This window comes from Alligator mississippiensis, chromosome 3, assembly GCF_030867095.1.
Source record: "Alligator mississippiensis isolate rAllMis1 chromosome 3, rAllMis1, whole genome shotgun sequence".
NCBI lineage: Eukaryota > Metazoa > Chordata > Crocodylia > Alligatoridae > Alligator > Alligator mississippiensis.
Genome location: NC_081826.1, coordinates 113,585,638 through 113,873,995, shown reverse-complemented (window position 1 = coordinate 113,873,995; position 288,358 = coordinate 113,585,638). Strand labels below are relative to the sequence as shown.

The window sequence follows — 288,358 nt, the reverse complement described above, 5'->3', positions numbered from 1 at the left end:
CTCTCTTTCCACATCTTGATGTAACTGTAGAAAAGTGGGGGAGGTGAATCTCATGCAAAGAATGGTGGGCTATCTTCAACCTAGACAGGTGATTTCCTGGGGCTCCTCCATCCCTACACCCAGTTCCTTTTCTCCTGAAGCATTGAGGGGCAATCTTGTTACATTGTCTAGCACTATCAGCGTACTTCCTCATTTTGATATTCAATTAATTACTAATATCAATATCTTGTCCCTTGTAGGGACTCGCAATTCTCCCTTTATCAATTATTTTTAGTCTATGTGGTAGCCTATGCACAGTGGAGAACCCACTACCTCACCCCACTGCTTGAGGGTTCAAGGCCAATGAGCATGATCCATTAACTGTCGGCTGATTATCACCCCTCAAAAGGTGTCATTCAGTCATCTATTACTCCCAGGCTAGGAACTAGGGTTTCCAGGGGCTCAGCAGCTCAGTCCAGGCAGAGCAATCAGTTATTAGCTGCTGTCTCTTAAGCTGCAAATATCCACCAGGGGAACAAAGTCCAATATAAATTAAATAACCAAAGTCCATTAGCTCATAAACTTTGGGGGAGGGGGAATAAAGTCCACTCCCAGTACATGTAGGAAAGCAGCCTCTTCTTACTTACAGCACCGTGTTCCCCTCATCCTTCCCCTCATTTCTTTCCCCAGAGCATCATGCCCCGCACTTTTTCTTTTTCCCGAGAAACTTCCTGGACCAATGAAGTTGCAACCCGAGAGAACATGACTCTGGGGACCCGGTGTTACAGATCTCCCCTAAGTGTTTCTCTTTATCCAACCCTAACCTGCCACAGCCTAGAATCTAGCCTGGGAAGCAACCCACAGGGGTAACCTCCCTGATAGCAAAGCAGGTGAGCCCTGATGCATCCAGCTACAGTCAGCAAGGTATGATACATGGGGAGAGGTGGCATAATTAGTTCAAGCTGGTTTAGGGTAACCCTAAATGGTAAAGATATGCCAAGAGTCAAGAGAGAAAAGGGATTTGGTCTCAATTCAGCAGACTACTTAAGCATGTGATAATTTCCTATTGTTTTCAATTGGCCTACTCACATGGTAATGTTAACCACATAATTAAATGTTCTCATGAGACTATTTACACTCTAGACCTAAAGCATGTGCTTAAATACTTCACTGAATCCAGGCTTTCATTTTCCAAACTTATTTTTATTATTCTGACAATACAGTTGCAACCATACCCACAATGTTTAATGAAAGACAGCCAAGTCATTCCATAAGAGTGGAAAAGTCTGCTGGCACTCACATTAATGTTCATTCAGTTTCAGAAAGAGCTATGCTTGTGGTGCATGACACCAGAAAGGAAGCTGAATAGTTCAAAACTTCTAAGCATGGTGTAAAAAATATTTGATCTCTCAGGATCTTTAATAATTTCCTACAAAATACAGTACACGACACCATGAACCACATTTCCATCATATTTCTAACAGAATGAGGTTCAACAACCAAAATAATTATACCGTTGGTTTCATTTTTCTATTTTTCTTTGTCTTATGCATTACCATTTTAATTTTCCATTATTCTTAAGTCAGCAATATTTCTGTACCACAACACTGTAGTACATTTTAGAAATAAACTTTAGGATGCTATTGCCATTTTAGAGACTGGAGCTAATTCTTACCTTATACCAGGTTGCACTACAGTTTAAATCCATTAATTTTAGTGCAGTTACTCCATTCATTTGTTAAAGAATTAATGAGGAAAGAACCTGATCCTATCTTAACAAAAGTTCAACCACCTATTTTCTCTAAAATGAAGAGTCCTCTAAAGACCAGCAGAACACCAACATTTCAATTACCTAAACTACATAATAGTTTATTGTTGGTGAAATTTTATGCCCATCAAATCCCTTGCAGTCAGTGATTTATTCAATGAACAGCAAAAGATAATTTGTTCTGTTGTATTCACAATTTTATTTTGGTTTATGCTGTATATAGATCTATGAAAAAACTATGCCTCTCCATTTGGGTTAAAAACACTTTTTAATTAAAGAATTGTGCAACAAGTTTCTTTATATGACCTTAAAATTACATAGTGATACTACAAGACCATTTTGTAAAAACCTTAGCAAAAACTAAGAAATATATGAAAGAAAAAAACTGTTCTTTACAAGTGTGAACAGTTCAATATCCCTATAGGCACATCTTTTGTGTTTGAAGGCTCTACTAGGCTATTTATAGACCCTATCCCATTATGTCAAATTGCATGGAAAAGTCTTCAGTATAAAAGAATATGAAAAGAATGGGATATTTTTATCATAAAGTTCCAGCTTTATGATTACCCAGTTTCTACTGTAAAATTTCTTTTCTTCGAAGACCTTGATCTGGCAAATGAATATACTATGTCAGCTTTCTCTTAAAATAATTTTCTCATTGATTTTTTTCTGGGGAAAACATGTTATGGCTTTTAAAATATCAGCACGTAAAACTGAGGAAGGAAGGAGATTGCTATTAAAGGGCTAGATCCAAATCTCTCTGAATGCTTTCCATGATTGTTAGTGAGCTTTGGATCTCTCAAAAAGAATATAGAGATTCAGTATCAAGGGGAATTTAACTGTGGACTTCAATGAGGCCAGGAATGCACTCTCTTTTGCTTTGTTTCAATAAATAGTTCTGGTACTGACAACTGAAGGTTTTGAGATGAACAAAACTTACAGACTTTGAAATCTTACAGACTTTGACAGGACTGGGACTTTGTGTTGGCCAGGTGCTACGTAAAAATAAAACCTAAAAGCCAGACAGGTTTTTTTCTCGTTTTTTGTGCGCTTCATCTGGGCCCCATGTGGAGTTTCCCTCCAGCTGGATATATGCTGGCCCTGCCATGTGTCAGAAACTTAGAAAGACTTTGGGTGGTTTGTTGAAATCCAAGTTCCTAGTTTGTTTGTTTTTGAACTGTTTCATGAGCCTGGAACCAGGCTCTAATGATGACATTGCTCCCAGTGGTGAAACAGAGGCCAAACTAGGTGGAATAATGCTTTGGCTCGTGTCCCAAACCCTGAGGCTGTCCCTGCTCCTTACCACTGTCAAGGCAGGCATGAGGAGTAGCCAATCCAAGAATGTGCGCTCTCGGGACTACAGCCCAAGATTGCAAGAGGCACAAAGAGAAGAGGGACCTAACCTTGACTTGAACTTTTCCGTAGGCTGCCCTGACCCATTTCCTGCCCTTCTACCCTTTTCCTTTACCCATTGTCATTTCCACCACACTGCCAAACACTTCCAGTTTCCCTTGCCTACAAGAGTCCTAACCCATCTCTCCACCACCTGGAGCTCTATCACAGCCCCCATGTGCACCCAGCTTCTCCCACAGACAGGAGCCTGGGCTCAGCCTCTGGCTGCAAGGAGTAGAAAGCAGGACTGCCTCACCACACACTGGCTTTCATTGCCTATCTCCCCTCCACAACTCTGCAGTGAGCCCTACCCTCTCAGATGCACCTGTGCTACCTGCCTGTTGCCCCCTGGGGCAGCACGTGAAGGAAGGGGGAAGATAAAGCAATGCTGTAGTTGCAGCACTGCTCGCTTTCCTGCTGGGCTGTGGGAACACTGAGACCTACCAGAGGAGAATTATAGGGGCCCACAGGCCTTGCCAGTGCCCAAAGGGGAGGGCACCTAAGAGAGATTGGCTTTTATCCCTAAGCAGCCTGTGAAAGGAGAAAAGGAGGAAATGCTGAAACCCAACAGCTGGTGACAAGGCTGCAAGTAAACTGAGAGGCACTGAGTGAATTTGGAGCCTGGATAGAGGCAGAGAATGGGAATTTGTTTCATAGTTTCATAGTTGGTAGGGTCGGAAGGGACCTGAGCAGATCAAGTCCGACCCCCTGCCGTGGGTAGGAAAGCATGCTGGGGTCAAACGGCCCCAACTAGGTGATTATCTAGCCTCCTTTTGCAGACTCCCAGGGTAGGAGCGAGCACCACTTCCCTTGGAGGATATAGTATCACTCCCCTGGATAAGACAGGGGATGAGATGAGGAAGAAACAGAGAATAAATCAGCTGTGGGAGGCAGGTCATCCATTCATTGGGCTTGGGAACTGCAGTGTGTACAGGGTTGCCAACTTAACGATTTTGTTGATTGTCTTTTGGGGATTCTAGTGACTTTGGGCCCAAGTGATTCTGTGTTGGTCTATTATGCTCCATACTTGGTGAACTGTCACTTGCAACAATGTTAGAAGATTTGCCTAGTGACTGACTTATTTTGTTTTATGTGATTTGATTTGATTTGTTTGTCTGGCAAATTTCTACCATCAGGGATTGGCAGCATTGGGCAAGGGAGGCCTCAAGTCAAACAGCAAGGAGGATTTTCATAGATTTCATAGACATTAGGGCTGGAAGGGACCTCGGAAGATCATCGAGTCCAGCCCCCCGCCCAAAGGGCAGGAAGTCAGCTGGGGTCATAGGATCCCAGCAAGATAAGCATCCAGTTTCATCTTGAAGGTGAATTTGAAGTATCATAATACAAAATACACTGTCACATTATCTCCTTTTATTCTTTTACAGTGATTAGATTCTTTCCCCCAAACTCTGTCCATAGCAATCCTATATTTATATTATATTATAAGACAATATGAGACTTAGGCCAAAGACTTATCATTACAGCATGTATGTACCAATAACTTATTTACCTATTACCCATTCTATACATTTCCTGTAAAGTGCATTGTAACTGATTGCAATTCCAGTTAGAAACCCTTGAGAGAGAGAAATCTTATAATGGGGAAGCTTAAAAAATGGTTAAGGAAGCTACTGGTTAGATTAAACAATATTGGGGGAGGTAGGAAGAGTGGACCAAGGAAAACAGAGTATCTGCTTATTATCGTAGCAATCCAGGTGAGCCAGATTTCAAATGGGACTCCATCATTGGTATGCAGATCCTTTGTAAGCAGGACAGAGTGGGCTAAGTAGCAGGAGGCTTGGGACCATGTTATAGAGCTCAGAAAAACAAGAGGTAAAAAATTGTTCTTTGCTTTTCATGAAAGTTCAAGGAATACTCTCTTAACACTTAGATCTTGAAAGGTGAACATAGGTGAACAAATGAGCCAAAACCGATATCATAGCAGGCAGATATCTTTGTTCTTCTTATTAGGGAGAGGACACACCCCCCGCCCCACAGAGAATTCCTTTTATTCTTACCAAAATGATGAAAAGCCCGAAGGCACTTCAGGTAGTCAGTTCCAGCTGCAGTTGTTTTGGCAAGTTCACCCCTGTGGAGTGATATAGATACAGATGGCGGCAGTGTGCCCATTTATCTGCATGATGTGATTTAGCCATTTGGCATCATTCAAGCACAAGAACACTTCTACATGAAAAACAGGTTCCCTTGTATGCTGGAATTTGTGACTAAAGTCATATTTGAATGACCTGGAAATAGCTTTAGATCATCATAACTACAAACGCTTTGGTTCATACTACAAAAGCTTTAGTTCATACATAGTCTGATGCTTTAACTATAGTAAATATGTTGAACATGTACCAGTAGAGTCTTTGATAACTCATCGCATTGTATCTCTGTAAGTGACTGAAAATATTTTTTTCATATCATTACATGGAGATTTTGACATTTTTTCCCATTTAATAATTCCTCAGGAAGCTGAGATTAGGAACCTTTGGTTTTCTTGGTTTTGATGTGCATCTTTGTTGAAGTCAGACTCACACATCTTACACAAATCAGATTTAAAATTTGCATTTCCCTGGGCGCATCTACACGTTCACATTTACTAAGTATTAAACAAAATTACTGTGCATTACGGGCACGTGTTTACATGTACGCACCAATACTGCACAGCACATATGGAGACTTATGCAGACTTGAGCATAAATTTGATATCTGCATCAAATTTATCAAATTTATGTCCGATTAGTCACTGCGCTGTAACACACGTGTAGACAGTTTACTGTGCAGTAACACTGTGTATATGGACTGATTTGGGACTAACTTTAATCCCAAATCAGTCCACACACAGCGTTAATGTGGTTTAATGACTGCACATGTAGATGCTGGTCTATTCCTGCTAATTGCACAGTAAATTTAAGCCAGTGTAAATGCACATGTAGACACACTCCCTTTTGTATTAATTCTGGACTATTTGTTTTATTAATCCCAGTCATGCTGTATAGCTCTCCCCACCTATAATTGTAGCACACTGTCCCAAAATATGTCTGCTTATGTGTTTTCTATAATTTACAAACTGATAGATATGAAAATCACTGCCTGATCCCCCTTCCCCCACCATTCAAATCTGCCAACTTGCCTTCCTTATTTGGAGATCACACTTAGGGCTCCTGCCATGCTTTGCACTCATATCAATTCTTCTCATTTTCAGTCTTTAATATTGTTTTTCTGGATGACTTGTTCTGACAACTGTGTTTAGGGGACTCTCCATCTGACAGCTTCACTTGACTGCGTGAAACTGATACTATTGAAAGCTATACATATATAGGGCTTTTAACTCAAATTCATCCCTGGTGTAACTCCATTGACTTCATTGTGAATGATGTTATAAAGTCACAGTCTTTTCTCGTCAGGCATATTATACCTTAACAAGCCCTTTTTCATTCCAAGCCATCACCATGGTAATCTGTCATGAGAGATGCATAATTTAATGCATGAGCCCCACTATTGCAAATTGCTCCCATGCTATCTTGTCCCTTGATCTACACAACATTTTCCAGGATAATGAACCCCACTACTCTCTACTCATCCTCTTTTCAGGTTTGGACATATTTTGACAGCCCCTCATCACTTTCTAAACATTGTATTTCACTACAGTTTCTTAGAGGCATAACATCTCCATTTGGCCAGCACTTTTTTTTCTCAATTTTTTAACAAAAGAATTCTACCTCTTTGTTCTCAGAATATTGCTTTAAATGATGTGGGCAAAGCTGATTTGTGTCTGGTGAAAAAATGTTTTTCTTCCTTTTGGTGGCTGAAGACAATTCATTGAATAGAAGCCCAAAAAAGATCTAGGAACATAAGAAACTCACACAATATTTTGATTAGAATGCTTTTTTTGTTTGTGTGGCAAGAAAATATTGTCAGTATTAATGAAAACAATTGCAACTACTGCAGGCAACAAGAATATCATAGAATCATCTGCCACATTATAATAGCAACCCATCATGAGAAACACCTTAATTACAGCTATTATCTCTTAAAATGGCTGGGTTACTGTTACATTAATCTGATTTGGAACAGAAAGTTGCCGCTATGAGCTGTAACGTTAAATGGGGCTTTGCCATGTAATTACACAGGGTAAAGTAACTTTGAAAGCTATTTTGTATGATGGTTACACCAATAGATAATGAAATGCTATCATTTTCAGGCTGTTAGTTGCACCTGTATTTTCAATAATTCTATGGAGAATTTTATCTCTCTCTAAGGAATATTAGCAGTTGGGATCACAAAAAAGGAACACCAGTTATGACTCCTGGGAAAGAAAAGAAGAGAGACAATTTTAGTGAAGCAGCAGAACTTTCTTTACACGAAGGGATGTTTTACACTGTGCTTGTACTGTATCCCTGGGTTACAAGTAATTGTCCTAATTGTTTTAAAAATACCATTAAGAATTTATTTTTAATTTTTTTTACCTAGCTGACAAGGGCATCACCAACTTCCGTTCTGAGGTCCCAATCCAGCAACTGGCTCTTCAAGTACATTGCGTTAATGTGAAGCCCCTCTCATCTCAGAAAGCCCTGCATGCCCTGTTCAGATTGGGCCCTCATCGGTTTCAAAACTGAATAGACAGTAATTTTAGGTACAACCCTCCCTCTGAATTCCTTGTAGTTTTATAATCCCATTTAATTTTTTAAAGGTTTTTATTAGTCCTGTTGCCGTGTGTAACAGGGGCTCAGGAGCCCTGTTACTAAGGCAAGGTCAGGCAGGATTGATCTGAGCGTGCACCCTGCCAGATGGAGGGAATTACACACCTGGGGCAGGATCGGGTGATTAGCCCACCAAGACTTGTATAAATCCAGCAGCAGGGCATATACTTGTTGCGTTCAGACACAAAGAGAGAGGCGAGGAGCATTCGGAGCCCTGGACGGCAAAGAATATTAGGAACCCGCCTGGTAATCAGGAAGAGGCACCAAGACTGCAGGACGCTAGATTGGGAGTGCATTCGGGCAAGCTACATACCTTGAGGTTCTGACGGCTCCGGTGAGTGTCGTGGGAGCTGAGGCTGGACAGAGCTACGCGGCAAGGAATCCCAGAATGAAAGGGGCGTCCCCCAGGTGAAGGACGATGGGTGGGCAAGAGGACTCCACACCAGCAGGGCTCCTGAACTCAAAGGGACAACATGGCCGGGAGTGGTGATGTGGGAAACAAGGAAGCCTCCAGGACTGTTCCGGTATGAGACTTACATTGTGAGACACGGGGAATGCACCTCATTAACAAGATAATTACTGCTCAGAACACTGAGTGCTACATTGTATGCAGAAAGTAGCTGGTGCTGAGAAAGCTGCTCAGGGTTACCTGAGGGCTTTGCCAATGAAGTAATTGGCAAGGCTACAGTTACTGTAATCTTTTACTTTGGAAAATAAACTAACACCCTGAGCAAGTTACAACTAGGTGGCGCTTGTCAATCCCTAGCACTAAAAAGACGACTGATCTCCTTCATTTTCTTTCTAATCCAAGTTGTATCAGGCGAGTATAGAGGGGAGACGAAGCTAGCATCGTCCAACCCACTCACACTGTGTTTAAAAAAAAAAGCAGCAGCAAAAACCACATAGACCATAGAAAAAACTGACTAACTATGTAGCAGAGATGCTACAAAGACTTAACACAACAGTCTGTCCCTTTAAGGAGGAACAATCGGTCCTGTTGAGAGAGCCCAGCTGTAGGGCATTTGGAGAATGGGGAGTGTCCCACTGGGCACTATAAAGGCCCTGGAAGACAAAGCAAGGGGGAGAGGAAGCAAGTTGTGAAGGGAACAACTTGTTGCAAGGAGAAATTAAGCTGTTGTATCTACAGTATCAACATATATGAAGACAGACCCCTCTTGAAGCACTTACAGTCTAAGCTTCTAATCTTGCAAATCCTTATGGATATGTGTAACCCCATCCACATGCCTTTGCCTACTAGAGTCTATAGGCTTAGTCATATGTTTCAATGTAGGTAACTCTACCATCTACTTGGACGGTATTTAGCAAGGTAGTGAAACTAAGCACAGTACTACAGGGCATGTGCACCTGCTTGCATGTTTATACATGTGCACACAAGGGCACACTAACACTACAACAGTGATTCCCAAAAAGAGTGGACTGTGGCATATTAGTCTGTCACTAGAGTGATGGAAGTGTGCCATGAGATTGGCTGTGTGAGGGGGTAAATGCTTTCCTTCTCCATCTGGCACCCAGTGACTGTCCCAACTACTCTAGCAGTACCTGCAGATGCACCTGTAGGACCTGCTGTTGCCTCCATTGCTGCTCGTGAACACTGAGATGCTGGGATGGATGGAGCATCCCATGGGAGTACTTCTGATCCACTTACAGGTTCACCACCAAACACGCTGGACCATCGCAGCATTCACGATCCGTGCCTGGTACCTTGAGGTATGTAGAAAAAACATTTAAAGCTGTGTCTATGGCCAAATAGCTGATTCTCTGAATCAGCACAGAATCTTCAGATTTGGAATTGGCCAAATTGAATTGGGACAGTGATTCGAATCAATAAATCAAATCACTGTCCCCAATTCAAGCTGAATCTGAACTGAATACAGCCTGTTTCGCACACCCCTAATAAAAAGCATTGTTTGAACTGAGCTTTCTCTGTGCCTTGGGGTCAGCTTACTGAGCTGTGTCTTCCAGCACCTCAGCAGCATCAGAACAGCTATTACTTCCTACTTGCTAGTCTGTTCCTAGCAAGTGGGATCCAATACCTCTTGCTTTCCCAATATCCTTTATTATTATATTCATTCCTTTCAATTTATTCCTCCCTGAAATCCTCTTTTTGTTTTTGTTAGTCTATTTTGATTCTTTTCCCCCAGAAAAGAAATCTGTGCTTTCTATCACAGTGTGCATTCCATTCACTGTGCAAGGAAGCACAGTATATCTTGCATATTATAATATACAATTTATACAGGAACACATGCATACGTTTATATATTTTATTTATTACATAAATACATAAATATAATTATCTACATATATTATATAAATACATATTACACTACAGAAGAACACATAGATTTTCCAGCACACCAAACACACTATGAAGTGTGCTGGAAAGGCAGCTGGCAAGCTTTCAGAGAGGGGCAGAACAGGGGGTAAAGGGAGAGCTGTAAGCGCCTCCCCCCCCCCCCCCCGCCCACCCAACTGAGATGCAGCCTCTTTCCTACAGCTAGCAGGCATGAGGCTTATGGTTCTACTGGCAGCAAGGAGAGGAGAGCAGTGCCACTACCTGAGTTTACATCCCCTCTAATAGCACCAGCCGTAACACCCCACCACCACCACCATGACAACAACCAGCACCAATAACCCACCACCACCCATTTCACTTCCCAGCCTGAGCCTTCCAGTGCCAGAGGAAGAGCTGGTGGAAGAGCTGGAGCTAGATCTGAGTGCCATAGCAAAGGAAATTCTGGGGAAGGAGGGGAAATCATCTGAGTTTGTGCTCCACAACCCTCAAGTTTCCCCTAGAGCCAGGTCTCCTCCCCCAGAAGGCACTTCAGAGGAAGCTGAGGTAGAGGTTGTGGAGGCAAGTGACTCAGTTGAGTCCGCTCCTCCTGTTGCTGTGCCTCTGCCTGCTAAGGAGGGGGAAAAGGCACCATCTGCACATACACCCGCATCCCAGATGCGAGTGGGTAGTGGGATCTGGGATCATTTTGAGCTGGCAGATGATCCTACATATACTATCTGCCTGCACTGCTGAGCCAAAACCAGCTGGGGGAAGGGAACGAAACACATGAGCACCACGGGGATGCTGATGCATCTCCATGGGCACCACCTCCTTGCCCTTGCTCCTCCTCAGCCTGGCACCAGTGGGAGCATGCTCAAAAAGAAGTTCCCCTATTGCTCAAAAGCCCCTGTCCTCCAAAAGCAGAGGCAGGCCACTCTGGAACAGTGTGGGAAAGATGGGCACACAGGGAGCGCATTCGCAAGGTGAGCGAGGTCACCCAGAGCATTGAGATGCTTGTTCTGGATGGCCAGCCCTTCTTCTTTGCTGAGCAGCCAGGGTTCAGGCAGCTCATGGCACTCGAGCCCCCATCATACAAATTGCCTTCATGCACGACCTTCAGCAGGATGGTGGTGCCCTCCCTGTATGAGGCATGCAGGGAGTACTTGAGGGAGGAGCTGCACAAGACAGGTCTGCAGGTGGCCTTGCACTTCATCTTGGACATCTGGAGCAGCCGGGATGGAAATCATGCCTACCTTTCCCTCACAGAGCATTGGTGTGACCAGTCAGGCCATCGGTGGGCTCTCCTTCAAGCTGAGGTGATGGATGAGTCCCTCACAGCAACCAACATCAGGGGGGCCATGAACTGCTTGGTGCAGGGGTGGCTCATTAGGCAGGGTGAGCTCACCCGCGGGTTCATGGTCACCAGCAATGGGACCGATATGGTCGAGGCAGTCCGTGATGCCAACTTCGTTGGAATCTGTTGTGTGGCACACAAGTTCTGCCTCATTGTCAGGGATGCCTTGGAGTGGGACAGGGATGCCAGTGATGGTGCCAACACCACAAGCGAGTGCATTTCCAAATGCAGGAAGGTGGCAGGCTACTTCTACTGGAGCATCAAGGGGAGGAAGATGCTGCGGGACAAACAGGCAGAGCTGAACATCCCACAGCACAAAATCATGAAAGATGTGGAGACTCGGTGGAAATCCACATACCTGATTCTCAAGAAGCTGGTGGAGCAACAAAAGTCCATCCATGAGATGGCCTTGCTCAGGGAGATTGGGATCAGTGACCCCCTTAACAGAGCTGAGGGGGATACCATCTCCCAGATCTTGGTGGTTCTCTAGCCCTTCCTTGAGGCCACTGAGACCCTCAGTGCTGGTGATGCACTCCTTAGCCATGTGATCCCTGTAGTGAGGGAACTTTAGAGCCAAATGGAAAATTTCCAGGGGATCAATGTTCCTGCCTGGGGCAAGCTGCTGTCACCAGACGTGCAGGCACTGGTGAGGTGGCTGAAGAAGGGCATCAGGAAATGGGTGAACATAATCAGGGAGGCAGAAGGGCACAGGTAGGGTACGTGAAAGAGGGGGATCCACTGCTGCATGCCAGTACACCATCCACCAGCCAGTCTCCTCCTCCACCACAGGCCCTGCCAATGTGGGCCAAGGGCATGGCTTCCACGGTAGGGTCCAGAGGCACAAGACCCCACCATAAGGCAGGTACTGCTCAGGCCTTGGTGGCTGCCTATCTCACAGAGGATGTGGAGCCACTGCTGTGCAACCCCTTGGCCTACTTGTCAAGCTGCAGCCAGATGTGGCAGGATCTGGCCACAGTTGCCCAGGAACACCTGTCCTGTCCACTGACCAGTGTTCCAAGCAAGGGGGTGTTCAGCATTGCGGGTGATGTAATGACACCCCACCGCACCTCCTAGGATCCTGGTTTGGTGGAGCAACTGGTGTTCCTGAAGGTGAACCTCCCGCTCCTGGGGTTCTCTAAGCTCCATGTGCAGATGGAGTAAGTGCCACCCTCCTCACTCAGTCTGCACTTCTTTCTTTGTTTTTCAACCCTTGGGTTTCACAACCATTTAGTGCCTCTCTCTCAGAGCTGGAGGGGACACTCACTGTATCACCAGTCAGCAGGGGAAGAACATGTCCTGCTGAGCTCCTGTGCCAGGACAGCAGGTATGAACAATTTGGATTACTTGAAGGTATGGGCAGTGGCTAAGGGGAAAGAGAAGGCCCCAGATCCTGGTCATGATCACTAAAACTGCACCCTGCCAGCATTGGGAGACCTGGTGGGACTGCTAGCGGCATGGCAGCCCCCAAGAAATGCCAGAAGTGAGGACCTCACTCCAGCCACCACATGCATGCACAGTCCTAGGTGGGGAAAGCCCAGACCTGTCACATCTTTAACAGGCCTGAGGCTTGCTGGTTGCAGTAGAGTAGTGAGGCTCCAGATAAGCTCAGCTTAGGTGCCTGGGATGCCAACTTTTGGGTTGAAAAAACCTTCATCAGGCTGAGGAAGCACCTGCAGTTGATTTGTGTGCTGTTCCTGGGTGGAAGGAATAGTAAAGAAGCCTTGATGAAGCTATGTATTGTATTGTAAAGATATCTCCATACTAGAGATATTGTTGGCAGGTTTTGCGTGTCTTCTCATGGCAGGGCTTGGATTCATTCAGTGTGTTTTGAGCTATAGGAAGTTTGTTTCTGGTGATGAGGTTAGCAAGGTTTAGTGCTTGTTTGAATTTACAAACCACTTTTCACAGACGAGCCTATGAACTTCACTGCATCAACCTCCTAGGTACAAAGACTCATGGATTCAATATAGACATTGGAATTATAACACTACAACCTGCCAGACATCTGACTCCCCAGGTACCTCTCCACTTTTACCTGCTACATCCCCCTTCCTCCCCTACCCCAGCCTTTCTCTCACCCCCTGACACCTTCATTTCTATTTTCACTGACTGGCTTTCTTGCCTGAATTGCATGCCAACCTCTGGCTTCTTTACAATTCCTTCCATCCAGGAACAGCACACACACCAACTGTAGGTGCTTCCTCAACCTGGCAAAGGGTTTTTAACCCAGAGCTTGCTAAGATAAGGGAGGAGGAAACCTCATTGCTGTTCAGTTGGTCTACTAAAAGATATCAGATTGACCCAAAGAACCAACATGACTACAACCTACACCCCTACCACCTGTCCCCAGTCAGCTGACCGGAAGAAGGCAGGGCCCTGGGCCCATCTAAGCCCCAGGACTGGGGCTGGCAGGGAGAGTTATGTGGCAGCTGCTGGAGAAGAAGCTTCCACAGGGAAGGAAAGAAAGGCTCAGTGACAGTTTGGCTGCCTGAGATGCTAGTTCTACTGTACTGCTTACCTGTTGTTATTTAAAGTGGTGAACTGGACTGGGGCTGTAGGGGAGGAGGAGACCTCATTGGGGCATACTACTATGTCATGTAGAGGCCCCAGAACCAGTGAGGGCACAGTGACAAGGGCATAGAGAGCCCAGTGACAATAGAAGGTAGAGTGAGGCCAAGACCTCATTACAGGGATGATATTGGTATACTATCTGCAAGGCATTGGGCATGGAAAGGGGTGGTTAGAGCCACACATCTAGCCCATAAGGCTTAGTGTGTCCCCTTGAGGCACCTACTTAGAGCATGACCCAGCAAGAGGTCCAAGAACCTACAGGGTTTAGTGGGGTCCATTAGGACTGTGACTGAGCTGAAGCTTGAGGGAAGTCTCGCTATCTATTATCTTTTCCAACAAGATGTGGCAGCAGGCAAGAAGAGAAGGTGCCCACAGGGTGGAGCTGGCATGGCCACAGAGCCCTAGGGGTATCACGGCCATCTCTAGGGACCCTACTCTGTGACAAAATTCAGTTTCCCAGAAACCCCTGCACCTATCTCCTTGAAATATGGCAGGCTTCAAGGCCTCAGGAAGGGCTACCACACCTGCTGTTTTCACCCAACTCCATCTTAACACACATACGTGACATGAGTTTTGCTTGTCAGTACCTTGAGGTGCAGTTTACCAGAAACCCCTGCACCTATCTCCTTGAAACATGGCAGACTCCATGGCCTCGGCTGGGGCCACCATGCCTGCTGTTTTTACCCCCCTGCACCTTCACACTTACAAGTGACACAAGTTTTGCTCTGAACTGTTTGAGGTGCAGTTTCCCAGAAACCACTGCACCTATCTCTTTGAAACTTGACAGACTTTGTGGCCTCAGCAGGGGCTATCATCTCTGATGTTTTCATTTGAATCAGAAAAGAAACAACAAATTTATAGGCATTTTCATGATTCCCCATTATAGCCTATGGGCAAAACGTTGAAACAGGTCGAAACAGTGAAACAGTTTTGTCAAAACAAAATGGAACGTGCTTCGAAACAGTGAAACAAAACACTGTCCCTTTGAAATGGTGAAACAGAAGTCGAAACGAAATGGTGCTGTTTCGCACAGCCCCATGTGTTACATGCTTGATAGCTGTGCTCTGGAGCTCAAAATGATTCAAACCAGTTTCAGATTTACAGTGAAAGGATTTTGGCTGGAGATTAAAGTGGGGAAATAATCACATATTGAAGATCATCAGTATGATCCTCAATATGTCTTTTATTGAACCATTGACCATTATTCAATATGTTTCTAATGGTATTTTAGGCTTCAAGTGTGGGTGCTCTTTGCAAATGGATATATACAGGAAGCTTTAGTTTGGTGTTTTATGACTGGCAATATCGATTGTGGGAGCTAGCCAATGTGGAGCTTGTTAAAGCAGCATAGAACTGAAAAGGCTGCAACTTAACACTCATCTGTTTGCATTTCTCTGCATTCACTGGACACCACAGCAACTTAATAATCTCTGGAAAGATCTGCAGCCTATTATGGATGGTTAGCAATAAATTAAGCATGTCCTCTGGGGACAACATTATCTCACCCTTAATCCAAATATAACCTATATCACTGTAAACTTATACTTGTGTTATTTCTCTATTATTCAGCTTTGTAATACAAATGCCATTACTGGATCAAGCAAGAGAAATAGGTCATAGCTAAGAGATTGCAAAGAAAACATCCTCTTTGTCTATTTACATTGGGAAGGAGAGTGGTTTTAATTCAGCCCTTGAGATAGGGATTGGGGAAGCCTGTCAAAACATGCAGAGACCTATCTTCAACTGACGTAAACTGGATAAGCTCCATTGATTCAATGGAGTGATGCCAACTTAATCCAGTTCAGGATCTGACCCAGAGGGCATGTCTACACGTTGTCCTATGGCAACATAGCAACATGCTACCTCACTGTGCGGCGTGCTTCGGCAATGTAATGATCACGTGCATCTCCCCAAGTATAGTGCATCACTATGGCGAAATAGCCGCAAAATTTAACCATGTACTGCATGCACAGCTCAGTAACTGCCTATACTGTGCCGTACTTTAATACTTCCAAAAGAAAGTATTAAAGCATGGCACAGTAGCAATGTTGCCGTACGGCAACAGGTAGAAATGTTCAGAGTGTCTTAAAATATTTCATATCGAATGTGCAATCCAGAGACTCGGTTAAAAGGTACCTTTTACTCCTCTCACCACAGCTTCACTTTGCTTCACCTGCTTTGCTTTCAGATTCATTCGACAATTTTTCAGGCAAGTACTGCTGGCATCCAACTCTGGCATCCCCAGGATTCACTCAGAGTGGTACATTTAGCATTGCCAGTAGCCATTTTTAAATTTGAGTAGGGCCCAACTCCAGTGGTGTAATGATGAGTGGGCAAACAGGGCACAAATTCCAGACATTGCTGGGAGAGAAGAAATGGGAGATGGAATGGAGCTCGGGGGTCACCTCACTCTCCCATTCCTCACCCCCCTGTATTCTTCTTCTCCTCTCTTCCTGACACCCTGTAGTCCATGGCTGGAGTTTCACTGCTGCTAAGGGAGATGTTGCCTCTTCTTTTTGCTGCCAAAAAGCATTGTATTACTGGCTACTCAACATACCTGACAGTGGCAAAAAGAAACAGATGACATCTCTTCTCCCCCCACCCATAACAGCAAGCCTCTAGCTGCTACTCCCCAAATATTAGGGAGGTTACAATCTGCATCTAGTCCATTATGAGGCCCATATCTGTTTTAAACATAAAGGACTGCAACCATATTGGCAGGGTGCTTCCCCCATCCCAAACTGAAGTTGTGGACAAGAAGCTCCTGTATTTTCAGTTCTCTGCAAAGTCTTATATATGGCTTTATTATCCTAGCATCCTCATAGAAAGCTGGATTAGAATTTGCTGTTCAAGATGCTGTTTGAACAGACTGCTGTCATACGGCAGTTTGGCTAGGATGCGTCTACTTTTGGATGGAACAGATAAGTAGTTTTTATGTTTGCTGTCCTTTAATCTTTGGGAACGTGGCTAATTCTCAGGAGGATGTGAACTAGAAGTCATCTGATTTCCAGAGTCACTATGACATCTGGAGAGAGCTTATTTTATTACAGGGGGAAAGGAGGGGCTAGGCTGTACAAGGTCAGTGGAGGGAGTGTTGTGTGAAGAACACAGGGTGAAAGGTAGTAAGAAGTAACCACTAAAAGCTTAGTTGGTGGGTTTTATTACCCCATCTTTCAGCACTGTACTTGTCCTCAAGAAAGTTGTTTGCTGAGAGCCTTAAGGAGTGTATCACCTATGCTGTGGTAATGAATGTATACAGAAATCAACTTTCAGTTCCTCTTTTTTGTTTCTTTGTTTTTTGACAATACAGTCTGTCTGTGTAAACTTGTTCCCGTACTTGTTCTCAAGAATGCCCAGAAATCAGTTACAGAAGCAGGAAGGTATGGATTTGCCTGTTGCTTTCCCCTTTCCCTGTCAGTAGGAAGCATATTTTTCAATCTTCACATGTGCAAATATGGGATGCTTGCTCAGATGATGTTGACCCGCACTGAGATGGAACTAATGCAGGAGCAGGCAAAATATGGCCCATGGGCCGGATTCAGCTCACCAGGCCATTCTATCCAGCCTGCGGAGCCCCTAAAAAATTTAGTAAATTAATATTTATTTGCCCCGGCTCCCTGCCAAAGCTGGCTGGAGCCAGGAGCAGTAGGACCCAGAGGGAGCCCTCAGCAGGCTTGCAGGCTTGAGCAGCCCAGCCCGGCCCACCCCCCAGCCAGTTCCCTGCTTTTCTGCCCCTGCCCTGCTCCAGCACCATGTGGCTGTGGCTCCTGGCGGCATCCCCAGACCTCGGAGCATGGGATTGCACTGGTAGGGGTGTATATGTGTGTGCACATGCATGTCAGCAGGCACAGGGGCAGTCTGTGTGTGTGTGTGTGTGTGTGTGTGTGTGTGTGTGTGTGTGTACACGTGTGTAGCGATGGGGCAGTGTGTGTGTGTGTGTGTGTGTATGTGCAGGCACAGGGACAGAGTGTGTGTGTGTGTGTGTGTGTGTGTGTGTGTGTGTGTGTTCATAGGGCGAGTCCCACACACACCCCTCCATACACATGCACCTACACCACCCCTCATGCTGCCATACACAAACCCCAGCCACCCACCCCCCATACCTACCCACAACCCACATACCCACAGCCCTAATAAACCTATACCCACCTCCCACAATATACAAGAATAAGACTTTATTTTAAGCTATTGTGCAGTCACCTCTGTGTACATTACACAAACACGTGTAAATCAGCACAAAAATATTTTTTTAAATCAAATTAATGAATGTTGTAGATCAGGGGTCGGCAACCCCCGGCACGTGTGCCAAGCATGGCACACAAGGCCATTTTGCTTGGCATGCCATGGCCAGCCCTGGCTCTGGGTAGCTGCTGGAGCCCAAACTGCTCCCAGCAGGACTTGCAGTGTCCCAGCTGCCTGCTGGGAGCAGCCCAGACTCTGTGGCTGGCAGCAGCTACCCAGAGCTGGGGCCGGCTGTAGCCAGGAGGCTCCAAACAACTGTGCTGGGCTCCAGAGCTCTGGCATCAGCCCCGTACCAGCGCGTGCACCCACACGTCAGAGCAGGTGGAGTGGGGAGGGGCCTGAGGCAGTGCAACCCCAGTCTCTCCCCCACTCCCAGCACAGAGTTGGTGACTGGGCTCCGGAGTCCAGCACAGCTGTTTGTAGCCAGCTTGGGCTCTGGGCAGCTGCAGCAAGCAGCGGTCAGGCTGCAACAGGCTTCACAGCTCCAGCATCAGCTCCATGCTGGTGGTGACTGTATGCCTGCCCCTGAACTAATGAGCTTCAGAGATAAAAGCATGAGCCTCATGTTAAAGAGTCAGGCACTCATGCAGCCAGCTGGCACACAGCCTTGCCCTTTGCAGAACTCCTGTTCTTCCTGGTGCAGGAGTATTTAAGGAAGTTAGTCTCTGATCCATTTATCCCTCCCTCTAACTTTATGTCCCCATTGCACAATGCAGCATGCAGCTGTGTGAGCTAGGTACCAGAAGAAGTTTAATCACATTAGTGCAGGGCCCCACCTGAGCTAATTTGCCCTGCTTCTTATTGTAGAGCTGCACACCAACACAGTTAGACTGCTTCTGGTACCTAGCCCAGCCTGAGTTTGTCTACACTGGACCAGCATGGTTCAATGTACAGTATACATACCCAGGGTTAGAAATATGAGGAGGGTCGGGGGGCTGAACCCCACCATAAGAGATAAGAGCCCCCCATAAAAATGAGAGCCCCCAGCCTGCCCCCAAGAGTCAGAGTGTAATTTGAACTCTGGATATACCCTTATTTTTGCCTTTCCCTCTTGCATTTTTCATGACAATAGAGGCTATGAAATGTGCTATGCTACTACAAACACACTACCTGTGTATAACCAATATGCACAGAATCATCATGTGCAGAACAAACACATCGCTCTCCTGCTCTCTTCCTAGAGTATACTATAGGTGTTTAGTTTTTGAGTGTTTTGTGATGCTCATACAAAAAGGCCTGGAGTGGATGCTCGTGTAGACCTGCTGGACAAATGTGTGGATGCCATGCATGCTTGAAACTGCATTTTCTTGAGACCAGGCTTGATGACAGTTTTATGTTCCTATAAAGAGGGCCAGGTCCCAAGATTCCTTGCAATGGGCATACACAGGAAAGCAAAACCACCCAGTGAGAATCTCCAGTAAGTACTGAGATTTAAAATTTCCAAAAAGGGCTGATATTTAGGCTCTCATCATTCTCTCTCTCTCTCCCTCAGTTTGTTTCTCATCAAATTACCAGGAACAACTTGAACAGTGCACAACATTTATATTCTGTTTAGCACGTTGCCATTTCAGTGAGACTTGCAAAATAAACACTTAATATTTCTACTAAAACACAACTAGGAGGCAACAGCAAACACACACAATTGTAAATCATTTTAGCAATCACTAGAAAGCAGCTGTCTTTGAGATAAGTGACAGCCTTTCATCAGCACACGGCAACACTGCTCTAGCTCTAAACCATTTGCAGAGAGAACTTTAGGGCAGAATACCTTGAAATTCAGAGAAGTACCGATGCTGCAAGCTGCTTCGGAAACAAAGAAATATTCAGCACATCTGATCTGAAACACAGCAAATTCTTGCCAAGCACAACATATTCAAGCAAGGAACATTTCCAGATGTTGCAGAAATATGTCAAGTTCATCTACGGCCAACATTATAAATACACTGACTAATCTACCGAAACTTACATTCATGCTTTCAGATTTCACACTTAGCACTAGCAAGCAATTTCACAGGTCAGATGGTGTCCCCATTTCAACCCACAGAAGCCTACTGAAGTAAATTGAGTGAGGAATTTGGCCCCAAATCCTTAAATGGCCCCATAAATATAGTACCTTGGACTAGAAGAAACTCCCTTGTAGAGTTTTTCAAAGCTGGCTGTGGAATATAACCACAGTGCATGGCTTCAAGAAGCACAGAGATTTTTCTTAGGTGGCAAAGCTGATGGAGGTTGATACAGAGAGGTGCTAAGCAACCTCAGTTCATTAATATTAACCAGATCATTCTTAGCTTCTCTGCTCAAGGAGGAATGGATTGGCGAGACATTATGGAAAAACCTGTAAAACCATGAAACTCTCTAGTAAAGTGGGAATTGAATGAGAGTGAAGGATTTGCCAGTGACTAACTCTTTCACACTCTACTGGAAGATTAATGAAAACAGATGGGCTGTGTCTGTAGTGCTGGGTGGGTCAACTTCCTGTGAGTAATTACCCATTAAAATGTAAACCCCTTATAAAGACCTTTTGATAAGGAAGACTAAATGCTATACTTAAAGTTTTGCTTTATTTTTATTCTAAATCTTACTTTAAATCTAACTTAGACACTACCACAGTTACTGCACAATGGTGTCATATCACACTGAGTCTTTCCCTTCCATATCTTCTTGGAGGGACCTGCATTTTGCCATACAATCTCTCACAACTTGGGCAAGTTCAGATCCAATTTTTTTTCACTCATTTTGAACAACGGAGTTGGATAAGCTCCTAATCCAGTACCACCAGAGGCAACAGCAGAGTCTTTCCCCTGAGCTAAATGGATGTTTCTTAGGCCTCTGCATCTCTCTCATTCTATAGGTAACACCCACACACACTCTGTGTGTGTGTGTGTGTGTGTGTGTGTGTGTGTGTGTGTGTTATGTGGGCAAGATGGCCCCTGTTGTTCTGGCCATGTGCTCAGCACATGGCAAGCTGGAGCCTGTATCTGGACAAAATATGTAAAACCCTCTGGCCTCATTGGCCAGAGGAAGCAGGGGATTCTTCAGGCAGATTGGTTGGGAGAAAGACTGAAATGTAGCCCTCCCTGATTGGAGAAGGCTTGAGTGATGTCACACCAGGTATATAAGAACAACTCAACTAAGTTTTTAGCTCTTTGTCCTGGGGAGCTGCACAGCTGGATTGGGAGCCAGGAAACCTGCTCCCCATGGGAGATTGGGGGGGGGGGGGGCTCCATCCTCCCACTGGAGAGGCAAAAGCTATGGGATGGGAAAGCCTCAGGTACAAGGAGAGAGAGTCTGTCTTGGCGTTTGAGACTCCTATTTCCCCCCTCTTTCCCCCTTTTTTTTCTTAAAGAGGTTACTGCCATGGGGTATTAATCCCTGGAGCAAACTGCCCAGGAATAGGTCCTGGCAGTTACTGGCCCATTTGTTTGGGGATGGTAGTGTCTCAGCACAGTGGTGTAGCTGAGACTGGATGTCCAGGCAATAGCCACAGACCTAGGCCCTTTTTGCCATTTCACAGCTATTGCATTTCAGCCTAGCTGTGGGGCTGAACCCCAGCCATATGTTTGGCTGGCAGATTTGGGCCAGGGTGAAGCCTGGCATGGTTTGAGTCAGGTGAGACCTGGTACTTCTTGTTGTTGATCTAGGCCTCAGTGTGATATAGGCCTGGCCAGCTTTTGCCACCCAGTCCAGACCCAGTGAGATAGGCCTGGGCCTCCTTTTCCTAGTTTATGCCTCAACCAAGCAGTGTGGTTGGGCGCTACTTGTAGTTCAGGCCCAAGCCAAGATAGGCCCGACTTTTCCTTTGAGGTCTTTTGCAGTTTTCTGCCCAGCAGAGCTGGGATCAGGACCAGGAATTTGGGGGTATGGTATGCTGACAAAAACCACAGTTAACCCCTCAAAGCCACGATCTGGAAGTGGAGGTTGGCGCTTTACCACATGTCCAGGAGCAACAGAGCCCCTTGCAATGCAGAAGGACCCATGCCCTTGAGCAGCACCCTGAGGCACAGTGAACCCAAGGAGCAGCTCATAGGACTCTCCGGTGTGGGCCCCCCTCTCCAGCCCATTGCTGAATGGTAGGTATAGGGGTATGGGCCCCCAGAACTACCCTTTGGGGACCCTCAAGTCCCAGACTGTCTGGGCGTGAGTGAAGCCTCCCCAGGAGAGGGCCGCCTGTAGATTTTGCTTTGTAATTAGTGTTTTAAAATTATATTTAATGTTTTCCTTTGTTTTGTTTTGTTTTCTGTAATAAATTTAAGTGTTTGTGTTTACACTGCTTGCAAGGAGAGGATTTTTGTTTATGTGGGACACTCCAGCAAATTTACTGTTCCCAGATTTCTGGCTGGGGGCATGAGACACTGGTACCCCAAAATGAGAGCCTGGCATTTTTGGCTGCCGACTGGTGCCAGCCAGAAGGCTTACATATATACATAAACACCAGCTGCTAACACCTTATCTGCTAACCATTTACCTATAGGCAGATACAGCAAATTCTTGTAAGAGGCGTGAACTGATTAAAATGAACTATTAATTAATCATATTTTATCTGGCAAACCAGGGTGTCAAACATATGGCCAACAGGCCGGATCTGAACCATAGATTCATAGATTCATAGATGATAGGGTCGGAAGGGACCTCAATAGATCATCGAGTCTGACCCCCTGCATAGGCAGGAAAGAGTGCTGGGTTTAGATGACCCCAGCTAGATGCTTATTTAACCTCCTCTTGAAGACCCCCAGGGTAGGGGAGAGCACCACCTCCCTTGGGAGCCCGTTCCAGACCTTGGCCACTCGAACTGTGAAGAAGTTCTTCCTAATGTCTAGTCTAAATCTGCTCTCTGCTAGCTTGTGGCCATTATTTCTTGTAACCCCTGGGGGCGCCTTGGTGAATAAAACCTCACCAATTCCCTTCTGTGCCCCCATCATGAACTTATAGGCAGCCACAAGGTTGCCTCTCAACCTTCTCTTGCGGAGGCTGAAGAGGTCCAGGTGCCCCAGTCTCTCCTCATAGGGCTTGGCCTGCAAGCCCTTAACCATACGAGTGGCCCTTCTCTGGACCCTCTCCAGGTTATCCACATCCCTCTTGAATTGTGGCGCCCAGAATTGCACGCAGTACTCCAACTGCGGTCTGACCAGCGCCCGATAGAGGGGAAGTATCACCTCCTTGGACCTGTTTGTCATACATCTGCTGATGCACAATAAAGTGCCATTAGCTTTTCTGATGGCTTTGTCACACTGCCGACTCATGTTCATCTTGGAGTCCGCTAGGACTCCAAGATCCCTTTCCGCTTCGGTTCCACCAAGCAGGTCATTCCCTAGGCTGTAGGTGTGCTGGACATTTTTCCTCCCTAGGTGCAGCACTTTGCATTTTTCCTTGTTGAATTGCATTCTGTTGTTTTCTGCCCATTTGTCCAACCTGTCCAGGTATGCTTGCAGCTGTTCCCTGCCCTCAAGTGTGTCCACTTCTCCCCACAGTTTTGTGTCATCCGCAAATTTGGACAGAGTACACTTCACTCCCTTGTCCAAGTCGCTGATGAAGATATTGAAGAGTATCAGTCCAAGGACCGAGCCCTGCAGGACCCCACTGCCCACACCCTTCCAGGTCAATACCGACCCATCCACTATGACTCTCTGGGTGCGACCCTCTAGCCAATTCGCCACCCACCGGACTGTGTAGTCATCCAATTCACAGCCTCTTAACTTGTTTACCAGTATGGTGTGGGATACCGTATCGAAGGCCTTCCTGAAGTCTAAGTATACGACATCAACCGCTACTCCTGCATCCAGGCGTTTTGTAACCTGGTCATAAAAACAGACTAGATTAGTCAGGCATGATCTACCTGCTACGAACCCATGCTGGTTTCCCCTCATCATAATTTGTCCTGCCGGGCTCTCGCAAATGTGAGCCTTGATAATTTTTTCAAAGACTTTGCCTAGGATGGAGGTGAGACTGACTGGCCTGTAGTTGCCTGGGTCCTCCTTCCTCCCCTTCTTGAAAATGGGGACCACATTGGCCCTTTTCCAGTCCTCCGGGACCTGGCCCGTGCGCCACGAGTGTTCAAATATTCCCGCCAGTGGCTGTGCAATGAAGTCAGCCAGTGCCTTCAGCACCCTCGGATGGAGCTCATTCGGGCCTGCCGACTTAAAGGCATCCAGTTCTTCCAAGTGACTCTGCACCATCTCAGGGTCTACGCATGGCAGTCTAGTGCCTTGCTGCTGCCTCTCTACAATCCCAGTGAGAGCCTTGTCGTGCCCCTCACTTAGGAACACTGAGGCAAAGAACTCATTGAGGAGTTCAGCCTTGTCCCCCCTGTCCATCACCAATTGCTTCTGCCCATTTAGTAGGGGTCCTATTCCTCCCTGGGCCTTCCTTTTACTTCCTATATATCTAAAAAACAATTTTTTGTTGTCCTTTACTTGGGATGCCATCCTCAGCTCCATGGTAGCTTTGGCCCGTCTAACTGCCTCCCTACAAGCACGAGCAGAGGAGGTATACTCCTCTTCGGTAATCTCTCCCGTTTTAGTCGGCAGGCTGCCCTGGATTTCTCTGGTCAGCCAAGGAAGCCTCCTGGCCCCTTTCCCTCTTTTTCCTCGTATCGGGATCATCTCCCTTTGTGCCCGAAGGATCATTTCCTTAAGGTACAGCCACCCTTCCTGGGCTCCCATCTCTTCAAAACTCCTACTCTGCAGTGCGTCCTTGACTAATCGGCTGAGTTCACTGAAATCAGTTTTCCTAAAGTGTAGCACTTTCACCCTACTAGTTACCTTACCCACTCGATGTCTTATGATGAATTCTATTATTTGGTGATCACTGTCCCCCAGGTGACTACCAATCTGTAGGTCCCCTACCATATCATCCCCTGTTGCCAATACCAGGTCCAGTAAGGCATTTCCCCTAGTGGGACCGTGTACCTCCTGCATCAGGTGGAGGTCCTGTACGCAGGATAGGAACATGCGTGAGCGGTGGGACTTTGCTGTCTGTGTCTCCCAGCAGATGTCTGGGTAGTTTAGGTCCCGCATGACTACCGTGGAGTTGGGTCATCCAGGCCTCATGGCTTCCTGTGAGCTGGAACACCCACCTCCACAGGCTCGATTCAATCCATGGGCTTTGTAGCTATGGCTCCTAGAACCTGGCCGCAGCAGTGTTAATCTCTGCTGTTTCGGCGCAACTTCAGAACCCAGGTAGTTAATGCCATTTCCCCCCCGCCCCCCCAACCCTATCCTTGCAATCTGCTGCCAAAACTGGGGTTATTAGTTGCCTCTAGCAACTAAAATCAGCAACAGGGGAAAATGTGGGGTGAGCAGCAGTGGCATTAATTCCCTGGGTTCCAGAGCTATGCCAAAAACAGTGCCTCCAGCATCTATGGGAATTACCATCACTGCCATTGCTACCACTTACAGATTGTCTGGCCCATGGGAAGTCCTGAAGTCTGGATCTGGTCTGCAGGGCCCAATGAGTGATCAACAATAGGGTAACCCACATTAAATAACTCCATGTTTTCCCCCCAGGTTTTGTTTTGCATTACTCCTGTTTTACCTTAAAGGCCACCACTGCAGTCCTTTAATCTGCATTCGTGAAAGCTTCTTGTTAAGATTTTTATTTTGTCAATGCCCTTTAGACATCATATTCTGGATCTGTGGGTACGCATCTGTTTTTCAAGTACAGTTCCACCTCTGCACCCCTCCCTGCAGATATAGTTGCTTGTGTAAACAAGCAATTGAGTACAGTGCAGAAAATTAGATGCAATTGCTTAATTTGCTCAAGTCAGTGTTAGCTCTATGCACAAATGTGTTTTGGGGGGGGGGGGTTGCAAAAGCAAACATATGCTGGAACAATTAAAGAAACCTGTAGAAAACATCATCCATGGAATGTATGCTGTCTGCTTGACAGGAGATTTGGCCAGTTAAGGCACATGTGGAACATTTGCTTCTGACTAGAATGAATTTCCATACATGTTACATGCAGTTGCTTCTGTGTGATCTGCAATAAATATTCAGGGCAGTGTATTCAAAATTGCTATTGGCCACATTCTGGGAATACGAACAAGATCCTTGGACTTTCACAATACGAACAAGATCCTTGGGCTCTCACATTTAGTTATCAGTGCTTGAGAAGCTTTTTGCTGGTTTCCCATAAGGAAATTATCTGGATTTCTATTTGAGTGTATAAAACTGACTCCACCATATTGCATTCAGTTGGCAACAACCTCTACCATTATAAATTGTTATAGCTGCTTCATTTTCAGGGGAGTGTTGTCAGGTGAGGATCTGGCGAATTACTATTTTAACACTTTGAGATACAGTTTGTGTCGGATTTATTTGAATATTTATTCAGTAGGAGATTTCCTATCAACTGTAGGAGAATGGGAGAACTGACATTCTCTAGTCTCTGTCTAGCAGAGTCTGCCTCTTGGCATTCAAAAAGCCAGAGGTAGAATCAATCTAAGTTACGTGGTTTTCTGTAAGCGGCATAGTTTAAATCAGTAGCAAAAAGAACACACATTTGCCTTTTGGTGAGGACAGGGGATGCAGGCTGCCTATTTTAGACCATGATCTCCCTTTTTTAAACTAGTCTGTGTGCCGAACGTCTGGTCTGTTATGGGTTCAGACAGCTTTCCAATCACTTCTGCAGGTAAAAGTGTTGTCTGTACCTGGTCTTAGATACTAAGGCTAGGTACAGGAATTCAAAAAGCCTGAGGCAGAATTGATCTAAGTTTTTTGTAAGTGGTGTAGTTTAGATCAGTAACAAACAGAGCACACATTCACCCTTGGTTGTGGGGGCAAATCTTAGACCAGGTTCTGCCATGTTTAAACCAGTCTGTGTGCTGAACTTCTGTTCTTTTATGGGTCTGGACTGGTTTTGTGCCAAACTTCTGTTCTATATGGGTATAGATCAGTTTCCAGTCACTTTTAATGGTAAAAGTGAAAAGTCTATACTTGACCTAATCCTCTAGCAAGCTGCAGAGCAACTCCTACATGTACATAGAAGATGAGCTCAAGCTGAGCTGATTGCAGAATCAGGCTTTTATTGAGCCAAATTCTTCTCTAGTGTAGGACCAATGAAATCACCAGGGATGAAAGTAGCCCACTGTGTCTTTTAAGTGTAGTTTGCCAGCTGGCACTGAACTCTTCTTGGGTTATTTTCCTTTTCACTCCATATTTCTCCTTTTTAACATAAGTAACTTGGTTCTTTTGTTTCCTATTTTTAAATGGTGCTGAAGCACATAAAACAAGTCTTACATTTATGCTAGCTATAAACATGCTGAGCAGTAATAATGATAGGCACATTATCATTTTTCATCACTGCAAATGGAGTAGAACAAAAACTAGGGGACTGGTCTGGGTGGTTATAATGGATAGTGATAATGAATTTTCTGTCTTAATTGCAGTGTTTTCTTTTCTTTTTTTTTGCTCACCTTGTCTGAATGCTGTGAATTGGTGTTAATTTAAGCTTTAATTGGCAGAAGAGCTGTGCAGAATCTGCCAGGCCTATAGGAGTGATCCGCATGCTCTCCCCACACTACAAGCTCATCTCTATCATCACTGGGTTCCCTACCCGTGGCGGTGAAGTGAATGTAAGTTCTATAGGAGCTACTGCAGCTTCAATGCCACATCAGCAGCTGTGAAGCAGCTCAGCAACTGTTCTGTGACCTGGAAAACACCAGGGCACAGCTCTGCTGCATATGCGGTGCTCCTGGACTTGGGCCTACGTGCTTTCTTTATGCTGCCAAGCTACCCTGATATCTTCTGACTTTTTAGATTTGATCATACTTGTTCCAGATATTTTAGGGAAGAAAACACTTGGGAATATTCATATCAGGACTCATGAGTCAAAATAAGACCCTAAGTGCAAACAATCTAGGAAAGAAATTTTTAAAAATGAAGGAGAAAAAGAGAAGAGGGGGCAGGACTATTCTTTCTTAGAGTTATTCTTTCTCTGTTTTCCAAAAAAAAAAAAAGTGTATGTTTCAGATTTTTCTCCTGCTTTGTTATCTATCATTATAGGGTAAAATAAGGAAATACTTCTGTACCTGCACAGAATACTAATATGTATACAAGTATATATAGTATTATGTATATATATGCATATGGGTATATATGTATATGTCTAGATGTCTATAGGTATTATACATAATATATATAAGATATTATAATACATATTCTATGTGTGTGTGTACTATCTATCTATCTAAATAAAATGAGAGAGAGAGAGAACTAATAGAAAACTAATGTATACAATATATGTGCTTGCATATATTTATAAACTTGACTCATTTTGTTTTTTGCAGATGGAATTTGGAGTGACAGACTGCCCCAATTTTTCCCCAAGTCTTTAAACCAGGGAGTTTGGTTTATGCAGGTACAATTTTGTCAGGTGCCAATTATAACCAGAGACAATTAAACAAAATCATGGATGTAATTTGCCTCTGCTACATAGACAAACATCCATGGTCTTATATGGTAGGTGTGTGTGTGTGTGTGTATATCTATACACACACACACACACACACACACACACACACATAAAACTACATATGCCCGCTGTGCATGTATTTTGTATGTGCAGTGTTTAGTTTAAACCATGTATATTCTGTTGATTACATATACATTTTAATTAAATAGAACGTAAGGGATACACATATCTCTTATAATGTAGATCAGTTCTTTAAATCCACAAAAAGCAATGGATATAGGAAAATTACTTCCCTAAGTAAGTCAAGGTTTTGGTAGGCTTGTTTTACACTATAATCTACTAATTTCTGGTGCAAGTTAGTCCCAGTGATTTAATTCCAGTGGTTTGGAATGAGGGAACCTTTCCAGAATGACTGCATTTTGGCTGCCATAGAGTCTAGTCCACCCTGATTCAGCAGTCAGCAGTTTAGCACTTGTTAAACAACCCCCTCCCCAGCTGATATAGGACAAGGCATCATGCTCCCACTGCCTATACATTCAAGAAAAGCATGAATAGAATTGCTCAAGTGACTTTCTTAAGAATAAAGGGGTGAAAAGAATGATAGGAATAGTGGACAATACTGTTGTGACTAAGTTATTTTTTTCAGGTAAGCCCACATCATCAGTATTAATATTATGGGAATGCCCAGAATCCTTATTAAGGCTCAAGGCTCTGTAGTACAAGACACTATGAATACAGTTATATAGAAGAGCTGATTGTGGAAAATACTCTTGGATCAAGTGACCATGAGCTGATTAAGTTTAGTCTAAACTGCGGAATAGGCAAAAATAGGTCTCTAGCCTGGGTTTTCAACTTCAGAAGGCCAAATTTTGGGGACTAAAAAAATGAGTTGAGGAGGTGGAGGAGATTTGACTGTTTAGTTCAGGAGAGGCATGTAATTGCTTTAAATCCAAAGCAAAAATACTGTATCCCAAGCAAAAGGAAAAAAAAAATTGGGAATGATTACGGTCTTGCTTAGGTAAACAAGCACTTTAAAACAGAGCATTCAGAGAAAGCAGAGAATCTACAAAAAATGGGAAAAGAGATTCATCAGTAAGGAGACATCTTTCAGAAGTCATAAATGCTGAAGTAAAGGGAGAATGTCCAAAGGCTTAGCTGAAAACTGAAGTTCTTTGCAAGGTACAAAGTACATAAAAAGTTCTTTAATCATATAAATAAGAAGAGAACCAGAAAGGAAAAGGTAGAGCTGCTATACACTGAAGGAGAACTGAAAAATCAAGGAAAAATTTAGGTATGATACGAGAAAGTGTCACTGTTTTACCTGGCAACTGTGGCAAAAGAACAGGTTAGGGACTATTTAGAAAAGCTGGACATATACAAGTCCATGGGGCCAGATGGGATGCATCTGAGGGTGCTGAGGGAGTCAGCTGATGTGATTGCAGAGCCACTGACCATCATCTGTAAAAACTCTTGGCAATCAGGAGAGGGCCCAGGTCCTTAGAAAAAGGCAAACATAGTGCCCATATTTAAGAAAGGGAAAAAACTGGATCCAGAGAACTAGAGACCAATCAGCCTTACCTAAATCGTATGAAGCAGGTCCTCATGGAATCCATTTCTAAGGACTTGGAGGAGAAGAAGGTGATTAGGAACAGTCAGGATTCACAAAAGGCAAGTCATGCCTGACCAACCTGATTGCCTTCTATGATGAGATGACTGGTTCTGTAGATGCAGGGAGACCAGTGGATATAATATACCTTGACTTTAATAAGGCTTTTGATATGGTCTCCCACAACATTCTCACAGGCAATCTAAGGAAGTATGGGCTGGATGAATAGACTGTAAGGCGGATAAAAAACTGGCTGAATCATTAGGTTCAGAGGGTAGTAGTCAATGGCTTGATATCTAGTTGGCAGTCAGTATCAAGTGGAGTGTTCTAGGTGTTGGTCCTGGGGCCAGTTTTGTTCAATATTTTTATCAACGACCTGGAAGATGGCATAGAGTGCACCCTCAGCAAGTTTGCAGATGACACCAAGCTTGGGGGAGTGGTAGATATGTTTGAGGGTAGGGTTAGGATTCAGAGTGACCTAGACAAATTGGAGGATTGGGCCAAAAGAAATCTCATGAGGTTCAGCTAGTGCAAAGTCCTGCACTTAGGATGGAACAATCCTATTCACTGGCACAGGCTGGGTGCTGGCTGGCTGGGCAGCAGCTCTGCAGAAAAGTACCTGGACGTTACAGTGGACAATAAGCTGAATATGAGCCAACAGTGTACCCTTGTTGCCAAGGATGTTGTAATGGCATATTGGGCTTCATTGGTAGGAGTGTTGCCAGCAGAGCAAGGTTAGTGATTATTCCCCTCTATTCAGCACTGGTAAGACCACATCTGGAGTACTGTGTCCAGTTTTGGGCCCCCCACTACAGAAAGGATGTGGACAAATTGGAGAGAGTCCAGTGGAAGGCAGCAAAAGTGGTGAAGGAGCTGGGGCACATGACTTCTGAGGAGAGGCTGAGGAAACTGGGCTTATTTAGTCTAGAGAAGAGAAGCCTGAGAAGGGAATTAATAGCAGCCTTGAACCACCTGAAGGGTGGTTCAAAAGAGGATAGAGCTAGATTGTTCTCAGTGGTAGCAGATGATAGAACAAGGAGTAATGGTCTCAAATTGCAGCAAGGCAAGTTTAGGTTAGATACTAGGAAGAACTTTCTCACTTGGAGGCTAGTAAAGGACTGAAACAGGTTATCCAGAGAGGTTGTAGAATCTCCATCCTTGGAGGTTTTTAAGACCTGGCTAGACAAAGCCTTGGCTGGGATGATCTAGTTTGGGATGGTCCTGCTCTGAGCAGGTAGTTGGACTAGATCAGGGGTGGGCAAAATGCAGCCCAGGAACCAGATGTGGCCCACCAGGCCATTCTATCCAGCCCACGGGGCCCCTAAAAAATTTAGAAAATTAATATTTATCTGCCCTGGGCTGTCTGTCATGTGGCCCTCGATGGCTTGCCAAAACTCAGTAAGTGGCCCTCTGCCCGAAATAATTGCCTGCCCCTGGACTAGATGTTCTCCTGAGGTCCCTTCTAACCCTAATTTTCTGATTCTATGAATGTAATGAATACTTTGGGTGTAGACTCACAACCCAGTTATTACTGAGTAATTTAACTCAGACTTTACTCCATTATATATTTATCTCATAGTAATGAACTGATGTACAACCATCTCTCCCAAACTCTCTCTTCATAGTAGGCTCTATTACAGTACCTGGCCACTAGGTGGCAGAGCACTGGTTTGCACTGAGCATACAGCTAACCTGGGTTGGAAATGACATGGGGAGCAGACACACAAGGGGTACACTAGTGTAGTTTATGCAGGTTATAGTTACTCCTCGGTTTCAAAGGGATAACTTTACCCCACAGAGGAGTAACTTACACCAGTTTAAGGCTGTGTGCCTGGTGTCTGCCCCATATTTACTACGCAGCAAAGACCAGTTATTGGGCATGTTTACACAAGACATTTAATGTAGAGTAGACTAATTCTACTGTTCATTAGCACATCATGGCAAAAACCATGCTAATGCACAGTAGACTTAGTCTACTATGCATTAAGCATCACAAAAAGACTGTGTGCCATTGCTACTGTGCATTAGTGTCAACTACTGCACATTTATATAGTATCTCATGTTAGAAATACTAAGCTTAATGTGCAGTAGCAGTGGCGTATTAATGCACATGTAGATGTGCCCACACTGTAGTAAATGCGTTGGGTGTCTGCACCCTTTGGCTCTGTCTTCAATAAGAATGAAGACATAAGTGAGAATAACAGTATGGTATCATATGGGAACAAAGGCACAGTAATGCAAATTACCATATCTAATGCAAAAGTAAAATTAAAATTGCCTACTGTAATAAAACTGGGGAACTCAGATAACCTTCATCCCAGAGTACTGTATGAACGAGCAGACAAAATAGCAACCTCTGGAGCAGGAGTTTTCAATTAATCTGTCAGTTCATGGGTAGTCCTTTTTGACTGTGATAAGACAAGCAGCTTCTTAGGCAACGGCAATGTAGTAGTCCTAATCTATCTGCATTTAAGTAAGCATTTGACACTCTGCTACATAGAGAATTATTATCTAAATTGGAAAAAATGAGGATTAATGCTGTAACTGTGAAGTGAATAAAACGTTGGCTAAAAAGGGAGACTACAGGAGTCATCAGATTGGAGAAAAGTCACTATTGGTGTTCCTCAAGGATCAATCTTAGGACCTACCCTGTTTAATGTTTTTATTAGTGACCTTGGTGGAAGGAGGAGGTGAGTGCTTGACTGACAGAAGACTTGGAAATATTGTCAATGCAGAGAAAGACTAACTTATCATGCAGGAAGAATTAGATACCCTTATACAATGGAGCAGTCAAAATGATACAAAGTTTAATTCTGTGAAGTGCAATGTCCTCTACTTAGGGACTCAGGTGAAGACCTTCTGTTCTAAGATTGGGACTCAGAACCTGGAGGCCAACAGGGGACTTCTATGTGCTGCTCAATAATAGGTTGGCTCCAGGGTGCCAGTGTGATGTGACTTAAAAAAACCCAACTAATACAATTCTACCATGTATTAGCCAAAGTAGTTTTAGTATCATTAGACAAGTACTGTACAAAATATTAGTAAGACCTCCATTGTGTACAGTTCTGGTCAGCTTTCTTCAAAAAAGATAAATTTAAACTGGACCATGGCTACTAGGATGAATAGGGGAATGGAAATTGTATTTTATGAGAGGAGATTAAAAGAGCTTGTCTTGTTTAAGAGGTTATATGATTGCTTTCTATAAATGCATTTTGAGGGTTAATGTCAGGGAAAAAGAAGAGCCATTTAAGTTAAAGAACAATATCAGCACGAAGTTAAAATGGCTACAAACTGGTCACAGCCACAGTTAGATTGGATATTGCAAGTAAGTTTCAAATAATCAGAAGAGTGAAATTCTAATCTAGAATCATCTTCTGAAAAAAGATACCAAAGAAAAGGAACCTAAATTGTGTCCAGATGGAGACTGACAAGTTTACGGAAGGGATAGAATCGTAGGAGAGGGGATTCATGGAACAGAACGCAGCACACAATATGTGGATTCATGGGTCTGGTGCCCCTATGAGGGGATGTAAAACAAACTTGATTTTCATGTGGGAGATATCTAGTCCCCCCATATCCTTTTCCCTCCCAAATCAGGGCCTCCTGCCCTTCAAAATCTCTCATTTTATTCAGAGACACGGAAAAAGGAATTCCACTACTCTGTGTGTTTCATGGCTACTGATAATCCTTCAGACTGAGAGCATACTGTGCTCATGTATTCCCAGCAAGTCTGCTGAACTCCCAGCTGCATGAGGCCCTACTACAAGTCCTCCTGATCCAGTGCTTCATTCACCTTCTTTCTCCTGTTAATGAAGCTTCTTCTTTTCATCATGGTCCCCCATTCTTCAGGGCTTCCGCAGCTGTCTTGCTCAACTGCCACCATTTTGAGTACCTGGCACTCAGCCACCTGGCACTGCCCAACTCCCCTACCCACTCTGGCCACCTGCTGGATGACTGGTGTGGCAACGTGGGGCTCCCCAACTATCCACAGTGCAGGTTTCCCCACTTACCTTTGGGCATGCCACCCACCTGACTTGCCTGCCATGTCTTGTACTTAATTAATTACGATGTTAATTAAGGCAGAAGACTGCCCATTCTTGCCCCAATGCCAGGGGGCACTATCTGCAGCTCTGATCCTTCCCTACACTGCAGCCCATGCCTTGCAGATGGCATCCACAGATGTTACACTCACCGACCCCCAGAATCCTCCAATCAGGATCCCTCCAAGAGCCCTCCATTCAGGCAGCTTATCCCACCTTCATTCGGGCTGCCAAGCTCCCTGAAACTATTTCCTTTCTCAGGCGTGGTCCCCCTGGGACCTTTGGCCACACAGGCCCTGGCCTCACCTCCCAGGCCAGTCGGAACCCCAGGCCCTCAGCTCTGGGCGTCCCTCATGGTGGGCCCCCAGCCCTTTTGACTGTTCTGGTCCTGGTCCCAACATTGACTAGTCAAAGGTACTCTACATCAGGCCTCTGAGCCTCTAGCCACACTCTCTCTCCTGGGTCCACCTTCTGGCCCCTACTAAGAGGTAACCCACCCAGTTGTGGGAGCTGGGGTAACTCACACCACAACTAGTGTTCCAGGGTCTCATGGGGACTCTCACTCCCCCACTGGAGCAGCATGTCATTGTGCTCTCTCTATCTCTCTCTATATATATACATATTGGGTTCTCAGCCCTCTGGTTTTCCCCCCATTTACTGAGGTTCCTCATCTCCACCCCCTCACTGGGGCTCCACACAGCCCCCTCACTTGGGGCTACTCATCTCTTGCCCCCCTCACTTGGGGCCACGGGGCTTCCCTCCCTGGTGGGCTCAGGTGGCCACAGCCATGCCTGGCCCCCACTCTCCAATGTTACCAGACCCACCCGAAGGTAAGGGCTAGGGTTAAGGTGCCCCTACCTGCCTTTCACCATAGTGATAACAGGCCTGGCATTTCCTGGGGGCTCCTGCAACACTGAGAGCCCCACCAGGCCACCCACTCCCAGCAGGGTGCAGTTTTAGGTCATGTCCAGGTCCAGGGGCCTCCTGGAAGGGTGTGGGCAGTGGGGTCCCGCAGGGCTCGGTCCTTGGACCGATCCTCTTCAATGTCTTCATCAGCGACTTGGACGAGGGAGTGAAGTGTACTCTGTCCAAGTTTGCGAATGACACAAAACTGTGGGGAGAAGTGGACACGCTGGAGGGCAGGGAACAAGTACAAGCAGACCTGGACAGGTTGGACAAATGGGCAGAAAACAACAGAATGCAGTTCAACAAGGAAAAATGCAAACTGCTGCACCTAGGGAGGAAAAATGTCCAGCATACCTACTGCCTAGGAAATTACCTTGCTTGGTGGCACGGAAGCGGAAAGGGATCTTGGAGTCCTAGTGGACTCCAAGATGAACATGAGTCAGCAGCGTGACGAAGCCATCAGAAAAGCTAATGGCACTTTATCGTGCATCAGCAGATGCATGACGAATAGATCCAAGGAGGTGATACTTCCCCTCTATCGGGCGCTGGTCAGACCGCAGTTGGAGTATTGCGTGCAATTCTGGGCACCGCACTTCAAGAGGGATGTGGATAATCTGGAGAGGGTCCAGAGAAGGGCCACTAGTATGGTTAGGGGCTTGCAGGCCAAGCCCTACAAGGAGAGACTAGAGAACCTGGACCTTTTCAGCCTCCACAAGAGAAGGTTGAGAGGCGACCTTGTGGCTGCCTTTAAGTTCATGACGGGGGCACAGAAGGGAATTGGTGAGGTTTTATTCACCAAGGCACCCCCCAGGGGTTGCAAGAAATAATGGCCACAAGCTAGCAGAGAGCAGATTTAGATTGGACATTAGGAAGAACTTCTTCACAGTTCGAGTGGCCAAGGTCTGGAACGGGCTCCCAAGGGAGGTGGTGCTCTCCCCTACCCTGGGGGTCTTCAAGAGGAGGTTAGATAAGCATCTAGCCGGGGTCATCTAAACCCAACACTCTTTCCTGCCTATGCAGGGGGTCGGACTCGATGATCTATTGAGGTCCCTTCTGACCCTAACATCTATGAATCTATGAAGCCATCCCCTGCAGCTTCTTCCCTTACCTCCAGGATGTTCTGGAGCCTTGCAGCCAGGCAATGTTACTGCCTTTCTGTCAGCAGGGAACTGATCTGTTTATATAGGCAGCCAGGGATCTAAAATGGCTGCCGTCATCAAGCATCTGCTGGCTGCTTGGCTCAGGTCTTAAAGTGGCAGACAACAACAGTGCCCTGCCACACACCTTCCCCCATAAAATGGTACCTGGGGGAGGTTTCCCCTGCTGCTCCTCCAAAGCAGGCTCCCCTCAGAGACTGTGTGAGCCCTCAAGTGGTGAGCACCCCCTCAAAGGCGCTCCACCATAACTGTTACATGACCTCTGGGGCCCCTGCTACTGCACAGCTGCTACTGCCAGCCCTAGCAACCATGGGCTCCAGGACACCTCTAATGGTACTGCCATCATCCTCCTGTCCCACCAATTCCACTACCTCTAGGCTCACCACACCAGCCAGGACTGGTGGCAGCCCATCCTGCTGCAGGAATGGAACAACGGCCAGTGGGTTGACATCACGGATAACCTGGGCCATGTTTGAAGACCTGTTGCACCAGCTCTGGTCCACCTGGACACAGAGGTGCACCCAGCCATCCCCTCCCAACAACTGCCTGCCCTGCTGCTCACACCCCCTCTGCCCTCTGTCCACTCCCCAGCACCACTCCAGGACACGCACATGTTTATAATGAAAAACTTTATTCCCCTCACAAGCCCCATCCCATCCCTCCCACCTCCCCCCTCAACCAACAGAACCCCCTTCTTCCCCAACACACAGCCCCTCCACCACTCTCCCCACGCACCAACAGTAAAAAACCCACTTCCCAAGCTACAAATTATATATATATATCAGTGTCAGTCTGTCTCTGAGTCCCAGAGTGGAGGGCTGTGCAGTGGGCGCACACAGGGTGCAGAGCCTGGTGGCAGGTGACCAGCACCCTGTCTGTGAACAGTTCCCCTGTGGGTCCAGGGTCCACAGTAAATGGCAGGGGTTCCTGCAGGCAGGAGCTGGCAGCCCTGATGTGGCACTCCCACAGGGCCCTGCAGCCTCTCCCCCATGTCCAGATGTTGGCCCTGCAGAGGCAAGAAACAGAAGCCTTTTGTGTGAGTTTGCAACATTGTGGAGATAGGATGCGCTGCATCAGGGGCCCTGTGCTGCCCAGCCTCAGATTCAAGGTTGCTTGTGCTCAGATGCCAAAGGACCATGTCAGCCAAGCAGACCTGGGCCCAGACAGCTACTGCCCAAGTCCCCCGGCTCTGTATGTACCCCTGGGTCCAACAGGCCTCTGGGTGCTGGCTTCAGGCAGACTGCCTCCCTGGTCCCTTCCCAGGCAAAGCCAGAACAGGCTGCTGGCAGCACCTGCTGCTGCAGCTTAAGACCCTGCTACCCCACCTTCCCTGAAGGCCAGTTACTCTGCTATGGTGGTACCCAGCCCACAGTGCCTGGGCTTAGGGCACCCAGGGCTCCTAGACAATGGGGGTGAGGGATTGGTTGTACCTCTGCCCTCCCTATAAGGGGCCTCTCCAGGGAGGTGCCTCAGGGCCAGCCCCCTTCCATACACAAGCCAGTGCTGTGCCCCAAACATGCCCCTGCTATGTGTGACCTGGGCACTATGTAATGAGCTGTTTGTGCAGGTGGAGGGCTGCGCAAGCCACTATGTCCTGCTGATGATGATCCTGCTGGTGCCCAAGGGACACCTGCATTCCTGGCTCAGGACCCTGAGCTACAATAGCATGGGGGGCAAGCCCGGGCTGCCCTGCAACTTCCACCACCACCTGCTAGGGACTGGCAGGGCCCTCCCCCAGCACAGGACTTATCACATGTCCAGGGCTGGTAAGGCTGGTGGCTTGGCACAGGGCTCCTTGTCGGTGATGGCATCTGGCTGTGCCTGGTTTCCCTGGCCTGCAGGGTGCAGCAGGCCAGTAACCAGCCAGGTGTACCCCCTGGGGAGGAGCTGGCACTGCTGGCAGCCAGCAGTTGGGTGGCTGGCCTCTCCTCATGGTGCACCTTCTCGCGTGTCCAGTTGGGGGCCCAGCCACTTGGGATGGATGTGGACATGTGGGCAGAGCTGGAGCTGGACAGGGAGAACATGCTAGACATGCTCCCTGTGCCAGCTCTCTGGGCCCCTGTACAGATGTCCTTGCGATGCTGGCCCTGGACAGCTGCCAGCAGCACCCAGGACAGGGGTATGGGCAGGGACTGTGAGCCATGCGGTAGAGGCACTTCAGCACAGTGCCTGCAAAAAGACAGAGCTGAGGGTGAGGAACAGCAGGGAGAAGGTGCTGGCTCTGCTGCTGTAGAGTGCAGGGCCAGCAGTCCTAGGGGGAATCTCAGGGCAGCACTCACCTGTGACCAAGGAGCAGCTCCAGCTAAGGGACAGAGACTGCCTGGGTCCTATCCAGGGGGGCACACAGGGCCCGGCGGGGTCCTGCAGGCAGCTCTGGCTCCTTCAGACTCCCTGGTGTATGCCCCAAGGCACAAACTGGCTGGAGGCTTTTATAGCCTGCAGCTAGGGACTGCCAGAGAGCAGCCCAGCCCTAGAGGAGGAGAGGCAGCAAACCAGGAGCCATCGGGACTGGGCTAGTGGCTAGACAGACCCAGAACTAAAGTCCCTGTGTTAATATACATTAACACAACTACATATGCGTTAATGTACTTTAACTAATCCCGCCTAAATTTGATATTTGCTTTATTTGAAATTTGATATTTGCTTTATGCAGGTATCAAATTTAGGCGAGAGCCTAAATTCACCATTTTAAAGATACATTAATGGTGCGCCTGAAATTAGGCTAAAGCACTTTAAATGCCCACGTGTAGATGTGCCCAGTAAGAGGTAACCTTTGCCCCAATGAGCTTAAAGTCTGTTTCTCATGTACAGGCATTACTAGTTTTATTCCATTTCACTAGTTTGTTGGGGATAGGGTCTTGTGGTTGGTAGTACCTAGCCAACCACAGAAAAGATGGATTTCACCTCTGAGAATGATTGCCATGCTGTCATGCACTGCAGGTCTCTACAGCAATTGGTTTGTTACCTTGAAAACAAATTCAGCTTAAGCCTGACCAAGCTAACACGAGGAAACTGAAGAAAACATGCTTCAAGGACATAAATACAAGGTATATCTAAAGTAGATACAGTGCCATACTAGAAACCTGTCTGCTTAAATAAAAAGACAGGTACCAGAGTGAACTGATTAAGCTGTGACAGTGCCATGTAACGATGTCAACCACAACATAATAGAAGAAACACTGGATAAAAAGATTCCGACTGGAAATAAACCTAAAAAGCACTTATATAACTATATTTCTGAAAACAAAATGCCAGATGGTAGAACAGCCTGTGTCAAATGGCATGTAGTGAAAGATTTTTTTTTTAATCACACAATTTAAAATGTATTTTAGGAATGGTTATCTTTTTATAATATTTTATTTTTACTAACTGACATTCTTGTTTTTCTTTAGAAAATTCCTTATATCTATTTGTACCAATTTAATTAAGCTGATCCTTATAAAAAATGAAAAGAAAATTTAAATGAACAACACCTCCCTCACCGGGAACCCCATAGGCCCAGGGGAGGTGCACCCAGGCCTAGGGTCAGTGAGGATCTAGTCAGGGAACTTCTGGAGGGACTGGACATATTTAAATCAGCTCGTCCCGATGATCTCTACCCCAGAGTGCTGAGGGAATTAGCAGAGGTCATTGCGGGACCCCTGGCATGGCTTTACGAGCACTCATGGTGCTCTGGTGTGGTGCCAGAGGACTGGAAAAGGGCCAATGTGGTTCCCATTTTCAGAAAAAGGAGGAAGGAGGACCCAGGAAACTATAGGCCAGTCAGTCTTACCTCAATCCTGGGTAAGCTTTTTGAGAGAATTATCCTGGCGCATGTCTGCGATGGGCCAGCAGGGAGGTTATGCTTAGGGGCAACCAACACAGGTTCATTAGAGGCAGGTCCTGTCAGACCAACCTGGTGGCCTTCTATGACCAGGTTACAAAATCCTTGGATGCAGGTGTAGCAGTGGACATAGTCTTTCTGGACTTCACTAAGGCCTTTGACACTGTCTCTCACCCCATTCTCATTAAAAAATTAGGGGACTGTGGCGTCAATGTCTACACAGTCAGATGGGTCACTAACTGGCTGGAGGGCCGCACCCAGAGAGTGGTGGTGGATGGTTTATTTTCGACCTGGAGGGATGTGGACAGTGGGGTCCCCAGGGCTCGGTCCTCAGGCCTGCACCGTTCAACATTTTCATCAGCGACTTGGATGAGGGGGTAAAAAGCACCCTGTTCAAATTCACAGACGACACTAAGCTGTGGGGAGAAGTGGGCACGCTGGAAGGGAGGAATAGGCTGCAATCGGACCTAGACAGGTTACAGGGGTGGGCGGACGAGAACAGGATGGGTTTCAACACTGACAAGTGCAAGGTACTGCACCTGGGGTGGAAGAACCAGCAGCATACCTACAGGCTGGGGAACTCCCTTCTCGTCAGTGCAGAGGCAGAAAAGGATCTTGGAGTCATTATTGATGCCAAAATGAACATGGGCCAACAGTGTGGGGACACGATCAGGAAGGCCAACCACACCTTGTCATGCATCCACAGATGCATCTCAAGCACGTCTAAGGTGATCCTCCCCCTCTATGCAATACTGGTCAGGCCACAGTTGGAGTAGTGCGTCCAGTTCCGGGCACCGCACTGCAGGAGGGATGTGGACAACATGGAGAGGGTTCAAAGGAGGGCCACTCTCATGATCAGGGGGCAGCAGGGCAGACCCTACGAGGAGAGGCTAAGGGACCTGAACCTGTTCAGCCTCCACAAGAGAAGGCTTGAGGGGGGATCTAGTGGCTGTTTACAAACTAGTCAGAGGGGACCAGCAGGCATTGGGGGAGTCCCTGTTCCCCCGAGCACTACCAGGAGTGACTAGAAATAATAGCCGTAAGTTGACTGAGAGTAGATTCAGACTAGACATCAGGAGGCACTACTTCACAGTCAGGGTGGCTAGGATCTGGAACCAACTTCCAAGGGAAGTGGTGCTGGCTCCTACCCTGGGGGTCTTTAAGAGGAGGCTGGATGAACACCTTGCTGGGGTCATTTGACCCCAGTGCTCTTTCCTGCCATGGCAGGGGGTCGGACTTGATGATCTGCTCAGGTCCCTTCCAACCCTACCTACTATGAAACAAAAACACTCTCTGCTTCATTAACCATGGGGCATTTTTCTCCACATGACCAATAGGTTTTATTTACTTTGTTTATTTGCTACTCATATTTACTCCCAGAAACACATTAATAAAAGGCAGCAAGCAGCTTTCCCACTATTTTACACAGGTGCTGTCCATTCTGAGAGGATAATAAAAGACAGAAAAGAATCAGTCAAACAACATTTCTGCAGCATCTGCCAGAATGTCTTGTGACCTTGATGTGGGTCATGGAAATGTACATCTGCTACCTGTACAATGATTTTCTTTGAACCAAGGGCACGTCCAGTGAACTGGTATGAAAGATAGGCAGATGCACTCTTGTGAGAGACCTCCACTACTATACCTGAGACATCTTCATGACATGAATGGTTCGGCAAGGCCAGCAGGACCTGCACCTGTTTTCAGTACAGTTTGGCTATTATTAATATTTATAAAGTAATGACAAGGATAATTTGCTAATCACACACGGCAGTGAAATGCTGTAAAAGCATCATCTTTACTGCTTTACAGTGAAAACCCCTGCAGAAGGCAGAAGTATGATTGGAGCAGCATCCAGGATGTCCTCCCTCCTGGACAGGTGCTTTCCCAACCTAATTACTAAATCCCATAGAAACCGCAGGAGAGGAAAGATCATCTAAAAGAATTTGTCAGTCAAGAATATTCCACCAGAATGGGATGGTTCTTAACAACAACACTGATCTCGCCACCCAAAATAACTTGCTCCATCAGCCAAAGTCTAGTTATCAGAAAGGCCTTTAAAAACAGCACAGGACAGAACTCTCAGAGGCAGAATCACATCAGGAGTTAATAGAAATGTCTTCAGGTAGTTTTCATTGTACACCTTTCTTCCCAGTTCTGTCCCACATTCTTACAAGGAAATTGCGCAGCACTTTGTATCACAGGGGTTTTTTTCTCTAATCTCAGGCCTTGTTACTCTGCAAAATAATGGTTTCAGCATTATTTTAAAAGGTCTGTTTATGTAATATTTAAATTAGGATCAAGTTGTTTGGCAATAACAGGGATGCAATAAAGTTTTTTTTTACTGTTATTCAGTATTAAATGATGTTATCCAAATCCAATATTCATTGATAGTGTTATCCAAATATATCAGTTAATCTCTTATGTTGTTTCTTGTCTAGCCATCTCTCCAGACATAAAGTGAAATCCTGGTCCCACAGAATTCAATTGCAAAAGTCTCATTGACTTCACTGAGCCCAGAATGTCACCTATAGTGTGTATCTTAATTAGACAGTTTTAATATGGCCTTATCTATGCTGTTCATGGCATTAAGCTATTGTGTCTTATACAAATACCTTGTTATGAGTTAAGGTGTGAGGCTAATAGAAGCTGTCTCTGCTGTTCAGACAAAGAATTCCCTTTACATTACTAGACTCCATGTACATCATGTGACAAGTGTCACTTGAACTGCAACACCACAGGCATAATAAGCTGGTCCAGCTAGCTGAGTCTTCTCCAGATGGCAGGAGTTTGACATTTAATGAAACAATCTGCCTTCCAGGCCATTCAGTTGCTCCTTTGTTGGGCAGTCATCAAGTGCATTAAATATATGATTGAACTCTGTTAGCAGAATATACCACAAATGAGGCAGATGTGTGCAAGGACTTTATTTACATATGGCTCTGTTTGCTCTTTTACCTGAGCAGGAACAAATGGGATCTTCATGAGTTTGCTATGCAACCTAGTTACTCTGGCCAACCTCGTTGTCTAGTTTCTGGACAGCTTCTATCTCTTGGCCCAATATCTTATCTCTTTATTGTGGTTTAACTCACCCTGGCTAAAAGGATCATGCCATGCAGGTGCAGAAACAACTATTTGCTTGCAGAATTTTTCTTTTAATTAAGCATAAGTTAAATAATAGGCAGGTGTTAATGTAACATCAATGTGAATGTTTGATAGAGTTATATAAATATAACTGACCAGTGATAATGCCTGGGCCAAGGCATTATTACTGGCATCTCTTATAGTATAGTGGTTAGCAAACTTTTTCTAATTGTGGGTCATCTCTTGCATCTCAGATGGCACTGAGCCACTTCCTGCATCTCAGATGGCACTGTAGGCTGCATCACTTTTACTTCTCTATGCGGAGGGACTGATCTCCTCCCACCTCCCCCAATACAACCTCCTCTAAAAAATACAGCAAGGGACAATTTAGAATCCGGTGAGCAAAGGTTGCAATGCTGAGGAAGTGAAAGTCCCCTGCACTTCATGGAGCCAGGTTGCATGAAGCTCACAAAGCATCCATAGGAACCATCAGCAGGGGATTAGCTAGCCCTTAGTGAAGTGCGGAATGCAGAATCAGGTGGCTCCAATGGCTAAAGGGTAACAGGGGGTCAGCAGACTGGATCATGGGTTCGATCCAGTCTCTTGGGGGACAGTTCTGGCCCATGAGCAATAGGTTGCCAACCCCTGCTCTAGTAGATTGAGACCTTAAGCAGGCTATCATTGCTACTGACAATAATAACTAACCTATCCATAAGTGATAGAGAGTTAGTTTTTAAACTGCAAGGGTCCCAAGTTCTTCTCCCACCCTGCATATCCCATTTTTTGTTCCCATTCTAAATACAGTAGACATTTGGTTTAGATATTTCATTATACCTTACATTTACAGGATTATTTTCACCATCCTCTACTCTACTCTGTGTTGGAAGGCAGAACTGACTGAGGGTATAGCTATATCTGTATTCTTGGTCGACAGGGAGAGCGCTGAAGCCACATACTGTATATAATTAGTAGCTTTTTGATTGCCTGCCATTATTCTAGATGTTCAAGAGTGCTACCTGTATTTTTCAAGTCAAAGACCTATTCCAGGCCAGGCTTTTTATTACAGAGGTCAACCTTTTCTTTTAAAATTACCATTTAAAGTTTCCTACAGTTAGCACAGACAATAGGTGTTGTACTGGACATCATTGTGCAGTAAATGATGGTAAAAACTTACTTTTTAATGATCAATTGCCTTATTCTGAATATATGTGTATCTGCCTTGTACCTATGTTTATTTGTTAGAGTTCTCATAGACATGATCATGATAGTGTAAGAGTGATATAAGATAGCTGTTATAGTCCAGAAATTATGCAAGGGGCAAGGATTTCTTCGGGTGATATCTTTTATTGGGCCATCTGTGTAGTTGGGATACAGTTAGATCAGCTTTTGAATGCAAGACATTCTTTGTCAGGTCTGATCACAAGGAGCCAGGAACAACATAGTGAAAAAGAAGAGAGAGGAGGGTGTGAGAGAAATTCCTAGGAGAAGCAGACACATAATTAGTGGAAGAAAAAGAGATGATTACTGGGAGATCAAGGCCTAGAAAAAGGGAGGAGGGTCATTCTCACCTTTCAGGAGTTGGGTAAAATATAATGTGTCTGCTACCCCAGACAGGGTTCTTTGGGTAAATGTGATATCTTTTATTAGACTAGGGTTACCATATGTCTGGGTTTTCCTAGGCATGTCCTGTTTTTGAGTCCTCCCATCTCCATCTGGGCGGTTTGTTAAAATATCAGCAAATGTCAGGGATTTTGCTCTGCCTCTGCTTTCCAAGTACTTCCCAGTTTGCCTTAGCAAGTAGCTGCTTGGGGATTGGAGGAGGAGGGCAGGACCATCACGTCTGCATGGGCCCAGCAGCGGCAGGCAGGTAAGTGTGTGTGTGTGTGTGTGTATGTGTGTGTGTGTGTGTGTGTGTGCACGTGCACATGCCAGCACTGGGGCTGCAGCAGGGCAGGGAGGCAGGGGAAGGGGGTGGGGGTGTTCTTCAGAGGCAGCTGTATGTGGGCAGCAAGGCTGGGGTGGCTAGGGGGCTGCTGGTCAGGGGTGAGGGGGGACCAGCATGGTCTAGGGAGCAGTTACTATGTGTCGGGAGTGAAAGCTGGGGGGAGGGGGGGGGGCTGTGGCTTGGGAGTGAGGAGGAGGGACAGGGCACAGGCATATCACTGCCCACCCCCCCATCACATACACCCTCTCCCCCCACATGTCTCCTCTTTTTTGAAACTGGAAATATGGTTACCCTATATTAGACCAACCCCATATTTTCCAACTAAATAGTTGGAAAAATTGTTCTTTACCAGCTTTCTGGCACAAACATCCTTCTTCAAGCATAGAGTCTGTTAGTGTGTTTGTGTGCTCTCCTAGGTGGAATAGATGCTTAGGTCAATATGCAAAATGCAGGTCTGTGAAAATGGAAGTGTGTAGCAGGGAGGATCAGAGAGGAAGGGAATTAATAGGCGTGAGACAGGTAGGTGTGGGGTGGAGGTGGGGGGAGAGAGGAATATTGATGTAATAAAATGTAGCTGGTAAAATATACAGAGGTTACTTGGGGTTATTGGATGGCAGGCAGGTTATAATGTGCCATAAATCCAATGTCTATTTTTAGTCCATGATTGTTTGTATCCAGTAGATTTATGAAGTAAAGTTTGTAGTCTCATCTACAAAAGGTGTTTTGTAAATTCCCTTTAAGGATTAGAAATGAGAGATTGGAGAGAGAGTGGTTGTCTTGTGAGGAATGTGCACCCACTGGTAATTGGGTATTTTTGTCTTTTGTCTGCAATAGAGAAATCCCTAGCTGCTTAGAGGTCACTAAGGGACTTTATTTTAGATTTTCTTGCAGTCTAATTTACAAAAAAGGAATTCCTTACCAAGTGTCCAACTCTGAAGTTATGTCTTTATTCTAAGCCCAAACTCTTTGAGCTCAACCTGTGGGTATCACCAAAGCACAGGGGCTTCCCAGGCCCTAACCCTGATATGGACTCAAAAGTCATGCAATGGACTGGTTAGCAGGACACTCCTGCAAGCTTTGTGCTATTTGACTCTGGTATTAGTAGAATGCACACACAGTGTGCAATATATTGCTATATCATATTGCTATCTGTCCACAAAATACAATATATTGCCATACCTTGGTATCTATCCGCACCATATTGCTGTCTATCTACTAAATACAATCCACCTAAATAAGAAAAATGTACTAACAGCATTCATATATTTCCTACTAGGAATCAACTATACAACATGCAGAGAATTCCAGTATTTGACTGGAGGCTTTAAGTTTGCTGTGAACCTATATGAAACCGAGTGGTTTTAATTTACAAAGATTTGTACGAGCCTTTCCTTCAGTCAGCTCACTCAAATTTAAATCCCCTGAGTTTCACTTTAAATGACCTTATGATTTGAAACCATGTAGTTTTTACCATATGGTAAATCAGCCTAGATTTCACTAAAAATATTATAGACCTCGAATGAGTTTTGAAACTTTTTGAAGCCAGGAATCTATCATGTGCTTTGGGGTTTTGTAATCAAAGCTTTGAACTCCTCTCCGATTTTCTAAGAGCAGCTAGTACACAACCAGTAAATGTGGCTGATAAAGGGCCTGCTTAGATACTACAGTGCTGAGCTCTGTAGTATCTAAGAGCATTTCTTAGAGTAAGAAGAAGAGTTAATTCAGGGGTGGGCAAAGAGTTATTAAATAATAAAAAGAAGAGTTAATTCAGCAGTGGGCAAAATATGGCCCACAGGCTGAATCTGGCTAACGAGGCACTTTCATCCAGCCCATGGTGCCCACCAACTAATTGTACCCTACTCCGCCCTTCCACCCATGAGGGTGGGAGCAAGGGGCCCATATATGTACACACATCCCAACATACCCTATTGCATCTCATTCCCACCCTCATGGGCAGAAGAGCCCAGCCCAGTCAGCAGGCAGCTTCCGGGCAGGGCTGCTGCTGCCACTGCTGCAGCCACCAGTGGACCCACTCAGTTTCCCTGGTGTCCCGATCATTCTGGGCAGCAGGTAAGGAAGTGGCAGAGGCAGGAGTGGGAGCAGAGCTGCAGCTGGGTGGAAGCATGGAGCGTGAGTCTGGGGCTGGCGGCAACAAGAAGCCCATGCCCAGGGGGTGGGGTGGCAGCAGTGAGGAGCTCGGGTGGACAGGGTGTGAAGGTGGGACCCTCCCCATAATCCCCCATGGCACCTAGCCCCCGCTGGCTGCAGCACTCAGGGGGCACTCTGGGCACTTGCGCTGCTGCCCAGTGATGTGCAGCTTTGGTCAATGCTGCACAATGCAGTGAGGAATGCAGCCTGGCCTGGCTGCATCTATCTCCGGGACTCCCCGCAGCACACATGCAGCTCCTGCATTTGCACACCACCAGAGGGAAGCTCCATGTGCTGGAACCAGCTGCCTTCATTGCTCCCTGCCTCACAGGTCCCAGGACTCCACCAGAAGTGGAGGGGAGCCCTAGCCCCTGCTTCCCCATGGAGTCCTAGGACCTATGTGACAGGAAGCAGCAAAGGCAGCTGGCTCGAGAGCATGGAGCTTCCCTCCAGCGGCATGCAAGTGCAGAAGCTGCATGTGTGAGGCAGGGAGCCCTAGCAAAAGAGGTGTCCTGGCTGAGCTGCCCTCCTCGCCATGATGTGCAGTGCTGGCCGGAGCTGCATGCCACCAGGTGGCAGCACCAGCACTGGGCACAAATACCCTGAGAGCCCCTGCCTGTGGCTGCTGCCACCTGTGGGGGCTACGCGCCACAGAGGGAGTGTGGGGGCTACGCGCCACAGAGGGAGTGTGGGGGAGGTCCCCACACCCCCCCACCCTCTCTCACACCTCACAAGTGCCACACACCCCCACCCTGCCCCCACAACCCTCACATATACACACACCACCAAAATACCCTATTGCCCCCCACCCACACAACCCCCCCCTCCACACACATACCCATACACACACACCCAAACACACACCCCCACACAACATACATGAGTAAGACTTTATGAGTTATTATGCAGTCACCTCTATATACTATACACAAACACAAATCATAACAAAACTATTTTTTGTAATAAAATTAAATTATGTTATAGTAGGTGTTTGACTTTTAGCGTATGACTTGATTTTCTTCTGGTTGTAAGATGGCAACCCCCCTCCCCAAAGCAGTATTCCTGGGGGACAAACGGAGGGACCTCGGGTGGCAAAGGTCACAGGCTAGGTCTGGGGCTTCCAGTCCTAAAATGAGGACCAGGGGGTGGGGCAACTGTCAAAGGGTGGGCCTAACTATGCAGCCCTCCAAAGCTCACCAAACCTAAGTGACCCTCCAGCCAAAATAATTGCCCAACCCTAAGTTAATTCCTTAAATGAAGAGCTTGCTGCCCCAAGTTCTGGTGGTGGAGAGGACAGTCAGAATAGGGTGGGTCAGAGCAGGTTAATTGGAAAGGTTCCCAGGGAGCAAGGAGGAGATTAGCATGTGGAACAGGTGTAGATGTAATAGATGGCTAATTATCTGAAAGTAGCTGAAGGCCACCAGGTGTTCTGAATTGCATCAAAGGAGAGACTTGGAAAGAAGCAGTGGGTGTTTCTTTGTTCAAAAGGTTGGTTACAACTAAAGTGGCTGTGATTAAATGGTAAAACCATGCGAGAATGCCCTCTCTGGTGGTTTTGCTTCTATTTTTGACTGAACCTAGCAGAATAATCTATCAAAAGGAGAGAACCAAGTTTTCTGATTTGTTTGTGAAAGTCCCTTCTTTGGTGGGGGGAGGCTGGGTTTTGGGGTTTTTTTGTTTGTTTGTTTGTTTGTTTGTTTGATTGTTCTTCAGTGGATTTTCCCCAAGATGAATAAAGCAGACTGATTAGCACTTTTGGAAGTCATTTTGGTTTTCTGCCTCTCAATGGTTAACCTGACCTGTAACAATGGGTAAATCAGTCTTTCAGGAGTTACTCTTTTGTTCTTCATGGTGCTGTCTCTGTGTTAAACTCACTTATTAAAGGGGCTGACAGAATGACCTTTTGTTGGAGATAACCTCTTATTTTCCTCCTCATGTTCTACTCTCAGCTCTTATCCATTGTCTGGCAAGGGGACTAGTCCAGAGTCTATTATGATTACTCAGTACACAAGTATTTGCAGGAAGGAAGATAGGAAAGAAAGATTTTCTTCAATATGAGTACTCTTCTACTGTATCCTCCTTTCTACTTCTTGGAAAGACCCACTACAATAGAGGAAGACCAAAGCCATGGTGGAGGGTAAAAGTGTAGAACTAATTAAGGGAAGGCAGCAAGTGATTGTTTATACCGATAGATATAGTGGTTCTTGTCACTGAGAAAAAAATATAAGTGATCCATGTGTTCCCTTTCCATGGACCACGACCTTGTAGTGGTGGTGTGTGTGTTGCCCAATAATGATCAGTGTCACACTCCAGGCAGGGTCACCTATAGCAAACAGGCCTGAAGGGAGGTTCCAGACAAACCATGGTCCAACCCCAAGTCATCAATGGCCGATCAGGCAGAAGATGTCACAATCTCAGCAGCCATAAAGACAGGAGAAGGCTGCAGCAAGGTGGAGGTCTCCTGTTGTCTACAGTTCTCCCTTGCCACTGGGCTCAGATCTCCAACTTATCAAGATGATGTACACGATGTTTCCACACACCAGCTTCCTCATTTTAAATGAAGTCAAGCACAGGCTTTTACCATGGGAAACAAACACTCTCCTGTACCAACTCCAAAAGCCCTGCGGTGATGGACCAATGGTGACAGAGACAGGACTAGTGAATTCATCAATCTCCAGCCACAAATCTGCATGCTGGCAATGGTAGCCTGATGGTTGTCTTGCATGTAGGTCGAGACAGGGGTGGCTACTGTGACTGAGCAGTCCTATTCAGGATCCCCTCTGCTCACCCCACATGGGGAAGGGACTAGAAAAGGTGCCCTAAACCTAGGCTGTCTTATCTGCTTGTGGCTGGATAACTGCATATCTGACCTGATATTCCCCCTAACCAGTAGGGCAGAAGTGCTAGACTTCAGAAACGCTAACTTCAATATGCTCAGGAGATTAGTTAGCTAGGCACTGATGATCAGGGGCATTGGTGAGATGGGAGTCCTGGAAGGGTGGTCCTTTGTAAAGGGAGCGATCCTTCAGGCACAGAAAGAGACAATCCCATTGCACATAAAAGGGGGCAAAGGGGCCAAGAAGCCCTCTTGGCTGAACAGGGAAGTCCAGGAAAACCTAAGGGCAAAAAAAGAGGCATACAGGCTGTGGAAGCAGAGGGTAGCTACCAAGGAGAAGTATACCTACTTGGTTTACACTTTCAGGGAGTCAGATAGAAAGGCCAAAGCTGCAATGAAATTTAGGCTGGCAACGAAAATTAAAGACAACAAAAAATCCTTCTACAGGTATATAGAGAGCAAAAAGAAGGTGTAGGGTAACATAGGATCCCTGCAGGGCACACTAGGACAATTGGTGACAGATAGAAGGGACAAAGCTGAGCTCTTCAACAAGTTTTTTTGCTTCCGTATTCCTGAACACGGATCAGGACAAATCTCCCAGTTGGATTATAGATGAGCACAGGAGGGAAACCAGCCCACCAACTGTTAGCGCAGACTTAGTGAAGGGACACTTGGAGGGGCTAGATGTGTTTAAGGCAGCAGGCCCAGACAATCTTTATCCAAGGGTACTGAAAGAATCGGCCAGTGTCATAGCAGAACCACTGGTGCAGTTGTTAGAGCACTCTTGGTGCTCAGCTCAGGTCCCGGAGGACTGGAAAAGGGCCAATGTGGTGCCTATTTTCAAGAAGGGAGGAAGGAGGATCCAGGTAACTATAGGCCAGTTAGCCTCACCTCTATCCTTAGGAAAACCTTTGAAAAAATTATTAAGTATTACATTTGTGGGAGTCCATCAGGAAAAATAATGCCAAAGGGTAACCAGCATGGGTTCATAGCAGGTAGATCCTGCCTGACTAACCTTGTTTCTTTTTAAGACCAGGTCACAAAATGGTTAGATGCAGGGGACAAGGTAGATGTCATCTACCTGGATTTTAAGAAAGCCTTCAATATGGTATCTCATCCTCTTCTCATAAATAAACTGAGCAGCTGTGACATAGATAATTACAGAGTCAGGTGGGTGGTAAATTGGCTAATGGGATGCACCCAGAGAGTGATAGTGGATGGGTCGGCATTGACCTGGAAAGATGTGGGCAGTGGAGTTCCCCAAGGTTCAGTCCTTGGACCAGTGCTGTTCAATGTCTTCATCAGTGACTTGGATGAGGGCATGGAAAGCACTCTCCAAATTCATGGATGACACAAAATGATGGGGTAAAGTAAACACACTAGTGGGCAAGGAATGAATCCAGGCAGATCTGGATAGGTTAGAGAAGTGGGCAGAACAGAATAGGTTGTAATTCAGCAAGGACAAATGCAAAGTGCTGCACCTGAGGAGAAGGAATCACCAGCACACTTACAAGCTGGGGGAAGACCCTCTCAGCAGCACTGTAGCAGAAAGGGATCTCAGAGTCATAGTTGACTCCAAGATGAACATGAGTTGTCTATGTGACTAAGTGATCAGTAAAGCTAATTGGACTTTATCATGCATTACCAAGTGCATCACAAACAGGTTCAGAGAGGTGATACTTCCCCTCTATGCAGCACTGGTGAGGCCTCAGCTGGAGTGCTGCATTCAGTTTTGGGTGCCATACTTCAAGAGTGATGTGGATAACCTTGAGAGGGTCCAGAGGAGGGCCACTTGTATGGTTAGGGGCCTGCAGGTAAGGCCCTATGAGGAGAGATTGAGGGACCAGAATCTCTTCAGCCTCTGCAAAAGAAGGCTGAGAGGTGATCTTGTGGCTGCCTACAAATTCATTGGAGGGGGACAGCAAGGGATAGGAGATGCTCTGTTTACCAGGGCACCCCTTGGACTAACTAGAAATAACAGCCACAAACTGACAGAGAGCAGATTCAGATTAGACATCAAGAAGAACTTCTTTACAGTGAGGGTTGCCAGAATTTGGAATGGGCTTCCAAGGGAGGTGGTGCTCATCTTGACTTTGGGGGTCTTCAAGAGGAGACTGGGCAAGCACCTGACTGGGCCCATCTAACCCCAGTGCTCATTCCTGCCCGGGGCAGGGAGTCAGACTCAATGATCTACTCAGGTCCTTTCCAACCCTAATATCTATGAATCTATGAACTTCTGTAGCTCAAGAATTGGGACTCTTAAGTCACCTCAAGTTCCATCAGTGAGCCATCCTTGAACTGAGGGATTGCTGCCAATGCTATGTATTCACCAGTTATACCAGAAGGAGGCTTTGACTGTTTCTTGAGAAACTCTCAGCAGTAGAAATGTCCCTGTGAGGGCCAGTTCTTGTTCTTTACAGGTTTCTCTAGCATATCTGAGCTATAAAGCCCGCATATAGGCAGGGATGTATCTATACGTGGTGCAGTGGCTTGGATGCACCCTCTTTTCAATAGATGCCATGGGTGTAGCAGCTGAAGACTTATTTTTTTAAGTCTCTGAAGCAAGTAAGAATCCTCCTCCACTCCTTTCCCTTCTGTGGCACATCCTGTCTGCTCCCATTCCCTCCTTGCCCACCACTGCCACTGTCCCTACTGTCCACAGCTGACCCAAGAGCAGGCAGGCTCCAGAGCTGCTCCTGCCTGCTCCAGCTGGACTCCAAAGTGAGCTGGGCTCAACCAGAAACAGCAGCAATGGCAGGGTTCCTCCTCCTTGCCCATTCCCTCCAGGTATTCCCTGCCAGCCCACGAACAGGTACAGGGGAAGGAAACCCACCCACTGTCACTGCTGTCCCCACCAAATCCCAGCTCCACGTGCCATCTGGTTGAAGCAGGGCAGGAGCAGCTTTGGAGCCTCCCCACTTCCTGCTTCCCAGGGGAGTTAGGGACCGTAGCAATTGCAGGATGGGAAGGGAAGAGAATGGAGGGGTGGGGACATGTTGCTGAGCACAGAGGGGATTGGAGGGGGACTGACACAGAGGAGGGAAGTTTCTTACCTGATTGGGGGACTTCAAAAGGTCTCCTTTTCCTGCTCTTGCAGCGGGGTATGCCCACCCAGTGGTGGTGGGGAAGTTGAGAGTGGGGAAGCAGCCACCCCTGCAGCACCAGTCATTGCTCAAGCACCAGTCATTGCTCACCGTGCACAAAATCCTGATCCATCTATGGGCGTAGGTTATTTACCTAGGCATAGGTAAACTTAGATCAGAGTTAAAGACCTAGCAGGATCTATGCCTATATCCTTCAAGTCAGATGAACAGGGGATGTGTCCATAAACAGAGAGGATTGTTTTTGTCTTGTTTTATGAAAAGAGAGTGTTTCCCTCATTTTAGCAATATTCCTTGTCAGCCTGGGTTTTTTAATCTCAATTAGTGTACCAAGGGACTGCTCAGCTCAGCACTGTCTGACTTGTGCTGTGTTACACCAGCATAGGTACATGACCTTCAGCATTTCTTCAGTTAATCACATGCTCAGATGTTTCCGTAGCGGGATGGTAAGAGAACCTTTTCTGCATTAAGCTGGTGCTCAGCTTGCCTGCCTCCTTTCCTAAAAGCCAAGAAAAACAGTCCTACAGTCTGTCTCAAATCCTGCAAACATTTATACACATGCTTAATTTTGCTCACATGAGCAATCCCATTGACATAGTGGTCATGTGAGGGAAAGGTAAGCGTGTCCAACTGTTTACAGGACTAAGCTTGGGGCCTCAGTTCTGTAATCAAACCTCCTAACAGAGAGCACTGCAGCTGTGAGACTCCCATTGAAGTCATTGGTTTACTTAGGTTTTAAACCGCATACCTCATGCTATGAGAAAGCAAAAGGTTTCTCTGGCAAGAGACATTCTGAGTCAGGAAGATTTAATTTTCTCAGCAAAGAGTCAATAGAAGAGTAAGTTGCAGGAAACCTGCTCTTTCCCCAACATATAGTTAAGAAGACTTTCTGGACATTTTCTCCATGAACCAGGCAGATTTAAAGGCAGAGACAAATGCTTCAGTCAGAGATTTATAGGACTAGGTCAACACCTTTAGATCCAGATGGACAAAAATCAAGCTTAGTGCTTGAAATACAACAGAGCATCAAAGGCCATTGAAAAGAGTCTGTTGTATAAAGTCAATTCACTGCAGAAATAGAGTTAGGAAGCTTCTTGCCTCTCTGCCAGCACCTGAGTGACCTGACATAAGTGGAACTGATAAAAAATGGTAAGAGATCCCAGAATAGTGCCCTGCATTTCTAAAAGCTGATTGTCATGCAATTTCGTTTACTGTGGATAACCAAAAATGCCGACATGTTGTCAGGATGAAATATTTAAAAACAGGCCTGGAACTCAGTCTTCTGTCCTTGGGGACAACCAGCCTCTTTTAGCCTCTTGAGAATTTGTTTTCTTGTTTGTGTGGTGTACTTCACTGAGTTGTGTGCTACTCTTTTGTTCATGCAAAGCCCTGTGGACCTTACCCCTCCCACTCAGACCCAATGGGTTTGTTTCTCCACTGTGTTGCTACAAGAACAAAGGACTGGAAGGGGCCTTTGGGCATTCATTACCCCCCAAAAATCCCCCAGATTTCCCCTTCCAGCCCTCACCCACAACTAGAAAGAACAAAGAACACCCAAAAAATCTCCTATCCAAAGTAAGCATGTAGAAACACTACCAGCCAGAATGGGAAACAGGGGTAAAGGACTGCACAAAGAGCACAGGAGTAGTGATCTGGGCTTGGTGATGTCTTTTGCATTACACTATTATAAGAGCCAGACTGTGCAGCAGGAAATTAAATCCTGCTCCCAGCAAATTGTGTCCTTCTAGGGTGATTTAAAATGAGGCAGAAATTGTTATCCTGTGTCAGAAGAACATAAAATCTTACAAGCTAAATATTGCAAGATGAGAAGAGGCTTCATTTCATATCACTGAATCATGGGAAGTAATATCCTAAATTTGTCAACTTGCTGAGGGTGTGTTCTCCATTCCTCTGGGTTACTGGAGCATATAGAAGTCTCTTCTGAGGTTTTAGGATCTTTTTTTCATCATCTCAAAAAGAGGGATCAGTGATTTCATTCCTTCTCTCTTGGTTTGGATCATTAGTAGTTAAGGACCCAATTATGCAAGAACCGATTCTCTTCCAATGTGCCGAGCACCTTCCTCTATTACAGGCAAGATGGGTTTTTTTGTTGTGTTTTTTTTTGGAGCAACTGGCACAAACTGCCCATTCTCAAGTCTGACCTGACTTTTCTCTCAACTATACAGTTAGTCCAATAAAAGATCTCTCTCTCTCTCTCTCTCTCTCTCTCACACACACACACACACACACACACACACACACACACACACACACACACACACAGAAAAACCCAAATCTTTGTTTCTTTTACATTTCCTGGATCACAATACTCCAGTCTTAATCTATCATTAATTTGAACTGGAATGAAAACAGCACTGTGCAGAATTGTGCCTGAAATGAGCAGCAGCAGCAAGGTAGGCAGTGAAGGTGTTTAAGCATAGTATGTCCCCAAAGTGGTATAACCTAGTCAGTTATATGTACCTATTTTTGGTATTTTAAAGAACTATAGACACTCTCAAGAGGTTTAGGGCTGAAAATGATCTGCCTTGGAATGGCTGCAATATTCGGTACAGAAAATACCCTATGAATTCAACTTTATTTTAAAACATCTGTCTGCTGTTCTTTCATCAGGACACAAAAATATTACTTTCTGTGAAACCAACAATGGACTGTGTTGAGATAACACACATTACTTACGCCCAACTGTCAGCAATGTGAAGATACCATCAGTGCACAAGAAGGCTAATTTTAAATTTAAAAAATAAGAAATTGATTTTCCCGTTAGCAGGGATACATTTTTTCCAAGCTTCTAAGAAAGTATTGCAAATTGATAAAAATAACCTCATCAGGTCTGATTTTCAAGGCTGTCAGTCCCTGTATTGCCATTTAGTTGTATATAAAATGCTACTAGACCAGAATGGCAATATTTTACTTTCTTTCTGTATGAGTGGAAATGACAGGGTAATGGAGAATCAGAAGCAACAGTTCTAGCTATGCTTTTTTCCACAGGTCTTCTGTATCTTTTCTTATTATGATTTTATTTTATTTTTTTTATTTTATTTTATTTAGGCAACTATAGAAACAAACTTCCAATACAGGAGGAATACACAGAAATTGCATGAGACTGAAGTGATTGCATCTTTAAAAAAGGAAATGCTATACAACAATTCTTATAATGTATCATCTCTACTATCAATATATTGATCCTATAATTAATATTATTGAATGTTATATTTCACATTCAAAGGATAGAGAGACTGTTTAACTGACTGGTGAATTTTTGTCCTCTGCAAAGGTAGAAATTGAATCTCTATTTCTAAATATCCATCCCTCTTTTGTATCTTTCCTCAATCTAACCTCATGGGGATAGTTTCTCCATTACCAGCATCTCTGATAACTCTGCTGTGTCATTATATGGATTTACCACTTTTCCCATTTAGTTTTTGAGTACTTCTAAGTGTAAAACTATTGCATTTCATTCCAAATACCCAGGTATCTGAAAGATCCCTGCATCTTACAGAGATGTTGCACTGTAGCATCAGGTGCTGGCTAATGTTTAAAATAAGGAGGAAGGCAAACTGCATTAACTTCAATATGATCATCTCCAGGGTAAAGAACATGTAATCATAGGTAGAGGGCAAAATGTCATCCTGGTCCTGACAAAGCTCCAGGTCAGCAGCAGCAAAGCCAAACAGCCCATCTCTCATCACTCCGGGTGCAGTGTGTTCTGTATGTACCCCAGTGCATCCTAGCAGTTAACACTGCCCAGCCTCTGAAGCTAATGACAGCAACCTGTTATTTATCTGCAGGGTGATTTTGTGAGCCATCTCAAAAGATGATTACTGCCAGACTCCTGCTCAATTTAATCCTTAAATCCCTTTCCCAGCTGTCTGTCCAAAATATAACAAAGGCACCTTTTATTTTCACTGATGTTTGTCAAAGACAAGCATCTCAATTACAAACAGCCTACACCAGAGACAGAGAGAGAGAGACCCCTTTAGCAAGAAATCATTAATTTTTACCTTAACCACATTGGCCATAATGTAATAACCACTTTCATTTATCTGGTTTTTGGTTTTCTCCCTGCTTCCTTATTCCTCTCCCAAATTAAGACATGTTTTTTCTAGCAGACATGTTAAAAAAATCCTTTTCTGAATATTGTGTGTGCATGTGTGTGTGCGCGCATGTGTGTGTGTGTATGCCTTTAACATCTTCCCATTGTTAATTCATAACTTCATTTTTATACCATATATAACTGTATTAGATAATGCTCTAACTAGTATTGATATATAAGCTAGTTTCAGGCACTCACACATACTGAATAGGCCTTTGCTCCCCAAATAATCCCATTAAACTACTGCTGGAGAAAGGTGCTAGTCACCCTGAAGGAGGGTGGCAGAAATCTTGCCCTGTTCCTTTTACCTCACCTATATGCTGTCAGTCATATCTTTATCATATCTTTATCTTTATCATCATATCTTAGAACTTAAAAAAGAGATACAGACATCATCAAGTGATTTAGCTCTTAGGAAGAGTTTTGTGTTACTTCTTTATGCATAACAATTTATTAAAGAGATTAGACTGGGCTTGAGTCAGCTCAAAATGAAAACTTTCTCAAATTTCAGGAATGCAGGCATTCTGGTTACTGTTTAGAGGGTGATGGGGAAAAAGGAATGATGCAAGCTAGACAGGGGTCTCACTCACAGGTCACAATGATCCCTTCTGGCCTTATAATATATGGATCAAAGAAATCTTATGTGCTATTTGTCTTGTGATAGCACTTAGAGCCCCATTTCGTCCCCAGGCCCTTTTGTGCCTAAACTTCATTTCTCTCAGGCCTAGTAGGTGCCTTTTTCAGGCATAAAGCAGGAAAGTGCTAGCAATGTAAACATAAAACAGGATAATTCTTAAACATTTTCAGTTGAAGGAGCCTAGCACCTTGCAGAACTGGGATCAAGGTTTCAGATCTAAATTCAGACTTCCCAAAGTTCAGCTCTTGGTTTCCAATTCAGGCCTCAGCTATCATGTTTAGACTGTCCCAAAGCTGGGGCAGGAGAGACAGATTGTATCCAAAGTTCAGGTTCAAGTGTGTCTGTAATTATTATTGTACATGAAAATAGAATATAGATGTTTTTAAAAAAGAAACCTGACATAGTAGGGAAATACATGTTAAAAATAAAAGTTAAATCACTGGAACAAAACCCTTCAAAATGAATTGACCCTACCTTTCTGCTTTTTTTAGAGGACCACCTGTAAACACACATGACAGTTGCTGCCACCTTGTGCAGGTGGTTCAACAACCTAGCTGTTTGTGGCTATGATCATTTGTAATTACCATGTCAATCCTTTCAGTTTGACTTGAGGCTTGCTTGAAAGTCCATGCAAACTAAAATACCAACCTTAGACCAGCAGCCAGAAGTCTTTCTGTCCCTATTGAAATAAGAGGTACTGTATCCTAATTCTTCAAAATATTTATGAACATTCTACTTCTGCAACTGGGTTCCACTTGTGGAGGATTCAGTTATTAGTTGCTGAAAACAATTTTAAATGATGTCTGGAAACAACTATCTTTCTCTTTACATACAACTTTTGTTCTGTTCTTCACTGTATTTCATGTAAATGCGTTGTTATTATTATTGGCTTAGACAAGTGTAGTTAGCAGAAAATGAGAACTTCATCATAGTAGCTGGAATATAACTGCTGGACAATGAAGGGAACATCGGAGTTGTTCATTGATCCACCTGGTCCGGTCTCTTGTCTGTGACTGAAGCCACTATCATATACTCCTGCAGAAGGTATAAAACATTTGTAAAATGGCCATGTTAACTTCTGTTTCTTCCCATTTCTTATGAATTCTAACTTTTTGGTTTTTTGACTGCCACTGAAACAAACTTTTCTTCGGCTTTTCACAATGATAAATAGACTTCAGCAATATGCATGAGATGTTTAATAGTTTCATAGTAGCTAGGGTCAGGAGGGACCTGAACAGATCATCTAGCCTGACCCCCTGCCACAGGCAGGAATGAATGCTGGGTTCACAAGACCCCAGACAGGTGATCATCCAACCTCCTTTTGAATATGCCCAAGGTAGGGGTGAAGACCACTTCCCTGGGAAGTTGGTTCCAGATTTTGGCCACCCTAACTGTAAAATATTGCCTTCCGATCTCTAACCTAAACTTATTCTCCATCAGCTTATTACCTTTGTTCCTTGTCACCCCAGGTGGTGCTGGGGAGAAAAGGGCTCTACCTATTTGCTGTCGATCTCCCCTGATGAGTTTGTAGGCAGCCACCAGTTCCCCCTCAGCCTCCTCTTGCTAAGACTGAACAGGTTCAGGTCCCTCAGTCTCTCCTTGTAGGGCCTGTCCTGCTGCCCTCTCACCGAGCGGGTGGCCCTCCTCTGAACCCTCTCCAGGCTGGCCACATCCCTTTTGAAGTGCAGCGCCCAGTACTGGACGCAGTACTCCAACTGTGGCCTGACCAAAGTTGCATAGAGGGGGAGTATCACTTCTCTGGACTGACTTGAGAAGCATCTTTGGATGCATGGCAAGGTATGGCTGGCCTTGCTGGCTGCGGTCTGGCATTGGCAGCTCATGTTCATCTTGGAGTCAATAATGACTCCAAGATCCCGTTCCACCTCTGTGCTTTCAAGAAGGGAACTCCCCAGCCTGTATGTATGCTGGGGATTCCTTCTCCCAAGGTGCAGCACCCTGCATTTATCTATGTTGAATCCCATCCTATTCTCATCTGCCCACTTTTGTAGTCTGTCTAAATCTAGTTGCAGCCTCTCTCTCCCTTCAAGTGTGTCCACCTCGCCCCACATCTTAGTGTCATCAGCAAACTTGGACAGCGTGCTTTCCACCCCCTCGTCCAAGTCGCTGATGAAGATGTTAAACAGTGCGGGCCCGAGGACCGAGCCCTGGGGTACCCCACTGCTCACATCTTGCCAGGTTGAGTACAACCCGTCCACCACTACTCTCTGGGTGCTCCCCATCAGCCAATTTTTTAACTATCCAACTGTGTAGGCATCAATGCCACAGTTGCTTCATTTATTGATGAGGATGGGGTGAGAGACAGTGTCAAAGGCCTTCTTAAAGTCTAGAAAGACTACATCCACGGTGACACCATCATCCAAGGATTTAGTTACTTGGTCATAAAAGGCAATCAGGTTGGTCTGGCAGGACCTGCCTTTGATGAACCCATGTTGATTGCCCCTGAGCATGATCTCCCCTGCAGGCCCCCCACAGATGTGCTCCTTGATGATTTTCTCCAAGATCTTCCTGAGCACCGAGGTGAGGCTTACAGGCCTATAGTTACTTGGGTCCTCCTTCCTCCCTTTCTTGAAAATTGGGACCACATTAGCCAGTTTTCAATCTCCCGGCACCTGGCCAGATGACCACAAATGCTCATACAGCTGGACCAAGGGCTCTGCAATGACCCCTGCCAGCTCCCTCAACACCCTTGGGTGGAGGGCATCTGGACCTGCAGATTTAAAAATGTCTAGCCCTTCCAGAAGATCCCTAACTACATCTGCACTGACTGAAGGCCTGATAGAGCTATCCCCGAGATTGTCCCTACCTGTGGTAGGTGGGATGTCCCGGTCCCTGTTCAAGAAAACAGAGGCAAAGAAACTGTTAAAAATACCAGTTTCCTTGTCTGGCGTAGCCACAAGATTACCGTTTGCATCTTGCAGGGGCCTTACATTGCCTGGTGCCCTCTTCTTGCTTTCAGTGTACTTGAAAAAGGATTTTTGGTTGTCCTTAATCCTGGACGCTAGCCTGGGTTCCATCTCTACCTTGGCCTTTCTAATAGCCCTCCTACACTCCCGGGCCGAGGAGGAGTACTCCTCCTTGGTGATAGCCCCTCCCTTCCACTGGTTGTACGCCCCCCTTTTAGTCCTCAGGCATTGCTGAATGCCCTTGCTGAGCCAAGGGGGTTTCTGAGCACTTTTACCCCCCTTGTTTCAATGTTCAAATTACTTCTTCCAGTGTACATTCGCCTCACCTTTATCAACAATCAGTTTTTCCTACCCTCATAGCGCCCATTTTCCCAGCTCTGTTTGGCCTCTCCAAAATTCTTCACAGCCTCTTGCACTCAGGGTCTATCATTGTTCCCACTTTACTGTACCTCTCTTTCCCAGATCATGAATACATACGTTAAATACCACCAGCTTTGTGATACCCGACTACTAATATTTTTGCTTCTTGCATTTAATCTTACAGTGGCTCACAGTAGGTACTCCTTTAGCTGCTGCTTTGGACCAAATCCAAAGGGTCCTACCACCTCTTCTGGTAACTTCCTAATCTGCAACTGAGTTTTTTTCCTCCCCTTAATCTTTCATTCTGTGAACCACCGCTGGCCAAGGGTTCATAGTTTGAAAAGAACTTATTCCATTTGGCATCCATGAACTGCTAGAGTTCACCCCAAGTATAAGGTTGGAACCTTACCACCACAGCCCTGAACATATACCCATAACCTCTACAAAGGCAATATTTGTTCATTTTTGTTCTTATATTACATTTTTCTTTAGTTTTGTAAAACTGAATATGATACATCCCACAGAAATGATTAAGGGGAACATCCAGATAAGAGGAGTAATCAAAGGCTAATAAAATTAGGAAATCTATTACAGAAAAGTACAGAAATTATCTTGCCATTTTAACCATTGATTATCATGTAGAAATTATTCCTTTGGTAGGTTTCTTTTTCACCAAACAAGTTCAATTGTGCAGTTAAAAGGTTACAAATAATTTATAGAACCTAGAGCCTTTCCCTGATCCTGGGACCCAGCAGACAGCTGAAAACTGTATGTGTAGCTGGACTGCACATACAGTTTTTAAATCCATTTCATGAGGGCCCCAGGTTTAGGAAGAGATTCTTTGATCCCAGGGTCCCTATACATGGGGGATATCTAAAATCTGTGTGTGTTAGACACATTAATGGCACCTTAAATGTAATGCGTGCCAGGGGCCATACACAAATACAAAGATACACACATATAAATAAACTCCACACTTTCTTCAGGCATGTTTTGACATATATTCTCTCAATAAAAATAGAGCCCATGAAGCACTGTATGTATTAAGGGTTACATCACAGCCCAGCAGGAGTCAATGGCCATTTTACCTTTGATTTCAGCACAGCTAGGATTTCACTCTGATTTTCTACATATTCAACAAAGCAGGTCAAATTAATGGGGATATTAACATAGACCTTATAATAATGTTTTGGATAAAATTCAGATATTGAATAATTTGATCATGATGCTAGACTTCTCCAAAACTTCTCATGAATAGAGGTGTGCATTTATTATTTATCATCTTTACAGTTTAGACAAATATTTGGACTAAAATATTCTTACCATAGCTTTTAGTTTTGTATATTCTGACATTTAAATAAGTAAAACATAGTGACATACATTAGTGGCATATCGTGTTAATGGGCCTCTTATGTTTTATGCAACTTATTTTTAAATGGGATTCTTTAGCTCAATCTCTGGGAACAGCTCAACAAACAAATATTTCCAGCTAGGAAGTAACACACAAATTCTAAAAAATGCCTGTAATTCCCAAATAGTTTGAGCTAGAACATCCTTTTTCCTCTGAAGGTTTAATTTTCTGGCCTTTTTTAAGCTGGAAAAAAGCTTTTTTTATTTCATTAGAAATTTTTAAAATACATATCTTGGGGGTTTTTTCTTTTCTTTTTGTTTAGTTTTGTTTTTTTAAATGGTCTTGTATTAAGGCCAAAGGGAACCTTTGGATGTTTTTACCTTCTTCGTTGTTTTCTCAGAGGCGTCAAAGTTGTTTCATCCTGTGGAATGCAGGGGTACATCTGTTCCACATCAAAGCTGACTACATGTTTCTCTCCCTTCTGTCATCCAATATTTTCAATATATTGTCTCTTCCTTTGCTTTGATTTTTCTTCTTTTTTTCACTGTTGGCAAGCTCTAAGGGTTTGTTGAAAAATTTGCTATTTGCATACAGCAGTAAAACAACAGCTAGCAAGTCTTGTTGTTATTCAAGGATCATCAGAACAATTTCTGATGAACTCTAAGCAACCTTACATATGGCATGGCTTTCTAGAGCTGTTGCTGATATTATTTCCAATATAAATTCTCCTCATTGCTGTTTATTTTAATAGCTTTTGTGAGCTTTGCCACGGATATCCAGATGAATTGCAGTTTAGATTCCTCAGGCACCTTTAACCTTACAACAGCAAACTTTGGACTGTATGATGCCCTTCTTTAGTTCAAAGCTCTGAAGTTCCACAACTCACAAGGTGTTTCACAAACCTAGAGAAAGGTTTACTCTGCAGCATACCACTGGGCTTACAAAAAAAATTAAATACTGCTAAGTTCTGCCTAGAGCCTTGGTAACTCACAGCTCCTTACTACAGTAATAGTGATTGTTTTGAGAGATTTCTGTTAAGGGTACAGTCAACAGAAAAAAATCAGAGTCAGCAGAACTGGTAAAACTAAAAGATACAGTAGAAGTACCAAAGTCAAATTAAAAGCTGTCAGAAAGGCTTTGCAGCAATATACTTCTTACTAGTTCCACCAACTATTCTCAACACCACCCTCTTTGTAAGTGCAGCAAAATTTGTAGAGCTCCTGAGAACCATGGAGTCCATTTCCCTGTCATGTGAATTATGAAGGCTATGAAGAAACAGGACTGTTGCTGAAGGTCACAAGGGTGACAGTAGCCCTAGTGGTTCCACAGGGTCACCCTAGGTCAGTGGTTCGCAACCTTGTTAGACTCAAGACCACTGGAAAATGCCAGTTCTTACCTTTCACTTGGTTCTTGACTATGAAAAAATAATAAAGCAATTCTTCAAAGAACTCAAAGACCACAATGGGTCAAAATGTTTGTGACACCCTGGAGTCCTATGTAACATACCTGGGTTTATCTTGCGAATCACACGTAGGAGTTTGCATGCACAACATTGTGCAACACCCATAAAAGGATCCCATGGCATCCCAGTGTATATGATCCCCTGGTTGAGAATCACTGCCCTAGGTTAGGAAGGAGCAGAGGTGTTGGGTTTGGGTTTTGAAGGGTAGGCAGTGAACAGTGTCTAACTCAGGGTTGCTCAACCTCTGGCTCGTGGGCTAAATGCAGCCTATGGAGCCATTACATCTGGTCCTCAGGGCTCCCAACTGGTCCAGCGGTCCAGCAATTTGGCAGTAGTGGAGTGGTAGCAGTTAAGATGGCCAGTCATCCAGTCCCCCCTGTCACCCGTTCCCCCCCCCCCCCCCCCGCCAAATCCCCATACCCTAATCCATGTGTGACTGGTCAGAGCCAAGCTACACCCCTTCCCCTGCAGGGCTGGGCCATACTTCTGGGCCTCCCCACCCCATACTTCTGGGTTGAACTGGGCCACACTCCCTTCCCTCCCAACAGGGCTGGATCAAGCTCCTTTCACCTGCGGGGCTGTGTTGGGACTAGCCTGCCCCCCACCCTCCTTCATGTGGTCAAATGGGGTCTGTTGTGCCCACCCAGGCACTGGATCAGGAACATTGGCTGAACCCAGCCCAAGGGTGTACCAGGCACTGCCAGTCCTGCTCACTAGGCAAAAAGTTTGGGCACCACTGGTCTAACTCAGTACCTAGGCTGGTGAACCAGTCTACAACTGCATATATATATATATATATATATGTAAATTAGTTTTATATATATAAAAATTAGGTTATCTGCCATTAGATTATCAAATGTTGAGGGGTACAGTGTGCTGGCTTGCTCTGTTCAGAATGTGTTACTCAGCAGCACAATGCAATGCTGAGAGTGCTATGCCAAGTAGGTGACCTGGTCCACTTGTAAAGTACCTTTAGGGTACAAGATCCTTTTCCATTCTTGTTCTGACACAACCAGCTCACTCACCCCAGACAGTTACACAAACTGGATTTCTGTCCTCATCTGAAATGGTTTCTGGTTACCCATTCTGTGCAGACAAATTAGAAACACCTGGGTTTCTTCCAGTTAATAGCCATATCTTACAGAGAGCAATATCCTGTGACAACAGCAGAATACATTTATAAGGAATTTACCCTCTGACATTCAGAAATTTGAATGACTTCAGTAAACAAATGTTGTAGGAAAAGCTGGATAAAACTTTGGGAGTGGAAGATTGCAAACCCGTTTTGGTTTAGTAAAACCCAAGATCAAAAGTCAGAATGATCCAGAGCTAAGCCCCATTTTATTTGGGCCTTCCTACTTAGGGGTACAAATAACTGCTTCTGGTTTTGGCTCCCAGCTGTTCAATTAAAACATGTATTTTCTTGGTTTGGCGGGTTTCTTTTTCTTTAAGAAGCCGGTTCCCCAATGCAACTCCTTTTGTGATCAGCCTTGGAAAACTTAGCCAATCTAACATGTATCACAGCAATGGGTGAGGTATGGAAATAAAATTAAATTTGCAACTCTTCAGAGGCTTGCCTAGGGTTTTTTTTTTTAAATTCACATCTGCATTACATTTCATGCTTCACTTTCCAATCTGTTTTTATTTTTCACTGGAAATCATAATGGCTTCATACTATCATGTTTTCTTTTCTTGTCTGTCATTAGACAAGCAGCAATTGATGAGATTCCATTATTGGCTTTCATTGGATCTCATCTGAAAGTTGTTATCTCTTTATTACCCTACCTTTGAGTTTTGGGATAGAACTCCCATTCTTTTGTGTCTCCTAAAAAGCATTTCAGTTTGATCTTGTTTTTCACAATATTCTGTTTTTCATCTCATTGTGGGTTTAACAGAATACATATAGTTGGAATATGCCACCTATGGGCCTGTGGGAGGTTTGCAAGCTTTAATTGATTATTCAGTACAATACTGTTATTTAAAAATAGGTGTTGACTGTATATTTTGGAAAGGACACTGTGTCCACTGTTTGGAAAGGACAGGATGTCAACTCTGATGCATGAATTACAGTCTTGAAAGCACTTCTTATTTGAAGTTTAAAACTCTTCAGTGGTACAAACATCTGTTAGTAAAGGACAAATATTGAATATGTCCCATTTACTTCCATTAAATCAGGGGTGGGCAATTATTTGGATCCAAGGGTGACATAGGGAGTTTTGGTGAGCTGTCATGGGCCCAGTCAGCACCCCTCCTCCTCTCTCCCCGTTCCTGCCTCTCCCTGCCTCCCCCGTGCAACAGTTCACCAAAACTCCCTATGTTGCCCAGGAGCAGGACTGGCAGGAAGGGCTGGGGCCAGGGCTAGGATCATAGAGTAGTGACAGCTAGGGCCTGGAGCAGAGCCATGATACACTCTCTGCAGACCCCTACCCATGCAACCAACACCTGTTGCTCAGCCATGCAGGGAGTAAATCACAGCTCTACCCTGAGCCCCAACCCCACACTGTCACCACCCCACAATCCCACCCAATGATCCCAGTCCACCCACCTGTTCTTCTCCCAAACACCTCTCCCCACCTGCTCATAGCCCTATCCCATCTGCCTGGCTGCATGCCCTGCCCACATGGGTCCTGTCTCTGGCAGCGGGTGCAGCACGGATGGGCCAGGGTGTCCAAGCTGTGGGACTGGGTCCAATGGAAGGAGCCACCATTGCTGGGGCTGCTGGAAAATTAATCCAGTTGATGCACACCCAGGGGCAACCAAAACACCTGCATACACCACAGCCCATGCTGCCTCTGCACCTGGGCCAGATGAGACTCAGGCACCCATTGTGAGCTGGACAAAATCTCTTGGCAAGATGGATGTGGCCCATGGGCTGTATTTTGCCTGCCCCTGCATTAAATGGTACCTTAATTTGTAATTTGTTTGAAAGTAGAATCAAGTCAAGGAATAAAGAAGTACATAGTGGGCATATCTACACATGCCAATTTAAGGCGCATTAGCCAATAGCCATTTTTAAAGCTCATTAAGGGCATGGGCCTACATATGTGCACCCTTAATGCACCTTAAAAATGGTGATTTGATACCTGCATAAAGGCCAGGGATGCAGTGCTAGGGGAGGTTTGGGGGGGATATAGCCACCCTAAAATTCACCTTAGCCCTCCCATAGCCATCCCTCCCAGTGCCACCACTACCCACCCTACCCCCACCCACAGTCCACAGAGACATGATGCTCCCAGCCCTGCCCTCCCCCTCACCTCTGATTGGTGGAGGGGGTAGAGGGGCCCTGCTTGTGCTTCACTCCTCATTGGTAGGGAAGTGAAAACTGTGTTTTTAAACTTGGCACCATTTTTCTCTCCCCGCCACTGATTGGCTGAGGGGCTCCAGTGGCCCCACTGCTTGCTGCCAACTGGCAGGGAGACAAAAATGGCACCAAGTTTAAAACTGAAGCTTTTGTTTCCCTGCCAGTAAGGAGGGAGCTGTAAGCAGTGACCCTGATTGGCAGGGACCCCTGGGCCTGGGCCCTGCTGGCCTGTGTGTTAATCCACCTATGGAGGAATGAGGGCTCCTGTTAAAGCACAAGGGAATGCCCCCTACCCCTCACCCAGAGACCCCCTGCAGGGGAAGGGGAGAGCGCAGCATTGGCAGGGCCTCTGCCAGAGGCTCCCCTGAGCCCCTCCTTTGGAGTGGGTTTGCTGGCTAGGCAATGCAGCCCTGCAAGGGACACTGCCCATGGGAGAGCATGAGCTCCTGGGGCCTCTGTGTGGCTCATCCCCAGCAAGCTAAGCCCAACGCAGGTGGGGGCTCATCCATGGATCAGGTGGGCCAAGGACAGAGCCTAGCCCCCACCCACATTGCACACAGCCTGCCTGGGCTGAGCCATGCAGAGCCCCCAGTAGCTCACACCACCTCTCCCATGGGCATTGTCTGGCAGGGAGGCCAGGTGCTTGCTTGGGTTGGAAGTGGGTAGAGGAGGGAAAGCCATGCTGAAAACTGGGGGCAGATGCAGTCCCAATCCACCTGCTGTCCCAAGCAGAAGCCCCAGTGTGGGCTTCTAAGGGCACCTGAATCCTGGGCAGGCAGTGAGGCATCCTGCCCCTGTAGGGCTGCATTGCCCAGTCAGCATACCTGCCCCAAGGGAGAGGTGTGGGGGAGCCACTAGCAAAGACCCTACCTGCGCTGCGCTGCCCCCTTATCATGCAGGGGGCTGCAGGGTGGGGGAGGGCTTTCCCTTGTGCCTTGACAGGAGCCCTCCTGCCCCCTCTGCCAACTTAGTCCCAAGTTGGTCGGCACACTGCCAAGTATCACAGCTGCCGGAACTGCCTCTCCAGTTTTAGGTCCAGCATCAGCGCCTTGGAGAACAGCACCTGTCTGCTACTCAGTAGCAGCATGGTGCCCCTCAGGCTCAGCTCCAGCCCACTCTCATCCAACACTGAGGAGGCAGGAACATGGGGATAGTGTTAGAGCCAGCGATGGGACTGGGGCCGGGACTGGGACCGGGACCAGGGCTGGGCCAACAGCGGCCAGGGGGACTTGAGGCTCCCACCCCCTTGGCCGTCACTGGGCTGCACCACCCAGCTATGCTGCCATGGTCTTTGGGGGCTGTCCAGGGTGCTGACCAAGGCAGGCTGCAAAGGCACTTGCCCAGCAAGCCGCATTATGGCGCCTTAAGCTGTGCACGTGTAGATGTGTGTCTAAATTACCTTATGCACCTTAGACAAATGCACATTAAGTTTAGATGTGAGTAAATTCACTTGTAGACATGCCCAGTTTGTCCTGATATATTAATATTTATTTTCAAGGTTTAGTTTGTGGGAATTGTGGCTGATTGCTGTCATCTGCACAAATGCAATGCCTATCAAAGTTATGTTTGCTGCATCTTCCTCACTGAAAGTAGAGCTGAAAACTGGAGGTCCATCTCTATCAAAAATTACAATTCCCACTGGCTTTACTGGAAGTACAGGTATAAGTAAAAGCTTCATTTGGTCCTGAGGGCCTGTTCAAGATAATGAAAGCTTTGCCTGAGTAAGATTAAAGAATGCAATATTTCTTGATATTCTTTATAAAGCTTATTCTAAAGATGCAGAACATTTAAAAATGGGGAAGCTTTTCACACATGCACAGAAATGACCTATAAGTCAGCATCATTATTTACAATAGATTTTAAGACTGGTACTCAGACAAACCTCCTTTTAAAGGTCCCATTGGTTTCAGTGGGACTGCTTAAGAAGTCAAAGACTAATCAGTATGAACAAAGGGGACAGAATTTGGTCTCAGTGCACAGCATGATCCTATATCCCACTAGCCAGTGATTCTCAGCATGGAAGAACTAGAATGCTCTCCCACCACCAAGTGGAATGGTAAAGAGCTATAGTACAATTGCTGTAAATTTGTCGGGGGAGGTGGGGGGGAAGCAAGGAATAGGAGATACTCTGTTTACCAAGGTACCCCTTGGAGTAACTAGAAACAATGGTCACAAACTGACAAAGAGCAAATTTAGACTAAACATTAGGAAAAACTTCTTTATGGCAAGGGTTACCAGAATCTGGAATGGGCTTCCAAGAGAAGCGGTGCTCTCACCTACCTTGGGGGTCTTCAAGAGGAGACTTGACAAGCACCTGGCTGGGGTCATCTAACCCCAGCACTCTTTCCTGCCCAGGGCAGAGTGTTGGACTCAATGATCTGCTGAGGTCCCTTCTGACCCTGAAAATTTATGAAAATCTTTTAAATGTATGAAATGTATGAAATTGCTGGGTAATCCTGATATTGGCACATGATGACAACATACCATCAGGGATCCTGGTTTTCTCTGATTAAAACATCCCCAATTTTCAGGTTAAAAAAAGTAACTTAAAATCCACATTTTTTCATTATTAAAATGAAACACTACTAATACATAGATCTATATATACTGGTGTTTCATTTTGATCACCAAAAATGTGGATTTTGGGTTATTTTTTTTAACCCAAAAATTGGGGATTTTTTTTTTAATCGAAGAAAACCAGAATCCCTGCATAGCATCATCATCACTTAGGGCTGAAGTGGTGGCCAGGGATGCTCAGCACTTCCTGAAAGCCAGACCTGCCTTTTTCCCTTGTGAGCGCTTAGAAAGCTGAGCCATCCAGAATCACTGGTCACTTTAAACATTTTGATTCAAAGGCCCCTGTGCCTTAAATAAGTTACACGTTTGCAAGCCACTGATAGGGCCCCAGTTCTGCAATCTTGGGCACACAAAACTAATCAGACCCAAGTAAAGACAGTGTAGGATTTCCCTGAATACATGCCTAAGAATTGGTGTATGTTATTTGGGAGATGTGTGTATATTACAGTAGAAAACACACTTTTAAAAAATCTTTCTTAATGCTTCATCAAGAATTAATCAGCTAATCCCCACCCCTCATGCCCTGATGTCAGAGGTGACTCTGTAGGTTTTCTGCCAACCCTACAGCCCAAATGTAGCTGGCATGACAGAGCTATAATACAAGTGTGAATCTGACCTGTTGGACCCAACCCCACTCTCATTAGCAGTTGATTTCAGTGTAATTACCCCATCTGTGAGAGGACTCCAATCCATTTCTTCCCATGCTGTCTTGTACAAGGGTACAAGTATCTCGTAAGTGTAATGTAGTAACTCCAGTGAAATCAGATGGATTTAAGCCACATTCCATCTGTGCAATTGTAAAAAATTGGCTTGGTATGTTCATAAATATATTAGCTAGAAATTTTACATGTGGGTTCCTAGATTGAGACACTTGGATCCATTTATCCACACATAAATATCTGGCTTCCAGTGAAGTCAAGGGAAGAGGTGGGTAATCACCTTTTCTAAAAAGGGAACTACAGACTTAGGGCACTTACACACATGCAGAGAGGCTGCTTCTATACCCTGTAAATCCAATGCATTGGAGAAGACTGGATTAATCAAGTTTGCTGGAGCATGGGAATTAACGTGCTCCAGCAGCCTCCTATGTCATGTGTATCAGCATCCCCACACTGAAAAATGCCAGCGGTGCACTTTAAACTAAAGCTTGTCAAATGAGCTTTAATTCAAAGCACCCCACCACCATTTATTCAGCACAGGGACACTGATGCACGTGATGCTCAGGCGTTTTTAATTAGCGTGGCTCACTAATGGAAGTCCCCCCCCCCCCCAACCTCCTGGAGCACATCTATAAACACCCTTAGGTCCCTAAATATTCCAGGCACACAATTTAGAACAATTGGCCGTTATATTTTGTTGTAAGGTTGTTATAGATGCTCCGCCTTTAAACGCATTCCAGAAATGATCCAGTGCTATTGCTTTGCTTTTTATATCAGCTTTTCTCCCAAACCTAGACAGTTCACTATAACCCAAAGTGCATTACCAAATCCAAGCAAAAAATAACCACACGGGAGACTAATGTTTAAAATAAGACTCTGTTTTTCAAAGTCTTGTACACAGGGAATACAGTAGAAAATCTGACCAAATCAGAGTAGCAATTCACCTCCACTTTGCCACAGGTGTAAGTGACTAACAAACCATGTGCAAAGCAGCTGAGACTCAGGCCTACTGAGTGTCCCATGGACATCACTGATGCATACAACTGCCTGTTCCAAATCAGCAATGTTCTGACTAATGATTGACCCCTGTCTCTTGTGGCCCCCTGTATGAGCACAGATTAATGTTGACACAGCCTCCTTCTCCCCCTTGTCATGGTCCCAAGAATTTAATTTGCCTGGTGAGTGATGCGATCACTAAGCTACCAACTTGGAGAAACACTGACTGAGTCAATTATAGTCACTTAATAGTCAGGGAGACAGGCCTTAGAGGAATAAGCGCTGACACTACATGAGGGGTTTCTTTAAATCCTGAGCTCATCTGCAGATGGCAGTCTCTCTTTTGTTTTACTTGTGAATAAATGTGTTCCACAGGAAAGTGTGATTTGATCTAGTCGGTTAGGTCTAAATGAGAGGCCAAAGATCACCAATACTGGGCAGATTTAAACAAGTGACCAATCCACTTCACTCCATCCTGAAACAGCCAGGCTTTCTAGAGCAGTCAGTATTAACAGTGATTATGTGCCCTGCTGCGAGGTAATTTTGTGACTGTCAGTCACAATTCTCTGTGACATCTCCTTGTAGATGTCTTGCTGTCAGCTCAAGCACAATGTGGTTTATACAGAACTCTTTCTATTACCCCAAATCCTCCCCTCATCCTTTCCTGATCATTGTAGAAAACACCAGCCTCCTGCCTGTTACCCAGGCCCAGAACTGGGTATCTTCTTTGATTCTGACCTCTCTTCGGGGGCTGGACTCGATGATCTTCCGAGGAGGTCCCTTCCAGCCCTAATGTCTATGAAATTCCAGTCTTGTATCCTGGCTATGTCTAAGCCATGCAGATTCATTCTGCTTAACCCCTTTAACGTACAACCCTTCCTATAATCCACATAACTAATCCTCTTCTCCAGGCTCTTGTCACCCTTTGGCAATCCCAATAGTGACTCCCCCTCTTTTCTTTTGGGTCAAACAAAAACTGCTTGTCTTCATCTTCAAGGCCCTTGACCATCTTTGCAAGCAGCTAGATGGTTGATTGGTCAGTAGCTCCGAAAATTTTTGTTGAGTCTGTAGAATCAATTTGCTTTGTCATATGGAGCTACCATAGGGCTAAGTGTCTATGTATTTATAAATGAAAAGAAATAATAAAACAGTAAGAAGTTGATCTGTATATTTGTACTACAAATATAAAACAGTGACTGGGGCAGCCAGCCCCAGTCACTCAGTAACCTAACTACACGCCCAAGCAAATGAACAGAGTTTTAATCTTATTCTTAGAAGCAATTTGTACTCACACCAGGAGCCCTATGGACATGTTTGGGAGTAATTCTATGGGCAACACAAGCAGGATCTTGGTCTTTGACATGTTTGGTCATCAGTAGTGGAAGTATGTCAGAGGGAATTATCTCATCTGTAATGGGGATGCGCTGTGCTGCTACCATAGCAGCCTCTGGTGGCCAATTTGCATTCTAAATGTGAGCTTGGTTTCTTTGTCTTTGACAGCATTAGCTCAGGCCCCAAAGAGCTTGTGAAGGCTTGCGGGCTCCTACTATTCCCTGTCAGTCAGGAAGCCTTCCCTATGGAGAGAAGAGATTATAAAGAAACAATTCAATCTGTCACCAATCAGTAAAAGAAACTCTTTGGATTCTGTACTTCTCCAGGACCAAATTTCACCAAAATGTGTGTTGGATCAGATTTGATCCCACAGTAGAGGCAGGAGTAAGTTTCAAAGTTTGGACAACGATTTAATCTCCATCAAAGTTTGGAACACTTAGCAGCAATTCCTAATTGTCCTTCCACAAGATATGAGTTAAACCTTCCTTAAGGACATCTCACACTTCAGTGGGTTAATAGGGTCTTGGATATTTGAGTTTTGATTCACCTAATCAGCTCACAGTTGGTCTGCATTGTAATGAGGACAGATCTACAACTTCAGAACTAGCAATCATTTTTGCTTTCCAATACCTGACATTCAAGGAGATTTTGACAGCTGTGTCCTTTTGACTGCTTGGCTTATTTCCCAAGAATGTTGGAGTGAGAGATCTTGAGACTGGAAGTGCAAACATTTGTGGACACAGTGCTTACTGAGTAATTTTGTACTATTATTATCATGTGTTTTACAATGTATATACATGTATATGCATACAATAAGCTCAGAATGGAAGACAAGGGAAAGAGATTCCTGACTTTCTCTTTTAATTTGAAATCCTATAGCAAGAGGAAACAGTGGACATCAGTTTAAAAAATCATCACCCACACTGAAGGTAAGAATGATCATGCCATTGTCACTAGATACTTAGAGATGCAGGACAACTTCTCTTTTCCTCTGCAAATGATTTTTTTTTTCAGTCCCACCCTAATTTTGTGCCCATCCCAGTGCCTAAGTATTACTTACCCTTGGCTGTTATGTTTTCCCTTGAAGGCTTCCATAAATGAATTTGCTGAGAAACCAGCATAGGGCTTCTGGGAGCTCCCAAAATGAAATCTTGACAAATTAGTAATCAGATTAGTCTTTTAAAGCAACAGGATCAAGACAGTAAATTGTAAGATGCCATGGATGTTTCCAAATTGGCCCACCTGTATCTAGTATAAATGCCACACATGTCTTAAGGTTATTTGTACAAAGTATAAATCTAAACATAACATTCCCTCATGTTTTGAACTGTTAGCCTTGAATTCTAAAATGCTCAAGAGAGAACACAGAAGAGAAATTTAATTACAGTCTGTGGACTGCTGTGTAAATATCTCAAGTTTGTGTGCCATTCTTACCAAAAAAATAGTTGTTAAATGTAGAAATAGAATTTTAATGCCTCATTTACTTGGCAGAAGGTGGCTGTATATCATACTGTGTACAGTTCATAAACATTTTGCAGTTTGATTTGCTGCTCATTTTTATTTTCTCCCCTGAAGCATTGCTAATGTGACAAAACAGAGAATTTCCAACTGCAGAATATACAAAGTATGAAGCAGTAGTTTATTCATAGATTCATAGATGTTAGGGTCGGAAGGGACCTCAATAGATCAACAAGTCTGATCCCCAATAAAACTGCGGTCTGACCAGCACCTGATAGAGGGGAAGCATCACCTCTTTGGATCTATTCGTCATGCATCTGCTGATGCATGATAAAGTGCCATTAGCTTTTCTGATGGCTTATTAAATGTATAGATTTTCAAAATGTGAAACAATTAACACTTTAGCAAGAGACATAAGCACTGGGAAATTGAGACTCTCCATCAGTTACAAAGGTCACTCACTATCAGTGATAAAGCCAGGAGCAGAACTTCCAACTCCTGATTCCTAGTTGTGTGCAGTGAATCCTTAGGTTCTGCTCACTGGTCCATGAAGTTTGAAGCAACAGAGATAACAGACTGTGCCCCCTTAGAATTACAATTCTATGCAAAATCAGTCTATGATCCTTGGAAAATTTGTGCTAGAGTCTCTCTATTGCTTTGCTGTTGGTATGTGCCACAGGAGAAAGGGAGAAGAACATCATACAAGGGCCTTGTACATGCCACATTTTTTGCCTTTTCTTGCACTGCAATGGTGTGACTGTTTGCATGAGCAGGTTTTCCAGATGCTTTAAAAGTCTTTCTGGCACGTTAAAGTAAAACTCCTTGGACATAGTTTAGTTTGGCTTGCTGTAAATTAAAGAGTCACATCCATGGATTCATTACATGCAAACACAAAGGTTCTCAAAGACATGTAATGAGTCTCTTTGTCCACCAGATGGCACTGTGACTTTTTTGTAGTTCACCCCTTCGAATTGCTTTTGCTTTTGAATTGCTTCTGCTTTTTTTGTGTGTATGTGCTGTTTGCCAGTTCTCTGCTCCCACAGCTATGTGGCAGGGCATGGGGTGAGGGATCCAGGCTGGGGGGCAGTGCTGCACCATCCTGCTTTCCTGCAGTGCTGCTGGCTGGGGACTGGGTTTAATTCATTCAAAAACCAAGTGCATGCAAACACTGATGTGACGCTCCAAAGTAAACAAGTTTAAATTTTATAAACCTATTTAATTGAACGAGGATTAAACCCTGTGGTGTGTACAATCACCCGAGTAGTAGAAGAACAGGTTATAGATTACTTGTTGGATATTTTCAACTCAGCAGGGCTGGGCAGAATGGATCAATCCTAAGGCATGTGTAGATGAAATAGGAGCCCTAAATTGAAGCGATGGGTTTTTTAAAACACTGCATCAATTTAGGGCCCTTTAAACTCCATGTCGTGCACACATCCAAACTTACCTGCCTCTCTGGCGGCAAGGAGGGGAGGGAGAGCGGTCCCTGGGCTGTGGGGGAAGGAGGGCTAGTGCTTCCCTCCACAGCAGCAGCGACCCCCGCAGGTGGCACCTGCCCACAAGCACCCAGCTCAAGTGGTCCCGGGGGCCACTACAGCTGCGGAGGGAAGCACTGAGCCCCTGCATAGCTCAGGCAGGCAGGTAGGTTCCAGGGGAAAAAAAGATCAGGCTTACCGCTTTTCTGGGGCAGAGCCTGCTTTCCTGGGCTGCCGCCTGCATGAGCTTCCTTCAGAGCCCCTGAGCTGCACAGAGCCCGATGCTTCGCTCCTCAGCTGTAGGGCAGCAAACTAAAACTCCTCTGAGGAGTTTTAGTTTGCTGCACCCCAAGTCATTTAAGGTGCATTATGCCACCGAATGTGCTACAGAGGCTGGAATTACTATGCAATATGCCGCCAACACATGCAAACACCAACACCATTAAAACAGTGCACTTGTCCCTAGGAAAACAACCATCTATGCTCATCTGGACATGCCCCCTAAGAGCAAAATTTGGTCCACAGTGGGTGTGTCTACATGAAATGCTTTAGTGCACAGTGAGCATATGCATCTACATGTGCACATGCTTACTGCGCAGTAAACCATGCTAATTGCAAGCAGATTTGCTATCTGCAAATGCAAGTACCAAATTTTCTTTTGATTAGTAACATCACAGTAGTGCTTGTATAGATGCCTGACAGGGAGCAAATCTGCTCCTGGTCAGCTGGCCAGCAAAAGATGTGAAATTGCTCCCTGCCCTCAGGAGCTTCCTGCTGCCAGAGCAGGTTCTACCACCAGAGCTCAGGTAGGGACTATGTCCCCCTGCCCCAGCAGCAGGGAGCTCCAAGCCCCCCTCTCCTAGATAGCAATCTTGTCTCCCAGCCCCCACTTTGCCATTGTGTTTGGGGAGCGGGGGGCTAGGAGTCCTTTATCTCCCAGCACCAGCTCCACAGTCACAGGGCCAGTTCAGGGAGATCCTTATCTCCCAGCCTGAGCTCCATGGTTGTGGGTCACAGGCTGAGAGATCCTTATGGAGGGTCTTCGTGGAGCTGTCATCGGGTCCTCCCTGCTGGTGGGGGCTGAGGAACCTGCTTCCTCTCCATGCCATAAGCATGGAGTTGGGCAGTGTGGGGAACAGGCTCCTCTCCAGCCTGTTCCCTGCCCATCTCCCTGCTCAGCGGGGAACAGGCTCCCCATCCTTTGCTCTGCAATCGCGGAGTGGGGGCTGGGAACTGCCACTGATAGCTGCCCCACCAGTGGATGGGGCAGGGGGCTGGGACCTACTCCACCCCTGCAGCTCTTTCCAAGCCCTGTGGCTCGATCACCAATTGCAGCACAGGATCCCAGATCAAATGAGTGTGTAGATGCACCCTATACAGTTGAAGGTTTTACTGAATATCTTCAGCACAGTCTCTAAATTTCAATTCATAACTTATCTTTATGTAAGTTATGTAAGCTTAAAATTGAAAGTTGAAATCAGCATAAGCTGTTTTTCTAAATGAGATCAGGGCAGCATAGCAATTCCATATACTAAAGAGAAAAAATTATAACTTGCCATTTTTACTCAGTTATCATGACAATATCATGATCTTTTTAATTACTTTTTACAGCATTCAATAGTATGAGATGCTCAAAAGTATAAATGAGACTTAACTGTTCAACCATGCTCTATGCCTTTGGAAATTTCTCCCTTTCCTAGATTGATAACAGAGCACAAACACATTTTCTTGTGATGGACCACTCGTGTCCAGTGCATAATTATTACCAGCTGCCAAAGATACCAAAAGTATTGGTTGGTTGGTTGGTTGGTTGGTTGGTTGGTTGGTTCCAACATGTGAATCAAAGGCGAGTTAGACCCATGTCTTCTGTAGAGAGTACTCCCCATTCTTTATAAGAGGCCACAAAAATTCCACTAGGCCAGCTCCCCATTCCCACCCCAGAACATAGCACCTGATTACTAGGAATAGCCCAAAATCCCTTGCTTTCAGCTTTGAAGTCATTCAGTCCTCCTAGAACATGCTGCTGCAATTCTGGCTATAAGACATACTGCCAGAAGACATACCCAGCTGATTCTGTCAAAAACAGTGATGAACCTGTAGCCCAGGTGTACGTGGGTTTGTATTTCCCTCCCCAATTGAGGGAATTATTGGCAGGGCAGCGTGCTGTGGAGGGACACAACAGTCCAGCAGCCGCCTCCGTCCCCTATAGAGTCAGGTCCAGTCAATCAATTACTTAACTATTTACTGGTTTATTATTACAACAAAACCATTAAAGGGTAAGGACATAGATTTTATATATATATGTACAAATTTACAAAACAATAAACCATATACAAATATACACACACCCAGTTATTATTTAAAATACAAATGAACAAAAGAACAAACCAGACCAAAGAATATTGATTGGGCAACCTTATAACTCTATTCATATACAAACTATTACTTCAAATTATTCACATAAACTATAAGGCACAATCCACAAATATAATCAGCAGTCCTTAGACTACCTGGGTGCACTCCAGGACAGGGGCCCCACTCCCAAGGTACCACTACAGGAAAGGAGGTGGGGGGAAAGAAAAAGGAGAGGAAGACCCCAAAGACTCCTAAGCTTCCCTGCTATCACCCAGGAGTGACCCACGTGGTGCCCCTTCGCAACCCGCAGGGCATCCCTCCCCTGTGGGGACCCTCTCTCCAGGGTAATTTACTACTCCACAGTCCAGGAGGGTTGCCTCTTGTTCTCCAGGTCAAGCTCTGTTCCCCGCTGGGTTTTCCTGCCGCCTGACTCTGCTGCCGCCATCCTAGCTTAGGGTCACATGCACCTCTGTGTGTAGTGGGTGCTTCGCCTTGTGCTAGGGTTTGGAGGCCTAGACAGCCTTGTGCAGCACCAGAGCTCAGTCTGTTCCCGGACCCTCTGGGCAATGTCATCTGCACTGAGATGCTGCCCTGTGTCAGCAGTTGTAGACCCGAGCCACCTCAAGCAGCTCCCAGGGTGTCTCACCCTCCATGCAGCACCTCCTGCACTGAGCTCCCAGCCTCGTCCTGGGGGTTGAAGACTTGAGCCACCCCAGGGGCTCCAAAGATCCTGCTCCATGCACTGGCCTGTGCACCGTGTCTCTGGCCATGTACCAGAGGTTGCAGACCCAAGCCACCTCACACAGCTCCCAGGGTCTGGACACTGTGCACCATGCTGCGCACCAAGAGACTAACCACTGGAGCTGTGCCACGCTTCCCGCTGATAGCAGTTTTCAGGGGCTCTTCCTGAGCTACTGCTGAGCCCTGCTGAGCAGCTCTCCTCAGCGATTCTAAGCCCCACTCATCTCTCTTCTCTTTCCCCAACACATCCCCCTCCTGCTAGGCACGCAGCTCCTTTTATATGCTCCAGGGCTCTGCCCCTGAAGTCTTCTGGACCTGACAGTCTTCAGTCAGGTCTGGGAGAGCTCTTCTTCTCCTCCCCTCAGGAAAGGGGCATGACTTTATTTCTGTTGCTGCCTCGTGATTGGTGGATGGGCTCCACCAATCAAAAAGCAGGATCTCAAGCCTGGGATTCAACCCCAGCTCTGAAAGGTAAGCCTGCTACATACCTTAAGCACACTGAACTTTTGCCAAACCTGGAATAAATCTTCCTCCCCTTACTTGTGCAAGCAGTCCGATAGAAAATGGTGAGTGGGGTTATGCCAATAAATAATCAGGATTTGGATCTGAGTGATGATTAACAATGCCATGTTACCCGTAGTTCTTTACATAGACTTCAGTTCAACAAAGCACATAAAATTTTCACTTGAAGCTTGTACTTAATGGAACTTGAGTGTGTGCTATAAGTACGTGTTTAAATACACAGGTAAAATGAGGTTTTAAGCTTGGTCTTAACCTTTGTGTAGTCAAGTGGAACTATCACTGGCACTCACTCACACTGAACCTCCAGGCTTGAGCACCTGATTCTGATCACATTTGCATTGATGGGTACCAGTGAAATTGTGCCAGTGTAAGCCTGGAGTCACTAGGATCAGAACTGGGCCTTGGTAAGCAATACGTTCTTGTATCAGATCCTCAACAGTTACAAGTCAGTGCAGTTCCACTGCCAGTCTAGCTCTGGTTTTCAACAGCCATTTTTGAAAAGTTCCTTCTTGTTCATTTATTAGCCAAAGGAACCATGTGGGCCATGATGTTTGTAAGATTGTATCATGGGAATAGCTTTCAGGCTTAGTGGAATGTAGTGTGGATATGGCCAGAAAGAACACAGATAATGGTGCAGATTGTAACATGTGTCCTAAAGGGAGGGGCCCCAGAAAGAGGAAGAAAACAAGGAGAAAAGAGCACAGGGTTTGTTTTTTTGTTTAATATTATGAAAGTATGCCAGGGTCTTGCTGGTTATTTGGAACTCACAGCAACAGCAACATGAGCCAAACACTGCTCTGTTCACTGGTGAAAGACCCAATGGAGACAACAGGTAGGAAAATATGCCCCTCTGTATTTTAGTTCAGGTTTGAGTGTCTGGATAGCAAGGTTGATGCTGGATTTAAGAAGGTGATCCATTAGAGAGCAGTATAAAAATGATTAGTTTAAAATAAAAAGTTGTTTTTTCTCTCTTGTCTTGTGCATATTAGTTTGATGCACAATGTGTATCAACCTGCCCTGTTGATTGAAGTCTAGAAGAAATGTCTGATGGAACAGGCAAGTGCAAGAATTTCTTTCATAACATCTGCCTACGTGAGGGTCCTGGAATGCAAATCTGCCCTGTGCCTGGTTTACCTCACTTCTCTAACTTTCTGGCACTTGGCTCTTTACTGAGAGATAAGAACACATTTGCAGCACTGGTTTTTGCAATCACTGATCCTGTTTACTTTCTTTCCTGACCTTTAAAGGGATGCACCAAATAAATTCCTTTGTACAGCTGCCAGCCTTTCTAAAGTATGGCTTTTTCAAAGGGCCAAATACCATCTTTTCATAATCACCATGTCAAACTCCTGTAACTTACCACTTGCTTACAAACAGCTGAGTTGCACACTATGGAAGTGGTGGCTGATATTGTGCAAGACCATTAATCTAAAGCACTGCAAAAATGTAGAGCTGGCAGCCGTACTTGATTAGCAAATTGATTACATGGAATACAAAATGCCAGAGTTTTCCTGTTATTTTGGCTTCATGAAGAATTTGCAAGAATTTACAAAACTATTCAGTATTAAATGATATTCCCAGAATATTACAAATAAAGCAAAGGCCAGCCTGTGAATTAGTAGAGTCTGGGATTTGAGGCCTCCAAAGTGGTAACCTAAGTATTCTAGGGCAAGGGTGCTCAACCCCTGGCCCACAAGCCAGATCCAATGCCCAACATCATGTCATCTGGTCTGTGGGACTCCCCACAGGTCCGTGGGGAGCCCCAGAGGTCATGGCCCTGAAGGCTAGATTGGGCATGTGGGGCCCAATCCCAGCATATGGAGCAGGGCCCACAGTCCAATCCCAATGAACAGGACTGAGGCAAGGCAGCACGGGGCCTCAGAGCCCAATGCTAGCACGGGGGCAATGTGGGGGCCTGGGACTTAATCCTCACATGTAGGGTCCAGTCCAACCTGTGGACCAGCACCGTGCCACTCATTTGGCCCATGGACCAAAATGTTGAGTACCATTGATCTAGGGTACAGAAAAGGTACATGTGATACTGAATGCATCTATCTTTGTTGACCTGCACTCAACCAGGTATTGCAGGCAAGTTTCTAAGATTTATGTAATCCCAGATCTCAAAGGACTCAAATACACTTAAACTGATAAGGATCCTGAGTGAAATGTTTGTGACATTGTTCTAGTGAATACTGAAACCAGGTGTAATGAAATCATGAATCAGGTATCATGCAATAAAATCACAGAGGAAAATGAACAATAAGCCAATTCCTGACCTTTCCTGCGGAGATTCTGCTGGTGAGAGCGCAGGCACAAGGAAAGGTTGTATATGATCATGGTAGAACCTCTGGGATTTCTTGTTCCCCTGCTTTGCAACCTGAATTGTCCAGATGAGTTTTCTCTACTTTAGTTGACCCTTTCCAGCATGCTGCAGAAATATTTAACCAAGTGTTGAAGGGACAGCCATTAAATGAACCTTACAGATTAGGTTACTTATATATAACCAATATAAATTTATTATAGAAATCGCAATATATACACATACCCACACATAGGTCACATTCACAGAGTGCTCTGGTGATGACTCCAAGATTTTAGAGCTTTCTGCTCTCTATGTCCACAACAGATGCTTACAATGTGCTAGCATAATAGTTTAACATACAGATGGAATTATTTGATACAGAGGCCAGACTCTTGATCTCAATAGGTTTTGAAAGTTCACAATCTAAAAAGCAAAGTAACAGAGGCAGGTGAGATTTATTATGCAAGCAATGATCACACTGACAACTGCCACGTGCGTTATTTTATGATCATAGGATCATGAGAAAAGAGGGATGGAAGGAACCTTATCTAGGGAGGGATGGGAGGATATCATCTACTTCAGCCTCCTGCCCAAAGCATGATCTTCCCTAACTAAGCCATCCCAGTCAAGTATCTGTCTAACCTGCTTTTAACAAAATCCAGGATGGAGATTCCACAACTGCTCTAGGTAGCCTGCAATGTTCCCTCTAAGGCGTAGCAGTCTGTGAGCGTGCAGCCTCAGTCTGTGAGCATGCCGCCTTGGTCCATGAGCACACTGCCTTGGTCCAGCATGAGACATTTATCGAAGGGGGCTAGAGGCTGGGGCCTGGGGGCTGGGAGCCAGAGGCTGGGGCCAGTGGCTGGAGCTGGGGGCTGGGGCCAGGGGCCAGAGCCTGGAGCCGGGGGCTGGGGCCGGGAGCTGGAGCAGAGAGACTAGGGCTGGAGCTAGGGGCTGGCAAGGGCTCCGCCGGCTCTGGGGAAGTGCTCCGCTCCCCCACATCAGGGTCAGGGAGTGGAGTACTTCCCCAGAGCCAGCGGAGTCCGTGCCAGCCCCCCGCCCTAGCCTCCGGCCCCCAGCCCCCCTCTCCAGCCTCTCAGCTCCAGCTCCCAGCCCCAGCTCCCAGCCCCAGCCTCCAGCCCCCAGCCTCTTGGCTCCAGCCCCACTCCCTGCCTTGCCACACCTCGGGGAGGAGCCACTGCCTGCTCTGAGTGAGGCTCCACCAGCTCCGGGACACTGTGGGATGCGCTCCCTGAGGCCATGCAGGGGAGCGGAACAGCGTCCCAGAGCTGGCGCAGCCTCACTGGGGCAGGCAGCGGCTCCTCCCCCAGGTGAAGCAAAGCAGGGATGGAGGCTGGAGCTGAGGGCTGGTGCGGGCTCCGCTGCCTCCGGGGAAGTACTCCACTCATTGGCCCTGATGCGGGGGAGTGGAGCACTTCCCCAGAGTTGGCAGAGCCCGCGCCAGGCTCCCACCCCCACCTCTCTTGCTGTGCGGCCTTGAAAAGGCTGTGCGCAGCCACACTTTTAGTTGTGTGCGGCCGTGCACGCGCGCACCTTAGAGAGAACCTTGGTAACCTGTTCCAATGCTTGACCACCCTCATAGTCAGAAAGGTCAACCTAATCTCAAGCCTAAATTTCCTCTGCTGCAGTTTGAGATCGTTTCTCCTAGTCCTGTATATGACTAGTCTTCCATAGCCACAAAGGAAAGTCTGTTTCTATCTTCTTTATAATCATTCTTCAGGTAGTTGAAAACTGTTATCAAATCCCCCCTCAGTTTTCTCTTCTCCAGACTAAACATCCCTGTTTTTTTTCAGCCTTTTCTTATAAGTAGGGACCTATCTAAATTGTGGTTTCACAGATTGTGCGGAAACTGCAAAATCTGGGGTTGCCCATGAAATCCAGGTTTGCCCACAAAATCTGTGGGGGAAAAAAACATAATAAAAATAAGTTTTTATTAAGTCTTCTCCTTGCAGATAGGCCTCACAGCTCGCTCAGGAGGAGAAGGTGCCAGCTGGTAGAACCGCACAAAGCGGGTAGCAGATAAGATGGCTGCTGCCCCTCCTTCCTCCTCGCCCTGCAGGGCCTCTCCACCAATCAGCACTGACGGGTAAAGCTGGACAAAGGAGAGTCAACAGTCAAGATGGCAGCCACCCCCTCATCCCTCTTCTGCCCCAGAGCCTCTCTGCCAATCAGTGTTGAGGGGCAGGGCCTCACCGCCAATCAGCACCAAGGGGCAGGGCCACTGCAAAATGCCGGCAAAATGGGCTCATCTTGCCAGGACAAAACCACGAAAATGGCTTTGTCTTGCCATGGGTTAAGTAGGTGCCTACTCAGACAGCTTGATCCTGATTTGTTTGCCTTCCTTTTAAGGATTTCAAGTTCATGTGCCATCTTAATCTGATTTTAAAAATCTGATCTTAAAAATTACAAAGCGATGATGATATAGATCAGGGGTGTCAAACTCCCTGCAAGCCAGATGAGTGGCATGGGGCTGGTTCACAGCCTTGGACCCAATCTGAGCAAGTGCACAGGCAGTGCATATCCTGGGCACTGTGCCTGGGGCCAGTCGCGCACAGTGTGTGGGTCAATGGGGCAGTACTAGGGGCTGGATTGTAAGATCCCACAAATCTGGCCCATGGGCCATATGTTTGACACCCTTGATTTAGATTAATAACAAAGTGCATGAGGAACTGTCATTTTAATTTTTGGATATTGGAAGCTGCAAATCGGTACATCACTGGGATTTGGGGGCACATTTCAATACCTGTACAAATATTTCCTGCCCTAAAAGGTTTATACTACATTTTGAGGCCTGAGTAGGTACAAACAGTACAAGGAGAGAGGTTCCTCTCCATGGCCAGCGAAATAAGTGGAGTTCTACTGAGCTGAGGTTCTGACTCGTGGTGATGAATACAGATGCACATGTGTAATCTTGCAAAGTCAGTCTCCCAAGTTGCCACGTTAGATTTTTGGTTGCCCATACAGCCTTACTTTGTCTTTTTTGTGTGTGTATAATCATACAGTCTTCAGCTACATGACAGCTCTTTTTCGGTGCTGCACTGCGTTGTTTTATTTATCGGAAGTCCAGTCTTACTTGGTGTCTAGCTTTTACTTTGTGTTTGTAGCAGAATAATAAATCATCTTCATTTTAATAGGACATATTTATACATATCCTTTTTTGTGGTGATGGTGGCAATGGTATTTAAAGCTACTCCTCTTAAAAGCTTCTCAATGACTTTGGAGCCAACTTTCTTGAGCCTGTACGCCATAAGATTGTGAATAATTGCTTCTCTTTTGCTAGTTTCAGTAGCTCAGAATAAATCAGAACCACACAGGAGGAAGTCATAAAGTGGACGCATACAACTATAGACCCAAGTTCATTTATAATTTAGACTTTACTCTCCGGTTCTGTATTTATTTTCCACTGACAAGACAAAGTATTCTGTTGAGGCATATTGACCCTTCCATGAATAATCCAGGCAGCTGTAGTATCTGCTGATCCCAGGAGTCACTTCATTAGTGCTTGTTGTCTTGTATTTGAATTATGACATGCATTTGGGTGTTTAAATTACAGGAAGACCTTGCTTTCTAGAGTTTCTGCATCATGCTGGGTGGCTGGGGAGGGTAGGAAAAAGAAGGATTTGACATATAATAAGGGAGAATGTGTTCCTTTCAACTGTTGGACTTTCTAGAAAGGGAGGAACTTCAATAGGAAGAGCTAGGGAAGTTATACAAGAATTGTTAAGTGTTGCTAAAAATAATTTTTGCTTTTCCTTGTAATTCTAAAATAGGAACTCCAGAGTATGTATGCATGGATGTGTGCATGTGTTACACATGGAGACATACATGTAGATATGGAGCTATGTGCAAACACACACTATATATTATAATTATGTATACGTGTGTGTGTGTGTGTGTGTGTAGTATCTTCTCACTTGGAATGTTCAGACACTTGGGGCTCAATCCTGCCTGGTGCTGGGTACTCATTCCCTGATCTAGTAATGTACTTACTCCAGATACTTAAAGTTAAGCATGCATTTACTGTATAGTTTAGATTAAAGGTTAACCTTTTTTTTCCTTCAAAAGAGCCCTAAAAAATCATGGTCAACTTGTATGCAGAGTTGACTTATAATTTAGAATAATACAGCAATTTGCCTTCCTGAACTGATGCAGTGTTAACCACCTTGCAGAATTCAATCCCTGGCCTGCAAGATGAGAAAAGCCATCAGATATCCAGGGTAACTTGTCTTGCAAAGCTGGGAAAGAGGAAGGGATTGCTTGCAAGAATTATTGAGTTTCAGGTTCAGACTCAAAATAAATCCTGCAAGAGAGACTGTGATTTGCAAGATAATTTACAGGTAATATGCTGTAATACCTGAATATCATTCTCCAGCTTAGTGTTAATTTGTTAAAATGCACAATAAGAGCCAGATGAGAAGAAAAGGTAGACAATGAGGGCTAGATGTAGAACCACAGAATCTGCCATCAGGACACAGGGTAGTGTATAGCTGTGTAGTGGAGCAACAAAGGGCTGCTATAAACTACAAAGACTTTCCTGATATAACTGTACCAGCAAACTAGGGGGGTAGTAGAAATGCAGCTTACAGTGGCAGATCTTCTTTTGCTTGTATAGTTATATCATCTCCCTAAGTTTTGATACCAAAAAGATTTCTTTGCTGAGAGAAGCTGTGTGTGGAATGGGGTTTGCACAGGCAGGTATGCCCATTATCGGGGGAGGGAATTATTTTTTTCTACACTGTAAGCTGGTTGGTGTACCTGCTCCCATGGGGAGTGGTCCTTGATCCCTCAGTCGAACTGCTCCTTGATACAGGAGCCTCCGCCTCTGGCTCCTTCTGGGACACTTGCCCGCTAGTAGCCCTGAGCACCTTTACATGCTCCTGGGGGCTCTGCCTTCTGCTCAGGGTTGGAGGTTCGGACTGCCTTGTGTGGTACCTGGGCTCAATCCGCTCCTGGACCCTCTGTGCAGCGTTGTGTGCACCAAACCACTGGCCCTGTGCCAGTGGCCACAGGCCAGAGCTGCCTCAATTTACTCCCAGGGCCTCTGATTTGCCGTACACCATCCATGCACCAAGAAAGTCTGGCTGCTTACCAGGGAATGAGGGACCCGAGCTGCCCAGTGCAGCTCGCAGGGTCCTGGTTCACACCGTGTACTGCTTGTGCATCAGGGGCCTAGCCTCAAGCCAGGTGTTGGGATCCAAGCCGCCTTGAACAGCTCCCAGGGTCCTGGCTCCGTGCACTGAGCAGTGCACCACACTCCTGGCTTCCTGCTGGGGGCTGCAGACCTGAGCTGCCTGGAGCTACTCCCAGAGTCTGGGCCCCAGGTGCCACGCTGTCCACCAGCTGGAGCTGGAGCATTGGACTGGCATGGGGAGCCTTCGGGGCTCTTCTGGGCACTGGCTCAGCCCACTGGGCAGCTTTTCCCAGCTCTTCTTCTGCCCCTGCTCTCTTCTCTGTCCCCCAACATGTCCACCACGTGCTGGGCATGCTGCTCCTTTTATTCTCTCCTGTCAGACCTATAAAGTGCAGGCTTTAAATAGGTCCCAGACCCTTCACCTCCACCCCTGCAGGGGTGGGATCAGCCCCTCCCAGCAATTACCTGATTGACAGACATGCTCCTCCTATCACAGCTAAGCTCCTCTGAGCCTAGGCATGCCGGGCTGTATCGGTAAGTCCGGCACGCTTATAACACTAAGAATGGTCCTTGTCCAATAAACAAGAGAGCAAAGCAAACCCTTTGGCCTTTTTCCAGGCAGCAGGACAGAGCCCTCTAGCTCTGGCCCTTCCTAGAAGCGAGCTCCTCTGGGTTCAGTCCACCTTCTGGCCACAAAATGCTTCTTGCCCAGCTGCTTTCTCTCTTCCCCTGCCCCCACCTCCTGCTTCAGCTTTTAACTGCCAGTTAATCATTCACCCCTGGGTTCCTACTCCAGGGCTGTCTGCTTCACTTTAAGGGCCATACAACCCTACTATATACATTTACAACAACTTGGCACTGCCAGTACAGTTTGGTTGTTCTGGCTTGGTCTCCACTTCCCCCCATGCTCTTGGTGGGTAAGGGGAGATGTTATAAAATCTGCAGTGTTGGTAATTTTCCCTCCAGCTGAGCAGCACTGGCAGGTGCATTGAGGGGCTGAAGCAAAGAGAAGCCTTCACCCATTCCTGTCTGTGCAGCCCATACCTTGCTCACAAGTGCAAGGACATCTGTAGTGCCTCCATGGCATCTTCACTCTCTGCGTTGCTCTCACTTCCTCTTTCCTGTTAAGAGAAGCAGTTTTCACTTGTGGTAACTAATGGGCCTGAGGTAGAACCACAAGGAAGACAAGGTTCTGTAATTTCATCATGGGGCAAACTCACTGAGACAAACTTGATATTCACCCTTTTAGCTGTGAAGACATGGCCTGTGACCTTCAAAGTGAATAGCTTGCACAGGGGCTTAACGGTCACACAACATCCTCTTGTTCCCCTGCACAGATGCATGGAGCTAGTAACAGAGAAAGACAGAGAAAAAAGAAAAACTCTGATGAAGAAGCATCATTCTGTTCACCAATGGCTAAATCCAAAAGCCCTGGCTATTTTTATACTGTCCTTACTTGGGAATCAATGCAAGTTTGCCTGAGTAACAACTCAATAAAATTGATGCTGACTTGCCTCAATTTAAGTAGGGCCCCAGTAAAATGTGGGTGTATATGTGTGAGGACTGGGAAAACAGTGTCAGATTAGGGGAGCAGAGTGTCAGCCATTCAGAATTCTTCACTTTCCTTCTGTTTGTAATGTGTTAACATTTTAAAAGTAGAGATGCTACTGTGTCTAAATATCCAGCTGATCAGGTTGGTCAAGTAAACCTGTGTTTACCTGGATATAATTATGAAAAACAGATATATGTAAAACTTTTTGTTTTTTCAGTGTGCTTTGCAATACCCTTAATACACAACACCCATGGGAGGAAAGTAAAAAGTATTGTTTAAGCATATTTTAAAAACAGATTTTTGTTCCTAAGATACTATTAAAGCCACTCATAAAAGCCCTCCTTAGGGCCATATACACTCTTTAAAGGGAGTTGTGTGAATAGGCTGACACCAATACAAGGCCCTAAATTTGAAGATTATAGACTGTAACAACTCAGAGGGAGTTTTTACCATCACTCTAGCTAATCACCACCAGGCAAACATATGTAAGGAATAGTGTCTTTCCCCCACCTATAGATAAATACTGGCAAGAACCAACAGGTCTGTTCTGATTTACTTTTATTTTACTTTTGATTTATAAAAATGCTCTGGATGTAGTGCACATTTCTTGGCTCAGTATTGTTTCAGCTACTCTCAGGCAAGGGTCAGCAACCTTTTAAGGTGTTGCGAGTCAAATTAGCTCAGCTTGCTCTGAAGTAGTGGACCACTACCCCCTTTGCCAACCCTGTGCTTACGAACTGGATTCCACTCCTCTTGCCAATGACATGCTCCCAACCCATCACTCCCCACACTACCAAAATGCTGCCAATATCCCCCTACTGCAGAAAAATCTCCTGGTTATTCAGGCCAGATGACATCACTTAGTGGGCTGCATCTGGGTGCCAAGCCATACATATATGCTGACCCCTGCACTAAGGCAAATGCTTCAGGAACAGATTGACTGAGAGGCTGGCTAGTTTGACTCTGACTTCTGGAAGATTTGTGTATGAAATTTTATATCAATTATTTACTCAGCATTGGGAATGTTCTATATTTGCTTTTTTTTATTTGCTTTCCATTTGGACAAGGAAAATGAGCCGCCAGTTTCATTCTGGTTTCTAGTCATTCCCATTTTCATTCCATCAGATACTAGCACAGCACTGCAGTATTTGAGTTAGAACTGCTCCAGAGGAAAGAAGCCCTTTAATGGAAAGTTTAATCACATAATGAAAATATTTTTAGAAAAAGGCGTAATTCTCTGTCCTTTCCACAAAACCAGCATTTTGGACCTAACAACCTAGCAAATCGCTAGTCAGGGCACAATCATGACCAAACTAATCTGTTTCCCCTTTTATTTCCCTGTTTCTGTTTTTCATATAGCAACAGGGGAGAGTAAATTATTTCTAACCTAGAGAAATGCGAACTCCTAGAGAGAGAGGTGCAGTGCCTGAAACCACTTAGAACTATTTTTTTTCTTTTTAACATGACCATATTTCAAGATATATGTGGTTGCTTTAAATATATACTTCATTTAAGCATTCCCAGGAACAGAGTTTGTCTTACTGGTTGGCTGCATTGTGTTGCATTGCTGTACTGGGTTCTCAGAGAATCCAAATGGTTTTTGCAGAGTTGTGTGGAGGTTAATTTGGGGGCTAAAGCTCTGGAACTCAGGCTCTGTACGGATATATGAATCTCCTGGATATCCTTGAAATCAACTGACTAGTTTGCAAACTGACAAGGACAATCAGCTGTCACGTTAGAGCTTTTCTAGCTTGAGTTAAATAACTGGAATGATAGACCCATAAGACTATTGAGGGAGCAAGTAGAAGATGAGAGAAAATCTGGCCTCCAACTCTGTAAAGAGACTGAGGGCCATCACAGAAGGTTCTTCAGATCAGTCTTTAAAAGCAGTTGTGACAAATGAAATGCTTCCCCTAATTTTTCTGATTTTAAATAGTGTGATTTTAAATAGTATTCTACCTCACAAAAGAACGATGCACCTCTATTTCATTGGAGAATTTACATCTTTGAACATGTGCTGCATAATCATCATTTTCAAAAGTACTGATCATAATCAGAGGTAAAGTACTCACAGAAGCTAGTGGATGCAACAGTTATAGATGCAGATACATCAACTGAACATATATATTATATACAGTATATGGTATATGTATATATACCATACTTTTCAGTTGTAAGGTAGATATTACATAATACACATCTAGATATATAGATGTGTGAAATATATAAAATTAAATGTATTCGGATGCAAAGTTACACATCCTGAGTTATCTTTTCAGTGATATTGGCCAGATAATTCATAGTTGGCGGCTGTGTGTGTGTGTGTGCGTTATATGAATATTCACTCTAGATCTGTGAAAGGCAAAGTAGTTTTTACTTTTCTGAAACCAGTTTGAAAGACAAGGTCAATGTGATTGCAATCCAAACTCTGGATTTCTGATACAAATGTGAAGTCAATTGTATTATTATACAGGGCATAAACACAGGCCAATTTAAAAAAAAAAAAAGGCTGAGACTTCAAGTCTTTACAAACAAATGTGTACATAAGATTTTAGATGTTGGGTGCCCTGAACAGATAACACACAGATTAACGCAAAAGAACACAGAACAAAATCATCAAGGCTACCATTATAGAAAGGAAATGGAACTGGATCAGCCACATTCTAAGGAAACTAAATCCTAATGTGATTAAACAAGTCCTAGAATGAAACCCTTAGGGAACAGAGAAGGGAGGATGACCAAGAAAATCCTGGAGAAAAGGAATATATACCATGAGATAACAGAGATTGTTCTGACCTGGAGTGAAATCAAGCAGAGAACCAAGACAGAGATGGGTGAAGGATGCTTGTGGAGGCCCTATGTTTCTCTCAGACTGAAGAAGATTAGCCTAACTTGTAATTCCATTGACATTAACATGCCATCAGTGGAGTTATGCCAAGGGTAAATTGGACTTCTTGTCTCTGACAACCATGGACCTTCTAACTATAATTAGATCATGATGCTGTTAAGAAAGGTCTAGAGCTCATGGAAATATTATCTATCTTTACACAGATTTTATTTTGCAGTCTGCAGGGATCCTACTATCATTGCCAAACTGCCTAGCCTGATGAGGCTACTGACTGTATTTTGAGTCTCTAGTTATATTTCTTGTTTAATCTCAGCCTGGTGAATAGCCAGGTGTATTGAGCAGTGTAGGCCCCATCTCTCCACACTATTTTCCAAACTTCTCTGCCAAGATAACACTTTCACAGTTGTCTCTGGGACATTAGCAACATTAACTCACTCCTGCTAAATAACTTGAGCATTCTAATGCAATGAAGGCCCTGAATCCTACTGATTAGTAGGTCTGTGTGTGTGTTTGTAGGATCCACATCCAGCATGGTCCTGCCCTGGACAACGGGGCACATCCCATTACTGTTACAGCCTTTGGGCCTTTTAGAACTAGATTTGCTGAGCATGTGCCTTGTAACAAGTATATGACCTGCAGGAAGATGGACAGAAGATTTCTCATCTCTTGGGCAAGAGTAGCAGACAGCAGAGGCCTGGACCTATGGAAGTTCAAGTGAGTCTCTTCAGAGTAGCTAGCAAGGGCTACTAATAGGGAAAGACTGAAATGTAAGCCTGTCCTGAGATGAGGGACATGGAACTAAATTGTAGCATTTGAGTTTTGTTTGGACTTCCCCAGCTGGTGAATCTGCCTTCGTTCTAAATGGACCACGTGAATGTTATGGTGACCTATCTCCTCCTGGAAAGCCCTTGGCAGCAGCCTAAAAGGAAGAAATTTCTGTGGCGATTTCTCCTCAATTTTTCTGTGGGACTGAAGTTTTTCTACACAGTGGGTGTGTCTACATGTACATTTATGCCATCTTAAATTTACTGCGCAGTAAGTTACTGCGCAAAAAGTGGGAATAGGCCAGCATCTGCATGTGCCGGCATTAAAGTGCATTAACACTGTGTCTGGACTGACATGGGACTAAAGTTAGGCCCAAGTCAGTCCACACACACAATGTTACTGTGCAGTAGGGTGTCTACATATGTGTTACTGCACAGTAACTAATCAGGCATAAGTTTGATACCTGCATGATGCACATGTAGATGCGACCATTAAATAGTTTGTAGGCCCATCCACAAACCTTCTTCATCTGCATTTTTAGTTTGATTTGTTTAGAAACCTGGGCGTAGCTGCCAAGGGGCCTGGCATCAAAATGAAAAGGGACACACCTTTCAGTTTATCCTAACACATGCACATATACAGGATTCTTCAAATTACACAGACATTTACTCAGGCAAGGTTCATTGAGAAGATGTAATATCTTTTATTAGACCAACTGAGTGCTTGGAAAAAAGTTCTTAGCAAATTTTCGGACGCTAAGAACTTTTTTCTAAGAACTTTTTTTTTCTAAGATCTTTTTTCTAGCTACTCAGTTGGTCTAATAAAAAGATATCACATCTACTCAAACAACCTTGCCTGCCTATGTGCTTAGACCAACACAGCTACAACCAAAAAGAACAGAAGTTTAGTGAAATATAGTTCAGGAGTTCTTTTTTTATTTATGTCTAGCGCTTGCTTCTGTATTTAATAAATTTTCAAGGAACGTTAGTACCACAGTTTTTTGGTTAGTAAAGTTAGTACTATATTTTTTAAAGAAGTATCAATAGCAGCACTAGATACATTCCACGTAAATCCTCAGCAAGAACAATGTATTTTATATCCATATTAATTCTTAATTGGCACAATTTTCCAGGAATGACTGTATGTGTGAGAAATGTTTCGGACGGCGCTTTGAAAATGTTGAGCAATTTTACAAGCCCCATATATTCTGTGAAAAGAATCGAACCAGGAGTGTTGTAAATGTTATTGCTTTGGGTGATTCAACAGACCTCTTAGCAGCACAGTCAATCCAAGTTAGCTGCAACTGCCTGGTTTTCTAAAGATTAATTTCTACTTGAAGACAGCTGGCCAAACCAGAGTTACAGGTATTAATTTGGCTAGACCTGTTTCTTTATTTACCAGCTATTTGAGAGAATGGACTCAAAGTATATGTAGCATATTGCTGTAGCTGTAGTGTAGCTTAACGCCACATAACTATCATTTTAGAAATTGAACATTTGCTCTTTGCTGAATGTTATTGTCCATGCTAGTAGACAATTTGTACTGTGTTCCAGAGGTAGCTCTGCACTCTAGGGAGTAACAGCATATGGGAAGTGTTGCCAGCCAACAGCTGCGGTGGCTACTGTTTTTATACCTCCCTTCTCAAGTACACACCTGGAGCTACTGCCCTGGTTGCCCTCTTTAGTTCTGTGACTGCTGCATTCCAGTCAAAAAATAATCTTTGGTGTTGTTTTTGTTCATAGGTTTTCTAGCATTTGTGCATAATGGAGACAACCTGCCATATATTGCATGAGTGGCTGAAATCAGTCTCTGACTGTTCAGTTGATGCATACATGCTATAGGGCATTACAGAAGAGCTAAGTGCTAGAGGCAGGGTTGAGACCCTGCCTATTAAGTTGCCTGGATATTTCCAGGTATAAGATCATGTTTTCACTTCCTTGTAAGTTTGCCAGATGTAGTTCTTTGAGCTGAAATCTTCTATTCTGGGTGCCTCCTTCAGGTTTTTTGAAATTTCAGGCAAAATGGTTAAGCCATTTCCAAGAAGGAGGTCAGGGAAAGCACATGGTAGCCATGTCAAAATTAAACACTGGTAACATTTTCTTCTAGCACTTCTAGGATTTGGCCTTGATAGTTAGTCCTATGTATCCAAGATGTCTCTTTTTTGGTCCCTATGAAAATTTATCTACATTTGTCCCAGTCGTAAACCTTTGAAAAAGTATACAGTCGGTAAATGCTCATAGAGAGTCTTTAGATTTGTAACAGTTAATTCCCTGAAAACTGTATTAATGAGCAAGCTTCAGGCTGGAGCTGAGCAGGGCACTTCTTTCACTTGCAGCTATCTGTTGTAGGTCAAACTGGATATGGACCTGGGGCTGGGTACATGTAACAGGAAGCCAGGGACTCCTATTACTTAAAGGGAGAAGCTGCAGTGGGGATATCCGCAGGTGGGGAAAACAGTAGACTACGGGCTAGCTGCAGGGGAGTAGGCAGCCAGGGGCCCATAGACTACAAGTGCCTATTGTGGGGCTAGCTGCACAGAAATAGGATGGTTGGGCAGAGCCTGGTCAGGCAGCAAGGTAGCCAAGTAGCCTGACTGAAGGGAAGGAACCAAAAGATATAAGCCTAGGTCCCTGAGGCAGAGGGAGTAGTGCAGCCCTGACCTTGGCAGGGAGAGGGGTTCCTGCCAGCTCAGGCTGGTGGGGAGTAGGAGCTGCAGGCATGCCAGAGACTCCCAGGGCTGAGAAAGCCAGAGAGTGGGGAGGTAGCTTGGCAGTGGTGTGATGACCCAGAGAGGGAGTGTTTTGAGTTTTAAGAGGTTGCTTGCTTTTTGTTCTAGTTTATTACTGGAGGACCAGGTATGGCTGGAGAGGTGGAAAAGGAGGCCATAGGGGTGCCTGAGCAGCACACCAAATGTTGAGCCCTGCCAGGGGCAGGACACATAACAGAAGCAGGCTGAGGCCAAGTGGCCAGGGCTTGAACTTGAGAGTAGGGGGACAGAAGTGGCCTGAGGCTGAGAGTGCCAGGGCCTGAGCCCAGAGGTGGCAACGCAGGCAGCCTCAGGCCTAAGCACTGAACCTGTTTTTCCTCTGCTTAAATTAATGCCCCCTCCCCCCCAGCTCCCCACCCTCCCAGCCAGGCCCCTGCAGTGTGCTTGATTTGAAGGGGATCAATGCTGAACCTGAGAAGTGGAGGAGTAGATTGGAACAAGGAATCTGGGGAAGCTTGTTTGGGGTGGAGGAGGGACTGAGATTATCTTTGATGCAAGAGAGATATTGGCTCTGGGAACATAGCAAAGGAAATTATTGTCTCTAGAAGTCCTGCTTCATTTCTATCCTGCGTGAGCCGAGATCATCAAACCTTGGTTTCAACAGGACAAGGCTTCAGTCACAACCCTCCTCCCCGCCCCGCAACCCACCCAAAAGCCCTAATTCCATTTTCTTATTGTGTTAATCTGGGTTGTTAATTCAGGCACTTCAGATACAAATAGGAAGGATCCCAGCTCAACAGCTACAATTTTTTCCTAATGAATTACTGGTTGCAATACAGAACTGGCCAAAACCAAGTAATCATGCCAAAAAAACAGCAAACCCTCAAAGCTTTGCTGACATCTCAGAAAAGAGAACCACCAAGCCTGGTTATTCAGCTCCCAGGGAATTTTTCCTTTTGGCATCCAATATTAGGAATAAATGTCAAACCCATCCCAATCCTGTGTTTGCTGACTAGTAGAATGAACAAAGGTCAAGAGTAGTGGGGAAAAGACCACTGTTCAAAAGACTTTGTCGATGGCATTGTTGCATTCTCTTAATGGCATCAATAAAAAGCCTTTTTAAACAACAGGACCCTCCTTTCACAGTTGTCTGGAGAGAGGGTATCGGACACAGAAAGGATTAGACTGTTTTTTTCAGAAAATAGTTGCATGACAGGTATGTTGTTATAAAACATCAGTTAAAAGCCTTTTAAAACAACCTATCTTCCCCATTTCAATCACAAAGTATTAAAGGCAGGGCAGTCCTCGTGTATGAGTAAATCCCATCCCAGGGGAGCTTGTTTGTAAAAGGACAGCAGAGAATGGCCTGAGTGAGCTTTTAGAAGTATTCTGCCAAGAATTAAAATAAATCATGATATTCTTTTTATATGTTTTTATTATTAGTTGCTATTTGATTTGAAATATCTTCTAAAAGCCTTACTTAGAGATCAAAATCCTGTTGTGTTAGGCATTGTGCATACTTTTAAGTTATTAAATTCAATAATCATACTGTTCTGTAACTCCTCAGTGAAGGAGGTTATAAACACTAATGAATTAAGCATCACAGCATCCCTGGGCTATGGGTAGATAAGTACTACTTCATCCCATTGTACAAAAGAGGAAACTGAGGCAAAAACTTGCATAGATCACACAGGAAGTCAGTGGTAAAAACAAGAATAGAAACCACATCTGTCCCCAATCTTATGCATTACCACAAAGCTATCTTTCCTATCTCAGAAAGACATCCAGACAATGATATAGGGTTATTGTTAAACAACAACAAACGATAGATAGATAGATCACAATCTATTTAATGTGTAGGAAATACATAGGAAATTATTATATACATAACATAACAATTTTGTCTCTGTGTGTGCATGTGTGTATATATAGATATAGATATAAAACTTCCTCTGTGTGTGTATAGCTATTAAATTTCCTCTGTGTGTGTGTGTATAGATGTAACATTTCCTCTGTGTGTGCATGTGTTTGTGTATTCCAAACAGAGATTTGAAAATGCCTCCATTTAACATGATTCATATTGAATTGCATCTCCTGATTCAGTTACCATCCTAGCCAGAATGCACAAAACAAGACAGTTGTACACCCCTGATGGTAAGTATGGGAAGGTAAAATGGCTCCCAACGCTACCCACTGTGCAAGAGCTGCTGGCATGCGACTCCTCCTACATAGGTTGGCCAACAGAGGAAGGAAGTGGGCAGAGTCTGGCTGCACTTCATACGCAGCACACAAATCAGTGCCACTGAACCAGTGCAGAAAGGAAATCAGCTGCACCAGGAAAAGATTCCCCATGGAGCAAAGGGAAAACAGGAACTGCACTGTAAATAAGAGCCACAATTCAGAGCCTATGTAACTAGTGGGACAGCACAGCTGTGCCCTGTTCCTTACTTAGGCTGGGTTAGCAATGTGCTCATCCAGCCCATGGTCAATAAAGAGATTGATTTCTCGTGCTTGCCGCAACTGATAGACCCAGGGAGAAGGAATCAAACCCGTGTCTCCCTTGCATCCATGCAGAGCGCTGTGGCTAGGCTATTCACCTGATTTTCTAGAATATTAACCAGTTAAGACAGTGCTGTCCAACTGGCAGCCTTCAGTCTGCTTGTGATCCATGGGCCAGGGTTAAATTGTGGCCCCCGGCCTTCCCCACTCACTCCATCTGCAACAGCAGCCAGTTCCCAGGCTCCCTTTCCCTCCTCCAGTTTTTGCTGCTTGCCCCTACGCCAGGGGTACAGCCTGAAGAACTGAAAGTGAGCCTGAGACCAAACAGGTGTGCAGTGCCATGGTGGGAGAGGGGGTTAGCGTGCAGTGCAGAAGAAGAGTGGCATAGTGCAGCTCGGTAGGGGGATATAAGCGCAGCATGTGGCCCGTGGGGCTCATGGCTCTCCCTGGTGCAGCCCACAACAGCATTCAGCCTCTAGCTGCCTGGAAGCTGAGCAGCCCTAAATTAAGATAATCACTCTAAACCAGTGGCGCTTGACCTGTTGGCCCCATGGGCCAGATGAGTGATGCAGGGCCAGTCTGCAGGCCAGATTGGACCCTGCACACAAGGATTGGGCCTGCAAGGCCAGATTGGGCTCCATGCAGCCTTGGCTGGCTCCCATGGGCTGGGATCAGGGGCCGCATTGCCCCCATGTTCTGGGATTGGGATTGGGCCTCAGAGCCCCACCCAGCCCTGCATGCTGGGATCAGGCCTTGTGTTACCTTGCACACTCACTGTAGCATGCAGGGCCACAGTCTGTGGGCAGCCCTTCGGGCTGGATGACACAGTGCTGGGGCCTGGATGTGGCACATGAGCTGGGATTGAGGACCCCTGCTCCACACTGACTCTGCATCTCAGGGGGTACTAACTTGAAATTCTAGCTAAACTGTGGATAATAATAACAATACTCTGTACTGTTTAGAAAACACTTTGTATGTAGTGTATAATACTGACAGCACGTTCCACTGCTAAATCATGGAACTGCATTTACAGGGTTTCTAAAGGAAAATCTGACCTGTCAAGTGAGAAAAAAAATGCTGATGTGATAGACAGAAACGTCTAGATAAAAGGGGTGGGATATTTGGTCAATAATCTCTCTGCCCATGTCAGCTGCCAAAGTACTTTGTAGCGGCCAGTTGTGCAAGGTGTCATGCCAGGTAATGGGGTCTTGTGCTGCAGATGATACAGCTTTCTCAGGTAAGAACACTTGCATCTGTGCACCAAGACAACATCGCACTTGAGAGAGGGAGATGAGAGTAAATATCCTTTCTGATACTAAGAAGCTGTTCTGAGCTGAAAGCTGTCTTTGAACAAAAGGTATTTCTTTTATTCACTTTTTGAAGCTGAGCAGAATTTTATATACAACAGATTCCATATAAAAGCCCTTTGGTCTGGTGAAGGTAAGGTTGCAACACACCAGTGATTTGAGCATGGGTGACTGGTGCCTCCTGAGTCTGGGGGGACACCAGATTGGGGACAGTGGGGAGTCCCACTCTGGCCAATTGCCAACCCAGTGGCAAAAGCGGAAGAGCACTTCCAGTTTTGTTGCTGGCACTTTCAGGAGTTGCACAGCCGACCTCAGGGAGTGCATGTGCACCTGGATGCACCCCCTATGCGTTGCCAATGGATCTGAGTGCATATCATCCTTCAGGGATACAAACGGGGAGAAAAAAACCCCCAGAAATGTAGTTTTATGTAGTTTATAGTAGAATTCATCAAACAAGGCACCCAAATTACTTTACCTCTGATCTCCAGTGAGCTGGAACAACCTCCATGTCCTTTGCTGAATCTGACTAGGCTTCCAGGAATTAATAAACTGAGGCTTGTGGGGACTTGGAAGTGGTACATGATGGCTCAGTATGGGTAGTGACTTACAATAAGCCTCAGGCTTGGAGGTGACACTCAGTAAACATCCTATATCCCAAGACCTCTACAACTAACTGGGGTGACCCTCATCTTTTCAGGAGCTGTTTGAAAAGTGAGAGAAGGCCCCTTAATCCCTCCCTCCCCACCCCCACCCCCTGCGCCCCTCCAAGACCACTCCATTCTTTAACTGAAGCATTTTTCCCATCTTAAAATCAAGAAGTCCCCAGGGACCTAAGAGGACATAGAAAGAGGCAGTGTAGGGAGAGAGGATCAGGGTCAGGTCCTACAGACCAAGAAGAACCTGTAACAAGGTTTATGAGACATGTCAATGCACTTTGCAAGCCTCCTAGTGAAATAAATCTTTTCCATCGGCATGTTCCTGGTGACTGCCTCCTGCTGTGAGACCTCTCTGTGGGAGAAAAGGGACTAGAAAGAAAGTTAAGGGCTAAGATTTCCCAGCATGATTATAGATTTGGGGTGACCAGCTTGAGACACCATAATTTTTAGACTTGATTTTTAGAAGGTGGAGGCTCAGCTATAACTGAAAATGAGGCTCCTTGAAATGGACACATTATAATTGAGATTCCCACAGTCATTTATCACTTGAAAATCTTCCAGCAGTCCCTTGGTATGCTTTCTTACTGAATTTATTGAAGTCAATGTTACAGTGATTTTCCAAATTAAAAATATGATGTCATTTTTAAAATTAGACACTATAATCAACATTTTTACTGCTGGGCACCAGATCTCAGCTAGGGAAGTCTAGTAAACAAAATTTTGTCTCTTTTTCTTAATGGCAGCAATAAATAAATAAATAAGTTTTTTTATGCTCTGGTAAGCAGTCTTTACGTAGTGTGTCAAATTCAGGCACCACTTGTCCAAATCACAGCAGAGTTTGGAAAAAAAAGTCTTCAGCCCCAGTCCTGAGCTACCAATTTCGAGCTTGTTATATTATGACCGTGCTGCTGAAAATTAAGTTCAGTTGAACCCTTAACACAATAATATTCTTCAGTAGTCATGCCAGTCAAATTACTGTTTAAGAAAATATATCTTGCTACATAAGCCTGCTACTCCAAAGCTACTTTTACATGTGCTACAGTGTTTGCAATTTGAAGGGAACCTTATGATTCAAAAAATGGAGCTTTGAGTTCAGCTGCTTAAGCTAATGGGCTTCAGGAACAATCATATTAGCTGGAACTGCTGTTGAACAGGTGGGCACACTGGTTTGCATATGGTTGTGGAATGCAATAAAATTATTTGGTTCTGGGAACCTTTCTGTTTCTACTGATACTGCTGAAGCAGAACTGTGAACCTGCTCTTTATAATCCTTAGTCACATGAGTAATCCTCAATCAGGGACAAATATGTTATAAACTGAGGCGGGGAGATATAGAATACTCTTAGTCCATCAGTTTATAAATGGCAAAAGAGAACTTGCTTTGAAGACAACGTGCAAATGAAGCTGGAAAAAATGTGGAGGAAAAAGTATATATGTATTATGTACATTAAATATTAGCTTGTGATTAGCACAGCAAGCAAGGCTGAAATATCAGATTCAGGAGTGATATAAGTTTCTCTGTGCCTTGATTCTGTAAATGCCCCAAATTTCTCCTCACTTCAAGGACAACTTTGGTGCAGGAGATATAGGTTATACCAAGGATAACAGAACCGACTCTTAGTTTAGCAGATGCTGAGGAAAGTCACCAGGATGAAACTCCCAGGGCAGATCTACAGCTGATGTAAATCAACAGTGAGGTCAAACTGGGGGGATGCTAATTTACGCTGGCTAAACATCTGTCCCTCAGCCTCTGGGAGAGAGGATCAAGTATGCCTTGTGCTTATGCATCTCCAAACAGCTGCTTTCGAAGTCTCCTTGAGGTCTCAGATGAGGCTGTTTGTCCTCTTCATTGCAAGTGCTGGCATGTCAGGGAACACTTCAGGATTTCTGCTTAGTGTGGATGAAATTGGACTGAGAGAATTCCCTAAAGTAAGATGCTTCTGGCATTTGTCCTTGCCTCTCAACTGGGCAAGGGAGAGTTTCTGTGTAGTCCCAGAAATTACCAATGAAATGATGTTTCCTATAAATAATTTGGGTTTGTCTGACAAGACTAGGTGCCTCCAGACTGATACAGCCATGCACAATTGTTCCAATTTTTAAAGATAAATTTTGCTAAATATAATGAAGTTTTTCATGTAATCTGTGTACAATTATTTTTATTAATCAAGAACTAAACCTTTGAATCCGTTATGTAGCCCATAACGGGCATGAGTTTTAGCTACAATGATTAGATAAACTTGCAACTTAAAAGTGTGGGCTAATACTTATGGAGAAAAACTTAAAGAATCCCCTAAAACTGGCATTCACTTTGCTCACAGGTTTGCAAAGTGATTCAAAACAATATGCAACATGTAGGAAAGGAGCAGAAGAGACTTGAGTGCCATCTACTATCCACTATCCCAGTCAAGCCATCCTCTCATTTCTCTCTCGCAAACAGATGACACAGTTAAACACATCTTTTCTGGTGTCATTACCCAATGATTGTGTGTGCGCTTCGGCACTGCAGAATTATTTCCCGCCACATGGAGCTTTCTTTGCACGGTGCAATTCTCAGCTGCAGAGAGAAAAACCCAGGTGCAAAGGAGTTCCCGCCACCCGTATGTAAATTTGTTCCCCATTATTGGCTGTTTCTAAATTATTCCCACGTGGCGGCTAGCGATTGGCTTGCTAGCCGTATAAGAGGCTTGAGCAGTTTCCGCCCAAGTCGGAGATCTCCGGGGCGGACCTCATTTAGGAGGACTCCGCATCCATCTCGTGGAGAACTCTGGGCCACGTGGTAGAGCCTAGCAAACTCTGCGCGTGTCTCGGAGCCGACCGGTGGTTTGATCACCCATCAAGAGTCTCTCCCCGTCACTGGACAATCCTTGATGTACCCCTGCCCTGCGCGCTCGTTGAGAGTCACAGCATGAACTCTCGTATTGGTTTAAAGAGCTCTCATCGTTTGAGTTTTCTTCTTTTCTTCTATCTACAACTGTAACCAAGCAAGTTTTCCTGCCTGCACCGCGACCATCTACGGTGTAAGTAAAATAATCTTTAATCAATCTCCACGCATCAGTGCCTAATTCTAGTCCGCCGTGTCGACTTCCCCGGCCCACGTGCCCGGGCCGCTGGCCACAGCCCCTCAGCCCCGACATGGCGACGAGGATGGGATACGGGGAAAGCACAATAGAACTAGAATTAGTTGAGAACTTCCCTTGGCGAAGTGGGAAACGCAACGTAGCAAGCGTCGTGGAACTGGAGGCACATATCGCTTACCACCAGGCGGGCAGAATGGGTGAAAGGTTTATCAGCGGACGCCTTTCGCTGAAGGGAGAAGAGGGAGCTTCCGAAGATGGAGCCCCAAGAGAGAGGGAAGTGTATCTTCACCCCGCGGCATTCAGGTGTATAATGAATAATGAGCGGGTCCTGTTTAGGCCCCTCGACACTGTGTCCCTCGCCAGAGTCAACCCAGCAGGCGCAGTAAACCCGACCCTACCCAGGAGTGTGCCCGTTGCCTAAGATGTGCTCAGGAGAGTGGAGAACCGGTGCCGATCAACCGGTTCGCTCCCTTTATGGTGGTGTCTAAATTGAGGGGTTGCGAGCGTCTATCTGAGCTCCACGAAGATCTGGAGACGGAGGGACTCACCGCAGATGAGAGGGTAGCCCCAAAGTATGACAAGGGGAGAATGTTAACTGCAACATTTCGTACTATAACTGATTTGATGCAAAAAAATGCAAGTTTAAGAGCCCAGCTGCATATGGCCGTTCAAGCGGTCAAAGAAGCAGCTGCGAAAGAAAATCTTGAGACGCCACGCCAAGATGGCGCCGAGCAAGAGAGAGACCGCGTGGAAGAACTGGAAGAGAAGGGTGGAGCTTCGGAGGAACTCGCGAGAGTTTGGCCGGTGACCCCGCCCACCGACGCAGCGTTGTTTCCGGCAACCACGCCTTCTTGTTGACGGAAGGGAGAATCAAGCGGAGGAGTGCATCCACCCCTCCTGCCTGAAGCAATAACGGCAATGACTTCCACAGCAGCAATGCCTCAACCTGTAGCAACAACCAGCCGAGTCGCTACTGCCTATTACGCTCGCACCAGAACTGAACTACAGGAGTTGTGTAGAGAATCAAGAATCCAACCCCAGGAAACCCTAGCTGTATGGTTGGGACGTCTGGTCATGGAACTTGGGTCTGACCTGCTGAACCGGGAAGAAGCAAGCTTCTTGGTCAGACAAGCATCGTGGAGTAGAGGACATGTCACTGACATCGACATGGTGACGTTTAACGCTCACTGGCCTATTCCACTTCCAGCACTTGTTGCAGGACAGATAAGCCAGAAATCCCACGCATGGCATGACGGACGGCCAGAACATACCGGCGCAGAACATCTTATGTTAGCGATCATCGGATTATCATACTGTTCCTGGAACCCCAGAACATGTACATTGGGACTGACACCACTCCAGCAAATAAGACCATGGCCTCACTGTCATCTACGAAACCCTGGAACCGTTCCAGTGACCATCCACAGCATAGATAGTTGTCTTGAGGTTTATGGATGAAAGAACATCGTTGTCCTCCGGATTCTGCTTAACCCAATGGTGAGCCAACCCGTGGGTAATCTTCTGCGTCAGTTGTCACGACTGCGTATCCTGATGGAGCCAAGAATATCCAGTGATCGGGAACATCGACACCCGACCGAGGCTCAAGGCGCAAGACATCGTGAATCCGATCTTCCATCATTGCCACAGATAACACCAGAGGAGCGATTCATGTTCGGATTCCTCCTACAGCGTTCTGGACTCAATAAATGGCAACTTCGGATTTTGGGAGACGCAGGCCAATGGCAATTGGCATATGAGTTGGGTTTTCATTATTTGGAAGAGCTAGACGATGGCTCCTCGACGATTTCATCTAGTTGATCGTGCGAGAGAGAGTTGGCTCCACTCTAGCCGTGTTTAAACACTTGTATTATATCTTTTGGGGAAGCGGTAGTGCATTTAACTAACCGCCCTATTGTGTGCGGGTTTTTGTAAATATTTTGATATACGTTAACTTATTTTCTAAGAGTTTTGTTTACAGGTTCAGGACTCAGAGTGCGTGGCAGAGAGAAGCCCTGAGAAACAGAGGGACAACATCATTGGCAAAAGCTAGGGCTTGACGCGTGCCTTCGCCATGACGCCCACTGAAACCCTGATCGTGTAGTTTTTTGTTATGAATCTGGTTATGTGTGCATGTGTATGTGCCGGCTATTATTTAATTCGATCCCTAGAGAACGAACTTTTTATGTTAGCTAATTTTGTGTTTACCCGTAGAGAGTTTACCAGTTGTGAGAGCTTTCGACGACCCAAGTGACGAGCATGTGGTATAATTCAGCTGTGCCTTCATCAAGGGAGGATGTCATTACCCAATGATTGTGTGTGTGCTTCGGCACTGCAGAATTATTTCCCGCCACATGGAGCTTTCTTTGCACGGTGCAATTCTCAGCTGCAGAGAGAAAAACCCAGGTGCAAAGGAGTTCCCGCCACCCGTATGTAAATTTGTTCCCCATTATTGGCTGTTTCTAAATTATTCCCACGTGGCGGCTAGCGATTGGCTTGCTAGCCATATAAGAGGCTTGAGCAGTTTCCGCCCAAGTCGGAGATCTCCGGGGCGGACCTCATTTAGGAGGACTCCGCATCCATCTCGTGGAGAACTCTGGGCCACGTGGTAGAGCCTAGCAAACTCTGCGCGTGTCTCGGAGCCGACCGGTGGTTTGATCACCCATCAAGAGTCTCTCCCCGTCACCGGACAATCCTTGATGTACCCCTGCCCTGCGCGCTCGTTGAGAATCACAGCATGAACTCTCGTATCGGTTTAAAGAGCTCTCATCGTTTGAGTTTTCTTCTTTTCTTCTATCTACAACTGTAACCAAGCAAGTTTTCCTGCCTGCACTGTGACCATCTACGGTGTAAGTAAAATAATCTTTAATCAACCTCTACGCATCAGTGCCTAATTCTAGTCCGCCGTGCCGACTTCCCCGGCTCACGTGCCCGGGCTGCTGGCCAGAGCCCCTCGGCCCCGACATCTGGAAGCATAACTCAAAAGATCAGATCACTATAAATAACATCACATTCAGATTATAATATGGGGAGAACAATGACAGTCATGATCATACTTTATTTCAGGAAATTGCCATTTTATCTGTAGTAATTTTTGAAAATAAACTTTTCAACAAATTTCACTTTCAGTAGTTTTCTAGGTTCTGCAATTTGGGTAAATATCACCTTGTGCTACGCTAACAAATCTTGAATTGGTCCTCCAGAGTGGGCAGTGGTAAGATTGAAATAGGGGTATTCTCCCATGCTATATCCATGGTCCAGGCTCCAGCCACTTGCGACAACAAAAAATGATAGCTGTTCCTAATATTTTTAAAACATGGGAAAAACTCCCTTGCATGTTCAAGAAGAATTACAATGAATGTAAGTATTGTTTGTTGATTCAATGAATGATTGCAATGAATGTAAGTATTGTTTACTGATTCAACAAATTATTTAAATTAGTGATTGGATTGAAAAGAAAAAAATACATGGAGGCATTTTTTTCTTAATGATTTTCTTACTAATACTCCACAACTTATTAAATTAGTAATGCTATTTGCCTTTCCATTTCATTAACCACTCAAGAACTGGACACCTTAAATAATTTGGTAATATCTTCAAAGAAATAATATTTCATTATTATTAATCTGTATTTTGATAACAATCCCAACAGACACCGCAGTTCTTCTTAGAAGAGCATTATGGGAAATAAACATGATATCAGAAGTACAAATCTTTTGACAGTGCTGGCCTGATTCAATCACAATGAAATGAACTTATGGTTACATTTTAATTTACTGAGAGTCCAGGAACAAAGCAAAGTACTGTTTTATCTCACTGAAGAAGACAAAGTGATTGGTAGAGGCTCCCAGGTATCTTGCCTGCGCTTGCTAATTATGTCTTTAAATCAGGTATTATTGTATCATTATAATTACTGTGGATGTGTATAGCACCTTTTCATCTGAAGCACGTTACAAAAGTTAACTCAGGGTTTGGAAAAAGGCAGTACATCTAGGAATAGTACACTGTCTTTTTAAGAGAAGTTGCTGTAAACTGAAACAGAGAGCACATGTTTTGTGATCCAGTTGAGAGCAGAGAGTGCTGCTGGTTGTTGTATAGAGTTGTCTGCAAAACATTGATAGATTCTTTTCATGAAGATAATAAACAAGATTTGCTTTTATCAAAAAGGTGTACTTCTTTAACAGCACTCATCATTACAGTGCCTGCCCTCAAAACTATACTGGCACTTCCCTGAAACTCATGGGCGACTGGTACCACCTTAGTCAGAGGGGGTGGGGGGGCATGTGCCCCCCCTGCAACCAGTCCCGCTAACGAGGGGGAGTCACCTTGTGGCAGATTGCACTGCCTGGGGGGCCCCCGTGGCCAATCCAGCAATGGCCAATGGCTGCCGCCAATCATAGTTTCATAGTAGCTAGGGTCAGGAGGGACCTGAACAGATCATCTAGCCTGACCCCCTGCCACAGGCAGGAATGAATGCTGGGTTCACAAGACCCCAGACAGGTGATCATCCAACCTCCTCTTGAATTTGCCCAAGGTAGGGACGAGGACCACCTCCCTGGCAAGTTGGTTTCACATTTTGGCCACCCTAACTGTAAAATATTGCCTTCTGATCTCCAACCTAAACCTATTCTCCATCAGCTTATGACCATTGTTCCTTGTCACCCCAGGTGGTGCTGGGGAGAAAAGAGCTCTGCCTATTTGCTGTTGATCCCCCCTGATGAGCTTGTAGGCAACCACCAGGTCCCCCCTCAGCCTCCTCTTGCTGAGGCTGAACAGGTTCAGGTCCTTCAGTCTCTCCTTGTAGGGCCTGTCCTGCTGCTCCCTCACCAAGTGGGTGGCCCTCCTCTGAACCCTCTCCAGGCTGGCCACATCCCTTTTGAAGTGCGAAAAGGGAATTCACATTTCCACCACCTCCCTCGGTGTGACCTCTGCAGAGTAAACTCCATTTCCTCCAATCCCTGCAGCCACTTCCAGGAGTGGCTGCAGCTGCTTCTGGAGTGGCTGCAGCAATCAGCTGGCGCTTGCAGGCGGGGCACCAGTGCTCCTGCCTGCCTCCCCTGCCCATCGCCTAAGCAGCGAGATCAGCCAGTCAGGGGGTGCAAGCGCTCTCAGGGGGTGCATGTGTACCCCCATGCACCCCCTATGCATCGCCACTGCTGAAACTGTACTCCAGAACCTCAGCTTTCATTTTTTAAAAAGCAGTCCCTGCTATGCTTACAAAATGAAAACCACAAAAATTAGAACCTGATGCAAAGAAGAGCCTACATGAGACCAGCAACACTATTTCTGAGAGGTAAGAGCTATCCTATATATTTCAGGGAGGGGTTAGTAGGCAACCACTGATCCTCTGGATCATGGTGTACACATAAAATGTTTAGTCACCAAAAACTTTGACATGTATTCCTGGGCAAGAGTATGGAGGAGTGGAGACTGCCCAAGACCTACAACCCCTGCTTTAGACCACTGAGACAGAATCCAAAGGCCAGACCAAGTCCAGACATTCAGTGCCTCAATGGTTGTAAGGGGATCACTTGAATTAATAATAAAGTAAAAGTTAGCCTTGATTGCTGTTTCTTCTCTCACAGAAGGAACAAGAGTGAGGGCCACCAATATGCACAATTTTCCATGAATGAAATCTTATTTTGCTGCTCCACATGGGTGCCTTCTGGGAGATACTGAACCCCGGACCAGAAGGAAAGAAGGAGCCAAAGATGGGCATATTTAAGGGAGGGAGAAAAGCGCAAGGAATGCACGCAGCCGCCCCAAGCAGCAGCACAGACATATTTTGAATATTTGCACAATCTACTGTAAGCAGTGTTTCACATCAATGATTCACAAGGTTGGAACTTATTTTCTGGACGGAACCTGGCAGAAGGCAACCACCTCCCTCGGTGTGACCTCTGCAGAGTAAACTTCAACATCCTTGTAAACCATGCAAGCATTGTCACTACCCCATTCAACAGCTAGGTAATTTAAAAGAGGGCAGTTTTGCTGATAACCTAATCCAGTCTCCATCTGGTAACATTCTGAGATGAGGTGATAGGATCCTGGAGGTTCAGCTTTATAGTAATTCTTGCGTTACATGCTATTATAGAGTAAATAACCAGTGACAAAATATTAATTGATGAACACAAGGTCACATGAGCTGCTGAAATAAGCAAGTCCAACTCCATTGAATTTAAGATACTTCTAATGTGCTTGTATGACTGGCACATTAATTCCAGTGTCTGTTTTTTATGAGCTATCAGGAAAAAAACTCAACAGTATGATCCATAGTTCCTCAACTTGAAAAATTAATTTTTTCTTATCCTAATTAGATTTGTTTTAAGTGTAAAAGAAAGAAAGGCAGCCATAAAATATACTGCTCCTGGCAACCTTTTATTGCCCAGACATCTCTAATTCATTTCTATTTGTGTTCTCATGCATGCAAAATTACATCATTAACAGAACAGTGTAAGCTGCTCAGAGTTGTAAGGTAATCATGATTTGCATAGAACCTGCATGCAGAGCTGTCACTAGACATTGACAAATTTCTAAGTGTTTAGTCAATGCAATTCCAGCCACAAACTAGAAAAGAAAGAGAAATGATGAAGCTAAAAGTCAAAATTTCTAAAGGCTGCAGAGCCTGTTATTTTTCAGGATATAGTCTTTTAGGTGAGTCTGCAAGAAGAGCAAAATACTTCAGTAATAAGGTATGTTTCTCTCTAAAGTTAAGTTCTGCTAAACACAGTCTCAAACTTTTAAACCCAGTTTGCTTGTAAACTCCATGGCAAGAGTTAATGGATTTAAATTTGCATCTTTATTTTCTTGTAATTGCAGAGTCTACACTCAAATCATGTGGGTTTTCCTTGTGCTTCATTTTGTGGGTACTGGAGAAGTATAAAGTTTCCTGCCCCTTTAGAGCAAACGGCACTTTACTGTCTGCTCTTTTTCATATTACCAGTACCGTAGCAAGAGAGGGGCAAGCGGGGTGACTACCAGATGCTGCCCAGCCAGGGCAGGGCATGGGGGTGGAGCTGTGAGCAGCTCGTTTGGGGGGCACAGGGACAGGGGAAGAGTGTTTCCTGCTGCTGCATGCACTCCTAGGCAAGCATGGGGGGGTGCCCCCCAGATCTGTGCACGGGGTAAGGACAGGCTGCCGCTGTGGGCTTTGCCCTGGGCGCCAAACTTTGTTGCTATGGCACTGCATATTACATTAACACAAAACTTGTATGGACTTCGAAGATGAGAGCTCTTAAAGGATGGGAAGAAAATGGCTCTCAGAATCTAAGAATGACATTTCACCAAGGGAATGGACAGCAGAAAAACAGTGAAATTTCTCTCCTCTCCTCATGTCTCCATGACTCCCTTGGAGCTGATGACATTGTTCTTTCTGATCTCCTTTAGCAAGTCTTATGTTCTACATGCCAATTTATGGTCCCCTGTATACTCCTTTGCAGTTGATTATGTAGAAACTATCATAATTCCAGCAAGCACACCACTCACTGTGCACAGAAATGTATCAGCAGTGCATTCTGCTTTGTGTTATACATCATTTTCTTTTACACTTAAATAAGATGTTCCATCAATATTGCAGCTCCCACTGGCTTTATGATGTAATTTTGAATTCAGCATGGAGGAAAATATATCAAATATGCAATGGATATAAGCCAATGGGGCATTTTCACCTCTCAAAGGGTGCAGATGCCTGTCATTAATATTAATGAATCTTGTCTTAGGAGAAGAGTAAACCTCTTTGCATGAGCAATTTAAGAATTGGAAAGAGATATGGTAGGCAAGGCAGACTGTAACGCCCCCTTTTGGTTCAGAAAATAAATACTATAGATGCAGAAAGAAAAGAGAGAAATATAAGAACATTTCTTCCTAAACAGATTACTTTTTTAAATCACTGTGCTGCTTCCTTTCAAGCTCAGGGGCAAGATCCTAAGCTGTCTTGTGCTAGTCTGGTGGTGCAAAGCAGAAATAAAAGGGGGCAAAGCAGCTAGCAAGGGAATCTCAAAACATAAACAGATTCTTGGGTAGCATACAGCTGATATACTGACCCCCTCCTGGCTAGCACCCGAGGGGCATGTCCAGGAGAAAGGGGTGGGGAGGGAGAGGAGGAGAGAGAGAGATCAGATTAAAGCAGGAGTAACTGTGAGACAATTAAATAAATGTTGACGTGCACTCTATATTTGAAGGAAAAGTAGGAAAAATAGTCAAGGAGTGCAAAACGCAGATAAAGATTTACTGAAATAGGTATAAGAAAGTACTAAAATTGATATCTTTAGCAAATGTTCAGATGCAGAAGAAAAGAACTGAGATGAGTGAGTAAACATAGTTAAATAACAAAGACAAAAATATGTAAGGAGTTAGTGGAAGGAATCTATTGCTGGTAACTGCGGCTCCTGGTGCACCAGGAATCCAAGATTATCAATGCATGTTTAGTTAGTTCTGGAATATGAACATGAATTTACTGCTTGTGAAAGCATTAGGGAATGAAGACCTCTATTTACACAAATAAAACATACCTCTTGACAACAGCGGAAGTGATTCAGTCTCCATTTATCCAAAGTATACCTGAATTTGAAAATAACTTTGAAACATCAAGAAAAGTACATATTTGGAAAGTAATAAAAATAGACTGAACTGGACTTCAATAAAGGTAAAAACACACCAAGAGAAGACCATACTATCTAATGAATTCTATGTACTCAAATGATATTCCTATATAGCTTCTTCCTGCATTAGCATGATATTTTCCCATTGTGGCCTTTTATTTTTTTTAACGCTATTTATTAATGAATCCAACTTATCAAGTCACAAATCAAACAATAAAAAAAAATCCAATCTTCTAAAATAGGGGTGGCCAACCTGTGGCATAGGCAGGCTCTGCCTGTGGCACACAGAACACTGGGGAGGGGTGGCAGCACAGTGGCAGATAGAGCAGGGAGCAGGAAACAGAGCAGCACGTTGGGCGGGAAGCACAGGACAAGAAGTAGAAAGCAAAGCAGGAGACCAGGCAGGGAGTACAGGGCAGGGAACAGAAAGCAGAGCAGTTGATTAGGCAGGGGAAAGGGATCAGTGGCACTCAAGGACAGTATGGAGCTAATTTGTAGCACATCCGCCAAAACGTTTGGCCCACGTTGTTCTAGTATATACGTAAAGACAGATATCTATCTTCCATCAACAGTGCTCCCTTAACCCAATTCACTGTCCAGAGGACTCCTGTGTTCTTTTTTCTTTTCCTGTCAAGTCTTTGCTAGTTCCCTTATGATTTTGCTGATGTTAAACATGTGTTTCTTCATCTCGAATTGTAATCTGCTCAACAATTCACCCCTCTTTTTCCCGTCAGAAGTCTGCATAATACAAACCTCATTATCTTCTACTCATAGCTGCTTTTATATTACAAATTTGTTCCAAATTTGTTCTAAACTGGTAGCTCTTAGACCTTGCGCTGTCTTTCAATATTCAAAAAGTTTCTCAAACTTTCTAGTTTGGAACCAGGAAAAAATTATTTTCAGCAAATTACAAGAATTTCCACCAAATTTCAAAGACAACATCTTTTTTCTTCTCTCCTGTAGAACACTGACTTGATAGGATAACTTTTCCATTACTAAAACTTCCCAAACTTTTTTAAACCACTTAGTGAATTTAGGGGTGTCTCTTCTCTTCCAGGCTTTTCTAATTTTAATTCCTGAAGCCGCTAGAACAGGGGTCAGCAACCCCCTGTTCAGCCAAGCATGGCACACAAGGCCATTTTGCTCAGCGCACCACCGCCAGCCCGGGCTCTAAGCAGCTGCTGCCAGCCACGGAGCCCAGGCTGCTCCTAGCAGGTGCCTGAGAGGCTGCAAGCCCTGCTGCAAGCAGACTGGGCTCCATGAACCGGCTGCAGCTGGGAGGCTGCAACCAGCTGCTACAGGCTCTGGCATGTTGGCACTCCAGCATCTTCCAAGGTAGACATTGTGGTTTTTTCGGCGCTCTGGCCAAAAAACTTTGCCTACCCCTGTGCTAGAAGATGAGCGATCAATTCCTCATGACTCTTATAGGTTGCAGAGTTCTCAGGAAGGTTCAATAAGAACATAAGGGGGTTATTGGATACCTGGCATCCTGTTATTTTCCTTACCATGTCTCTAGCCTTTTTCCAGAACAATTTGATTCTGAGACACGTCCACCATATGTTGTAGAAGGGTTCCAATTGACTGCTTTCCCTCCTACATTTGCTTCTTCCTGTGCCTTAAATATGTTTAAGTGAGGTAAGATACCATTGATATAAGTTTTTAAAATCATTTTCTTTTATTATCATGCAGATGGATGTGTGAGGACTGTTGTTCCAGGTGGTCTCCTATTCTTTACCATTTATTTCTGATCCAGTGTCAATATTAGTATCAATCCATTCTGTCATGTGTTTGTTTTATCTTGACTGAGGAAATAACTAGAGAATACAAACCCCTAAGTTACTGTGGATAAAAAATGTTTATTTTTATTTTAAAAAATTAGAAATACTATTTTTATTTAAAGCAAGTACATTTTTCTTTTAAAAAACAAGCCCCTCTGGCATTCATTTTTAAACCTATATTAAATAAGCATTGGACTTAAAATTAAATTTGCATTAAATTTGCATAATATTAGCTTTAATTTGATAACCTATCTTCAGGTTTGAATTTACTATAATCCATTCAAATCATTTAAGCTTAATTTAAAGATAACATTCTAGCAGTACATTTTTGCTGCTGAAGTTTTAAAGAAAGTCAAATCATTGAACCAGTGAAAGTGACTGAAAGGACATGGAGCCAGATTTTGTTGGAGATTTTGATAGCAGTAGCCACTTTGTGGATTAAAAGAAAATATTTTCTTTGTGTTACTCAACTTGTTTTGTTTAATGACTATTTCATTCAGAATAAAGAAACCAGTTAGGGAACTGAAAAAACAGAAAAGCTCCTTCTCCAACCTGTGAATAAAAATGAGGTGTGAGGGAATGAGAAAAGTCAATGCCCTTTGACCTATCCTGGCCATATGTTTTCTCTCCTAGTGGGTAAGATGCAGAGAATTACTTTCACCTGAAAGTATAGTCCAGTTCTGTTTGCCTTGACCAAAAGTTTCCTTTTTTAGTTTACATGGTAATGCCATTGGAACACAGTGGTTTAAGTTTGAGCCTCATCTTATATTTGTGCAGGACAAACACGCAGTGAAATAATGTCCCCATTGAAATCACTGGCAAAATTCCCACTGACTTCAACAAAGTCAGGATTTCATCTACAATGAACTGTATGATTATTAGACAGGACCTCTCTTTACTGATTAAAAACATTCCACTATATCTCACTCTTACTTGGCATATTCAGCTTTATATAGTCGAAGTGCTGGCAAGAATCATGAGAGAGGGAGGCCCTTTGCTTCAGATACTAAACCACTAACCAGTGTAGATCTAGCTGCTGTGTTTCTGTAGAAGAATCTATCTACCGTAAAACCATTCTTTTGAATGCTGAAGCAGACCAGAATCATTTTACAGGCTCTGACCCCAAAGTAACTCTCCTTTCCTTAGCAACTGAACCACCTCACTAAAAACACAAAAGTGGAGCTCTTTCATCGCCATATGCTGAGACAGAACAATACTGACTTTATGAAAGAATTTAATTTTTTCAACCACTGATATTTTATTTTTCCAGCTATACTTATACGGAGCCTTTCAAGTACAGTGCAACACTAAAACATCCAGCGTGCATTAGTTTCATATATTTTTCCAGTGGGAATGTACTAGAGCTCTCATTTCTGCTTTGTTCAGTTGTGCTGCCTCATTTTCTTTCTGCCCCTAAAATCATGATAGAAAGACACTGGGTCTGATTCTCCACTTCCTTGCCCCTTCTCTAATCACTAGCACCTGGGCAGAACAAATGCAAAGAGCTATAGCTACTCCTCGCTTAACATCAGAGTTACCTTCTTGAAAAATGTGTCTTTAAGCAAAACGATGTAAAGTGAATCCAATTACATCACAGTAGTTACCTACTAGCAGGCGGCGGCCAAACAATGTTACTACTGAACATTGCATGACTCTAAACAAGTATGGTTTCTAATAGATCAGCGACGTAATAACAAAACAACGTTAACTGGCACAACATTAAGTGAGGAGTACCTGTACTGTCCTGGTCTGCTGATGTTTTATGCTCAGTTTATACAAGTGTACCTGTACGAAGTGCAAGATGATAGAAAATCAGGCCCACATATTTTTTTTACCCTCTTGTGTTGACTTTTTGAAAGGATTGTGGATCCTTGCTATTGCAGGTTCCCCCAAATCAAATAACATTGTTTGAGTAGAAAATGTTTTTTTTCCCTGATGGTCTGCTGGAATTTTAAAGGGCTATTGCAGTGGGTAACAGATCCTGGAAGAAGTTTGCAGATGATTCTTAGACTGTAAATTTCTTGGGATAAGAAGAAAGAGGTTTTTTGTCTTGTATACATTCATCACCTACCAAAACAGTGTCCTGGCTCATGACTAAGGCTCCTACCCCTGTGATGCTAGACCAGGCATTTTGCTACCATGAGCACTTAAAGAAGACAACAATGAAACTTAAACACATGCAACAACCTCTTAACAAGCTGGCTGGGTCATTGTGGCGTGCAAGAGGCTCAATGCTAAGGATGTTAGCTCTTGCCATCTCATGCTCTGTGGCAAAATACTGTTGAGCCATGACTATACTTAAATCATTTCAAAATTAAAAATAAAATGTTATGCTTACTGCTTATACGATGCAATAATAATTTATTTTTTTAGGTTGCTTCCTTAACATGAGTTAGAACTATTTTTAACATTTTAAAGGTCATGTTTATAAGCTTTATAAATTAGCATATTTTATAGGTCATAAGATTCAAAAGAAAATGTTAGAACATAACATATAGGCCTCTTAAAGGTTATGAGATTCCACTGTATTTGATGTTTAATGTATAGGCTGTTTGTGGTATGAAAGTGGTATGTATGGAACAGGGAAAAAAAAAAAGAAATCACACCTACAACAGGCAGTCCACCTGAAGTCAACGGCTGAAGATGCATACAGATAAGGCCAAGGTGAAGAAATCCGCCCCTGACATCTGCTCAAATCAAGGCAACAACCAACATGGACAACTGATGTAAGGGAACAGCTAACCAGCAGGGAATGGTTGGAATAAGTATGGGATAAGTGAGAGGAAGAAAGTCCTTGGGTGATCATTCTGCAAGACTGGGGTCTCGGTATGCGCATCTGACAAATGCCTGACTCCTTCCCTCCTCGCACTTGATTTGGCTGGCCACCAAATCAATTTGAGCAACTGAACTTGGTAACATCTTAATGTCTGCAGAAAAACTTTTGCTGCTATAGTGTATGTGTTTATTTGTATGTGTGTGTATGAATGTATATATTAATATGTGTATATAGGTATAGTAATTCAAGCAATAAGTATATAATGGCTTAATAGTTTGTGTTATCAGTAAACACGACATATTGCCTTTTCCCCCTGAAAAAGGTTCTGCTTATTTTTCTTTATAAAGTATATGCCTTAGGCATATAACAATACTGCACACCAGTCTGCAACCAGTCATCACACACCAAACTCACTGATGTGCAGCTACATTCAGTGATGTGCCTCATCTCAGGCACAACCCATCTACCACAGCTCCCACTCCTGAGCAACATTGTTCCCCCTCATATCCAATGGGAAGTTGCAACTAGGAAGCTACTGGAGAAGATCCGTGCCAATCCAATCCTGCCGCTGTACAACAATCTCTTAAATCCACCTGCTGAACATCTACCATCATGACGCACACTGTGGTCCAAACTGCTCCACCACGACTGCATGGAGGAGACCCTTTGGTGTGCAGAATGAAGTTCAACATTCCCACCAAACAAGTTCCTTGACAGATCCAACAGTTTGCCCACGTGGCTTCAACTTGCCACACTGTCAGTGGTTCCAGACAGGGCAACCTGTATGCAGCCAACCTCCACTGTTCGAGTCTTCACAACAATCCAGACTGTAGTCGTGGCAAAATACACACCATGTGTGTATACACATCACGGCACATGCATATTGTCAGTGCTGCCCACTGCTGATGATCTCATGAGGTCCCTTCCAGTCCTAAACTTCTGTGTGACTGTGTGTGACTGAATTCAGTGGCGGATTACAGGAACTGCACATGGCCACTGAGGATGCTATTGCATGGCTCAGCAATGGTGCACATGCTGACTGACTAACTAAGGCTCCTATGTGCTATCATCATCACAATAATCTTAATAATAATAAATGGTGACAAGGGAAGAGAACAAAAAACACCAATGTATTTGTAAGAGGAAATTAAGAAAAGAAAAGTTCTGTTCTCAGGCTCTAAGTGATTGTAATCATAAACATCTTGAATCCAGCAAGTTTAATCTCAAAAGATTCCACTACACTACAGACTGGCCTTGAACTCACCCCTGCCACCCCTTCCCCCATAGACTTCAGTGGGTGTGAGTCTGACTTCCAGGTAGGCTTCAAGGAGTGGTTGGGAGGGATGTTAGACAAGCTTTTGGGCATGAAGTGCCCTTCCAACACTCTAATCATAGGTATGCTTCAGCCACCTAGGGTGTCACTGTCTTCATAGAGTCATTCCACTGAAGTCACAGGGATTGCTCACAATGTGCAAAGGTAAGTGTGCATACTAGTCTTTGTAGGATTGGGATCTACGAGGACTGTACTGTAAGAGAGAGGGATCTTGTTTCTACATTTTTAGCATCTTATGGATAGCCCATTTACATCTCCTATAAAATTAGTTGTGTATTAGGCTTTTTCCAACAAGGAAAAAGACTCAGTTATTTAAAATATGAGAATTATCTGTTCCGGAGTGATCAATTTTTTAATGTTAAAGAAAACAATCATTTTTTTCATTGTTTTTGAAACATTCTCAACTTGTATGATTTTAAGTCTCGTGATTGCCAGAGTTTTTCATATAGCTCCAGCTGAGTGAGTCATGTGATTACATGAAACTATCAGCTTTCATTTTAGAATCCAGTATGTTACTAGCCATCTTAGTTACAAAGGAAACCTTGGAAATATGAACCCTAGCCACAAGGCGCTTCAAACTTCCTTTTTCTTTTTGCCTTATTATTTTGGGGAGAGGTGTCTGCTCCAGTTTTGGACACTTGGCCTGAGTTGTGGACCACTTCATATGCTTACCTACTTGACTTTAGTAATAAGAGTAATTCCACTGATTTCCCGACACTAATTAACTCCAGCAACACCATAGCACATGCATAAGTGTGTGCAGATCTGAGGCTCCGCCCCGCTACTGGCAATCATTATCTCAGTATAATGCCTACACATCAGTTTTATGCCTGGGCTTCTACATTTTGGGGGCAGTTTTGCATACTTGTGGTTCACATTAGCATTTGAGGCAGGAGAAAGAGAGTGAGAGAGAGAGAGATGGGAGATGAAGAGATTAAACCATGAAGTTTGGATGTGGATTCAAACTGTCCTTTTTTCCGAGGGGGAACAGAGAGGGCAATGACTACACCAGTGTTTCTCAACCTGTGGGTTGCCACCCAAATACATGAAAGAATATATGAAAGTGTTGTGAACAAACTTTAAAAATGGATTTTCCTTTAAGGGGAAAAAAAGTGGGAAACTGTGGCTTTTCCCTTGCAGGCTGGCAGAGTTCCAGTTTGCAAGAGGCTGCTTGGGGCCCCCCCTGCCCTACACACTCGGGGGCAGCAGGTCAGGAGTGAGGGGCACTGAGGCAGGACTGTCCATTGATGTTTACAAATGGGTCCTGGTACACAGTGCCATACCTAGACCAGCGTTTCCCAACCAGTGTGCCACAGCTTAAAAGTATGCCATCAGAGATGAACAGGCGTGCCGCAGAATTTTGCCATGGCAATGAGCAAAAATAGGTATGAGGATGGGGAAGGACTTAACTGGTGTGCCACGGAAAATGTAATTAATTAATGTAAATGTTTACACAGTTTATTAATGTAAGTGTGCCTTGGGATGGAAAAGGTTGGGAAACACTGACCTAGACTCCTGGCAGCCCCAGGCAAACTTTTAGTATGGGACCCCCACTTCGCCAGTGATAATGATTTTTTTGTTGCAAAAGTCTTTATCACATCTGTGGTACCAATGTCCTTACATAGTTTGTTCTCAATTGGTAACATTGCCAGTCCCATATATAGATTCATAGATGTTAGGGTCGGAAGGGACCTCAATAGATCATCGAGTCCGACCCCCTGCATAAGCAGGAAAGAGTGCTGGGTCTAGATGACCCCAGCTAGATACTCATCTAACCTCCTCTTGAAGACCCCCAGGGTAGGGGAGAGCACCACCTCCCTTGGGAGCCCGTTCCAGACCTTGGCCACTCGAACTGTGAAGAAGTTCTTCCTAATGTCCAATCTAAATCTGCTCTCTGCTAGCTTGTGGCCATTATTTCTTGTAACCCCCGGGGGCGCCTTGGTGAATAAAACCTCACCAATTCCCTTCTGTGCCCCCGTGATGAACTTATAGGCAGCCACAAGGTCGCCTCTCAACCTTCTCTTGCGGAGGCTGAAAAGGTCCAGTTTCTCTAGTCTCTCCTCGTAGGGCTTGGTCTGCAGGCCCTTGACCATACGAGTTGCCCTTCGCTGTACCCTCTCCAGGTTATCCGCATCCTTCTTGAAGTGTGGCGCCCAGAATTGCACGCAGTACTCCAACTGCGGTCTGACCAGCGCCCTATAGAGGGGAAGTATCACCTCCTTGGACCTATTCGTCATGCATCTGCTGATGCACAATAAAGTGCCATTGGCTTTTCTGATGGCTTCGTCACACTGCCGGCTCATGTTCATCTTGGAGTCCACTAGGACTCCAAGATCCTTTTCCACCTCTGTGCCACCCAGCAGATCATTCCCTAGGCTGTAGGTGTGCTGGACATTTTCCTCCCTAGGTGCAGCACTTTGCATTTCTCCTTGTTGAACTGCATCCTGTTGTTTTCTGCCCACTTGTCCAACCTATCCAGGTCTGCCTGCAGCTGTTCCCTGCCCTCCAGCGTGTCCACTTCTCCCCATAGCTTTGTGTCCAGGAGTTTCGTAACCTGGTCATAGAAAGAGACTAGATTGGTCAGGCACGATCTGCCCGCCACAAACCCGTGCTGGTTTCCCCTCAGCATAATTTGCCCTGCCGGGCTCTCACAAATGTGAGCCTTGATAATTTTTTCAAAGACTTTACCAAGGATGGAGGTGAGACTGACTGGCCTATAGTTGCCCGGGTCCTCCTTCCTCCCCTTTTTGAAAATGGGGACCACGTTAGCCCTTTTCCAGTCCTCCGGGACTCAGCCCATGCACCACGAGCGTTCGAATATTCCTGCCAGTGGCTCTGCAATGATGTCGGCCAGTGCCTTCAGCACCCTCGGATGGAGCTCATCCGGGCCTGCCGACTTAAAGGCATCCAGTTCTTCCAAGTGACTCTGTGCCACCTCAGGATCTACGTATGGAAGTCTGGTGCCTTGCTGCTGCCTCTCTACAACCCCAGTGAGAGACTTGTCGTGCCCCTCACTTAGGAACACTGAGGCAAAGAACTCGTTGAGGAGTTCAGCTTTGTCCCCCCTGTCTGTCACCAATTGTTTCTGCCCATTTAGCAGGGGTCCTATTCCTCCCTGGGCCTTCCTTTTACTCCCAATATATCTAAAAAACAATTTCTTGTTGTCTTTTACTTGGGTTGCCATCCTCAGCTCCATGGTAGCTTTGGCCCGCCTAACTGCCTCCCTACAAGCACGAGCAGAGGAGGTATATTCATCTTTAGTGATCTCACCCTGTTTCCACTTTTTATGTGCTCCCCTTTTGGCCCTTAGGCTGCCCTGGATTTCTCCGGTCAGCCATGGAAGCCTCCTGGCCCCTTTCCCTTTTTTGCCTCGCTCGGGGATCATCTTGCTTTGTGCCCGAAGGATCGTTTCCTTTAGGCACAGCCACCCTTCTTGGGCTCCCATCCCTTCAAAACTCCTACTCTGCAGTGTGTCCTTGACTAATCGCCTGAGTGCATTGAGATCAGCTTTCCTAAAGTCTAGCACTTTCACCCTACTAGTTACCTTACCCACTCGACCTCTTATGTTGAATTCTATTATTAGGTGATCACTGTCTCCCAAATGGCTACCGATCTGGAGGTCCCCTGTCATGTCATACCCTGTTGCCAATACCAGATCCAGTATGGCATTCCCCCTAGTGGGACCGTGTACCTCCTGTGTCAGGTGGAGGTCCTGTACACAGGTTAGAAACCTGCGTGAGCGGTGGGACCTTGTTGTCTGTGTCTCCCAGCAGATGTCCGGGTAGTTTAGGTCCCCCATGACTACCGCCTCTTTAGCTTTTATGGTCTCCGAGAGTTGCCTCAGGAGCCCCGCATCTATTTCTTCCCCTTGGTGTGGGGGTCTGTAGCAGACCCCTACCACCAAATCCCTTTCTCCTTGCCCCCCATGTAGCCTAACCCACAATCCTTCTACTTCCTCAACTTTGGATTCTGTCTTGATGAGGGTTGATGTATATTGGTCACTGACATAAAGTGCAACCCCCCCCCCCCTTTCTTCCCCGACCTGTCCTTTCTGTACAATCTATAGCCCTCAATATGTACCGCCCAGTCGTGGGATGAATTCCACCAGGTCTCTGTTAGCCCCACTAAGTCATAGGTGTTTAGTGCAAGCAGGAGCGCTAGTTCATCCTGCTTGTTCCCCATGCTCCTAGCATTAGTATATAGGCACTTGAGCCCTGCGACTGGCGCCTTTGCTGCCCCCCCGCTCCGAGTCCCAAGGGGCCCATTGTTTCTTACCTTCTTGTTTCTTACCTTCTTGTTTCTTACCTGTTCTGTAGTGCTGGTCTCCCCATAGCTTTCAGGTTTCCAATGTCCTCCTTCTTCAGGCTGAGCTGTCCTTGTGGGTGCCACATGGTTTGGTGGTCCACAGCTTCCCCTGCCCTCATACTCCCCTCCCCTCAACGAGCCTAGTTTAAAGCCTGCCGGAGGAGATCCGCCAACCTAGTAGAAAACACATGCTTACCTTTGGGGGACAGGTGAAGCCCATCCCAGCTGAGCATGTCCCTCGTCGTGATGTGCGGGTCATTGTCCAGGAAGCCGAAGCCTGCCTCGAGACACCACTGCCGAAGCCGCCAGTTGGTTTCTCGGATGCAGTTCTCCTGCCGTCTTCCTCGTCCGGTCACTGGTAGGATGGAGGAGAAAACCACCTGTGCACCGAACTCCTTCAGCACGCCACCCAGAGCACTGTAGTCCGCCATCAGGTGATCGGGGGTTCTCCTGGCCGCATCATTAGTACCCACATGGACTAGGACCATGGGGTAGTAATCGGTGGGCTTGATCCTGGCCTGGATTACCTCCGTCACATCCCGAATCTTTGCTCCAGGGGGGCAGCATACCTCCCGTGCCAAGGGGTCCTGGCGACAGATGGGTCCTTCCGTGCCTCTCAGGATGGAGTCGCCTATGACAAGCACTCGTCGCCTCCTCCTCTGGGTCCTCGTGGATCTCTTGATCTGTTCGGAGTGTGAAGAACGTGGTGTTTCTTCTTGCCCAAGGGTTTCCTCCTCCCCTTCCATCTCCTGCAGGGTCGCTAGGGCCTCGTACCTGTTCACCAGTCGGACTGGAGAAGCTGGTACCGACCGGTTCGCTGCGAGCTGCTCTGGTCCTGGCTGTGACCGTCTGCCACTCTGCTCCGGAGGGCACTCCCCGGGCTGCTTCTTCCTTGAGTGCCTGGGCCTGCAGGGAAAGGAAATAACTGTCAATTTCATCCTCCGCCTCCCTGATCCCCCTCAGCCTGCTAACCTCCTCCCGGAGCTCCCTCACCTGCGCCTCCAGAGCCCTAAGACGGGCACCTGCCGGACAGGTGTGGGGGCCCCCAATCTCTGCCCCCCCCGGCCCTGCTGGGGATCCCCCACAGGCCAGGAGGTAGGGGGACATCAGCTCCCCCATGGGCTCGGTCTGGGTGGAGGCCTCAGACCAGCCCCAGGTAGCCTTGTCCCCCTGGGCAGAGGCCCTAGCAGCACTCCTCGTAGACACCATTCCGAGCTGCTGTTTGTAGATCTGTGTGGTGTCTACGCCCTACCCCTACAGGAGTCTCACTCCTGGCCCTTCCTGCCTGCCCGCCAGCGCGAACACCTGCGCAAACGCCGGCATGCTCTTACAGAGCACGCCTGTTAGCGCGCTCTGTTCGCTCCGCGCGGCTCCCTACCGGCTCAGCTATATGGGACCCGGGGGGCTTCCCCTCCGGATCCAGCTCAGCTGCGCCAGGTCCCTCCGCCCCACTTACCTTCGGGGGATCAGCTGCTGCTGCCCCTGCTGCCGATTCCTCTGCTGCTGCTGCTGCTGCTGCCGCCGCCACCGCCTCTGGTCAGTCAGTTGGTAAAAGGGGCACACGTGCGTGCGGGACACACGTGTGCCTGGCTCCTCTCCTTCCCGCTGCTGGTTCCCGAGGGAAGGAACCATATTGTGTATATGCACAATACAGGTTTCCCTTACTTTATGCAGGTTCTATATGTGCCAATTCACTTTTATGCAATGACCCTTTTTATACCAAAAATTTGTTATACATGAGGTAAATTCACTCTTGTGTGATCGGTGTGCTGGAACCACCGTTTTGTGCACTGTGTTGTGGGAGTGACCCATGCCAAAAATATACTCTCCTGTGTGATTCTGTGCTCCTTGCTCGTTGGCTACAACACTTTTATATCGCTGCCATCCCCATTATGATAGTGCCCTGTGTAGCTGTTGGTGAGTACCAAGATTGTCTTGTAAAAATGGTAGGAATCGGATTGGGGGTGAGTACAGTCGAGGTCTTGGAACACAGTGGCGACGCGTAAGGGGTGCATGTGCACCCCCTAAGAGTGCTGGTGGTCCCCCCGACAGCCACTTCAAGCTTTGGGCAGGGAGGCCAGGTGAGAGCACTGATGTCCCCCCTGCGAGCGCCAGCCAGGCAGCAGGGCTGCTAGGTGAAGCAGCTGCACTTCCAGGTGGTGCAAGAGTGCTGGTGGAGGAGCAGGGCCGCCAGCAGAAGCAGCCACAGCCACTTCCATGGCTGCTTTTTGGTGAGTGAGACCAGCCGTGGGGGGACCCCCTCCCTCCACAGTAAGATCTAGTCCCTGACTGGTCGCTGTGGGGACGGGACATGCCCCCCCTGACTCAAGAGGCACCAGTCACCCATGTTGGAACATATCCCTATTTGTTACATTGTAAAGTGGGTTCCCTGTATGCAAATTCAAGTTACACGCTGCTTCTCAGGAAGGCATGTACAGTATAAAATGAGGGAAACCTGTATTAAAACTTTTTTTTGCAACTGTAATTTTTCCCCCCCCATTTTCGGGCCCCCCCTTTCTATCCGGGCTCCAGGCAGTTGCTGAGTTCGCCCATGCCTGCATCCAGGTTTACCGGTACAAAAAAAGTCGAGACCCCCCTATATTACGCCGCCTCACGTACCCAGCCCCCTCCCGCAGCTTCTCCAGCCAGCAAGAAGGGCCGTGGGTAGCCCTGCAAGCGCACCCGCCGGAGGCAGGAGGAGGAGCCTCCCTCCCGCGGCCAGGGAAGGGGCGCGGGTTAAGGGGAGGCCGGCCGGGAGGCGTGGTCCGGGCCGGGCCGGGCCGGGCCGGGCCGGGCAGCCTCCCTCCCGCCCTGCCTTTGAGTCCCGGGCGCGCTGCGGGCTGCGGCGGAGCGATTGTTCGGAGCGGAACGCGGGGAGCGCGGCGGGCGCTCGGATTGGCGGGCGGGACAAAGGCTGGAACGTCCGGAGCGGCCGCGTTCCACCGGAGCAGGAGCAGGGGCAGGGGCAGGGGCAGGGGCAGGGGCGGGGGCGCTCCCCGCAGGCGGAGGCAGCTGGGCCGGCGGCCCCTGCGGAGCGAGGGCGGAGAGGAGGCGGCGGCCGCGGGGAGACGCGGGGGGCCGGAAACATGAATCGGAGTTTTAACAAGTCTCAGACTCTGCGCTCCCCCGATTGCAGCGCGGTGGAAGTGAAGAGTAAGGTAAGGAGATCGCGGGGCGAGCTCGGCTGGGGACGCAGCAGCTCCTTCTTCCTTCCTTCCTCCCCCTCCTTGCCAATGAATGGAGGACCCCCCCCCACCCCCCCGAGCTTTTTTTTTTCTTTGGTCGTTGTTTCTCCTGATGGAAAGTCTGTCCCAAGTTATTGCACAGGGGATTGCGGGTGGCAGCTGCTCTCCTTCTGTCCTGGGCGGACTGGGGGGATGCTGCCTACCCCTCCGCCCCTTGCATTGGCGGGCAGAGCAGCTTGCCTGAATATCTGGGGCGCCCGGACGTTGTTGGTCCAGTTTTGCAGGCAGGGCAGGTTTGTGCTGTGTGGGCAGCGCGCTGGTGGCCAGGGGCTGTTGGCACAAAAGAAGGCACAAAAGCCGAGGGTTTGAGGGGCTGGAAGCCCACTAGGCTCTGTCGCAGCCGGATTCATCCTGAAGGGAAAGGGGGTAGAGGGGGTGGGCTGGGCTGGGCTGGGCTGGGCTGGGGGCGCAATGCTGCAGCTTTCCACTCTGCTCCCTTTCAAGTCAATCTCTTGTTGCAGTGGCTTGGATCCAGAGCAAGCAGGAAAAAAGTTTGCCAGCTTTTATGTAAACCGGCCATTGTTTGGCTGTGCACAGCCACTCAGGAGTTGAGTGTGGACTTCGGGGAATGCCCGCAAGGTAGCTGTGGCTGGCCTGACAAGGCAGACCAGACAGGCACACGCGCGCACAGTGAGAGAGAGCGAGAGACACGCGCACACAGTGAGAGAGAGCGAGAGACACGCGCACACAGTGAGAGAGAGCGAGAGACACGCGCGCACAGTGAGAGAGAGCGAGAGACACGCGCGCACAGTGAGAGAGAGCGAGAGACGCACGCACAGTGAGAGAGAGCGAGAGATGCACGCACAGCGAGAGAGCGAGAGACGCACAGTGAGAGAAAGCGAGAGACACGCACACACTGAGAGAGCGAGAGACATGCACACATACAGACTGAGAGCAAGAGAACAAGACATGCAGACAGAGAGTGAGACACACACACACAGAGCAAGACACACAAGCACACAGACAGTGAGTGAGTGAGATGCACACAGAGCGAGAGAGCGAGACATACACACACAGAGTGAGATGCGCACAGGCTGAGAGTGCGCGAGGCATGCGCACATGGTGGGAGTGCGTGCGAGGCACGTGCATCACACGGCTGTGCATGCGCGCATACGGTGAGAGTGCGTGACACTGAGAGACTCACGCAGAGTAAGGCACACAGCAAAACATACAGCACGAGACAAGTACAGTGAGAGACATGCACACACACAGAGTGAGACGCTCACAGACCCAGAGAAACATGCGCATACACAACCGCGCGCGCGCACACACACACACACACACACACAGACATGCACATAGAGAGTGACACACAGAGACAGAGAGAGACGTGACACACAGTGACAGACACAGAGAGAGAGAGAGACACGTACACAGGGACACAGATGCACAGACAGGGACACACACACACACACACACACACAGACGCACCCATACAGAGACACGCACACAGACTTTTTATAGGAAACTCATCAAAATTGCCTCGGATCCCTTTTATCTTGAGCGGGTCTAGCAGCGGCCGCCCCTCTGCTCTTCCAATTTTTCAGGCTCCTTTAAGCAAGCTCAGCCTGAGTCAGTGCTGTCATGTTTGCTTCACATCTTCAGCCATGCAATCATGTTTAAACTTGTTTGGGTTTCTGTGATCATCTGATTATCTGGTGATTTCCCCCCTCCCTTTCTTTCTTTTCCCCTTTGTTGGGGAAAAAAGTTCAACTCCTAAGAAGCTGCACGTTGTCCTCTGGACCTTCTTTTGGAAAGACGAGACCCTTGCTATGTGCATCCTGATCTGCCCTACCCCCCATCCCTTCTAGCTTGATGGCTTTCTGAAGGGCCCCCTAGGGAATGTTGAACTTGAGCAAGCCTGCCTGCCTGCCTTAGAGCAAGGCAGCCAATGACAGGGCTGGTGTTTGTAATGAGAAGTAAATTACATCCATCTTAAATATATACTGAGACATGAGACAGAATTCCAGCTGCTTCCGGTTCCCAAGTAATAGTAAACTAAAAAAGCCAGAAGAAATAAATAAATAAAAATCCATGAAGTGAGTTGCAGAGCAAGATTCTGCACGATTGCAAGTAATTCTGCTGTCTCTCCAGCCGTAGTTGAGAACCTTTACTGTGGAACAGTAGAAAACTGTCAAAGTACTTGGCATAAGGGGCCAGGTCCTCAAGAGGTATTTTAGGTACCTAGCACCTGTTGGTTTCAGTGGGAGTTTGGTGCCAAAATCACTGAGAATCGAGGCTAAAGAGGACTAGGGTTTCTTCCTGGTCTTGCCACTGCCTTGCCATGTGACTTTGGTCAGATCACTTAACCTCACTACCTTCATTTCACCATGCGTCTGATGTGGTAAATACCTGTGCAGTACAGTACAGGCAGTCCTCGACTTACAACACTTCAAGTTACGTTTCGTGCTCACAACGTTTATAAATTGACACCCTGTTTCAACTTCATGACATCAGTTTCGACTTTACAACGCTTGATCCAATGCAGCGCCATGCTAGCGAGCAAGTTCACTGCGTCGCTCATCTCCCTGGAAAGCATCTGTCCAAACTTCCTTGGACACTTTCTTTAAGAAAGCAGCCAAGACTCCACAAAAACCTGCAGCCAAGACTCCTGAGAAGACACCAGCCAAGAGCCCTTGAAAAAGTCCAACCAAGAGCCTTTCAAAAAGTCCATTAAAGTCACCTCTAAGAAGTCCTTCCAAATCAATATGATTTCTGTTTACAATATAAATACATTAATGTAGCTATATTACTCATCTGTAATTGATTGAGTACAAAATTCTGGGGTATTTTAGTGAAAATAGGGCATCAGGCCTTGGTTCAGGAACCAGTCCCCCATTTATAACATTGTTTCTTATGAGAAAGTTGCAATGTTTTGATTTAAGAAGTGGTTTTCAGGAACCAATTGTGTCGTAGGTCCGAGGACTGCCTGTACTGTAACGTACAACAGGAATATGTTGTAGTTTTTGCCCTGTAGCTAGGCTTGATGTGGTTCTCCGGTTTTTTAAATCCTGTTTTCGGTTGCCAGTCTTAGAAAATCCCTTTGGGCTGAAATTCTTACCATTTAATATCAGCAAGAAGAGACAAGTTAGTGCTGCTGTTTGATCAAATCCACCTAGCCCTCTGAGTGGAACAATAAGTCTGACATTTAAGCATTGAACATCATGGCTTTTTAAAGTCTAGCAGCATGGTTGAAAAACTTTATAGCTACTTCAGTGAGGATTAAACACATGGTGGGGTTGCGTGAGGGCGGGGGGAGGAATAAAATAAATGCCTTCTGAAATAGCACAGCATTCCAGAATCACTCAGAAGCCATGTAAACGGGTTAACTTGTTAGAGCACCCAGGCTTAGTCTGCGCTCCATCTCCTACAACTGCTGTTAATGGAGCTGTTCGATTCAATTCATTCAGCATGTACCTTTTCCTTTGAGAGAGCCGTTCACATTTTGTGCAATCTGTGGGCCTGGATTCAGCAGAATGGTTACCATATGTGCTGGTTCTTTGGGATTTTTCAAGGTGGCATCCAAAATGTAGCTTTGGAGCACCTATTTCCTACCTGGATGGTGGTATTGTAGGGTTAATGGAGCCTTAAGAGCCTTCTGGCTGCTGTTTACTCAGGCAGTCCTCTTAAATTTTTGTGCATAATAGAACCAGAGCACTTTGTACGCTCAGTACGTATCTCAAAAAATCCTCTAGCATGCACACATAGTCCGGTCAACTAATTGTACACCCAATGCACTTGACCTGCATTTTCAGGTCCCTGCACTGTTAAAACACATGCCTAAATTCTGCAGATCATTTGAATTAAAACTCCAAGGGTGCTTGTACACAAGCGACTGATCGAGTCTGCTGGAGAGCCTCGTGTATCTCTTGTATCAGTGTCCCTGCACTTCAAAATGGTGGTGGGGGTGCTTGAATAGTTCAGGTGCCTCCGCCACTGTTTTGAAGCATGGGAAGCTGAATACACAAGATGCTGCAGCACTTTTAATAAGAGTGGCTCTCTCAGAGCCACTCTAATTAGAGTGCCGTCCTCCCCACCTCTGGCGGACATTTAAAATGCCCTAATTCTCCGCTTCGTATTGCATTAACATGGCTTCATGTTTAATTTTACAGCTCTTCCCACTTGTAGAAATGTAAATGTTCATGTGTGATTGTTATTTTATGGGGAGAGGGAGATAGTTTGGGGAGAAAGGGAGTATTGGAAGGTCTTCCTTCTCTGGGGCAGGGTCAGGGTGTCACTGCTGATGTCAAGAGGTGAGCTTTAAGCCAAGAAAATGCATATAAAAATGGCATTCATTTCATTTTAAGGTGGCATCTTTAAATACTGTAGATAATATATTGAGGTACCCAACAGTGATTCTGAACTATTACGCAGTGCACCTGGGTCAGTATAACAGTGGGAACTTTAATTTCACAACTATGTGTTTCTAGATTAAATGTTAATTATGTAGCAAGTTCTGTCAAGTCACTGAGGGTACCAAATTCAGTGCTGCATCTATCCATTTCTGTTATGCTGTCTACAAAGTTTACGTGTCTGCTGACAACTAATATTCATTCTTAGAGCATAGCTGGTCAACCAGAGTCGGGAAGAAACTAATGTATAATAATGCTACCTTTTGTAAGTTATGCTGTATCTATGAGATGTTATTCCTTTCGCTGGAGCACTGATGCCCCATTGCTAGACATGGGATAGATCCCAAATTAGATGAGTCCTGGTGCATTTTGGTGTGTTAGTTCCTCTGACCTGACTAGCAAAGCCACTTCCCAGTCAAAAAAGTGTGTGTGTGTCTATTTGTACTTGGCTAAAAAAATGCAGGAATATCCTCCTCTAGTCAGTAATAGTGTTCCTGGCAGCTATACGCTATCAGCCTTTTAAGCATTTAGTATCCAATCACCTCTTTGAAGTGGGGAATCCTGTCCAAACCTGTGTGAGAACTAAAAAGTCGAATATGAGAACTTATATTTTCTCACCTGTCCTCTAACACTATGGCCTCTGAGACAAATGTGTAAGAACGTAGAAACATAAAAATTGCCATTTACTGGGTCAGACCATAGGTCCATGTGACTCATTCAGGGGTCAGTGGGTGCTGGCTGGTGTACTTTGTTCAGCATCCCCTTCTGCATCCCTTGTTCTTAACATATGACCTCACTCACCTTCCTGTTTTCTCATTATTTATCTCTTAGAATTAATTGCTGTGTCCCAAGTGGCCTCCCTTATTAAGGAAGACTTACAACTATCCATGATGGGCCTACTCCCATGATCTTTTGGCACATCAAATAGGCCTTTGTCACACAGTGGCAGAGAGTGGATGCTGCAAAAACTGGGTATGAGCAGGGTTTTTTTCCACTGTTCCTCTCACTTACAGCCTCCAGCATCTGAGGTCTAGGAAATTCTTATCCCTAACTCTCATGCTCAATAGCTACTGATGGCCCTTTCCTCCAAGAATTTGTCCAGTCCTTTTTTGAATGGGGCTAAATGGACAGCTTCCCCAACATCTAGTGGCAATGAGTTCCACACTTGAATTGCACATGGTGTGAGAGAGAATTTCTTTTTTGTTAGTTTTAAATTGACTACCTACTAGATTAATTTTGTGACCCCTAGTTCTTGTATTTATTGGATACTGTATGCAGTATGAAATTCACTTGGGATCAGTGAGCTTCAGAAGCTTTTCTGAGAAACCAGGGAAATGGTAGACTTTGGAAGGCTGGAATCCCTTTCATTTTAATGTAATACTTAAGCAAGGAGGTATCATAGTGCAAGAGCTTGAAGCAGGAAGCTTCAAGCTCTTGTTATCTTGATGTGGAGGAGCTCCAAAAATGTGGCTCAGGATGTGGAGGAGCTCTAAAAATATTTGTGGGAGATGTGATGAACAGTGGTCTGCTATTTTTTTTCTGTGACATCTGTCCACTCTTACTCTGAAGCAAGAAACAATCTGGCCATCAGAAACCACTAGCAGTCTAGTATATTACAACCTTTATGATGCAGAAATGGTCCCTATGAGAACTAAGCATGAAATTATACCCAAGCTAGTGGATCTGGAGTTAATTTTCCTTAGAAGGCAGGATCCAAAAGTCAGTTGTTTAGCCTTTTTAACTTTTTTGGAGGGGAGAAAAATATTAAATATGCTAACGCAATGACAGAATGCATTCTACTAGATGAGAAGCATTTATTTTTTGCATTCAAATCTCATTATACTTGGGTGTTCCTAATACATGGCAAGAGATGAGAAAAGGAGGCACGATGTTAATGTTATAGAGTTGGTTATGTTCCTAGCTCTTGCACTGATTTTCTGTATATTCTTGGGCCATGATGTGAGACAAATGGATTGGACCATAATTAATGGAATTCTTTCTCTTGACTCTACTAAGTTTCATCTGGACATCCATCTTTTCTTGTTATTTTTTCATATGTGAGTGTGTTATTTTAAATACATTGAGATCACTGAGTGAAAAGTAAAGTATGTATTACTACAGCCACGTGTTCTATACCTGCTTTCTGAAGACAGACTCTTAAGCCCCCACAAGCAATTGAAGTATATCCTTGTGTGTCCCATCCAAATAATCTAATAGCAGGTAATGTTTACTATCCTCTTTGATTTAAGCGTAAGAGTATCCAACACTATTCCTGATTCACCAGTACCAGACACAAACAGACTGTAGACCTCTGTCTTCTCTTTATTGGCAAATCGAGTGTGGAAAAATGTAAGTAGGCAAGGTTCTTTGGGTAGATGTGATATATTAGACCAACTGAGTAGTTGGAAAAAAAATTATTTGCAAGCTTTTGGGCACAATCACCCTTCTTCAGGCATAGGAAGTTGTTGCTATGTTGAGACTGCAAGGAATGAAAGAAGCAGGATGGCAGTGAGAGTGACATCACTGGATGTGTGTGACATCACAGGATGTCAGTGAGAATATAAATAGTTAGAAATTAAGAAAACAAAAGGTTGTGGGGGGGAAAGCAGGGGTGAAAAAAGCCAAAGGTGAGGAAGGGAGACTCTACAGTAGTAGTAGCAGTAGTAAGTAGTAGTAATAGTAAGCAAGTCTAGTATTAAGACTAGTAGTGAGTCTCCCTTACTTACTTTTGGCTTTATTTCCCACACTTCTTTCCCTCCTCCCTTCCCTGCTCTACCTTATGTTTTCCTAATTTCTACCTACTTACATTCTCAATGACATCCTGTCACGCTTTTAGCTTCTTTCATTCCTTGGAGTTACAGCAGAGACTTCCTATGCCTGAAGAAGGGTGATTGTGCCTGAAAGCTTGCAAAGAAGCTACTCAGTTGGCTGTGTGGGCCTATTTCCTTAGGCCCACACAGCTACAACCAAAAAACCAGAAAAATGTAAGTTAGATTCTCAGCTGGTATGAATAAACTGGATGCCTTTGATTTCATTGCATCCATGCTGACTTATAGCAGCTGAAAACATGGCCCTCAAGTGTTTTTTCAGCATCTGCCACTTGATTCCCTAAATTTAAAAAACCTTGTCACTGTCCAGTGGAGATATTGGCCAAGTCCAGATGAGCACAGCTACTTGTTTCTCCAGGGATAAGTAGCAGTGGCACACCTTATGCCACTACTACTTGTCCCCGGGGAACACCCATGCCACGTGCACTGTGGCATGCAGCAGGTTACCCCAAGTGGGGTAGGGGAGGCTGGGCCAGCAACTGTACTGGCCCCAGCAGCTTTACCTGGGGTCCTGAGGACCTCTGGGAGCTGCAGCCACAGCAGTCCTGCAGTTGGGAGCCTGGCTGGCAGCTGGAGCATGGATCCAGCAGGCCAGGCTCTGGTTTTGGGTGGCATGTGCTGCACCATGTGTATCACTCCACTTTTTTAAGGCTTGTGTTTTTCTTTTTTGATCTTGGGATCTCCCACAGTGACCCCCCTCCACCCCCAAAAAACCAAACAAACCCCAAACAAACAAACAAACCCTACACTGCAAGGTAGCAGCACAGAGAACATCTGCATGTATTGTGTGTGGCGCTATATTGCATATCTACACCCATCTGGACGTGACAGTTCAGTTACTTCTTTTTCTGGATAAAAGTCCTTAAGGAAATAAAAGTCTTTGTGATATCGCTGAAGTCCATAAAACATGTGAAAGGTTTATTAGACTGAGTGGAAGATGTTTTGGGGAAAAATGTTAGATTGCTGCTGTACTATGGCAACCTTTAAAAACTTTAAGCACTTGCACCCTCAAGAAGAGATCTCTGGCTGAAAGGTTTAACAATTCTCTTTTCTTTTCCTTCCCTCTTTTCCCTTCTCACCCCACACTGCCCCCTGCTCCTCCCCACCCCCCCCCAATAAAAAAACAAAACAAAACCCAAAGACCCATGAACACAAGGGTTTTATATTCAATTGCTGCATGGCATAATGGTGGAAGGGAAACCTGTTTGGGAGCAAGTTAATACTTTTCCCCAGGCAGATAATGAAATAAAATTAAATTTTTTAACCCCTTTTACTTTTCTGTAGCTTTTTCTGTAAAACAGACCTAAAACAACTCTGCAGTCTACTGAGGCAGGTACTCTTGGCATCTGCCAGAATTGGAAAAAAACTCAAACTTGTGTCTTGTCACATTATAATTACTTTACTTGTCATTATAATTGCTGTATTCTCTCATGTTTCCAGCTCTCAATTGCTCTTCCGTCAGGTTGGTGGAAAGTAGAGTGTCTTTTCCATTTGAGGGGTGTTGGTTGTAGCTGTGTTGGTCTAAGGACATTTGGTTAAATCTCATATCTTTTATTAGACCAACTAAAATAGTTGGAAAAAGTCGTATTTGCTAGCTTTTGGGTACAAACTGAAGAAGAGTGTTTTACCTGAAAGCTTGCAAAGAATTGTTCTAACTATTTTAGTTGGTCTAATAAAAGATATCAGGTCTACCCAAAGAACTGTGTCTGCCTTTCCATTTAAAGATATCTACCTCAGGCTTATGGAAACAGTCTTTCAAGGATTTTTCCCCAAGCCCATTTTTACCTTCTTACCCAGGCTTTAAGAACTCCAGATTGCTGATAGATCAGATTTTTTTAAATCGCAGAAACCTTGTATGTTTGCTTAGATTTTAAGGTATTCAAAGATGGAACCAGCCATTTGCTGCTTGTGTGAAGCCCTACACACAGCTTTGGTGCTGTAAAAACAGTAATGCAAAGTTTATGATCAAAATGCTTGCGTTCATCGTGAGACTCCCTCTTTAATTATAACCGCTGGAAGGCTCAAGTTGAAGACTTCTTTAAAATAAGGGTTTTTTTCCAAATCTGAGTAAAAATAAATAACTTTTTTTTAATTTTCACAACTTTACAAATTGGAGAACACGTATTAAAAACACACATCTGTGTTTCTTTTTCCATTTGGCAGGAATACTGTAGCTTTACTATGTCTTTGGAAAAAGCTGAGGGGACATTTTATTTATTTATTTATTTATTTATTTATTTTGAAGGTCCTTTAAAAAGTAGAATTCTGCAACTTTGTTTAAAAGGTAAAAAAAAGATAATATGCATCTTAGTCTATTTACCTTATTTTCCACAGGCAAAGTAAATGTAAAAGAAGTAAAGAAAGATGCACTTTGTTTCCTTTCAAAAAGAAAAACTTTTGAAGAAGTTATTTGTCAAATCTTCTGCTTGGAAAATAAAAATTATTAAGGATCAGAAGCATCCCTTTTTTCCTGATGTGGTTCTATTTTCATGGCGTACAGTAGCAAATTACTTTAAACTGTGGTTAATACACCTATGGAATAATTTCCTACTATGGTTTAATTCGTCGCTATTCCAATTCCATGCCAATGCCCTCTGCGTTCTACCTATTATCAATTTTTGATAACTGATCACTACAAGGTAATAATTGCCTGTTTATGTGCATTCCCTTTCGAGTGGCAAATTAACCAGAATTGACTGTATTAACCATGAGAAACTGCAGCATTCTTTTTTGTAAGATAAATGTTGACTTTCTATAATGAAACTGCAAACAGCATCCTTCTACAATAGGTAATCAGACTCACTACTGGTCAATATATAAATAGAATTTTATGGTTGTTATGTTAACTATTCCATCCCTAATTTTGCTCTACCCCAGTACAATGTTTGGTCATTTGGTGCCATAGCTAAATACTGCAATTAGATTTTTAATAGGCCTCTAATAATAATCAATTTTGAATGTACCCAGTAAGGACAAATAAAGGTCATGATATGGAATGAAACTTTCCAATGCAGGTCACATCTCCTTGGTCTCAGCTGTGCTCTGCTTTTGTACAAGTAATATTGCAGATAACCAAGTGCGTGCGCACACAAGTAAAAGTCTTCCATCAAATCTTCCCTATTAAAAACAATTGTGAGCATGGAGAAACACTCAAACAGCTTGTGGGTTGTCCTGCTAATGTACTCTATTCTCCTTTATGAATCAAAGGCATAGTCAGCTGCAAAAAAACACAACTTTTTTGTGCAAAAAATCAACTTAGCTGCTGTATATGCACTTCAGCAATTGAAATATTATATACCCACATCAGCATCATACAACTGAATACTTCTGTTGCCTGTGAATATCATCTTGTATTATAACCTTAAGGACTGCAGTGAAAACTAGCCTATAAACTGATGTCAGCCAATCCACAGTAGCTTGACTCATATCCTGAACCCCAAGTTATGTCATCCTGCTGGCTTAATTAAAAAGCTTGGTCCTTGATCTAAGGCCCACTGAAGCCAATGGTGACTTTAGCTTTGGGACTTAAATTGGAATTGAAGTAGGCCCCATGTCTTTAAAAATGAAAAATGGTTTATTCTTTTATCGGGATTCAAATAACGCTGCTTAAAATATTATATTTTGGTACCTACTTTGATATCAAAAATAGAATTTAAGTTTGGAATTCTCCCTGAACATATATACCCTCAAGTAACTAGAGTAAAAACAAACCCAAAGCCTCAGTCAAAATGTTGCTACGAAGTGTAAGTTGATTTAATTTCTTCTTGTAAGCCGTGAAATGTAAGTGATTTATATCCAAACTAAATGTAATGAATACTTGGAAAAACCCACAATATATTGTTGTCATTTTAAATGAAGAAAAGATGCCAAACCAAGCTTGACTTTACTCATACTGGATTAGCTGTATTTTATTTCTGGATTTCTGCAAAATCCAGTTCCAAAGTCAAAAAGATGTTGGCCTGTAAACATGAATCTCATGTGAGCTGAAAGAGGAGCCTAACTGACACTTCAGCAAAAAACATCGGAGCTCCTCCGTGCAGAAGCTAGCTTTATTTTTGTGTACTGTACAGTGCCCAGCAAGCTAGCTGGGCAAAACAAGTCCTTCATCTTTCCTGTGTTATTGGACACCTTCATTCTGAAACTGGGAAGGCTTCTTGGAGTGGTCATATCTATTAAACATGACCTGTCCAGTCTATAGATCCAGGGGTCTTGGTATCTGTAGTGGGCCAGGGCATTGTTGAAGAGTTGCAGTAGGCAAAGTATCCCACTTGATGAATGGCAAGTCAGTACATTTGTAAAAGGTGATGGGAGATGGAAGGAAAATGGCATGTTTTTGCCAACATTATTTGAGAATGATAGAGAGAAAAGAATGACTATTGTCCTCTCTCCTTTTGCTGTCCCAGTCACCTACAGTATGGACTATCCTGGAAAATTTTAAGTATAACAAGTAAGAAATCGCAAAAAAATTATCTTTCTTTGAGCTTTTGGGCACACATGCCCTTCTTCAGGCTGAGGGAAAATTAAAGATGGTAAAAGTCCTTATAGGTAGAAAATAAACTTCATTTTGCACAGAGGAAGCTGAAGGTAGATGTCTGTTCTTCTGGGTCCATGAGAGAGTTTCTGTGTGAGTTGCTCTTTGACGTGCAGATAAGGCAGGGATCGTCTCTGAACCAAGTGTTCTAGTATTTTGCATTTCTTTTTGTCTCAGACCAACACGACTAACAAATACATCCCTGGAAGCAGTATAACAAGCCTTCAAGCCCTTCCGATTTATAAACATTCCTCAAGATTGCTTCTTATGTATTAACGCGTAGCATATACAGGTACTATGACTATGGTACAGCCAAGTACAGTGACTGTTGTAAACGAGTCATGCCAAGCTATTGTGATCTGGATATGACAGGCATAGTTGAGTTGTCCACACAGCAGTGTTGTTCCAGTGTGTCATTGGCACTTTGAAACCTGGCTGCATTTTGTGCAGCAGTCCCCTAACGAGGGAAATACACAGGTAACATGCTCTGGGATGTGAATGGACCACCCAGTTCTTTATGGAGCAAAAGGTCATTGGTTTAGAGCTGAAACCAGAATCGATATCTGTCTTCCATTAAAATTCTGGAGTTTCTGGAAGCCCTGTTTAACAGAGGCCTGCAAGACTGCTCCAAGTGTATCTAGTTTGTTTCCCACACCCAGTTAATACTGGCTTTCCTCAGTGGTCCCTTATAATTATTCTTTAAATGCTTGCTTGCCTCTTTGCTCTCTCATTGCACCCTTAACTTGTAGTTAAAAAAACCAAAACACGCCTCCGAATGTAAATTCTGCCTTACAACAGAAATATAAATAAGGACAAAAATGCAAAGCATACCTTTTAAGTTCCCAGCCCACCTCCCTGGCTCTGAGTGTGGGGTTATTCCCAGTCCCATTGGAATTTCCTGAAGCAAATTTAATTTGGAATGTGAAGAAGAAGGGTGCGGCACACAAATCCCATGGCCACCAAGCCTAAGGCCATCTCCTGCTTCGCCTACAATGTTGTTCGCATTTGCTGATCAGGTTTGTTCAGGTGTGTGCCTCAAATGACTCGTCTGCAATTGTTTGTGCAGTCAAAATGTAGAAAGCCTCTGGCAAAGTTTAGGAATGGTTTTAACTAAGCCTGTAATAATTTTTGTTACTAGAGTGGGTTTTAAAGGTGGTGTATGTCTGCACCTCACATGATTTAATTTCTTCTAGTAAATACATCTACAAGTGTTTGGCTCTTGCCAGAGGCCTAGGCTATGCTAGTTTATTTGCTTTTGGCATTGGCCACACAACTCTGTGGCTGAGTAGTGGGTCTGGCTATGCTTTACCCTCCTTGCTGTTTGCGCTCTACCTGGGCATATCTTGGTGCTTTGCTCCATGCTGCAGCATGGCATAGCTTCCTGAAATGTGCTGAGACATGTGGCTATGGGGCCGTAGTGGACAGCCATGAGGGCCCCACCTTCTAAGCTCCAAACCTGTGATTTTTCAACCTTTTTTCATGTGCGCACCCCTAAAAAAACTTCAAGTGGAAGTGCAGATCTCTTTGGAAATTTCAGATGGAGGTGTGGACCCTTTTGAATTGTACGTGTGGGTATTCACATACTTTTGATTGGTCGTAGTCATCTTTTGTGGCCCCCTTAGGCATAGTCTGTAGACCCCCAAAGGTCTGTGGACTGCAGGTTGAAAACCACTGCTCTGAACAAATGAAACTAAGTCTGTACCCCAAAGACCTTACAATCATAAGACCAGAGCCAACAGAAGGATACAAACAGACAGGAGAGTACATTGACATAGAGCCAGTACTGGTCAGCATAGAAGTTGGTGGTCTCAGCATACCAGTACATATTGTAAAGGGGTGTGTACGCAGAGAGAGTTTGAAGGAGGTATTTGAAGAACAGTGAAATGGCTTGTGGATGTTTACTGAACACTCCTCCCGCATGGGAAAGGTAGCATGGGAAGAAAATGCAGGTGCTTGTCTGGAAACAAAACAAGTAGGAAGTAGAAGAGGGAGACAAAGTAGAAAGGCAGGAGTCAGTTGCCTTTAAGAGGAGGGCCTTGTAAGTGAATACAAGTAACTTGTTGGATGCTATTAAAGGGAAGTTAATGGAAGGATGCAAAGAAGGGGGTGAAGTAATCCAAGAGACTGGGTAAATTTTTTTTTTCACAGCAGTGTTCTGGGAGGCCATGGGTGGGGCAAAGTGGCACATGTCAAGGCCAGAGAGAAGCATGTTATGGTAACTGGAAATGCAAGACAATGAGAACCTAGACGAGTTTTAGATGTGTGGACAAATGGGAAATGCCTCTTCTTCAAGGTGTTATGCAGAAGGAATCTGTACATCTTAAATATGATTGGAAGTGAGGACCTACATGGGCCTGAGTGACAGTTATACATAAGCAATAGATGGGAGTGACTGACAGTATGGTAGTGTCCATAGCAATTGAGAAAAGGAGTCAGGAGGTGTTCATGGAAGATTGAGCTCTGTACTGGCCACCTCAATGCATGTATCTGTGGACAGATACTGGAGAGCCAGGCCCAGATTTTAATTTGGATAGAAGAAGCTAGATCTGCAGTAGGAGTAGGTCTGTGAGCAGTAAGTTTGGAGATGGTGCTTGACTTTGGCAGATAAGATGTGGAGGTGTAAAAAGAAGAGCAAAGATAAAGCTCTATAGATCCTCCAGAGATGGACGAGGTGGGGATAGGGATAAGGTAGATTTATAAAAGAGACTGAAGGAGCAATTAGAAAGGAAAGGGGAGTACAAGGCAAAGAGAACCATAGAAGCCAAGGTAGGGCAAGGCTTAAAAAAGGCCTTTTGGCTGCAAAAAATATAATTTTACTGATAAGTAATGAGGATGGTCTAAATTCTGAGTTCTTTCTGCAGGAAGAAGTCATTGGAGACTCTGATAGTTGTTTTGGCTAAGTGCAAGGGGTGGACACCATGTTGGAGAGGATTTGGGTGTAATTGGAAGAAAGGACCTGTAAACAGTGATCTTGAATAGGAATTTCAGTGAACAAAAAAATGAAAGGAAGGTGGAGAATAAGTGGAAAAGCTAGTGACATGAGGAGTGGGAAGTGTTTTTAAGATTGGAGAGATGTAAGCATGTTTAGAGGAAGGAGTCAGAGGAGAGTGAGACCAAGGAACAGTAAGGAGGCTAGTGTGAAGCAGGTGGGATGGGATCACCAGGGCAAAGTGAAAGGGTCTGATGGGGAGAACAGCCAATAAACTTCTGTCTAAAGCAGTAGGAGGTGTAGGGTAGGCCCAGTGGGAGGGGGAAGGTCATAGTGTATTTTTTCATTTCCTTTATGATCAAAATAGCAAGATCCTGTGTGGAGAGAGCAGAAGAAGTAAGGACAATCAGCAGAACAGTGTTTGGAAGATCTTAACACTGAAGGAGGAAAGAATGAACATATAGAGGAGGATCTCAGCATGGTCATGGGATTTTCTCTCCCCCCTTTCCCCAGTCACTTCTCAGAGCAAAAGAATATCGGGGGTGAGGCATAGCTGACTTTGTGATGGGAAAAGGACAGAAGAGTCGAGAGTGGAGAAGGGAAGTCTGAGAACACGCTGTATTCACTCATTTATGCCTCTCTTCCATTGGAACATCAGGCCTCTATGCCTATCTTCCATCTTCAGCGATCTTAAGATTGGCACCAATCTTCCCGTGCCAGTTTGATCTGAATGAGTTTTAAGCTTGTTAGGCTGAACAGTTTTCTGTGGCAGCTTTGTTTTATGGGGGTCTTCCAAGGTGACCAATGGGTTGCCTTTACCGTCTCTCGTACCCTTTGGCCTATCTGCCATAGGTGACTGTAGTGAGAGCCATACTCCCTCCAGCGTAATTCTCAAGGTCACTGGAGCACGCAAGCTTTCCCACCACAGTAAGACGTAGTCCAGGAGGAAGGAGACTCCAACTAAAGTCATGATAAAGTCAATAGGAGTTTTGAAGGGTGTAGAACAGAGTCTTCCTTGGCTGTTCTCCTTGAACCCTTCCATTTGCCTGGCGGCCCTTGTCTGTCCTTTCCCTTCCCTTACTGCTTTGCCTTAACTCCTGGTGCTTTCCCTGCACAGATGCACTCTTATCTCTTACCACCTTGAGGACCCCACAGAACGGTTAGTCCACACCGGCTGCCTATACATGTGCGCAAGGGGCAGAGGGAGGTGTTAATTAGAGCAGTTCCCAGACAGCCATTCTAATTAAAACGGCTCACCGTCACACGTAGTAAGCCCCCATGCATTTCAAAATGACTACAGGATGCTCTATCTAAAGCTAATTAGACCAGATTTGGTTAAAGTGCCTCCGCAGCCATTTGAAATGCGGCAGGGGCTTCATACGCGTGACAGTGAGACGACTCTGGAGCCATTCCAGTTAGAAAGCAAATGAGCATGTCTATAGGCAGCCACAGTGTACAATGTTAACCAACGCACAGTTTTGTTTTTGTGCTTTCTATACCTGCCACCCTGTTTTGTGAGAAGGATGTGGCTAGCAATTAAAGTTTGTTGCCAAACATTACTCTCTGTTATAATTTGCATTAGAATCATCTAAAGCAGTGTTGGCCATAGGTAACAAGCAGTAGGCTGAAACAATGCAGCTTGGTTCCAAGGTGGGCCGGCACTTCTGACCTGGCAGCTGCCCGGCCACAGTGTGGGCAAAACCTGCTACCCTCACAGTAATGCTGCTGAAGCCCCCCAGCCCTGCAGCCCTCTTAAAATGGCTCCGCAGGCCAGATCCAGCCCACAGGCTGTTGGCTGCCAACCCCTGGTCTAAACACATAGCTTGCAGTAGCCTTTTTTTGACATTAGCACAAGCTTCTTCATATTTTGGATTTTTCCTTAAACATTTTGAATTGAAAGTCTCAAAACCCAGCTACATTTTTGTTTTTATTGGTTAATGTATTTATTTTTGTTTTGGGATCTGCTGTTGGTGTTGAGGAGTGGCCTGTGGCTTGGTCAGACAGCTGCAAATCAACAACCTGCAGCTCTCCATGATCTAGATGTGAATTTATGCAGAGATCCTGGTCTCTTGTCTGGTGTCTTGTTGTTCTTGGCATTCCTTTCTTATGAAAGTGGACCCTAGTTCCTGTGTAGCTTGCGACATTTTAGTTTAGGTACTTTTTGCTGTTATTACAAGTAGGCTAGTGGCTGGCTGATAATTTAAGAGGATCTTAGAACAGGGTGTATTGTTTGAAAAGCAAATGTGTGATTCTCTGTTTTGTTAGACATTAGTAGTTCCGTCAGACTAAATTATCTTCATTCCCCTTGACTCCTCCTTTCCACTAACTTCTGTCATATCAGTTGAAATATTGACATTGAGTAAGTGAGTCAAAGTAGAGTCCCCTGCCTCATTGTTCAATAAACTAACAATTCTAATAAGTGGATTAGCTTTTTTCATAATGAAGTATTGTTCTGCTGGTGTCTGTCAGCAGAGTCTCTGTTCCAGTCTCTCTTTTTGTCTGATATGCTGAATATAAGCTTTACTTTTTAGCTTAGGAAAGCAGATAGTTGAGATGGCAATCTTGAAAATTGCTTAGAACTGAAGTTACTGGTGGGGAGGTGGGGGGAGTTATCTGAAAAGTCTTCTAGTTGAATACAATGTCTGGCATCTAGTCTCCCACTTGTGTGGTACTGTTATTACTGTGATACTCTTTATCAGTCTCATTAGGAAAGATGCACAGGTGGTCATTGCTAAAGCACTTTTGCTCTGAAAGGAACCCATTGACAATGGTTTGCTGTGGTCCTTGTATATCATAGTGAAACTTAATCAGCCAAATTACTATAATAATACTAACCTCTAAAACAAACTTTTGTTATCTCTTTTAAGTTTCCTACATAGTGAGTCCTCATTCCCTTCTCCTATCCTTCCTTCAAAGTTTAGGCGTTTTTGCCTTAAGTTTTTACAAAAATAAAATAACTAAGCCTTAATTTAAGTAAAACTACTTAAGATGATTGAACAAGCCACTATATATATATCAGATTCATCCAAAGAACCTTGTCTGCCTATGTCCTTAGACCAACATGGCTACAACCTACACCCAAGTAAAACTACTCGCACGCTTGCATCAGTAACAAAACCACTGCAGCAAGTATTTCAATGACTTGATGGGGTTAGGTGGTGACTTCACAGGGTTAGACACATGCACAAACTTGCTCCTCTGCTTAACATTATTGGATCAGACCCCAATTCATTTACATTATCAAGGGTATTACTCTAGGTGGCCAGCCTGATGGTCTGCTGAAATCACTGAAGTTTGACACAGGCACAAGGGTCCTCCTGTAGGATCTGGGGCTCTTGATCTTGGATTTCTTGCTCTGAGTGGACTACCATACATCTGTATTGTATGGCACCATGAACATGCATGGCAGTTTACAAGTAGTAATAAAATAAATTTGTTTTATTAGCATTGGGATTGGCATTTAATCAGCAAATACACTGGTCTTATTACATGTAATCATTTAAATTAAAGAAATCCTGCCTTCACAGACAAACTTGTGGAGTAGGAGATGCAGGTTCTAATCATAATCCAAACAAGGTTTATTTTTGTCTCTAGTTCAGTTCCACCTAAACTGGTGGCTTGTTCAGTCATCTGAATCTAGGAGAAAAGAATCTGCAGGCTGCTCCGATCCAATAAAAACATCACTGCTTACTCATTACTCATATTAACACGTTACTCATTTTAATGTAGGTTAAACTATGTCCATGGAGGTAAAGTGCCACTCAAAATTGGAGAGAGTAACAGGAAACAGGAGTTCTGACTCCACTCAAATTTGGTCTGTTTTATTTGGCTTCAATGTATTTGGATGGGTACTTTGAAGTGAAATCCAAACTAGACCCAGCTGTTTGTATTATAAACGAGCAGCTTAATTTGTTATATTTTGACTAAATAAGCGTTTAACATCATCACAGCTAGGCTTAAATGCTGAAGTGTGGGATTCTCAGAAATGCATAAGTAATTAAAGAGCACAGCCAAAGCTATTGCCTTTACCTGCTGCAAGATAAATAGTAATAGTTCAGGCCTGTGGGAGGGCTGTCTTAGGGCTCTCTAGCTGTAAAACTAATAGGTTGAGCAAGAAAATGACTTGTAAGGCACAGCGCAAGTTGCCAGTCAGGAACTTAACAAACAAAACAATAGTTAGATTTGAAGAGCAAACTGTCTTCAGAAAAATCCTTTAGCTCTTTTTTTTTTTTTTTTGTGACCCTGTGCTGATCAGTTGCAAGTGATCCTGTTTCATGGTAATAGTTGAGAAGAAGCTTGAATGACAGAACTTGACATATTGGAGATGCAAGTTTTAATGCAGATCACAACTTACCCCAAAGTTTGGCCCTGTCTTATATCTAGAGGACTAGGCTGGGTGTTCCACTTCCGTTGCTGTCTGTTTACAATACTCTGAAAGTCTGGAGACTCCTCATCTTCGTTCTGGAAATGGAAGGTGTTTGGCATCTTTTGGGTTAGTTTCTGAGGTGCCTCCCTGCCCTGCCTTCTGCCTGACTTCAGACTAACACATGGGTGACTGGTGCCTCTTGAGTCAGGGAGGGCACGTGCCCCCCCCTGACACCAGTCAGCAACTGGGGTCCCCTGGCAGCCGATCTCACTGGCCGGGAAGGGGGGGGTCCCCTGCAGGAAATCTCATTTACCATAAAGTCCTGCGGTCATTTCCAGAAGTGGCACAGCTGCTTTTGCTGGTGGCCCCGCTTCCCGGCCAGTGCTCACAGGGGCCCAGGGCACTGGTGTTTCTGCTTGCCCGCCAGCTAAACAAGGAGCGCAGCCTGACAGGGGGTGCACGTGCACCACCTATGCACCACCACTGGACTAACATGACTAACTACCTTTCTTTATAGAGGTGCTTGGTTTTAATGAAGCTTTTGTTGAAACTCTTAAGAGTAGCAGGGGAAGAACAGAGAGAGAGAAAGGAAAAAAACTAATGGAAAGTGTGTTCTTTCACACTCTGCAGTCTGGCATCTAGGACACTGGCCTGGGATGTGGGTGACTCGGGTTCAGGGGAGACTATTTTGTCTGATCACTCTGAACCAGGCAGTTCAGGCCCTTGAGCCTGAGTTACTTGCATCCTAGGCCAGTGCTGTAACCAAGTAGAAACACATGTGCAGATCTGAAAACTCAGCTTTTAATCCCAAACTAAACATCACAGCCCAGTTGTTTTCATGTAAACATCAAAGGGGATGTTCTTGATCCCCTGAAACCTTGAAAACCTTGGTTTTGAAACCCTGAAAGCTGCTGTGAAATGGAATGAACATCCTTCGGCCAACTCTATTAAGAGGAAGAGTGGCTAACTGGTTTTAAAAGACATATAGACAACGGGAGACAGAGTCTGAGTTAAGCCTTCAAGCTCTACTAAACCTTCCTTAGACTAAGGAAGGGGAGGGATAAAGCTGCTATTATTATCTCTTTTTAAAGCTTTAACATATGTTTCCTTTTATGTGAGGACAAACTTTATCTAAACATTCACTATAATTGTATTCTTCCAGTTCAAGTGTCCTAAATCCTTGTAGAAAATTCCGGTTGAATTTTAAAAGAGATTTAAATCAATCAAATATTACAGAAATAGGAATAGAAATAGGAATTTTTCTTTATTGTACGTCCCCTGCTTCTAGTACGGGGAGGAGACAATTCAGTTATTAGTTAGCAGGCTTAAAACAAGCAAAAGGAATTTTTTTTTCTCCTACACAGCGTGCAATGTGTGGAACTCATTGCCGCAGGATGTTATAGAGGCTGATAGTTTAATAGGGTTCAAAACAGGATTGAACAAATTCATGAAGAATAGGTATTAAACATGATAGTAGAGCTCCACAGCCTTCTAAATGAGGCCTCCTAAGTCTGTGCTAGAAGGTGTAGGAGAGAGGGGCAGGAGACGAATCAATCTGGATATGCCCTACATATCATTCTTCGCCTTAGCCCCTACTGTGCTACTGTGAGGCAGGATACTGGACTAGATGAACCTGGGATCTGACCCAGTATAACATTTCTTTTGTACTCTTTAAACCTGTAATGCAGTGATTCCCATCCATGGCATCAAAAAAGTAAGAGCAAGCGTTTGCCTCACCATGGGGAGGGTTAGGGGGTGCTTTCCCAGCTGTGGTGGGGACATGGACTGCTGCAGCCTCAACACAAGCTTCTCCAACAAAAGCTGGTGGTGACAGCAGGGTGGGCTCCTTGGGGGCTGTCTTGTGGTGCACCCTCTTGATTCGGTGCTTGGGGATGATGCCCCACTTGACCCTTCCGCCCGCAAGTTATACTACTGTTTCTCTTGTGTCAGTCAACCGCCCCTTCTTCCCCCCACCCCTTCCCTGCTGCACAATACAGCCTCCCCTGGAAAATGCGCTGTCAGATCAACCGGTCAAAATTCTGACTCGACTGCATTACAGCAGCACATTTTTTCCAGAGGAGCCATCATTAGCAGGGATTGGGAGCAGAAGTGGAGCAGCAACAGGGTATTGATGCAGCCCAGCCCACCACCACGCGCCAAACTTTTGTCCACTTTTAGAAAAGGTAGCTGACTCCTTGGTGGAGAGCATAATTTAATCATGTAAGGCAACCTGTCACCAACTATCAGGAGAGGTGCCTAGAATCTACTTGCCCTGTACTCTTTCTATTCAGCATCCACTCTGACACTGAGAGGCTCTTTCCCACCTGGCCCATATACCAGGGCTTGTGAGAGTGTCAGTCCTCTTACAACAGCTGCAGGTCTTTCTTGTGGGGAACTTGGAGCACCCCACTGCCTTTTATTCAGCATGAGAATCCTACTTAGGTTTTGTTTTGTTTTTTTAGCGGTGTAACTACTGGGACTTCTGATGAGTAAAAGTGAAAGTACCATATGTTCAGTCTCCATAATCCAATTTCACTTTCAGATTTTTAACAATGTTTTGGCTTCTGAAACTGCATGCGAAGCTTTTTATTAGAAAGCAGAGGTAGAGATGTTTCTACAGACAAATAAAAGAAATAATTCAATTGAATTTTCTACTAGATTTTTTAAAAAATCTGTTCTTGATAAAAGTATAATGGATCAAATTTTCCTTTTTACCTGGTGTTATGGATTGAGGTGAGAACATGAAAAAATGTATAGACCCCACAAAAACAGTAGGCATTTAGCTAGCCATAAAATATTTAAAATAAAATTAATGAAGTGACAGAGTAACAAAACCTATAAAAACTCACTTGGAATCAGAATACTTTTTCTCATCCAACTCAAATACCAGGAAACTTTTGAGCACATAGAGTGATTGTGTCCCTTTTTAATAACAGGCTGTACTCTCACAAACCCATCATACCTTTCTAAATGTTTTGTGGTTTAAATTTAGTGTGCCCTTTTTGGGGAGATGTGAAGAATTTTTTATAAGCTAGTTTGAATAGCTGAGTAGTTGTCTTTTGAAGTGGGATGTAGAGAATGCTGCTCTGTTTTTGTTTTGAAATAAGTAATTACCAGAGACACTGTTAGTGAACTGTAGGTGTTAAATTTTTCAGTCCTACAATTGAAGTCATGTATTATTATTACCTTTAGGTAACTTTTAAATGGGGGAAGGGGGCAATTAAGCTGACTTTGGAGCTGGTAAACTAAAATTGATGATGGGGGTAATATTTTTATAGGGTAGTCAGTTCTATTGTACTGAATCCTGGTACAAGAATGTAATTGTAGATTTGGAACTGTATCTTCCAGCTGTTTGCAATATAAAGAGGGAGGGAAAAATGCAACAAGTGCTATACTGACTTCAGCACCTGAATATTGCAGTGTAGTATTGTTCATTCACATCCTTTTTGTTTTGTTCCAGTTTGGAGCAGAATTCAGAAGATTTTCTCTGGATCGTTACAAGCCAGGAAAGTTTGAAGACTTCTACAAACTTGTTCTTCACATTCACCACATTTCCAGTACGGAGGTGATGATTGGGTATGCTGATGTACACGGGGATCTTCTTCCTATTAATAATGACGATAACTTCTTCAAGGCAGTTTCAAGTGCAAACCCGCTGCTCAGGGTTTTTATACAAAGGCAAGGTAAGAAATCTTCCAAGACAATCTCTATCACGTGGTGGTGGTGGTGGTGGGTGAACGTTCTGCAGAAACTACTTGGATGGATTGGGGCCTCCTTTTGATGGGTATGACATAAACAGGGGAAAAAACAGACAGTCCCTGCCCTTGCTGACCTGTAGTCTAGAAGACCTAAGACAAACTAAGAGCAGGGGATGGGAATAAACTACACACAAAGGATAGTATTCTTGCCTGCCTTTTGAGCACCCTCTTATAAGGAGGGCTGGCAAATGCAGGACTGGTATGAAGGGACCCGACAGTATCGTAACTAGGGTAGCCATCATAGAGGACATTCTGGTTTTCTGCTACTCTCTTCTATTGAAATGAAACCTGATGCCTTTATGTCCTCTATTTTTCTCTTGAAAATTGGGTTTCGTTTCAATAGAGGACAGGGGACAACCGCACTGTCCTCTATGATGGCCACCCTAATTGTAACCCAAATGACAAATTTCTCAGACTGTTATAACTTAAGCAGACTCCCAGGATTTAAGTTATCAAGTGCAAAAAGGACGGAAGAGGATGCAAAAGTGTGGTGTTTTGTTTGGTTTTTGGTTTTTTGTTTTGCTTTGTTTTGTTTTTCGTAGCACTCCAAGCACACAGCTTAGTGTTGCAAGTTCAAGGTGGGTAAAGTGTAGCACAGTCTTGCCCTGGGTCTGTTCCTTGAGTTACTAACCTTTAATGAAAAACAGTTGAGATCACTGTACCTTGGTTCCATCTTTATCTTCAGATAGCCTTTTTCTTATTTCCTTCCCCCTCCCCCCCCCCCCAAAGAGTTGGCTTTAGCCAAATGATTTGTGCCTTTATTGAATGCAGATGTGTATATAGAGCTATTCTGGAAAGTTTCATTTCAGTCATGTTTGAAGATGTGTTAAAATATGTCATCGCTCCATGGGCAGAAGACTGAATTAAGCCTTAAAATGTGGTATTCTCACTCTTGTGAAAGGTCAATCGAGCATGATACAAAAATATTCAAATATCAGGCCGACCTGGATGTGTATGACTAAATATAGCTCTTAGTTTCTTCATCCAGGTTTTAATAGGAGCTACACATTCCAAATACTAATGTTCTCACATTTTTAACAGAGAATGAAGCAGTTCATACCTTCTGTTCACTCTGTACCTTTTCTTTAAAGATTCACCATATGTGCCTGTTGGCTAATAGTGTGTTTATTTACTGTATTTCATGGTGTATGAAGTCCAGCCCTGACCCCTGTGAGCAGCACCGTGTCGGCGCTCTGCAGCAATGCTCACAGCGGACGGGACTGGCTTGGCTGGCCTGGCCCAGGCAGCACCACTCGCAGGGGAGGGGATCGTACCAGCCGAGCATTTTGAGCCTGGCCCCATCCCTGTCCTCTGCGGGTGGCGCTGGGCTTGGCACTCTGCTGGCATGTCCCATCCCCTGTGAACAGCGCTGCCTGGGCCACACCAGCTGAGTGCCAAGTCCAGCCCCCTCTGCTATGAGTGGTGTTGCCAAGCACTGAGCCTGGCCGTGCCAGCTGAGCACCGAGCCCAGCACTGCTTGCAGGGGATGGTGATACAGTATATAAGTCCAAGTTGAATTTTAAGAGTTAAAAATTGGGCTTCAAAACTCAATTTATACACCACGAAATATGTTATTTATTTTAAACTCAAGCAGGAGTAGAGGAAAACCTTGTTTTGAATTGCCTGGCCACGTAACACCAACCATGGGAGCCATGTCACAGTGATTTAAAGCAGAGGATCCGAAGTTAAATCTCTTGTCATATTTCTGGCTCTGGTATTGATGTGTGCATTAGGCAGATCACTTGGGCTTTCTGGACTGGTTTCTTTTGTGCAAGCATTTAATACTCACTTTATATAGCAGTGTAGTAATATGCAAAGAGTCTGGCAATGGAGAGAAGTTCATTCAGTTCATACACAATGGAGGGGAGGGGCAAAAAGGGGTGAGAGAGGGGTCTTTAGTTTGCATGTCATAGCCCAGAGCTGAATATCAAGGCTGGGCAAGAGATCCTATTACATCTTCCTTCTACAATGCACATTTGATTCCTGACTCTTAGATCTGTGCAGTCATGTGAACATCACTAGTAGGACAGGTCATAAGAAACCACTTATATGGCTTTGATGTGCCTATGTCAGTTGGAGCTTTTTCACACATTTCTGGGTCTGCCCTGTGCAAGTCTTTGCTTTGCTTAAATTTGTTGCTGAAAGCCTCAAGTCTAGCTGAACTCTGATGTCACAACTGAACTCTGACCTCGCACCGCTACAGTGTTGCAGGGGTTCTGTTTATCAGTGGAGTAGTTGGGTGAGGGAAACAACAGCTTAGGAGTTAGTTGGCATTTTAAAAGTTGTAGATGGTGCTAATCTCTCTCACTTATTTCTTGTGAAGGGAGGTGAATTGGGTGCTATTTAATAAAGAGACACAGTCGAGCTGAAATCTGTAGGTGAAGAGGAATGAAAGTAGTTTCAGGTTCTACACCTGCCCTAACTCCCTTGCCAAAGTCTGGAGCTTTACAACTGTGTTTTCCTGTTTCCAAATGTGTTTTTTCTCTCCTGTGATTGTGTGGAAAAGCCACCCTGACAAAAGCACAAATGGGGAGCTGGCAAATGGTATCTTTCCTTCTTTCCCACCCTGAGCAAGTCTTAGGGTTAGTACCGAGCATTCCTGTCACCGAAGTGAATACAGGGCTTCAGCTTCTTTATAAACAGGAACCTTTTATTAAATGGACTTGAAACACTCAATAGATGTTTGTGGATCTCTCCCCAAATACTGTGTGCAAGTGAGTATTTTCTTTCTGGGAATATGTTCTTCGCTAATGCCCTTCCACTGTTCCCTTTGCTACCTTTTACCTTATATGATGGCATTGTGGTGGCTTTCCCTCTGATTTAGGAGGTGTTCCTTTAGATCAGTAAAGGTGCTATGAGCCCCTTCCAGGGGTGCCACGATGTGGGTACAACCACGGCTAGGCTGAGCTGCCTGCCTTCTGTGGAGGCAGATTGGGCATCAGCTGCCCCTGGAGTCCACGTTCTTCCTGCACCTTCTCCCAGTTCAACCCCACATGCTCCTCCCAGAAACATAGGGGTGGCAGGCAAGTGGGACTGTCCTACACCCCTCTGTTTCCAGGAGGAGCATGTGGGATCAGACCAGAATGGGCTGTGGCAAGAGTGCACACTCCAGTTTGCAGCCTTTTGCACTTCCCAGGCAGAGGTTGGGCCATGGGGCAGCCCTTTGCACTGCTCAACTGGAGAATCTGGGTGCGGGGACACCCTTGGGCTGGTAAGACCACTCTCTTTGCCCTCCTGTCCCCTCTCCACCCCTTCAGCACAGAGGAGTTTTACATAGGGCTGCTTTAGGTCTATCCAAAACTCTGATACTAATACTAGCAGGAGTGTATGGCAGCACCCTGGTTGAGAAGCACTGAAGTGAGCGGAGGCAGTACAACATTGGTTCTCAACCAGGAGTGCTAACCAAAATCAAAAAGTTGTGGAGGGGAGTAATGAGGAGTGGAACAATATTGTTCTTTCAGGGGAGTGGCACATCCCAAAGCAATGCAGAAAACCACTTTATCCTTCGTTTTAATCTGATTTTGGGTCCTGAAATGGGAATACTGCAAAGTTTGATATATCCCCTGCCCCCTGGCAACATATTCCCCAAAGACTGCACAGAGTAGTAAATCTACTATAAGTGAAAAGAGGAATGAACCAAGATAGGATGCACAACCTCAGTTTCCCAGGTCAGAATGTGCTTTGGTACCAATTGCTGTTTAATTGACTGAAGGGAGAGAGGACTTTGAAGAAAAGCCTTCTTTTCTTTAGCTGTGCCCGGTACTCTACTAAATAAATATTAACAAATATAAACAACTAGTTACCCACTGTTGTGGCTCAGTGGTAGATTCCTTGTCTGCCGTGCGGGAGACCTAGGTTTGGTTCCTGGACGTGTATGTAACTACAACCATCGAGGCACCGAACATCCAGACTCTGTCTGGCCTTTGGATTCTGTCTCTGTGGTTTAAAGCGGGGGATGGAGGGTCTGGACAGCCTCTACTGCTCCGTACTTCTGCCTAGGCGTATGCATCGATGCTCCTGGTGACCTCTCGCACATACAGAAGAATTGAAGTTGCCTACCACTACTAAGCAACTACTTGTTTGGGCAGAATGACTTTGTCAAGGCGGTAGTTCAATATATTCTAGCTACAAGTCCTCCTGGGTTTCTGTAAAAGAATTTGGCATAAGGTCAGGGTCTGGCCATAGCAAACATGCTGTATTTCTATTTAGCTCCTGAGTCTACTTGTGTTATTACTGTTTGTGCTGAGCCTCACTTAGACGTCAAACTTCAGTAACAGCTGGGTTTATGTTTTGTTTTGTTTTTTCACCCCCTGAACTTGCTCAGCTCTCCAGTCACTTTACACAGTCTTGCTAATGCAGTTCTTCCCTGGTCAGCAAATGGAGCATCAGCACCTTGTTAGTAAGCAAGGCGCTTTCAAGCGAGGAACCCAATCTGCATTCTTTGCATGCCTTGCAGCTTCCATCACTGATGTCGCTTCGAGCCTGGGTTTCTTTAGGAATGCAGAATTGGTCCCAGTATTTGAACAGTAGTGCACATGGAGCAGCCAACAGCCAGTAGGTTCTAGTTCAAACACCCCTTTAGCAGTCTTATCTGAGGCATTGATAATAACACGGTTTTTATAGCTGTCCAAAGAAGATTTATAACTTACTAGACTTGAATTGTTCCAGGACTGACTATAGAAATCTTTTGCAACAACAGTTAGCAAGTAGTTTATTGCTTAGCCTTCAGAATTACAGTGTACACACTGTACACGCACATACATAGAAGAACTGGCCAATTTGGAGTTTTTTTAGAGTCCTATTTAAGCTCCTCATGTGCTGTATTTTCATTGTGGGAACTTACACACACACACATACCCCATTGTATATATGTATGCGTGTATAAGATCCCACATTGGGAATACAGCACATGAGGATCTTAAATAGGGCTCTTAAAAAACACAAACCGGCCAGTTCTTTTATGACTTGCCTTCCAAGATTAGAGAAAGAGTCTTAGTTGCTACAGAGCCACATAGCTCCTCTGACTCTGTGTGTAGAAAGCTTATTTATGCCAGCTGAGCATCTAGCCCTAAGATTCCCTTTGCTCTGCAATAATCAGCATCACCACATCTAAAACTCCTTCTCTTGTGACAAGTGCTTGCTACAGGGGAAACTACTGGTATCACAAATATGAGATAACAACATAGGAAGTTCTAGATGTGTTTTACATCAATTTTTGGAGAGTAAATGAACTCTTGTTCTCTATACTAGGAAGCTGGCTGAAGAAACTGATCAGATATTGTAAATACTACAAGATAGTGGAATGTAAATTTTAAAACCTTCTGTCACTACAGGATTTGCCATTATAAACATGAAGATGAGCTTCAGAAACAGAGTTAAACAGAAACAGATTTTGTTGACAACTATGAAGAATAAAAAGCACATCAATGCTCTTCAGCTGTTTACAATCATTACCATTCCATTTTATTAAACTGAAAAATGTTTCTTTCAAATGAGATTTTGTTAGTCATTTACCCACCCACTGTCCCTGGCTCCTACTGCTACAGTGTCTGTTCAAACCTCATTATGCTAATAGCAACCAAGAAAAATTAATGGAATTAATAAATGGAAGAATTTGCAGCTCCAGGCTGATTTCTTCATCATAAGCCCCATGCCTCATGCCAAAATGTTCCCTGACCTTTACTAACAGGGTGCAGAGATCCAGTAGAAGTTCTTTCAGGTGATCGTAGCAAGCTGGGTGAAAACTCAGAGGTTCTAGTATCCACTGTCTCATTGTAACCAGATTAAAATTAGAAACTCTAAACAAAAAAGAGAGTAGAAACTACTGTCACCCACACAACAAATATCCGTGGAATGAACTCTGCATAAAATAAATAACTGGCGAGGATTATTCGCTGCTTCAAGATGCTGGCAAAAATCTGCATGGGGAATACAGTGGGACAAGAGCAATCCTGCTGCTTTGCTGATGGAAAGCCAGAATAGTTCTGGTGACTGAAGGGGAGGCGGTTGGGGCTGTGGAATTCAGAGCTGATAACCAGACTGTCTCTTCTCCATCAGCCCCCAGGGGTTCATTTACAAGAGACCTTTTGTGTATAGTGGGGGAGCAAGGGCGGGGTGCAGGGGACCTGCCTCCTATATACTCTCTCTCTCTCTCTCTCTCTCTCTTTATTCCTTTACTTGTGCCTAAAGCTCTGCAGGTTAGAACTCATAGGTGGTAGGTGGGGAAATCAGTCTGTGCATAGTCTACCTGCACCTCAGTCCCAGGTTGGAGTAACTTTCCTCTGTACTATACTGTACCCTTTCCCTGTAAGGAGAGAGAGATAAAGAAAAGTGGCAAGATCCACAGCTGTTTCGAAGCTTTTGTAGCATCCCAAAGCCAGGTACAAGAGTTAGGATCTAGCATGGCTGCATCTGCCTTCCAGCAGATGCCCCCATTCCAGGGCCTAATACCTCTCCTTTTATTGAGAAAGTTTCTCAAGAGGAGAATTCCCAGGAAACTAAGGAGACGAGAGAGATAGGAACAGTATTTGTCAAGTAACCTGCTTGAAGTTATACTTGGGGTGTCTGTTTAAGCAGACAATGTGTGTGGATCATTGAACAATAGGTACAAGAACTTTGAGACTTACGTTGAAAGAAAGAGGCTTATCATGTAGTCCTACAGAGCATAATGAATTCCAACATTTTACTGTCACTGAGTTTGGTTTTTAGCTGAACTGAGACTATTCTCTGGTTTGGTAATGGGAGCCTTAGAAATAGCAGGCAGAAGATGGAACATCTAAAACAAAATGGGATGCCCTCTTCAGCTTGATGTGTTCAACCCTGGATCTGTCATTGACCACATCTTGTCTCCACGTATGCTCTACCAGCTCTTGCTATCCTGGCCATAAGCCAGATACAAGTTCTTTTAGATGCATTGTCCTTAGGGAAGGGCGGAAAAGACTGAACATGTGAGTAAATGGAAGCCTCTGTGCTTTATGGCAGAGTTGTCCAACCAATTTGGAGCCTAGGGGCCACAACTTAGCCCAGAAGTGGGCAAAATGCAGCCCGCGGGCCGGATGTGGTCCGCCAAGCCATTCTATCTGGCCTGACGAGCCCCTTGAAAATTTAGAAAATTAATATTTATCTATGCCTGGCTGCCTGGCATGCGGCCCTCGATGGCTTGCCAAAACTCAGTAAGCTGCCCTCTGCCCGAGATAATTGCCCACCCCTGACTTAGTCCCCACATGGACCACTGCTTGGACAGCCCTATTGTTTGTCTGCTGTGATTGTCACTGAAAATTTGGTGTAATGAAAATACCATATAATTGGACCTTTTTTAAGAGTTCACACCTGGGCCTCATTTTTCAGGGAAGGGGGAAGAGACATGGGGTGATGGAGAGGCTAAATTCACATCTATCCCATAAGAATCCCAGCAGGGGCAAAGCAACGATGCTGGAAAAAGTCAAGAAGCTTCCTATCAAAACAATCAGCCACAACGTGCCCTATAAATTTAAGGGGAATGAGATCCTAGATAGCTTTCTAGGGAAAAACTGCGAACACAGCAGCTGTTGATTGCGATACTGTTTAGTGCCAGAACTTGGCATTAGAAGACTTCTGTAGTAGAATGAAAGAGGAAATAAAATGGTTCCATTACTATTTGGGGCTTATTTAACCTGTTTGTACTTGTGGGTGTTTGTTTTTTTTATGTTAAAGTTATGTAGGTCTGTTCTTAAACTTGGTTATACTTGGCATTCATCTTCGACCTGTTTTGATTCTCTATTTCACATGAAATCAATCTACTGAAGATGATTGTTCTTGCTTCCTTGCCTCACTTGCTCTCTAGGCATAAAGTTTGTGAGGCCCAATCTGAAGCCCACTGAAATCTTTGATATCAGTGTGCCTTGGATCAAGTCCCTGAAGATTAGTTGGTTTTAACAAACCTTCTGAATAGTCCATTGCCCCAGTTAGATACAGCGACAGATGTGTCAAACTGCGGTTTGTGCTTGTAACAAAAGACTACTACCATGTCCCCTCTGATTTCTGGTAAAGTCCTAAGCTGCTCAATGTGCCACTATCCGTGCTTAGCAGCTTTTGTTAAAAAACTCTCTCCCTAGTATGATCTTCAGGATTTATGATACAAGAAATCTAATGGGAAAGAAGCCGAGGCCTGTCTAAAATATTGATGGTCTTTTTTTATGGCCTTTCATGTTTTTAAGCAGATAATCCCCAGCAGTGGTGATTGGGTGTCAGACTACATGTGTGTGGCCAGAGGAGTGACTTTGAAGCAGCATCCAAAATAAAATCTATATCCAAAACTGTTTTTAGCTATGTGCCGTGTGTGTGGGCAGATCAGGTACATTTGGAGTTGTTTAAACAGGAGATATTCTTTTGTACTGTAAATGGGTCTCCAGGACTCTTTTGGGAGCGACTGCCAGCTGTTTAAGAGCTACTTCAGAAATGGTAGGTTAATGACTTTACCAGCTGACATGGATATGCCTTAGCATGTGAGCAAACAGGAGGGATTTCTCTTGCTGAACATTGTTGGTATCTAACAAGGAAATCAATAGGGACCTTCTTAATTCACAGATTTCGCAGAACCTGCCCAATCTGGGGTTGTCCACAAAATCAACAAAAACAACAACCAAACTTAATAAAAAATAAAATACTGGCTTCCTCAATGGGAGCTAGTGGTCCTCACTGGTGGGAAGGTGCCAGCTAGTGAGCTGACATGAAGGGCAGCAGACCAGATGGTGGCTGCCCTCTTGTCCCTCCTCTGCCCCACCATGGCCTCTCCACCAATCAGCGCTGAGGGGTGGGGCCGCATGAAGGTCAGCGAGTAGTCAAGATGGTGGCTGCCCCGTTGTCCCTCTTCCCCCACGGGCCTCTCCTCTAATCAGAGGGGGCATGGCCGCTGCGAATGACCACGGAATTAGTATCTTATGCCTCAGTCAACCTGCGAAAATTGATAGGTCCCCCATGATTTAAGTAGACCCCTAGTAATGAAGGACGCTGAAGCCCTGCTCCTGTGGCAGCAGGTGTAATAGATTTTTCTCCTGCGTTGCATCAGATTTTTTTTCCTGATCTAGCTTTCTAGAGGCTTAAAAAGGTGCTTCTGTATTTTGAGGGGACGTAAAGAACGTGTAGAAAGCAAATGGTGCGTAGAGAAGGTGAATTGAGCATTCCTAATGGTCTGTTCTCACAGTCTCAGAACAGGAACATGGTTCATCAAATTGAAAAACCAAGTTAAAACTGATAAGTGCTGTTGTACATGGGTAATTTGTGCTGCTCACTGAAGCAAAGAACTTAGCTGGATTCAAAAAAGGGTCAGATGCTTCTGTCCTTAGATAGCACAAACATCTAAAGTTAATATAGGTGTGGATATAGCACCTGATACTGCAGGGCGCACACAAGCCAGTCATGTGAAAATGCTGGGCAGTTTTACTCCATAGTCAGGTGAAGGTGCTAGAGTCACTGCCACTGGTATTGGCCACTTTCAGAGATCAGCGGTACTTTGGTGTGTGGGTCCCTGGCCTATGTGGTGCAGTATGTAGTGTTGATGACTACTGCTGAGTGCTTTGGCCAGAGAGCTGTGGAACTGAACAGCACAAGATGGTTGGGAGCAACTTTTATGGCTGAGTTGCATGCAGGGTGATTAGGACTGGTCTAGAGTTGACTGGTTTTAACCTGCATAAGTGGAACTTGAAAACTTGGTCTCTGTAAGGTGCATTCTTTGAATGGGCGGCGGATCTGTTCCTAAAGCTAACACATCCCTGTCCCCTGCCCCTTCGAAACAAAACACAATAAAACACTCTGGCTCATTCTCATTGACTCTCCCACAAGTGATTATCTATTAAGCTGTTTATTTAGGGTCTAATACTGCTCTCAGCACTAGTAGCTAACTACTATTGTCTAATGTCTAAATTAACATTAGACAACTAATGTTGTCTAATGTCTAAATTAACACAAAACACATGCTAGCTCTCTCCAAATGTGCGTCCTCCCTTGATAATTTTATCTCCTCTGAATGAGTTTGCCTGTTCTATTAGAGATAATGCATCTCTTTCCTGGTCTCGTATCCCAAGAGAAATTGTCTCATAAAAACATGTTCATTAACATGCCCAAACGCTATTATAGGTGGGCAAAACTCACTACAACACCTGAGCTGGTCGAGGTGAATCTTAGACTGCAGGCGGGCTCGCCTAGAACATCTAATACTTAAAAACATGAATCTTGTCTGTGCTTGTCTTCTGTTTTTTAAGTGCATGTTCTCTTTTTAAAAGACGGTTTCCCTCGTCTGAACTAAGTTTCGAGGACAGGAGCAGTCACCAGAACAGTTAAAGGTTTAGTTGATGCTGGTAGGCCTGCAACATTTTTCATGTGTATGATCTGGAGGTTGATTTGTATGGTTATTGAGCCAGGTAACTCTTGCACTGTTCTACTCTGTTAGTATCTATAGATGAGTATAATAAATCTGAGTAAAATAGAACTCCTTAAATCTTCTGTTCTTGCTGTTCTTAGGAGGGCTGTGTGACTTTGTGCTGTACCTTTCTTGTGTAAACGACAGGGGTGGATAGTCATCAGTTTTAAACCACTAAAAAACATAACATTGTCTCTGCAGCTTGCCAGGCACAGACACAAAACAGCCTTGGGTTTTGCTTTTGACATAGTGATACCTCCAGCAGCTGAGTAGAGTTAAGGAAGAGTTCTGCCTCTCCTCTTCCTTGAAATACCTCTGACTTTTAGAATATGGGTTTTCATGTTTCAGTGTAGAGTTTAGTGTAGAATCAGGATTCCTGCTTACATTCTTACTATTAGCAAAACTGGGTCCAGTTAAAATATTAAGTGCTCACAGAAGAGTTGGGGATAGAAATTAAGGACAGTCTACAAAATTAGATTACTGTTGCAAGTCTGTAATTTGTATTTGCACACTGAGGTTGCCAGAAGGAGCTGGGTACATTTTCAGAGGTAATTTGTGGTAGATGGTACAGGCCAAATAATTCAGAAATAAAGACTTGTAAAAGTACTGCTATCCTGCATGGGCAAAAGACTAGTGGAATTTGAGACAGTTGCACTAAATTTCCTTTCCACATTTAAATAGTGATGTTTTCCATGTTAACAGTATTATGAACATCAAATCAAGTGGTATTTTAAAATTTACATTAGGTCTATTAAAAAAAATCTATTGTGATAGCTAAAACAGTGGCTAAAAGTTTTAGAAAATAAAGTAAAACTGTGCCTTAGATAAATCCTTATAGTTTTAACAAAGGGATTGCTATCATAGTTCTATAAGTCTATTTTTAAATGCTGGTAAAAATGTCTGGTCCACATAAGGGTTACTTTCTCTTCATCCTTACCTTTTCTTCTATCCCAAAGCATTCTGTTTCCTGTGTTAAGAAAGGAACATGAAGCAGAGTTCATTCCCTGCTTTCATTGAGGTGGTAAAAGAGATCCTAACAGAAAGTGTCAAAATTAAATGGATGTTGAGGAAGGTTTTTGTCAAAAAATCCACTCTAATTAAGATCCAGTATTAGGACAGGTTCACTGTTTTATTTTCCTTTCCCCAGCCATCAAAAGCAAAGGAATTATTTCCCACTCATAGTTAGGTTTATTTTCTCTGTTCTGCATAGCTATAATTTCTGTTTTCTTACTGATGAAAAGTGATACAGCATAGACTAATAATGAAAACCATTGTACATTACTCCTGATATATATTCCAGATGGCACCTTGCAAATTCAAAGAAGCTCTGGTGTTGAGATGGGGGAGATTTGAGAAGTGCAGCTGCACACAGTAGCTCAGGATTCTGCTCTTTGGTATCCTCTCCCAAGAAAATCCTACAGGAAATGCACACCTTGCACAACTGCTATTAGAAGTGGCTGACAGGCACTGCATGTCTGTAATGGGAATTGTACATTAGTGGGTGTTTAAAAATAACTGTCTGCATATTGGATTTCTTTCAACCACATTTTTAATGACTCAAACACTACTTTTCCCCTTGACTGCCGGCATTATAATACAGTGATTAACTTTTCCAGTTTAACTGTTCTCCTGATCAAGCATCCAAAATATCTGTAAACGTTCCAAAAGGCAAACTACTGAAAAATAGTGAACTTTCTTGAACCTCCTTCTGGTGTTCATCCACTTGAATCTTTTATTTTTTCCTATGCTATCTATCTTTGGAGTGGAGATGAATCCCCTGAGAGTAAAAAGGAAACTATTAACCTAGAAAACCATGGAGTTGCCCTTGCTTTTTTCTTCCTTCCAGCAAATTGACTTTTCTTTTAATAAAGGATAAAATTGTCATAACAAACACATTTTTGTTAAACCAGGTTTTTTTAGTATATATTTTTTAGCTTTTTTCCTTGCTGCTTTCCACGTTCCCTGCATCTCTTCTTTATCTCACTTGGTCTGTCTGTTGCTTGTAAGGTATCTTTGAATTATGCTGATATGCTGTGTTTAATGAAAACTTATTTGCTACCATATTAAGCAAACGTCCTTTTTCTAGTGTGCTTCCTGCAACGTGAAAATGAGTTCTACTGGGAAGGAGCTGGGGCTGCTGTCCTATAGGACTAATAGCATTTGAGTGTTAAATAAGCAGCAGTCATTATAGAGGGTCTGTAATTGGGGGGAATTTTTTCTTACTAGAGATGACAGGTTCTGGGTTTTCTCCTTTGTCTCATTTTTCAGATTGGGAGGGCAGAAAAAAAGTGTGCTTTTTTTAATCTGATTTTTGTTTCTTAAATTTTTATTGTAATTGTATTTTAATGTTTCATTTTATAATAAACCTTTTACAATTGGCAGCCTTTTAAAGGTGTTGGAGCTTACTAAAATTGAAATTAAATTAAAATCAAGCATCTGCTGCTGAGATTTTTAAGTCTGTAACCACTGAATTTCTGGAAATCATTGACTAAATACCTGGAAACAGGATTTATTGAAGGGCTAGGTCCTGTCAGCTTTCGGCATCTGCACCAGAGGCAGCTGCAGCAGAACAGAATATCTTCTTCATTTTGCTTTATTCAACTTGTTTGCTTGAATGATTCATTCATTCAAAGTTGAGAAACCAGTTGGGGGATTGGAAAAGCACAAAAGCTCATTTTCTTCCTCCAAACTATGATTAAAAATGAGGTGTGAGTGCACAAGGTCAGTACATTCCAAAATCTTGTAGGTAACCAAAACAGTAAGTTCAGTTCACTAACTGAAGACAATCCCTTATCTGCTTAATGAATCAGTTTTAAATGCAGAAGAGATTTTTGCTATGCTTTTTATATATGAACTCTCCAGGTATTTTAACGAAGATATTTTTGTGCATTTTTAATCAAATACCAGTTTTCGTCTAACTATAGCTTGATGCTACTTGCAAGTTTTAAAAAAATGCACCATTCACTATTTTCTAACATAATACAATGTAAAGTATTTAAGCATCTGAGTCTGTTTGCATTAAGAAATAATTGTCCAAATAAAACATGGATAGGTCTATTATAGCCTTCTGGTTGGCAAACAGTATCAAATTTGCTAAAAAGTCTATAGTTAGTTGCAAATCATTGTGTTTTAGCGGTTACTATCCAGTGAGAATCAGCCCTTCTTTAGGGAAATAACTACAGTACAAGTGCAGAGCTGGATTAAAAGTGATGCTGATTTTTTTTTTTAAATATTATTATAATATTTGTACGATTAATCCTACAAGGTGCTAGTTTATAACTAAACCAAATTGAAAACTATTAATGGTTGTGAGATGGTACAGCTCTTAATGGGCAGCTTTTTGTACAACCAAAAGTGTGCCAGAACTGTCACCTATATAACAGGTACTTTTAACAGAGGTCAGGGAGCAGTGATACTGGAGAGCAGTTTCTTTCATGGGCAGAAAGATTGGTCAGGCAATGGTGGGAAGCTGATACTTGTATTTGCTGATTCAACAAAGAAGACTTGGTTAATACTTTCCAAGGTGTGTGAGTCCTGTTGGGACTTAGGCTCCCAAGTTACCTTCCTCAGTACATCTCTCTGGTGCTACTGGATCAGTTCTGGTCAGCGTTTTTTGGTGGATCTGCAAAGGCAAATGAAGGATGCTGGCAGGAACTGCAGTGGTGATGTTCTCTGAGTCAGAATTAAACTAGTGCTGTGGAGGTGAGAGGCAAAGCTATGCACGTGCAGAAATGTGCCAGTGTTAGTGTGCCTGGCTGTGCACTCTAAGTCTGATGGAGGATCTTTCATGGAGGGTGCAACTAATCAGACAACAGGTCCCAATGAATAATGATCTGACCTTCATTGCACATGCAAAATGCCACAGCTGCTTTTCCTACATTAAACTGAACTTGAATCCTGCAAGGCTACAGTTGAAAGGTCATTTCTTCATTGGCAAAGTTGCCTCATGAGAATTGCTTCTCATGTGGGTAACCACATGAAGTCTCTCTTTGTCAGCTCAGTTCACTAGACCTGAAAGGTTATGTCCTAAAGGTTGCCCCTGCACTGTTAATAATTGATGTAATACACTGCTGGTGGGGTGCTACTGGGCTCAGACTTTGCAAGGATTACTGGAAACGCTAATTCTGGTCACAGGTATCACCAGAGTGTATTTAGTTCCCTCTCTCTGTACCTCCCTCCTGCCCAGGCTATTATTGTTATAAGCAGAACAAGCACCAGCAGTACATCTGGTTCTTTGTTTTTGTAGACTTAGTAATTCTGTGTGGCTGGTGTCTTTGTGACCTCTTCAATTTATCTATCATCACACTGGGTCCTAAATATGAAAAACAGGAAATTAAGAATTAAAAAAAAAAACGTTTTTTTTTCTCATCTGCCTTTTGCTCCTGAACACTGAGGCCATGCTCAGGTACACACAAACTCTTATTTCAGCCATTGAAGTCTGAGGAAAGGACTGTACCCACTATCTGTTCCTCTAGGGACATACTTTATAGTGTGGTATTTATTATGAACAAAAGGAGTTCTTGCTTCCCTTGAAGCTTGTGGGGCTGATACCAGGGAAAACGCTTAGTGTTGTTGCAAAATAAACTCCATCCCCAGTCCTGCATTTCCTTTTACAGTGATACTCAGCTCCTCCCCCAGGGATGTCCACAGTTGCTTATTATTGTTTTACACTAGATGCATTGCAGTCCTTGAACAGAGGTGGTCACAAACTGTATGTAAGCAGTCTTTTTCCATAATTTCAGTTAAAACTACAGTGGTCAGGCAGCAACTCTGAACCAAGAATTGACCCTATGCATTAAGGCAGAGAGCAGATGACTCCCATTTCTTTTGGCAACTCCACCATGAAGAGACATTTCTTCAGACAGATTTGTGCTGGCACACTAAGAAAAAAGTTGTGATAGTATTTAGCAGAGCCACCTGGGAACTCCCACCAGAGTTTGAAATCTGGAATTCATAAAAAATCTCCCTTAAAAGAGAGGCATAGATTTAGCAGTTGCCTGTGATGTATTCTGGTCCAAAATGAGTCTACCGATTGGAGGCTCCTTTTGATGCCTGTTTTCATTCTTGCAAAGGGTTAAGTAAGTTCTGCTTGCTTCTCTCCCTAATATTGTTGGCTGTCCTTCTGGCTACAGGAATCTATTACTGGCATGCTTTGTAGGGGTTAGATATGCAACAGTTTGTACATTAGCATTGACCTTGCATACTGAAAGATTTGCATGCTTATTGTTTGTGTTCAAAGGAATTAGCAAGGTTGAATAGAGACATTTAGTTCACTTCTAGTTCTCATGGTTTGGGGGTTGACTCCTTTATGCCAGTAGAACCATTTTTGCATTTGTTTTGGAGGGCATCTGTGTGTTATACCAAGCCTAAGTTGCTTTCTTTTTTTTTTTATATGTTGACTTCCCCCAAATAATTCTAAAGATGATTCTCGTGATGCATTTAGGATATGAGGGAGGATACAGTTGGAGTCTATAAAATTATGAAGGTTCAAACAAAGCGAATAGAGAGCAGTTATTCACCAGAATACTAAAATGAGGGTAGATCCACTGAAATTGGCAGGAGTCAAGTTGAAAACCAACAAAGTACTTTTTTCCATAGCTAACTTGTGGAACTTGTTGCCACAGGAGGTTGTAGAGGCAGATAGATCATATAGCTAGATTCAAAAAGGGAATAAACAGTAGGATGGATGGTGGATCCATTATCAGCTATTAAACAGAACAGGAAAGGTTGAGTTTTCTGACTTACCAAAGCCAATGATAGTTGTTACCTTGGAGGGTATGACAGAGGATAGATCATTCTAGATCTACCCCGTTCATATGCCCTCCTTTTAAAGTATTTATTACTGCTAGTCAGAGACAAGGCTGTTGTAGAATTTCCTCCTTCGAAAACTGAACACGCACATGTTGGCAAAAGAAAGTTAAATCCAGTGAGGAAGATGAATATCAAGAGAGAGGAACAGGGAAAGTTATTCTTCTTAAGCTCTGGTGAATGGCTTGAGACTTTTAATACGCAGCATAGAGAGGGAGTCTTTGTGAGTTCTGCAGGGGAGGACAGCAGGGAATTGGGGATGCACTGTTTACCAGAGTGCCCCAGGGAGTAAGTAGGAATAATGGGTTCAAACTAGTGGAGAGTAGAGTTAGGTTAGACATTAGGAAGAAATTTTTTACAGTTTGGGTGGCCAGAGTCTGGAATGGGATATCACTATCACCTAACTTGAAGGTCTTCAAGAGGAGGCTTGACAATCACCTGGCTGGGGTCATCTGACCTCAGTCCTCTTTCCTGCCAGGGGCAGGGGGATGGACACAATGATCCATTGGGTCCCTTCTGACTCTATAATCTATGCACATGCTCATTACACAGACCCTCCAGTTCCTCTTAAAGCTCTTCTTTAGTCGATTAAAGGTCAAACACCTTGAAGTTCTCTTGGCTAAAGGGTGGTGTAACAGACTTGGGAATCACAGTCATGTTTCTCTGAAAAGAAACAGGATCAGAACCTGCTGTTGTTTTGTTTTTTATGCTTAGCTGCAATTTCTTTAATCTTGAGGGTATCTAGGAGAAGGGTCCTTTAGTTTAGCCCATGGCCTGTCAGGAGAACCAATCCCTTTGGTCCGGCAAGACTTGATCAGTTTTTCTTGTGTGAAGGATGGATAATAGTCTGGTTCATTGCAGATTTATTTTAACCCAGGCTTGTTCAAAAACCTCTTGATCCGATCATGGTTAAAATTGGAGATTCCAATAGCTTTCACCAAACTGCATCTACCAGCTCCTCTGTAGCTTCCCATGTGTCCAGAATATCTGTGTTACTGAGCGCAGTCATGCCTTTATCATCTGTAGGAAACCATCTCCTCTCCTGTCTTAAATACCAAGGGATTGAGGTATGGATTGAGGTAAATCCATTTCAGCACAGCAAGAGTCTTCTGACAGGCTCCCTTCGCCAATGACTTCTCATAGAACCTCGACCATAGCTTACTAGCAACACCCCTCTTTCACTGCCCCCTCTTGTATGTCAGAGACAGGTTACTAGGTGAGATTGACCATTGGTCTGACCCAGTATGGCACTGTTTATGATCTTACGTTCTTATCTGAGCCCTTACTCACATGTTCTGAATAAAAGAGGTCCACTGGGGAAGGGGGTGGGGGCCAGAGAACAGCTGGGCTGCAGGTTGACTGCAGATTGCATGTCATACACATCTTGTTAACCTTGGAGCTCTGCAGGAGAGGCTGTGTTTTAAGTCATGTTCAAAGGAAACAGATGGGGTTCTTCTCAGTGCATTGAGCTGCTGTTGTTGGCTTAAAATACTTTCCATGTCCCCCAGGTCAGTAAATAGGCTTGCCCTGTGTTGGAGTGGTGCACGGAACAAAAGAGGGGTTGGGAAGCCAGGCAGATCACTTCCAAAATAGCAAGCTAACTTTCAAGCCTTGTTGATACTAGGACTTTTCTCACTGCTGTTACGCAGCTAAAAGCACAGGTTTGCAGGGAAGATTAACAGAGAGAGCATAGTATAGACCAGTGTTTCACAACCTGTGGGTCACAACCCAAAAGTGGGTCTCAAGAATATTTGAAGGGGTCGTGAACAATCGCATAAAAACACAGGAAATTGTGGGTTTCCCCTTGCAGGCTGGCCGCATTCCAGCCTGCAAGGGGCTGCTTGGGGCTGGGGGGAGTGGGATACAGGGGGTACCACAGTGGAGAGCAGCTACATGCAGGTGAGTCTGTGGGGCAGGGGGGCACAGGCAATGCGTTGGGTGGTGTGGAGAGAACACAGGCAACATGTTGGGGGATGGAAGGAGGGCATGTGCCCCCCCAGATTTGTGTGGACACACACAGGGCTGCAGGCTGGCCAGAGCAGCACAGGCAAGAGCTGCCTCTGTGGCTCAGCAGCTGGGTCCCAGCATGGGATGCTGGAGCAGAGCAGTGAGACTAGTTGTTGACAGCTGGGCCATGGTGGTGGGGTAGAGCCACGGCCTGGAATGCAAGTGGCTGGTGGGGGGAAGAGGTACGGGCAGCATGGCCCCCTCCATCCATTACTCCTTGTGCTGCTTGGTGGTGCAGCTGGCACAGTGTTCATGGCAGTGGCAGCAACTAGTCTTGCTGCCCCACTTTGCCCTCCCATGCTGGGACCCACCCTCTGGACTATGGAAGCAACTCCTGCCCATGCTGGTCCAGCCAGGCTGCAGCCCTGTACCTGCCCCCCCACCCCACACAACCACCCTCAGCTGTACACACTAGGGGGCTGGGGGTGGGCAGCAGGGAGTGAGAGGCATCAGCAGGGGTGGGGGGCTGTGGGTCAGGCAGGAGTGAGGGGCACCAACAGGGCCAGAGGGCTGTGGATCAGGACTGGCCATCAGTGATTACAGATGGGTCCTGGTACAAAAATGGTTGAGAACCACTAGTATAGACTACACATGCAGGAATAGTCATTTGGACTAGATGGGGTGGGTAAAGGAAACAGACTTGAAATCCTGGCTTCAGTACAGCATGCAGGGTATTGGGAAGGGTGGGAAACTGCTGTTAGCAGAGCTGTTAAGCAAGGAAAATGATTTGGCTCTTCATTCTTATTTGTAAATGAGGGGAGGGGAGGGTAAAGGAGGGTGTGGAGTGTAACTAGGCTCCTGGAAGGTTCCCAGGGACGAGTTGCTTCACTTGGAAGTATGAAGCATGGTGCAGATTTCATTCTAGTTCTCCAGCAAGGCTATACCTACAATAGAAGAGGTTCTACCAGTGCCTGCACTCTGGGGATTGCCAGCCTTGTCCCGCAAGGGGTTGCAGGGCAGACCAAATGAGCACTGAGGAAAGTTGCATGCTCCTGGTCCCACTCTGGTTCGCTGCTGCAAGCATGCTGCTTTGAGTACAGTGGCTTGGCAGCTCTGTACAACCCACCACCCCTCCCTGCAGCATTCCTGAAGGCAGCTGGCTGCAGGACTAGCCCATGAGAATAGGGCTATAGGCACAGGGAACAACTCTCTGGGGGAAGCTCTAACTCTGTTTTAATAAACTGCAGCAAAAGCATGTGGCCCAGCATTGGAGAGGCACTTCTGGGAAATGTATGCACTTCCTATGCAGCATGTAGCCTTTTGGAAGTGAGAGAGCATGCAGGGGAAAGGAGTGAAGCAGTGCAGCAAAAGAGAAAGCAAAAAAACCCCAAAAAACAACTTGTGAAAAGTGGGTGAGGACAGAATGGAAAGTAGAGGCAGAAGAGGAAAGAATGAACAGGAGCCTTGGGCATGCTGTGGGAGGGAGCTAGATTTGGAGGCTATTCAGCAACCTATTGTGAGAGGAGCATCCACTGTCCATTGTGAATCATTGGTTATTGTGGTACACACAATACCGTAATGGAGATAATTTCACTGGTCTTTACATTCTGGGTGCTTTCTGTGCCATGTTAAAGGGATGTTTATCCATACACAACTGCTGGACTCTACACAAGTTACAGGTGGCTTGCTCAAAAGAGAATAGTGCCAAGTGTGTGTTTCTGAGAGAGAACTTCAGTGGCCTTTGTCACTATAGTGTCTGAGTGCCCCCCGCCCCCTGGTTGGTTATTCAGGACTTTATTGTTGCAACACTGGTGAATTAAGAAAGGAGTGTTCCCTGTTTTCCAGTGCAGTGCCTTATCCACTTAGCCATCTGTCCATCCTTTCCTATTGGCCAATGTCTGGTGAGTATCACCTGATGCGTGGGAAGTACACACACACACACACACACACACACACACACACACGTACGTCTCACCAGACTGGTTCCTGGGTGCGTGCGCTTATCACAGCAGGTGACACAGAAGGAACTCTTGGCTCTTCTGTTTCTTCCTCTCATCCAATGTCACATGGACATCCCTGGAAACACTGAAGAGCAGGAAGTCTGAAATGGGATCTGAGAAACCGTTGTGGAGATGAGTTGGATATGGGGCATCAGTAATAGAAAATGGATCTTCTTTACTTCTGGGCTGCTGGTTCAAATCTTTCCCCAGCTGTTAATTGTTGGAAGTAAAAGTGCCAGTGTGCAGGCTGTTCAGCAGCTGATGTGAAACCAGTCCAGTTCCAACAACTTGGTGTTACTGCAGAAAATCCCAGTAAAGCCCATATTGGCAGTCTAAGCAAAGCTTCCAAGAATTAATTGGATATGGGGATGGAATAATTCTCTCCTGTTGAGATGTGAGGGTGGAGTCCAGTGTTGGGATGTTTGTACTGATGCAGCTGTCCTGCTTTTCTTCCAGTACACAAACTCTTACCTCCACATCTAGTTCAGCACTGTTGATAAGTAACCTCCCATGACCACTTCATTCTCTTCTCTACAAAGGCTCCTTTCTAAAGCAAGCTTGGTGGACAGTTTAATGTGGGAGTGAGTAAGGAAGTTTAGGTTTATCATCTCCCCCCCCACCGCCACCCCCCCACCATACCCCAAATTAAGATAGCAGCATAGTCATTACCAGAATCTTTCACTGTGTCCAGAGCACAGCCGGCCCAGCTCAGGAAGTGGAGAGCGTGGGGAGAGTATGAACAGTGCTTCATGAAAACCCATGAGATAGGCCAAGAATGAATCAAGAAACTAGCAAACGTGTCTCAGTGCTTTGCATTTTATAAGAAGAGCATTTGCAAGACTGGTGCTTAGATGCCAGGACAGACATTTCAGAAATAAATGAAATTTGGTAGCTAGTTCCTGTTGCCCACAAAATCCTTTTCCTAGTCCTTAATGACAGCAAGTTCTCCTTTTCAGGGGTGAGCAGAAGAATTAGCCATATCTAAGTGACTTCCATTTCTTCACTGAACTTAGTACTTGGCAATTTACTGTATGAAAGGATACCAAGAACTATGAAGGGGTACCAAGAACAGACACCTGGCAGAAAAACTGTTCTCTGACAGCTGTTTGAGACGCCCAGGGAAGCTGGCGTGCAATGGCTGACTTCCTAGTTGGAACTTTGAAAAGCATACGCTATCCTTTCATGTGGTAGCCCCTATGTCTGCTGTGAAGTGCACCATGAATGTTGGGCCATAAGTAATGAGCCCAGGTTACCAAGAACCTCCTGTAACAAAGCTGTCAGCTGGTGCTGATGTCTTTAGTTGCTGATGTAAATGAATTTTGCATTTTGAGAGTGGCTATGAGAAGACAGAGTGAATGAAAACCTGCATCAATTTCTGCCAGACCAACCTTCATCAGTAGCTTGAGGCCATACCCAAGCACGTGCTCTGCTGCTTGAGCTCTATGGATATATAGGTCAAAAATGTTACAGCCTTTTGAGTGATAGAATCCAGGTGAACAACTGCATTTCTCCTGCAGCTTTCGCCACCTCACTTGCCCTCTAGTGCTATTCTGTGGGTTCATCTACACAAGATGCTTTACTGCACATTAGAATAATCTAATGCACAGTAAAGTGTCAGCATCTACATGTGTACAGCAATTACTGCACATTAAATTAGACTAATGTGCCATTTTCTAGTACCTGTAGATATAGTTACTAGAAATTGGCACATTAAACTAATGCACCAAAGTGCATATGTAGATGCTGACCAGGAGCAAATTTCTCCAAGTCAGCCTAGGTAGCAGGGAGCCACAGGAGGCAAGGAGAGCTGTCCCAGGTTGGCAGGATGCTGACCCCCAGCCACAAGGAGATCAGGACCCATCCCAATCTCCACAGGACAGGGAGAGTTGTCCTCACTTGGCAGGATGCTGCCTCCCAGCCCTGTGGAGATTGGGACCCATCCCAATTTCCATGGGGCTAGGAGTCAGCTGCCTAGCTGCTGGGATAGTTCTCCCTGCTCGTGGAGATCAGGATGGGGCCCAATCTCCACATGGCTGGGAGGCTGCTGTCTGGCAGCTGGGACAGCTCGCCCCCACCCCATGGATATTAGGACCAGACCTCGTGCCCGCTAGCACTCGGCAGATCCTATAGATTCATTGATTCATAGATGTTAGGGTCAGAAGGGACCTCAATAGATCATCGAGTCCGACCCCCTGCATAAGCAGGAAAAAGAGTGCTGGGTCTAGATGACCCCAGCTAGATGCTCATCCAACCTCTTCTTGAAGACCCCCAGGGTAGGGGAGAGCACCACCTCCCTTGGGAGCCCGTTCCAGACCTTGGCCACTCGAACTGTGAAGAAGTTCTTCCTAATGTCCAATCTAAATCTACTCTCTGCTAGCTTGTGGCCATTGTTTCTTGTAACCCCCGGGGGCGCCTTGGTGAATAAATACTCACCAATTCCCTTCTGTGCCCCCGTGATGAACTTATAGGCAGCCACTAGGTCGCCTCTCAACCTTCTCTTGCGGAGGCTGAAAAGGTCCAGTTTCACTAGTCTCTCCTCGTAGGGCTTGGTCTGCAGGCCCTTGACCATACGAGTTGCCCTTCTCCTGGATCTCCCCTGGCTGCTGCAGGGGGGTAGAACAGGCCAGGAGCAGCCCTAGACTGAAATGCTCCTTCCAGGATCAGATTTGTTCCTGATGGGTGCACGTTCAGGTGCATGCAGGGGTGCAGTTTAATGTACCCAAATTTTCTGTGCAGCAAATTCAGGCACATTAATTACATGTGTAGATGTGCCCTGTGAGGAGATATCATCTTCTGAATTGCTGATCTGTGTTAAACAGCTGTTTGCTTTTTAAAAGGAGGCACTGGCCACAAGATGCCTTCACCAGTGTGAAGGTAAAGAACCACTGCCACTCATGGATGCTACAGTTGTCTTCAAGCTAATAGCAATAGCATGGTTAATAACTGTCCTGCAAAAGTCCTCCATTCCCATTTGCTTGAGGAAGGGCAGATCAAATCTCCAGCTCCTTCTTGTCCCAATAAAGGACAGGCAAGCCACTTTCCTGTTGGTTTGATAAATGTTCTTGACAGTTCTGCTTTAGAGCCATATCTCTTTCTACTGGTCTAATGTGGGGAAGGAAAGCCACTAAAATATACTGAGTGCACTGTCTTGTATGATATCTCAAATCACTTGGAAATCTGACTACCATCAGACAATTTTTCATGGTATGAGCAATCCCATAAAAACAGTAATTGTATTTTACCCTGTATATCTGACAGCATTATGAAAATTTCCCTGCTGCTTTGATACCTAATTTTGTATGGGGAAGGGTTCGTCCTTGTGCACCACCATGGCATAGTTGTCATGCATGTCTATGGAGAAACCTTATATGTCCGCTCTTCATAACTCTTACAAGAAGGCATCTACTAGTAGGTCTGGTTAGGTCACAGGCAAGGGAAAGAGGAATGGTTTTACTCATGCAGCTTCAGCGGTGATGTTCCAAGTCCAATTACATTTTAAGAGAGGCTGCAAGTGAGCAGAAAAACTCACTTTTTAAAAAAGAATCTTAGGTCTAATCTAATACTTGAAGGCTGTGGTATCTGGTAACTGAACTTTATATGAAGGGAGTTTTTAAATACTAGTCATTACTTGAATACTTGGAAAACTTAACCAATAGCATGTCATTTCAAGGTGATCGATCATAGTTGTTAACATGCAGGTTAGTGAAATGTAAAGTGGAAAAGATGTGAGGTGTTTCTTATTCTTTGCATTATTTTTATGATACAAAGATGGTGGAAAGAAGCATCTATAACAAATGCAGAAGTCTTTGGATGAATATCTGAAAAACCTAGCAACACAATTGCCTCTCAGGAGTCTAGACTTCAGGCAATTGAAGGAAAGGTGTTTTTATTCTGGCTCCATACTCAAATGACTAAGAAACACCCAAGAGGAAATGGTCTATGAAAGATTTGTTGCACCTATCTCTCTCCTTCATTTGTGAGTAGAGAGCTTCCATTTGGCTTCTCCTGCTTTTTAGAAGCCCACCAGTGAGACGGGAGACAAACCTTATAGCCCTGTTCTTCCCTTAGAAATATTGAGCAGAAACCATCAACACTCACTTTAGTGGTGAGAAGAACTTGACTTCAAAATCATCCTTGCATACAAAAGAAGCTGAAAAGCATGAACATTTTGACTCCTTTGCCTTTAAGTTTCTAAAAACTATGGTAGTATTTTATCTAGAGCTTTAAAAAATATTCTTATTTAATGAAGTGGCATCTCACATGCCCCATTGAACAATTACACAACTTAAGGAAGCACACTGCATAACTATTAAGCTGGGTGTCTTGATTCAGCAATTAATAGGAATAACAATCTGCTTTTTTGTGGGGAAAGAGTTCTCTGAGAGTGTCTGGGAAGAGTTGTCTACTGCAGGGAAATTGGTTCGACTGTTCTTGTCAGGAAGTGGGGTAGTAGGTAAATCACTTTAAATACCGTATTGAGATCCTTTCCTAGGTTGTTCTATAGGGCTCTGATTTTTCTTGAGAGAGAGAGAAAAGAGCCCTTATTTTGGAGTGCTGGCAAAATCTCTGCTCAGTCATGACCATGAGAACTGCTGAAGGGGGTCTGTGCTAAATAACAGATGTCTTTTGCCAATGGCTATTTTTGGTGGCTTCAATTACAGTTCTCCTTTCTCTGGCAACCACACTGGTGTTGTTTAAATGTACACTGAGTTGCAAGAGCAAAGCCACGAGGTACCTAGGCTTGACCTGAAGAAGAGTGGACACGTTTGCAGCAGTGTGCCTGCTCCCTCTGTCCCTCCCTTCCTCCCCCCACCGTGGCCCTGAGCCCTTCCCTCGGATAAACATCACTGGAAGAGCTTGGGGCCATTTTGCCTTATGAGCAGTAACAGGAAGTTTAACTTGGAAGACAGCTGCATAGGAGAGAGCGGTGGTTAATATTTTAAATCTTTGTCTCAGTGGGAAAATATGAACACATTTAATACTGAATTTATCTTGTGCTGCAGTCTTGGCTGGAAGCCAGCTACCACCACAGTGCCTGCCCATGCTCCAGAGATTGCCTTGGTTTTAAGTAGGTGGGTGAGGGAAAAGAGCTGTTGGGCACTCAGTAGCATGTTGTAAGGAGTGACCCCTCATCTCCTTTATTTTCCTCTTCCTTGTCCAGCAAGTTTCAATGTTTATGTACCTTTTGTGAATGGTGGAGTCTTTTGGTATCTGACTTCTGTCTGAGGGGCAGCCAGGAATGGTGAGCAGCATTCCTTAATCCAATTTTTGTAAGGATTCCCTTTTTAAAACACTCTCTCCTCCTCCTCCTCCCTCTCCCAGCAAAAACAACTAAACTTGTTGCAAAAGACAGATAATCAGCCAATAACTCAACATGTAAATTTTTATCCGCTTGTGAATTTACTTAGCTATTCACTTTTCCATTTCAAAGGGATTTCTGCTTTTCTTACTAGACTGTGATTCTAATCAGAACAAACAGTATTCAAGAATTTCTTGAATATATGCAGTCAGTTGCAGTGCACAAAACCAGATTACAAGGGGATTTTTCTCTTTTTCTATTTGATATGTTCACTAGCATCCTAGCTATACAGGCAGTCCTCGACTTGCAGTGTTTTGAGTTGCATCGTTTCGCACTTACAACGTTTATAAATTGACACTGCTTCAACTTTCTGACGTCAGTTTCGACTTTACAACGCTTGATCCAACACCACGCCACGCCAGTGAACAAGTTCACTGCATCACCCATCTCCCTGGAGAACATCTGTCCAAACTTCCTTGGACACTTTCTTTAAGAAAGCAGACAAGACTCCAGAAAAACCTGCAGCCAAGACTCCTGAGAAAACTCCAGCCAAGAGCCCTTCAAAAAGTCCAGCAAGGTCACCTCAAATAAATCCTTTCAAATCAATATGACTGCTATTTACAATATAAATGAGTAATATAGCTACATTAATGTAGATATAATTGATCGAGTACAAAATTCTGGGTTATTTTTGGTGAAAATAGGGTATCGGGCCTTGGTTCAAGAACCAATCCCCCATTTATAACATTGGTCCTATTGGAAAATCGGTTCCAAGTTACAACGTTTCAACTTAAGATGTGGTTTTCAGGAACCAATTGTGTCGTAACTCTGAGGACTGCCTGTACCTGCTTTAGTGTGCTTTCTGGTTATGAGGCCTCAGAGCAGTTCCTTGTTTCTGAGAGAGAGCTCCTTGGCCTGAATTTCCCTTTGCTCATCTGTCTGTTTGCACAACATGGCTTTTTTCATTCATGGGTTTTTATTTGCACTTGTTTAAGGTTATCTCAGCTGCTGGTTTTCTAATGCATCCTGGTACAGCCCAGCAGGTAAACAGAGCCTTTCACAGAGATAGCAGTCTTCGCCCTCCCCTCCAATTAGTTCTAGTTTCTGCCCTTTCTGTGTCTGAACAGAAGCAGGGGATGGGTATGATAAAGTGAGCGCTAAGATAAAATGGGGTCTTTGAGAATTGCTTGATGGGCATGGAGTTTGAGGCTGGAGATGCTTATATTCATAATCTTCTAGTAATAATCATGACCTCCTATATTCACTTTGTTTTCAGAGTTTTTACAAGTTGCTTGCACAGCTCAGTTTTTGAGTTGATGGTTTTAGATTGAAATAATGACTTCATGGGCTCCCCTACAGGGGGGGAGTGTTTTTGTTTTAAGTCTAGAGCTCTTCCTTTACCATTTTCATTTTGTGGCTTCTTCAGTATCAAACACATTTTCTGTGTTTAATAATCTGGCTTTGATGCCTAGTTTAATCTAGTCCAAAAGTCTTGCGGGTGGCTGGGTGGGGACATAATGTAGAGATTTTTCAAGGGAAGAAATGCAAGGAGTAGGCAATTAAAGTAGCAGAGGATGCGTCTTTAGAACTGGGAGGCAAAACTGTTGCTTGTTGCTGATTATTTCAGATAGTAAAAACAAAGAAATCCCAAGAAGAAGAAACTGTCTTAAGCATAATATACTTGCAGCTTTCTAAACTTGCAAATTTTACTATTAAACTATGGAATACTGAGTGGGTTTTGTGTGTTGTTTAAAGCCTCCAGAATTGTGGGACTGAACTTCAGCTTTGTTAAAATTTCTAGCCTTCATAGCTGCACAGAAAAGCCCTTACTCTCATTGTTTTAATCAACATCTTACTTATTTGTCCTTTGTGTTTTAAGAGCAATGGTTTTATGTCTTTTGAAATCTCAGTTATGCCATCTCATGACTTCTTGAAGACTTGCTTTATATTTGAGCACTGGGGCTGACAGTATGTATAGAAAAAGTGCATTCAACAATATTGTTAATAATAATTATAATAGTGTCTGTAAAAGGTTAGCTAGCAGATGCGTGCTCTGCAGTGTCACAAATCTCTTTAGAAGTTACTGCAGTGGTTGGTAATGTGCAGGAAGAAAACTGGCTGTTTCTGTAGGTTCACACCAGTAATTCATTCATGACTCATGAACAAATAGACCAAAATGAAAGCTGATGTTCAGAATAAAACAAAGATGTCATTAGAATCTACTTGTCTGTGCAGAACAGGACCAAAGAAAGTTAGCTTTACACGTTAGTAAGGGAGAACTAACTTTCCCAAAGTGAAGTTGATTTTTGCACACACTCCCTTTGTAATTCTAACAGGATAATGCCATGGTATATGCACCAGCTTGTCATGGTCATTGATTCTGTTAAGACACAGTGCTTTACACTTGCTGTCAGACCAGGCTGTCTGTACTATACACTGGTTCACCAACCATGTTTGGGGAAGGAAATGAACTATAAATATCTATTACATAAAATGTATTTAACAGAGAGAGAAAGGGAGTGTTCTCTGAATGTTTTACATTTTACAACACCACTTTTTACAGTATAGTAATGCTTGGCCTGGGAATTCATTGCACTTGCTGCATGGAAATCCATGGGATTTCTGCATTGCTATCCATACATTTTAAAGAATTTTTCTGTTCTCACTTTTGCAATTGTTACATGCACAATGACCCTGCCCTTTAGGATTCTTGCCATAACAGGACACCTTAATAAGGGGGAGGGGGAAAAACTTCATTGTCTCACATGGAATGAACAGGCGTATTCAGTCTGTTTCTCTCCTCAGCACTTTGAATGAAGTGCAGTGAGAGTCTTCTTTTTTTGATTCATGATCATAGAATCATAGAAGTAGGATCGGAAGGGACCTTGTAGATCTTCAAGTCTGACCCCCTGCCTGGGCAGGAGGAAAACTGGGCTCAAATGACCCCAGCCAGGTAGGCATCTAGCTGCTTCTTAAAGACCCCCAGGGTAGGAGCCAGCACCACTTCCCTTGGAAGTCAGTTCCAGATCCTAGCCGCCCTAACTGTGAAGTAGTTCCTACGGATGTCTAATCTAAACCTACTCTCCAAGAACTTGTGGCCGTTATTCCTTGTTATCCCGGGGGCCGCTAGGGGAAACAAGGTGTCCTCCAAACCCTTCTGGTCCCCCCCAGTGAGTTTATAGACGGTCACTAGGTCCCCCCTCATCCTTCTCTTGTGAAGGCTGAACAGGTTCAGGTCCCGTAGTCTCTCATTGTAGGGTCTGTGCTGTCCCCGGATCATGCGGGTGGTCCTCCTCTGGACCCTCTCCACGTTGTCTACATCCCTCCTGAAGTGGGGTGCCCAGAACTGGACACAGTACTCCAGCTGTGGCCTGACCAGTGTCGCGTAGAGGGGGAGGATCACCTCCTTGGCCCTACCGGAGATGCACCTGTTGATGCACAATAGGGTCTGGTTAGCCCTGCCAACTGTGACCTCGCATTGTCGGCCCATGTTCATCTTGGAGTCAGTGATGACTCCAAGATCCCTTTCTGCCTCCATGCTCTCAAGAAGGGAGTTTCCCATCTTATAAGTGTGCTGCTGGTTACTACTGCCCAAGTACAGCACCCTGCACTTGTCCGTATTGAAATGCATCCTGTTTTTATTAGCCCACCCCTGCAACCTATCCAGGTCTTTGTGCTGTGATCATAGCACATAGTTAAAAAAGGAAATGGGAAGACACGGCAGGTTTGGTTTGGGGGTTGTGGGGAGGTGGAATCTGAGCTTCTATATAAGGCAAAGGCTGGATATGGAAATGTTGAAATCTTTTGAATTGCTTGTGAAACCTTTGAAACCTGTAGGCATATTTAAGACCTCTTACCTAAGCTATGTGGTAGGGGGAGGAATCCAACATTATGTTAAAACTTCCTGCAATTAAATCCATTCTTTAAAACCAGATTTGAGTGATGACTTTTACTTCCAGCCCTGATTAGCAAAGCATTTCAACCTAAGCACATGGTGGTCCCAAAGACTTTAGCAGAGATGACTGAAGAGTTTTTATTGTTGCAGCAAGAGCTCTGAGAGGTGGTATACCTCTGGATATATTGCAGCCACCTAAAAGCTGCAATGTGTTCTCTTCTGTGAGTCAAAATAGCTTTCCTTGGCCCTCTCAGGAGCTGGCTAGTATCCTTAGCAGTAGCCATAAGTAGTTGTCATAGTTGCGTGAGCTCCACTTTAGTGTATATGTGTTCATGCACATAGATGAATACAGTCTGAACTTTGACTATGGTTGAGTAGCTCTCTGAACAGCCATCCAGTAGTTAGCCTGCTTTAGAAACTTTGAACTTTTATTCACCTTCTGTTCCTACATAGATAACAGTGCTTTATAGAGAGAGAAAGAGACTTTCTTAAAGTTACAGTAAGAGAGAAACCTTTCTGTTAAGGTGCATTTCAGAGACTTGGTGATCTGTCTCATAAGGAGGAGAGATTGCTTCATCTTACTCCATTGAAAATGCATTTTAAAAGGCACTGAGGTTTGCTTTCTGTGGCAAAGCTCATTTTTTTTCACTAAATGTGAACTGCAATTATTTTTAAAGTGAGCCAGGTAAATGAGGTAAGAGATTCAGGAGTGGCAAAAATTACAGAAGACACACATGGGCAGTATCTGTCAAAATTACTACTTCCAAAAATGTTTCAGGGAGTTTGGTATGTGGAAACCAGTGGCAACATGTAAGGGGTGCACAGGGATGCATGTGGACCCTCTGAGAGAGCCAGTGCACCCCCTGACTGGCCGCTCTCACCACTTAGGTGATGAGCGGGGGGGCAGGCAGGAGTGCCGGTGGCCCCCCATCCCCCCTCCCCGCAAGTGCCGGCCAATTGCTGCAGTTGCTCCCAGAAGCGGCTGCAATGATCTGTGGCAGCAGTTGGCTGTCATGGGATCAGCCGGTCAGCAGGACTAGTCGCAAGGGGGGCACATGCCCCCCCAACTAAGCCGGCACCAGTCGCCCATGGGGGAAACCATCTAATTTTAGAGAAAGTTTGGGTAGTGGGCATTGCAGTCTCAGCAAAATGTATTTTTAACATGATAGCTTCTTGTAGCTTTGGTATTGCTCATACTAAGCGGCCATAGATCACAAGTCAGGTCTCCAAACAGGTAAAATCTTTTGAGCATACTTGGGTCTCATTTTTAGGCTTTTATCCATTATGGCGAGGCAGAAGTATCCTCCATTAATAGCTGCCATTCCCAGGTGCTCTCATTTCTGACAGCTGGAGCTTTAAGAAAAAGGACCAACAGAAGTGCCATTTGGCTGGTGGAACCTCAGACACCAGGGCTAAATACAGACTGTCTAAAAGCCCAAGGCTGAATTGATTCAGTCTTTGTAGGTTAATCTGAGCTGCACAGATTAAATTGAAACAGACATGAACAGACATTTACTTTTGATTCTGAAAATGCAGCCGCATGCCTGCAGTGGCTCAGGCCAGAAACTAGAGGTGATAGAGCACGGCTCTCTGGCACATAACCAACATGGCTGTGTGTTCATTTCTTCTTCCTGCTACTCCTGAGGTCTCTGGGATTTGCAGTCCAGAATCACGACATTAGGACTCTGCAGGGTTGTTCATCACTTCCTCTTCCTGCTTCCCGGTACCTCTGGGATTTGTAGTCCACAGTTGCAGCCAGCAGTAACTTTGAGTAGGAGAAGGCTGTTTAACTTCCTTGCCTGGCCCCCTCCCCACCATCCTGCAGACTGGGCTGCACCCCCACACCCCCTTGTCAGCCTGCCCTCAGTGCTCCAGCAAGGGAGCAGAGCAGCGGGGCCAGCCCAGCCCAGCCCAGGGCTGCAAAACATGGTAGGATGCTGCGGGACTGTGATTTAACCTGAACCAAAATGAGATCTGGGACATAAGTTTCATAAACCAGTTTGACCCAAATCACTTAATTCTGATACTACATTCAACCAGGTTTATCTTAAACCTGTTTCAGCCATTTTGAAACTGGTTTATGCGCACTGCACTTCTGTTGTGTTACAGGTTTAAACCAGTTTCTAGTCACTTAACCTGGTTTGTGTGTAATGCCTGTCCCTAGCCCAGAGGTAGTTTGTCCATTACTATGTGCTCATAAATGACTGTGTAATAACTTAATGCTTTTTTTAAATTGCATTTAAATCTCCTGAGGTTCCAGTCTGAGTTGTGGTGTAGCTTTGCACAGGTTGGTTAGCAGGGTACAGGGGAGAATTGGGCCTTACCTGTGCAAAGTCATTTGCTTCTCCTGACACTTTGGATGACTGGAGGTGCAACAGGGAATTCAGGCAGAGTGAGTCGATTCACTGATGGTACAAGAGAGGGGTGTGGGGGGGAAAATCAGTCCTGAGAATTTCTTACTGTGAGTCAGCAACATAGAGAGGTGGAAAGGAGTGTAGCAATTGCCTTATGCGGCATACGTTGACTTTCTGGATGTGTACCACATGACGCATCTTGCTGACTGGAAGCAACATGTTTCATGTCTGGTTGCATTGCCTTTTCCTGCTTCACCTGTTGACACCTGGGAAATCCCAGGAGCTGCTCCTACACCAGTCCTACAGCATACCCACCTCTTCTCTTCTCTTCTCTTCTCTTCTCTTCTCTTCTCTTCTCTTCTATCACTTTTGTCCTTGTTGCACCAGTAGCTTCTGTTCTACGTTGGCTTCACTTGCTTTTGTGGCATAAATTTGGAACTGTGGGCAAGATCCCATGTGTTTCAATTACTTTGGTGTCTACAGGTTATTTTTCATACAACCCTGCAGTCTTGAGTCCAACTGAATCCTCCCCTCATACCTCACCATTAGTAAATAGGGTGCTTTTGGTGATGCTCCAGCCCCCTTCCCTCCAGCTTATTTTTCATGCCCCTGCCCCTAACAGGGCAGCGTACAGGGTAGCCCCCACAGTGGTATGGGAGCCTGCATGGCATGCTGCCCCTGGCCATTAAGGAATTGAACAGCCCTGATCTAGCCTATACCCCTTTTTTGCTATCTTCCATTACCAAAAAGATTTGCCAAAATTTCCTTGGATATTGATAGCTTTTGTTTACATTTTTACCTGTATTTTTTTCACTGTGCTCTTTCGCCAGTCTAGAGCTTTGTAACATCTTAGAGCTTTGGGGTTTTTACATAGATCCATCTACTGTGGACTGTCAAATATAGTTGTTTGAGCAGGAGTCTTGTTGGATTATCAGAAGCTTAAAATAATCAAAACTTTGTGTTCGTTGTCTAAAGCGCACGTGTTTAGACAATCAGTAAAGCTTTGATCCTTCTGCTATAGCAATGAGCCCCTTCTCTCTCCTCGTATTTTGAACGGTCAATAAATCCAAATAACAAACCACTCTGAATGTTACCAGTAATCTCTGCCTGTGCATTTCAAATCTCCTCCTCATACATGCAGGCCACCAAGGCATGAGAGAGTGATCTGTTGGAGGCTGTTGGGTAATTAAAGCCCTCCTGTTTGAAGTTTTTATGCTGGCCTGTCAGCTCTTCAATCCTTTGGCCTCCATGGAACCTGATAAAAGTGTTAGACATCAGTAGGTTAGTCTGTTACAGGGCACTTTTGCTGAGGAACACAAAGTACAAATTCAGCACCCTAGTTTCTGTTTTCTTTTGGCTTTGCTTATTGTACTAGTCTTGGCATCTATTTGTTGGTCATGCTGTGCTCTAATCTAATAGAATAGTATTTACCTGGGAACTAAGTGGTACTTCTTTCTCTCTTTTGGTGGCCTGGCTGGTTGCTGCAGCAGTGATGACTTCATACACTGATAATGCAGCATGTCTGAAGCTAGATTTGCCGGGGATGCACTGGGATAATCTCAGTGCAAAGTTTATTAAAGAAATATATCCCCCCCCTCTAGTCATTATAATATTTTTGCCATCCATTTCCTGAGATGAAACGCACAAGCAGGCTATTCCATCCAGCAGTACTCAGATGCCAGCAAGGCTGAAACAAGTTAATTTTAGAAGATGTAATTTTTTGGCCTTTGTCCCCCAGAAGGAAATCATATGCTGGTCCTTCTGGAAAAGGATATCTCCCTAGATAGAGATATACAAACTTGACTAGTTTAAACATGCCATGTTGCAGCAGGAAACAGCTGCATTGTCTTGAAAAATACTTGATATTAAATTTTAGTAGCATAAATCAATTTCTCTATCTTTGATCACTCTGAGTGCATCTACACAAGACACTTGATGCATATTGGACTAATTATTCTACGCATCAGTGCAGCTGGCAAAACTGTGCTAATGCACTAATGTGCAGTAGGTTAGTCCAATGAGCATTAAGCATCACACAAAAAGCGTTCATCTGCACTAATGTGCAGTAATACTGATTATGGCGCATTAAGTTGGTACCTGTTACTACAGGGACTAAACTTAATGTGCTGTAATTAAGGCACATTAATGAATGTGTAGATGTGCCCTCTCTCTGCTAGAGTTCACTCATCAGAAACTGCGGTTCATAAGTCTCAAGAAGTCCACAGCAGACTGTCGCTCGCTGTAGGTTAGTTTGCTTGGGTGGGCAGACAAACTAGTCAGAAAAATAATATTGCTCTAAGAAATACTGAAATGAAAGGTTGCTTCGATGTTCTCTAGAGATGTCTGTTTATGTCTTTACCTAATTTCCCTTCTATCCCACTGGCAAATAGATTGCATCTCTGCCCTGCTTTTGGGCCATGGGACCTATCATGAGTCTTGCTTGCTGGTTTGTGGGAAGGAAATGAAGAGGTATGTAGTTCACACTGCTCCTTTTAACACTCATGAACCAGACCATTTTGCAGGTGGTGTCGGGTGCAAATGCAAACCGATAGCAGGACCTGGTTGTCAGCAGTGAGGTTTTTACTGTGATGGTCATGGAATAAAAATATGAGAGTCATACTTTCCCTGCTTTTTCTGCAAAATGAATATGGTGTGTTTTTATGAACTTGGTCACCAAGAGCAACTCTGAATCAAGTAACTATTTTATATTTAGCTATCATTTTAAACCCCATTTTTAAAACACATACTTCACTGGATGCATAAAAGCCAAAGTTATAAAACATAATGGGCACTTTTTTTTTCTGGTATGCCCTGGCCAAGATGGCATAGGGTTTCCTCATTTATTTTAAGGAAAGCTGAAGTCACAGTCCTGCTGCTGGAAAGTCATGCACATAACAAAAATGGGGCTTTGTTCATTAGATTTTAAAGCATACCAGGCAGCCTGCTTAGATTTATAAGGCTAAATCATCCCCATGGATCACTCATTAGGTACATACCCGTTTCCATTGAAGATGTAAAATTGTCTGCCAGCAGGCATCAGGAGTCTTTCCATTGGTGATACAAATTATATACCATCATGATTCAGTACAAAGTGCTGCAGAACTCGCAGCTGAAATGAGTAGGCTTAACATCTGCATTTCATTCTGCACTGCCAGGTTTTCTCAAGATAAGGGATTAAAAGCTACTTAAAACCAGGCTCTTTAGGTGTCTGTTTCAATATGACAGGTAGTGATGGTTTGTCCCGGCAGTCCTGGGCTATAAATCTAATAGCACATGTGATCTGGTTCATTTAATTGTGTCAGCTCTTCATAGTGGTTTGAGAAAAAGATCTTTTGCAGTTTGTCCTGAAATACAGTGAACAGATAGACTAATGCCAAAATGTAGGCAGCAACATAGTGATATGGTGCAATAACCAAAAATTATTTGAATTACTGCTTTGTGAGAATCTATTAAAAGTAATACATTTGCTAAAAGAATCTTATGTAGCATGTGACAGGCTTAAGGGAGTTGACCAAAAGCAGAGGTGTTCTGAGATGCCTGGTACAGACTGGGGTAAGTTTAACTGACTGAGCATCTGAAGGATTAATGTGGTCCTAAAATGCAAAAACAGGATTTAGTGGTGCTGGGCTGGCAGTTGTGTTTTAAATCTGCCATTTAAAAATCTTGATGGGGAATGTATGTGGTTTTTTTCCTTTCCTAAAGGTCAGGCTCATGGAACCTTTAAATTCAGGACATTGGAATAAAAATGTACGAGGGAGATTCTAATTTTCCGTTTAAAACAAATAAATCAAACCTTGTCTTGTTCATTTTCTGTGTAATTTCATCACATTAAATTTGAGCTCTGAAGCAATGATAGCAATTAATGAGTCTTCCTGTCTCTGCCCAGCATGCTCCCAGTTTCCCACAAGCCTCGGGGAGCAAGACTGGCCCAGAGACCAGTTCATTGTTGTTCATTGTTGGTTGGAACAGTGAAGTGGGGTAGGAGGAGGGCAGCAGTCTCTCTACCTCCTCTCCTAAGTAGACAAAAATAGGCTTTTATTAAAGCCATGACTAAAAGTTTTGAATTCTTAAATGAAAACTTATGCCACTTTTCCCCTCTCCCTTTTGTGGCTAGAACAGTCGCATTCTGTTATTAAATGCACCTTTCTCTCAGTGACTCTGGAATAGTATGTTAGACAGATTTATTAAAGAACGTATTTTTAAGTAAAGGGGGAGTGGGTCAAGGTCTAATAGTTTTGCTAATGAAACTTCTTTTAAATCTGCTCAGCTGTTCCTCTCTTGTTTTATGAGACCTTTCCTCCCTTCTCCCTTACCACAATTATTCATCAATAGGTTTGAGCCAAGATTGGGCAAGGGGTTTTCCTGTTACTGTGTGCTACTGATCCTGGTACTCCTTTGTACCGGAGTGATTTCTTCTTCCTGGGAGAGAAGAGAACTTCTCTGGTTTCAGCAGGAGTTCACAAAACTCTTACGGTTGGGAGGTTGGAAGGGTGTCCCAAGTGAATAACCTTTCCATCCTCAAGGTAGTTGCCAAGTTCACCAGAGTTTATTGCTTCTGGGTGCACATGCAAACAGGGCGCTGGGGGCCAGCCTGCCAACCCAGGTCTGCTCTGACCTGGCTCAGTGCACTGCAGAGGTGCTGGCTGGGAGGCATAGATGCTTCAGTGTGGGACTAGCCAGTAAATAACTCCACTGTAGAATAGTACTTGTGTCTGGCAGTACTATCCTACAGCAGAGGTGATTAGTGTACTTCATCCTAATAGCAGCGCACATGTAGACGGTGACTTTTTACTGTGGAGCTAATTAGTCAACTGCAGTAAACGTCTCACATAGATGCACCCAGGGAGTAAAAATGGAACTTCCCAGATGAGTGGGTTTTGTTACTCCGGAGATTAAGACAGCTTTAAACAAATTTAAACTCAACTTGTGAATGTTTTGATAACATTCAAAATCCCTGTCCTGCCACGTTCTCACCTGGAAAACTCTTATTTTTTGGAGCAATTAGAAAAATGGCTTAGGACTTCTGGTTTTTACTATTTGGCTAAGCCCTGCTTGGTACCTTTTGATGTAATAGGCTAGATGCTTAGCAGTGCACATTATTCTAGCTCCATTCAACTGAGCCTTGTTGATGCAGAGGGCCTCCCTCACCGCAGTGGAGGGTGGCTGTGTCGTGGGACTTGCTGTACTGTTCTTAGACTATTTTGCAGCATGTGGGTTCCATCCCGCCTCTTTGAGCATGGCTGTTGTCACAGTCTGTTACCAGGCTAGCTGTGCTTTTATGTAGACCAGGGGTTGGCAACCTGCGGCCCTTGGATAGATTTGATCTGGCCTGTGACTGGAATTCTCAGCAAGGGAAGCACCAGTGACCAAGTTGCAAGTGGCAGTCCGCTTTAGGGTGCATTCATTTGGCCTGCCAATGGCAAAAGGCTGCCGACCCTCGTTTTTAAACTGTTAGTGCTTCCTGCATGTATGTGCCCTTAAATTCTCTTCCCAAATGTGCTGATACTGAAGGAGTTGGCCATTGAAATCACTGTTCCCTACAGATGATTGTAATTCAGTTGAGTGAATTGAGATAAAAAAGTAATTGTAGCTATTAGCATGGAATAGACTGAAGGGATTGGTGAGGGGAGTGGGGGCATGCATTAGGTTTTGCTGCTGAAACATTGCAGCCATTTGGAATCCAGATTGAGTTATTTGCCAAGATCCGTGGGACACGGGGGTATGCACACACCCCCTTTACACTGGTCCTAGTTTGAGATAGCACCCCACTGCGTAGCGCCTTAGTCCTAGTGATCCCACAGTCTCAGAAGAGCCCTCTGGGTATCTTAACAACCTCCCTCCACCCACCCCACCGCCAAAAGATGAAGGTATCTAAGTTGTAGCTGTGTAACATTTGTCCCCATAAATCTTAAACCTTATCCAGTTGTAGTACCTACAATAAACAGGTCCATCAGAGGTGGGTGGGTGGGTGTCTGGATGAGGGAGGGAGACAGCTGAGGGAAGTGCAGTGGGAAGGCAGTGGGGGAGAGGGACAGAGATGGAGAGAAGGGAGGATTGCTGACTCAGCACAAGAGGAAATTTACTGCAGCAGTGTTTTGGAGTTTTTCATGATCCTTTCTAACATGCCAAAGAACATCAGGAAAGCAAACAGGAGAAACACAGATGTTAAGGCCCATTTTCCAAGAAAAGTTCAGCATAAATAAGCACAGTAAACAAAGGCCTTAATTTTGTTTCGTTGCTTCTGTGAAAGTAAATATTCAAGATGAAACCTAGCCTCTCCTTTTATGGCTGTCTTGAAAACCAGTTGGCTGAGAAATCTTGCACATGGCATCTCTGGACTGCCTTCTTATCAGGAATTTTCTTTTTCTAAGACTCGGCTAGGCCAAAACACACTGGCCTACTTTTAGTCTGTAAACTTCTGACTTGAATGTAGAGGCTGAATCTTGAAACTGCAGTTCCATGAACACTTCACAAGCAGATGATAGTATCTCATTCTTACCAGCTCTCGCATTGGAAGGTGACTGCTATCAACTGGGAGCTCATTGTATTGGAAGTGACTGAGAGAATGAGACTTGGGTACGCTATCTGATCATCAGATGGCTGGGCCACCAATGTGGGCCATCCCACCCATGAGAAAGGACGCATGTGAACCTACAGGTCATGCAGGGTCATGTAAGGCTAGTGAGACCTCAACGGGAATACTCTGTACAATCCAGATGAAAGCTGAATTCATACTGGAACAGATGAACAGAAGAGCTGCTAGAATGATTGCCCATTTGTGAGAGTAGCTTGGCATGCTTTACTTCACTGAAAAAGGGCTGAGAGGGGATACCATGGCACTCTTTAAATACACAAGGAGACAAAACACCAGATAGGACAAAAAGGTATTTAAGCTAAAGGCTAATGTAGGCAGAAAAGCAAAGGGGTATAAACTGGCAATGAATAAACTTAGGTTTCCAGTTGTTAGAGGAATGGAGATTGTGGACCAGCCTTTCAATAGGAGTAGAAAACCCAACACATGTAGGGTGGCACTTGATCAGATTGTGAAAGGGATTATGGTATATGACAGGGTTGCCTGTGGTAGGAGAATGGACTTGGTAACCCAGGAGATCCCATCTAGCTCTATCCCTATGAATAGGTGGAGATTCTTCTGCATCAGGGAGAGGCAGCATAGAGAAGGCTGGCACCGAGGCTGCCTGTGCTGTACCTGTCGTGAAAATCGGTTTGAGAACTTGCCAAGCACACACAATTTACTTAAATCAAATTAACTTATGAACCTCAGGGTACACATGTTTTAATGTCCTGTCTTCCGAAGACATGAAAGACTAACGTGCGGCTACAACTGGTGCTTTGAAACATGCTGCACCTCATGACTCGAGGGAGTGCAGCTGCAAAAGATCCATATTCTGTTTTGGAAGTTATGATGTTCTGGGCTTCCTATCTGTATTTTAGGTAAAATAAATCCAACTTCACACAAAGATCTGCACTGGCTAAGCAACAGGACCATGCTAATAGCAATAAGCTGCAAGGGCTTGGTCACATTTAAAGTTGTTGTAGTAGGGGTGAAGTGATATTCTAGCCGGGGTGGTCCAAGAAATATGTCAGAAAGCAAAGGTTTTTTGGGATCTAAAGTTGCCATTTTTTTGTTTGCACGAACCTTGAGCCGTCATTACCTTGCTGTTACTTTCATGTGACAAATTTGTCAACTGAGAGGATCTCAGAACAGCTGTCTTCGGCCTCTGGCTGAGTGTGATAGAAGAGGAGTGAAACAGCTAGGTAGTGTACATCTAACTATTAATGAGGTGTATGTTTTATTTTTTAACAAGTGACATGATAGGATTTTTAAAGAGGTTTAACTGTGGTATGGAAACATGTGCAGACGTGTTTCAGGACAACTGAGTGTAGTTGTACTGGAATAAGGTACGGTGAAAAACCTTTTGTCGTAATTATGCTTGAACAAGCTTAGGGTGGAAGATGGTTTTGCAAGGCAGTGTTGATCTTGCAGGGTTCAGTCTGCAACTCGGAGTGAAATGAGCTTTCTTGCTTTCAGTTTTAAGTAGTAACAAGGAATTTCAGGATTTCATTGATGTGGATAAAGCTGTCTCATTGTATATGATACACTGATGTATGGGAGATCAGTATAGCCTCACTTTTACTTGGTTTTTTTTTCCAGTGGGATGGGCTGGGGATGATTTTTTTTTTAGGTTAGCTCTGTGGTACGTGTTTTCAGTAGACCTGGAGGAAGCTATCAGTGGTAGGAAGGAAAAGTAGGAGCTGCTTTCCTTGGAGTGCTATTTATTTCTTATGTCATGACTTGGGATCCAATATTTCCTTGGACCACGATTGCATGAGTGGAGCCATTAATAATACAAGTTGGAGCACTTAGAATTTTTGGGGATGTAAAAGGAGAGGGGCTCAAATCGAAGGAGAGAGGAAAAATTCCAAGTATGAGGCACAACATCTCTTCCACATTTTCTTTCACCATGCTTTGTGCTTTTACACACTGTCCCCTACACAGAGATCAGTCTCCTTCTTCTTTTTTCTTTAAACCAGATTCCTTGGGAATTGGTCCCACCGTGGAATGTCTTTCACTATGAAGTGTGATTTTTGGGTGCAGCACTGACTCTGAGACTCTGCAGCACGGCTCCAGGCCTGCTCCCTCTCATGCCCACAGGTCCTTCTTTTCCTTTTCCTCTGTCCTGTCCTTGCTAGCTGGGTACAGGCTGATGCTACCTTCCCCAATGATTCTCCCCCTCTTGGCCCTATTGTAGAGAGATTTTAACACAGCGAAGTCTCAGTAGTGGGCCCTGCAGTATCATTCAACATCAACCCGTCTCTGTAGGGTTCTCTGTCTCCTGCTCCCCTCTTTAGATTTGTAGTTGCAGTAGAATACTCTATTGTTAATATAGTGGTGCTATTAAAAGCAGGAAACTGAGGGGCATCTGCAAAACAGTTGAGATGGGAGGGGCATAATGACAAAAATTGGATATGGAGTAGACCCACAAATTACTTTGAATTGATGCCTGATGGAAGGTGAACGTCACGGTCTCATTTTTTGGTTTCTGGGTATAGCCTGGCTGAGGTGTCATTGCAGAAGGTAGATCATACCTCCCATGCTGTACTTATCACTTGAAATAGCAAGTTTGCAGGAACCTTTTGTCTGGACTTGATATGTGCTATTTTTTTCTTTGCATATTAAAAGAGCTTTTGAAGCACTGCTGTGTGAACTCTTGCATCTCTAGCTCTATCTTAAATCAGAAAGCTCTCTACCAGGTGTTAGGCTATACGTTGTAAGTTCAACTTGTAGAAGGAATTGGAACAGGGCTCATTTCTCTTGAACAGGCCTGTCCAAATGGCAGCCCATGGGCCACGTGCGGTCCCCAGAGGGATAGCATGCCTGGCTGCAATTCCTCTACCCTGCCATTCCTCTACCCTGCCATTCCTCCTGTGGTAGCGGCCTGGTTCTTTGGGCTCCCTTGTCCTCCACCAGCTTCTCTTTCCTGCACTGCCTCTGGCAGCAGGGTGGCACAGGAGTAAGAGACCAGGGTTCCCGATCTACACAGATGGCAGGGGGGCCAGGGTGCCTGTGCTGTGTGTACTACATTCAACAAAGAAGCCAGCTGTCCATACTGCAGGTTGGGCAGTGTGCATGGTCAGGAGGGAAGAGGGATGCTGCCCGTGCAGTGAAGAGGAGCTGGGCTGCCCCATGCAGCACGTGCGTGGATGGTGGAGAGGAGGAGAGGAGCTTGGCTGCCTGCATGGAGGGGTGAGAAGGGGTACTGTGCTGCCTCTGGGACTGTGGCTGGCACTATGTGAGACCCCTAGCTACCTAAACTTGGGCAACCCTGTTCCAGGACACTCCTGTTAAAGGAAACAATTTCCTTTTTATGACTTCAAGTTAAATGTTAAGTCTCAGTAAGTGCAGGCTCTGGCTCTGTTAACTAAAATCCTTTTCTCTGCTGAATTGAAAGGGATGGTTGGCTCCAAACTTCCCTTGACAGTGAAACGGGATTTGAGATAGGAACCTTGTCTTTTACAACTTCCTAATCTGCTGCATCCAGAAGCATTCTGCACCTGAGGGGTTCTGCCTCGAGGGTTGGGGTTGAATGTAGTGCAATGCATGATGTCTTCATATCCTCCAACAGTTTTTGTGGCCAAGCAATGAAGTCTGTTTGGCACTGCAGCTCAGAGTGAGGCTTCTGGTCTGGCTCTAGGGAACTGGAGCCAGGAATGGAAAGATACTTTCGTGAGAGAGTCATTGTGAAACCTACTCTAGTTAGTTGCCATGTGGAGTCGGTTCATGAAATGACAGCCCTAAACCAAGTGATAGCGCTGATCCAGACAGCTCTGAACTCCTAGAATTTCCCAGTGATACCCCAAATGCTGTGCTTTGGAGCCCCTCTAATGAGAGGCCGAGGACTCGCGTGATTCTTGTGTGGAGGGAATTAGTGGGGAAATAATAAAAACCAAGCTTCGACATTTGAAAACGTAACCACGAACAAGAAGCAGGATTTGCTGTTTTATTAAAAAATAGATACATCTCTAAAAAGCAAGTTATGAAGTTCTCTATAGCTTGGCAGCCAATCTGACTTCAGCATTTAAACCCTTAAATCAAGTCCTCAACTGGGGTAAATGGGCATGGTTCCACTGAATGCAAGGGAACAAATCTGATTTACACCCACTGATTTAAGGGGCTGTGTAATAGTGGCTGGCCCAGAGAGATGATGAATGTCCAGAGATGAAAGCTAGAGCTGTAGGTATCTTTCCAGGCTCAACAAAGAAAGTATGAACATGTTTCTGTGTCAAAAATAAATTTTTCTCAAATGGAGAACAGTTCAGCTTCTTAGCCTTCAATAAAGTAACCAAATGCCACATGACATGAAGCTGTCTTTGTGGTTTGCAACACAGAGCTTTCTTAGCTTTTGTCTTTAAATCGCAAGAAAAATTTTCTAGGAAATGCAGTTTTTGGTGCTAGCAAGTTTGAGGTGAGGAGAAAGGGTTAGCTGTCTGCACACCATATTGGGTGGCAGGGGAAGATGTAAAGTGGAGAATGACTGCCTGAAACAAGAGGGTACGAGTTACGGAGTGGCTGATGGATGGGATAATGGATTCTGCATCCAGAAAGGGAATTTTCTCTCTAGCTTGCATTGGTAGCTTAGCAGCAGGGCATGTGACCAGTGGGTCCTCCCCAGCACTGATTATGGCTTATACTGAAAGATACCAACAATTCCAGAGGCTGGTGCTAGATAAAATTTGAAGGCAAACTGTGCCGGGGAAAGAGTCAAAGATGAGTCAAAAGTAATGGCAAAACTAACAGAAGGCCATGACCATGCATCTCCTTCCTCAATCATCATAGCTCTACCTGCCCCAAACTAATAAATTATTCGAGGCAGGACCTGTTTCTGGTAAAAGGAGAATATACAAGATAGCCCTAGGGGACTCTACTCAAATAGCAAAAGATCCCACTTTCTAAAGCAATAGTGGTTCTGGCTGTTACTCCTACAACTTCTGAGGACCTGATGCCAGTTGACTAGTTTCCTGCAATAGTAGAGCAACTTCCTTTTAGACCGTGCTTTGTCAAAGAGCAGAGGACTGGGAAGGGGCCTCCCAGGCCATCTAGTCCAGTTTCTAGCATTTGCAAGGAACCATTAGCTCAAATAGGGAGAGGGGAGTCGGGTCCTCAAGAACATCCATCCACTCTGGCCCTGCTCATATATCACAGTTTTAAGCACGTTTGTGAGGAAAAAAGAGGGCACTGCTAGTATGATGACAGAAAAGGTTTGCTTCGGGGGTCCTAGGAAGTGGAGTACACCCCATGCTGCAGAAGAGAGCTACTAAAAAGCTCCCATGCACTTGCCGATACACAGTTCTTGCCAGTCATACCTAGGATGAAACTCCTGTCTGACCCTATATCTGGCAATCAGTTTGACCTTGAATATGTGGGCAAGACCCACCAGCCTGGTGCCTGAGAAGTCCCAGTGTGTTTAAACCTCTGCTTCACCTGTTCCTCAAGCACTGCAGCATGACTCCCGGCCTGTCCTGCTCATGCTCCAGGTGCTTCTTTTTTACTTTGTCCCTACACACCTATTGCGGCCCTTTGTTCTTTCCTTTCCCTGGTGTGGCTGTCCCACCAACAGACTCTTCAGCACTGTGGAAAATTTAACTTTTTGTTGCATCCCTGCAGCAGACTCCTGCTGCTTCACCACCACCAGCCCAGTGTTAACTTGACCTCTTTGTGAGGCTCTTGTGTATAATTTTGCTGCCTGTTTATTCATGCTGTTTTGAATCACTTTTTGTCAACTGCTACTCAGTAAATAGCCTTTGGGTGTATAACATATAGTGGGTGGCTTTTGACATTGCTAGGGTGTACAACTAGAGGATCATTCAGACTTCCCTGACTTACCATTTTAATCACTTCATTTGGAAGGGATAGCTGTCCTGACTCCCAAGTAGCAATCAGACTCTTTTCTGTACTGAAAAATTATCACTGTTTTAGTGGGATCAGCAAATGTTTTGTGCTCCCTCTACTGGCTCTGCAGCTGTGGTTGACTTTGCTTTTTTCTTGCACACTTACATTAGCTGGGCTCTGCCAGCCTCGATTGACAATGTCGGCACAGAAAAATAAAAATGACAAGGTGGCAAGAGAGGTTATTGAAGAGAGCTGTTGTGAGCACTTTTTAACATGCCTGAACTCTTCTCAAAACTGAGAGGTGAAAAGAGACTATGAATTGGGGACGTTTTCTTCAGCTTGGGGGGGGGGGGTCTGATGAGTAATTGGATGATAGTTGGTGGAGGATATTTTAAAGTTTGTTAATAAAATAAGTTGGCCTTACAGGACAGCACTGAATGCAGATGTAAAGCATATGCAGAAAATTCTGTAACTGAATAGATTGGTCTTTATAAAATCTTGTTCATTAATTGAATTGTGGTGGGAGGACAACTCTCCCATGAAACAATGGAGCTTTACCACAGGAATACACCATATCTGAAGCTCACAGCAGCTACATTTTGCTGTTGATCCATTTTCTGTTCTCTGTAAAGTGGCAGGCTTGAATTTTCACGTATATACTTCTATTCAGGGTACTGTTAAAATGGCAAGAGACCTTTGTCAGGGTTACAGAGTGAGCTGCAGTGCCATCCCCTCTCTGCAGCCCTAAAGCCTTTGCTGTCACTACCATGTGCAAAGGAGCTCTATTGTTTCACACAGCTAAACCAGGCAATTCTCCCACTGCAAGACCAGGTTGTTGGGGCAGACCCTGGTGCACTGATTTTGATGGCCTCAGTGGGCCTGGCCGATGGTCACTGCCGACAAGTTTTGCCTTTCGGGGAGCTGTGACCAGTGGTGCCAGATACTATACATCCTTTTCAAAGCAAGATGCAGTTCAGGAACTGCAGGACCAGTGCACAGCATAAGAACAAAGAATTTAAAACAAAACTCTGGACACTCAGGTAGGTGAGTTTCAAGCTTATTCCCCTGATGTTAGCCAGTGAGCCCGACTTCTTCAGATTCATTCTACTGAGTTTATCTTGGTTTTTCTTGACGGCCCCTACCCTTCCCACCCCATTTGTTCTCCTGAGAGGGATCAAACTGTCCACTGTCTTTTTAGATATGGCTGGCTTTGGCAGAATTAACTTTAAAACTTTATTGCAACTGTTACAGATGGGCCCTTCCAATGGCAAGCCCAGCCACTGTTTTGTTAATGACCCTTGACGTGTTTTCCCTGGTGGTATCCTGTCTCTAATTACTGCATCACTCACTTGCTTTCCTCAACAGCTCCTTTTGACTTGGCTGCATTATAATCAGACCAAAACATCCCTTCTGAGATGGGTGTCCATTAGGGTAACTAGAAATAATGGCCACAAACTGGAAGAGAACAAATTCAGATTGGACATCAGAAAAAAAAATCTTTACAGTGAGGGTTGTCAAAATATGGAATACACTTCCAAGGGAGATGGTGCTGTCCCCATCCTTGGAGGTAATTAAAAGAAGATTGGATAGACACCTGGCTGGGGTCATCTGACCCCAGCACTCATTCCTGCCCAGAGCAGGGGATCGAACTTGATGATCTAATAGGTTCCTTCCGATCCTAACATCTATGAAACTACGGAGCAATCAGAGCCTCAAAGCAAGTTCAGAGCAGTCCTTCTTAATGTTATCCTGAAATCTTTGCTTGACTTCGGTGGAAGACTTTCCTGTTCAAGGTCTACAGAGTTCATAAAATACTTTAACACTGTTACCTTATAAGATTTGTTTTCTAAAGCAACAGTAGCTTCTCCCAGAGTTTAAAACATCAGGCACAAAATGTAATTAACTTTCTATACTGATCCTGACTTCCAAATACTCAGTTTTCTCGAATATCTGCAAGCTGTTCTTTTTCCCCAAGAAAAAAATTCTGGGGAGGTGGGGAGAAGAGGGAGAAGAAAAAGAAAGAATGTCGAAGTTTTTAAATGGTGTTTGTTTTTGAGAGGTTTTCTGCCTCTTGCGGTGGAGGTGATGGTACTTGGATAATCTCCAGAGTTGCTTGGACCGAAAACTTTACATTGTCTTGTTTCTCTAGATCTGCTGAGAAAATGAAGTCTACCTGGTTCGTGGCATAGTGATGGTGACATGGCTGTGTGTAATAGAAACGGCTTGTAGTGGCCCATGATGATGAGAAGCTGGGGAAGAATTTAGGTAGAGTCATACTGAAGCAGAACTACAGAGCTGGTGTAATGCTGAAGGACCTGCCTGTTAAGTAGCATGTGGCTCTGTAGCACTCTTTCACTGACACAGTGGACCTTTGGTCTTTTGTAGACTTTTGTTAGAAGGCAGAGAGTCCCGTTGATAAGAGCCACAGTCACTAGCATGGCTGTGGCAGGCTCAGCTTAATAGTTTAGAGGCACTAACTGCCCCTTGGACTGCTTCATCTTGTCTGCAGAATACCCTTACCTGTTTCTCCATCCCAGGTTTTTCCTGGTCTGGGGAGGGAGACCTGACTCAATGTTTGTAAGAGGGCTTTCTCTTGGCCGTAAAACCACCACCTTAACCAGTAAAAGATATGGAAGCAACTTCACCCTTTCAGCTTGCTTTCTTGCTGCACTGGAATCAAGCCAGGGTCATGTCAGGGCACCATTTTTTGCTGTTCCCTGAGAAGATGGGGAAGCCAAGGTTTGTGAGTAATTCAGTACCAAAATCCAGCTGGAAAGTTTGGCGCAGGTTAGGCTGAGTTAAAGCTTGGCTACACCAAAAATCTAACTTGAGGTTTTCAGTTTTAAAACTAGAATCCAACAGCAGGAAAAGATAGTCTGTGGAAACAGAAGAAAACTGGGCAGCTCCTTCATAAGAGCAGGTATCCTTGAAGCAGTGGACAGATATAGACACTTCATCCAGAGCTGTTATCAGGGTGAATATGTGGCCTTTTACTAATTGAGGAAGACATATTACCCCTTTTTCCCTGAAGTGACTGTTTCAGGATCCATGGCTGGGCTGTAGCCAGAATCTTAATGCTGGTAGTTCTTCTCCTTATGAAATAGAATTTAAAAGGTGTGTGTGTTGTTTGGTGCCTTTTCAGTTAACCTTCCCCAGTGAGATTGGGAATGATATTTCAGTCAGGATAAACTAGGTGCTTGGACCTAAATGTCAGAATTGCTCATTTGATCAACTTCATTAATTAGAAGTAGATTCTAACCTATTAGAATTAAGTCTACTTCTAACTCATTAGAATTTTATTCCAATAGAAATACATGTATCTAATGAAGTTAGCTCCCAAGTGGGAGTGGAGCTAATGTTTAATTAAAAGGTATGATAGATTTCCCTCTTTGGAGAGAGCAAGGACCATTGAGTGGGCTAAAGGTGAACTCCTTTTACCAGTGTCTTAGGCCAAAAATAACAAATGTGAGATCTTAACTTCAGGATGTAGCATGAGCACACTTTTCCCTTTACCACCTCAAGGGAATAGTGCAGTGTCTTATGGCCTTCCATGACTGAGCCATAACCAAAATTTTCTAGGCCAAAGAGATTAAATGTAAAAGCCTAACTATAAGTACCTAAATGTGCAGTTTTTGCCGTTTTGAGAATGCCAAGGAGTTGCAGCTCTCATTGGTCTAATTGGAGCCTCGCTATAGATTCCCAGACTCAAAAATTTTAGCCTAGGTGTTAATTTATGCAAAAATAATTATGCTGTTCCTGTTTGTTTACAGACCGCTCCTAGAATGGCAACCTGTTCCTGTCCTATCTGTCCTCTTCCTCCCCACATCCTTTCTAATTATTTGTGGCTTTTGCTTTACATTAGTACCCAAAGGCACCAATTAAGATCAGGGCCCCATTGTGCAAGGCACTGTACAAACATGGGCCCTGCCCAAAAGTTCTAGCTGTGTAATTAACAGGCAAGGTAGGAAAAGGGTGCTGTATACATAAAATGTGATCAGGGTGGTGCCTGGCAAATCACAACTGGTTCATTTGTATTTAAATTAGCAATTTAGTCCCCTATTTCCTATCCCTTTTCTTGGCCACTGTGTTCCACTGTGAAGCACGCTGTTGGCCACTGATACGTTGGTAATGATTACTGCTAATTGAGAGGGGAGAGGAACATCAGTAAGAGACTGACAGGCTGCCACAATGCAGTGTTAGGCTTTTGAATGGAGCTGGCTCACTAAAGTGCCATGCAGGCCCGTGGCAATTAACAACACTTCAGGTTTGTCGTGTTTTGCCCGTCTGTATAATATGCTGTCTGCAAGATCACTTATGGCTCTGAGGCTTCTACTATAATGGACCTGTCAATGGGAGCTTAGCTCTGACTGACTGACTGGCCTTATTACTTTATCGTATTTTCTCATATACCCCCCCCCCCCCCAAAATAAGACATGGGCCCTATTTTGGGGAAGGCAGAAAGTTATAGCTGCACAGAGCAAGGAAAGAGTCTAATCTTCAGTCCACTCGCCCTTCCTTTCTTACTCAGGCAAAAGCTACAGTGGGCATGTCCACACGTTACTATGCCATCATTTAGTATTTCCAAAAGGAAGTACTGAATGATGGTGCATTAACAGCCCGTACTGCACCGTGCCAGATACACATGGTTATTTTTAGCTGCTACATCTGCATAGCAGTGCACTGTAATGAGGAAGCCCATTACTACAGTGACGTAGCTGCAGCATTATGGTTTTTGTCCGTCGACTCTATGTCACTGTAGCACATTGCTATGGCGGCATATCGTCACATATAGATGCGCCCAGTTTTGACCTTTTCACAGCTGAATTGGCAGTAGCTCTTTTGCTCAGTCAAAAGCTGAAACTGTAGCTGCTGCTGAAGACTGGACTCCATGGACAGATCTAGAATATTGTTTTTAGCTCTTTTAAATCTTCAAAGCTGTGAAATAAGATAGATCAGGTGTAGCTAACATACAGCAAAATAGCAAAAGAAAGGATTGTTTGATTAATGGAACATCAGACCATTAAAAAGGAGGGAGGGTTGTTAACACCTGTGGAGTGAAGAGCAATTAGGAGGAATCTGGTAGACTATAATGAACCATAAAGTCAATTGACTCCCTCAGCACTAATGCCACTGTTGCTGTCAGGCAGTTGGTTTTAAACTTTGGACAGAGCAGGAATCAAAGCATATCATAGTGCTGATACCACTGCTCCCCCTCACTGGATCTTCCCCTGCTGAACTGTAGCCATCTTACAGGATCTTCATGCTTCTGTTCTGGGTAGAAAATCAACTTCCGTACTTAAAACAAGCGTCCCAATTTTGGAACACTAATTCTGGGGGAAAGGTGCATGTAGTATGTAAGTAAATACGGTATTTGTCCCCCCACCTGCATTAAATTATGAGAAGGTTTGCAAACCAAATGTCTCCAGTTTGCACCCTCCCTCCCATGCCTCTGCAGCAGTAGCTGCTATCCATTTAGGAATATTTCTAGAGCTATTATTCTTCACACAAAGCTGTGGAGGCAACTTGTGATTAGATTACAGCCTCATAGTAGGTTCATTCCACCCTGTGCTATTTGTCCAGCAGCACTCGGAAAGGGAGAGAGCAGCTCCTTTGTACTCTGGGGTCTTGATAACTAGGAACATACAGCTCCACCCATGCTCTCCTGCCATCAGAATGGAGGTCTGTTGCCCTGGCTAATGGTTTTGTGAGGGAATCCTTTTAATTTATTGGTAAGTGAAAAAAGGCAAATACGTAAAACCAAATAGCTAATGAACAGTGAAAACCTTGGCTAAAGGGGCACCAGCTCTCCTTACAGCATTGTTACCATCAACCCTCCTCCTCCAGAAGAAGAGGAATCCCTGTTGTTTCTGGCAAATGCCTCTTTCTGCCTGTCAGGTCTGTGCAGCTAATGGAGACCCCATCACTGGATGTGTATCCTGTTGGCATTGACCCTTTAACAGTACGCAACCTTGCATCATTGACTAAACCAAAATGGCAACTTCCTTTTTGAGGCATTCCTTAACAGAACAACAACGCGTTTCTATTCCAGTACCAGTGCAGGTGACTCAGGTTTCTTCCTGTCTGAATACGAAGTAATATTTTCAGCATAACCCATACCCCTCACATTAGTGATTACTAGCACCCTTTCAATGACTCTTAACCAGACAATTTAAGATGGTCTTTATCGTGTGCGTTTATCTAGGCCCTTGATGTGTCATCTAGATGTCAGTTTCAGTGGCAAGTCCCCTCCCAATTGAGTTTAAGAGTAGTAGTAAACAGGAATGTTACTTCCCCTCCCTCCTCCTCACCTGATAACAACATGACTTCCTCATATAGCCTCATAGTGAGATATGTATTCCTCATATTTAGAGATCAGGTGTACTCTGACATCAGAGATGCTCACAAGTTTAATGTGATCTAATCCTAGAGTAGGAATCTGGTAATCGTTTTAGCGCTGCTGACACAACAGTGATGGCCATGTATGAAGACTAGTAGAGGAAAGCATTCTACTTCCAAGCTTCCATAGAGTCATGGAAAGACAAAAAATACACATTACAGAATGTTATGGTGTAGATTTAATCGGCAAAGCCCTAAGACCAATCAGTATATTTTCTCATATAATAAGCAGCCCTGAATTTCTACCGGAGAAATGGGAAGGAAACAAAAATGATTCTTAATCTGCTTCTGCAGCATTGCTTGCTTTGGTAAGGGACTGGAAGGATTTGAATTTTCTCTCTTTTGCATGGCATTGCTCCCCCACCATTAGGCATCTGGGTTAGATACAGATATTGTAATAGGGAAGCTGTTTTTCAGCCTCCTGCTGCTGAGTTGTCTTGCTGAAAAGTGGAATTTGACATGGGGATTTCAGATGTTCACATTTTCACCCCCCAGCGTTCACTTAATAATCCAAGAACAACTTTGCTATGTATGAACTTGGTTTAGCCCAAATGTTTGATGTTTTTGCAAGTTCCACTGTTGTCATACATGCCGCGCTTGAGCAAGATGAAAATTTAAATTTGGCTTCCTCGTGTTTACGGTGGGAGCAGTTTATTTGCATTAAGAACTTTCAGACCCCTGCGTCAAAATAGAATGGGGGAGAAGGCAGTATTTGTGGAGTCGGCAAATAATTGCCTGTGTACAAATGTATGCAACAGGTTGGTTGTTGGAGCAGTTCAGACAGTTGCAGCGAGTGCAAACACGAGTTATGCACATTTTGTACATGCTGTTGCATGCACTGACCCCACACAACCTGACATTTTTAAGCAAACTTGAGAAAACTTTTCAACTCTGACAGTGAGGATTAAGTGGAAACACAGCTCCCACAGTAAACAATCCTTCCACAGAAGGGCAAACTTTTTTTTTTTGGACTACCTATAGAATAAAAGCATTCATTAAATGACCTGTATAATGGATGGGAGAAACTAGTATTGCTAATTAGTGTGTGAAGAAGGTCTGAGATTATTTGCTTGCATTAGTACGTTAAAAAACTTAAGCCTCATCTGCCCAGGATGATTAAGGGCCACTGGAGACCTGATGGGATTCAGATATTGTACTGCTAACAAAACAAAAACATGAGTGAGGTGGGAAGTGATTTCTTTTTAAAGTCAAACTCTTTTAACACCTGTTTGCCTTTGGCTAGTCTTGGAATATTTTCTTCTCAGGTGTTGTCTTGAGGGCTGAGGGAACTTCTTGTACATACTGGAGACCCCAACACATTCTCTAGCACAAGAGAAGGCCAGGCTGTGGTAGGGAAGGAACCAACTTGTGGGGAGGCCAACAGGAAGAAGAAACGATAAAAAAAATATAAATAAAGTAAATTGCAGGAATTTGGTGGGGGGGGGTTGCACTAAAGGGCAAAAAGGGCACAAAACTTTTTTTTTTGCAGGTCACCTTTCAGAAACCTCAGAGAAGAGTCTGAAACAGTTATAGATGCATCATGTTTTCTGGAGTGTCCCAGTTTTTTGTTCCCACTGAAAAAATCTTTCTTAATGAAAGGATCCCAAGACTTTTCATAAAATAGAAAGAATATTAAAATCCTCTTAGAATAACAGATTCCTATATAAATGAGCAGAATAAAACTAAACTGAGGTGAGGACCATATTTAATAAATGAGCCTTTTCTTAAGTGACTACTTTACAGTGTTCTTTGTCTCTGATGCAGATTTGTTTGACCTTTGCGCTAACCCCACTGTGCAACTGATGTGGTTGTGTGCTGGTCCCTCCTGATGCTTGTTTCATTGTACATCTTACAGCAATATTAGAGCTCCTTAAGGGTAAACTGGTAACATTTTAAGCTCAAGCGAAGTTTTGTCTAGCAAAAAAGCCTGCTTTGGATAGCACTTTTCATCATAGGATCACAAAGCACTTTATAAAGGTACACAAGAAGGTTGACAAGGTTCTTTGGGTAAGTGTGATATCTTTTATTAGACCAACTACATGGTTGGAAAAAATTCTTCTTTGCAAGCTTTCGGGTACAAACACCCTTCTTCAGGGAGAAACGCTTCTGCCTGAAGAAGGGTGTTTGTACCCAAAAGCTTGCAAAGAAGAGTTTTTTTCCAACTGGTTAGTTGGTCTAATAAAATTTACTCGAAGAACCTTGTCTGCCTACGTCCTTAGACCAACAAAGCTACAACCAACACCCCTGAAACATAAGAAGGTTTGCACTTGGATGACTAGTACAGCAGATAAGTTTCTTGCTCAGCATATTAAGTTAATCACTGTTGAGAACAGAACCCAGATCTCATTGCTTGTAGTTCCCAGCTTCAATTATTGAGCAATTCTGCTTCCCTCCTGTACAGTAGAGAACTTTTTTTTATCGGCCACAAAACTATCCTTATAAACTATTTATTATTCCATTGACTAATAAGTCTCCAGTAACCCAGTCTGATTTATATTATGTTCTGTAGACAAGGCAGAACATCAGCAGGTGTCTCAATTAACCTTTTCCTTTTTTTCCCTCAAGACTTAATTAAATAGGGTTGAAGAACTTTGGCCAACATACTGCTTTTAAAGCTGGAGTCCTTCCTGAGCTGAAAGATACTGATTTGAGCAAGGTTCTGCCATCTCCATCTTTCTTGGGCTGCTCTTTACATATTTCCAGTGCTAAGTCTCATCAGTTTGATCTCTGAGAAGTGTGTTACAAAGGGTTCCTTTACATCATCCCAAATGCTTCCATCTTCTCTTCTGGTAACTTTTCTGGTTAGGGCTGTTGAATGTTCTGTCAAATCTGAGCACTTCTTGTTTATAAATTCCTTCCACTTAGTACCTAGCATTTTGTTAAGATGTCTGTCTACTACACCTTTTTTTGAACTTCCAGCTTTTTACATGCGTTTAAGGCAGAAATAGCATTTGAGTTGAAGACTGCTTTGGTGCAAAGATTCAGTGACTCAAATCTTATTTAAGCTCATCAATGAAACTACCACCTCATCTATTGGTGATTTCATTTCTGTCTGGGCCCCCATGTCCTCCACCTTTTCTCCTTTTGCACAGTACTACTAAGGTCTGTAAATTGACTCACTTCCAGTAATGTTTCCAGAATAATACTTAAAGGAAAGCATGGAGGTAAAACATTGTTGTCATCTGATGGCTGCAGTAGGGACACCACACCTGTCTGGTAGAGACCAAAGGTGGCACACCCATATCTAATAACTGGGGGTGTTGTTTATGTTTATTTTTAATTAGAAGGCTTTGGCAGAGCAGGGTTCATTCAGGGAATTTGCTTATACTGCTCAGTAACTTTTAGGGAGGATTTTTAGATGTCCAGCTGCCACAGAAAGCTCCCATTGTGAAGGAGCTAGAGCTGAGTCTGCACAACGTGGTGAGTCTTCTACCCAGCATCCTCCCACGATGTCAGGCTAACAATGTGATCTTCATTCTGCACGTAGCACTGGCGAGAGAGTGCTGGGAGCTATTGACTAACGTTTATTATAAGGCCCAGACTCTCCTCCTCACTTCCTGTGGGCAGTGCAATACAAGAGCAAGTTTTAATTAATGCAACAGCCCAAAGTGAACTAAAGCGTGGAGCTCAGCTGTAAGTTTCCCAGTCATTTAGGGAGGCAGTAGAGTGAAGTTTGACATGTTTACATTACATTGGCCTTTGACTGATCTGATTGGAAAAGCATAAAAGCAATCAGGACTCTGGGCTTTTCCAGGACTGAATATTGTGCTCCTCTTCACGCATACATTGACCCTCCCCCTGGCCCTTCTCTTCCTGACCAGGGAGGAATAAAAGATGCAACCAAGGTGCCCATATTTTCAGATTCTGTATTGTCTAATCCTGCCCCGTGAAGCAGTGCCATGCAGGTGTTCAACATACTTCAAGTTCCCTTTGAATCAAGGATTTCTAGATTGTCTTTCTAAAATTTTCCTGTCCAGACAAGCAGGTGATTCAGAGTTGGCACTGTTTATTTTTCATTTTCCTTCTTTAAAATGCACTCTCCAAGTCTGACATGCAAGTTCAGTACTTAAAAAAAAGGGGCGGGGGAGGGTAGAGAGTTGATGTTTCCTTTTATCTAAACCAGTGATTCTCAACCATGCAATATTAAAGCTGTTAGGTGCTCCAATACCCACAAGATTAACGCAGAGATTTCAAATAGGAATCCACAGTGTCAAAAACTGTTTGACCTCTTGTGGTCTTTCTGAGTTCTTTGCAATAGAAGACTTGCTTGATTATTTTTCTGTAATCAAGAAATGAGTGAAAGCTCAGACTTGGCATTTGCTGAAGGGTGGCTTGAATCTAATAAGGTTGAGAACCACTGAACTAAACCAAACTTTTGAATTAAATTAACCCATTTAAAACAAACTGATCCTTGTGGAGTAGAGAGATGCTTATCTGATAGAGCTTTAGCATGAAGATGTTGTGTCCAGTTTTGTCCCACCACTGCAGAAAGGATGTGGACAGATTGGAGAGAGTCCAGCAGTGGACAACAAAAATGGTTAGGAGGCTGGGAGACATGACTTCTTGAGGAGAGGCTTAGGGAACTGGGTTTATTTAATCTGGAGAAGAGAAGACTGAAAGGGTATTTGATAGCAGCCTTCAACTACCTTGAAGGGTAGTTCCAAAGAGGATGGAGCTAGACTGGTCTCAGTGGTGGTAGATAACAGAACAAGGAGTAGTGGTCCCAAGTTGCAGTAGGGGAAGTTTAGGTTAGATATTAGGAAAAACTTTTGCACTAGTAAGGTAGTAAAGCCCTGGAACAGGTTACCCAAAGAGGTGGTGGAATCTCCATCCTTGGAGGTTTGTAAAGCCTAGGTAGACAAAGCCTTGGCTGGGATGATCTGGTTGGGGATGGTTCTGCTTTGAGCATGCGGGACAAAATGACCTCCTGAGAGGTCCTTTCCAACCCAAATTTTCTCTGACTCTGTGCTATGAAGTGCCCGGCCAGAATTCAAAGGCTAGAGATGTGCAGTTATTTAGAGAGAGAAGTAAAAATACAGGAGGACCTAATTCATAAACAAATGGAGGCCTAAGAAATTGTCCTCCCCACCTGTGTTTCTTTTTTTTCCCATTGTGTCTACCTGGATTACCATATTGCTTGCTGTCAAGCCTGGTGCAAGTGTCATTAATTTGAGACAGGTTAAACAGGTTTTAATGTGTTCTTTCATCAGTTGCTCAAGATGGGAGGAAGTGTTCAGAATATCCTAAACTCTACAGAAATTGCTTTAGTTTCCAAAAGTGTTGTATGACACTCATAGGGTCTATTTCGATAGTTTAATGCATATTAACTAGCATAATAGTCAAGTCTAGCATAGATGCTTCACAGTGCTTTCCTCCAAGGTTTGTGTGTTCCTAGTAATGTTCAACCCCATGCTGCTGCCACAAAACTTTGTCTTTTGGTATATTTGAATTATTCTGTTGGGTTGGTTTGTGTGTTTAAAAAAATGCATATTAAAAACACATGAAATATCAAGTGTACGCATACTCTTAGAATGTCGTAAGTATGGAAATGTGTCACCGGGTATAACTGCCTATATTTGTGTCACTTTTGTTCTACAGAGGCTCCTTTTATTTTCTTTCTTCTAATGTTCCTTAACCTCATTTTTCTGAAGATGAGGTGCATTCTTGTATCATAGTTTCATAGTAGCTAGGGTCAGGAGGGACCAGAACAGATCATCTAGCCTGACCCCCTGCCACAGGCAGGAATGAATGCTGGGTTCACAAGACTCCAGACAGGTGATCATCCAACCTCCTCTTGAATTTGACCAAGGTAGGGGCGAGGACCACTTCCCTGGGAAGTTGGTTCCAGATTTTGGCCAACTGTAAAATATTGTATCAGTTGTCATTGGCTCCTATTGTGGGAATTTAGTGTAGAATTAGTAATGCTGCCTGATCTAAAAAAGTTCTTGGCAATTTGCGATACTGTCTTAACAATATTTACAAAGGAAGGCAAGGGCAGATGTGGAGAAGACGCTGGGTTTGTCTAAAGGGAACAAACATCTTTGATTTAGGACGAATAGACCCATACCTTTGCAGAACGACTCCAAAGGTGGTTTGAGGGTGGTGGAGTGCCACAGTTGAAGAGGAAAAGGAGAATTGGGTGAACACTTGATGATGATGATGATGATGATGATACTGCTAAGAGCTAGACATCCTTAGGTAGGGATGTATCTTGTTGTATTGGAATTTCTGAATTCATTGTAGTTACCTGGTGCTTGCCTCATTTTAGGTTTAGATAGTTCCATTGTGGACAGTTAGGAAACAAAACAAACTATAATGGGCATAACTGAAGTCACTGACATTCTGTGTGTCACAGTAAAGTCTCTCAGTCTTTCCCACTTTATTTAAATCCATTAAGCCTTACACAACCTCTTATGTATTCTCCAAGTTTTTGGCTAACTTAATTGTTTTTCACACAAACCAATCCCTGAGGCACAGTATGTTTATTTCTTACCACTCTGAGATCTGCAAAGGACAAGCACTAATTGATTATACCATCTTGGGTATGAGGCCTTTCTTTAAGGTGAATTTTTCCAAAGTTTACAGTAGTAGTAAATCATTTGCTGATCACCAGCATTGTATGTTTTGTGGTTTGGCTGGATCCGGCCCTTTGCTGGTATAGTTGCACCTATAGAAAGAAAATGTAGTTAAGTTTCTCCATATACTTGAATAAAGCCATCATATTGTGTGATGGGGCGGGAGCTGCTGTTTTTGTGTCAACCTAGCACAATTAATTCCTGCTCTTGCTTTGACATCCTAGGTACCACCATAATAGTAATAATGATGATCTAAACCAAAGCAAGCATCAGACATACCCTTTAATCTGTTGAATCTGTTGATGATTTGCAACATTTTATCTTGCTAAATTCTTGAATGTTACTGTGAAAAACAGCTTTTAATTCAGCAGATGTGTTCTTTTAGAATCTGTATTTTGCATATTGCCAGGCCTTTGAAGCAAGTCACAGGATTGACTCTTAGTAATAGGAGACGGGATTAGATTTCTGCCTGTGAGTGCAGTATCTTTAGTGCACATGAGAGAGGCTATTGTAAAACTGGGAAGAGGCTGACGGAAAGAGTTTTGCTCTACCAAGTTAACTTTTTGTTGCCTTTATATGCCACTGAACATTGTCAACAGCCTACACAAGGGCTTGGTGAACCTACTTGTCTGTTCATCTAAGTAAATGAGAGAAATGTTATAGATTAGGTGCTAAATGATGTAGCCAACAGGACCCTTTGAGAGATGACCAGAGAAGCAGGGAAGCTATAATCCTGGGTCTTCTAATATTTCCATCATCTTGCTTCTTCAAAAGCACAGAGCATTCTAGGGTGCATTAACATCATAGGCAGTTGCTGCCTTTCTGAAGGAAGAAAAAGCCTGTACTTCTGGTGTCCCTCCTCCTTCACTCATGTTGCCTGGAGGAACGTGACCTGTGCTAATTTTATTTTAATGTAATTAAATACCCTTCTCCTATCTGTAGCTTGCAAGGCCTTTCAGTGTTGCATTTAAAAACTAAGATTCCTAGTGGATCAAGCACTGTCACATGGCCTCACAGCTGGTGAAAATCCTGCACCTATAAATAAACCGAATTCTCTTTTTGGCTCTAAATCCTGACCACTCTTCCTTTCCAGTCCCCATGTTGAACAGAGATCAATCACTGTGTGTGTCTCTAACTTCCATCTTATCTTTACTGACAGCTGTCATACTGTATCTGTATCAAGAGGTTTTGTTGTTTTTCAGGGGGAGGGGATTGGCAAAGGGAGAGGAGTCATAACTTGTGATTTGTCTTAACTGTGGGAATACCTGAATGACTATTACTGATGAGTTTTGTCCATCACTTGGACTCTGAACACTTTCTCTGGCTACCTAATAAAGCACTGCAAGGGAGCTCTGTTTCAGCTTTAAGCAAGAACCATTCTCTTGTAGTTGGACCAGTTCACCCTAAGTTGACCTTCCTGTTTTATATTTTTCTGTGGTATCAGAGTCTAAGCCAGGTCTTTAGCCTTTTCATAGTCACATCCTACCTCTAACCTTCCCCTGTTTGGTGTTGGACTGCATCTGCTTAAAAGAAGAAACTCATATATACTGTGTGTGTGTCTGGGTGTTTATATTATAATATAGCTGCAAATTACTATTTTAAAAACAAGAGTTTTAAAATTGTCTTTCCTTCTTTTGGTATGAAAGTGCCAGAGACTTTTAGGCAGACAAGGTTCTTTGGGTAAATCCAATATTTTTTATTAGACCAACTCAAATAGTTGGAAAAAGTTCTTAGCAGGCTTTCGAGCACAAACACCCTTCATCAGATAGAGGAAGCACCTACAGATGGTCTGTGCTCTTCCTGGATGGAGTGGTAAAGCATCCAGAGGCCAGTACAGATTAACCCAAAGAACCTTGTCTGCCTGTGTCCTTTAGACCAACATGGCTACAACCTACACCCTGGAGACTTTTAGTCTTATATTGCTGTCTAACTTCTGTGCCCAGCTATATTTTCATTAAATTGTCCCATGGGTGGTATTCTAAAGCTAAAAACCATCATGTAACTACACTGACTGGCCAGGCTCAGTTAATGCCTGGTGAAAATTAATGATCCAATTCCACCTCTTTCTTTCAGGGTTTCAAGTGTCCCTTCAGGTGTGTGAGGCTTGGCTATGGCATAATTAAAGACTGAAAAGCACTCAAACTAACTTGGAAACCTAGTAGGTGGAGCCTTGTAAAGTACTATTATCTGCAAAAGGATAGTAATTGTTCTGACAACATTTGCATGTCTTGCCCAGCTGATCCTTCTGCTGGAATCTTACGTTGCTGCTCGAGAATTTGAAGGGATTAGTTAGGTAGCCTCGAAGGGTCAGCAATGAACACTTTCTGCAAGTAAAGGAATCATTTTTTAATAACTGAAAAAGGATGTTGCTATTCGAATGTTTTGCAAATAGTTGCAGCTTTTCCTTGTTCTCAGTTGCAAGAACTCAGGAGTGTATGTTATGCAAAGGAAGGTCAATAGTCTTCTTTTAAAAGGGAAAAAAAATGCTGTGGACCCTTTGCTGCTTGCTGATACAGCTATGTAGGAAGAATTTTTAGTTTCTTTCTGATGGCTCCTCTTTGTATACAGCATCCTAGGAGATACAAACCTTGCCACTGTCCAGATGCAGCAATTAGAGCAAAGTATAATAGTGCTGCTCTGTAACATGTTTCTTAAGTCTCAGCTTTATATATTTAAGGATGGTGAAAGGCTGATCACTGGCAACTTGTGTGCGGAGATGATTTTCTAAATTGATATATTTTCTATACAATACATGGGGTTTTTTCCGAGCAAGCACAGATAGTATATTGCCCAGCTTCCTGCTACATCAGTGGCTTTACATGCAGTGGGTTAGATGGTACATAGTCCCTTTGGGGGGGCTGTGGAAGGTCCACATGTCTGGAGCTGCCCTTTACTGTTTACAGGCCATGACTTCTGCACTGCTGCTTCAGCACAGGAGTGTGTTGCACTCTGTAAAAAGCTGTAGTAGCAAATGTATTCTTCTTACAGTGGGAAGGCTCCTCACTACTGCGGTTAAGGACCAGCTGAGTTCATCAGAAGGATCAGATTGGTTTCTTCTGGACTAAATATAATGGTGGTGTTTTATTTATTGTTCCTTAAGTAACTCTTAACTACATCAGATTCCTGGGGGTCACTAGATTTTACCAATATAGTCAATTGGGACCAGCTGGCTTCCTTTGTTGTTTGAGCCCGTTGCTCCCAGAAAAGCAGGAGTTTCTACCCGTGAGGAGATGAAGCAGACTCCTCTCCCCCTGGGGACAGAGAGGCAACAGAGCCAGGCTTGGATCCTGTGGCTCTACTTTCAGTAAAATTTACAGACAGCACTTGGAACAGCTCAGCTCCTCCTTCAGTTTAAATAAGCGGCACATTGGGCAACTATGGAGCTGCCTTACACGCCTTGTACTTCACAAAAGCCGTGCTCTGAGATGCCCTCCCCTACCCCGGAGTCCTTTGCTTCTCAGCATTTTTTCTTCTGTCTGCTGGCTTTCCCACGCTCTGCACGCCTCATCTCCAAGGCGCTGGGTTATACCAACCCTCCTCCTAACTCGGGATGATGACTGGGCATGACTCCCTCTTGGAACTCATCTGTGCCACTCCTTATCCTGCCGGAGGGCTTGTTCCTGAGTAGTGCCGGGCACTCCCACCAGTGTCTGTCTATAGGGCTCTCGCCTGGAGAGAGAGAGAGGAGAGAGACTGAAACGTAATCTGTCTCTTATCAGTCAGTGCAATGAGTTTGTGTTCATCGTGACAATGGATGATAAAAGGAGACAAAACCTTTCTATTGAACCACTGGTTATCCTCTAGTGTACAGGTGATGATAGCCTGCCAGTTTGAAAAGGCCCACAGTATCCCAGACAACAACTGCACTGAGCTGGTTGGGGAAAAGATACAGCTGTGCAGACCCATTAGGCTGGCAGTGCTGACCTGGCCAGTGTTTATCTTGTGACTAATTAAATTTCAGCCGGCAGTGTTTGGAAAGCTTCCAAAGGTCATGACTTGAAAGAAAAGTTCTGTAACTAATTTCTCATGCCACTCGAGTTTTGAAAGCTTTTGGTTCTGTGATTTGGGGCAGCCTGAGTGTGCGTCTGGGCTGTAATCTACCCACCCAAGGGCAGGAACAAGAAAAGTGCTATGTAAGCAATGTAAATGTTTTCCTTTTTTTCCTTCAGGATGTGGTATTATCACAGCACAATTGTTGGAAGCACCCAAAACACTACAGCAAACTGCATTGGCTCTTTAAAGAGGGGGAAATAAATCCTAGTGTATGACATCAAAGACTTAACTGTTATAACCACTTGAAAATATATCTTGTTCTGCGAAGAGGTGACAGCTGGCTTCTTTAAGCAAGCCAGGATCAAGCCTGAAAGAGAACATTGCAATTTATCTCAAATATTAATTGCTTCATTGAGTGCAGATGTCCAAACTGTCATTGGGGGAAAATATATATAAAACTACTGAAGAAACAGGAAGCTGCCACCTTGCCTGTCTGAACTAGCTTAGATGAATGAAGTGTTTCTCGGCGGTGGAATGCATGCGAGGCCAGCGGCTTTCTGTCCTAGAGTAAATATTGTTCGCCAGAACCTTTGTTTGATATCGGCCTAATGTCTGCCTGTGAGATGGCACAGCTCTGCGATGGCTCTGAGCCAGAAACCTCACAGTCATCAGTGTGGGTAGCCTCACAACAGCCCCTGGCAGGTAAGGAGGAAGTAGTATCCCATTTTACAGCTAGGAGCTGAGAAACAATGACATTCACTTGACCACGGTGTCACAGGGAGACTGTGGCAGAAGATGTCTCCCAAATGCAAAGCTAGTGCTCATCCTTATGTTCTGAATACAAAGGCCACTTTCTACCCAAACTTTGACGAGTAAAGAGCAAATCTTTAGTGAAAGTCTGCAAAGCATCTTCTTGTTGTATCTATGGATTGGCATTCTGTCAAAAAGAGGGAGCTTGGCTGCATGAAGCTGGAGCCTGCTTCAGGTCACCGAGATGTGAATGGCACATAGGGCTTCGTCAGAGTGTCTGGGACTAGCTTCTAGGGAGACCGACTAGAATGGCGGTGCTCAACAAAATGAGCTGGGATCATTTACATCAGGCTGTCCCAACTTCTGAGTGGCCCTAAGAGTAGGGTGGCCATCATAGAGGATATCCTGGTTTTCTGCTACTCTGTTCTCTATTGATACAAAAACAGACACCTTTATGTCCTCTATTTTTTCTTGAAGAGAAAAATAGAGGACATAAAGGCGTCCAGTTTTGTATCAATAGAAGACAGAATAGCAGAAAACCAAATGTCCTCTATGATGGCCACCCTAACTACCTCTTCAAGAAAAAATAGAAGACATAAAGGCATCTGGTTTCGTATCAATAGAGGACAAAGGACAGAGTAGCAGAATATCCTCTATGATGGCCACCCTACCTAAGAGTGGTGGCAGGAAATAGACCCAGAGACCCCAGCAGCCTGGGGAGGAAGCAAAGGAGACGGCAGCAGCAAGAGCAGGCTATGGAGGAAGGTGGTAACAGCCTTGGAGGGTGGTGCCCAGAACCATGCAGTCGTGAAGGTGAAAGAGCCTGTAGACCACAAGTGAACTTATTTACGGCCACTTGGTCAGCCTTAATCATTGTAGAAAAGGCTAGCTTTGAAAGAAGGAAAATGCTTCATTTTTTGTATTCCTGTGGCTGCCTGTCTGTAGGAGAATAGTATTTTAGTCCAGTAACTGAAGACTGAGTCAGTTTAAATTTCAGCAGAGAATGATACTTTTCCTTCAGACAAGGCACTTGTTTCTCTCTCCTTGCTTGCCCTGTTCACCAGTACCCCTGCTACTGTTGAGAGCTTTCATTTGCTGCTTTAAAATTCTTCTGATATTATTAAATTGGAATGGATTCTGCTGGATCAGCCTTCTCAAAGGTATGAAGGATCCCTGTTTTTGAGTAGAAATGAAGAAAGGTACCTTCTCCCAGGATGCCAGAATGGTTCCAGGTACCACAACTACTGTGATAGCACAAAGAGTGCCTTCCAGTGCCTACATCCTACTTCAGTCTGTGCAGGCCCATTCACCCTTCTTATTGTTTTCTAGACTTAAGACTTTTGTAGAAAGTAGTTGCTACCTTTTCTGACAATGAGAGGAATCTTGGCTCTGACAAAAATTGAATCATGACTTTTAAATGTAATGAAAGATATGTCTTCCTGGACAAGGCCCCAATTAAAAGTTGAAGGTTTTTAATAAATAGGGCTCTGTTAACCTGGAGTTGGTTGTAGAAGACCACTAGAATTGAGATTCACTTCCTTTTTCCTTTGGTTGGCAGCACAGTAATAGTGTCCTTCCACCCGCCTTTTATTCAAGTCAATTTGTGTATGAATGCAGCACTTACATTGGTCTAGATGGGAAGAAAATAGTATGCCTGTTAACTGGCTAATTACTTGGGTGAAGAAATGGTACTATATATGTGTTCCAGATGAAAGGCGAGTGGGAGATATAGATTAATTAAAGGGTGGCATAGATTAGTTAGTTTCCATATGGATTTATTTACCCACCTAAAAGAGATTGCACATAATTATAGGCCAGATTATTTGTAAACGCACCTCTATTTGAAAATGGTTCACTGTCAGCCTCCTCTCCCTCTAGTACCATCAGCCATGTGTAATGTACTTGTTTCCTAGGGTGTTAGGGGCTGTCGGCATTCACAGCGATGTGGAATTTCATGCATCAGGCTTTGGCCAGCTGGAGAACTGCCTGCAGCTGTCCTGTTCTCTCCACCCCATTGGTACCAGTCAGGTGTCAGCATAGGGCTGACGAGTGTGGGAACTCTGTAGCTCTAACATAGCAGTAGGATTCCCCTACAGCTATCAGTTTGTTGCATTGGCTATATTTTGCTGTGAACATAGTGACAAACCTGCCAAAGCTGTTGCCAGAGAGGTGGAGAGAAATATGGCTTCTTTCAAGCTTTTGTTTCCCTGACAGGAAAAGGAAGTTATTAACTAATGCCTTGGAAAAAAAATGACTTTCTCCGGTTTTATTGTTGCAAGCATGTGTTGCTCTGATAAGAGGGTCCATCTAAGACCATGTTAAGGACGCAAGAAGGGCTATGACTGCCTGTAATTCATGTTTTGGAGCCCAGGAGAGTTGCAGTATGGACCGATCCAGCCCCCATGGGGAGGGGAGTGGGAGAGAGACCTCCTGCTTCGAATCTGTAGCAAATACCAGCAAGCTCCTTCTCTTCCTCTCCCCATCTTCTGCCTGGATTGGGGAGAGCAAAAACCCATGCCATTTCAGGAAAGAATAACTCTTAGCTAATAAGAAAATATCTCTTGAATGTGGAGAAAATGGACTACATAACATCATTTTATCTAGTCCATCACCTATGGCATCTTATTGGTAAAAAGCTTTGAGAGAAGAGATGATAGTGTGTGTGCTCCATGGGGCAGCTACTTCTCCAACTCTAAAATTCAGGACTGCCTCCTCTTGCTTTGAGAGCCCAAATGGCTGGGCAGGAGAAGTGCTATGTAGCTTCAGACCCTGTGAATAAAGGGGGTTTGGACAATGCGAGTCTGGAGCTCTGGCTACATTCATTAGCATCCCTTCTGCCTCTCCAAACCTTCCCAGTTCCATGTCTACAGGTTAACCCTGACCACACTGTTAACAGCAGCTTGTGGCTCACGGTGCTCTGAGCTGAACCTGCAGGAGAAGTTGGAAGCCAGAAGCAGAACAGGTCCTCTGCATGGTAACAAGCATCTTAAGTTAAACAATGCCCTCTGATGGCAAGAAACAGAGCTGCAGGAGGGTCAGCCAGCATTCTCAAGCAATGGCTTATAGCAATTTTGGCATGAGGGGCAGGTGACTAAGACTATGATATCAGGCAGGGACAGTAGTTGATACTGCAAAGAAAGAGAAACTCTGAAGCTCACATACTAATACTGATGCTTTGCTTCTATAGCTTGCTAGGCCAGGGAAGCAAAATCATGGACATGCATCTTCAAGCATTTGCAGCTGTGGCAATTGATAAAAGATGTTAGCAGTCTTGTTATTTATGCTATGTAATGTGTTGAAATTGGGAATAGGAGAGAAATGGCAAGGATTTCACCTGCTGTCTTCAGGACCTTTCTGTTTTGTGAATTTGATGAAAATGTATTACTATTTTTCATCCTTTATTTGAAAACCCCAGTGTGTGGCACAGACACAACAATCGGGCTAATAAATCGTCATCTGTACAACATGGTTCCATTGTGTCCAAAATTTTTGAACACATGGTATGTAGGTTTATCAAAGGAGAGAAATCTAGGTTACTTTAAAAAGAACAGGAATGCCTACCAGTTCATCATCAAATCATACATTTAGATCAGTTCACCCAAGGTTTTCTGAGTAATTGTTGATATATAACCTCATGAGTACTAAAAGGCTACGTGGACATATTTTGATACGCTTATTCTCCCACTGTCCCTAAATATGCATCCATCATTCATGGAAGCAGAGTCCCTACCTTAGGCATAGTTCACTTAAGGTTTGTTTTCTTAGTCCTTTTTGCAGGCCTGTTGGCCAGTGCTCTCGGTATCTGCAAAGGACAGAATGGCTTCTGTTGTTAGCCTCTCTTGCACAAGTGCTCTTCTCTTATTCTCCCTAAAAGGTAGCTGGTATGCAGACTTTGGTAGTGATGCACAGAAAAAAAGAAGAGTTGCATCTACTGTGTCCCTAAGAATTGTTTTGGGGTCTCTGTTTCTTTTAATGTTCAGTAATATAGATATGTTGGATTGAGGGGTAACCCATCACTATTAATGAATCATTGACCTCATTCCCAAGTTGCCTGAAGTACAGCTCTCCCTTGTGGAAGTAATTTGGTCTTTGAAGTACTTTCCAGAGCTGTCAACTAAAGTTCCACAGTTCCCAGAGGAAATAATAAGCCAAGAGTGTGCACACACTGAAAAAGTAGTGTCTAAAATGAACTGTTCCTATAGGAGCCTGGCAGTCTGCTTCTCTGTGGAATTCAGCTTGTTTATATAATCTTATCTGGCTAAGCTTTGGTATTTCGTCTGGCAGGCAGTTCCTATGAAAAGCAGCTGTCCAAGCAATGGGAGTGGTGCTCCTGGTGTTTTTTCAGAAGGTCTATAATTTCTTGTTTCATGTCAATTAAAGGAATACAATACTTTTTTGGCTAAAACAAGATGCTTTAAGCAGTTTTCTTCCTCTTTTATAAATAGCTGCTTAAATATGCTCCACTGTGATGCATTTATTTATTTTTTTGTGAATTGACTACATGATTCCAGTGGAGCATTCACAATGGCCACTATGAAGGGAAATATTTATATTCAGTCAGCACAAGTGCCTGAGGCCACCTATAACTTTGTTAGGGAGTAGCTGATGATTGCCATGAGTATTTGCCTGCTTGTTGTGTTCTGGGCTGGTCCAAAAGTATATTTTTAGCTTAGTTTTTGACCACGTCTGGAGACTGTGCCAGAAAAGATTTCTGTAGTTGGAAGTGAGAACACACTGTTTTACCAGGTTTTGGTATTGTTGGACAAAAAGGAGGGAATTCCACCAATCTAAACAAAATCAGTGTAGTCATGAACCTAAAGAAAAGTACTCTTCAAGGATGGTGTCATCTCTACTACTAATAAAGTGATTGGGAAGGGAGTTGTTTTGATGAGAGCTCACCATAAAAATTGCATCTGTTTTATTAGTGAAGGCACAATCATAAATCTGATTTCTGACCTAGAAGGTTTATCAGCATTTTTTCTCAAAAATCTCACTATACGTGAATGCATTTTTTGCTAATAATGGTTGGTGGCCACAGAACTTCAAGTGGGTACTTTTAATGTGTAACATTGCTTTGGGGTGTCTTGCAGGACAAAATTGATAAGTTTGGGATTCTTCCCCCATGCCTATTATAAATATATGTATACCTGCTGAATTTTAAAAGGTTAATGGGAAGTTAATTGTCAGCACAGGTCAAGTCCTGCTTGAGTCTACTGTAGTCCAGTGATCAGCTATCATCCCTATGTTTTATGCATGCAAAAGCTCCATGTAGCATCCTTTCAACACCCCTCTCCAATAAGGAGGATCAGCATACAATGCTCAGATGTGAACAGAGTAGTATGAATAACATCAGTCACACTTTATATTTAGTTTAATTCACACTGGCCTCCTTCAGAGTTTACATTTTTCTTATGTAGTGTGAAATACAGGACCATTGAGGAGGTGTTCTTTGCATGACCATTCTGTGCAAATGTTTGTGCAGTCTTTGTCCCACAGAGGGATGACTTCTGTTCTGCAGCAGAACAACTTGCTGTGATGTCGAATTTTACCCAGTTGCCTCACGGACTACTGTAAGCTCCCCAGAGTAACTGTTGATCTCTGTTAGGAAAAATGGAGTTACTGCCTGAAACTTTTTATGGTGAGGAAACTCACTACTATTTGCTACTGTATCATAAACACATACCAATATAATCTGTGTGGTTGACATAGACAATTTGTAATTCAGTCTGGCAAATACCAACTGAACAGCTTATTGCTGAAATTCAGTAATAAGCCACAGTTTGATAGAGTTGCAAACTTGGAGAGAACTTGTTTAGCTAATAAATTTTTTCTCCACTTCTAGCCTCACCACAGTTTTTCTTTGACATTCTGCATGTGACTTATGTTTTCCATGGTTCTGTTGTCATGGAAACTGCTGATATAAACGTTCAGCACAGCTATTTCCCTGCAGGATAAAGCAGAGGCAGAAACTATAAAACACATAATTATATTCCTGTAAAAAAGAAAAATTGCCCGAGTAACTGTGTTTGAGTTAGCAGGTTCTCCCAGACCACATGCCAGCAACAATTATACATCATCATGTAGCATATATCTTTATTTTAATTCCTTAATACTTTCTTTGCTTCTTCTGTCTCCAAAGCCAGGTAGTTGCCTCACTTATGGATGTAAAAAAAATAACATTCATTAATGTTCAAAGTTTTAAACATGTGGGCCTCCTATCACGCCATTCTCATTTAACATAAGGACTAATACTGCAGGACTGGCCAATGCCAGAAACTTATGCTTGACTTTGTTAAAAACTGAAAATCCCAGTTTAGTGAGATATAGGATTTGTTTCTAGACTTGGTTCCTAACGAAAAAGAATTTTCTTAAAAAATACCAGTATAGCACAAAAGATGGCTGTGATGTGCCCCTCACTCATGTCTAATGCATATTTGAAGGAAAAGTAGTACCAGCTCTATGGGAAGGGCAGGGGCAGATCCAGAGGGGTGGGAGGGTGGCAGGGCCATGCCCCTCTTTTTGGCAATTCAAGGCATGTCAGCACAGCTCCTGGGGGGAGTGCTGCATGTGCCATGAGCTCTAAGCTCACCAGCTGGTTCGTGACCACAGCCCCTGCTTTCACCCAGCTCCAGAGGGTGAGCAACGATACTGTTTGCCTTTCCTGCCCACCCCCTGCTGAATTCAGCATCAGGGGAAAAGGGGATGAGCAGCAGCTGCACTCAGCCCCTGAACTCCACAGTTTTATGAAAGCCAGGGCTGAGCTTTGCTGCCACTTGTTCCTACTGCTGAATTTGGCAAGAGGCAAGGGGAGGAGATGGGGAAGGGCAAATGGCAGTAGCAGGCAGCACTCGCCACTTGGGCTGCAGAAACAGACTCAGGGCAGACCCCATGCTGACTAGCTGGTGAGCTCAGGCCTCACAGCACATGGGGAACTCTGGCTGGAGCAGAGCGGGATGAGGCCACACACCCCTTGGGCAGCCTGGCATGTGCCAATGAGCTCTCTTCACTCTGCATGTGCCACACGGCTGAAGGGGGTATGGCCACACACACACCCTGCCAGGATCCTGGATCCACCTATGGTTGAGGATAGTTGTTTTGAAGCTGTTCAGATGTTGGCATGCTAGGAATGGAGTACTGAGCTGAGTGCAGGTGAGAAGGTCAGGAGAGCAAAAACAAAGATGTTTTGTCTTGTTTTCCCCTCATACCCAGTGGTTGCAGAACTAAATAAGGTTGCTGTTACAGGTTACCTTTAAAACAGTGACAGCACAAGGCTGGGGCCTAGAGCAGAGCTGTGATCTGCTCCCTGCATGCCCCTGCCCACAAAACCAGTGCCTGTCACAGGGATGTGTGGTGAGCAGATTGCAGCCCTGTCTTGTCCCACAGCCCCATGCTGTCACCACCCCACGATCACAGCCCTGGCTGTGCCCGCCTGTCCTGCTAGTGGATTCCACTCCCTGCCCACTTGTGGCCCCATCCCATCCACTGACCCGAGCATGCCCTGCCCACGGGGGTCCGCCCACCCACTCCATCTGGTACCCCTAGCAATGGGTACAGGGCAGACAGGTCAAGGTGCCTGGGCAGCAGAGCTGGGGTCCAGTGGCAGGGCACACAAGTCCCAGGTGGTGGGGTTTGCTGGGAGGCTGAGTCTGGTCACCAGGCTGCCCTCACCACACAGTCCAGCCCCATAGACTACAAATCCCAGCATGCTGTGTGTGCCATGTGGCACTTCCGCACCCAGGGGCAGTGGGACCAGCCGCAAATGCCATGGCCCAGGCTGTTCCCCAGGTCTGGGCTAGGTGGGGCTGAGGTACCTGCCCCAGACTGGATAAAATAATGCTGTAGGCCTGATTTGGCCCAGGGGCCACATTTTGCCCACCCCTCGGTTAAGGCTTAATGCAGTCTCAGATCTGCACAACTGTAACTTGCCACTAGACGGCCTGGCAGGCACAGCCATGGGCAGGTGCCAGGACTCCTCTGGGGTGGGAGCAGGGTGGGGAGAGTGGCAAGTAGCTTGGCATGCTGCGGCTTCCCTCACTCCGCTGCCAGCAGGAGCCAACTGGAGCTGTGGGCAGAAGGGGAAAAGTCTGGGGGGGAGCAGATACCTGAAGCGAACCAGCAGGAGGGTGAAATACTGGGAAGTAGAGAGAAAGCAGTGAATAAAAGAATAAAAATAAACATTAAGGGACCAAAGTCTTGCACATGTTTTCACTAAATTGGGATTGGGCTGGCAGGGAGTTGTGTTAGTACTTGCACTAAGGCAGAGCTGAGACCAAGCGAGCTCACTGCATGCCACACCAGGGCAGAGCTGAGACCCCGCTGAGAACGAAGTCATTCTCTTCACAGAAGGAGGTAATAATATTGCTGGTCCTGTTTGCATGGGGGTGCTAGAGAAAGCAGCAAACTGGTGAGCTGCACCTGGGTGCTTGGAGTGGTCAGTGTGCTGAGGTCACACCTCCTGGGGCAGGGGTGTTGGCTCCCTTTCTTCCCTCCCACCCCCGCAGTAGAGTTCAGGAAGGTGGAAAACTTGCCCACAGAGCAAAGGAATTGGAAGGCCTGGGAATGGTGCATCTTGGGATCCTAGAAGAATGACAACAGATCTTTTTATCTCCCCAGAGCAGACTAACAATACCCTAGGTAAAGCTGATCAAAGATAACCTTCACTTGAAGTGGCATAACTTTAAAACGCTTAGAGGGTACTCATTAAAAGGTGTTAACCCATTCTGAGTGAATGCTCCCATTTTAGGTTATTCTGTGGTTTAAAAGTTACCTGTAAAACTACTTTTAAATAATTTCAGACACCATGACTACATAAGTTTGAAGTGGTTCTGCTACTGTGTTTCTCTTCTTTACTTATGACATTTAACACTATCTTAGGAGCTATCTCGTACATTATTACTAAAACCAACCCAGGTGCTACCTAGTCACCCACCTGTTGCTATGATAATGTAAAGAAAACTAAGGTCCCTGCTTCTTTTGCAGTATTTTACTCACTTGTTCATTTAGAGTGTCCCTTTATTAAGAATTTTAAAAAGCACAAGAAATTATATCATTTGTGATGCCTGGGTGCTTTAAGGGACTGAGTAGAGGGTTAAAAAGCATTTCATTTTTACCTAATAAATGTTTGCTTTTCAAGCTAGGGCTTGGTATTGAAATTCCATGCTGGTGACTCATTCTAGCTCAGATTTCCTCAATTTACAAGCAAAATAATTTGCCACCAGCCATCTCTATGACCTGAGTCAGCCTGGCTTCTTTTGGGCTTGTGAATCCTTCCCCCCCTCCCACCGCAATGGAATTTAGTTAACAATGCTATTGGCAAGGGAACCAGAGTAGCAACTAATTCCTGTTGCCATAGATTTGGTGTATTCTTTCTGTCAGTAAAATAAAGCAGCTGTGACTCGAAATGCAGGGAGCTGGCTCATGGGCAGATTTGTTGAATAAAAAGGTGCTGTCTTTACCCAGTCATCATCCTGGCTGTGGCACATTTTTTTCCAGAAATGTTTCAGACTATTGTGCTTGGATCACTTTAACATTTCCATACCTGGCCATGCACACCACATAATTGGGGATGGAGGAATTTGTCAGTCAGTGGGTTAGCTCTGGAAGTAGTCCTGATGCCATAGCATAATAAATAGCAAAGCAACTGGACAGGGCTGGCCTGGAACATGGCTTGGCTTGGCTTGGCTTTGAAGGACCTGGCGAAAAAAAATAAATGAGGCAGACATTAATTTAAACATAACAGATCTGTCCAAGAGGTACCTCTGGCACTGTGGGGTGTCTTCCCTAAGATAAGCCCCTGTGTAGGCCCTTTGTACTAGCATAGTTGATGCAAATGGACTGTGGGTTAAGAGAATTCTTCAAAACCCCCAAAAGACCATAGTTAAAAGAAAAAACTCTAGTTAGATGCATAGACGAGGTATTTGTCATTTATGTAAGCCATTCTGAGTCTTTCTGGATAGGGCAGTATATAACTTTTGATGATGATGATAAATATATGTTCTCTACCCAAAAACCTAAGCACTTCTCTTCCTTAAGTTCCTTTAACAATTGGGTAATTTATATAACCTAAATAAAGTAATCCTAATACCCTTCACTTTCTAGTTATTCATCACATACATCTTTATAATATGTAATCATTTTTTTCAAACATAAGATAATCAAATCCATTTAGGGTTTCTGTAGAAAATCTGGTTCTAAATTTGCTTTTGCTAAGACTTTGGGTTTGGATAAAGCCCAGCAGACAACCATAGCACCAGTCTTCAAGTTCACATTGATAGATGCAAGCTAGAGGGAAAGAACAAAAGTGATACTCATCTGAAATATTAGTGCTTCCCTATTTTAGTATTTTATCTTTAGAGAATTGTGTCTTCCAACACTAGAATTAATTAACACTTTATTAGTGCTTTCATGAGAAATAGCAGTCCACTTCAACTGCTGATAAAAATCTCTGTGATGTTGCATTATTCTAAAATATGCCATATTTTTGGTGTAGACTATGGTGAGAGGACAATATGCCATATTTCTGTTGTAGACTAGGATGAAAATACTTGATACCCTAATTTTAGGACTGCTTGAGCATTTTTGAATACACATCATCACAATGACTCCACATATGTAATACATAACTGAATCAACAAACATTTTCATGCATCTCTGCTGGTCACATTTTCTTAAAATATATACCCAGGATACTGCCGCTGCTGCTGCAAAATAAAAAAAAAAAAAACGAACAGCACTTATTCCAGGTACTAGCATAAATGTTTAAATCTATATCTGGGACATAAAAGTTTGCGGTAGACTCTGCACACACAGCTGTATTTGAAAGGCACACGCACAATTCGAGAGAGATCAACAGTTGAAAATACAGTGCAGTAGTGAACATCAGAGTTGCAACTACACCTAGTCACAGGCTGTACAATAAATGATTGGTTTGGAAATCTAAAGTGAATCTTGCAAAATGGGAATCTTGCTATTGGAAACATTAATCATCTAGTCAATTAAATAATGGGCATGACAGCCAGCACCTACCCGAACCTTTAACTGTATCAGTATTTTTTTTTGTATACTGGGATTTGTTGTTCATTGAACCAGACTTGCTAGGAAGTAACATGCTTCAGATCTATAGTCTACAGAACTTACTATATCAATACCCCTTTCTTTTCCAGATGAAGCGGACTATGGTAACTTTGGGACCAATACGCTATCCCGGAAAAAGAAAGCTCTTGTGGCCCTCCGTAATGACAACCTTCGGAGACGCCCCCATCTTAATATCAGTATGCCTCATGACTTTAGACCAGTGTCTTCCATCATTGATGTTGACATTCTTCCTGAAACACACAGAAGAGTGAGATTGTATCGACATGGATGTGAGAAACCACTAGGCTTTTACATTCGCGATGGGACCAGCGTTCGAGTAACTCCTCACGGACTGGAAAAAGTCCCAGGTATTTTCATCTCTCGTATGGTTCCTGGCGGCTTGGCAGAGAGCACCGGGTTGCTGGCTGTTAATGATGAAGTCCTGGAAGTTAATGGAATTGAAGTAGCTGGGAAAACTCTTGACCAAGTTACAGACATGATGATCGCCAACAGCCACAATCTTATTATCACTGTCAAGCCAGCAAACCAAAGGAACAATATTATCAGAAGCAGTAGGATGTCTGGCAGCTCGGGCCAGTCTACGGATAGCACGGCTAGTCATCACAGCTTGCCTTCCTCCCATGTTCTGCAGAACTTCCACCCGGATGAAATGGAGAGTGACGAGGAGGCTGACATTGTCATTGAGGGTGGCCTGGAGCCACAGCACATTCCCAAGTTGCACAGCCTGCCGTCTAGTAGCCTCTCCCGCATCAATGGCAGCAGTCTCAGCCACAGACTTCAGAGGGACCTAGTACTCAACAACAGTTCCGGCCGGGAAAGCAATGGCAACATCCATAAAATACTAAGTTCCTTAAAAACTGATCCCCGACATAGTTTGGTTATCCCCAGAGGAGGCATTGAGGAGGATGGAACTGTGATTACGCTTTAGTGGCAGTTCTTGTACTATGTGTTCTTAGTCTTAAGTGCCAATTGGAACAAATCTTGACTCTTGCAACGTGTGATGCACAGAACAAAAGAGAACCTATGTTCTCATAGACCTCATGGGTGCAACAAATGTTGCTTTCTTGGAAATATGGCTTCTGAGATTAGACATAAATCTGCTGTGTATTGCAAATTCTTGAGATGCAGCATGAATGTGGTTCATCCTGCATCTAAGGTGAGAATGAAAATTATTTTTAATTCCATAAATCTGAGAAATCCTGTATACTAGGAAATGGCAGAGCTGCACAATTGAGTTAGCATGTCTGCTACGTAAGTGGGTGTCTTTCTAATTTGTTTGTATACAAATTAGATCTTGATAGTTGTAACAAACCTATTTGGGGTCTCTTTGAATTGGTCATAGAGTAAAACATCAATCTCCTTTCTTTTTAAAGGATTAATTAACCAGCAGCTGATACAGCAGCTTACATACAGATTTTTCTGTTAACTCATTGTGCAGAATATTGGCCACGTTTTGTCTAAGCCAAGCAAGCTCTGTATAAAGTAGTATTTTCCCAGTGTGGTGGTTGCCAGGTTTGGGAAATGCTGCAGTTACTCTTTCCAAATAAATTCTGACCAAATGAGATTTATATATTTTTAAAGTCTTAAGTGAGAAGGGAAAAGAAGGATGTTGATGCTGTTATTCCTTTTAGATCAGCACCACCTGCTGGTCAGTGTCAGTACTGTGTGAGTTATAAACTTTATTTTTTACATTTGATTTACCAATTGTGGAAAGGAAAATAGATTACCTAGAGGGTTTTTAACTGACTTCTTTTTCTTTGCATTCTTTTTCTTTTTTTAAATATTTATTAGACAAATTTACCAGATTATGGTTTCCATCATCTTCATTGTTGGGTAAACAATTACTGTTAATTTAAGGGACATAAGCAGGAAGGCAGCAAAAATACAAGACACGGGTTAAGACCATGACCTATACTGCATAACTGACAAAGCATCTCACTATTCTGGTGGGGGGGAAACCAGAATCCACAAAGTCTTTAGCTACAAAAGACCGGCTATGTTACATTTAAGCAGTATTGACTAACATTCTAGGCTAACTCTGAATAAGTTGCTCAGACCCCTTCAGTTGTCATCAAGCATCAGGGAGGGGGCTGAAATGTCTGGTACAAAGCTTTTTAGGAATTTAAAATACAGCTTATGTCGTAGGTTACTAAAAAATCTTTATTTGATACTGCTTACACTACCAACTTTAAGACCATAACTGGACCAGTTACACAAAAGAAAACCCATTTACTTCCAGTTCAGTTTTTTTCTTTGCTACAGAAAATACCATGAGGTGTTAAAATGGTCTAATCTAAAATGTTTTGTAATATCCAACAGTTTAAGGAACAAAATATAAATGTTGTACAATGTATTTTTCTACTTCTACCTTGTGTGTCATTTTCTTTTGGTTTTTTTTTAACTTTGTAGCGTGGATTAAAGCTTTTTCTTTTTAAATGTAGTGAAATGGATTTTTTTTTACTTGATTATACTGCTTTGATTGAAACATTTGGAACACTTTGTTTTAAAAGATGACTTCAGTTTTGGAGTTAGAGGAAAGATGTATGTGGATTAATTTCCTGTTACTAATTTAAAATACATATGAGCAACAGTTAGATAAGCTTTGGGACATTGAACTAAATCTGTGCATTTATTTTTGGTCTTATTTATTAATATTTTTTCATTTGCTGTTTTAGGCACCATAAGCAAATTTGCTCAGGCTTAGCAAGAGTGAAATATCAGTCTTGTTACTTCATCTTACAACAACTTTATTTGTATCCTTCCAAAAGTAGTTATTTTTATGTGATGGATGTTGGTGCAGCACCTAATTACTTACTGTGCCATTACCTGCTTCAGTCAATCAGACCGGTTATCAATAAAAGTAGTGTTATTTGAAGGTCTACTGTGCTTTTATAAGTAAGTAGATTTCTGGCTGGCTGAAGTTTTGCACCCATCTATCCTCCCCTTTTACATCTTTCAGTAGAAATAGCTGATTTTTGTATTATTATTATTCACATCTAAACAGAATTCTAGTTTAGTATCCTCATAGCCAGAAGGTTCCCCCCAACCTCCAACCTAAATTTGCTCTGCTGCAGTTTGCTCCTAGTCTTGTCCCCTACAGCCACATATCCCTCCTGTCTTCTCTTTTGAAGACTAAATCCTACTTCTTTTAGTCCTTCCTTGTAAGACGTTTCCAGGCATCTACAACCATTTTTGTCACCCTGCACCAGAATCTTTCCAATCTGTCCATGTATTTCTTGAAGTGCGGAGCCCAAAACCGGACACAGTAGCCCAGGTCAGACCACACCAGTGCTGAACAGACTGGAAGAATCACTCTGTTGATTTACACAAGACACTCCTGTTAATATAACCCAGGTATGCTTTTGGCCATGCAAGATGAATTAATTCTGAGTAGAAGAAAACACTGCTGCGACTGGAGAAAGCAGGCAGGCCAAGACTAGCAACTTTTAGGTTGAAAAACACCAAGTTGCTTTCTGGCAGAAGAGGACTTTGTTCTCTCTCAGCAATAGCTGCCTCAGTCAGTCACTCTTATTTTTAAATACTAAATCCTCCTTCAAAGAAATGTCATTAAATTGGACATATAAGAAGCCAGACTCACTCATAGATTTCATAGACATTAGGGACTGAAAGGGACCTCGTGAGATAATAGAGTCCAGGCCTTCTACCGTAGGCAGGAAGTCTGCTGGGGTCAAATGATCCCAGCAAGATAAACATCCAAATGTCTTTTGAATGAATCCAGAGTAGGTGCTTGCACCACCTCTGGGGGGAATTTGTTCCAGACCCTGGACACACGAACTGTAAAGACTTTTTCTTATGCCCAGTCTAAATCGGCCTTCCAGGAGTTTGTGACCATTAGACCTTGTTATCCCTTGGGGAGCCCTGGTGAACAACTGTTCTCCCAGGTCCTGATGCACACCCCCTTATATACTTGTAGGCTGCCACCAAGTCCCCCCAGAGCCTTCTCTTCTCCAAGTTGAAGAGTCCCATGTCCCTCAGCCTCTCCTCGTAAGGTTTGCCCTCTTGGCCTTTGATCATACAGGTGACTCTCCTTTGGACTCTCAAGGTTATCCATGTCCCAACTGAAGTGGGGGGCCCAAAACTTGACGCAGTACTCTAGCTGCGGCCTCACTAAGGCCGAGTAAAGTGGGAGGATGACATCCCTGGTTTTGCTCAAGATGCATTGGTGGATGCATGCTAATGTTTGATTTGCTTTGCCAGCCGCAGCATCGCATTGGTGGCTCATGTTCATCTTGTGGTCAGTCAAGACCCCCAAGTCTCATGGTGCTAGTAAGCGTAGCACTGCTGAGTCTATAAGTATGCTGCTGGTTCTTCCTCCCAAGGTGGAGCACCCTGCACTTCTCTATGTTGAAGGCCATTAGGTTTTGGTCTGCCCACCTTGCAAGTGTGTCCAGGTCAGCCTGTATCCCCAGATACAGATAGATATATGACAACCTAGTCTCCTTTGTCCAGGCACTGTGTCACCTGGTCACAGAAGGAAATGAGGTTGGTCAGGCAAGACCTGCCAGTAACAAAGCCATGCTGGCTGGCATTGAGAAGGCTGCCCCCTGTTGCTGATAGATCCCTTGATGATTTTCTCCAAGACCTTTCCAGGGATGGATGTCAGACTGATTGGCTTGTAATTCTCTGGATCTTCCTTCCTTCCTTCCTTTCTTTCTTGAAGATTGGGATCACTTTGGCTCTTTTCCAGTCTTCCGGAACTTCACCCGAGCACCAAGAATTTTCAAATATCTTTGCCATAGGATGTGCTATGATGTCTGTCAGCTCCTTCAAGACTCTCGGGTACATTCAATCCAGGCCCACAGACTTATGGATGTCTAGCTTCTTGAGGTGTTCTCTCACCTGTTCTGTGTCAATTGGGGGGCCCATCTCCCACTCCCTGGGTGTTTTGTGTCCTGTCTGACAGCAATACCCCCTTGGGCGAGTGGAAATGGAAGTCATATCAATTTAGCTGAAAGCTACACACAGATGCAAAGTCGCAGCCTAGGTTACTTTGCTGTGGGACAGAATTAAGGATTTAAGAGTTGAATTCATCATTCCCACTTTGACTTTGAGTTCACAGTCAAGAAAGATGATCAGCTTGAAACTTAAAAAAAAAAAAATTAAATTAGTTTCAGGCACTACTGTCCAGAGTATTGCTACTGGTTTTTGTCATGTTTTAGTTATTCTCATATTTCAGTGCAGCTTTCCTCACCCTTGGTGCTCTGGAACAGTTGCAGTTAAATGAAAATTTATCTACATGCATGCACAAGGGAAAGTCTGGAATGCAAAGTGCTGGCCTGAATCAGTAAAGAAGGAAAAAGGAGAAGGGGAACTTCTGTTTCTCAGTTAGAGAAAACTTAGTTACTGTTAAAAACTGTAACAACTCTAGAAAGCAGCAGCTCTTTCTAAGGTAAACTTGAACTCTGTGGCTGCTTTGGCTGGGAGATACCTAAGGAAAACTTGATGTTAATGCTTCCCCAATCAGGCTGGTAAGCTGATTTGACATGACCTTCAGCAGCTGTGGCCCTGCTGATTTAGGTTCTAGTGCCACAGCAGAGAGCTGTGTGCGCGCATTTTAAAAGAATCTCATTCTCAGTGCTTGCAGTGGTGGGGTTTTTTTGTTTGGTTTTTATTCAGTAGTATACACTTTACTGTGCTATACTGGTAATGAATGAGAATTTTGAAGGTGCTTCCCTGAGCAATTCTCTAACAGCTGCTGGGGGTTGGGATAAAACCTGCCTGCCTCTGATGCATTCTTCCATCCAGGCACCGGGTGCAGGCAGGCATTGGATGGATGAGATGCATGCATGTATGCACCCACCCAATGCCTGCCTGCATGTATCTGCTATTCGTTTCAGGCTAGGGTTGCCAACTCTGAATCTATTCCGGGAGGTTTCCGAAATGGCAACATGCCGGTGGCGCGCAATGCAAATGTGCCTTCATATCTGGTGTATCAGTTTCAGATTATGGTGCGCAGACTTTACATCAGGAAGGCAGATGCACATTTTAAAGACCCAGTGGACTACTGTATAAATCAGATTTAACATGTAATATTTATTTTAATGAATGCCCCATCATTTATCTCCCGGGGTGACTCCCAGCATCTTCTGGAGATCTAGATGTGATTCCTGGAGACTCCAGGGCAAACCTGGAGGGTCAGCGACCCTATTTCAGGTACTACTGAATCTGCACCCCTTCTGATCCTCGCTGCCACACAACTGCATTGACACAGACCTGCATTTTGTATATTGGCTTCTAGTCCAGCCTGGAGAACGCACCAGCAGGCTCTTCCTATGCCTGAAGAAGGGTGTTTGTGCCCGAAAGAACAATTTGCCCAAGTATTTAGTTGGTTTAATTAATACAAGACATCACACCTACCCGAAGAACCCTGTCTGCATGTATCTGCTACATCAGCACACCCCCCGCCTACCTCCATCCATGCATGCTGGAGCCCCCACGTGCCACAACAGCGCCCGCCCTCCTTTCCAAGGGCGGGTGGGCTTCGCCCCGGCTACGGCGCATGCGCTGCCTCCTCCGCGCTTCGCGTGGAGTTTGACCCTCGGCGGCTCCTGTAAACTAGCAGTCTCGCCTATTTTGCCCACGTGACCGGGAAGGCGCGTGACGGGCGCGGCGGGATGGAGGCGGCGGAGTCGCCGGGCGCTAGCGTGAGTGGAGATAGTGGCAATGTGTCACAGAGCCAGAGCAGCGCCTCGGAGCTTGGGGACGAAGGGGATGCAGCGGAGCTGCTGCTGAGCCGCGCTGCTGCCGCCTACGCCGCCTACCTGCTCCCGGCCGGCGCCGCCTGCTGCGCGCAGGTGAGAGTCCGGGCGCGGCCGCCGACTGTCCCCTGCTCACTGCCGTAGCGGCGACAGTGGCCCGCAGGGTACCCACCGCTACAACTGCTCTCGCTGCCCCGGGCGGCGGTGTGCTTCGACCCGGCCGGAGGCCTGTGAGTCGGGCACGGAGGGGTTAAGGGATCTGGCTTTTTGGGGGCTGCGGGCGACGTCATAGAGAGCAGAACCGGGGGTGGGGGGCCTGAGCCCGGGTAGCCATTGAGGGGGGAGTGACGTCACTGCCAGTGCTAGGTTAACCCATTTCTGTCCCTGCAGGTGGAACTTCTGGACAAGAGCCTGGAAGACTTGCTGACGCGGGTGGACGAGTTCGTGGGGATGTTGGACATGGTAGGTGCTGCGGGGCGCTCAGCCTGACCTTGTGTGGGGAGGGAGGGAGAGGATGTGGCCTGAGCACACCCAGCTACACTGGTCAGGGAGGAGCGGGGCTGGAAGGGCCCCAGGAGCTCCTAGTCCAGCCTGGCTGCAGACAGGCTCCTTCCCTGGGCACTGCCCTGCCAGCTTCATCTCATCGGCCCTTGGAAACGGAGAGTCCAGACGGGGCTCCCCTGCCCGGACACTCTTCTAGGCAGCAAAGAAAAGCACCACATTTACTCAGGTCCAAGTCAACCCTGATTTGAATATGAGGGAAGGGGGTATAACACCCCCCCCCACACACACACACACACACACATACACACACACTGCTGTGCAGGAACGGCCTTGAGGTTTGGGAGTTTGGCAGTGGGGGAGGGTGGCCACATTAAGGGCACTTATGTGTGTGATGGAGCTCTGCTCTGGTGCATGCTAGTCAGCAGGCATTGGAGCAGATTCAGTCTAGTTTGCTGGCACGTGCTTATTAGCATGCTCCAGCAGCCTCCATGTCACATGTATTCAGTGTCCCCATGTTTCAAGATGGCAGCGGGGGCGTTTGAACTAAAGTGAACAAACCCCCACTTCTATTTTGAAGCACAGGATCCTGAGTGTGCGTGACGCTGCAGGCACATCAATTAGAGCAGCTCTCAGAACTGCTCTAATTAAAGCACACACCCCCCACCCTAAAGCACAAGTATAGACACTCTAATTGCCACCCCTTCCCAGATGCCAAATTTCCCAATCCAGGAGGAGCCCAGTGGGCCAAATGACATTTTAGCTCACATATGCCGCAGATACTTAAACACACTGTACAGCCCTGGGACAAGAGGCCTTCTCTCAGAAGCAAGGTGACGTCAGTTGACACCCTTGGTGCCTCGGTTTGTCCAGTCTATAAAATAACCATCATCTCAACTTTTGTTAAGTCCTTTGTCATCTTTGAATATGAAGTTCTGCCTTCTAGTTCTCCTCCTTGTTCCTCTGTTCCATTTGAAATGCTTAAAATGTAAATCCAGCCTACGTTTGTATGCACCTGTAATGAATAGCACTGGTGTGTTTACAGCTGTCAAGTTCTAGTGGCTTTACTAGATTTCATTGATTTTAGTATTGGAATATTCTAAAGTTATCCACGGGTTTAGTCATAGCATTCACTTGACATCACAATTTTGAATTTGAATTTTTGTTTTGAATTTTCTTTAGATTCGCAACGATTCCTCCCAAGTTGTTCATGAAAGCGTACCTCAGATTCATATGAAAGCAACAGAAATGAGACAGATCTATAGCAAGATTGACAAACTAGAGGTAATTATATTTGCTGCCTCTGATGCTTACAGTCCTGTTCTTCAAGGGACACCGGCAATAGGATTTTAATTGGGTTTTTTCCCTTTAGAATTCCAAACTTCCTTTTTAAGCTTCAAAAAGTTTCCTGCAGTGACTCTTACCAAAGTACTGAACATCTTATTTCACTGTCTTTCTAGTTTCTTAGGGTGTGCCTTGTGTCAGTCAGAGCACTAGGTGTTTGCTGATATGTATATAGTTTTTAAGAATATAATATTAATATGTATATAGTCTTTAATATATATATATAGTTTTTAAGAATCCAGCAATATGTATGTATACCAGTCGCTAGTATTTTACTGTTGCTTTACACTAAATGTCAGAACTGCAGGAAGTGTGTACAGACCTGAAACCAAACAAAAAAAAGTACCAGTTTTGTTCTAGTTTCTTAGCATCCCTATGTTCAAATACAGGGTTTTCTTTTTTTTTTTTTTTTAGGATAGGAAAGTGGGGAGCTGTTAACTGACTGCCAACAGCAAGTACAAAAATGTGTAGGAACAGAAAAATGTTTCATTTACCTCAACCCATAACAGTTTTTTAATGTATCACTTCTATACTTTCTCCTACATTTTTACCTTATCAAGGGTTACTTTTATTATGCTTGGTTAATTTAGTTAATTGGCAGTCACAATAGCATTTTTACTGAGGATTGTATATAACACCAGGTTTTGAAATACTGCCTATGCGCGAGAAGGAAATATATGGATGGCTAAGGTATTAAATGAATTTCAAATAGAGATGCAGATAAACTTCCATGCAGACAGAGTTGTGGATTAGAAGCTTCTCATACTATCAGCATGGAAGAGCACGAGAAGAGTAGAAGAAAAGGGTAATAGAGATTGCAGGGGGAGAAATGGACTAATTCAATAAGCTGTTTTACAACCTAAACAAGTAATTCAAAATTGGAATGGGTAAGGAGTAACTGAAGTTGTTTGACATTTGGATGATATGGTACATGTGAATAGGCAAGTAATGGTGCATTGCATATTATGGAACAAAGGAACAGGGAAACATGAGAGAACGTTGTTGACATTTTTTAGCTAAATGGAAGGATAAATGATATGGAGCAGCAGTGCTTATCAGCAGTATTGCAAAAATGGTAAGGGACCTATTTTCTGCTAGCTTAATGTCATCCTTGACACTGATCCTCTTCTGACTGCAAATAAGAGAGAAATTGGAATGAAACAGGAGAAAATGGAAAATGTGCTTGATCATCATCTTATCATTGAATTTCAAAAAGTATTCTCCTCACTAACAAGGGGAGCTACAAAGGAAAAAGGTTAGTGTAGGAGATAGATGTCTTGAAAGTTGGATGAACTGTTCCACAGAACAGGAAAGATTGCTGATCCCAATTGCCATAAATTGGTAGATGTGGTAGAAAAATACAGCTGTACATGTATTCAGGTATACTAGATAAACTCCTTTTCAGTTGCAATGGGAAGCATGTACCTCAGTTATTAAGTGAGAGGTTTACTTTAGGAAAGGCTCTGTAAGCCAAATCTTGGACATTTGCAGAACCCATATTTCTGGCATCCCCAAATGAGACACACACCTTAGTTTTTGGAAAGCAGAACATAGAAAAAAAATATTTTTCAGTCATGGCTTTGTCATGGAAAGGCAGTGCTGCAAAATGGCTGTCAGCTTGTTTCTGGGACAGCAAGCAGGAGAGGGAAAGTCTAGTGTTAACCCTTTCACAACTGTTCTCAAATGGTCAACAGTTTTGGGCAGATCAGGTTGCTTGCTGCCTTGAGTAAACCTCGCAGCCATCTTTCAGCACTGTTTCTCCATGCTTCCATTCCAGCAAAGAAAAATCAGCTTCTCTAGTTAAGGCATACACCCCAGCTTTGGAAGGCTGATTTTTGGGGGGAAAGGTGTGGTATGCAAGTAAATGCAGCGTGTCAGCTACTACAGTGACAGTTCTCAATGTAATAAATGTGGTTTCAAATGTCTTTTTTTTCAGTGTCGCTATAGTGATTTTACCAGTATAAGATACAAAGGGACAGAATGATTCAAACTGTCTGTTTTATTGTTACATTGGAAGCACACATTAAGCCTCAGTTTCCTGGTACATGTTAAACCATTAAGCAACAGATGACTCTAAGCCCATGTATTTCTGAAATCTGCAAAACTGGCAGCAAGGATTTTTGTCCTCTCCTTCCTATAATTGTCGAGAAATTGAATCCTATCCCAGTTTCCACATAACATGAACTTTTTCAGGATTCTACCTGGAAAATGCTTTTACATGTTGTTAATATAGATATTTCCTTTTTGTTTCGTTTTGTTTTGTTTTACCCAACTTAGGCCTTTGTAAAAATGGTTGGAAATAATGTGGCTGGAATGGAGGAACGAGTCGCAAAGGCAGAAACAGATCTGGGCACCTTTCCAAACACCTTTAAAAAAATCTTGCACACAATCAGTGTCCCGTCATTTCTTAATGTAAGTATTCCTCTCTGGCTGTAAGTGGGTGCGTCTACACGTGGCTGATACACAGCACCTTTGTTACTGCACCTCATTTAGTACTTCCTTTTGGAAGTACTAAAAGATGACACAATAACGACCCATACTGTCATGCCAGCCATGCAGTTATTTTTGACCGTTATGTTGCTGCAGCAACGTGCTATAACGAGGGAGCATGTTTCTGCAGTGACATACCAGCAGCATCACGGTTTTTGCTAAGGGACACTACGGCGCTGTAGCATATTGCTATAGTGCCATAGTGTCTTGTGTAGATGTACCCAGAGTGGTTTAAACTACTTACCTGGAATGGCAGACTTGGGTGCTGTTGCTTAGATCTGACTTTGAAGTGGAAGCTTCAAGCTTGGCTTTCTGTCTAAGCAAAATTTTAGAGCAGAGTAGTAAAATCATATTTTTTGTTGAGTTCATGCTCTTAGAGAACTTCCTTTTCATGCCTCCATATGAACACCCTGCAAACCAAGCACCAAAAGTGCAAACCTTCATTAAAATATCACTAACTTCCAGCAAAATGCAAAGCAGGTAGGAAGAGCCTGCACAGACTAAAAAATGATCTTGCAAAGTGCTGCCTCCAATCTAAGGGCCTCAGAGGAATAAAGAGAAGGGGAAAAAAAGTCACATTTCCCAAACCATTTAAAGGTAAGGATGTTATTTTTACATGACATCCTAAAGTTGCCTTGTTTCTTTCAAAGGAAAATAGCATTTAATCTGGTAGAAAGTTAATTTTGTGGCAGTCCTTGGTTTTGCTGTCTTGATAGTTGTAGCATTGTAGTGAACCTGAGTGTAATAACAGGAAACATATCTTCATTTGTGTTTGAGGAAATGAATCTCCATATTTTAGCCAATCGATTTAAACATTTAAAATAAAATTACTTAAGCTCTTGGCCCACCTGTGACTTGTTTTTTCAAAAGTTAACTAAAAGTTTAGGTTTACAATAATTTGACAAGTGAAATGGGTTTTTTTTCCATATTAAAAAATGGAGGTTTTTAAATCCAAGTACACAGAGGGCATTACACTTATCTTGAGCTTCATCCTTGGAGAAAACAGCTTTGCTCTATCTGAAAAATTTGGTTTACAACAAGTTAAATGTTTGAAAAGCCTTACAGCATGGGTGTTCACTAATTTTTTTTTGCAGTGACATGCCATTTTTCAGGCCTTCAGATCTGTGTATGTATCCAGAAACTAAGGGGAAACTAAACATTCTCCTCATATTTCTTAATATGTAAGCCATTCGGTACAGCACTGTCCAGTTGCATTTTCCAAAGAAGTTCATAGGCTACCTTTAGATGATATAGTCCAACTGGAATAGCAATTCTATTTTTGCTTTAATTATTATGTGCTTTGGAATTGTACTTTAAAATATCCCATGCACTTGATCAAGAAGTTCAATGAAAGAAGCATCGTTTTTGGAATATAAAATGAGAAAATTCTTCCTTCCACCTGCTTGTTTTACTTTGGTGCCTTTGTTAATTAAGGGTAGTTCTCATGTTAGCCAGTAACATATGCAAGTGTTTTAGGTTTCCATATGCACTGAAGGTAGATATAATAAATATACAATGGAATTTTTTCTTCCTGTAAATTTTGCAGTTTGAGAGAGAAGTTGTGTCATTTGTGAAAGTGAATACAGGCAAGGTTTAGTGCTTGATTCAACTTTAGCCTGCATGAATGGGGAACACATTTGTATTTTTATGTTTATTCATGGCTGCCTGTTCAGTTACCTAAGTTAAGTGAAAAGGTAAATAAAAGGAAGTTGTAAAGAGGTTATTAAAGTGAGCAGCAAAGTTAAAATAGTGACTGAGGTATGACAGCATCAGAGGAGAAGAACGATTGAGCCATCAGTGGGGATTTTTTTTGATTGGCTGAAGTTTAGCTAGCATGTTTTCTGCTTTAACATGAGCCTAAATTCAAAGAATATTCTAAATATTTAGAAAGGCTTGACTGCAGAAAAAGGAGGGGTTGGGGTAAATTCAAGAGAGGCTGCTTAGATGGAGTCACTAATAGGTTGGGAACTAATAGGTTGAGACAGGTTAGGAAGCCTAACTCAGACCAGGGGGAACATGCTGCAGGTAGTGTAGGCTGTTCTCCCCAACCCAGCCAGGGAAGAAGCCAGACATGCCTGAACTACAGCTAGAAAGATTAATCTCTGGTAACAAAGTATACATGCAAGACAAGTTGTTCTTGTTCTTAGCATTGGCCCCATGTGTTTTATTATGAAACTTTTTTGCACCTGTTTGATCGACTGCTGTCATGAATCCAAGAAGAGAAACTTTTGGAGAATCCTAATTCAACAGGTAGTCATGATTGATACTCTGAGGTCCAGGTCTAAGAGTTAGTGAACTAAATAATTCCACACCATGATCTGGTGAATGACCCAGGTATCAAACCTCTTGGGGTGTGTGTGGTGACAAGTTTGCAGTACAGTTAGCTCTGTAAGAGGTGTAATTCATAAAAAGGGTAGAAATAAAATGTTTTACCTAAATTACAGAAATCGTCTTCCTCACGGCAACCTCAGACCCTGTATGAACCTCCAGCCCTTTTCAAGACTGAAGACTACTTTACTTGTCTCAGTGAACCACCTTATTCTTGAGACTGCTTTAGGGTTGACATGAATCCTCAAGAAGAAAAAATGCCAAGTGAACAAATGAAGTGCAAGCCACAAAGCTGCTGCATTTCTGTGCATATCATTGGATTACTGCCTTTCTGATTTTGTGCCACTGTCCTCAGACAGTATTATAAGCAGATTGGTTATTTTGTGTACTATATATATGCATTGATTTCAGAAGTCTTCCTAAAACAGAGCTATAAACTTTCAGGTGTTGAAATTGTTAGATGTGTGGGGGAAAAGAATGAGTAAAGACACACACTCCTGCAAAGGGTTTTGCATTTTTAACCCTTCTCTACAAACATGGATAAAATAGGAAATACACTGGTTTGTACTGTTAATACTTTAGATTCCATGCTGCTGTCATTCTTACATCTGTCCCACAAGGTTTCTTTTTTAAGCAGCCATGTGGTAATTGAGGAAAGAGAAGCACAAAAGCAATGTCTTGAGTCCTCTTCTCCACAACAACTGGGGAAGAAATGTACTGTATTAAATATACATAGGAGTAAGAGCTCCAATTGTTTTCTAACCTAACTCAGGCAGACTCTGCAGAGGAAAAACAGTAAATGAGATTGTTGTAGAATGTCAAGTTTGATGATCTAAACTTGAACATTCTCTTTGGTACTTATCTACAACCATCACTTTTGTAAATAACTGCCAAAATTATATATATGAGATTACCAAAGCTCTTGTAATTTAATGGATTTAATTAAAGTTTAAATACTTTACTTTTATGGATTTTTCTAAATATGGTTATGACCACATCAGTTTTACAAAGATGTATACAACAGACAGCATACTTAGTTTTTTTGTCGGGGTAGGAAGAGGTGAACTGATTAAGGACTTGAGATCTTATGCAATTAGAACTTAGAAGTGAAGCTGAGGAGGACTGGTCAGTATTTAGATAAGAGAAGTCCAAGAATATTTGAGTGCTGCTGTTCATGGTAAGTAATTAGGGGATATGCCTTCCTCTTAGCTGGTAATGTCCACACTGTAGGTCTTAACTCATCAGGCATTTTGTTAAACTGTAATTCAGCTCTGGAAGGTGAGTTTTATCCACAGTATTAGCATTGTCATATTTGATCTCTCATGGACTTCCAGACCATGTTTCTAAGTAAGTTATTTCTTTCCCTAGCCATTGTCCTGGAAACTCCCCCTAGGACAGCGATTCTCAACCAAGGTGTGGCAGGGATATTAGGTGTGCAAGCACCTACATGTAATTCACAAGATAAACCCAGAGATTTCAAATAGAAACCCATAATGTCAAGAACATTCTGACCTGTTGTGGTCTTTCTGAGTTTTTTGCAACAGAAAAATTGCTCTATTATTTTTCTGGAGTCAAGAAACTTGTGAAATCTAAGAGCTAAAATTTTCTAAAGGGGGTTTTGAGTCTAACAAGGTTTGCTTTGAGTGTAAAAAGGTTGAGAACCACTGCCCTAGAAACTGAAAGTTAATTTTTTTCTTCTGCTTCATACATTATCACTAGTAGGAGTGTCTAAACAAAGTATTAATGTCACTTTAGTAAGAGGAAACTGGAAAAGCTCCATGGGCTTGTGTGAAGGAAAGGGTAGCTATGTTTCCCACCCTTCCAAGAGGAGGAGTGAGGGACAACACTGGTTAACTGTCACTAACTTTCCTCTGTTGTCGGGAGATGCACAGGCAAAGGCTCAGTGGAATTATAGATGTATAGTATGTTTATCTGCCACTTCACCTCTCTGGGGCAAGGTCCTAAATTGTTGCTTCAGCCCACCTAAAATCAGGACAGTGTGGCATCCTTCCTTCTCTGTACATCAAAATTCTTCCAGGTCTGACTGCCAAGCAAGGTAGCACAGACACTCGCAAAACTTCTGCCTAGAACTGTAAAAAAGCAGGGCTGGAGGGGAGCTCAGGATGTCATCCAGTCCTGCCCTCTGCTCAAGGCAGAAGCATATGTGTTTAAACCATTTCAGACATGTTCACGTTGCAGGAATGTATAAAACTGCCTTAAAGCACTGAAAAATTAGGCACCTAATTCCTGTTGAAATTGTCAGTGCTACCGTGCAACAAGTAGTTTCCTTATGCAGGAGAAGTCAAATCAAATCCCACACCTCCGCCTAAGCTCACTCTTCTATTTCCCCACCAGCTCAAGAGAAGAAAAGTGTGCTTCTGACCCGTCTCCCCCAAATTCATCTTGAGTGGCCAACCTGATGCCCTAAACTAAGGAAATGTTGTTTATTTCTCATTTCCCTAAGCAGTTGCTTTGCCACTATCTGGGAATTTTCCTAGCCTCTATGGCTATCTTTAATTTGGAAGAACTCCGAACAGCTTCAGTTTTCCTAGTTGAGTACTGACATACAAGACCTTTCCCTTGTGCTTCAGTTTCCTTCCACTTGGTCTTTCCTATAGAAGTTGTACTCCAGACAGAGCCATCTGTAATGAACAGGTTGAAGGAGAAAAGCCACACCTAGTCTCCTGCCCCTTCAGTCTGGGGAGTTGGAAGCAAGGCACCTAACCTGCCTGTGTAAACTGCTTATGATTTATAAACTTTCTGTTCTTTTAATCACCCAGCCCTGCATCTAACTTATCACGTAACAGACAGTTGTTCTCTGAAGCAGCTGACACATCTTCCTATAGCAACTCCACCCCCATTCAGGCTTCTATAAATAAGGTCAGCAAGTGTCCATAGCTGCCACAATCCTTCTCAGTCCTGTAATGCAGTGGTTCTCAACCTTTTTTGTACCAGGGCCCATTTGTAAACCAATGGCCAGTCCCAACCCAGTGCCCTTGACTCCCGACCCTCTGTCCACAGGCCCAGCTCCCCCGTTGTGAGGGGCAGGGGAAGGGAGTGGGGTGAGAGGGGCCTAGCTTCCCCTTGCAGGATGAAACTCTGCCAGCCTGCAAGGGAAACACCGCAGTTTCCCATGTTTTTCTCCTTTAAAGGAGAATCCATTGCTAAAGTTCATTCATGCCCCTTTCAGATATTCTTATGACTGACTTTTGGGTCATGACCCACAGGTTGAGCAACACTGCTCTAGTGAAGGCCTCCATGGCCTTTCCCTGTCTGTAAAAAGCACAGGAAATGTTCACAGGCAACAAGTTTATTCAAGAGCATTTAAAAACATGTCTGTGTCACCCCTTTCTCCACAGGACAGCAACAGTTTGGTGGCTCAAATTTAGGTCATGTTGGTAAGTCTGTTTGAAACCCACGCCTTCGCCTTTCTCACTTCAGCCATTCTGCCCTTTGCCTACTGTACCCTTTCCTCGTCATCCAGTGTCCGTTGCTCCCTCTGTGATAGGTTTCTGAAACTTCAGCTGGTCTCCAGCTGCAGTAACCTTCGCTGCAGCCTCCAACTGCTGCTTTGGATTGCCACTGTATTTGGGAAATGTAGTTAGTCTGAAGTCAGTAGAAGGCAGTATATATAGGAAATCTGCCCTGCCTTCTACTGACTTCAGACTAACTATATCTCCCAAATGGTCTGTATTTTCCAGACCATTTTGCAGTACCAATAAGAGTCAGAAGTGTTGCATCTTTCAGGGATACTCTCAGCCCTGTGACTGCAGGTTTGAACACGCAGGGTGAAATTCTGTTTCACTTTGTGCATCTAAATGACAGTTTCCTAGCCACATATTTGGGCATTTTGGCCCAGCCTCCATGCTGCGGATGCATAAGCTGTATGTGGAGAATGAGCATACATGTTCTATGTACATGTGTGTGCATACAAGCCCAAAAACAGGGACTTGGGCCGTCCTATATTTTAGCCCAAGTAGCTAACTGTTTATGACATCCACAGAGCTAAGTTCTAGGCCCTCCTTACCCCAAAGGGGATTAAACTTTCACCTCTATGATTTTCCTGCCCTGTGTTTTAACCACTTCCTCCTGTGCTCCTTTTGAAGTGGCTCCACTACATCTTGCATTTACCAGTCATTGGATAAAGTGACTGGACAGTGCAGGTGGGAAGTTCCTGCTCCAGTGGCAGCAAGGCTCTATGCTAGAACCTAGGGACTGCTCCCATCCAAGCAGCATCCATCTTGCAGAGCCACACACCCTCCCTCATATTTGTTCTTGTCCTGCTGGCCCTATGTACCTCCCACCCTTGGCTGCTCAGGTGGCCAGCTCTTGAAAGTCTAGATAAGTGGCACCTTTTGGCCTTGTGGGTCAGGTGAATGCTGCCAAGCTGGTCTGCAGGCCAGGTTGGATCCCATGTGCCAGGATGGGACCCTAGGGCCTCATTCAGCCCCTGCCTGGACCCCACATACTGGGAGAGGGCTCTGCCCAACCCTTCAAGCCAGGATCTGGCATAGCAGTTTAAAGTACTGTAATGGAAAAGTCAGAAAGATAAAAGTTCAAACCTTGCTTCCTGAGCAACTGCTCTAACCCTTCAACCACTGGAGCTAAAACATGGGATGATACTCTTTTCAAGTCTAATGCTGGTTAGTCATGGGTGCCTGGTCAGCTACATTTGGGGACTTACCTGCAGGTACATAACCAGGTCTCCTGCCCCTTCTGTGGGCAGAGGGAGACCCTGGCACACATGACCCTTGAGTGTGCCAGGCTGCAGCCCCTCCACCTTCAGAACCTCCTCTTGAGGTTCTGGTTGAATTTCACCCCCCACCTTTTTGTTTTTGGTCACTCCATTTGCAGCCCCACCAAGTCCCGGGACCTCCTGGTCAACCTCCTCCTGACCCTGGCCAAGTGGGTCCTGTACTTGACCCGGAAGGAGGCTCTGGCCAGGAAGGTACCCAGAGATTGCAGGGCCGCTTTTCTCTCACGTGTCTACGCACATTTGCAGGCAGAGCACCAGTGGGCAGCATCCACTGGCTCCTTGGATACCTTTGAGGACCGGTGGATGGGGCGGGATGCTCTGCTTAATATCCCCCTCAGGCACACCCGTTTTCACGTTTTGATCCTTTGACCCTCACATCACTCCTGTTTTTGGCCTTTGTTGTCCCAAGTATTTTGTTGTAGTATTCACCCATTAGCCCCCATACAATAGGGGCTACTAGTTAGCTGGGTAGGCCTTAGGGCCCAAGGTATTTGAATGTTACAAATAGGTGCATATCCAAAAGAAGCACCCATGCATGGCCATGTACCATGGCTTTCCAGCCAGTGTATAGACTCAGTGTGTGTAGTAGGCTATGTGGGGGAAATGGAATCATTACTCACCTCTAAGTGACAAAAACTCCACTTTAAATGGCTAAAAAGCTTCAATTCAGAAGCACAAGGGGAAGTAGTATCTCCCCAGCCACTTACCTGTGTGACAGTGCAGCGGCTAGAGAAACCCTTCACTATAAATCTAAGATCATGAAGCCACAAAGAGGCTCCCATTGGTTTCTGCAGCACCATCCTGGATTATGCATTTCTATTCAATGAACTTCTCTCAGAAACACTCAACAAATTTACTGACAGTAGTACCTGGAACAGGAGCCTATGATTTAACACAAGACTCGGCCTGAGGCACTTGTAGATACAAAGCATCTTTAACTTGTCTGTACCACTGAGCATGATTCCTTGCAGTAGTTTTAACTGTAATAATCACTGAAATTTGCAGGGCTTTCTTATGCGGGTAGGACATAGGGACTGATGTAGTTGAGGGCATTTGTGGGGCTGATCCCACAAACAGGTAGGAGTTAACCAAAAAAGGAGCAAAGCACCCTTGTCCTCCTCCAGAAATATATTTTGGCTCATCAATTTATTTGCCTTCAGAGGGTGCCAATTCCCCAGCAAAGACCTTGCAGTAAGAGTGCCTTTTTCCTATCCTCTTTTCCTTTCTTACTGAATGCTACAGCCTGCAGTGCCTTTTCAGTAGAATCCCATTTCCCCTGCCCTAACACTTCCCAGGGAAACCCACATGGTCCAACCTTATCCTCACCCCACTTAGTTAGATCATCAGAAACGTGTATGTATGTAAACCCATCCATTCCTACATAGACTATAACAATAGGGTTCCATTAGGTTTCAAACCTTGAACTGAGAGCAGGATCATACTCTTCATGAAGTCTCTTTCTGCTCCTTGCACATCTTCCAGTCATTCACAGTAGTTACTTCCCAAGGATCCAAGTCACAGCACTAGATTTTTGCAATTTTTAGGCATTCACCCAGGCTTAGTGCTACAAATTTAAATATATTCACAAGACAAGTTTTCTTCCCCTAATTGGCATGAGGGGGAAAAGCCCTTCATACTTGCATACAATGAATTTTCACTAAATACGTTATCAATCTTAAAACTGCTGCCAAAAGCATCATGTGCTTAGCAATGGAAACCAGCTATGAAGCTGATTAAATGAATGCAACACTGAGCTTGATAATAAAACATACAGACCACGCTGGGCAAACATCCTAATGAGCACCTTTTGGGGGTTTTTTGGCCCTTAAAAAATGGGTAGGTATTCCCTCCACAGAGGACTGCTATCAGGCCTAGAGGTACCACAATACCAGGCCAACACTAGAAGGGCCAAAACCAACCCTGACACCCTCCCCTTAGTGCCAAAAATGTTTGTTTTTTAGCCAAAAGGCTGAGATGCGGATGGGAGCCTACCACAAGGATAGGTCAGTGCAGCCTATCTGAAGATATATGGTAGTACATAGTCCCTCTCACTGCCAACTCATTTTTAAAGTCATGGTGAGCCACAACATTGCATACATTTCTACTTCATCTTCTTTCCCATTTACAATTATTCCTGTTTCTTCACCAGTCTTAAATGTCTGGCAAACATCACAAAACGAGGCCCCAAAGAGTTCACCCAGAATCCCTGTCACCCTTCTCAGCCTGTCACATATGATTAGTGTAGCCCTGCTCCTCGTGAGGTGAAGCCAGACCAAATTGTCTAGCACCTTATCTGCATATAAATTTTTGGCACATCCCAGAATTCATAACAAGAACACCCGATTCTGGTCATGAATGGGCGCTAATTAGCACATGGGTCCTTTGTGAAGGTGGTATCTGGAGTACACATACATACTGAGCAGTGTTGTGGGGCCACTATGGCTTGAAATGCTGTTGACTCGTGGTAGGGCCCAGCCCAGTGAACTACATGGATCAAGAGCCTTTGGCTTTGGACTAATATCATCCATAGTCTGTACTACATATAATAAGTAGGTGCCAAATTGCTGCTCAAAAGTGTGTTTATGGAGTACCTGTGCTAAAATGTGCAGCAGCTTAAAAAAAATAATAACATGCATCAATTCAAGATTAATTAAATGCATGGGTACTGTATGCAAATTGCTACAGCCACATTTAATTTCAAGGTTATTGTTTTAAAATTTGCTCCTCACTTCCATGTGCTTAGGAAGAGCAGGGTCTGACAGTAAGGAGGGGGGAAAAGGAGATGCCAGGAGCAAAAGCTGGGGGGAAGAAGGGAGTAAAGGGGCTACCTAACTCCTCAGATTTATTTTCCCTGCTGTATCAATAGGAGGGAACAAATTCAAGGCAAACCTCCAATAATTAGATTCTGTACTCAGAAAAGTATAACAATTTTTTAAGTTTTTTATATATAGAATGTAATTATTTGCCCGGGGGGGGGAGTCTTCTTATAATCAAGGTTATCTTCTACTTGAGATGGTAGAAATATGATAAATACTCAATGAGTATAAACTAGAATAGCATTTATTGCCACCAGTGAAGTGATCAAGCCCAATGAAAGAGGGGAATAGGTATAAAACAGAGCTGAAGTCTTGCAAAACCATGCAGTTTTTGTACACGGATTATTCCTTAAATAATGCAATTGTGAGCTAAAAGGTCCTTGTTGTATACATACATTTTCTGATTACATCTTTACTAGCTAATCATAATACTCATCCCATTCCAAGTCCACAACTTCAATACCTAAACCATTTTCACATTTTACATGTTGTTACATTGTTAATTTAATTTGTTCAGTAGATTCCAGATTTATTTTATGTGATACTAACTTGACCAAACATAATGTTACTTGGCTATTTACTTCTTTAGGCAATTCCTGTACATAGTTTGTACTACTTGACAATTCAGCCATTGTCCACATTCAGAATTCTTTCAACAGTTAACCCTTTCTTGCATTTTAACTAGGCTTTTATTGTAGTCACCAGGATGGGACCTCAAGGGCCATCTAGTCCAAACCTCTGGAACAGATTCAGTATTCACTGTTCCTAACTGTTTCAGACAGATGCCGATCCTTGATCACCTGCATGATCTGTAAGACAAAGAGAAGCCTCTTCTGGACCCTCAACCTAGTTCAAGCCATTTGAACACAGGTGTTTTTCTGCTCAGCAGTAGACAACCCTCACTGTGCATGTGAACTCAACACGTGCTTGAGCTGCTAATTCATGCTTGTTAACTTTACCCAAAACTAAAGGCCTTTCTCCCAGCTTTCCAATTAACAAAAAAAATGTACACCCTCAACAAACCTCCTGGTAAAATGCTGAACTTACTTGCTACCATCTTAGTCAGCCTGCATGTCACTTGCTACTGCCCTATGCTAAAGGCACATACACCCTTTTTGATACTCACTAGACTGCAGTTTGGGGTTCCCAAGTTACCGGGCCAGGTGTGCTTTAAGTCTGTCAAATCTTAACAGACTCCAGTGTCTGCTCCAGGCTGGGAGGTTCTAGCCATAGCCTCAAGGTACATATTTTCTATTTGGCAGCCCTTACTGAGATCTGGGATCTCTGATTAAAATCCCTTCTCAGGAGTTTATTGGTCTCAGAAGCACTGGCCTCTACTCCAGACTCAAAGGCTGTCCATCCCTCCGTGCTCAGTTGACCCAGTTCTAGCTTGTACCTCCCAGTCATTTAAGCCAGGGACTTGAAGGTGATCAGACATGATGCTAGTTACCTTGTGCCCTTATATGCCCCCAGCTAAAGTGACCACTGTAGCCATTCTGACATGAGGGCAGACTTTCATTAGCATGACAGTTTCCACAATAGCTACCTCATAGGCAGATGTTCTGCATCATTCACAGGAGATAGTCCTGCTGCCCCTCCAGATGAAATCAAAGTATTCTAGGCTCTCTGTGAAGTCATCCAGGGAACAGCAAGAGATCACTGGATATTCTTTACAAAGTGACACAAGGAGACTAATGATATCGATTAATGAGGATCTTTTTGAACCTACTTAGTTGTTCTGCCAGGTCTCTCTCGTTGGTAACAGATAGAAGCGACCAGATCCTTGACAAGGGGTTTGAGTATTTGTCAGCATCTGCCCTATATTTCTCTAGCAATACAAGCAGCTCAGGAAAGATCAAAATGACAGAAGCCTCCTAGAACGATGGCTTTCAACCTTGTTAGACTCAAGACACCCCTCAGAAAATGCCATCTTTTAGCTTTCACTCATTTTTAACTATAAAACAAATACTAGAGGAATTCTTCTGTTGCAAAGAATGCAGAAAGACCATATTTTGACACTGGAGTCCTATTTGAAATCTCCGCATTTTTTTTCTACTCATGCTCAGGTATCCAGACTTCTAACAGTGCTCATATTGTGTGGTACTCTTAAAAGGATTTGACAGCATCTTGGCAGAGAATTATTGCTGTAAAAGAACCACATATAGAGAAGAATCAATATATGTTGAATTGTTTTGGTTTGGAGCCTGCTCCTCTGCAGAGCCTCCACATGAGGGTGGCTAAGTATAAAGTACTGCACTCAAGGCAGGACTTTCTCCTCTGGGATGGACTAACTTGCCTGACAAAGTGCAAGATGTTTAAGACTCTGCTGGCAAAAGTTTGCAACAAGTGCCAGCACAAGGCTCACCAAAGAGACTTTCCTCCCTGGGGACATTCTGTACTTTTTCATCAGTTCCCTTCATCCCCCAAGGTCTCAGGAAGATCAAGCAGGAATCAAGCCACATTATCCCAATAGACCCAGCATTTCCAGTCACTCAATGACTGCCAGATATGCAAACACTTCTTCCTAACAATCTCCCAAAACCAGGGCCACTTGACCTTATGGCCTGAATTCTGGCTGGATAACTCCTCTAGAAAGAGGCTGTTCATCTAAAACACAGAATATTCTCCTACAGAGCAGAAAACCATCCAAAGGCACATATATAGATAAATTAAAAAGATCCTCTGATATCTGGTTGACCTAACAGTAGCTTCCACCACTAACTACTTTAGTTCTTCCTATATTTGGCTATCTACTCCCTATTAAATCTCATAGTTTTCATTCAACTCTCTTAACAGTGCACCCTATCAATATTTCTGCAAACCACCTGCCCATGCAGGTTTATATCCCATAGTATTGAAATGCCCTTACTATTCCCCCCATCTTGGTTCACAGTTCAGTTCAGTGTTTTAACCAGATTTCCTTTTCAAACTTGTAACAGCCTGTATCCTTATTCAGCGATGGCTACATTCCTGGTAGTCCTTACCAAATACCATAGTCCATAATGACAAAATTGCCTTTCAGTTCCATCCCAAGCTTTTTACCTATGTTGGCTACAGATTTTCACCTCATTTAGCATATCCATGTTCTATTATCTCTTCTTAGTTAGAGGACCACCCATCTTCACAGAGAAATTATCCACATGGGTTCCAGCCTGCACTAAGGCTGCTTATCACTTCCAGGTTCATTCCATTGGGCTCACACAGCCCCTGGCTAACTCACCACCATCAAAATATGCAGTTGTTACCTTGGAGCTCCATTTATACATTCCATTATTCCTTAGGTTGTCTCTCCAAACTGATTGTCAGCTTTTTGGTAGGGCAGCCCTGAAGTCATTCTTTCAACAGGACTCTTTCCTTTCCTTCTGTTTGAAAGAACTGCCTGGCTGTCACATTCCATTCCTGGTGTGTGAGCAATGCACATTGATTCCAGTCCTCTGCTATTTGCAGGCAACCCCGTCATATAATCCAATTCAGTTAGTGATTGAGTTCCACCTTTACACTGGTTTATTTTTTTGCCCTCCCCCTCCAGAACTACACTTTTCAGATGATTAGAAACCTTGGTCCAGTTTCTAAACTAAAATGTGCTACAACTTATTTATACTAATCTGTTCTTCTGCCAGCATTATTTACCTGAAAAAGTTCTCCCTCCTTCATCCCTCCTTGTGTATTTAAAGAGCAGTCATAACTATGGGACAAGTAGCAACGTTGTGCTGCTGCTGCTACTTGTCCCAGGAGAATGCCTATGCCCCGCACCCTCTGGCATCCAACAGGTTACACTGGGTGGGGTAAGGGAGGCTGGGACCAGCAGCCTTAACTGGGGTCCTGCGGGCCTCAGGGAGCTGCAGCCTCAGCACTCCTGCAGCAGGGAGCCTGGCCAGCAGCTGGAACATGGCTCCGGCTCACCAGGCTCCGGTTTCAGGCTGCACGATGCCACTATGTGCACCGCCGTGCTTTTTTGGCATGGGTTTTTTTTACCCCAGGATCTTCCTGGGTCAAAAAAAAACTCCCCAGGCTGCAAGGTAGCAGCACGGGAAATGCCTGAATGTGCGGTGTGAGGCGCTGCAGACACGTTTGTGATGCCACATACTGCACGTCTGTGCTCATCTGGATGCAGCCATAAAGGTGGAGTTGGATTTGGGTCCTAGTGTGGAAATCGTATCTCCGAAGATCAGTTGCTGTAAGGTAAGTTCTGTTCCTGCCTCTCCCACTGCTTGTCTCCTGTTCATTTTGGAGGAGTCAAGGAGAGATGGGGAGTTTGTGCTGAAGCTGCTGGAGGCCTACAGGTTGCACCACACAGCTAAACCTGTTCTACAGTGGTGAAGACCAATCCAGTGAATAACCATAAGGATAGGGCTAGAAGGGACCTCCAGAGATCATCTAGTCCAATCCCCTCTTCCCCCTCTCCACTATAGAAAAAGGCAAACCCCCCCCAATGGTCCATACCAATCTGACCTTGGGGTAAAATTCCTTCTGGACCCCAAATATGGCAATTGGTATGACCTTGAGCAGAGGGGCAAAACCCTCTAGCCAGGAATCTTTGGCTTGGAGTCCCAGCAGGAGCATTGGCACACCCCAGCCTTAGCTTTACCCAACACCCAGTGCCTCTGAGGAAGGCTTAAAAATGCCCTGACAGCCAATAGCCAGTTTTGCAAGGGTGCACCATGAAAGAGATGCCTATCTCTATCTGAGTAAGAGTGAAGGTGTTGATATAAAATGCTTACAATGTGCACAAAGCCCCTGCACAAATATTACTCTTACTGGGCCTCGTGTATACCATGGCCCCTCTGTACTGCTATAAAGGGAGGTAGGGGAGCTGTAGCAACTGATCCTTCAGGTTGGTACATAAAGTCTTCATCCATCCACCTCAGCCTTTGTGCTGCTTACTGCTCTCAGCCTAGCTTTTACTCACCTTTCTCTCCTGTCTCAGCTCCAAGCTGACCTCCTGTTTTAGTGCCAGGAACAGCCTTCTTGTACATGTGTACTCACATGGTCTCCGCACACCTCATTCAGCCCTCAGCCAACCTCTTTTGGTTAGCCTTCTACTGCTGTATGCAACAAGAGGACCACCTACTCCATGCTGTTCCCAATCCTATACTTAAAGCAAAAAGATATATAGCTCCATATATGACTTTATTTACTAGTAGCCCTCTATTGGAACTTTTCTTCCTTGCTTGCTTTCCACCAGCTTCCCCTCGAGTACAATTTCCCTAAGCCTGAAAGCACCTTGGGGCAGAGACCACAGTGATCTCGCTACGGTACTTGTCCAGCCCTCAGTACTGCAGTGCCTGTCTCAAAATGTGTTCATCCATGCACCTTCCCTGTGAGATTGCAATATACTCTTATTCCCACTTAATTGATCAATAATTGAGGCACAGAGGGATTTCAGGGTTTGCCTTTTAGACGCATCTAAGCACCTAACTCTCATTGGAAATTTCACCAGACATCTACCTACAGCTAGAGGTACCTAAATAATACTAATAATACTAATAATAGTAATAAATATGGTGCTAAAGGCTCAGATTCTTAATAGACACCTCATTCCAAATGAAGCCAGACAAGAGCGAGTCAGACACCTCAGTATCTTTAGAGGGTTTCAGCCTAAAGGCTAGACCCAATGCTGACAGAATCACAGTGCTGAGTTAAGTCTCTGGGCTGCTTATATAATGCATGGGCAGTTAAGACACCTCAGAAGGGGATTAACAAGTGCCCTGCTTGGCAAGCTGCCATCTAAGGATATGGATATAACACTTAGAATGATTTAAACCTGAAGCAGGTAGACATAGAAGCCTCTTAAATCAGTTTTAATCTGCCTGAATTTTTCCAACTATTTGAGTCAGTCTAATAAAAGATACCAGATTTACCCAAAGAACCTTGCCTGTCTACCTAGACACCAAGCATTCTGTGACATGGATCTGGTCAGTCTTCCAAGCATCCCACATTGCATTGCTCCTCACCTCCCCATACACTGCTTCAACTGGCTGCCTTGGTGTACAGCAAGAACTTTACTGCCCCTTTTTATCCCCTTCTGCTTGTATGTTTTATCTGGGCACTCCCTTGCACTGCTTGTTCAATAAAAGCTATTGTTCCGACAACCATGTCCTTGTTTCCCCCCCAGGAACCTAAAAGCATGGGCCCAAGTACTGTTCCTTATCCCCCCCCACCCCCCTCCCCAACCCCTTCAGGCAAACACATTGCAGACTTTAGCCATTTCCAAGATACTAAATTTATTGAACTCATGTTTAGGAGAAAAGGGAAAGCAGAAACATGAAAATGCCTCCAGCCACAGGTCACCCACCCCTGGAAACCCCTCAAAGCACTACCTCCCCCACCATTCCTTCAAAGTATGCTGGGCTGGGTGCTCGTTCCCACCCCCTGGTATTGGAGCCACAGCACTTTGCATAATTGTAAACTGGTTCCCATTCAGTGACATTCTGGAATAGTAGCCGTGTCCACACTGTAAGTTACCCAAAAGAGAGGTCGAGGCTGCAGCTCACAATCCCAGCCTGCTCTGGGACCTACATGCCTAACTCTAGGGACGCACCTACTTGCACTTGGGCTTCACAGACTTACACCCTTTTTTTGCAAGCTGCTGATGGCCTTCCTTGTGCAAGCAGTGGTCACTTCTTTCTGTCACAACCATGCAGATGGGAGCACTTCTTTGTTATACAGTGACCCAGTCCCTGCTCCCGTGACTGCTCACAAAAAAGTATACAAATAACCCTTGGACTAGCCCCCAGGTTCACACAATCATAGTGAGTGCTCCAACCAATCACATAGAGCAAGCACATCAAACTCACAAGCCAGATCTGGATCCTGGGGCTTCTTGTGGACTGGATCCCAACTGTGAGCCGTGTGACTCAAGAATACAGAGGATTAACAGAGCTAACATGCCCCCTCCCCACCCACCCCCAATCTTTACCCCTGCCACTCACTGATTGCTGATTATCTTGACTAATGGCACCAAATTTAGCAGCAAGTGGGGAAGGTGAGCAGCCATGGCATTTAGCCCCCTCCCCCCCGCCCAGTTCTGGAGCCACGCACACACGACAGCTCCAGCAACACATCCTATGCACCCGATGGACCCACCTTTGCTGGTCAGATCTAGCCCATGAGCTGTACATTTGACCCTCCTGGCTTAAGGAATCTTGCTCACTCTTTCCCTCCCTTTGCTAATGAAACTAAATATTCCATGCAAAGTGGAACAGCTACCATAGGTAGGGAAGAGAACATGCACTGGATCTAGGGGTATGGGTTTGAATTTCTTCAGGGCAGAGAAAAGAAAGCAGCAAACCTGGATCTCACACCTTGGATGACTTTTCTTACCTTTAGGCCAGGGTTGCTCAACCCCCAGCCCACAGAGCCATGTCCTCTGGCCCACAAGGCTCATCACAAGTCTGAAGATTTGGCAGGGGGAGGAGGGGTGGCTGTGTTAAATTGTTGCTTTCCTACTGAGAAATTTGCAGGCTGACAGGGAGCCTCACAGGCAGGACAGCAAGGCCCTGCAAAGCTTTATTATGCAGGGCAGGGCCAGGTAGGGTAGGATCTAGACAGCATGAGGTGGATCTAGGCAATGCAAGGCTGGATCTAGATGCACAGGGCCCGATCTGGGCCACAACCCTGAAGATCTAGACCATGAACCAGCCCCACACCACTCATTTGACCCATGGAGGCCAAAAGGTTGAACACTACTGCTCTAGGTTAATATGTAAGGGAGGATGGGAGTGCCACTTCCCTCTCTTCTAGTCACACTGCAGGGGACTGCAACTGTGTTCCTGTAGGGTAGGCAGTCCAATTCAGTACACATGTGCTATGCATGCCCAGAGCATAATTACTGGATCAGACCACAGAAAGGACGTAGGCAGGGAAATGCCTAGTAAGTGGATCCCAGCATGGCTTATGCATGAGGAGCACTAAGCCACTCAGTGCTGACAAGGCTTAGATGCTTCTGGGTATGTAAAGAAGCAGAATGTTAGATCCCAATGCCACTCTAGTAGTCCAAACTTGGGCACCTACAGTATCAGATTGGGCGGGGGGAGGGAAAGAGTTTGAGACCTAATTCCCTTAGTCTGATTTCCACACTTACGTACTTTTGTCTAATCCTAAAACACACATGCTCAATATTTCACAGAAAGTCTTGTTTCCAGCTGTTACAGTTCTTACACATTCTTTATTGGGATCCTGTCTCTGAAATATAGTATTTTTTTCTCACAAAGAACAGGCATCTTTTGTTGGGGGACAGGATGTGTAAGTGGGGATACTAGTTTTCTACCCTGGATAAAAGCACTTTGCTTTGATTCCTGTCCCACAGTGCAACAGATCTCACATTATTATTCAGGCAGCTGAGGGAGCCAATTAATTGCTCACCATTCTTCACTTCACAGTTGTTAATGATCCTCTCTCCTTTTTGTCTTGATGTTCCACTAATCAAGCTAGCCTTTCTTAATTTTGCTGTCTGGTTACTGCTTCTAGTCTCTTTCCTCCTATTTCAGAGCCCTGGAAAGACTAGCTCTTTTCAAAATCATAGATCTACCCATGGAGACCAGTCTTTAGAAACAACTAGGGTTTCAGCTTTAGATAAGCAAGAAAGGGTGGGCATATTAATGAAAGATTAGGCTTCAGCCATAACTCCAGAAAAATCTTTTTTCTTCATTTTGCCTTTCAAAAGCAAGGTATATATTGTATTCTAGGGTGTACTGTACGTGATAAAATATGGTATCTTCCTTCATGTTGTATTTCTGTAAACTATTGTGCAAAACACTTATACTGTATAAAAATACAGCCTGACGAATTGGTGGATAGGAGTGAAATTTTGAATTCTTTACTTATTTATTTATACAAGTTACTTTTCTAGCTATTAAAACCACAGCCCTTTCTTTGAACTACACACACACACACACACACACACACACACACACACAATGGACATAGTCCTTTGTGAAGCCCACTTAGTGCCAGACAGATGGATGCTTAGTACTAAACGGGCTTCACAGAGGAATACGTCCATAATCACGTTTGCGAAAGCATTAGAAGTCACTTAAGCTATGTTTTAGAACTGTATGTGTGTACATGTTGTAAATCATTTCACTACAGTTTGAAAGTTCATAGTTCTCTGGAGATAAACTGCAGAAGCATATTTTCAGAGCATATGGTTTTAATTACAGCTAAGGGCTGCTGTCTCATGATCAGTAAACCTTGCTATGAAACTCAGCATTCCTGAAAACTTAATAAATACAGTGAAATCCAAGACAGGATTACATGGGACCAGGAGAAATGTCAAGTTTAGACAGGTTTTTTCTTATAGGAGGAAGCTTTCCAGGTAGGAAAGTATGTCAGGACCACAGAAATTTCCCAGATTGAACAAGTTTGCAGTTTACACAGGTTTCACTGCATTTTTTTTAGAAGTCGAAAGATATAAAATGTAAATTTCCCAAGCAACACTAAATCCCAATGCACATGTAATATTTTCTATTCTCCCTTATGTTGTTAATATACCTCAGTGACCCAGTTATGTTCTGCTATGCAGCCCAATAAGATGGTACCTTATTACCAGTGTTTTACCAGTACATTCACTCTCCTGAAACAAAGATAATACAAACTATTAGACAGAGAAAACAAACACTTCATCAGACAGAAATATATTGCAGTTCACTTAACATATACCAGCAAATGAAGATGTTTTTCTTTCTACCAGTAACTAATTACTACTTTGAACCAGTATTTTTCCCTATTGGAATTTTTTAAAATGCGCCTGTTTCTTTGTGCTCATGGACTTATGACCTGAAAAGTTGCTCTCCTGAGCAAGCAGGCAGTGGCAGCTTATCTGGCAAGCTACTTCTTTCAAGGTGTAGCAGCAGTCCCCCCACTGCAAAGGAAATACTGAAGGAACCAATTCTTTTGACGAAAGAGATGGAAGGTGCTACCAAAGTTAGCCGCTATATTTTTCAAGAGTATCCTTACATGGCAAGAACAATGAACATCTAGACCAGAGGTGCTTAAACCCTGGCCCATGACCTAGATCCATCCCTCAGCACCTTGTCATCCAGCCTGTAGGGCTCCCCATGGGTCCATTAGTAGCCAATGGACCATGGCTCTGTGCACTAGGTAGGGTGCACAGGGCAATGTGGGGGGCAATCCCAGCATGCATGGCTGGATGGAGGTGGCATGAGACGCCGAGAACCTAATTCTGGTGCATGAAGTTCAGCTGAAGCAATGCATGTGTCTGACCCCAGCATATAGGGCCAGGCAAGGGTAGTTTGGGACCCCAAGAACCCACACACGGAGCCAGAAAGAGGCAGCATGGGGTCCCAGATTGCTCAATCTCTGAATGTGGGACGAGACAGCAGTAGTGCAGTGCCCAATCCCAGTGCAGAGCCTGGCAGAGATGGAACAGGGTCCCAAAGTGTGTGAAGCCAAATGGAAGCAGCATGGGGTCCCAGGGCCCTGATTCTGGCATACAGGGCCAGGCAAGGGGTGGTGTAGTCCAGATCCAGGCATACAGGTCAAATCCTGATGTACAAGGTCCCATCTGGCCCATGGCCAGGCCCCATGCCACATTCAGCCCCCAGGGCCAAAAGGTCTTGAGCACCACTGCTCTAGATCAGTGGTGCTCAATCTTTTTATACTGGAGACATCCTGGGGGACTCGAGGCACCCCACAGAAAATGCCAGCTCTTAGTTTTCACTTGCTTTTTGACTATAGAAAAAATAGAACAATTTTGTTGGGGCAAAGAACTCAAAAATACCACAACAGGACAGAATGTTTTTAACACTGTGCATTCTTCTTTGAAGTCTCAGAGCTTATCATGTGAATCATGTTTACATACTGAAAAGTGCTAACATTTTGGGACACCCTGCAGCACCCTTGAAAGGATCTCAAGGCAACCCAGGGTGCTGCAGCACCCTAGTTAAGAGTCCCTGTTTTAAACTAATGCCTTCTATGGAACAAACAACATACTAAAGGAGCAGAAAACAACATAGATCCAACTGAGCTTCAACCATGAATCACATTTTTAAGATTCCATGGCTTTTCTGAACTTCCTTACATAAACACGAAAAAACAAACCACCACCAAAAACTCTACTTTCTACATAGTCATACATGTAAGAGTTGTGAGCTTTCCTAGAGGAAATTACTTTCTATTTTGATGGCATGCATATTATACACACATATACATTGCATATGTGTATGTATGTCATCAAAATTTAAGTTATTTGCAAACAGAAATAACATATTTTGTTTTTTGTTTTTCTTTTGGTTTGGTTTTATGCATCTTTTGAACCCAAACCATTAAACATCCATATCATGTGCTCATGCACTAGATGTTAAATTTTGCGCGCGCACAAATTCTGTTTTATGGGGTTATTCTGTTGGGGGGGTTTAATAACAACCTGCACACAGCTAAACAAAGTTAAAAAGTTGGTTTATTTGAAACTGTGAAATCAAAGTCCAAAGAGATAAAAATGCTTAACAATGTCAATGGACAGCATACAAGAAAACTTGAGTTAAGCCATTCTGCTTCCTCCACCCCTATACCAAGGTGGAACTATAATATCACTTCTTGACTTTCCCTGCTCCAAGACTCATTATATAAAAAGCTGTCTTAAACAACATAACCTAAGGGTTTTTTTTGTTTTTTCTTTTTTTTTTGGTAGATTTGTACCACTAAATTCCTCCCTAAAATAACTCCATTGACAAGAGAGTTGCAACAGAAATGGATCTGACCCATAATATATATCCTTTGCCTATTGGCTTTATTTTTCAAGTTGACATTTTTATGGAACAGACTCTCTCTCCCCAGATCTCCCTACTAAATTGGTTCAAAAACTAAACTTAGCCAAATCACAGTTCAGATTAGTTTTTAGAGGCTCTTATTGGGACATTACTCTTAGCATACCAATGGGAAAAAATAGTAAAATGTGTTATTTATCTTTCTTCACCCTCTGTCATCCCAAATGAGTATGGTGTTATACAGAATTTCAGTTCAATGTTTGCACAAAATGTCTGTTTTGCCAGATGGTAGATTCCAAATTAGTGTTTTAAAATGAAAAAAAAAGTTACCAGAATTCTAAATATATGACAGCATTTAAAAAAGTTTCAGGTAAGAAAATATTAAGATTGTATCCAAAATATACTTTAAATAGTGGAAACTCAAATGGGCAGCCAGCATTCTTTCAAAACCTCAAGCCTTGTTAGATAACTCCATAAAAATGGCCAAAGTTACAATTAAAACTGAATTAAAGAAATAGGCTTGAAAAGAATACCTGTTGGCTAGGAAAAGACTGACTTTCATCATGTAAATCAATTGCACAAAAATTGTTAGTGGTGTAGTCTTAATTTCTATATCAGTTTTGACCAGATCAGGATGACACCTTCCAAAGAAAAATCACTAGAATGCCACAAAACCAACAACAAATTATTTAAGAAACATAGTAAACAGTTCAGCTTAGTGGTATTCTAGTGATTTTGGAATCTGTCATTTTGACCCGACCAAAACTAAATTTATTCAAAGAGCAAGTACAGTAGGGCAACAATAACATGAGGAACTACAGATCACGGACCTAATTTGTTTTAAGAATATTTCATTTTCCATACCCCTGTTAGTTCTTTGACGGTAATCACTGAGGTAGTCTTTGCAATGAGATGCACATTCACTAGAAAAATCACTAGATCTACTGGTTTTAGATCACTGAATTATCTTTAGTAGTAAGTTGCAGTGACTCTTGGCCCCGATAGGACCAATTTAAGTCACTGAAGTCAACAGGAACTTACTGACTTCATCAACGACATGGGACTGAAAGGTCCCATATCATCGATTCATCCAATCCAGCTTTTGGCTAGTTTTGGACTCCATTCTAAAAAGAAAAGGAGTTTGCTCTTTGAACCCATTTTCTCATTTGTAATTAGAAGGGACAATGTCCACTCACTGCATTATCCATCACTTGTTAAAAGCCAGCAGGTTTCCATTGGCTATTGTGACTCAAGATTGGGCTATGGCTATGTAAGTGAGCCTAAAAATGTCTCACTGTGCCAAGATGTTTTGATATATTTTTACAACAGGTATTCTCTACAACTTTCACTTCTTGACACAAGAAAGCAGCCAGATGCTGGTCAACAGACTTTGAAATTTCATGTACAGGATTTGACTAGAGATTTTCCAACATCAGCAAAAAGTGACAGTAAAAATGCCTACCAGTTAAAGAGAGTTTAGCATTTTGGAAGGAGGCAGGAGGAGAAATTACAACCTAAATCAGTCAATTTCCAGTAGATTAGAAAGACAATACTTCCCCTCCCCAAAAACACTGCTGCTGGCTAGCTATTGTATATTATTGAATCTGTAATTAATAAAGGTACTTTTCTTTTAAGGAGGATAAAGAAGAAAAGATCTGCCATACAATGTGGTCTTAACAATGTCTCTAGGATTGTGGGAATCTGTTTTTTTCTTGGCGGGAGAAGCATTAATGACACAATCATGTTCTTTAGTGGACAAAAGAAAAAAATTAGTTTAAATAAATTTAAATCAAACACCGTTGGCAAAATTTTTATCTACTGTCTCTCGATATTTTAACCAACATTATGAACTTTATTTTTTTTTTAGAAAAAAGGCTGACATTGTCGGGGAGAGAGGGGGGAAGAAGGGAGGGGAGAAGTTTAACAAAAGAGACATTTTACATGGCAGCATAAAAATCAAAACGGAGGAAAAAAGAAAACAAAACACCCCCCCCACTACTCCACAAGAAAGTAAACAGCTAAAACAAGTTCCCAGAACAATGAATCTGAAGGATGCACCTTCTTCAGATATAAGATCATTGCTGCCTTGTTCAAGAACAGTCACAACTGAGTGTGGTTTTGTGTACTACCGTAACCCTCCAATGGGTCAGTTTGTAAGTTAAAAGAAATAAACCAATGCAATAAATTTCTGAACTAAGGATGCAGTTGATTGCTTTATACTGGTGTTTTAAAACACTTTTTACATACCTTTTGTTTCAGGTTTTAAACTCAAACTGTGCTTTACATTTTTAAGTTCAGACATACTGAAACCTAGCAGCACAGATGGTTTGCGATTTTTTATCGCCTTTAGGCACATATATCGTCTTTTCCCAAAAAAGGATGCAACATCAACTTTCCATGCACCCAGTTCCAAAGACAGTAATTCCAGCTCCTTTTTAGATGGGTAGGGCCTCCTGTGAAAATAATCTTTCAGAAACTGCTTTTGACCCTCATGAGACTTGTGTTCATGCTGTTTAGGATCTAATGCTAGAATATGGAGGTCCTCACTTGAAGGAGGCCCTTTTATCTCTATCCTGCTTTCAGTTTTTTGTCGTTTGCAAGGCACTCCTCCTTGATTCCCTTCCTTTTCTGGAACTAGAGCTGTACTGGCATTTAACATCTGTGGCTGCTGTTCTTTGTTCCTTTGGTCCTCTATAACAGAGCAGAGATCAGATTGCTTTCTCTTAGCAGGTAAGGTAACAGGATCTTGCCTTTCACCATTGACCAACATCAAGTCTTTCTTTTCAGAACGCTCAAGCTGCATCTTCATGTCTGAGTTGCTATCTTTTGGAGCACTTCTGCAGCGGAGCAAATGCACAGCAATTGCTGTCAGAGTCATGTTTCCAGTGTATACCCCGCAGCAGTGGATACACTTGAAAGCAGGTGACTTTAAAATTGTGTGCACAGTTGGCATTATATGGTGCCTCTCTTTCAAATGCAGTTCATAGGCTTCTTTGTCAACAAAAGTACCAAAACAAAAGGGGCACGTCAATACTTTTTTGCTGACCCTAGTATTCATTTCAGTGGTTTGAGGCTTCACCTTGATGTAAACAGGTACAAGTGTCCTCGAGTTTACTCCAACAAGGACTGCCAAATGGACTTCCTTTTCACCAAGTTCTTCTTTTGGCAACACTGTACTAAAATCAAAATGTGGAATTATTAGTTCCCCCTCAGCATCGTTATCTATTTGGAAGCCTCTGTTGCTGTAATCTGCATGCAATTTCTTTTTCCCATTGTGCACGGACCTATTGTGTTCAACAAGACTTTTTAGATTGTGGAAAGTAAACGTACAAAACAAGCAAGCTAAACCATGCATGAGTAGATGTTTCAAAAGCTCTTCTTCACACAGGAAACATTTACAAGAGAAACAGCGGACAGTCTTCTCTTTCATCCACCGGAGAAAGGGTGCACATGCTGCAAGTTTTTCTGGATCAACGGTTTCCTCAGTTTTTACCACATTGTGCTTATGAGCCACTTCCATGTGCACCTGGTAGACGTTTGATGGGAAAAGTTCGTTGCAAACAGGGCATGTTTTCCACTGCTTTGCCTGTTTGACAGCTTGGCTCATTTCAGGGCCAGGAGGAGAAGCCGGTACAGACATATTCTGGGAAGAAGTGACTATTACAGGAGGAGAAGGTGCACTGGCTGGAGAGTGAGAGAGCTGGGTTACTGCCCCAGACTGCATTAACTGAATAGGCATTTGTGGAGGTGTAACAGTTGCTACTCCACCACCAGCTGGAACAGGCAAAGTAACTGAAACCGGAGCAAGGGTGTACGTTGGGATCCCATTTACCTGTTTGCCCGTTGGAATCAACTGTCTCAGTATAGGCCCAGTAGTCAGGAAAGCAGTGTTTTGAGAAACACTAGGCCTGACTGGTTGATTTACAGGGAGAATCCCTGAGTTTGCAGGCTGATTAAGCTGGAGAATTCCAGGTCTGACAGGCTGTCTAACAGGAACCACAGCTGGTGCAACAGGCTGATTAAGCTGAAGAACCCCTGGCGTGACAGTCTGGGTCATCGGCAGAACCCCAGGACCTACAGGTCGATTCACATTCCCAACTGGTCGATTCATAGGAAGAAGCCCCGGTGCAACAGGTCTATTTACTGGGAGAACCCCCGGTACAACAGGTCTGGTTATAGGACCTACAGGCTGAGTTATGGGAAGTGCCCCAGATACAACTGAACTATTTATTGTACCAATGGGCTGATTAACAGGAAAAAGCCCAGGCCTGACGGGTTCGTTGAGAGGAAGAACTGCTGCACCAACAGGTCTATTTATGGTCCCAACAGGTTTATTAAAGGGGATAATCCCTGGCCTGACAGGTTGATTGAGGGGAAGCCTATGGGAAACAAAGACAGGCTGTGGAACTGACGGTTGAATATTAACACTATTCTGACCTACTGGAAGAGGACTGGATACAAGCGTAACATGTGGTGGAGTAACACCTGGAGCAGAAATGGTATGTGTAATGCTACCTGAGGCACTTGAAACAGGCAGTGGTCTGACTGCATTTGGAACTGCTTTTGCTGGTATGACAGCTTGGTTTTGATTATTCCGTGGAAATGCAAGCTGAATACAAGCCGGAGAAGTAACTGAGCCAGCTGGTACAGTGGAGGGAACTAAGGATGGAGCAGATATACTTGTGGGAGGCTTAGGAGCAATATGCATTTGCTTCACAAGGCCTGGCTTCTTAATATGTTCTGAAATCACTGATCGAAGTTTATTCTCCAGATCTCTGTGTGTTTCAGATGTCAAGACATGATACATTAAAGAATCTTGGCTGTTTGCTGAGGCATTACACTTTTTGCAGTAATATTCAACAAAATTCTCAACAAAATTCTCATCACTTTCATCAGGTTTCAGGCCAAAATAGGTGCTTATTAAGTTCTGAAAGTGGTTCATTAACACATGTTTCTTCATATTGTAATATAACGTATCTGTAAAGTGACATTTTAGACATGTGAAGTTTATAATGTCACTCCTGAATTGTTTCATGCCACCTAAAATGCTCACTGTATAGTTCTGTATTTTCTTAGAAGAAGAATGGAACATTCTGAGGTGCTTTCCCACTACTTTGTGATCAGAAACAAATGCACATTTTGGGCAAGGAACCACCAACTCTTGGTCCATTTCATCATCATGGTAACGGTGCAAATGATTCTTGAATGAAGTAAGCAATTTTGATGAAAACTTGCATAGGCTACAGCAGTAAGGCTTTGTCCTGTACCTCTGCAAACAAACAAAACAAAACAAAGTGTTCACACAGTACTGCATCATTGTCAAATGAAACGGGATATTAGAAGCTGGCAGTTTCTATCAAGCATCAAAATGCCTGCACCATGTGGAACGTAAGCCTCTGAAACTGTCAGACATATGCAAAGATAAGCTTAGTGGTGGAACACATGGCAAAAAACAGTCAATGGACTCAGGCTCCTTTAAATTCCTTTATAGAAGGTCTAACAAGGCTCAACTCAGTTCTACATCTCTTGGTCAAATAAATAATAAGAACTCCAGTCTCCTAAGAATTTGGCACAGAATAAGGCAATAGAATTAGGACACAGGAGTTGAATCTTGAGTAATCAAAAGTGGAAGCAATTTTTATTTAGACTATGTAAAGCTCTGCCTGTTTGAATTAGATGTTAACCAAAGTCAACCCACACACATTGGGGAAAAGAAAAAAAAAAATTTTGTTTATTTTTAACAAATCTTTAACATTTTGTCCTTCACCAAAAGGGCATGGGAGAAATACGGATTCTTCACCAATTTCACCAAGCAATCCTAGACGAGATTAGACAACCTAATCTTGGCCTCCTCCTACTTTTGGAACATTAAGAGAAAAATATGTTAAGACCTTTCAGTCATCTTCTATTCACAGGAAGCCAACAAAATATACAAAGCAATGACTTCCCTATAAAGTATATCCTTTTACACTAATGTTTTACATCTCTAAACAATTTTACTCTACCATATTCTTTACAAATACACATATTTAAAACTGAAGAGCTTTCCAGCACTGTCCTCAAATTTAACCAATACTTATTAAAAATAGTGTTCTCCAGATGCTTTCACTGTAAAGTGTTACATTTTTATTATGAATTTTCACTCAGCATTTTAAGTTGCTCTTTATTCTCAGGTGGAAAAAAATCCTGCTCATCTCTGGTAACCACTTTGGTCACCTATTTCCATTCTTCTAAGGTTCTGGTACAGAGACTCATCTAAATGCTACTGTAACGTATAAGAAAAATCATCCCTTATTTCTCAAAGCACTGTTCTGTTCCACGTGAGAATGCTTCTTAATGCTTACTGTTGTCTACTTCCTCTTACTGAACGTTTCCTCTCTCTCTGAATCCGAGTAAGGGAAGATAACTATAAAAATGACAGTTTTGCTCTTCTCTGGTTTGGCTTTTGCCATTGTACCCAAAGTCACTTGTTATGGTTTAGAGTGTCCACTAGGAAGGACTGATGAATTCCTACAGTTCCCCTCACCCAAATTCATGGCACTAAACAATTACAATCAGCTCTCCTGGCACAGCCAGCCCACTTAATTGAGAGAAATAGACATCATTCATCCTGTAGGATAAGGTCCTACTGCTCCCAGGCGGGGCAACACTCAGGGCATACCTATAGCAAACAGGGGAACCCCAGATTTCCCTGCTTACAGAGGCATGCCCCAAGTCAGAAGTCCCGGGTATGCCTCTGCAAACAGGGAAACCCAGGCAGGCTCTCCCCCAAGGCTTCAGTCTGATCCTATGTGCCCTCAGAATTCCTCAGCAAGTCCAAAGGTTCAGCTGGAGAACATTCCAGGCTGCCCGCATACACTCTCTAACCTTAAAACAAGCAGACATCTGCCACAAAACAGCAGCACAAATCAAGACTACCTTTTCTTATGGCCACAAATATGGGCATTTGGAGTCTGATAAAGGGAACAGATGTCTATTTGCGTCTGCTTTGTGCCATCATAAGAATTTTTACAGAGGCACAAAGGCGATGTCTGTCCACAGCCAAAGAGTACCAACATCTTTAATTTCCCATTTCTGAGGTGGTCAAGTCACGGTGTGTGGCCAGAGCGGACTTGAATGACATAAGCACAAGGTGACATTTCTCAGGTCACATCTTTGTGTATCTATGGTATTTTTTGCTATTCCTCCCATGATGAAGCCAAAAGATCAGAAGTCAATTTTGTTTCTTTTTTGGTTTTCTGTCCCAAGGAATTCATTTCAGTCAACCCAACATTTCTGGCAAGTACACAAAGAATTCTTCACAACAGCGAGTGGTCCAGTCATTAAACTAGACAGTTACTATTCAGATTTTAAAAGATGGGATAGTGAGCTTCTTTCACAGCAATGGAATATTCTGATAAGAAACTCTTTACGCTTTCTCTGAGCATGTGTTTCTCTGCAGAATTAGGATAAAACTGTCAGAACTCATAATAAATCACTTATATACTTTAAATGCTACCAAATTTTAATCACCCCTTCCCTCTAATCCACCATAAATAACTTATTTTTGGTAGTTTAGGGCACGTGTATTCTGTTACTTGATAAACTCCTCTCCAGAACCAACCTCTTTTCCAACTTAGGTAATTTGGCTAAACACAAAAGGTGGTACAAACTATTTTGCCTCATACTTTTCATCCATGGCTCAAATGATTATTTGTAAACTCAAATGGTTTACAACTCCAACTCCAAGAAGATTAAAATCTAAAACGTGTAACTTTATGATACTGTATCACTTAACAGTGTACCCAGAGTCTGAAAAAGCAGGATCATTTGGAAGAATGCAAGTTAGTCCCAATCAAAAGGAAGAGTTCCAAAACAGCAATTTTCAATTTTTCTGTGACCTTCCCCATATTATATACGAGACATGGCATTAGAGAGAAAAAAAGCAGAGAGAGCAAGGGGAACGTAAACAGAAAGTGGATCCATCTTTCCTAAAACTGATATGTTATTTTAAAGCCAGACCAATTAAAATTAGGATTACTCATTTGAAACAAACTGCCATATTTTCTTCCATACAACACTCCTTGGAATATAATATGCATCTTGTTTTTTAAAGGCAGAATGAAGGGGGGGGGGAAAAAGAGTTTTCCACAATTAGGAGTACATACAGCAGGGAAAGAGCCTAATTTTCAGCTGACTCACCCTCCCTTTCATGCTCAACTAAAAGCTTAAAATCTGGCTGCTACTAAAGACTGGTCTTCATGGGTAGATCCAGGATCTTGAAAATAACTAAAGGATCTCCAAGACTGTGAAATAAGAGAAGAGACTAGGAACAGCTAGAAGACAGAAACACTGTCTTAAGAAAGGCTGCTGTGATTAGCAGAACATTAAGACTATTAAAAAGGAGACAAACCACTAACACCTGTGGAGTAAAGAAAAATGAACTATTAAAATTAACAGACTTTCTCAGTTGCCTGAATAGCAAAAGCAATAGCAGCTGCACTGTGAAGCGGTAATCAAAGCAGGGTGCTTCTATCCCAGACAGAAAATTAGTTTCCCTACTTAATACATGCACCCCAGCTTTGGGGGGCTGATTCTGAGGGAGGAAAAGTAAAAGTAGTATGCAAGAAAATACGGTAGTATGGCAACCCGTAGATTCTCCATCTCTTAGTCTTCAAATGGAGACTGAATGCCCTTCTGGACAATAGAGTTTCACCCAGTTGCATTTGGCTGAAGTGTAAAGGCTATGTCAAAGAGAGATCAAAAATAGATCTAATGGTCCTTTCTGGATTTTAAAATTGAAAACCTACTTTGGTATCACTTCAGAAAGCCAAAGGATATTGCAGGGGAAGGGGGAAGTACAGATCAACCACATTAACTTTAAGCCTTCTTAGATCAGCAACCAATCAGAATTTTCCATCAGTTTTTATATTCGTGATATTTTATGGGGTTCAACCAGACTGGGGCCACATGTTATCATGCCCCAGTCTGGTTGAACAGATTGAATCTGTATGGATTGTGGCTGGACATGAGTGATGATATGGATCTGACCAACCTCCCAATCCCATCAGTGTCTGTGGCTGTATTGCCCAATCAGACAACATGCTCTTGCCTTATGCAAGCCCAGAACTCTCTAAACCAGACTTTCATTTCTACAAGAATGCTCAAAACCAGACTTGACCACAATCACTGACCTCATTATGACAGGCTAGTGTCCACAATCAGACCATGCAGGTACAAACTGAAGAGAGGTACCAGTTATACAGTCTTCCTGCTTCCACATACTAGCACTAGTCTACTAGTCAATGTATTTTTGTTGTCCTGTGCATTTCTGATTGAAATAGTTTCAAATGTGTAAAAGGAATCTTATTGAAAAAGCAATCCCTATCCCAGAACAAACGAACAAAGGATGTCCAAATCACCATCCCTGCCACTGCCAGAGTACTGTGGAAACCAATTTCTTTACCATGCATCACAAAGACTAAGCCTCTTGTGTCCTCATCTCAGAATAGGATAATCCTCAAAAATGAGGATGGAACTCTCCTTTTTGATTGAGACGTAGGAAGTATCTCAAGTTGCTGCTTTCACAGTCCTTAGAGTAGAGGCTCTCATGAGTTTATCAGCTGCAGATATCAAGTTCCTAGATTCTCTAAACCTAGTGTTTATAATTAGCATTTTCACTGACCAACTTGAGAAGAGACCAAAAAAAAAAACCCAACAAAAAAACCCAGTTTTGTACCAACAGTAGAACAGATGTGAGCTTGATGAAATAGAATGACTTTATTTCTGTAAATACTACAGACCAATTTGAATTTCACAAATTGTAAGAAAAACTGCATTTTCTATTGAAATCACAGTTAATACAGCTAGCAAACACCATAGTCAGAAACTTTTGACAGGCAACATTCCAAGGCAGCACAGCAACGTTTAAAACCAACCACAAAACAACTCACAGCCACACCTGAAGCACTCTGACAAGTCAGCCTCTATAGGGTGGGAAAACAGACCGACAGGCCCTCATCATGAAAGGAACCAGCCATTTTGAGTGGTCATCCATACCACAAACACTTTCAACATCACCCAAATACCTGCATAATTCCAAGAGCTTTTCCACAAGTTTGCCCTTTCCTCCAAGAACCCTTCTATCCTCTATGTATATCTGCTTTTAACAGGACTTCTGATTTTCTCTCTCAACCCTGACTATCTGCATGATAAGACTTCTTGAGTTCTCACATTAAATTAAATTTCCTGAGCCTGTCTGATTAAAGACAATGAGTACAAGCCATTTCATTTCCGCAGATAAACTCTGACAGTATGCCTGAATGGCACAATTCAGTGTCATGCAGATGTACTTGAGATAACTCGGGTACAAGAAGCAATGTAGTTAATTTAATGCAGGACTCCACCATAACTGATTTGGCCTGCTGAGAAGCAGGATATATTAGTACAGCACTCTACCCAAACTAACAAGGCTATATAGCACTGGTACCCAAGCTATTTCTACCACATGCATAATGTTGAGTTGTTGGAATTAGGTGCCTTCTCTCCCTAACCCATACATGCATAAGATCATAACCCAGGAAGAAGTTTTTTGGTTGTTTAAAAGACAAGTTCCTGGAACTTGGAAGGCATTTCTTTTTCATCCTATGGAAAGATGCTGTGCTAATCAGGAGTTTCTGAATCCCACACTGTTTAATCCTTTTGCAATAACCTTGCATTTGTCTACAGAGACGGTCTCAGGCAAACATACATACCTTCCTTTTGCCAACAGACTCCCAAGGAGAGACATCACTCCATGAGGTGTTGCAAAAATATTTCTCTCCTGGATCAAAATGTTTAAGATTCTAAAAAGAAAAGGAGAAAAAAAAAAAGTTACATATATAATTTGTTTCAGAAATCAATTCTAAGTATAGACATACATTTGATACAGCTGACTGAAAACTAATCAATTTGCAATATTATAATCCACAAAAATTAATGCTGAATGTTTTAAACTTTTACTTGATCCTTATTAGGTTAATGTTCTCTCATAACCATGTTGTATTGTTTGGTCCAAAATATTTTAAAAGAATACTAAATGTTCAGAACAATTTAAGTCCTTTTGCTTCAATACAAGTTCAGGAATATTTAAAAAAGAACAAACATTCTTTTCTCCTCTCATCTACAGTACTTCAGATTTTGCCTCCAACTCTTCTCCTCTATCAGTGTCCAGAACCTCATGTTTCATCTCCTCAACTCCAAGAATCATTTTACAACTAGATCTCGATCTCTAAGTCTTCAATATTTTTATATATTAGTATGCAAAGACTTTTGGAACTACTTTTCCAGTAATTAAACACTATTTCCTTCTACTAGCGCATGAACAGGCGGAAGAATATTGTAGTTGATATCAATTTCCCCAAATGTGTATTTTTGAACTGTTCATATAAGAGCTAATTTCACACATTTTTTCTAATAAGGAGTGATCAAAGTAAAATTTAAGTGAAGAAAAAGCAACTCAACTTCAGAGAACTCTCATTTTTCTAATTTGCAATGCCTTATTCATGTTAAAATGCTAGATTCAAGCTTCTATTCGTCACATAGTAAAAGCACTGTACTTGATTAGCCACTTATTGCTGCTTGCCTCAAAAAGAAAGGATATGATTTTAATTTTGTTCTATATAACATAGGAATTCTTTTCAGGGTAATAACACATAGCCAAGGTTAGGATAGTAGCTATTACTATTTGCAAGTAGAAGCAGATCTTTCAAAAATTTCTCCAATGAGGAGAATCCTGACAAATCTCAAAGTACAAGATGAGAAAAATCAATAGAAGATCTGGCATAGAACAAAAGAAACCCCATAATCCTCCAGTCTTTTTTCTGCCCGCATTTCAATGAGTATGGAAATAGAAGGGATTCCCAGATACTTATTGACCTAAATGAAACTTTCCATTGAGACCAGCTAACTGCAATGAACTTTGTCAGGAATGTTTTTGGATCTAAGATAGAATTTCTGCTCAAAACTTGAGACACAAACACAGACTATTGACTACTGCAGGATGGCTCTCTCCCAACCACACCTGGAGTTCTCCTTTGTATAAAGTATATATTCATTGGTCAAAGAAGAAACTGTCTGTGTAGGCTCAATGATCAAGACCCTCACCTGGAAAGCATTAGACCCACGTTCATACACCTCATCTCAGCTGCTGAGGACCCTAACCAGTAGCTACTGACAATCCTAGAATAGATATTCTCAGATTTTGCAAAAATTAAATGATAAAGAAAAAGAAAAACAAAAACTTCAAGGCTCCCATTATACAGACATTTCTGAAACTTCTATAAGATCCACAGGACAGGAAAACCTTTCAGAACTTGGAGGAAAACAATGGTTACCAGAAAGACCTTTTGGACAGTGTTATTGAATGCTTACCTATACTTTAATTTTTAGTACTTTACACTGTTGCAATCCCAATCTGTTGGGAGAGGAGCTAAAACAAATAATTTATTCTGACACTGCAGTCTGGGTACACTTTATCCAACAGTGTTGTATAGAAGATCCAGCCAAAAGCCTAATACAGAGAATCCATGTCTTACTCCAGGTAGAGGTAGTAAAGCTGTTCATCCACAAACAAGTCCTTTCACTCTTTGGTTAAAGAGGGAAGACAAGTAATCCAAGGCTCCCCTCAACAATGATGAATTACCACACCTTATTAGAAACAGTCCAAGCAGCAGAGAAGCTGATTCCTTTTTTAAGAGGCATGTTTCACAACTACCTCAGATTGGCAGATCAGCTTCATGACATAATGATGTTGTTACATACAGCTCAATCTGCCCATTTCCCCAGAAATAATGGCATTCAAGTTAGTTCTGATCTAATTAATATCAGGCACACCATGTTGCTATGAAAGTATTGAATTTGCACAAACCGCATGCAAATTAAAGTAGTCACTGCTACTGATGAAGTTATATCATACTCAAAAGAAACTGCTCTACTTATGAGGGGGAAGAAACCAAGTGTCATTTGGTATACCTAATCCAGTTCTTGCACTCCAAAAAAAACACACAGCACTTTAAGTGGAGATTTATAACTCTCAAAATTCTTATGCCTTTATCTTTGAAGAAAGGAAAAGTAAATTAGTTGCAAATAATACCTTTACTAAGAGTAGTGAAATAAGAAAAAGTACTGGACGAATACATGATTGTAGTCTTTTCAACAAGTTTATTCATATACTAGAGTCCCTCAAACAAGATTCAGTAACAGTAAACAAAACTGTTAAGTGTCCAAGGATTAGTGATACAGCAAACTAAAACACATTTCTTTTGATCATTTAAAAGCTTGTATACAATTTCAAGAGAAGCAAACACTACAGCAAAAAGTAGACAGCACAGCAAAATTCTCCACAAGATAACAAACTGGCCCTCTTTTTTCCTACCAATACATTACACTTAAGAGAATAAGTCAGCTCTCAGCTGGTGCCAAAAGTAAGATCATGGGCATGCTGAAAAGACAAGGAAGGGCTGGTCATATCAAGGCAACTATTTAGTAGTTTTGTTTTTGAAAAGTATTTGCATTTGTAGCTTCCCAATATTACATTCTGCAATCTGAATGTGTAGATTCTCTTTGTTATAGACAACTGTTTTTTTCCCCAGAAAATAGTAATAGTGCAGCACTTGTCTTCATAGTCTCAGTGCACTTGAAGTTGAATTGCTTGCATTTGCGAAGATATGAAAATGGAACTGCCACTCTAGTTAGATCTTTTTCCAACACCAAGTTTTAAAGACTTACAATAAATTACTGGGTCCATTTGCTTGGTTTACAAATGCTGACAGTTTGTATGTCCTTCTGAGATTTCTTCTTGCTTTCTCAAGGCAGAGTGGTCAATCCCTAACTTTGTGCCTTCATTTGTCCTTTTTTTGGGAAAAAAAAGAATCTCATACAGAAAAATAGTTGTGTAGTAGACAGGAAATGTTTTTTAAGCTGATGTATCTTCCTTCTCTTCAATAGTACCAGTATAGAATATATCACCTTCCAAGTCATGCCTCTCAGGATCAAAATACTTCAGCATTTTAATGTTACAAGAAACACTCAATTTCAGGCTATAATATAAATATTACCTGACTCTAGAAAGCAAGTAAGGATGCAGTTCTCCTTCCTGACCCCATCATAAATACAAAGCAAAGATTAAACTTACAAATACACTGAACTATGACAGACTTAAAAAAAAATAAAGCTTCAGCAGTTTGTTATGCTACTTCAGTGCTTTACCTGTAGTAACTCCCTGCAGCTGTCAAGCCCAATATCCACAAGAATGCCTTTCACCTTTTTTCGAGCCTTCCTGATATTATCAAGATTTTGAACAGGAATTTGAAACATTTTGCACTTCTCCTGAAAGAGAAAGACAAAAATAATGTGATGGAATGTTTCTACATGCACATTCACATGCTGCTGTGTTTTAGCAATAATTTAAGTAATGGGAATACCTCCCTCAAAAATGTTCCAATATGAAAACCAAAAGGTCTTAAGTAACTTTCAAGAGACCACTTCTTATTCAAAAAAATTTTTAAAAACACCCACAAGACAAATGTCACCACCACATGTGTGTATTTATGAAAAATCCAAAATCCAAGATTGAGAAGTGAAGGAAGGGGAGAAAAGGTCCAATTCTTCCCAGCCATGTCTCAAAAAAAGACAAAAAAATATTAAGTCTTGACATTCCTCTTTCTTGACTATCCAGTATTATATGCTTTAGCAGTGGAGCCTGTCTATTGAAGGTGCACTGAGTTCTGGTTTATATTCAGAAAATAACCACCACTTCACTTATCAGATATATAATGTACATACACACGTGATGGTATCTGCCTCCAAGGTAACTGCATCCTTTCTTTAGCATTTGCAGGGATATTTTTGCTACACAAGCAGGTATTTCAAGCAGAGTTGCTGGTGAAATCTGAATTTCCTGCAACTGCTAATACTACCTTGCTTGAATAACATGAACTCTTGACATTTGAAGAGACTGCAATACTAGTACTGAGATTGCTAAAGCCTTTCAATCAACAAAGCACTATTACTTCAAAATGGCTAACAGCTAGAGCTACAGATGTGGACTGAATTAAAAACAAAACAAAAAAACCTTTGCTCTAAATAGCACTATCTAAACTGCTTCTCATCACATTTACTTTGCTAAATCAGAGAGTACATGTAGTTCTAATACTATTTTGGGTGACTATATCCAACTGGTATCTAGCTATTCAAGCCTGACAATAGTCAGCATGTGGATTTCAAGTTAAATCCCAGTTAAGAGAGACCCTACCATGAGCTTAAGAAAACTTAAGAGAATGCCACCACAATGGTCAGACCTTCTGATGGAGGACACACACCAAAAAGTCAAGATAAGCCTCCATTTTAGAAGTTCTTCTGTGGCTCCCACTGAGGTTGCGTTCTTCTACAGCAGTATCTAAGAAAAAAATTCTACCATCTCCAACTGGTGAGGAAACCACATGCCATCCCTGTAAGTTAGGCACACGTGCCTTCAATCACCTTAGGTTAAAGCAATGCAACTGATTTGAGTTTCAGAGCATCAACGACCCCAAAACTGAAACTGGTTCAGAAGGCAGCAGCCTGCCTCCTCCACAAAACACAGGTTACCTAGACTTACTTTACCAAGCCATTTTCTACTCTTCATGCATAGATCTGCAAAGATCTAATGACGCTTGAAGGCTTCTAAAAACACAGTTGTCTGGAACCAAGAAACCCAAAATACTGCTTCACCCCCAAGGGTCTTGCATGCTTTTGGGGGCTATATCTCAAAAAGAAACAAGCAAGCAGTCTCCTGCCACAGTAAAGTCTGCCTTAATGCTGTGGAATTCTGCCCCTCAGAAACTGAATCACCACCTCACCTCACCTACATCCCAGTTCAAGTAAAAACGAAGTTTTCCCCCACGTACTGGACTCCCCCACCTCCCCTCCACCAACAAGAATAAACACACATTTATTTGTTCATAAAACAGAAGAGCTTTGTAGTAAGAGCAAAAACAAAAACAACCCAAAAAACTCACATGCTATTCTCCTCCTCTTCTCCCCCCAAAGGAAAGATGTGTAGAGAGAAATGAAGAGGGAGCCCCATTTGACAGATGCTAATCTCCTTTCCTAATTTTTTTGGTAAAAACTCTGGAAGACATTCTGATACCATGGAAATAGGTGTGGTAGTGGAACCTACAGAAAATGGAACAAAAATCATAAATAACTGATCTAGTATTGCTGTATAAGAAAATCCAAGTATCAAAATTACAGTCAAAGCGGTACCAAAGTCCTCATTCTAAATTGAAGTCTACTGGGAATTAGGGCATACTTTACAGTTAAATTTTCATTTATGATTAGTACATATTGAGTAACATTCACTAGCACCCTGATCCATCAAAGATCATCCAGAACAGCTGATAAGCAAGGAAGATATCTGGATTCTATGATAAGGTAGAGTCCACTGAAAATATTTCTATGTGGATCATTTTACTTCTAACATACACAGATGCCTCTGGATGAGATGAAACTGGCTTGTTTCTTATGGCAAGTTTCTCTCACAAGATAGAACCATCACAGTCTCTAGAGACAATACAATATAACCCATTCCCATGCTCCTCAGTCTTGTCTTAATAAAATGCCTAGATTATCCAAAAGAAAAAGTCTTGAATAGAGCTGACTATATATAGTCATTTTAAAGACAGTGTTCTTCAAACCAAGAGACCTACATCCCATAATGTACTGCATGACATTACACCATTAATCTCTAACACACCGCTTGGAAGCAGGATACAGAAATTATGCATCTAATACAGGTATCAGCAACATTTTGTTGTCCAAGGCTGCAAACCTCTACCCACACCCTCTCCCTCTGCAGTAGTGGGGAGCAGGCAGCTTCCTGCATGTTGCCTCATTCTCCCCATACCTGGAGCTAGGCAGGACCACTGCAGGCCAGATCCCAGGGTGGCACCATAGGGTGCCAGCCATTGACAGAATACATTTATGATAGATTGCCAAAATTAGGAACCCTTTTGATTTCCTGAACTCAATTTTTCCAAGTCCTCAGTTTCACTTTTCCCCAGTTCTATATTTTGAATGCTGAGTTCAGTAGTTAAAAATAGATGATTTTCAATTTCGTTTTGAGGGGGGACTTTTTGGACCTTCTTCAGTCTTTAACCAATACTTTCAACTGATTTCCATTCTGAACTATACCCAACCTTTGCTAGTGTCTCTTCAGCTCTTAACAATCAAATCAACCATGGAATCCATAAAACAAATTCAGTAATAGATGCAGAGTATTCTCTCTCACACACAACACACCCCAAAATAACACATACACCTTGTTTCTGAAAGGCAGGATAAAGAGAAGATATTTCTTTGTTGCAAGTAACAAAGTAGCAGCAGCCAGAGCCAAGCCTGCTCACTGTTCTTCACCCTATAGATCGTGTGCAAATTTTGGCCACATACAGACATTCAGTTTCTGCTGGGAGAGTTGCTGCACTCCCAGTAGAAACCACGAGTGTCCAAATATTCAGCATTTTTCTCCCAAAGCAAAAATGACTGCTGCAGGAAAAAAAACCTGGGAACAACCAGAGGTAAATCACTTCTGGGAGAGTTTCTGCTGGGAAAGTGAATGTCTGTATACAGGATGGCCACTGATGCATTCCCCAGAATACAGAACAGCCCCTTGGTGAAGGGCAGATCCCTCAGTCAATCAGCAGTGAGAGGTGGGGCCACTGCCTCCTCAACCAATCAGCAGCAATGGGTGGGGCCACCAGCCCCCTTGGCCAATCAGCAGTGAGGGGCAAGGCTACCACCTCCCTCCCTCCTTAGCTCAGAACCCTTCTCCTCCTGGCTGTGCACTGCCCTACCTCTCAGCACAGCCAACAGAATCACAAGGACAAATGACTGACATGTATTTCCACCAATGAACAGAAAAACAGGACTTTTTGCTGTCGGTTCCTCATTCAGAAATGGACAGGGGACAAAGAGTTTAAAAACAGGATGATCCAGCATGAAACAAAAGCAATGGCCACCCTATCTGTACATGTTCTCTTCTGAAAACAGATACAGCACGGTCCTCCAACATCCCACGGTGCTCTGCTCCTGCCTCCCACCCACAAGGAAGGCAGTGTGTCGCTTGCTGGACTCTGCTGCTCCAGCCAAGCAGGGAGCTCCACAATCCCCATACTGTGCTGCAAGGACACACAGGCCGACTCTGGGCAGCCAGTCAGGGCTGCTCTGTGCATTGCTGCCATATGTCTCCAAGCAGACCGACGTGTGATCAAGGGCCCCTGATAAACAATTTAAGCACATTAATATGCAAGAATCTAGTCAAAGTTTTGCAAGTACATAAGCAATTAAGTGGTCACTAGCTCTGCAACTTTAAAATACTCCTGCTGTGTACCCAAGTATTTTTTAAAAACATGGCCAAAGATGACAGAAACAATCAAATCACTACTTAAGAGCTGATCCATACCTGAATAAATAAATGCAGAACATTCTGGTACAAAAAATAAGCTTATATATTCAGTATATTAAAGATAACTATGTAACTAATAAGAAGTTCAATATACTACTTTTGCATGTTTGAAAAGAATTCCAGCTTCCATCCAAATGCAGCTCGACTAAATGAGTAATGGGGTAAAAAGATTATTAGTATATAGAAATGCATACAACATATCATTTTCTAACAGCTTTGTTTGTTAATATATGTAACTTTTAAGTAATTATTTATAGATACAGTATTTCCTGGTTAGCTAAAGGTAGTATCCAATTTTAGTGTGAAGTCTATCTGATTGCAAATCAATGTTTTAATAATTATACCAACCAGCAAACCTTTCTGTAGCAAAATAATCAGAGCATGAATGAAAAGTAGGTTTAAAATAAATTATTTAAAAATTAATTAAAATCATTGCGATTTAAAATTAATCCACCCTGATGACAAGTTAACATATTGGAAAAGGAAGTCTCTTAAAAGATTTAGCATAACTCTTCACTTAATCTACTAGCTAACTACATATATCTTGACTTTGAAGCTTTGGACAACTGAAGACTCTCAACTTGGTCTTCCTTATTCCTATAAATAAACCAGACAAAAGAAAAAACTGAGGGCACAAGCACAAATGTTTTGCAAGTTAACCTTAAAATGTGCTGGAACTGTTGTAACCTCTCCAGATGTTATCCCAGTTTACACACTAAAGTAGACACTCTCAAATAAAAATGTACCTATTGTACAGCTGACGTGTGTATATTGAAGTCACAGTTTACGTTAGTGGTTCTCAACCTTTTCAGTCAGGGCACCCCTCCACCACTTTTAATGTGGCAGTACCCCAGGAGCCTCCCAGCTCCTACTTTAGTCTTATCGGAGCCCTAATACAGCAAAAGTGTGTTCAGGGCAATTTTACCTGGCTGCTAAGGTGACAGCAGCACCCAAGGTGGACTCGTGGCTCCCTGGTTTTGGACTGGTGATCTACATAAAGCCCTTTTCTTTTCAAATTTAAACCAATGGCAGACAACAACAAAACCCTAGAGATTTGCACAGTTTGATTTCTTTACCAAACCAAATTTTCTACCAGTGAACTACCAACCTTGTGTAAAAATAACACAGGAGAAGGGAGCGAGCAGATCCTAGTAGAAAGGGGGGGGGGGTATAAACCCTAGAGTCTAGACATATACCCCAGATCCCTTTTATTTACACATGAGCATCAAAATGCAAGTCCCTATATGCCCCCTGGAACCTGACACGATAATGCCAAGCATTTCTTCAGCCACCAACCCTTGCAAAGGGAATGCACAATTTGGAAATAAGGGAGCGGCTTTCCAGTCCCTTGCATTAGCATACAAGAGCATGGGTAATCCTCGAACTGGTGGATGTGCTTTCACTGAACAGAGATCTTTTCAAAACTACACAGCTCTCTGATCCGCTGGGCGCTGGATCAGCTACAGAAAGTTTGGCCCGGGCACCAAAAGATATGACTTGGCATAGCTCAGTCTTCCCCTCCTAATCCATTATGCCAGGGGTTCTCAGCCTTTTTTGTACCAGGACCCACTTGTAAACATCAATTGCCAGTCCCAAACCAGTGTCCCCAGACCCCGTGCGTGGGGCAGAGGAGTCCTCCAAGCAGCCCCTCACAGACTGGATCTCTGCCAGCCTGCAAGGGAAAACCCAAAATTTCCCATTTTTTTCTCTTTTAAAAAAATAATCCATTTTTTAAAAGTTTGTTCATGACCCTTTTGTATATTTTTGCAACCCACTTTTGGGTCACAACCCACAGGTTGAAAAACACTGCCTTGCTCTCCCTTCCCCCCAGGATCTGCTTTCTCCTTTGCAAGAGGAACAGCCAACAACTTGGGGGTGAAAAGGGACCAGGACAGCCAATTCACTTGAGCTGAGAGAAACCCTGTCAAGGAAAGGAGCTGCGGGTGGGGGGGCAGGTTTCCTAGGCTGAGTCCCGCACTCAGAGGCACGCCCGCTCCTGGCTCCTTGGACAGCGTCAAGAGAGGAAGACAAACCAGAGGCTGCTAGGGAGGCGGCAGCAGCGGGTGGAAGCCCCTCCGGAGCTGGACTGCTCCTGGGGAGCGGTGTGCCCACACCACCACCCCCCCCCCGGCCGGGGGGCCCCTCCCAGGGATTCCCCCTGTCCCGGGGTTCCACGCCGCCCTCAGCAGGTTCCACGCCGCTCCCGGGCTTCCATCGCTGCCCCGGGGAGCTCCGCGCCGGGCAGCCCCACCCGGGGCCAGGGGCACTGCGCCGCCTCCCGCCCGCGCCGAGCAGGAGGGAGAAGGAGACGCGGTGGTGGACAGCGGAATCCCCCAGCCGCCGCCTGCCCCTCGCCCGCCTCGGGCAGGAGGACGCAGCTGAGTTCGCCCGCCCCCCAGGACCCGCCTCCCGGTTCGGCCAGCCCCGGGCATCCCCCGCGCTGCGCCTACCCGGCCGGGCTGCAGGGGGAGCCCGGCCGCCCGCCCGCCCGCCGGCTCCCGCCGCAGCCGCCTGCTCCTCACAAAGCCGGCCCCGCCCGTGGCTCCTCCTCCTGCTGCCGCCGCTGCTGCCGCCGGCGCTCGGGCGGTGCCGCCGCTGCGCCCCGCGCTCAGCCTGCGGCCGGGCGCAGCATCCCCGCCGCGCTCAGCCCCCGTGCCGCGCCGCGCCCGCCTCCGCCCGGCTCCTCATCCAGAGCCAGAAAGAGAAAATGGCGCTCGATTTTATCCCAGGAAGTGACGTGAGGGGGGCTCATTTGCATGCCTACCCCACTGGCCAATAGGGAGAGGCCTTGCCCAAGTCGCCCATTGGCTCTTCAGATCAGCCTGGGCTCCCTTGGGAGAGGTGGGGGGTGAAGGGGGCAAGGTGGAAGGGGGGGTGGGGGCCCTCTATGGGGGCCCCTGACCCACCTGTGGGCTCCTCACCTTCCCCCCTCCTCTCCTGGTCCACCTGAGGTGGCACCAGTGGAAGCCCTCGCGAGATTTGGAGCTGTGACGTCATGGTGAGGAGGGAGGAGTGTGATGATGTCAAGCCCATGTGATAACCACACGTGGCTACCCAGCAGCCTGGACCTCATTTGCATGGAATGTTGGGTGAAGCTGTGTTCAGTAGGCAAGTCCCCGCCCACCTCCAGCAGCCAATGGGATCAGGCCAGGTCAAGTGACAGTGTTTCCCATTGGAGGAGGAACTTCTGGCCCTGTTCTGTCAGAGGAAAGGGTGTTTCCAACACATGGCTCATATTTAGGAGCTACTTGTACCCAGGGATTCAAACATAGCCCCTGAAGCTCACTGGGCAACTCATTCATTGGACCCATCCAGCGTAAAAGTTCCTCCGCCTAAAAGGTTTTTCGTGCCCAAAAGCTTGCAAAGAAGAATATTTTCCAACTATTTAGTTGGTCTAATAAAAGATATCACATCTGCCCAAAGAACCTTGTCTGCCTGTGTCCTTAGACCAACATGGCTACAACCAACACCCTCCACCTAAAAAGACTGGCTTGGGTTCACTTCAGACTGAAACACCTTCAACAAGTTGAAGGAAAAAGAAGTTATTCTTCTTCTAGCGCGGGGGAGCTGTTAAGAAGTGTAAGCAGAAGCTGGCCTGATGGAAGCATCAGCCTATGTATTACTAATCATCTAATACATTGGTTCCCAACCTCAGGTCGCGACCCAAGTGAGGGTTGCAGGGGCAATGTTGGTGACGCCACACACAAAGGACAAACCACGCTGCATGCCAGGAGTGCCCCCACCGCTGCACTCTGCTCCCAGCAGCAGGTCACGGCAAAAAAAGGTTGGGAACCATGGATCTAGTAATACCGGGCTTCAAAATGAAGGGCAACACTTCATTGGCTGAGTCGATCAACTGGTCAACAAGCTGTTCTTCATTGCTGGCTTTTTGATGGTTTGTCTACTTAACTGTCTTAAGCACAGGTGGCAATTTCCACAACCTTTGAAGAGCTCTGCTTTTATTAGTTATGGTGTTCCCTCAAGTCTAGTTTCAACTATACTGGCTTTTGGAAGAATCTGAGACCAATAAAGGAGAATGCGTCTTCTTCAAGGATTCATCTCTCAAGATAGAGATGGGTCTATCCAGCTATGAAGACAAGAGTTCTTTCTCCTCGCTTTTGCAGTAAACTTTTAAGAAAAATAGGAGGTATCGACTTCACCCCAAAACATAAATAGCCAGAAAAACACATTTTATAATACAAAGGCAAGATATACTCAATGAAAAACTGAGGGGAAAAAAAGAGATAAAAATGAGGTACATTAGGAAAAAAAAAATACCATGGAACGCTTCCATTCTGAATCACCTTAAAACAGTGTCTTTTTTAAAAATACACTGCATGGGTGACATTCTGGCTTCATTTATGTCAATGGGAGTTTTGCCATTGACTTGAGTTGACAAGGGATTTCATTTTCTGTGTCTAAAGATAAACTATATGTGGATCTGTTGAGCTCCTCCAATCAAAGTCTTTGATAGTTAACAGCAGCAAATTAACCTATTCAGGTTTAAAAAGTAAATACTAATAAAATATTCGATTCCATGGGGAAAATTGTCTTCATCCAGCCATTTTTATGCAAGAACTGACCATAGAAATTAAATGTATCCTCTTTGCATTCCATTATCCATTTACTAACACTGCCTCTTTAAGGGAATCACATATTGTAAATTAACAATTTCCATCACATTGTAATTGTGGTCAGTCATGTATTATATTCAATAATGGTGTACAAGGTCAAAGCCATTAATGTAAAAAGTGACAAACCACCAAAAAAAGGTAAATTAATTATGCCTGATAAGTTTTTTATTATATTTTATTATATTTTATGCAATAAAGTCTGTTGTACAAAGCAAGAAAAATGAAATGTCACCATTGATTTATATCATATCTATAATCAAATATTGGCTATAATATAATAATCTATACAAGTAAGTAATAACGTCCAAATTACATCTGCTAAAAAGTACAATCCTGTCCAAAAGCAATATAGCTGAATGAACCCCACAAAACTACTATTAATAAACTTTTGTTGCAAAAAATCTTATTAGAACAAAAAGGTGGCACTTTTCAAAAAATGCAGAGTTAAAATATAAAATGTATGAGAAACATTGCCTCATCAGCAAAATAATGTCTTTTACCTTTGGACAGAATCAAAGACACTGTCTAAACTTCAGTCAACATCTGACACTTATTACACTCAAAAAATAGGGGCTGTTTTATAAAACATGTAATTTGATTGATCTATAACAGAAATTTAGTTGTTGCACCTTTATAGTACCTTTGCCTTATTTGTGCCAAATCTCAGAATGCATTGAGCATCTTCAACTGCCACTTAGGTTAATGGGAGTTAGTGTTCATTATCATGCAGGAAGCAGCTGCTGGTTGCAGAATCGGCACTAGGCTTGGCTTCTCCAATGATTTAAGGACTTGCTTAATTTATGCTACATGAGCAGTTCAAGCACAGGCAAGTGTAGTCCAAAGGCTATGGACCACCTTCCATCCTCTAGCCCCAAAGTTAATTTGATGTCAACAAGTAAATTAGAAGGAGAATAAGAAAGAACAAAACTGAAGGATGAGAGAGCTAGCTTTCTCACCAGTTACCAGCAATGTCAGAATACCCAAATATAGATAAAAGTAATTTCTTTTTAGAATGGCAGCAGAGAAGGGAGAAGAGAAAGGAAAGTTAGTAAAAGATGATGTAGAGGAGCGTGGGAGGTGAATTAATACATGAGCTTGGGAATTCTTTACAGAGAGCAGCTATCATTTTGTTCAACAAAATGGAAAGGAATTAAACTTTACATTAAGAATACGCTTGATTTTATTGCCCCTCTAGGGCAATAATTGCTTTACATGATATGGTCTATGGAACTTTAAGAAATATGAGAATGGTTTTTAATTACATGTAGTTTGTATGGAATGCTACATTAGGGTATTAATTTCTTTTAATTTTACCACCAGAACATATCACTGCCCAATAAAGCTAGACATCGTTGTATCAGTTTGTGTTCATTAATGAAGGATTAGTTACTTTTCTAAGAATAGCAAGAAAGTACCCTTATATTTTACATTGACTTGCAGGCATCCTAAAGATTTTATTTTTCTTGACTATTGGCCAGATTATCAGTTGCATTTCTGTCACTTTTGTTCTACCCGAGCAGACAAAAGGGAACATAATTTGGCCACAATTGTCCAGTTAAGAATTCTTACTGAAAGAGAATCTGCACAAGTGTAAAACTCATACAGCCAATTCTTTTACACACCTTCCCAATCCTGAGCATAGTGAAATTGAGAGGGGATACAGTTTCACTCCTACAGCAATTCTAGGAGATATTCCCTTATCCACCATACAAAGCACGTGTAATTTAGATCAACCTTTAGGCTGCTCTAATGTTTAAGGGCCAAGGCTTGCCTAAGAGAATTTGATAAGTAGGGAGCTGTCACAAGGTGCATATTTTGGCATAGAAAAGTATCTGGTTCTCTACTGAAATATCAGTTCATCTTGATGTAAAATTTTACATGTATAACCATGGAGAAATAACACATACCAATATCAATATTCATTCAAATTTATATTATTTATACTGTTCCAGAATAGGTAAAAAAAAATAAAGATCAGATCAAGTTGAATTACAAACTGTTCTGAGAAATAGAATAATTCATAAGCAATCTGTTTATGGGTAGGTACATATTAAGTGATGGGCTTCTCTTCATGTTCATAGTTGTAGGGGCAGAAGGCAGCCCAGGGTGGCACCATATGGAGACTGACTTGTTCAGAAATGTATGAGCTTTTGTAGGCAACAGCCTAATTTCCTCAAATTCTATGAATAATAAGCATACTTTCCTGAATTATAACATCAGGCATAGTAGACTGTTACCTATGAAAGCTTATGTATTTTTAACAGGTTAGTTTAAGGTGCCTGCTGCCTTCTGCATGATTTCAGACTATAACATGACTAACTACCTCTATATTTGGAGTGATGTGTCATGCTTTTATGTAAAAATGATTTCCCTTCATTTAAAATATTTATTCACTATGGCGCACAACAAGCACCAAACTTTAAAAGTCTTTCCACAGGTCCTATGTTAAGTCTATTAGAGAAGTACTACTTTGTTTGCTGAAGGGTTTCCAAACAATAAGAAGAATATTCCTCCATCTGTGTGGGTGTCTTTGTAGACAGAATTACTTGCCTTCCAGATTCTGAACTGAGACATCCTTGCACATGACTTGTCAGCAACCAGGCTCATTTGAAGTACTTGGTTTTCATAGGGTCTAGTAGCGAACCTAATCCTTCCATTCAGGTGAACCATACCCATTGGTCTCTAACCACTGAGTTTGGAAGCTAAATACAAAAGAGGGCTTTGTAAACAGAGTTACCTACCAGAACATGCTGTGGATAGTTTAAGACCAACTGGGATATTATCAAATACATTTTCTCTGGTTGGTTTGTTAAAAAAAATTACAGTTTTTCAATCAGAAAATAAGTCTGAGGTAAACTGTGCTTTTAAACATACAAAATACTCATAATTTATATACTCAAGTCTTAAGGGAAACAGTCTCTCAGAACAGCACATCTCTTTTCCCATTTTCAAGTGGAGCTGAGAAAATGGATCATCATTTTTGTAAATCCCTTCAAAGTCATTGCTACAAAAATATTACAGTAGCCCTTGCGCACAGTGTTCAAAATCTTCCCATTTTTTGATTAAGTGGAAGCTATCTATTTTTCCATGTATGTCTATTTTAACCTTTTGTTTCTTTCTTTCAACTAGAGAACTCTTCCTTACTGCCATGCAAAGCTCTTTTATTGCTTCAAGAAATCCATTTATCTTCTTGTGGATCCCCAGATCCAATGAACCAAATATGACTTTTAAATCAACCAGACTTAAATCAATTGAGCTATATCAACTTGCACTAGCTAAAGATCTGGCCCATTATGTATCATTCAATTAAAAACAAATAGAAATTTCATATTCTTATAATGTTCATGAAAAATGACAAAGTGAAGTACTGCATAGGCTGCTAGTAAATATGTTAACATTCTTTCATCTATCAGTCAGCCAATATTACATACTATAAAAAGATACATTCACTCATAGTACTTTTTGTAAAATATATCAAATATATTAATCTTTTACATCTTTTCCTAGTTTGCAGTATCCCTTTCCAAATTATTAAAAGATACCTGATATTCAGAAAGGATTTAGTTTTGCAAGCTAATTTCTCTTTGTTCTTGTAGGAAAAAACCCCCCATAAATGGACTTCACTATATTCGGTTAATTTCCAGATAACAAGCAGTAGTGTTATTTACAACTGCACTGAAAAATTAGACAGAGACAAGCTGGTATAAGAAGTGAAAGTAGATACTGAAGCACAAAAAAGCATCAGTAATAGCAAACAGAACATAACATACCTGGTCAAATGATTTACTATTTGTTCTGCAAAATGTTCACATTTGCCCCAGTGCAAAAATCCCTGCACAAGTACTATTAATTGAGTCCTAACCCAAACTTGTGTCCATGATGCAGAATCTTCAGTGTCTCTACAAACTGAGGCTATGAATCCTGAAAAGAGACTCAGTGGGTGTGTCTACACGTGCATTTATGCCAGTTTAAATTTATTATGCAGTAAGCGGAAATAAGTCGACATGTACACATGCAGGCGTTAAAGCACATTAATGCTGTGGGTAGACTGACGTGAGACTAAAGTTAGTCCCAGGTCAGCCCACGCACAGTGTTACTGCGCAGTAAGTTGTTTACACGTGCATTACTGTGCAGTAACTAATCGGGTGTAAATTTGATACCTGCATGAAGCAGGTATCAAATTTTCACTCAAGTTGGCATAAGTCACCATATGTACTGTGCAGTATGGGTGTGCACATGTAGACACGTGCCTATACTGTGCAGTCATTTCTAGATTTTTGCATTTCTTTTTGTCTCAGATCAACATGGCTACCAAATAAATCACATTTTGCAGTAGAGGAACTCTTTCCCAGGAAGGCTCTTCTTTCTTTCATCTTTGTATTTACGTTTTCTTCTGTGAAATACATCTACTTTGTCTGCTTTAATTCTTTTCTTGGGAACTCTTTCAAATTTAGACTCTAGTCGGATGATGTGCATGATAGATCTTTTCCTCTAAATCAGTTGAAACATGGTATGATGAGCACCTGTGAATCTAATGCACTAGCATCCATCTGATAATATTATTAGATCTAAACAAATCATTTTGACAATTAGAAATAGTCACTAGGTTAAATTAACTTGCCCACTACATTTATTCATAGTTCAATTATTCCAGTTTTGGGGGCATTTTGACATTGCCCCTGCATTTATGTATTAGCGCAAGACCATTACCCGGTAACAATTTTTATGCCATTCATGTACTTGTTATAATTAATTTATAGAATAAAAACTTGTAAATAGAATTCTCTTAGTTATTCCTGTAGGATATGAACACACTAAAGTTTTACATTAGAAAACTTCTATCACAATTAATTCTATTTGTCAGATTAAGCAGTATCAGTTCCCTCACTATGAAAAATAACTTTTACCAAGACAGTTTTTTCTAATAAAGATACAATAAAAGCTAGAATTATATTTATATCACCAAAATCAGCTAAAGAAATGATGGTCATAATTAGAATTATACTATTTAAAGGATTTTGCACATCAACCACACTAAAGAATTAAGAATAACCAGAAGAGAATGGAGCACTAGACTTTCAGTACTCATCTACCCCTTAATATATCAAGGTTGAATTCATAGTTAAAATGAATCAAATTACAAATATACAGTTCTATAACTAACCTGTAGTATTATTATTTTTAAATGTTTTCAGTAAAATCTTAAATGTAATTTAATTGGACCAAAACTTTTCAGACTTGAAAATATGCTATGAATGTTAAGTATGATATTTAAATATACTCCTTCAAAACATAAATTCATAGCAATGGGCATAGTAACCCACAAAAGTGTTTCATAATGTATGAGAATATATAAGATGGAAGAATAAGAAAGAGCACAGAATCATAGAAAATTAGGGTTGGCAGGGACCTCAGGAGGTCATGAAGTCCAACTCCCTGCTCAAAGCAGGACCACTCTCAACTAGATCATTCCAGCCAAGGCTTTGTCTAGCCAGGTATTAAAAACCTCCAAGGATGGAGATTCAGCCACCTCTCTAGATAACCTGTTCCAGTGCTTCACCTCCGTGCCAGTGAGAAAGTTGTTCCCAATATCCTACTTAAACTTCCCTTGCTGCAACTTGAGACCATCGCTCCTTGTTCTGTCACCTGCCACCACTGAGAACCATCCAGCTTTATCCTCTTTGGAGCCACCCTTCGAGTAGTTGAAGGCTGCTATCAAATGCCCTCTCAGTTTTCTCTTCTGCAGACTATATAAACCCAGTTCCCTCAGCCTCTCCTTGTAAGTCATGTGTCCCAGCCCCCTAACCATTTTCATTGCCCTCCACTGGACTCTCTCTAACTTGTCTACATCCTTTCTGTAGTGGGGGACCCAAAACTGGACACAGTACTCCAGATGTGGCCTCACCAGTGCAAAATAAAGGGGAATAATTACTTCCCTCAATCCTGGACTCCTATCCCCCACAGATTGGCCTCCCAGGGGATCCTGTCCATCAGTTCCCTTTTGAGTCAAAGTCTGTTTTTCTGAAGTTCAGGGTCTGTACTTGTCTGCTTTCCTTCCTTTCCTCAGCATCCTGAACTCAATTATCTTATGGTCATTGCTGTCCAAGTTGCCATCCACTACTACATTCCCTACCAATTCTTCCCTGTTGCAGGTCAAGAAGAGCATGGCCCCTAGTTGGCCATTCCACCACTTGTACCAGGAAGTTGTCCCCAACACTTTTCAAACACTTCCTGGATTGCCTGTGTACTGCTGTATTGCCCTCCCAGCAGATGTCAGGATGACTGAAGTCCCCCATGAGAACCGGGGCCTGTGATCTGGAGACTTCTGCTGGTTGTCTGAAGAAAGCTTCACCTACCTCATCTTCCTAGTCTAGTGGTCTATAGCAGACACCTAAGCACAACATCACCCTTGTTGCTCTGCCCTAACCTTAACAGAGATTTTCAACAGGCCTATCTCCAGTTCCATACTGGAGCTTTGAGCATCACACAGTTATTTTACATATAGTGCAACTTCTCCTCTTCTCTGCTGCCCATCTTTCCTGAACAGTTTCCACCCATTCATGACAGCACTCCAGTCATGCAAGCTATTCCACCAAGTCTCTGTTATTCTGATAGTGTCAGAGTTCCTTGACCATGTGAGAACTTCCAATTCTTCCTGCCTCTTTCTCAGGCTCCATGCATTTGTGTACAGACACCTGAGGTAACTAGCCAATTACCGCACTTTCTCAATAAGAATGAGGAAATCTCCCCATTGCCCCTCCTCCTTGTGCTTCCTCCAGGTCTCCAACTTCCCCACTCACCTCCATTGCTTGTTTGCCATCCTCCAAGCAAACCTAGTCTAAAGCCCTTCTCACTAAGTTAGCGAGCCTGTCTGCAAAGATAGTCTTCCCTCCTTTCATCAGGTGGACCCCATCTCTTCCTAGCAAGCCTTCTTGGGACAACATCCCATGGTTGAAGAAGCCAAATCCAAGGGCTTCCTTGGCTGACCAGAGAACTCCAGAGCAGTTGTAGGGAGGCAGTTAGAAAGGCCAAAGCTACCATGGAGCTGAGGATAGCATCCCAAGTTAGGGATAACAAAAAATTGTTTTTCAGATATATAGGGAGTAAAAGGAAGGCCCAGGATGGTACAGGACCACTACTGAATGGGCAAAAGCAATTGGTAACAGACAGGGGGGACAAGGCTGAACTCTTCAATGAGTTCTTTGCCTCAGTGTTCCTAAACGAGGGGCAAGACAAGTCTCACAATGGGATTGTAGAGAGGGAACAGCAGGGTGCCAGGCTACCAAGCGTTGACCCTGAGATGTTGCAGAGTCACTCAGAAGGACTGGATGCGTTTAAGTTGGCAGGCCCGGATGAGCTCCATCCGAGGGTACTGCAAGCACTGGCTGATGTCATTGCACAGCCACTGGCAAGAATATTTGAGCACTCGTGGTGCAAGGGCCAGGTCTCAGAGGACTGGAAAAGGGCCAATGTGGTCCCTATTTTCAAGAAGGGGAGGAAGGAGGATCCAGGCAACTATAGGCCAGTCAGTCTCACCTCCATCCGTGGCAAAGTCTTTGAAAAGATTATTAAGGCTCATATATGTGAAAGCCCAGCAGGAAAAGTTATGCTGAGGGGAAACCAGCACGGGTTCATAGCAGGTAGATCATGCCTGACTAATCTAGTATCTTTTTATGACCAGGTTACAAAACACCTGGACACAGGAGTAGGGGTAGACATTGTTTACTTAGACTTCAGGAAGGCCTTCGATACAGTATCCCACCCCATACTGGTGAACAAATTAAGGGGCTGTGACTTGGATGATTACACAGTCCGGTGGGTGGCAAATTGGCTAGAGGGTCGTACCCAGAGAGCGGTGGTGGATGGGTCGGTATCGACCTGAAAGGACATGAGCAGTGGGGTCCCACAGGGCTCGGTCCTTGGACCGATACGCTTCAAGGTCTTCATCACTGACTTGGACGAGGGAGTGAAGTGTACTCTGTCCAAGTTTGCGGATGATACAAAATTGTGGGGAGAAGTTGACACACTGGAGGGCAGGGAACAACTACAGGCAGACCTGGACAGGTTGGACAAATGGGCAGAAAACAATAGAATGCACTTTAACAAGGAGAAATGCAAAGTGCTGCACCTAGGGAGGAAAAATGTCCAGCATACCTACTGCCTAGGAAATTACCTGCTCGGTAGCATGGAAGCAGAAAGAGATATTGGTGTCCTAGTGGACTCCAAGATGAACATGAGTCGTCAGTGTGACAAAGTCATCAGCAAAGCTAACTGCACTTTATCATGCATCAGCAGGTGCATGACAAACAGAACCAAGGAGGTGATACTTCCCCTCTATCGGACACTGGTCATTTGGAATACTGCATGCAGTTTTGGGCGCCACACTTTAAGAGGGATGTGGATAACCTGGAGAGGGTCCAGAGAAGGACCACTCATACGGTTAAGGGCTTGCAGGCCAAGCCCTACGAGGAGAGACTAGGGCACCTGGACCTTTTCAGCCTCCACAAGAGAAGGTTGAGAGGTGACCTTGTGGCTGCCTATAAATTCATCATGGGGGCTCAGAAGGGAATTGGTGAGGCTCTACTCACCAAGGCACCCCTGGGGGTTACAAGAAATAATGGCCATAAGCTAGCAGAGAGCAGATTTAGACTGGACATTAGGAAGAACTTCTTCACAATTAGAGTGGCCAAAATCTGGAATGGGCTCCCAAGGGAGGTGGTACTCTCCCCTACCCTGGGGGTCTTCAAGAGGAGGTTAGATAGGCAACTGGCTGGGGTCATCTGAACCCAGCACTCTTTCCTGCCTATGCAGGGGGTTGGACTCGATGATCTGTTGAGGTCCCTTGTGAACATCTATGAATCTATGAAATCCCTACTGGTGACACCACCTGTGCAGCCATGCATTGATCTGCAGGATGTATCTGTTCTTGCCCAGGCCCTACCCCTTGACTGGAAAGAGTGAGGAGAACACCACCTGTGCTCCCGTCCCCTTCACCCTTGAACCCAGGGCCCTGTAGTCACTTTCGATCTGTTCAGGGTCACTGGTTCCCACATGGATAAGCAGCATGGGGTAGTAGTCAGAGTTGGATGAGTCTCAGTATTCCTTCGGTGACATCTCAGATCCAGACTCCAGGCAGGCAACAGACCTCCCAGGACAACAGGTCAGGACAGCAGATGGATGCCTCCATCCCCCTTAAAAGGGAGCCTCCAACCACCACCACCCATCACTTCCTCTTTGTGGCAGTAGCCTCAATCCTCCCCACCTTGGGGGTGCCTGGCCTGGCCTCTTCTACCAATGGAATGCACTCCTCCTCCTCTGTTGCTAGTCCTCTGTATCTATTCTCCAGGTAAACTGCTGCAGATGGGGATGATGACTTCTTGCTGCCAGAAGTCACAAGCTTCCACCTTTCTGGGACTTCATGTCCTCTCCCTTTCCTAGTGCTGCCTTTGGCAGTCCTTCAGGTCTCCTTCAGCATTGAATTGAAGTATTCATGGCAGAGGATGCTTTAGAGCCTTGCTACCTCCTCCTATAGCAATCTTGCCTTCTCCCTGAGGGACACCACCATAAGTAGGGTTACCACATGTCTGGGTTTCCTGGACATGTCCTCTTTTTTGGACCCAGGTCCTTGTGTCCTGGGCAGGTTTTTAAAATGAGAGCAAATGTCCTGGTTTTTGCAGTTCTTCTACTCTCCCAGGCTGGCTGCTTGGGGCTGGGAGCAGCAGGCAAGGTGACTGGCTGTCAGGGGTCACATGCTCCCTGCACAGGCCCCAGCCAAGTAAAGAGACACTCTGTGTGTGTGTGGGTGTGTGCATGCACGCAACACACAATGTGGGAGCTGTTTGGGCAACAGGGCTGGGGGGGCCGAGGCTGCAGGTCAGAAGTCAGGGGCACCGGCAGTGCTAGGTGGGCAGGGGACTGCAAGTCAGGAGCACCAGCAGCAGGGCTGCAGGGGGTGGGGTGGGCAGAGGCTTAGGAGTGAGGGGCAAAGGCAGGGCACAGGCATATCACTGCCCCCCACAATCACATCCCCCCCCACAGGTGTTTTCTTTTTTTGATGCTGGAAATATGGTAATCCTAATGCACCACTCACATCAGAGGCACTCCCCCACCTGGCTGATACTGGAAGGAACCTGCAAGCCACAGTCTGCATAGCATCAAACTAGTAGGGCTGTGCAAAGCTTCGGTCGCTGATTCAATTTGGCAGGTATTCAGCCTGATTCAGCGGCCGAATCTCCGAATCCGAATCGAATCAGGAGACCCATTAATCTCTCTCAATCAAATTGGAAGCCTCTGATTCAATTTGGAGAGATTTGATGATTCGACCATAGAGAAAGCTTTATATGTTTTTTCTACATACCTCAAGGTACCAGGCAGCTCATGAATGCTAAGATGGTGGGGCAGATGGAGTGTCCCATGGGAGCACGGTGGGGTTCCCCAGCATGCTCAGCAGCAGACCCGGAAGTGGACCAGAATCACTTCCAGGCTACTTCCTGGTCCGCCACGGAGCGCGCATGGAACCCCCCCCTTACCCCCCGGCTCAACGATTGGTGTCTTCTGGGTCTGGGGGTGCACCTGGGGTCCCCCCGTGGCCAATCGCCAAACTGTGGGGGTGACAGGGGGGGGTCCCCCATGTGCTTGGCTGCGGACCCAGAAGTGGGCCAGAAGTACTTCTGGTCCACTTCCGGGCCCGGCACTAGCATGTGCGGGGGGTGCCCTGCGCTCCTGTGGGACACTCCATCTGCCCCACCATCGCAGCATTCATGAGCCACGCCTGGTACCTCGAGGTATCTAGAAAAAACATATAAAGCTGTGTCTATGGCCAAATCGCTGATTTTCCGAAACATAATTGAATCTTCAGATTCAGCCAAATTGAATTGGGACAGTGATCTGAATCAAATCACTGTCCCCTGAATTGGGCCAAATCCGAATCAAATATGGCCCACTTCACACACCCCTACAAACTAGGACCTGGGTGGAAACCTCAACAGTGTGTGGTCCTCACAGGTGCAAGTAAAGGAAGAGCTGGAAGTGGCAGTGACTCTGGGATTGTGACATCCTCCAGCCATCTCTCTGGGTCTTGTAATCTGCTGCTTCTCGTTTCCTGCCTCTCTTTCCAAGCAGACCTTCCCTAGCAAACTCCTCTGTAGCTGGCCTGTTTTCTGTTCCTTGATCCTGACAGGTTCCCTTTTCCCTGCAAATCTCTTTCCTCTCAGCAAGCTTACAGTGAAGAAATGAGAGAGTTTCCAAGCAAACTCCCTAGCAAACTCCCCCTCACTCTGGACTCCAGTTAAACAAAGGACTTAAGTGTTGGTCTAGCTGCTGAGTTTTAGCTGCTAAAATAAAACTATGTAGGTTAGACAGTCTTAATTACATATAAATGTAACCTGGGCGGTACTCCAAGAGGTACCCCCTCTCCAATTGAAGGGATCAAAACAGGTGCATAAGCATTGTGGGAGGTGTAGGGACTCTCCTCCCCCTATAGAGCAGAGCCAGACCACCAATGGGGACTTAACCATATACCTTTTAATGAGGGAACAATACTGGGAACATAACCAGTATAAACCAGGGGGGTATAGGGGACACTACAATGCCCCAAAGGGGCAGGATTCAACAAAGGTTAGACACTTACAATCCTAGACATATTCATCCAGTTGACAAAAGGCAGGGTTAACCAAAATGTAAAACACAAACAGCAGAACAAACAATACTGGTTGGTATTACTGGAAATACAAAAGGCACAAAATACAAAATGTCAAATTACAAGGAATATAGGGCCTAGGTACCTGGAGGGGGAGAAAGGGGGAAAACACAATGGCCCCTTTCCACTGCAAGAAGAACTTCCCCCTGTTAGCTCACTTACCCCAAGTCACCAAAGCTAAGACTTGAACTAAGATCTCCCACATGGTAGGCAGAAGCTCTGCCACACAGCCACCACTACTCCGAACTACTAGGGGTCTTGACCTTCCTGGAGCCCCAGCCTCACGTCAAGCTGCCTAGCCTCCAACTGGAGGAGCTGGAAGCAGAGCTAGGAACCTCTCAAGTTGCTGCTCTGATCTTGCTGGAGCTGGGGAGCCTCTCCTGCTGGCCACAGCCTCTCATAGGGGATCCTGGAGCCCAGTGGGGAACCTCTCCTGTCAGCTGCACACTGCGCTGCTGAGGACCCCAGTGCTGTCTGCAGGTCCCACTCCTTCAGGCTGTTCTGGGGCAACTGCTCCCGCCCCACTGGCTCAGCTCTTGCCAGCTCCTTGCAGCTCCTTCCTTGTGGTCCCTCACTGTTCTCTTCCCTGAGTCAGCCGCGGTGCCCCCTTTTATCCCCCTACAGGTGACCCACAGGGCCAATCAGGGGACTTGGAGGGTGAGTCTCTGGGGCCTGATTGGTGACGAAA

The 288,358-nt window shown here is 43.9% G+C and overlaps 3 protein-coding genes and 1 long non-coding RNA gene across 6 annotated transcripts; 2 read left to right on the top strand and 2 right to left on the bottom strand.

Moving 5' to 3' along the window:
- The first annotated feature begins 124,039 nt into the window (after window positions 1-124,039).
- PARD6G (par-6 family cell polarity regulator gamma) lies at window positions 124,040-222,634 on the top strand. The gene is made up of 3 exons (XM_019490490.2): window positions 124,040-124,431; window positions 146,985-147,207; window positions 220,267-222,634. Exons 1-3 carry the CDS (start codon window positions 124,360-124,362, stop codon window positions 221,124-221,126), a joined length of 1,155 nt encoding a protein of 384 aa, XP_019346035.1. The 5' UTR covers window positions 124,040-124,359; the 3' UTR covers window positions 221,127-222,634.
- On the bottom strand, window positions 214,458-233,697 carry LOC132249353 (uncharacterized). Of its 2 annotated transcripts, none has more exons than XR_009460791.1 (3): window positions 231,497-233,697; window positions 218,643-218,796; window positions 214,458-214,702 (listed from the first exon to the last, which is right to left on the bottom strand). It is a non-coding gene; the product is annotated as an uncharacterized LOC132249353 (long non-coding RNA). The 2 variants fall into 2 exon arrangements; XR_009460790.1 differs by lacking the exon at window positions 231,497-233,697 and adding an exon at window positions 226,629-226,721.
- Window positions 226,773-234,541, top strand: BLOC1S4 (biogenesis of lysosomal organelles complex 1 subunit 4). Its single transcript, XM_006272090.4, has 5 exons — window positions 226,773-227,013; window positions 227,308-227,379; window positions 228,601-228,702; window positions 231,040-231,174; window positions 233,697-234,541. The coding sequence occupies exons 1-5, from the start codon at window positions 226,834-226,836 to the stop codon at window positions 233,796-233,798; spliced, it is 591 nt and encodes a 196-aa protein (XP_006272152.1). The 5' UTR covers window positions 226,773-226,833; the 3' UTR covers window positions 233,799-234,541.
- Window positions 234,542-252,553: 18,012 nt separating this feature from the next.
- Window positions 252,554-274,008, bottom strand: ADNP2 (ADNP homeobox 2). Of its 2 annotated transcripts, none has more exons than XM_019490445.2 (5): window positions 273,789-274,008; window positions 268,895-269,051; window positions 267,105-267,224; window positions 263,612-263,701; window positions 252,554-258,147 (listed from the first exon to the last, which is right to left on the bottom strand). In XM_019490445.2, exons 3-5 carry the CDS (start codon window positions 267,210-267,212, stop codon window positions 255,118-255,120), a joined length of 3,228 nt encoding a protein of 1,075 aa, XP_019345990.1. In that variant the 5' UTR covers window positions 267,213-267,224; window positions 268,895-269,051; window positions 273,789-274,008; the 3' UTR covers window positions 252,554-255,117. The 2 variants fall into 2 exon arrangements, with proteins under 2 accessions (XP_019345990.1, XP_059580292.1); XM_059724309.1 differs by having other exon boundaries at window positions 273,861-274,008.
- Window positions 274,009-288,358: the final 14,350 nt, after the last annotated feature.

What these genes read in the sequence shown, in the direction of transcription:
- ADNP2 (XM_019490445.2), bottom strand. Translation starts at nt 267,212, where the DNA reads ATGTTTCAAATTCCTGTTCAAAATCTTGATAATATCAGGAAGGCTCGA. An exon ending in GCTGCAGGGAGTTACTACAG is followed by an intron (nt 263,702 to 267,104) that starts GTAAAGCACTGA and finishes TTTTCTTTTTAG; the next exon opens with AATCTTAAACATTTTGATCC. An exon ending in AGTCTGTTGGCAAAAGGAAG is followed by an intron (nt 258,148 to 263,611) that starts GTATGTATGTTT and finishes GTTTGTTTGCAG; the next exon opens with AGGTACAGGACAAAGCCTTA.
- BLOC1S4 (XM_006272090.4), top strand. Translation starts at nt 226,834, where the DNA reads ATGGAGGCGGCGGAGTCGCCGGGCGCTAGCGTGAGTGGAGATAGTGGC. An exon ending in TCGTGGGGATGTTGGACATG is followed by an intron (nt 227,380 to 228,600) that starts GTAGGTGCTGCG and finishes AATTTTCTTTAG; the next exon opens with ATTCGCAACGATTCCTCCCA. An exon ending in GTGTCCCGTCATTTCTTAAT is followed by an intron (nt 231,175 to 233,696) that starts GTAAGTATTCCT and finishes CCTAAATTACAG; the next exon opens with AAATCGTCTTCCTCACGGCA.
- PARD6G (XM_019490490.2), top strand. Translation starts at nt 124,360, where the DNA reads ATGAATCGGAGTTTTAACAAGTCTCAGACTCTGCGCTCCCCCGATTGC. An exon ending in CGGTGGAAGTGAAGAGTAAG is followed by an intron (nt 124,432 to 146,984) that starts GTAAGGAGATCG and finishes GTTTTGTTCCAG; the next exon opens with TTTGGAGCAGAATTCAGAAG. An exon ending in GGTTTTTATACAAAGGCAAG is followed by an intron (nt 147,208 to 220,266) that starts GTAAGAAATCTT and finishes TTTCTTTTCCAG; the next exon opens with ATGAAGCGGACTATGGTAAC.